Source organism: Panthera uncia, chromosome X (assembly GCF_023721935.1).
Source record: "Panthera uncia isolate 11264 chromosome X, Puncia_PCG_1.0, whole genome shotgun sequence".
Classification (NCBI taxonomy): domain Eukaryota; kingdom Metazoa; phylum Chordata; class Mammalia; order Carnivora; family Felidae; genus Panthera; species Panthera uncia.
In genome coordinates this window covers 12,403,561-12,691,918 of record NC_064817.1, presented here as the reverse complement: position 1 = coordinate 12,691,918, position 288,358 = coordinate 12,403,561, and the positions used below count along the sequence as shown (strand labels likewise).

General features: G+C 41.4%; 1 protein-coding gene, 1 non-coding gene and 1 pseudogene across 7 annotated transcripts; 2 read left to right on the top strand and 1 right to left on the bottom strand.

Annotated features, from left to right (window-relative positions):
* Positions 1-45,547: 45,547 nt before the first annotated feature.
* Positions 45,548-259,016, bottom strand: REPS2 (RALBP1 associated Eps domain containing 2). 6 transcript variants are annotated; one of them, XM_049643519.1, is made up of 19 exons: positions 258,661-259,011; positions 202,472-202,595; positions 190,354-190,502; positions 187,799-187,925; positions 181,629-181,726; positions 160,414-160,552; positions 153,159-153,222; positions 150,177-150,319; positions 144,785-144,879; positions 138,269-138,338; positions 136,843-136,896; positions 131,451-131,496; positions 127,489-127,625; positions 104,380-104,441; positions 102,576-102,668; positions 79,500-79,583; positions 78,136-78,281; positions 67,722-67,827; positions 45,548-48,592 (listed from the first exon to the last, which is right to left on the bottom strand). In XM_049643519.1, the coding sequence occupies exons 1-19, from the start codon at positions 258,898-258,900 to the stop codon at positions 48,524-48,526; spliced, it is 2,046 nt and encodes a 681-aa protein (XP_049499476.1). In that variant the 5' UTR covers positions 258,901-259,011; the 3' UTR covers positions 45,548-48,523. The 6 variants fall into 6 exon arrangements, 5 of the variants coding, with proteins under 5 accessions (XP_049499476.1, XP_049499477.1, XP_049499478.1 ...); XM_049643520.1 differs by lacking the exon at positions 102,576-102,668 and having other exon boundaries at positions 258,661-259,010; XM_049643521.1 differs by lacking the exon at positions 102,576-102,668 and having other exon boundaries at positions 187,799-187,922; positions 258,661-259,010.
* Positions 121,865-121,937, top strand: TRNAK-CUU (transfer RNA lysine (anticodon CUU)). Its single transcript has one exon. It is a non-coding gene; the product is annotated as a tRNA-Lys (tRNA).
* LOC125931515 (ATP synthase subunit f, mitochondrial-like) lies at positions 178,940-179,272 on the top strand (annotated as a pseudogene).
* Positions 259,017-288,358: the final 29,342 nt, after the last annotated feature.

The window sequence follows — 288,358 nt, the reverse complement described above, 5'->3', positions numbered from 1 at the left end:
CATCTGGTCATACACAGAATAGAGTATTTGGTTCCTAACTCGTATACTCCTAATTTTGTGAAAAGGATTAAAATTTTTCTATTCAGAAATCATTTTGAACATTTTTAATCAGAATCCCCTCTTGTAATCCCCCAGGATGTCAACATTTGCTTATAAACCATTTACTGAAAATATTTTTCTTAGAATATTTTTCTTATAAGTTAATTTGGAAACATTTGTTTGCTTAACAATTACTGAGAAATAGTGCAGTTTGGTGATTAAAATCATGCACTCTGGAGCCAGTATGCCAGGTTCAAATTCCAACTCTGCCATTTATTACTTGTGTGATCTTTGGCTTGTTTTTTAAAAATGAGGTGGTAATAGTACTTCCCATACGGTGATGTTTTGATGATTAAATTACTTAATACGTGGAAAGTGCTTAGAAGAGACCCTGGTACGTAGTAGGTGCTCAGCGTTAATATTTAACATTAAATGCCTTTAGGAGTCTAGTCACTGGACTACATATCTTTGTTAGTGTGACTATTTGAAAGGCGCAGAATAACATTTCACTTAAAAGTTAACAAAAACATCTTTCAGATTTTCACTAATGCTGCATTTCCTTCCTAATTTTCTATCTCCATCAGTTCTCACTATATGTTGTCCTCTAATGGCTGGTCCTCATGCTCACTATACCCTTGGCCAGCACCAGCCTTATCAACTGTGGATTGTGTATGTAAGAAAAAATACGTCAACAGCACACTACATGGTGACTACACCAGACACTGTTGTGGGAAAGTTGCCTGCTGCTCCAAAAGAAGTGATGGTCAAGCTGTTCATGAGTTTGCAGTTAGAGGGGGATGGGGGTTGAGGTCATCTTATAGGCTAATTCAGTCAAATGCCTAGTGCCTGGGCTGGGAAGGCTCAAATAGCTGGGGGCTGAACAGCTGGGGCTCTCAGGCATCTCTGTCTCTGCATGGTCTCTCTCTGTGGCATCTGTAACATGGCAGCCACAGGGTAACAAGACTTCTTACACAGTGGCTCAGGATTCCAACAGTGCCCATGAGGGGAGGGGTGGGGAGGGAGGGGGTGAGAGAGAGAGAGAGAGAGAGAGAGAGCAAGAGCCAGGCAGAAGCTGTACTTCCTCTTATGACCTAGCCTTGGAAGTCACACATTAGTCACAACTAATATTGTAGTCTGTGAGTCGAGGCTGTCAAAAAGGGATGAATGCCCACTGATGTCCAAGAGGGAAGCAAAATAGACTCCACCTCTTGATGGGGGGTGGGCATGGGGTGGCGAGGTTCTGGAAGAGCATGTGGGACTGAAATTATTATAGTCATTTTTGGAAATATGCTCTGCCACAGATGGAAAGAGCATCAGTCAAAGCATGACTTGTGCTGGCCAAAGAGATGATTACCCACAAGGAACAAAAAGCCATAGGTCTACCTGAGATGGCTAAATTTGTAGCTTTACCTGAATGGCCCTACCTGTATCAGGTTAAGAGAGAGAGCAACGATGGGGATAAGGGGAAGGGGAAGAAGGAAACTCATGTTTCTTGAGCACCAATGATACCCTGAATCTTTTACACATTGGCAACTGTCAATCAACAACCATTCAGCTCATGATTCTGTGGGATGGCAATCTGAATTGCATTCACCTGGCCAGTTCGTTTTTTTGAGTTTTTTTTGTTTTTGTTTTTGTTTTGCTCTATGCTTGCTTGTGCATCATCATCAGTCAGCTGCTAGGTCAGCTGGAGGCTGGTCGACAATCAGCTGAAGCACCTTTGCTCTTCCCATCATGGTCCCTCATCCTCTAGCAGACTAGCCCAGGCTTGTCCACACAGTGGAAAGGTCCTACAGCAGCCAGCCCCATTACGCAGGCACTTTTGAAGTCTCTTCCATGTCACAATTGCTGTTGTCCCATTGATCCAATCAAGTCACATGGCCAGACAAGATCCACAAACACTGCAAGAGTGTAGACACAGGGAAGGGGGACATTTGTGGCCATTTTTACACCTTACCATAGCATGAGATGTAAAATTTTGTTCACCAACTTCTCCACAACAATTTCTCACAGAAAAGAGTCATAGTGACAGAAGTCTCTACTGGAGATTCCTTATGCTTCACCCTAGGCAAGCAAGGAAGGACCAGGAGCAAACAGTCTTTAGGACTTCTAGTCACACTAGAACAGTCCCATGTGGTCCATGAGCCAGGACCACATCCAGCCTGGAAGGAAGGCAGCACACTTTGAGACAAGGAAGAATTGAATGGGAGAAGAGCAAGGAGAAAGCCCCTTCCAGAAGATGTCAGTCTAGCACCGCTGCTCCCATTCATCATTTACCACCTATCCCTGAAGAGAGTTCTCATTCAACCTCAATATATTCGTATTGTCATCAGCAAAAAAAAGTAAAAGCAACTAAGTTCTGCTTTTTGTTCTATATTTGTCTTCTTTTTACTTTTTTGTTTTGACAGTCTAGAGCGGGGGACTGGAAGAACTGGGGCAGGAAAGCTACCTACCACATAATGGACAAGGTTACATAGTCAGACAAAGCCCCCAAGGTAAGTGTGTTATTGTGTAACGTAAGGCCATGAGTGCATTTCAGAATATTAAATTATTTTTAAAAATTGTCCTTGGGTCTTTGGCCTTCTTTATTTCTTCCACTTAGATGCCTCACTTATTTACGCAGAACATAAACTATGGCCTTCCTCTGTGGCTACAACTCTTTGGCGGGGGTGGAGGGGCCTTAGTGTTTAACTAAACCACAAATAATTTGTCTCCAAAGAATAATCCCATCCCTACCTTCCATGCTCCTACCCTACCCCCACCCTACCCACACAGCTTGGTGGTTAACCCCTTAATGAAGTTCCAAAATGTCTGTTCCTCCTTCATTCAGGAGGACCAGGCCTGTAGAACTAAAACCAGACCCTGACAGTAGACACATTCATGGCCAAGCTCTCAGGCAACTTCTCCTGAGTCTTCAGAGTCATATGAGCTATAGGTAGGACACTACTTGATCCCAGGGTGCTCTTACTCGTTTCCCAATTCACAGGCCTGGTGGCACAGGAATAATGCCTCCCCCAAAGGTGTTATATTCATTTTCTAGGGCTGTGAAGAAAAATTTGTTCCAGCTTCTGATGGTTTTCCAGCAATCTTTGGTGTTCCTTGACTTATAGATGCATCACCCCGATCTCTGCCTTCATGTTCGCATGGAACTCTCCATGTGTGTGTGTGCATGTCACTGTGTCCAAATATCCCCTTTTGATAAGGACATAGTCATATCAGATTACTGCCCACCATAATGACCTCATCTTAATTTGATCATCCGTGAAGACCCTATTTCCAAATAAGGTCAAATTCACAGGCACTGGGGGTTAAGACTTCAAAACCTTTTGGGGAGTTACAATTCAACCCATAACAGATGTCTACACAGTAATCCCTGGAACCTGTCAATATCTTGCCTTACATGGCAAAAGGGACTTTGCAGATGTGATTAAGGTTACTCAAGGGACTTTGAGATAGATTATCCTGGATTATCCAAGTGAGCCCAATGTAATCACAAGTCCTTAAAAGTGGAAAAGCTTTTCCCACTATAGAGGGATATGTGAGGATAAAAGAGTGCTTAGAGAGATTCAACACTGCGGATGACATTAGGGGGCCACAAGCCAAGGAATGTGGTGGCCTCCAGAAGCTGAAAAAGGCAAGGAAGTGGATTATTTCCTAGAGCTTTCAGAAAAGAATGCAGCCCTGGGGCGCCTGGGTGGCTCAATCGGTTAAGTGCCAACTCTTCGTTTCAGTTCAGGACATGATCTCACGGTTCATGAGTTCGAGCCCTGGGTCAGGCTCTGTGCTGACGGTACGGAGCCGGCTTGGGATTATATCTCTCTCCCTCTCTCTCTGCCCTCCCATGCTTGCTTTCTCTCTCTCTCTCTTTCTCTCTGTCAAAATAAATTTTACAAATATTTAAAAACTAAGAAAAGAATGCAGCCCTGCTAACACCTTGATTTCAGGGTAAGGAGACTCATGTCAGACTTCTGGCCTGTAAAACTATAAGATACTAAAATTGTACTATTTAAGCCCCCAAGTTTGTGGTAACTTTTCAAGCAGGGACAGAAAACAAATAAGCTGAGATTAAGCCTAACCAGATCTTACATCGTGTTCCCTGGAAGCAGAGCCTGAGACAGGGATTTTGTGCAAGTGATTTACTGGGGGAGCAGGATAGGGCAGGAGGAGAAAGCTAAGCAAGGATGGGATCTTTACTGGAGACTAGCTTCCACTTGATCCTGCGGGAGGCTCTGAAGTATAAATAGCACAACATTAATCAAATTTCTGCAAGGCTTTTATACCTCCATGCTAGTCAGTGGTTGATCAAGAATTATAGGGGTTAGGGTGAGGTGGAAGTGGACATGACTTTGCCATGGTCAGTCCAAGGCATCTATTTGCTGGAAGATGGAGTGGGGCAGTGGGGGAGGAGATGGAGATTTTGCTGCAGAGGGCGTGAAGACAGAAAGACCAAAGTAATATTTGGCTTTTAAGATTCAAAACTGAAATATGCAGCAGGCAAGGGCCTTATAAACCAAGAGATTGTCTTCAGGAAGGATTTTCCAGAATCCTTTGTTCTCTTCTTATAGCCAATCAGCAAATGGAAGACTCTGGTTTTTACTGTAGTGAAAGCAGGGAGATCTTTGTCTGCCATGAAGGCATAACTCGAGTCAGGAAAAAGGAAATATGACAAAGGGGAATAAAAGAAGCCCACCCCTTTTCCAGCCAAAGAACTTGTGAAAAGTACAAGTGTGAGGTAAGGAAGTGGTCACAGGGGTGTGTCCTGAGCTCCCATTTCTGGAATGTGCAGTAGCCACACTGAGAGATAAGAGGGCCTCGGACAAACCTGAAACAGTCACCTTACAGTCAACTGCATGACACAGTGGGATCAAGTACGGGTGTCCCTGATCTTTGCAAGCTGCCTTCGGTCCCTGTAGGGTGTAACACCTAGGTTAAGAGCCAGAGGTCCCACCACAAGACCGCTATAGCAGGACAATTTCACCCTGCAGTGGGCTGCACAGAGGCCTCAACAAGTACCCAGGGGTCTGCAGTCAGCAGGAGCCTAGGGGAGGCCTGGTCATCCTGGGAGGCCCTAGGCCTTGCCCACACCAAAAGAATAGTCAGATCCCAAGTTGCACTGGCAAGAAGACATCAGCCTGGGGTCCAGAAGAGGCTAAGGAGCCTGCCTAAGTCCCTCTCCTCATGGAGTAGGGAAAGTGCTTTCTCACCAAATGAGTGTCTAAATGTCTCCTGATAGGCCCATTTATAGCATCACAGATGACTACACTGAAGCCAGATTGGCATTTCATTTAATTTTATCCCACTAACAACCAGGTGGGGCCTCAGTAGACTCATTAAAGATCAAATAAAAATAATCTGGAGGAACGGGGACACCTTGGCTCAGTTGGTTAAGCATCTCTTGATTTTGGCTCAGATCATGATCTCACGGTTCATGAGATCGAGCCCCGTGTTGGGCTCTGCACTGACAGTGTGGAGCCTGCTTGGGATCTCTCTGTCTCTCTCTGTCTCTCTCTCTCTCTCTCTCTCTCTGCCCCTCTCCCACCAAAATAAACATTTTTTAAATAAAAATTTTTTATACACCCCATGTGCAGGTGAGTTTAATTCTGCCATGTGTACAATGAAGAGGCTTAGCCAAATGATTAACTTTAGAATTATGATTTTAGATCTGATACAGCAGGAGGTCACCAGAGCCGAGGACAATCTGAGACAGCCCCAAAGGAGAAGAGGACTGCCCTCCTTCTCCACCACAGGGAGGCAGCCCCCAGGGAAAACAAGCCCTCATGCCCGGTCCCTGTCCCAGCTTGTGGGACTTGGCTCAGAGTGCCGAGCTAAAGGCCCTCACTTCCATGCTGCACCCTCATACCTGGGTCCGCCAGTACTCTCTCCTCCTCTCCCACCCTGACACATCAGGGGCTTTGGACTTTCCAGGACTCATTAGTGCCTCTGTCATCAGAGAGAGGGCATAGGAGAGGAAACTGGCCTCTTCTGGCAATGCTCAAGAAAGGCTTGGTGGAGAGAAGGGGAAGAATCCTGCTAGGTTACCATGAGGTTTGGAGATGCCTGGTGAGTTCTACTGGCCCACTCAGAGCCACACTGAACTCAGCATTCTCAGAACATGCTAGCTCTTTCTGCATGACCATGGCTTCACTTGTTTTTGCTTTCATGTCAGCACTTTTTCTTCAAGCACATGGTTTCTCCTTCAAGCCCCACTCCAGTGGAACCTCCTCAAGGAAGAAATTCCTGCTGACTCCAGGAAGATATGGCACCCTCCGCTGGGCTACATCATGTCCTTGCTGCCAATACAGAAGGAATGCAGTAACTTTGGAGTGCTTGTGCCTCACCTGTTCGACTAAACTTCCCAAACTTGGGTGCAGCCTCGGTCTCAACCCTGCATCCCCAGGGCCTGGCACAATGAAGACACTGAACATTCCTGCAAGACTTTTGTCCCTTTTTCAGTCATGGTTCTAGCTTCATGCCCTTGATCTCTTCCTCTGGTAATTCTTCAGAAATCTCATGGGATTCACTCATTCAGCAAATATTTACTAAATACCTACCATATGCCCCGACATTGAGTTGAACACTAGAGCTTGGACAAATATAAGACATGGGCTCTGACCTCAAGGAGCTCAGCCTACTGATTAAGGCAGACAGGTGAACAAATCATTGTAAAATAATGTGGTTCCAGCAACAACATTGCACTCAAGGCATTACAGGAGTGCTAAGGAGGGACACTGCAAGGCTTAGGTCCAAGAGGCTAATGGTAGGTCCAAGAGGCCAATGGTTCTGCACATGGGTTGGGTGGAGAGGAGTGCCACAGAGAGGGTTGCCAGCTCCGACACCGTCCATGTGAATGACACATGCGCACACACGCGCACACAGATTCCCACCCCTAGGGCGCCAGCTAAGCTTAAAACAGACTATGACATGTCAGATCTGAAATCCCAGTCCTTTTCCCAGTGAAAAAAAATGGGAATTAAGTTAAAGTTTTCTTTGAAAGTTCTTCTAATGGCCTGGCTCCACATTCCAAGCCATGGTCCTCCTCTGCATTCAGCTTATGTAGTGGTGGCCACTGCCCTATATAGAGAGGAGATTTGGAAGCCCCACACCTAAAACACAGCATCTCCTCTACCCAGACTATCCCTTGGAGTTATGGGGTCCAAGCCAAACTCTCTTTGAGCTCTTGAGATAAAGTTGATATTAAGGGCTCTTCCAAAATGAAAGAGAAGACTCCGACAGGGTGCAAAGTCGGGGACCATCAATAATCCATTCAGACCCCTTCATAACCATTCCCCATTGTGACATGTGGTGTCTGGTGGGCTTTCCTGCCCAACCACCAGCACTTACATCTCTGTTGGTGGCCTGCCCTAGGCTGCTGGAGCCCGCTGTGTTGTTGGGCATGGACCATGAGTTGGCCCAGGGACAGCACATTGGTGACATACTGATAGGGAAAGGGTGTGAACACCCTCCTGTCCTTTGTGCAGACACAAATCCCAGAGCACCACTGCAGGGCTGAGCTAGTCACCTTCTGCGGGCTTTGCTGTGCCTCTTTCCCTCCCCAGCCCATTTTCCACTCCCATCCTGGTCTTTAATACAGCACTGTCCCATGAAGCCTCAGGCAATATGCTTCCAGGAAAGGCAGCCTCATGATGGGGGGTGGGGGGTGGAGGGGGTGGGTTGTGCTCCCCCACTGGCTTGACTTAGGTGAGCCTTAGGATCTTTGTTCACCACCTGGTGACAGGCACCTGGGCCCCTTCTCTAGACTACAAGCCACAGTGTGACAAGACCTGTCTCACCTCAGTAAGTGCCCTGTTTCTCCATAATCTGGGCAAGGCACTGGGAGCCCACCAAACCTTCTGGACCAAGGACTTCTCTGATAATATGTTAAGAGGTCTCCTACAAGCCATTGAAAGTAGCTTCCTACGTAAACTTTGCTTGGGTTAGCCCAAGCTAACACTTCTGCAAAGTGTCATGAAGAAGGCACACAGGTTTGAGTCCTGACCACTCATCCAGGGTTATAATGGGGAAGACTATGGGAGCACTTTCACCTGGAAAGGGAAGAAAACAAAAGAATTCTCACTTGACATTGACTGAGTTTTCCTTGCCAGTTTGTTCTGAAGGAAATTCTGTTCTAACCGTCCTTGACCACAAAAGATCATGAAAATACTAAGGGAACATTTTTAGGCTTAATGTAGCGCCTCTAAATCATGTATCTTGGCAGCACAGATCCTGCTGACTCGGGATGTCAGAATTGGCAGGTGTGAAAAATCCCTACCGTCCATCACTGTAAAACTCATCTTCTCCCTGGGGTCTGAAGCTAGCAGAGCTGAGGAAAAAGAAAACACATCAAGCAGGAGACACTGCAGGAAAAACAGCCAGGGCTTTCAGATTCAGAGACAGTGACATTCATCATCATTAGCCAAATGAAGAGTTAAGCCAAAGGCCGGCAACCCCTTCATTACTGGCTCCCCCCTCTGAAGGGCTGGCAGAAGGTGGGCCAGATAGTTTTTGAGAGGCCCATGGTTTGTGGCACTTGGGCGTGAGGTGGCCTCATCAAGACCTTCAACAAAGGCATGGCCAGGTACGGCTCTGATCTAGGTGCTCTGGGCAGAAATTTGATAGAAGGTACATGTCAATCAGAGGACAGTTGACATGAAGGACAAGATGAGGTTCTGGAGACGGCATGAGTAGGATCAAGTGGGAGAGGCTTCAGGAATGAAGAGACTTCAGGGGCGTCTATAGCTGTGGCCAGAACTGCTATATATTCACTAAAATGCATTTCCTGTCTTCACTGGCACACAGCTAGATACATTTCTCAGCCTCCCTTGCATTAGCCATTGGCATGTGATGCAGTTCTGGCTAATGGAATGCGGACAGAAATGTGGTGTACTTGCCCTCACTTGAGCCATAGAACCTCCTACAGGATACCCCCCACTCCCTTCCCCTACCTGCCTTCCAGAAGCAGAGGATGTACTGGATGACACTGAAGCCCTAGAGGAGAACAGAGGCACAGTTGGAAGGAATCTGGGCCCCTACATGACTGCATAGAGCAAAAGCCCCAGTCCCACATGGTCAGCCAGACTTTATGTGTGGAAGAAGTAAATGTGTATTGTGTGAAGCCCCTGAGATTTAGGGCTTCATCTGTTATAGCAGCTAATATTACCTAAATTCATTCAGCAGGGAAGCTGAACCATGACAAAAGCAACCTTCAGTGTTTCACAACTGAGCCAAGAATGGACACTGCAGACAATAATCCTAATGAGAAACAAACCAACAAAAAACTAGTTACCTGGATCAATGCTTTCCTTTCCCAGTTTGAGAAGGAATGTACAAAGAACAGGTGCTATGCAGGCTGACAGACCAAGAAGTGAATTCTAGCTTTGTCCTTGGCTAGTCATGGGATCTCACAAGGAAGCTTCTCCTCTAAGACTCAATTGCCTCACCTTTAAAACAGAGATAGCCGGGGCACCTGGGTGGCTCAGTCTGTTGAGCGTCCGACTTCAGCTCAGGTCATGATCTTGCAGTTCTTGAGTTTGAGCCCCACGTCGGGCTCTGTGTTGACAGCTCAGAGCCTGGAGCCTGCTTCAGATTCTGTATCTCCCTCTCTCTTTGCCCCTCCCCCATTCACACTCTGTCTCTCTCTCAAAAATAAATAAACATTAAAAATTAAAAAAAATAAAATAGAGATAGCCATGTCCAATTTCTGTGGTCGTCATAATGTTCAGACTCAATGAGATTAAATATCTAGTGTCCACACAATGCCTGATGCATAGCAGGCCCACATTAAATATGAGTTTTCCATTTTCTTCCTTGTCTTCCTCCAGAAACTTCTCCACACTGCCATTTTTCCCCCATAATCACTGGGTAGTGTCCGACCTCAGAAAAATGGCAGACACATATATGTCTCACAATTTATCAGGTGCAGGAGAAAGACAGGAGCTGGTGCTGGCCTTCTCTGTCACACTGGGGCAACTTGACCAAGGCTTTCATTCCAGTGATTGATCATGTTCATTTTGAGCTACATTTGGCTGCTCAGAAAAATTCGTTCCCAGCCCTCACAGTGAGCTGGAAGGCTGGCCTGGCCCCAAAGATACCTCAGCAAATCTGCTACCCAGCTCCAGTGGTGGGCAGCCAGGCGTCTGGTCCCTCAGCCTCAGTCGTGCAGCTGTGACTGACAGGCAGCGGGGAGCTGAAGCTCTGATGTGAAGATCTGCTTTGGCTTCTAGAAAAATAGCAACAGCAGCAGCAGGCTCCACTGGAAAGCAGCCCCTGCCAGCATGGCTGATGCTGACACCCCACCGCCCAGGGACCCACACCGGAGGGTAAAACAGCAGGTAATTGATGGCTTCCCAAACTAACTTAGCAGACTGAGTTGACTCTGGAGTTTAAGACAGAGGTTTGATTCCAGCCGGACCCTAGTGGGCCATTTCCTGACAGCTCAGAGCAGAAAGCAAGAACTGAATGTTGCTTCCTCAGCTATATACAGAAATAATCCCTTGCAAGTGTGGGAGGCTCTAGCAGTGGGCCTCAGATCTGGCTGCACACAGGAATCACTTGGCAGCTTAAAAATTCCTGATGCCGAGGCCATGACCCAGGCCAACGCCATCAGAATTTCTGGGGTTGGGACCCAGGCATCTGGGGGTTTGAAAGCTTCCCCCAGGTGATTCCACCATGCAGTCAAGGGCGAGAATCCCTGGGCTACAGATTCCAAGCACTCACCCTGACATTAGCTGCCGTGATGTAAGACTGTCGGCTGCATTGGAGAGAGAAGTTCCCCCAAGTCCTACGTTTGATAAGTGAAGGAGCTAGGATGTGGCCCCAGCCTTTTGGTATTTAATTCAGTAATCTCTCCTTAACCCTTCTGGCCTCATCTTCCTCTTCTGTAAAATGAGAATCCCATTAACCTACCTCACAGGTTGTTGTAAGGATGAAACAACTCAATTTTATTGTTTAATTTAGTTTGCTTAATATCTACACATGGCCTTCCATTGTGCCCAGCACCCTTCAAGCACTTTACCAATATTAACTCAGCTTAGTTCACTAAAATAGCCTCCTGTACGCTCCTATGCCACTGGGGGGAATTGCTCTGGGGAGTGATTTAACAACATGAGCAATTGCCTTTAAAACGTGTGAACTTTTTGACCCAGCAAAATCTTAAAAGTCATGAAAGGAAATAATTAAGTGTGCATGAAAAAATTTAACCACAAGGGTGATCGCTGCAGTTTTTATAATGACAAAAAATGGAAACACTAATTTTCAAATATAAGGGATTCATTAAATAAATCAGCAAAAAGCTGAACCAGCATGGCTCGGTTTTAAATGGTGTGTGGCACACCCTTCCATGTTATCTGACTCTAATTCCATGGGAGCTATTTTACAATTTTGCAAACTGTATAACTGACAGCAATGTAGTTTCTCTTCTCTTGCTTAGGTACGTGCAAATCCTATCCTGCCCTGTCCTGTAGAAGTTCAAGGGACTGCCCTCCCCCACTGCGGAAGAGACTAGTTTTGCCTCCATTTGCACATTCATTTCAACATTCTTGATCTATAAATGTGTCCATTCTTTGGATTTTCTTTTGAACTGGTTATATATACCATCTGCTTGGTTTCCTCATTTTTACTGAGTTAAATAAAATCTTTAACAAGTGTAAAATGAAATGAAATAAATAAATGGTATGTGGCAAACATATCCTAGGGTGGTCCGCACCTGGCATAATCCCCTCCCCTTGAGTGTGGGCAGGACCCACAACTTGCTTCTAACCAATGGAATATGGCAAAGGTGATGAGATGTCATGGTTACATTATAATGTAGATATAAATAGGTATAGACAGATATCAGCATAGATACAATACTTATCTTGCTAGTGCACACTAGAAAGACTCACTTGCTGGCTTTGAACAGCTGCCATATTGAAAACTGCCTATGGAGAGAGCCACATGGCAGGGGATTGCTGGTGGCCTCTAAAACCTAAGGGCAGCCTCTAGCCAACAACAAGGAAGAAGCTGAGCCCTTAGACACACAGCCTCAAGAGAATGAATTTAACCAATGACCTAAATGAGCTCAAATGTGGACCCTTCCCTAGTCAAGCCTCCGGTTGAGAAAGCGGTCTGGCCTACATCATGTTTGTAGCCTCATGAGACCTTGAGCAAAGGCTCTAGCTAAGCCAGGCCTGGACTCTTGATGAGTGGAAACTGTGAGAAAATAAATGGTGTTGTTTTAAGTTACTGGATATGTGGTAATTTGTTACACTGAAATAGAAACTAATAGAGGTGTTGTGGAAGAATATTCTTTTACATGAAAGAAATCAACAAAATATTATTCAATTACAAGCTCAGAATATAAAGCAATATGATCCAACACCCCCCCACACACACACACAATCTAGAAAGCTAATAATATAGAACTTGAGATGATTTGTATTTCTTCTTTTTGATTCTCTGTACCTTCCAAAATTAGTTGTATTTTTAATATAATATTAGAAAATGTTGAAATAAAAATACTGAATAAAATATTCAAGTATTAACAGTGGTTCTGTCAGGGTGGTGAAATTATGGTTGAATTTTATATTCCAGAATTCAAAAAATTATTTTAATTTTTCTACTTTGAAGAGCTGACACTGACTGGTGTAATTAAACAGAATAAATAAATAACTCCCAATTATTCTTTCAATTACAGAAGAAAAATCCCACCTTCATTGCTCCCAGACTTAAGTAGGAGGGAAAAACCATCCATGTACGGTCTGTCAGCCACACAGAGATACAGGATAACACAGAGTTAATAGCACAGACTCTAGTGTCATATGACCTGGATTCTGAGTCTGGCTACCTGATTGTATTTTCTGGGCAAATTATTTAGTCTCATCTAAAAATGTGAGAATAGTAACTACTACCCCAGAGGGTAAGGATATCATGGGGATTCAATAAGATAGTTTATATAATTTATTTTTAAATGACCCTGGTATATGATAGGTGCTCAATAAATGTTGGTTAGTGTTATCATCATCATCATCATCATCATCATCATCCTCATCCAACTTCCTATTGCAGGAGTGGCCATTATTTCAGGCCCAATGTTGTTCTTAGGCTCATTAAAACAAGTGCTAAAGAGGGGCGCCTGGTTGGCTCAGTCAGTTGAGTGTCTGACTTTGGCTCAGGTCATGATCTCATAGTTTGTGGGTTCAAGCCCCGTGTTGGGCTCTGTGCTGTCAGCATGGAACCTACAGCCTGCTTTGGATTCTGTGTCTGTCTGTCCACCTCCCTCTCTCTTTCTCTCAAAAATAAATAAACATTAAAAATTAAAAAAAAAAGTACAAAAGGAAAACATAAGAATTATAATTATGGCATATTAATTCAGATATTTAAATGAATATCACATGCCCTGAAAGACATAAAGGGGATGCTGTGGGATGCTGAAGACACAATTTGCCCACTTCAATGCTAGAAAGAGGTTCTTCAGTATAATTAGCACTATGTTTCCACTGGGGTGACATGAGGTGGTTGGAACTGGCCCTTTAAGAATCTGAGTCAAGCTGGTTTGAGGTTTATTATGTGCTATAATAAACTGGTTCGTTATGGTATGAGGTGAGCCAGGTCTAGGTCAAAACTCTCTCAACATTCCAGGGGCCTCTGGGCACTGGGTGGGAGGTGGAAGCACTCCAAGGCCACCATGAAGCACAGCTGAAGAGTTACAGCTGCCCTTGGGATGGTGTCAAAATCTGGGCTTGGTAGGGGCAGGCCAGGCCAAGGAGACTTGACAAACAGGCTGGAGCAGGAGAGAGGCCAACATCAGGGGACCTGTAGGCTGGGTGTCTGATGATGTGGCCACAGGCAGTAGGCAAATGGCCAGCCAGACAGGCAGATGGAGTCAGGGATGTTCTACAAACTTTTCATTGCCTGGGACAGACCTGGCCTTGGGAGTCTGGCAGAGAGTATTTGGTGGAGGCTAGGCCAAGCCACCGATGGCACAAGGGAGCCAAGCTACTGGTAGAAGTGCTACAGCTATAAGATGTTAAGGATGGCTTGTTGTCTTAAGAAGCAATTCTAAGGAATGTCTCTCTTAGAAGCATGCGGCTCTGAAACACTTCCAGACACAGGCATGGAATTGCTCCCATGATGAGCAGGGTAAAAAATGAAATCCATCTAAATCTTCCCCAAGAAAACTCCTAAAGGAAACTCATATTTCCTCAGGAGGACCTGTCTCCAGGTCCTCACAAACACCAAGCAGCAAAATAATGGTATCCATTTTGTTTAGATTAGGAGCTCATCAGTGCAAGGTGAGGAAGGAGCAATGTATCCCCAGACTCAGAGAAGGGACAGTGGCTCTCTGGTGGGTCAGGCTTTACTATGAATATGATTATTATTATGGTCCCTTAAAAGAACCTTCAGATGTACTTATTTTTAAGTAACTGGTGTTTTAAGATTCCAATCCCAAAATGTCAAGACCAGTTTCCTAACTCACAACTAAACAGGTGGAAAGCAATTTAGACTTAAATATTAGACTGTCTACAATTTAACTAGTTTCCTCCCCTGGAAGGAAGATGTCTAGCTTGAAGGGACTGTCTACTTTGGTGCTTTCCTTTTTGCTTTCATGGCCAAGGCCATATCCATACCATTGTCTCCTGAGACCCAGAAAACTGCAGGAGCAGATTTACCCTGCAATTGGATGCTAAAGCCAGCATACCCAAATCACTACTTTGAGGGGTACAATACCCCACTCAAAAGCCTATGAAGGTTGCTTACATTTAGTCAGCGTGGGTAATATCAGATGCTGTAACAAACAACCTGAAAATCTCAATGACTTAACATGATAAATGTTTCTTTCTTGCTCATGCAAAATCTACTTCGCTGAATGGTTCTTCTCTAAAGGGAGAGTCAGGAATCTAGTTGGTATCAATCATGAGGTTCTACCTTCCTATGTGTTCAAGGCTGAGCTAGTATCATCCAGCTACCCAGTGGGGCACAGGGAGAGCATGGGGATCATATACTTACTACCTAGCTATCTCAGCCTAGAGGTTACACAAACCCCTACCACTCACATCTCATTGGAGAGAACGAGTCATGTGCAAGGAGAGCTGGGAAAACATAGTCTGTGGTTGGGCAGGCAGCTCCCAGCAACAGTTCTAAACTACAGAATGGGAAACCCAAATATTTGGTGGTCAGCCACCCATCTATTCCAACAGAATCTCCTCACCCACTGAATTACTTCCAGACTTGTTAGGATGGTATTCAAAACCTATCCCAACTTAGCCCCCCCAATTCAAGTCATGAAGGACATCTTCTAACCAACCAGGATGACTCAGTTTCCCCTCAGATATATCAATTAGCTTTGGTTGCATAGCAACCCATTCCAAAAGTTAGCAGCTTAAAACAATAACCATTTACTTCACTCATAATTCTTCAGACTGGCAATTTGGGCTGAGCCCAACTGACAGATTCTTCTCTTCCAGCTCTGCTCACTCATGTGTCTGTGGTGAGCTGGTGAATTGGCTAGCAGCTTTGAGTCTAGAGGGTACTTCAGCTAGGACAGGTTGCCTTTGCTTCACGTGGTCTCTCATCCTCCACTAGGGCTACTCCTGGCTTGTAAACCTAGCAGTGGCAGGCTTACGAGAATGAGAGCACAATTGGCAGAGCCACTTGAGGCCCAAGTTCAGAACTCACTCACTTCTGCAACATTTTAATAGATAAAGCCAGTCACAAGGCCAGTTCAGATTGAAGGGGTAGAGAATAGATTCCACCTCCTTGATAGGAGGAGGCTCAAAACTACTACACCAGGTATGTCCTGTGCTCTCCATGCTCTCCTCACAGTGTGCCATCTACCTAAAACCTCTCCCTTCTCCTTGTCTTTGTCTGTGAACAACTCCAGTTCAAATGCATCCTATTCCACAATGGCTTCTGCCTTAGTTTAGGTTCTCCCCAAAACAGAGCCTGAGACAAGGACTTAGGTACAGGTATTGAGTGAAAAATTAAAAAGAGTAAAGCAGAGGGGCACCTGGGTGGCTCAGTCAGTTAAGCATCCGGCTCTTGATTTTGCCTCAAGTCATGATCTCATGGTTCATGGGACTGAGGCCCATGTCAGGCTCTGTGCTGAAAGCACGGAGCCTACTTGGCATTCTCTCTCTCTCTTCCTCTCTCTCTGCCCCTCCCCTGCTTGTTCTCACTCTCTCTAAATAAATAAACTTTAAAAAGTAGTAAAGCAGAGATAGAGGAAAAGGCCAAAATAGAGGTGCTTTACTAAGATCACTGCTGTGGGCAATAAGAGATTAATTCCACAGGGATCCCCAAGAAGCTATGGGATGAGTCTCAGAAGTGACCATTCTTCAAAGAAGAACAGCTGGGAGCCTTTCTCCACCAGCTCCCATTTTTTACTGGTTGAAGTTTACTCCAAAGGACAATATCTTCCCCACACTTTCAGGCTGCTCTTGCATATGGACCAAGACAGCTCTCACCGCATCAGAGGAAAGCCCTGAGGTAGAAAGATCCATGTGCAGGTTTGAAGTGGGATGCTGTCAGCACGACCCTGAGCTCCTCTGGAATTCTCCTCTACAGCTGTGTCTGAAATCAGAGACCAGGGAATGTTTTCTGAGGTGCCAAAAATGTTAGATATAATTTCCCTGATGTCTTGTTGGAGAGGCATTCTCCCTCCTCAGGGATCCTGTTCTCTGAAGTTTCCATCAATCCTACAGCACTTATTACACATTGTTTTTAACTGCAGACATTTATATATGTGCATAATCTCCCCTGCTGGGCTACAAGCTACTGGAGGACAGCAGCCACATCAGATAGAACTTTTTAGACCCCTAAGGAGGGATGGGGGAATGGGGGAAATAGGTGATGAGGACTGAGGAGGGCCCTTGTGATGAGCATGGGTGCTGTATGTAAGTGCTGAATCACTACACTGTATACCTGAAACTAATGTTACACTGTATGTTAACTGGAATTTCAATAAAAACTTTTTTTAGAAAAGTAAATATGTCTGGGGGGGGGGGCCTGGGTGGCTCAGTCAGTTGGGCATCGACTCTTGATTTTGGCTTAGGTCATGATCTCATGATTTGTGGGATTTAACCCAGCTCCACTGTGAGCTTGGAACCTGCTTGGGATTCTTTCTCTCTCCCTCTTCTTCCGCTCCTTCCCCACTCGTTCTCTGTAAACAAACAAATAAATAAACAAGCAAACATTTAAAAAGTAAGTATGTCTAAGGCCATGCCAGGGAGTAATCTGGGGCGCACAATGGCTATGCCAGGAAGACCAATGGAGATGTTGTATTAGTGTGGCTGCCATAATGGAGACCTAGCTGAAGAAGGAGATAATGCAGTAAGAAGCAGGTGTCACATTCACCAAATGGGTTAATATTTTTACAATATATTACTGATCACAAATATGATACATGTGCATTATAAAAGAGTTAGAATATGCAAAAAAGAACAAAGAATAGAGTTCATAATCCTACCACCCAAATGTAACTACTGGAAACACTCTGGCATAGTTCCTTCTTTCCTTCTTCATACACATTTATGTTACATGGTTGAAGTCATACTGGATATTGATTCCAGTTTATTTAGCATGAGAGCTAGAAGAGACAGAGAAAATTGAAACCAACTTCTTCACTATATAAACAAGAAATGGAAAGCCCAAAGAAATCAAGGGATATAGGAAGCCCCCAGAGCTAAGACCAGAATGGAGGTCTCCCAATCCCAATCCAGTGATATTTCCGTGATATTATGCTGCCTCTATTTACCTCTTCTTCCTTCCTATCTAATTATCAATACATACAAGAAACATGTTTGTGGCTTAAGATTTTCCAAATCAGTATGTGCACTTAAAACTGTATGTCTCCGTATGTATACATTGTTGTGGAAAGAGGTAATGGTGACCAACAGAGCCACTCTGAGAGTTAAAGGAGATAACATACATGAGAAAGCACCCAGCATGCAGCAGGGACTCCGTAAGTGCGACTGGGGTGTCCATGTGGCTGGGGCGTGCAGAGAGAGGCAGAGCAGAACTCTCAGCTCTGTTTTTTCCACATGGCCCCAAGAATAAGCTCACAAGGTTCTGTTGCCCATGCTGGAATATAAAATAAACTTCTCAGCCAGGAAGGTGGTTCTGCCAGGTCTCCTCTGTGTCTGGGTGGATTCGTTTTTCTATAAACTTTATGGTCCTCTGCAAAGAATGACGACAAGGGCTGCAGATGTTGCAGGCTCCTGCGAGCAGATGTTCATGACTGTAAAATCTCAGGGAAATTATACCTCAGCCTTTTAAGTCAATGAGCTAAAACCCAACATAACATTCTGGGCTCATTTATTCTTTTCTCCCCTTACAGCAGGCTGTGGATTAGTAGCAACAAAACAAATGCATTTCCTGGGCAGTAGCCCATGGTCACTGGAGTCACAGATAAGCCCAAACCTCTCTGTGTCTTAGCCACTATGATTATCTTTCTTCTGGGCTTAACTGACAACACAAAACCTCTGGTATCAGAGGAGAAATATATTCAGGGACTCTGTGGGTGGCAAAGAAAGCAACACCTCCCCCACCCACCCCCACCTCTGGAAGCGACTTCCAACCCTTCCACTGCCACCAGCACCCATGCCAGGGGTGAGAGAATTGGGGTGTCAGAACAGAGCTTTGGAATTATTTAACCTTCTTCCTGTGCTGGAACCCAGTGCAATATCACAAACAATTATGTACAATAATCAGGAAGGCTTGAAGGAGTTTTTGTAAACAGAGCATTAGAAGAAGTCACAGTTTGTTTGCTTGCTTTCTGTCTTTCAGTAAATGCAAGAGCATTTCTTTTGTTCGCATATACCTCAGTATCTAAACACACTTTTGTGGGGAGGGATCAGGTTTCTTCTGTGAAGCTATGCATCATTTCTCTTCAAGAATAAGGACAGGGCATAACATTCTCACCACTATGAGCAAACAAGCACACAGGCTGTTGTTCTCTTTCTTCCTCTCCACCAGTGTCTCCTCCCTTCTTACCACCCCCTCCTCCCAATCGTGGAAGTCAATGAGTGATGAATAACAATCTCCCGAGCATGATGTTTCAAGATTAGGCCAGAGCATTGCAAGAAGCAGACTCCAAGCAACTTTCAAAAGCAGAGTCTGTTCAAAAACATACTCTGCTCCTCCCTCAGACAACTAAACAGGGTACAGACTGGCTCACAACCAGAATCTCTGCAGATAGGAATATGGAGAGAGTGACGTGCCTTGAAACAGAATTGTGGGGCGAATCACATGAAAGTATCAGACTCACTTTAAATGCCCAAGAGGAGAACAAGATTCCCAGGTGCTGAGAACAATTTCTAACCAGCAAACAAATAGGAACTTCATTGCTGAGCTTATCCCAAGCAACACAGCCAGGGTCCAATCTGGTTCGGTTGGTGGCAGTGGGCAAAAGTCCAGGTTCCCTTAGTTTATCCAAACTGGTTTGTCCATTTCTTGCTTTAATGTACAGAGTTTGTTTTTAAAAGTCATTGCCAACAGCTTTTCTCACAGTCTAACTGACTCATCAAATATGTATCTGGTGAAGTAAACTAGGGCTGTTTATTAAGTTTGGTGGTCAGAAGTTGTAGATGTCCCCATCTGATAATTTCTATTTTCTCTATGAAAATGATGACAAGTTTATTTCTATAAATTCGGTGCAGGGGTTGTGTGAGTGAGTGAGCGAGTGAGCGAGTGGGTGTCTGTGTTGGTAGAGGGTGGTATGGAAGAAAATGGAGGAAGATGAAAATGGGAGGAACAGAGCTATGGACACAGAGAATGATCATATAACAGTGTTGATGCCTCAGATAACTTGGACAATCTAACTTTGTATGTACCATTGTATGATTGTTTTTCCCATGAGCCTACGTATAGACTGACCTAGTCTGAGGATTAGAGTGACCCAGAGGTAGGGTTTTGTCAGGTAAGTGCAACTAAAGGCTAAGGAAGGCCGTGGAATTAAGGATATTTTCAAGAATGCAAAGAGTACCTGGAGGGAAGATGAGAGAGAATAATACCTGGAGCTCACGTGAGGCAGGATATATAGCAGCTGTTCCCACAAACCAGCATGGAAAGCCTTGTAATTCACGGGGCATCAGGTGGAGTACTCAGAAGCATTTTGCCTCAATCATGGGAAATAATGAGCCCAAACGAAATGCTGCCTTGGTCCTGCCTAGTAAGTCTCAGAAGCAAGACCCAAAAGAATCAAACTGCTTCTAAGTAATTGAACCACATCGCAGGAAAATGAAAACTATTTACAGACATGCAAAAATACCCAACACCCAACAAGGTAAAATTCACAATGTGTGGAATCCAATTTAAAAAATACCAAGAAAGCAAAGAAGCAGGAAAATCAATCAATTGAAACTGACCTAGAATGGCAGAGATGATTGAATTAGTAGGCAAAGTCACTAAAATAGTTATTATAACTATTCCATATGTTCTAGAAGCTTAGAGGAAAGAGCACAAGTTAACTAGAGACAGAAATGATAAAAATATGGTAAATTATAGTTCTTTAAAGCATGTGTAAAGGCTGAAAGCACAATACAGAACACCATATGATGGAGTTCTCAATATATGTTGACATAAGACAACTATAGCATGAAGGGGGGAGGGTAAAGATATCTACATGGCAGTAAGGTTGTTACATTTTCATCAAAGTAGGAAAATGTTGATTCTAACTAGACTGTGAAAAGTTAAGGATGCATTTTGCAATTCCTAAAGCAACTACTAAAAGATAATCAACTGTTTAAAACACACAACAGAACTGGCCCAAAAGGGAATCCTACTTTTTGTGCAATAAAAAAGTTAATAAACCATCAGAAAACCGCCACCTCCACAATTACTGCTCTAGGACAGGGGGTCAACAAACTATGGCCCATTGGCCAAATTCTTCTAAATAAAGTTTTACTGGAAAGCAGCCATGTTCATTGATTTATGTATCACCTATGCCTGTTTTCATGCCACAATGGCAAAGCTGAGTACTTGCAACACAGACTACAGGGCACACAAAGCCAAAAATATGTACTCTCTGGCCTTTTATATCAAAAGTTTGTTGAGTCCATCTCAAGTACTATTCGGCCTCAGCCCAGGCCATACCAAAAAAATGAAAGCCCTATGATTTGCCCCTCAACACATATTAAGTTAGAGCTTCATGCAGGGACCACTGTAACTGCTGCTAGAGAAACAGAACTCTAACTGCATACGCCATGAGAAGCATCACATCCACCTCATTTCTACTTCGCAAGTCTCTCAGGAAGGTATCTTCAGGGCAAAACCTGGGACACATACAGAATCCAAGCTGTCAGAGAAATTAGCAAATGAATTTAGCTTTCCAGTCCCCAGCATGAAGTAAGGCATGCTATAGAGTGTTGGAATGGAACTCAGTGGGCCAATTTGTACTATCTGCCAAGCCATCCACCTTAACGGTCATTCCAAACAAGAAATCCATGATCGAGCCAACAGGATGGCGACCAGGAAAAGGTATGAGGAGAACAGAAGGCACTTTATTTTACTATTTAATTTTTGAGATTTAATTCACATACCATAAAATTCACCATTTTAAAATACTTGATTTAGTGGTTTTTAGTACATTCAAAAAGTTGTGCAACCACCACTACTAATTCCAGAACATTCACCACCCCCAAAGAGAGCCCACACCCATTAGCAGTCACTCCCTATTCACCCCCTCCTCCCAGCCTCTGGCAACAGTTAATCTGCTTTCTGTCTCTATGCATTATGCCTACTGAGTACTTTTCACATAAATAGACTCATGTGGCATTTTGTGCTTGACTTCTTTTACTTAGCACAATGTTGCAAGGTTCATCCATGTTGTAGCATGTGTCAATGCTTCATTCCTTTCTTGGATATGTGTGGATACACCATATTTTATTTATCCATACATCAGCTGCTGGATAGCTGGGGTAGTTCCACTTTTTGGTTTCATAAATAATGCCGTTATGAATATTTGTGTGGACATGTATTTTCAATTCCCTTGGGTAAATGGGTAGGGGTAGAATTGCTAGGTCACATAGTAACTCAATGTTTAACTTTTCCAGGAACTGCCAAATTGTTTTCCAAAGCAGCTGCACCATTTTACAATCTTAACAGCATTGTAGGAGAGTCCCAATTTCTCCACATCATTGCCAAAACTTGTTATCTTCCGTTTTTTTAAATATTATCCTAATGTATATGAAGTGGTATGTTATGGTTACAACTTGCATTTCCCTAATGACTAATGGATGGTGTCAAGCATTTTTTCACGTGCTTGTTGACCATTGGTGTATCTTCTTTAAAGAAAAATCTATTCAAAGACTTCACCAATTTGAAAAATTCGGTTATTTGATTTTTATTGTTGAGTTGTAAGAGTTCTTTACATATCCTGGATACTAGTCATCAGATTTTTGATTTTTAAATATTTTGTCCAATTCTGTGAGTTGTCTTTTCATTTTCTTGATAGCATCCTTTGAAGTACCAACATTTTTAGTTTGAGGAAGTCCAATTTATCTATTTTTTCTTTCACCATTTGTGTTTTTGCTGTCATAGTTAAAAAAAAAAAAACCATTGCTTGATTCAAGGATATGAAGATTTATGTGTATGCTTTCTTCTAAGATTTTTATATTTTTAGCTTTTGCATTTATGTCTTTGGTCCATTTTTAAGTTAAATTTTGCTTATGATGTGAGGTAGTGGTCCAACTTCATTTTTTTGCATATGGATATCTAGTTCCAGCACCACTTACTGGAAAGACTATTCATGCCTTATCGAATTGTCTTGGTATCCTTGTAGAAAATCAATGGGCCGTAAATGTAAGGCTTTGTTTCTGGAATCTCAGTTCTAGTCCACTGATTTATATGTCTATTCTCATGCCTGTACCACATTGTCTTGATTACTATTGCTTTGTGGGAAGTTTGAAATTGAAAAGTGTGAATCTTCCAATTTTGTTTTTCTTTTCCAACATTGTTTCAGCTCCATTCTGGGTATTTTGAGTTTCCATCTGAATTTTAGGAAAAGCTTATGAACTCATGCAAAAAAGGCAGAATTTTTATATGGGTTGCATTGAATCTGTAGATCAATACGAGGAGTATTGTCACTTGAACAGTATTAAGTCTTTCAACCCATAAACATGAGATACCTTTCCATTTATTTAGGTCTTCTTTAATTTCTTCCAATGATATTTTGTAGTTTTCAGGGTGTAAGTCTTATACATCTTTGGTTCAGTTAATGCTAAGCATTTTATGCTTTATGTTTCTTTTCTAAATGGAATTGTTTTTTATTTAAAACAATTTTTTAATGTTTCTTCATTTTTGAGAGAGAGAGAGAGGCAGAGCATAAAAAGGAGAGGGGCAGAGAGAGAAGACACAGAATCTGAAGCAGGCTCCGGGCTCTGAGCTATCAGCGCAGAGCCCAATGCAGGGCTTGAACCCATAAGCTGTGAGATCATGACCTGAGCTAAAGTCAGATGCTCAACCAACTGAGCCACCCAGGTGCCCCAAATGGAATTCTTTTATAATTTCATTTTCAAAGTGTTCATTGCTAGTGTATAGAAATACAATTGATTTTTTAATATTGATCTCATGCTTTGCAACCTTACTGAACTTGTTGGTTAGCTCTATTTTTCTCTCCCTCCCTCCCCCTCCTTCCCCACACTGTGTGTGTGTGTGTGTGTGTGTGTGTGTGTGTGTGTGAGAGAGAGAGAGAGAGAGAGAGAGAGAGAGTATTGTTTAGGATTATCTATACACAATATCATGTCATCTGCAAATAGAGCTCATTTTTACTTTTTCCTTTTCAATCTGGATACATTTTATTTTGTTTATTTGCCTGACTGCCCTGGCTAGAACATCCAGTTAAATGTTTAAATGAAGACATCCTTGTCTTATTCCTGTTCTTGGGGGGAAAGCTTTCAGTCCTAAGTATGATATTAGCTGTGGGGTTTTCATAGATGACCTTTACTAAGTTAAGGAAGTTCCCTTCTGTTCCTAGCTTGTTGAGTGTTTTTATCATGAAAAGATGCTGGATTTTGTCAGACACTTTTTCTTTGTCTATTGAGGTGATCATGGGGTTTTTGTCCTTTATTAATATGATGTATTACATTGATTTTCACACATTGAAACAATCTTGTATACATTAAATAAACATCACTTGGGGATAGTGTATAATCCTGTTTATACGTGGATTTGGTTTGCCAGTGTTTTGGTGAGGATTTACGCATCTATAATCATAATGGATATCGGTCTGTAGTTTTCTTTCGCTGTAACGTCTTTGTCTGGTTTTGGTATCAGGGTAATGCTGGCCACATGGAATGAGTTGAGAAGTATTCCCTCCTCGCTATTTTTTGGAAGAATTTCTGATGGCTTGGTGTTAATTCTTCCTTAAACATTCGGTAGAATTCACCAGTGAGGTCACCTGGTCCTGAGATTTACTTTGTGAAGTTTTTTGATTACTGATTCAATCAATGTCTTTACTTATATTCAGATTTTCTGTTTCTACTTGAGTCAGATTCAGTACTTGTGTCTTTCTGCGAATTTGTCCTTATCTAGGTTACCTGATTTGTTGACATAAAATTGTTCATATTATTCCCTTTTAATCACTGCCATTTCTATAAAGTCAGTAGTAGCGTCCTCATGTACATTACTCACCTTATTGAGTCTTCTCCTTTTTCTTGTTCAGTCTAGTTGTAGGTTAGTCAATTTTGTTGCTCTTTTCAAAGACCCAGCTATTGGTTCCACTCATACTTCTCGGTTGTCTTTCTATGTTCTATTTCATTAATTCGTTTCTAATCTTTGTCATTTCCTTGTTGCTGCTTGCTTTGGGTTTCTGCTTGCTTTTTCTGGTTTCTTAAGGTAGAAAATTATTGATTTGAGATATTTCTTCTTTTGAAATTATTAGCATAACAACTCTAACGCTTTTGGTTACATTTGCATGGTATCTCTATCCTTTTACTTTCAAGCTATTTGTGTATTTGAATCTAAGATGTCTCTTGTAGACAGCACATTGTGGATCATTTTTTAAATATCTATTATCCCAATCTCTGCCCTTTGTCTAACACATTTATATTTAATAACATAGGATCTACACCTCCAATTTTGCTATTTATTTTCTATCTGAATTGTCACTTTTATTTCTATATTCCTCCATTACTGCCTTCCTTTGTGTTAAATAGATATATTTAACGTACTATTTTAATTCCTTTATTATATTTTTGAGTTATTTTCTTAGTGATTACCCTGGGAATTATAATTAAAATGTTAATTTATAACAAACTGGCTTGGATTAATACCAACTTAACTTCAACAGTATATAAAAACTTTGCTCCTATATAGCTCCCTGGATTGCCATAAGATTTTGGCTAATTTCCAGAGTTTTGAAAAAAATTGATTCTGACCATTTTTGCTAGTATTCTTACAGTTTTTACATAGCAGAGGATTTTTGGAGGTCCTTGCTCCAATGTCCCCAGTGACATACACCCAGGCAGCTCACTTTTAAAGAGTGCCTATAATCTTAGGAAGGAGTGAGATAGAGTAGCTAAAGGTATAAAAGTAAAGATGGCTGTTGTAGGTATATAGCTGTGGAAGACTGCATTTTGTTTCCAATATCCACCCCTCTCACTATCCATGCACTCAGTCTGCCCTGTGACTTTGCAGCACTTCCATCTAGAGGTTTGGTATATTTCTCCAATCCACTGATGATGTTGCTTAGCTATATAGCTTTCTTTGGCCAAGTGGAATGTGGACAAAAATGAGCGTGCCAGTTCTGAGCTTAGATCACAAAGAAGTCGATGTTTCCACTCAGCCTTTTTGTGCCTCTGCCATCACCATGAGAACATGTGCAGCTAGTTTGCTGGTCCAAGAAACAAAAGAGACATAGGAAGCCAACCTGGACTCAACCTAGAGCTTGGAGCCAAGTTCAGCCAAGCTTGGTCTATATCATCCAAATGTCAGCCAATCCACAGGTGTGTGAACAAGAACAAATGATTTAAGCCAGTGAATTTGAAGCTACTCTATTATATATCCCTGTTGTGGCAAAAGCTAGCTGATACATGTTGTTTTGATCAGACCCCTGTAGGACCTGGACCTCAAATATATCTACTAGTTTTTTGTGCCAGTACCACTTTCCTTCTCTCCCTCTTAACAAATGGAAGAGTTTGCTCTACCTTCTCCGGGCTAAGGAGCTACTTTAGATTTGTGTCAGTTATGAAATGAATATCTGGTATGAAAGATAACAACTACATTAGATCATGCACACTCAAAACAGCCTCTATCTTTTAGGGAAACAGCCAGCAGATCAGACAACAGAAACTCAAGGTCAAAAATTACCAGGTCTTTTTTTCAAAAGAGAAATGATCAATTCTTCCCTCTTGGAGGGGAACAGTTTGCAGTATGGAAAGCAGTAATGGAAACTCCAGTTTTCATTCCAAGGATTGTCCTCCAGAAAACTAGTCATTTTCTTCAGAGCAGTTTAAGATCACATGCTCTGACTAGATTACATCATTTGTGGGGGAAAAAATGTCTCTGCCTCAGTATCTTTCTGGTGAAAATTTGTTCAACTGCCTATAGCCTCTAGGCCCTGAAAAATGGTAGAGTATGAGGAAGATATATGGGGAAGGAGTGAGATAGAGTAGCTAAAGGTATAAAAGTGTAAAGGTACTTGGTAAACTTTACAGGTGTTTTTTAAAGTGTTGGCAGTTTTTCTGTTGGCTACTCTATCTTGCTCACTTAAATTTTTAGTCTTTAATAGGTAAACTCTAGCTTACTGATAATGTTAATCATGGATGATCATTTCTTAATCATTAGAATAATGTTAAAGAATGAAGTAAGTGGGGGCACCTGGGTGGCTCAGTCAGTTAAGCATCTGACATCAGCTCAGGTCATGATCTTAGGCTTGTGAGTTCGGGCCCGCGTCAGGCTCTGTGCTGACAACTCAGAGCCTGCAGCCTGCTTTGGATTCTGTGTCTCCCTCTCTCTCTGCCCCTCCCCTCAAAAATAAATAAACATTAAAAAAAGAATGAAGTATAGAAGAACCATAGGAAAGAGTGCATTCTGTGAGTTGGTAACTTAATGTACATGTATGAACATTCATACATTAGCATTAATCCCAGCAGTTCACTGATGCCTCTGCCCTCAATCTTAAGACATGTTTTATTTATGTAACTCCCTTAAAGAGGGGCTTATGTACATCAAGGAGGCACTGGAGTTTTTTAAGGAAAGAGAAACACATTTCCTTGAGAACGAAAGAGTGAACCAAGTACAACTGTTTGCTTGGGGACTGGCAATCTATGGCAGATTTACAACTTACATGAGCCTATGACAGCCACTGTTCTTTGCCTATCCCAACTCCCATCATAGTCTTCTTTTTAGTAACAGAATCTCAATTTTATTTACTATAGCCATGGTCTTGCTTAAAGCTTACATTTCTACAGCCTCTCTTGCAATCAGATATATCCAAATGACTAAGTATTGGCCAATGAAATGTAAAAGGATATATGCATGGCTAATAGGAAGTCTCTTTAAAAGAACAGCATTTCCCTTAATTACTTCTTTATTGTTCCTACTGCCTGAATATGAATGTGATGACTGGAGATCCAAGCCACCATACTGGACCATAAGGTGACCTAAAAAAAGGAAGCCACATGCTAAGAATTATAAAACAGCATGATCTTCACCAGGATTCCTGTGACAACATGAAGCCACTATGCTAGCCGTAGCCTGTTACTTCCTGGCCTATTACCTTCTTTTACCTGAGAGGAAAATAAAATTCATTTCCTTAAAGCCAGGTTTATTGTATAATATAAACTTCACCCTTTTCACGTACACAGTTCAATGAGTTTTGACAAATTTATACACTCATGTAACCACCATCACATTCAAGATGTGGAACACTTCCATCCCACCTGAAAAAGTTCCCTCATGTTCCTTTGCATTTAATCCCTTCCCCTATCTCTAGCCGTGAGTGATCACTGATTTGATTTCTGTCCAAATAATTTACCTTATCCAGAATGTCACATAACTGGAATCGTACAATATGTAGCCTCTTGTGTTTGGCTTTTATCACTTAACATAATGCTTTTGAGATTCACCCATGTCATTGCACATATCGGTAGTTCATGCCTTTTTGTGGCTCAGTTTTTACAATTTGTTTATTCTTCATTTACCACCTGATGGGTATTTGGAGTGTCTCCAGTGTTGGTAATTATAAATAAAGCTACACTATTTGTGTACAAGTCCTTGTATGGACATAGTTCATTTCTCCTGAGTGGTATTGATGGGTGGTATGATAAGTTTAGTATTATGATTCTGCTAAATCCATTTTTACCCAGCAGCAATGTATAGGAGTTCCAACTGTTCTGCATTCTTGTCAGCACTTGATGATGTCAGAAATTTTCATTTTACGCATTCTAATCGGTGTGCAGTGGTATCTCATTGCAGTTTTAATTTGCATTTCTCTAGTGATTAATAATGTTGAGCATCTTTTCATGTGTTTATATGTCATCTGTATCTCTTTGTGAAGTTTATGTTAAAATCTTTTGCCTATGTTTTAGTTAATTGTCTTCTTAGTTTTGAGTTGTATTTAAGATAGAAGTCCTTCATGAGATATGGGCTTTGTAAACATTTTCTCCTAAAGTGCAGTTTGCCATTTTCTCAACAGTGTCTTTAAAAAAACAGAAGTGTTTGATTTTGATGAAGTTCAATTTAGCATATTTTTCTTCTATGATTTGTGCATTTTGTGTCCTATTTAAGAATACACTGCCTACCCCCAAGGATTTTTTCTTATGTTTCCTTCTAGAATTTTTATAGCTGTAATGCTTAAATGTGAATTCGTGATATATTTCAAATTTATTTTTTATGTGTTACAAGGTAAAGGTTAAAGTTCACTTTTATGCATACGGTTATCCACTTGTTCTAGCAACATTTATTGAAAGACTATCCTCCTTCCACATTGAATTACCACGGCACTATTGTTAAAAATTAATTGACCACATATACACACAATGGACTATTTCTGGACACTATATTTTGTTCTGCTGATGAGGTCTATCTTTATGCCAATGCCATGCTGTCTTGATTACTGTAGCTTTACAGTAAGTCTTCTTCTAAGCGGATAATGAGAGTCCTCAAACTTTGACCTTTTTGTTTTCCAAACTGTCTTGGCTATTTTGGTTTCCTTAATTTTCCATGTAAATTTTAGAGTCAGCCTGTCAGTTTATACAAATAAGAATTACAGGATTTTGACTGAGATTGCTTTGAGAAGCACAGTAATTTGAGAAGCATTGACAACCTAAGAATTTTGATCCTTCTTCTGATTCATGAACATGGTATATAAAGAGAAAAATAAAATTTGATCTCACTTAAGACACTGTTACCTAGAGTTTGTTGTTGCATTCAGCCAAGCTTAATATTAATCAATAAAGAGACATTCACAACTTGTTATGTTGTACATCAGACACTCAAAAGAAACAGAGGTACTAACAAAGAAAAAAGGAGGGTCACCTGGGTGGCTCAGTCGGTTAAGCATCCGACTTCAGCTCAGGTCATGATCTTGTGGTCTCTGAGTTTGGGCCACACGTCAGGCTCTATGCTGACAGCTCAGAGCCTGAAGCCTGCTTCGGATTCTGTGTCTCCCTCTATCTCTGCCCATCCCCTGCTTGTGCTCTCTCTCAAAAATAAACAAACACTAAAAAAAAGAAAAAAGAAAAAAGAAGTCAAAAGGACTCTGGAGTCAACCTGAAAGAGCTTGAAACTGCCAAAAATGAATCAATTTGAACAACAAAATAAATATTGATTGTACTGGATCATAGCCCAAAGAATAAAATAAATATCCATGAGTTCAAACTGATATAAATCACTGAATGGGGAAGAAACAAATATTCCTTATATAAGAATTTCAATTAACATGTAGAATGAGGAAAATAGAAGATCACCCTTAGAATACCACAGCAATAATTACTACAGGTAAGAGTCACTGATGTGTACGAACATGTCAAATTCTTTAAACGTTACACTTTTTATACGTGCAGTTTGTTGTATGTCAATTGTACCTCAATAATACTATAAAATTAACTGATCCTATTCACAATTGCACCAAGAATCATAAAATACCTAGGAATAAACCTAACCAAAAATGTAAAAGATATGTATGCTGAAAACTATAGAAAGCTTATGAAGGAAATTGAAGAAGATATAAAGAAATGGAAAAACATTCCGTGCTCATGGATTGGAAGAATAAATACTGTTAAAATGTCAATACTACCCAAAGCAATCTACACATTCAATGCAATCCCAATCAAAATTGCACCAGCATTCTTCTCAAGGCTAGAACAAGCAATCCTAAACTTTGTATGGAACCACAAAAGATCCTGAATAGCCAAAGTAATACTGAAGAAGAAAACCAAAGCGGGAGGCATCACAATCCCAGACTTTAGCCTCTACTACAAAGCTGTAATCATCAAGACAGTATGGTACTGGCACAAAAACAGACACATAGACCAATGGAATAGAATAGAGAACCCAGAATGGGACCCACAAATGTATGGCCAACCAATCTTTGACAAAGCAGGAAAGAATATCCAATGGAAGAAAGACAGTCTCTTTAACAAATGGTGCTGGGAGAACTGGACAGCAACATGCAGAAGAATGAAACTAGACCACTTTCTTACCCTATACACAAAAATAAACTCAAATGGATGAAGGACATGAATGTGAGACAAGAAACCATCAAAACCCTACAGGAGAAAGCAGGAAAAAACCTCTCTGACCTCAGCCGCAGCAATTTCTTACTCGACACATCTCCATAGGCAAGGGAATTAAAAGCAAAAACGAACTATTGGGACCTCATCAAGATTAAAAGCTTCTGCACTGCAAAGGAAACAATCAACAAAACTAAAAGGCAACCAACGGAATGGGAAAAGATATTTGCAAATGACATATCGGATAAAGGGCTAGTATCCAAAATCTATACAGAACTCACCAAACTCCACACCCAAGAAACAAATAATCCAGTGAAGAAATGGGCAGAAGACATGAATAGACACTTCTCTAAAGAAGACATCCAGATGGCCAACAGACATGAAAAGATGCTCAACGTCACTCCTCATTAGGGAAATACAAATCAAAACCACACTAAGATACCACCTCACACCGGTCAGAGTGGCTAAAATGAACAAATCAGGAGACTTTAGATGCTGGAAAGGATGTGGAGAAACGGGATTCCTCTTGCACTGTTGGTGGGAATGCAAACTGGTGCAGCCGCTCTGGAAAACAGTATGGAGGTTCCTCAAAAAATTAAAAATAGATGACCCAGCAATAGCACTGCTAGCAATTTACCCAAGGGATACAGGAGTACTGATGTATAGGGGCACTTGTATCCCAATGTTTATAGCAGCACTTTCAACAATAGCCAAATTATGGAAAGAGCCTAAATGTCCATCAACTGATGAATGGATAAAGATGTGGTTTATATACACAATGGAATACTACTTGACAATGAGAAAGAATGAAATCTGGCCTCTTGTAGCAATGTGGATGGAACTGGAGAGTGTTATGCTAAGTGAAGTAAGTCAGGCAGAGAAAGACAGATACCATATATTTTCACTCATATGTGGATCCTGAGAAACTTAACAGAAGACCGGGGGGGAGGGGAAGGAGGCAAACCATAAGAGACTCTTAAATACTGAGAACAAACGGAGTGTTGTTGGGGGGTGGGGGAGAGGGGAAAGTGGGTGATGGGCATTGAGGAGGGAACCTGTTGGGATGAGCACTGGGTATTGTATGGAAACCAATTTGACAATAAATTATATTAAAAAATAAAATAAAATAAATAAAATAGTTAATTGTATTAAAAATAGAACTACCCTATGACCCAGCAATTGCGCTATTAGATATTTATCCAAGGGATACAGGTATGCTGTTTCAAAGGGGCACATGCACTCCAATGTTTATAGCAGCACTATAGACAATAGCCAAAGTAGGGAAAGAGCCCAAATGTCCATCAATGGATGAATGAATAAAGAAGATGTGGTATACACACACACACACACACACACACACACACACACACTGGAGTATTACTTGGCAATCAGAATGAAATCTTGACATTCACAACTATGTGGATGGAACTAGAGGGTATTATGCTAAGCGAAATTAGTCAGAGGAAGACAAGTATCATATGACTTTACTCATATGAGGAATTTAAGATACAAAAGGGAGGGGAATCAAAAATAATATAAAAACAGGAAGGGGGACAAAACATAAAAGACTCTTAATATAGAGAACAAATAGAGGGTTACTGGAGGGGTTATAGGAGAGGGGATGGGCTAAATGAGTAAGGGGCATTAAGGAATCTACTCCTGAAATCATTGTTGCACTATATGCTAACTAACTTGGATGTAAATTAAAAAATAAATTATTAACAAAAAAATAAGATGTGGTTTATATACACAATGGAATACTACGTGGCAATGAGAAAGAATGAAATCTGGCCTTTTGTAGCAACATGGATGGAACTGGAGAGTGTTATGCTAAGTGAAATAAGTCAGGCAGAGAAAGACAGATACCATATGTTTCACTCTTATGTGGATCCTGAGAAACTTAACAGAAGACCTCCCTCTGCCCCTTTCCCCCTGCTCTTTCTCTCAAATAAAAACAAAAACATAAAACTACTTGCTATTGAACTTTTATCTCAGGGTTGGCTTCTGGGGGAACCCAAACTAAGACAAATATGTAGTGGGCACCTTTAGTGAATACATGAGCATCTCTAAGAAAAATTACTAGGAAACATACTCCCCTTGAACAGAAAAACTACCAAGAATTTCAGGAACTTAAAACTTTTTTTTTCAGCCTATGTATATGCTTTAGAATTACTGTCTATAAAACCAGTGCAATTAAAAATAAGCAATAATGTATGCAGCTGACTTAGAGTTGATATGCTTCTCACCATTTCTAATGAATAACTCACACAATCTTGACCATCACCTAGTTTATTCCCAGGCTAACAGCATATATTTGTCTATTTGTCAACTGTTCAGCAACTCTTCACCACTGGGGTTTTTGTTTTTTCTATCCCTTAGATGTTTGTCTTCATAAGATATCTCAGAAGGAAAAAGGAAGGCAAGCTCGTGACACAACGATTCAGCTTTATAAAGCAATTGTTTATCCTAATGAGAGGGGGTGATGATCTCAAGGCTTGAACACAATGGGTTAACAATGCACAATTGGAAATAGCAGCAGCTGACATAGTTACTTATCACCTCTGAGGAGAGAGTTGGTAATTGTGATGAATTGCAAAAACTGCCCCAACTCTTTACTTTTCCATGTATCTGCACTCACTCTGCCATGTAACTTTGCAGTGCTGTGCTATGCCTACAGGTTCATCTATATGGCTTACTTTTAGACAACAGGATATAGGAGAATATGACACAAGTAGAGGTTTGAAAAGAGCTTCCATGGTTGGACTGGTTCACTCTTGCTTTCTGTCATCACCATGAGAACATGCTCAGGATGGCCTGCTGGTGGATGAGAGACATGTGGATCAGAGCCGAGTTGCCTCACTCATTTCAACCAAGGCCATCTTGGACCGGCTGAAAGTCAGCTAATTGCCAGAACTGTGAAGAACCCAGGTAAGACCAGATATACTGCCCAGTTGAGCTATCACCAACCCACAGACACATTAGTTAAATTTATACATATTTTGAGCCACTGAGTTTTGCAGTGGCTTGTTACATAGCATTTTGATGGAGATAAACAATTAATACATGTTTGACACATTACAAGCCACATTCTTTCCATCCTTTTGCTCACCATCCTTAGCATTTGGGTTTGTCCTCAGGCTTCTCTCTTCCTGATCACAAGGTGGCTGAAGCAATTCCAACCTTCACATTAATACAAGTTGACACATTACAAAACCACAACATCTTGGCACTCATTGGAACAAGGGAAAACTTAAATAGAAATCAAGAGAGATTGAGGAGTATAACTTTTCTTGGGGCAATAGGGTCCAAAATCACATAAAAATGGATAAATTCACCAAGTCATCAGAATACTCATGAATATCTAGGTGAGTGATGGATTCTAAAACACCTATATCAGAGACTGCAAACTGGTGACCCACCATCCATATCCAGTCTGGAGATGTGTTCCTATGGAATGGTGAAAGCACAATTTCTTGTCTTCTTTTCAGTTGGAAAGAATAAGTGAGTCCTATATATTAGAAAGCTTACCTCTACTTGCTTCTTCTTTCTCTTCTACCAATTGGATGTAGAATCTAAAAGTAAATCCTGGGGTCAGGAAAACTTGACTCTGTATTAGGGTTTAGTCAGAGAAACAGAACCACTAGGAATTATGTAGAATAATAATTTGTCACAGGGATTTGACCTTAAGCAATTACGGGAACAGGTAAAACATCTTCAGCCTGGTTGTTTCTTCTGCATCTGGTCGAGAGCCTGTAGTGAGGTAGGCATGAACAGGGCAACCAGAACCTGCGAGGAACAAGCTGTATTTGCTTGGGCCTTTCCGCATCTCCAAGCTTCCAGTCTTGCTGCCCTAGGTGACCTGCAGAAGAAGTTGGTGTTCTTGCCATGAAGCCACACTGACACCTGGACTAGGATTTGGAGAAGCTAAAGGAAGAGATCTTATAACAACTGAAACTGCAAACCTGGCTGCTGCCGCAGAAAAAAGGTGTACCAGCAGATCCATGAAAATGTGCACAAGATGTAACACAGCCGAACCTACACTGACCTCCTGAGAGCAAACATGGCTACTGCTTCACTTCCGCCTTCCAACTATCCTGCAAATTTCTCCTGGGCTAACTCTAACTAGAAACATACAGGGAGGGGAACTCTAGGATCTGTAGTACCTGCTTAGCCAAGTTGACACATGACAAAGCCACAACATCTTGGCACTTATTTGAACAAGTGAAAACTTAAATGGAAATCAAAAAGCCAGTTATCATATCCTAAGTTTTAAACTTCCGGATAAAAACTAGAGAGAGAAGAGCCATGCAGTTCATGCTGTGTGGCTCAGTTAGGAAGCTTCTTACTCTGAGTAAGACTGGTTTAAATGCAGGGAGATTTCCTGCCTCATATAATAAGTTAAAAGGTAGTGTGGTTTAAGAAAAGGTTAACTAATGGCTCCATGACACCATTGAAGATCCACATTCTTTCCATCTTTTGGCTCACCATCCTCAGCAGGTTGGGTTTGTCCTCAGGCTTCTCTCTTCCTGGTCACAAGGTGGCTGAAGCAATTCCAACCATCACATTCCCACATGCTAGCGTCCAAAAGTGTCTATTTTTGATGTGTGGGGTAACTTTTTCCATTAGTCTCCCTAGCAGAACTCTCTTCACATCCCATTGGCCAGAATTGGTTATACGTCTACCCTAAACCAATTAATGGCAGGGGAAAAAGGATTACAAAAATTTATCTTCCTAGGCTATGATTATGTCCATACAACTTTTCTTAGTTATTTGCTTATGACATATGCTCCAAGGTACAATTATGAGGTCAAAAGGCATAATAATACTTCATTTTTTAATGTTTATTTTTGAGAGAGAGAGACAGAGACAGAGAGAGGGAGGGAAGAGGAGGTGGGGCAGAGAGATGGGGACCAAGGATCTGAAGCGGGCTCTGTGCTGACAGCAGAGAGCCCAATGCCGAGCTCGAACTCATGAACTGTGAGATCATGACCTCAAATGTTAGTTTCCTGTTGCTACCATAAGACATAACCACACGTGTAGTGGTTTGAAACAACCTAACTTTATTACCTTACACTTCAGTATGTCAGAAGTCTGGGTACAGCATGGTTCAATTGAGTTCTCTGCTTAGAGTTTCTCTAAAATAAAATCAAGGTGTAGGTAGAGCTGTATTCCTTTCTGGAGGCTCTGGGGATGTATCTGTTTCCACATACAGTCAAGTTGTTGGCATCATTCAGTTATTTGTGACAGTAACACTGAGGTCCTTGTTTCCTTGTTGGTTGTCGTCTAGAAGCCTCTCTTTATGGCCGGCTGCAAGTCCTTCTCATGCTTCACATCTCTGTCTTCCTCTTCTCCTTTTAAGGATTTATGTGATCACATTGGGTCTATTAGATAATCCAGAATAATCTCCCTCTTTTAGAGTCAGCTGATTAGCAACCATACATCTGCAAAACCCTCTTTGCCACTCTAACACAATATGACCACAGGTGTAACACCAGAACACCAGAGGGTGAAAATGGTAGGGTGCCAAATTCTGCTTAGCACAATCCACCCTCTGGTGGCCCCCATGGTCCCCATCCATTGCACATGGCCTCCAAGTTCAGTTTTCTACTAAGTCTCTTTATGGTATTTAAGCTTTCTCTAAGGTAATTAGGATTTCTCTAGAATTGCCCTTAATCCTTCTGAGCCCTCACCAACAGTCTTTAATACCCATATTTCTACTAACAGTCTATTCAAGACAATCTAGGTTCTTTTCTATCATGCTGCCATGTCCTAGGAAAGTTACTTCACTTCTCAGGGTTACAAATTTCTTCATCTGCACAAATAATTCTAGTTTCACACTTAGGGAGAATACGCCACAGAATGATCTTAATCATCTAAGTGGCTTTGGATTTTAGCCATCAGCAGGCTCCACAAGAAGGTCATCAAACTGTCTGGTGTTCCCATTTCAGCCAGCTCAAGGAAGGAGGGGGCATTAGGTCAAGTTGTTTGCCTGTCTTGAAATCAGCTGGTGGTCTCTGAGACAGGGACACCTGTGTCTCCTGCTTCCCAATGCCGGACACAATGCCAAGGCCTGACACCAACCAACCATCAATTTTTAGATTAACAAACACATGCCTAGCACTTAGCTTACTAGGCACTGTTCTAAGTTCTTTATATGAACATGCAAGCACTATTATTGGTAAGTTAGGGATGAGGAAGTGAGGCAGAGAGAAGCAAGTAACTTGCTGAAGACCACATAGCTGTTAAAGGATGGAGTCAGCATCTGAACACAGGCAGGCAAATTCCAGATCTCATACTTTTATGCTATACTGCTGGAGTGCCGTCCTCCAGGCTGCCTCTTCTTTCTCATCCCAACAGTGGGGTTAGAAGATGTGACAAGAGGAAATTCTGCCCCTACCCCCACCCCACTGTCTCTACCAGACCATCAGGGAATTAAGAAATAGAGGTGTTTGGGTAAAGAAGAAAAGGAAGTGACCAAAACCAGAGTTAGGGAAGGAGATAGAAAGTAAGGAAGTTGGACATGTTTAAGCCTACGTCTCCATTTCTTGTGCCTCATGGCAGCTTGAAGCTGACTTCCAGAAGTGCTGAGCAATTCCAGTCAGAGAGCAGACTGAACACACAATGGGAGTCAATTTTAAAACTTGATTAAACTATACTTTAAGCTATTTTAATTACTGGGTCTACCAGAGGGAGAAAAGTGCTATTTAAAACCTAAAATCACAATAAGCAGCCATGCTGCCATCCAAGAGAAAAATCTCTATTATTCAGAAATCTATGTCTACATTGTTTCTTCCCCTCACAGAGGCTGGCAAGAAAAAAATGAGAAAATAGAGAAATGTTAAAGCTTCTATCATTCTTCTGTGCTGTGAAAGGCGAGGTTGCAAACTGGCAGTGTGTAGGCCCAAGCTGGCTCACAGACATGTTTTGTTTGGCCTGCATAATGTTAGCCCGCACAGTGGGGTTTTCCCCCTCAGTGTTTTAAATTGAAAATAGTTGCCAACATATTAAAAAATAGGCAAGAACCCTTTGACAGATGTATTGCAAATAAGTTCTACTGTGCTGCAGTCTGCCAAAACTCTTAGTTGTGAATTTTGATAAACAGAAGTTCCTAATTTTAATGAAATCCAACTTATCAATCTTTTCCTTTGTGGTTCTCTATATGCACCATTTAAAACAATCTTTATGAAATTCATGAAGATATTATCCTATGCTTTATTCTAGAAGACTTCTTGTTTTACCTTTCACATTTAGATCTATGACCCATACTGAATTAATGTTTGTGCATGGTAGGGATCCAGGTTCATTTTTTTCCACGTGGATATCTAACTGTTCCAGCACCATTTATTGAAAAGACCATCTTTTTCCCCCGCCAAATGATGGCAACATATTTATTGTAAATCAAGGGATTATATATGTGTGGATGTGTTTCTGGGATCCCTATTCTGAACTGTGGACCGTTTCTCCAATATTTGCAAGAATACCACACTCTTAATTACTGAGGCTTTATAGCAAGTCTTGAAATCTAGTAGTGTAAGTCCTCCAACTCTGTTCTTCTTCAAGATTACCTTGACTATTCATTGGGGTGAACACTTAACATTGGTGCATGTACATTATGCCTCAATGAAAAAATAATGCAAAACAGACCTTCTGAGGGGTGAAGGAGAGGAGATACTGAGCTTCTCAAGCAATCAGTAATCTAGCAACACAGGAGCCTGACAATAATCTACACCTGCCCTTGTAGATGGGGTAAGGTCCAATTGGTCACAGTCCCTGCCTACTGGTCCCTACCACTGAGACGGATGGCTAGCACACTTCTCATCTTCCTCCCAATTCACATCACTAATTTACACTGCTGCCCAGAACCTGGAGGGATTTAACTTAACGGACTGACTTAGCAGAGCCTGTTGATGTAGATCTGACCATTTGAAGGGGTGTCCCTGGCAGTGATGGGGAGAAGGCTACATTGCTCTCAATAATTGAGGAGAAAATGAAGGAAGCCTGAGGGGCTCCTCCACGGTCACTACTTTGAGGGCCAGAGCAGTCTTTGTGGTGGGACTCGTGCTATGCATTGTAGGATGGGTTAGCAGCATCCCTGTCTTCTCGCCAGATGCCCTCCCAAGTTGTGACAACCAAAAGTATTTCTAGATATGGCCGGATGTTCCCTGGGGGCAGAGGCAGAATTGCACCCAGTTGAGACCTACGGGATCAGACTTAGAGTAGAAACAGGAAGGGGAGAAAAGAGATCTGTAGTGGGGGTCTGGGCACCAAGTTAGAACAGAAATACTGGCAGGACCCCCACAACTCCCACCTTCCCTCCACTAGCAGAAGCAGAACACATCTACAGAGACAGAGAGAGGAACACTAAGAGAGGGGACCGTGCAACACAGGGCTGTGAACAGGTCAGCCACATCACAAACCGCAAGGGGCATCTTTCACATAGAACACAATGTGAACAATGTCCCCTGGAAGTGCGAGCTGTGGTGGCCCTGGACATAAACTACACTCTATACGTTCTGCCCCTTTCCCACTCCACCCCACCTTCCACACACATACACACAAATGCCTCGTGTAAGTGATATCTTGCAGGGAAATAATGGCCCATCTATCAAACTAATTCCTAGGAAATGTATCAGGGCCAGAAGTGACTAGGACAAAAGCATCAGTTCCTCTACCATTACCTCTGCATCTCAAAATCTCCAAAAAGACTGAGATGCAGGTTCTTGCCACACATGGGTTGAGGTTCAGGCCAATTTAATTTACATTTCAAAGGTCCTACATCACAATTCTCTGTATCTGTATTTAATTTGCTTCGCTTTCCTTTATTCCATTCCCCAAGCATTATCTTTCTTCCCCTTGGCTTTCCTTCAGCCTTGTAGCTTTGAGTAAGTCTAATCCAGGGTGGAGGCGTGCACTCTGTTCCATGTGTATCTCGGGCAGGAGTGGTCTGCCCCAGGTCCAAGAAAACGGGGTGCATTCTCTATAGAAAGTTTAAAGAAAACAATAATAAAATAGACTACAAGTCAGTCTTTTATTTTCACCAATGTGCCAGTGATTCTAATATTTAGACATTGGTCAAAGATAAAAAAATATTCTGTTGGTCAACGTTCAAAACAATTACTGTGGTTAGTATTGTTTTATACACACACACACACACACACACACACACACACACACACACACGATTGAAAGACAAATGCAATGAGAAGATCACTTAGATACCTTCCAACACCAATGTCTGCACTTCCCAAACACCTATTTGAAAACCAATATGGCAGTACTCTTTGAAGTTGGAGTTTGCCGCAAAGATGCTATACTTCGGTGTATTTCTCCCCCAGACTCAGGGATTTTCAGAATTATTAAACAAATTCAAATGAGAACTCATGTCCAAAGGAATCAGTATTTCAGCTTCATTTCCAAACTCTCCATTTCTGCATTTTGATGTGCCTTCTTGCCAAAAAAAGAAAGAAAGAAAAGAAAAGAAAAAGAAAAAAAAAAAGAGCCTGTACCTCTCGGTCATCTCAGAGGCTGTTATCTCCCCCAAAAAGAAAGAACTGAGGATGGAAAAAGTCTTGTGTCATGCAAAGAACTCCTGCCTAGCAGGGTTTAGTCCCCAGAGTTCTGGGCTTTGGCCCTTTATCCAAACACATGCCAGAAGACGTGTAACACATCAAACTAACAGGTTTGGTTCACGTCAGAAACACTAGTTTACAATCTTCCAGTGAAGCATTTCCTTTCTAGGGGGTAGAAAAAACTGGAAGAACACAAATCACTCCTTAAGTATTAGTGAAGTGACTTCATGCATTTGTGCTTAAATCTTGAAAGAGGCTGCAATTTCAGGATGCTTTATGCCTTCTCATGATGTGCAAGGCCTTCCCATCCAGCCCCGTGGCCAACTCTTGCCACTTCCACCTCCCCTCCGTGCTCCACGGGCTCCTCCATCCAGAGGAGAATCTTCGGCCGTTCCCAGAAGACACCATATTCTTACCCAGCCTTGCCTTAACGTACACAGTTCTGCTCCCTCTGCCTGGAACACCCTCTTTTTCTTAGTTAATGCCCATCCCTCTTTTAAGACTCTTCTGTGAAGCCCTCTCCTGGCTCCCCACAGTCTGAATTAGATGCCCCCCCCCCTCCACCAACATACTGTGGGTTCTCAGAGCAACCTGGCCTTGTGTCTTCTCGTGCATCATGTGCTCACCACAACTTTTTCCTTCTGAGCGGACAGCTAGACCACATTTCCCAGTCTCCATTGCAGCTAACTGTTGTCATCTGAGCTCTGGGAAATGAAGTATGAAGAGAAGTGATGCATACCATTTCTGTGAAGAGAAATTGTATCCTCTCTACAGTGTCTTTTTTTTCCTCCACACACTGGCTAAAAGGAGAAAACTCTCTAGCCCTATAGGAAGACCAAAGTGCATGTGAAAGGAGTCTGGGTCCCTGCATAACCACAGAGAAAAGGATGCAACTAAAAACATCCACTCTGCGGGGCGCCTGGGTGGCTCAGTCGGTTGGGCGGCCGACTTCGGCTCAGGTCACGATCTCGCAGTCCGTGAGTTCGAGCCCTAAGTCGGGCTCTGGGCTGATGGCTCAGAGCCTGGAGCCTGCTTCCGATTCTGTGTCTCCCTCTCTCTCTGCCCCTCCCCCGTTCATGCTCGGTCTCTGTCTCAAAAATAAATAAACGTTAAAAAAAAAATTTAGGGGCGCCTGGGTGGCTCAGTCGGTTAAGCAGCTGACTTTGGCTCAGGTCATGATCTCACGGTCTGTGGGTTCGAGCCCCGCGTCGGGCTCTGGGCTGACAGCTCAGAGCCTGGAGCCTGCTTCCGATTCTGTGTCTCCCCCTCTCTCTGACCCTCCCCCGTTCATGCTCTGTCTCTCTCTGTCTCAAAAATAAATAAATGTTAAAAAAAAATTTTTTTTTTAAAAATTTAAAAACATCCACTCTGCACTGTAAGGGGAGAAATACACTTCCATTGTGTCAAGCCACTCAACTCCTGGGGTTGTTATAGCAGTCAGCCTACCCTCATACATCTTAGTAACTGTCCCACACTGCACTACAATTCCTTTGTCAGTGTCTGTGAGCTCCTTGAGGGAAGGGATCCTGTACTGTTGGTCTCACTTCCAGCTCCCAACACAGTCCTTGATACCCAGCAAGTATCCGTGGGGAGAAGGTCAGGAGAGGGAACAAACTCATGACTGGATACTGTAGCAAAGAAGAAAGTCTGCCCTGGGAACATTTTGATCCTTTGCTGTCAATTAACTGAGACCGGGATGAATCCACGTTGCCTCTCTGCACCACTTTCTTCAGCTGTAAAATGAAGTTAGCTACACCAGGAGTTCAATTTTAGTGAGCATCAGTATCACATGGAGGGCTTGTTAACACAAACACTGCCAGGCTCACACCCGGAGTCCCTGATTCAATTGTTCTCCAGTGTAAGTTCCCTAAAGATGAGGATATCGCCAGTCCGGGGACCACATTTTGGGAACCACTTGCCTAGATGATCTCAGATGTCTTTTATCTCTAAAGTGAGGGACACAGTGATTTTCACCAGTGCTTGGAAAAGGCCAGGGTCAGGTGACCTCCAGTGTCCAAGCTTATGAGCCAAATCATGGATGATTTTTTTGCAGAGTTTTTTTGGTATTTAGAACTCGCAGATTAGAAATATCCCATGTGTAGCCCACCATTTGCATTCACAAAGCAGAATAAAACTCCCAGCTGATAGGACAATGGTAGACTCCTAAAATTATTCAAATTTTATTTCATTTCATTATTTTGAGAGACAGTGCACGTGCACACAAACAGGGGAGGGGCAGAGAGAGAGGGAGAGAGAGAATCTCCAGAAGGCACCATGCTGTCAGCGCAGAGCCCAGCTTGGGGCTTGATCTCTCAATCCGGGAGATCATGACCTGAGCTTTAATCGAGTCAGGCACTTAGCCAACTGAGCCACCCAGGTGCCCCAAATGATTCAAATCCTGCAGGTAAGAAACTGCAACTGGGATGCCAGATTACTGGGTCGGGCTTTCAAGCCCACTCTCCTTGACCTCTCCCCCACTTCACCCCTACTCTAGCTAAGGATAGGATGCTGGGAACATTTTCGAACAAAAAGAATACTGACAGGATGAAGCAAATAACCTGGACCCCACAGTAAGCCAAGTTTTCAATGCAGTAGATCTTTAAAATGCACTGTGAGTTAGGCAAGATAGCCCATGATCACCCAGTGTTCACCGTGTCCAGATATTTAAGGACCTAGCTCAGATCACCAGGAGGTAAAAATAATCAAATCTCAGACTCTATTGGGAAGACCTCCAACTCTTTTCCCACAGCACTTCCATTAAATGCACAAAACCAAATGCAGGCCACAATACATCGACACCAAGACTCCATAAAAACACTTAGTTATCGTACATTTATTTTTAACATAGCACCCCAGTTTCACATCATGTACATTTTCCAAAGTTGGAGATTTTTAACCTACTATGTTCTTCACAGACTTTCCAACAAGTGTGAAAAAGAGGCAGTAAGGTTAGTTTGAGTCTATAAGTCACAATCCAAATATAGGTTACCCTATATTTATTTATGCTTAAGACCAATATACTTTATGTTCCCAAGGCCTAGCAAATGAACAAAACTCTGGCTAAGTAAAATGCTAACACAACTTGTTAGCACATTATCATGAGGAGACAGAAGGCATCAAATATATATATACTCTGCTGTTACTCATTTTACTGTTCAATGTACCTGCAGTGACAAAACACACACTCTTACTCTCGAGGTTAAAATAGACCATCAGCTCATTCTCTCTCCCGGCCCACTGTCGTGAAGACTAACACGGCTCTTCCTGTCTCTGGCTTTCTGGAACACATCTGTGCTGAAGACAAACAGAATGGCGGAATGCCGAAGAAAAGGGAACGCCCGGTTCCCAAGATGGGTACAGTTGAAGCCCTCACACAAGCTGCCTTAAAACAAAATGAAAACAACACAACTCGGCTGATCCAGTCGCCATGCGATGGGGCTCTTGCATCAGCTGCACCATTCCGAGGGCAGAGCTCCAGAGCTCCGGGAAGGCCCTTTAGGGTCCAGTCCTGTCAGGCAACGGAGTACTGGAGTAGGCCGGAACTGGCCCCTGAATTTCCCTAGTGTCGAACTTGCCCTCGAATTCCAATTCAAGCCCTCTTAAAAGTCCCCGTCCTCTGGTCTCCAGAGTCATGAGCCCATTTTCTCCAGCTTCCCACAGCCGTGAACTTAGCTTAGAGCAAGACAGGAAAACTCACAAAACACAAAAACACTTTCCCATTATTAAGAACAGAGCAAGGTTTCTGTAAGTAGAACAAGTCCTCTCAACCGAAACCCCACGATGCCTTTTAGAAAAGTTTCTTTCGTCATCGTGTATGTCGGCAAATGCAGAAAATAACTATATAAGCCTAACAGGAGCCGTGTGCCTGGGATGTCTTGCTCGCAGTGACACACTGGCTGTTCCAGGGAGCACTTGAAAGGCAACCTCTGAAGGCCGATCTTGGAGGAGGGCAGCAGCCCCCGGACTGACTATGCGCGGCTTTTGAAGTCCGGTCCCCCACGTCTGTTCTTTTGCTCTTGGAAGGGTCGCAAAACTAGATGCATTTCTCATTGCAAACAAGCAAAGCAGGGTGGCTCACAGAGCAAGACTCACACGCACACTGCCGCCCATGGCCAAGCCGCTGGTACTGGCGAGCAGTAGCCCTTAGCCTGTGCCTAAAGACAAGATGCCGCCTCGGAATTCCAAAAACCCAAATCCCCACCCCTTACTAGGGAACTCGAACCACATCAAGTCATGATGCAAAAAAAGAACATAATAAAACACCCATAGCTAATGTGTAAATTCAAAAGATCCTTGGAAATCGGAGTTTTAAAAGAGTACACTTAAAAGGGAGTAAGCCGGTTGGAAAGGGAAACCAAAGTCACCTCTGCTCTACTTAACGAGAGGAGAAAAAGACCTTTCAACTGATCCTACATTCTGTTCACATTCATAATGTTCAAACCACAACCTACTAAGCCCTACTTGTCAATAATATGGGAAGATCTGGTCGCTCTGATATTTGAATTTTTTTTTTCATACTTTTAAAATCACATTCCTTTGGTGATGTCTAGTCAGGAGGTGTGACTGAAGTTTGTGTTGAACAAATGTTTTTAGCTGTTAGGTGTTATACTGTAACTGAGACCTTTCCAACTACTGCTTAGGAGAAGACTTTTGTAAATGCCTGTCTTAACTGCAAGAAAAACATCCATTCCAGATTATTTTCTTATTGATCTTCTGAGTGCACATCTCTGATTACCATGGTTGTGAGATCGTTTAAGAAACAAATTATCATTTATAAACAGACTATAGAATCAAGTCACGTATGAAGAGTGCTTTATGATAGTTCAGACATTGGTAGGAAATCAGAGGACAATTCGTGTTTTTTACTACTCCCCCTAAAATATGCTGAAATCGAACATTTGCAACCCACATAACTGAAGATACAGTGAAGAAAACTGTAACTTACTACATATTGAATTCATTTCAATCGCAGTAGTCTATTTTAAAAACAAACTCCCATAAGGAATACAGGAATGGAATCCATTCAAAGCAACAGCTGTCAAAAGTTCTGCCAAGAAACTCAGAGTAATTTATTGCATCATGAAAGGTGAGGTGTTCAGAAGAACAAATAGTTCAATCATACTCTTTCCCTTCAAATTTTATTTTTTGCTTCAATCTAAGAGAAATATCTAGATCTAAAACTCACTGAAACGTGTTTTCATACTTTAAAACTTACTAAGTAAATAAAATTGAACATGGTAAATAGAAGAAACCCTTCTAATCTATTTTTAGTATTGCTAGAGGCTGGAGGACTTGACTTAGAATCCCTAAGAGCAGCTGGCATCCCAGCTCTGCCACTAGTTACCTCCTTCTATGGATTCTCGGGCTAGAAAGTGTGGCTTCCCCAAGAGCAAACTGCAGGAGACGGGTCCAAGTCCTCTCCGCTCGGACATCCCATTCTCCAATGAGAGTAAAATGGGCTTCCAGCCAAGATGTCTCCTCTCCCGATCAGGCCCGAAGCACCCCTCTAATATTCATAAAGTGGTTAGATCTTTCCAACTAAAGCGAATCCAAGTATCTGCCTTGATCACAACATGCACTTCCATTCCAGATATCCACCTTCTACTTTGGCTTCATGTCTAATGGACAGGGAGGGGGCAAAAGCAGTAGGCCACATACAAGGCACATGAGGGTACCTGGAAGCCTGCTGTAAATTCCTGCTGCGCTTCCCGCTTTGGGGCACCAGGACCCTATGGAGGAGGACCACTCAACAAGCAGCTTATTAAACCTCCATGGACGGGGGGCAACACCGACCTTCTGTCCATTGAATTCTGCCCAACGAGCAGGTCTAATTTGGGAGTGGTTTTATAGAAGAGGGCTAACGGTGACTTCACCAACTCAGCCTTCCTACAAGTCACATTAAAGGCTCACAGGAACATTAACAGGAGTTATAGTCTTACATTAAAAGTGCATATCCTAAGAAAACAGAGGAACAGAAGATGAGCACTAGTCGGGTAATCATAATAGTGTGTACTGGTTTTCTCTTTTAAAATCCACTTCTGAGCAACTAATAAACTGTGGTCACTGTTAAGTGCAGTCAAGAAAGCTGGGCATAGACATTACTGATGTGGGCTTTAATGCGGCGCTCATCTTAAAATACGGGTGACGCTATGTGACTCACGGGGCTTTAACTGTCCAACGCGAGTTTGTTCCTTTAATGAAAACCAAGCCAAGTAAACAAAACCTGAACATCCTAATTTGTCTCACTGCGGCATGGACTGATCGGGGAAAAACATCTCAATATTTCTTAAATGTAGAATAGTGACTAACATTCTTTCATTTGTGTGCCTGCTCAATGGCTATGTGGCACTATCTTGAGTGAGTGTGTATGTCCTGGAAGATTATGAGATGAAGTGCCAATGTCAGTCTTTCCTGGATGGAACATAACAAACGGTAATCATGCTGTCAAATGTGTGCAACGAGGACACTTGATAAAATTCCTTACAGCCCCCAGGTCTCAGAACATGGGAAAGGAGGTTATCTAAAAAATTTGCACCGCCCATTTATAATCTTAGGAAGGGTTTTAAATGACTCCAAACCCCTCCCCGAGGGGCAGAAAAGGCAACCAAAAGGGAAGGGAGAACAGAGAAATAGTTCAAGTTTTTTGATTTTCAAAATCAAATCAATTCCAAATCATCCTTTAATACACACAGAATAGAACCACCAACTTATTTTTCTTCGGGAAAACATCATCTGTTTGAGCCTTTCTCTTCTGTTATTAAGCTATTGATAAAGCTGGCAAGTAAAATAAGGAAGCATTAAATAAACACCCACTTATTCTAAGAGCCGTCAACCTACTGAAACCAGAGGCTTGATCCCACATACTGCAAACCCATCCTAAAGCACTTCAGAAAGGACCGTAGGCACACCCCACCCGTCTACTCTAAGAATGGGTAAATTAGTAAAATGCACAAGAGACGGTATTTGTTATAATCAGTCTCTCAAAGTGATGTTAAAGCAGGCATGCCCTGACCCCTGTGAGGGTCGATCGATACCCACTTTGAACTTGAGCTTTCAGGGGGAGCAGGTGATCAAAGTTTCTACAGCATGCTGGCTTCTGCAATTTGAGCTCATGGTTTTACATCACACATGCTGGAGTCAGCTGGGCTCCGCTGGGCTGTACATAAACCAATCACTTCCCCAGGGTGCACTTCACACAGAACGAACAGTTGTACCCCCAGAGTGAAGATGGGGTTTCTTTCATTATTTCTTTGTACTCAATACAATCACAATTCAGGTTAAAATAACAGGGACAGAAATAACTCCCAGAGTTGCTGGAGTGCTGGTAACAACCAGTTCCCCTTATTCCCCAGGTTGAATACCTGGGTTCAAGCAACAAATATTTATCAGTCCAAACAATCTCTTCGGCCTTTTGCATCTGACGGGAGGTTTCCAAATACATGCATTTACAGGTATGTTATCCCATGCAGGATAAAAGTAGAGATCTGGCAACTATTTGTTCAATTTAAGCAGGTGAGGCAGTTAAAAAAGCAGATTGCTCTTGCACAAAAATTTACATGAAAGGACCGAGTTCTGTGAGCTGATGGCCTGGCTGGGCCAAGTTAAATAGATCACTGACAAAACTTTCACTTTACAGAGGTGCAAAGACCCAATAAATCTCTGCCATCCAACGGAAAACAATAGTTATGTATTATTTATAGCTAGATATAATGTCAAAATGGCACTAAGAAGCAGTTTTGGCATATGGTGGCAGAGGGCACAGCGCCAGTCTAAATCTGATGCTCGTTTTAGTTTTTGTTTTTATTATCATCATGCCAAAGACTATCCAGTTGGAATCCCAATTATTCAGGAAACCAACCTACTGTATTTGATATACATACAAAAATAAAACAAGCATCCTGAAGGTACTAGGTTATGAGGTTTTATACAAATCATAAATTCTTTAAATAAATAATGCTCTAACGTGTTTTCATTTGCTAGAAGATTGGTTTTTGGTAAGGAGAAACATCTAACAACTTGAGGAAGTACTTAAGAATGTGAGATAAATTCCACTGATAATTACAATTTCAAGTGTGATAACTGGTTGTATTTTTTCCACCAGAGTAAAAGGTACAAGTGAACTACAAGAGAAAAGGAAATATGGATTATATTCTGCCGCTCACAGCTTTTCACACAGTCTTAGACATCTATGACAAGTAGTTGGGTTGAAACATTCAAAGGAAAGATCTTGGAAGAAAGAGTCGCCCACTGTTACTTGAATCTTGGGGATTACAACACAGTGACTGGACGAAGTTGTTCCAATTGGTTTTCCAATGCAATCCGTTCTTGATGAACCTCCTGATTTGTACAAAACAGAGAGAAGAAAACAAAAAGCAAAGGGGTCATTTCCTGGGTTCATCCCTACTTCATCAGATATTAAACAGAAACTCATAAGTGGACCCCAAAACACTGAAGTCCCACATGACTCAAGGACAAGTAGACTGTAAGGCATCATATTTAAAGCTGGTGATCAGACCAAGGCGGCTTCACAATTTGTCATCTCTCAACTCCCTTCTGAAGATGAGGAAGTGAAATTGACTGACACGACCCCCGCCTTAATCTCACCAGCAGTTTTAATAGGATTAGTGACTGGCAGAAGATGATGTTAAAAATCAACAGACAGACTGGGAGAGAGCAGAAAAGCAAAAGCAGACTGCTACTACTGAGAGGTAAGCCAGCAGGACTCAATTTCTAGCTTCAATCTCTCGTTCCTAATCCAGCACCACACTCCACAGGTCTGACGGATGAGCAAATGCACTGACTATCTGCCAAAATCTCATCTTGGCTCCTGCACAAAATACAACTTAAGGTGTGACTGCATGGCTAATGGCAGGGAGAAAGAAAGAGAGGATCATCCATCTGTTATTTGGGAATTCAAACTTTCAGCCCTAAAACAGATTTATTGGCAGGAAGAGAGGGGGACACGCAAAGGCATTCTTAAGTACAATCAGTCGAGATGGGAAAGACCTCTGTATAAAGGCTCAATTCTGAGATGCCCCAGAAGAACCAACATACTAACAGTCCAAACAGAACTCAACAAGCGTTTGTTCACCCTCCCCTCCTACCCAGCCATCCAACAGTTCTTTGAGTATCTATCTACTATGGGCCAGATTCTGCTCTAGGTATGATAGTACCAGCAAAGAACAAGACAGATCAGACCAATGCCCTCACAGGGCTTGCACTCAAATGGCTAGAGAAAGACAATAAAGAACAAGATACCTTCAAAAGGAAATAAATAAGATGACGTAATAGAGGAATCTGGAAGAAAGGTGGAGTGGGTGGTCAGGAAAGGCTTCACAGAGGTGACGCTATCTGACCAGAGACTTGAATGAACTGAGGGGTGAGCCATATGAAGACATGGGGGAAGGATCCTTAAGGAGACAAAATGGCAACTATAAAGGCCCCAAAGTGGGGCGGGACAAGCTTGCTGTGTTTGGTAACAGAAAGGCCTGTGTGACCAGAGGAGAGGGAGCAAGGAAGGCACTGGCAGGAGCTGTAGTCTGAGAATTAGGCAGAGACCTTGTGGACAGAGTAAAGAGCGTGGACATCATTCACAGTACAGGGGGATAGCACTGTGGGTTTTGAACCAGGGAATGCATGTGGCTTAACTTAGAATTCAAAATATTCACTCTGGCTACTGTGTAGATAGTGGATTGGACAGCAGGGCAAAAGCACAGGCAGGGAGTAGTTGCAAGGTTACTGCATGGACCGAGGTGAGAAATGAAATGGCTTTGATCAGGGTAGCAGCCATGAAGATGGGGAAAACTGGATGAATTCTGGATACATTTTGAATTTAGAACTGATAGAACATGCTGATAACGTAGGAAAGAAGGAAGGGGATTTGGGATTGAGCAAGTGGGTAGCTAGTAGTGGTATTAATTGAGAACAAGATTAGATGAGAAATCGGCATTTCAAAGGGAAGGTTGGGAAGGAAGCGTCTGACATGTGTACTGGATGTATTAAGAGAAAATGGTGAGTAAGCAGTTGTGATAGTACGTCCAGGGTCAGAGGTAAGAGAAGGAGAGCTGGAGACATACATTTAGGATCACCAGCCTATGGATGATCTTCAAAGCCTTGAGACTGTATAATACCATCTAGCAAAAGAATACAGACAGGTTGAAGGTAAAGATGCAACTGAACACACATACCACACTCATTCCCTACTGGAACCCCACCAAGACAATAAAAAGAAGTTTTTGAAGTCACAGACGCACAAGAACAAGTGATACAAATAAAATTTGTAAGCTGGAAGGCCAACAGATGACTTAGCAAATCCAAGAAAAATAAATGTGGGCATTCCATGGCTGCATGGTGGGGTCCTTCCATAAGGTGACCCAAACACCCCTCTGTTCAAGGGATTCTGCATCTGTAAACTGAGTCAGTCCAGAATGGACTGAGAGGCTGGGACTAAAGCTCCATTTTGATGGTTCTTCAGATTTCTGTTCACTAGGGCTGGTACGTTTCCACTCCTACAAATCAATTACAGAAAACTGAAATGCAAGCTAAGCATAGGCACAAAACAAGAAGCAACCTGATTCTACAAAGAAGAATCCCTGAAAGACTCAAACTGGCAGCACCTGACTCCTGCGTAGATGCAAGTGAAGGGAGGAGGAGGGCCGCCTATGTAAGTGCTGGTTCCAAGTCTGCTTCACAAACAGTTAGCTCCCTACAGCGTTCCAGCTACCAGGCCAGAACCTTAAGATTTATTTCTTGCAAAGGGACAACATAAGGCCTCTTGACTAGCAGTACAAAGACCCAGTTGAGGACAAGATACTGGACTGGAACCAGGGAGAATAAATGAATGAATATCCAGGATACAGAGACCCAGAGCCCTCTCTCTCCAATGAACCAAGTCTTTCCCTCCATGTAGGAGACCAAAAAAAGTCTCTGGAAACTCCAATCAGATTAAACTGAAAGAGCCAATGATACTGCCTTAGGAGGCTCCCCAACTATGCAGCCCAACCAGACTGAAGACTGAAGCTCAAAGTTGACAAGCCTCACAACATGCTATGTGTTTCCAGTGAGCATTTTCATCCTCCTCCTAAATCTAAGCAAAGGACCATCAGATACTGAAGGAAAGCATCTAATGAGAAATAGCTAATAAAACAGAAAAGCAAGTATTCAGGAAGAAGAAAACTACTACCATTAATAGAAGATATTACAATAATGAAATGAAAATAGGATACCTTTATCTTTTTTTAACATTTATTTTTGAGAGACAGAGTGAAAGGAGAGGAGGGGCAGAGAGAGAGGGAGACACAGAATCCAAAGCAGGCTCCACGCTCTGAGCTGTTGGCACAGAGCCCGGTGCAGGGCTTGAACCCACGAACCCCACGAACTGTGAGATCATAACCAGAGTAAAGTCGGATGCTTAACCAAGTGAGCCACCCAGGTGCCCCAAGAATAGGATACCTTTAAAGAGACAATCAGAGTATAAAAACTGAACTCTTGTTATTAAACAACAGACTGAATATTTAAAATTAAGTAAGTTTCCAGAAATGGACAAAGAGACAAAAATAAAGAAGAACAGAAAGAAAACAGATGAGAAAATATGAGAAAATTAGAGGACCAAGCGAAGAGTTCCAATGTCTGAAAAATACCAGCAAGCGAGAAGAGAGAAAATGGACAGGGGAGTGGGATGAAAACACATGGAGGAAACGTGCAACAATAACAAAAACCAAGAAAACTCCCAGAACTGAAGAATATGGGTTTCCAAATCAAAAGGGCTTACCGAGTACAGAGAACAAGTAGACAAAAATCATCTACACTTTCAAAGCAAAGTAAGAGAGAAAAACAGCAAATAAAACACAAAACAAAAACAAGGTCACATACAAAGATTCATAAAACAGAGTGAAGTCTGACATTTTAAAAAATTATTTTTTATTACATGGCAAAAGTGACTTTTTTAGTGTACAGTTCTATAAATTTCAACACATGTATGTATTAGTGTAACTACCACCACAAACAGGGTACGTTACAGTTCCAACCAGAAAGCTCCCTGGTACTACTCCCTTATCTATAAACCCTCACCTTCATGCACAACCCCTGGCAACTACCAGTCTGTTTCCCAGCACCTATGCTTTTGTCTTTTCAAGAATGTCAAATACAAGGGACCAAGCAGTGTATAACCTTGACACTGGCTTGTCTCACTCAGCATAATGTCTGAGCTTCACCCAACTTGTGGTGTGTGTCACTACTTTTTAATGCTGAGTACTACTTCGTTGTATGAATGTACCACACTTGATGCATTCATCCTTTGAAGTACATCTGGGCTGTTTCCAGGTTTGGGCCATCACATAAAACTGTTATGAACATTCGTGTACAGATTTTTGAGTGAACACAAGTTTTCAGTTCATTAAGGTGGATACCCAAGAGTAGAACTGTTGGGTCACATTGTCGGTGTATATATAACTTCATAAGAAACGTCCAAGAGTGCCTGGGTGGCTCAGTCGGTTAAGCATCTAACTTGGCTTGGGTCATGATCTCACGGTTCGTGGTTCGTGAGCTCGAGCCCTATATCAGGCTCTGCACTGACAGCTCAGAGTCTGGAGCTTGCTTTGAATTCTGTGTCTCCCTCTCTCTCTGCCCCTCCCCCACTTGTTCGCTCACTCTCTCTCAAAAATAAAAAAACATAAAAAAAAAAAAAAAAGAAAAAGAAACTGCCAAATGATTTTTCAGAGTAGGGTACCATTTTGCATTCCCACCAGTGCATGAGAGTCCCAGTTGCCAGCACTTGGTATTGTCATGATTTTCTGTTTTAGCGATTCTAATATGTGTGTAGTGGTATGTGATCATGGTTTCAATTAGCGTTTCCCTACAGCTAATGACACTGAGTATCTTCTCATATGTTTATCTGCTATCCTTATATCCTCTTTGGTGAAGTGTCTGTGCAAGTCCTTTGCCCATCTTTAAGTTGAGTTTTTGTAGTTTTGAGAGCTGTTATTGAGTTTGGAGTTCTTCAGGTAATCTGGATACAACTCCTTTGTCAAGCATGTGGGTTGCAAATATTTTATCCCAGTCTGTAGTAGCTTGTCTCTTAACTCTCCTGACAGTCTTTAAGGCAGAGCACAAGTTTTTAATTTTGATGAAGTACAATTTATTAATATTTTTCTGTTCTAGATTATGTTTTTGGCATCATTTCTAATACCAGGTCATGAAGATTTTTCCCTATGTTTTCTTCCAAAAAATTTTATGTCTTTATGTTTTATGTTTCCACCCATAACCCACTTCATGTTCATCTTTGTAGAAGAACTGAAGTTTTGATCAAGGTTCGTTTTTTTCCCCAAAGGGAAAGGACCCATTGTTAGAAGACAATTGTTGAAAAGACTATCCCCTTTCTTAATGAATTGATTTTGCACCTTTGTCAAAGATTGAATGGCTATATTCATGTAGTCTACTTTATGACCCTCTAACCTGCTCCACTGATCTATGCATCAATCCCTCCACCAAGGCCATACTGTCTTGATTACCAAAGCCTGATACTAAAGTGATTCCTGGGGCATATGTGTGGCTCAGTCAGTTAAACATCCAACTTCAGCTCAGGTCATGATCTCATGGTTTGTGGGATCGAGCTCTATGTTGGGCTCTGCATTGACAGCAGAGAGCCCGCTTCAGATCCTCTGTCTCCCCCTCTCTCTCTCTCCCAAAAATACAAAAACATTAACAAGTGTTTCCTCCAACTTTGCTCTTCTTTTCCAAATTTGCTTTAGCTATTCCAGTTTCTTGCTCCTTACATACAAAGTATAGGATTAGCTGATCTACACCTACAAAAAGTCCTGCTGACATTTTGATTGGCATTGTAGTGAATCTATAGATCACTTTGGAGAAAAATGACAGCACTACTCTGTTAAGTCTTCCAATCCACAAAAAGCAAATGTGTCTCTCCATTTATTTAGGTCTTGGCACTTTATAGTTTACAGTATTCAGATCCTATGTGTTTTTGATGAATTTGTACCTAAGTATTTCCTTTAGAGGAGGGGGGGGGCAAGATATTGTGAATGGTAGGGTTTTTCACATTTCTGTTGCCAATTATTTATTGCTTACGTATAAGAATATGATTGGTTTGTGTATGCTGACCTCGCATTCTGTAACCTTAAGAAACTCAATGAGACAATGAAAATTTAAAAACCAATTCAGTTTGCAATAGTGTCACAAAATATTGGGAATAAATTTCACAAAACACATGTAATACCTGTACACTCAGAACTGCTAAGAAAAGTTTACAAGACGTAAATAATTAGAAAGATGTACTCTATCAGCAGATTGGCAGACTCAACACTGGATTTTGATCCTCCTTAAACTGATCTATATATTCAAACAAGTCTAATCATAATCCTAGCAGGCTATTTTGTAGCAAATGACATGCTGATTCTAAAACTTATATGAAACAAAGGGTCCAGAATATCCACAGGAATCTTGAAAAAGAAGAACAGGCTAAAAAAATACATGCTACCTGATTTTCTTACTCTAAAGCAACAGTGATCAAGATTGTGTGGTACTAGTATAAGAATCAACAAATAGATTAATGCAACAGAATAAGAACCTAGAAATAAATCTATATTTATATGGTCATTAGACTTTTTAACAAGGGAACCAAAGTCATCCACGGAGGAAAAGAAATGCTTTTCAACAAATGGTGCTAGATTAGATACTGACATGGGGAAAAATAAGCCTTGACCCTAATCTCAAACTATACACAAAACGTAATTCAAGGTATATAATAGACATTGGTGCAACTGCTAGGGAAAACACTATGAAAGTTTATCAAAAAATGCCAAAACTACCAGGAGTGACATCAGCATCATGGCTGTATAAGACATGTCCCCCTTGCAACAACAATTTGGCACTCATTCATGGCAAAGTGTCTTTGTGGGAACTGTGGGACCCAGCACCGTACACTAAGAGATCCAGGAGGAGTCTCACCCAGCCACGCATTGGGTAATAGGCACACGTTTGTCTGCTTGGTCCCAGCTCTGGACCCTGAGCTGGCCCATGAGCCAGCTCTAACCCCTCTTAGCCACAGTCTGGGAGTCTCTGGAAAACTGTTTTAGACAATCACCCAGAGATGACAGAGCCTTTGTAGAAGTCTGATTTTCTAGCAGGTAAGTTCTAGAACAATGCTAGAGAAAAAAAGAGTTTGGATGCACTGGAGAGAAGGAACTGTTAGATTTTACTCACATCACCCTCCTCCACAGTTTGGGGCCAAGAGAGATCTTCTCAGCCCATGATTTCTCCCTTGGGGGAAATAGGTGTGTGAGTACACACCCAGTTTCCCCAGCTATGTGGAACACTGCCAAAGAGGCTCAATTCTCTCTTGCCCCATTCAGAGTACTGAATTGTGAACAACATGACTGGGAGATGGAAAGTAGCTGGGAGAATGGCAGATAGGACCCTCAAAAGGCACTAAAGGAAACACGGATCCTACAAAATGTGTTGTGGGACTCCATCAAGAAGCCCACCCATGAGTCTCTGGGGATCCTCCAACTGCCCATATGGTACTTCCCAGCACACCTCTAGCCTTACTGACACACATACCCCTATCCTATAGGCAGACCCCTGTTCACACTCCCTAGGCAGCAAACTCTGGCAGGTGGCTAGCGAGCACATACAGAAAGGCTGTGCTGGCCCAAATCTGTGGGTCAGGGAGAGACCACAAAATTGAGCTTTAGCGCCACCTTTGAGAAAACAAGAGAGAGGCTGCTAGCACTTGACCTGGTGTTTTGTAGGATCAGGAGGAGACGGCATACAAGCTTAATAATTCTGCCACAAGAGGGAGCAAGAAATGTCAGGCAGATACATCCATAAAGGTCTAAGAAAGCCTCAGAATCCCTAGCAGGACTGATGAAACATATTTCTTTCCTGAAGGCAGTTCATAAAGACTGGAAGAAGGGACTGCTACTTCAAATATGAATACAGCAATGCAAAAGTTCAAGGAACATGAAAAATCGAGGAAACCTGACACCACCAAAATACTGCAGCAATTTCCAGTAACTAATCCCAGAGACATGGAGATGTGTGGTTTACCTGATAAAGAATTTAAAATAGCTGTTTTAAGAAAACTCAGTGAGCTACAAGGAAACACAAAAAGATAAAATCAGGAAAACTACATTATACAAACAAAAGGAGAAGTTTAACAAAGAGAAATCATAAAAAAAGAACCAAACAGGAATTCTGGAGCTGAAGAATGAATGAAATGAACATTGCAATAGAGAGTAAAAACATCAGAATGGATCAAACAGAAAAAAGAATCTATGAGACTGAAGACAGAAACTTTAAAATTGTACAGTCAGAAGAGGAAAAAAAAAGAATCAACAAGAGTGAAGAAAGCAAACATTATAGGGTACCATCAAAAGAAATAACTTATGATTTGCTAGACTTCCAGAAGTTGAAAAGAGATGGGGACAGAAAGCTTACTTAAATAAATAAAGGCTGAGAACTTCCCCAAACTGGGGAGAGATATGGATCCAACTTCACAAAGCTCATAGATCACCAGACTCAAAGAGATCCTCTTCAAGACTCATTATGATAAAACTATCAAATATCAAAGAAAGACCATCTTAAAAGCAGCAAAAAATAAGAAGTCTGTAACTTACAAGTGAACCCACAAAAGGCTATCTCAGCAAGCACCTTACAGACAGGCCAAGCCAGAGTGGGATGAAAAGGTGCTGAAAGGAAAAAAACCTGCCAACCAAGAATACTCTATTTGGCAAAGTAATCCTTCAGAAATGAAGAAGAATTCAACACTTTCCCAGAAAAACAAAAGCTGAATGTGTTCATCAACACTAGACCAGTGTTGCCAAGAAAGGTAGAAAGGAGTCCTTCAAGCTGAAACGAAAGAATGCTAATCAGCAACATGAAAACATAAAAAAATTAAACATACTGGTAAAGATAAGAATAAAACTGGTAAGATTCAGAATATTCTAATGCTGTAATATGAAGGGGTTAACCACTTAACTCTATTACAAGGTAAAAGGACAAAAGAATTAAAAATATCTGTAGCTACTTACAAATCAATGTGATACATCATACATTAAACAAGAGGAAGGATAAAAACCATATGATTTTCTCAATAGATGCAAAAAACAGATTTGACAAAGGACAACATCCACTCATGATAAAAACTCCCAACAAAGTGGGTTTAGAGGGAACATACCTCAAAATAATAAAGGCGATATATGAAAAACCCACAGCTAACATCATACACAATGGTGACAAACAAACTGAAAGCATTACCTCTAAGATCAGGAACAAGACAAGGATGTCTACTCTAGCCACTTTTATTCAACATAGTACTGGAAGTCTTAGCTGCATCACTCAGACAAAAAGAAATAAAAGGCATCCAAAGTGGTAAAAATGAAGCAAAACTGCCACTATTTGCAGATAAGTATACTATACATAGAAGACCCTAAAGACAACACCAAAAAAATGTTAGAATAAATGAATTCAGCAAATTTCAGAATACAAAATTGATATACAGAAATCTCTTGCATTTCTAAATATTAACAATGAAGTAGCAGAAAGAAAAATTAAGAAAACAACCCCACTGACATTTGCATAAGAATAAAATACCTAGGAATGAAATTAGCCAAAGAGGTGAAAAACCTATACTCTGAAAACTATAAGACACTGATGAAAGAAATTGAAGATGACAAAAATAAATGGAGGGATATTCCATGCTCATGGATTGGGTGAACAAATATTGCTAAAATGTCCAAACTACCCAAAGCAATCTACAGATTCAATGCAATCTCTATCAAAATACCAACAGCATTAAAAAAATTTTTTTTTAACGTTTATTTATTTTTGAGAGAGAGAGACAGCGTGAGCAGGGGAGGAGCAAAGAAAGAGGAAGACATAGAATTTGAAGCAGGTTCCAGGCTTTGAGCTGTCAGTACACAGCCTGATGCGGGGTTCAAACTCACAAACCGCAAGATTATGACCTGAGCTGAAGCTGGACACTTAACTGACTAAGCCACCCAGGCGCCCCCCAACAGCATTTTTCAAAGAACTAGAACAAATAATCCAAAATTCACATGGAATCACAGAAGATCTTGACTAACAAAAGCAAACTTGACAAAGAAGAACAAAGCCGGGGGTATCACAATCCCAGATTTCAAGATACACTACAAAACTGTAGTAATCAAAACAGTATGGTACAGGCACAAAAGCAGACACATAGATCAATGACCAGAATAGAGAGCCCCGAAATAAACGCATGCTTATACAGTCAATTAATTTATGACAAAGGAGGCAAGAATATCCAACGGGAAAACGTCTCTTCAATAAATGATGTTGGGAAAACGGGACAGCTACATGCCAAAGAATGAAACTGGACCACTTTCTTACACTATACACAAAAATAAATAAAAAATGTACTAAGACCTCAATGTGGGACCTGAAACCATAAAATTCCTCAAAGAAAACATAGGCAGTAATCTCTTGGATATTAGCAAGATGATGCTAGCAACATTTATGGATATATCTCTGCAGACAAGGGAAACAAAAGCAAAAATAAACTATTAGGACTATATCAAAATAAAAAGCTTTTGCACAGCAAAGAAAACCATCAACAAGACAAAAAGGCAACCTACTGAGTAAGAGAGGATATTTGCAAATGATTTATCTGATGAGGGGTTAATATTCAAAATATATAAAGAACTTATACAACTCAATGCCAAACAAAACAAAATCCAATCCAATTAAAAAAATGGACAGAGGACCTAAATAGACATTTTTTAAAAAAAAGACATACAAATGACCATCAGACACATTAAAAGATGTTCAACACCACTAATCATCTGAGATAGGCAAGTCAAAACCACAATGAGATATCACCTTACACCTGTCAGAATGGCTACAATCAAAAAGAAAAAACAAGTGCTGCCGAAGACGTGAAGAAAAAGGAACGCTCACGCACTGTTAGTGAGAATGTAAACTGGTGCAGCCACTATGCAAAACAATATGAAGGTTCCTCAAAAAATGTAAAATTGTAAGTCAGAGAGAGACAAATACGATTATGATTTTACTCTTATGTGGAATTTAAGAAATAAAATAGATGAATATAGGGGAAGGGAAGAAAAATAAAGTAAGACAAAAACAGAAAGGCAAACCATAAGAGACTCTTAAATATAGAGAACTGAGGGTTGCTAGAGGGGAAATGGGTGGAGGGATGGGCTAAATGGGTGATGGGCCTTAAGGAGGGCACTTGCTGGGATGAGCACTGGGTGCTGTATGTAAGTGATGAAGCACTGGGTTCTACTCCTGAAACTAATATGACACTGTATGTTAACTAACTTGAATTTAAAATGAATGAATTAGGGGTGCCTGGGTGGCTCAGTCGGTTGAACAACCAACTTCAGCTCAGGTCATGACCTCATGGTTTTTGAGTTCGAGCCCCGCGTCAGGTTCTGTGCCGACAGCTCGGAGCCTGGAGCCTGCTTCGGATTCTGTGTCTCCTTCTCTCTCTGCCCCTCCCCCACTTGTGCTCTGTCTCTATCTCAGAAATAAATAAACATTAATTAATTAATTAAAATGAATAAGAAATAGAACTACCATACAATCCAGTAATTCCAATATTCAATATTTACCCAAAGTAAATAAAAAACACTAATTTGAAAAGTTATATAAGCACCCCTAAGTTTACTGCAGCATTATTTACAATAGCCAAGATATAGAAGCAACTCAAATGTCCATTGATAGATGAATGGATAAAGATGTAAGATACACACACACACACACACACACACACACACACACACACACACAGGAATATTACACAGTCATAAAAAATGAATGAAATCCTGCCATTTGCAACATGGATGGACCTAGAGGGTATAATGCTAAGTGAAATAAGTCAGATAGAGAATGACAAATACCATATGATACTACTTATATGTGAAATCTAAAAAATAAAACAAATGAACAAACGAAAAAACAGATCCTTAAATACACAGAATAAACTGGTGATTGCCAGAGAGGAGGTGAGTAGAAGGATGGGCAAAATAGGTGAAATGGGTTAAGAGGTACAAAATTCCAGTTATAAAATAAATAAGTCATGGAGATGAAAAGTACAGCATAGGCAATACAGTCAATAATACTACAATAGCACGGTATGGGGCCAGATGGTGACTACACTTGTGGTGGTGAGTGCTGAGTAATATATAGAATTGTAAAATCACTATGCTATACACCGGAAACTAATATAACATTGTATGTCAGTTATACTTCAACAATAAAAAAATAAAAAGCAAATCAGTATCTTATGGGGAAGCAGAGTGCCAAAGGTGCTGGAGACTTGGTGTTACTCCTCCTCTGCTCTGTCCTGTGGTAACTAAGTGACCGGGGGCCAGTCACACAGATTTCAAGGGCCTTTCTATGCCCATCTGTCAAAGGAGGGTGTCCAGGCTCCCTTAAAGCTCTGAAATTCTGATTTAGAATGCTAAAAATCAGGACCTAAGACATTAATAGCCACAACTTTAGAGAGACTAGCATCCAGTTAATACTTTAAGAAAATAAAGTGAGATAGTAACTTTTAACAGGAACCACAGGAAGAGTATCTCTATAATTAAGGCAATAAAAAAACTTTTTTTTACAAAAATGCTACAGCTACAATAATTTGCTAATGGATACACAATATAAAAAGAAGTTGTGACATCAAAAATGCAAATGGGGAGAGTAAAAGGGTGGAGTCTTTATATGCAAAGTTAAGTTGTTATCAGCATAAAACAGACTGTTATAGCTGTGAGACGTTTTATATAAGCCTCACAGTCATTGCAAAGTGAAAACTTATAGTAAATTCACAAAGATAAATAGAAGACAATCCAAGCATACCAATGGAGAAAAATCATCAATTCACAAAAGAAGGCAGTAAGTGAGGAAAAAGGAACTAGGAAACAGCCAGAAAAAAAATAAGATGGCATTAGTAAGTCCTTACCTATCAATAATTACTTTTAATGTAAATGAATTAAATCCTCCAATCAAAAGGTATAAAGTGGCTAAAAGACAAACCCAACTATATGTTATCTACAAGAGACTCACTTCAGCTTTATGGTCACACACAAGGCTCAAAGTGAAGGGATGAGAAAGGGTAATTCATGCAAATGAAAAACCCAGAGAGCAGGGTGGCTATACTTAAATTAGACAAAACAGACTTTAAGCCAAAAACCGTAACAAGAGGCAAAGAAGGTCATTATTTAATGTTTAGGGGTTAATTCATCAAGAAAATATAACAATCGTAAATACATATGTATCCAACATCAGAGCACCTAAATATATTAAGCAAATAACAGATCTGAAGGGAGAAATCGATGCATATTATCATCCAGACAGAAAATCAGTAAGGAAATGTTGAACTTGAGCTATACTTTAGACCAAATGGACCTAACAGACATATAAAGAACATTCTATCCAGCAGCAGCAGCAGCAGCAGCAGCATACATATTCTTTTCAAGTGCCACTCTCCAGGATAGATCATGATAGGTCACAAAACAAGCCCTAGAAAACTTAAAAAGATTGAAATCATACGAAGTATTGTTTCTGATCACAATGTTATGAAACTAGAAATCAATTAACAGGAAGAAAGCTGGAAAATTCATAAATATGTGGAAATTAACACTCCTGAATAACCAATAGGTCAAAGAAGAAATCAAAAGTTATCTTGAAACAAATGAAAATGGAAATACAACATACCAAAAGAAATGACCAACAGACACATAAAAAGATGCCCAACATCAGCAATCACCAAGGAAATGTAAATCAAAACCACAATAGGAGATCCCCTCACACCTGTCAAAATGACTATTATCAAAAAGGTAAGAGATAAGTGTTGGCAAAAATGTGGAGAAAAGGGAATCCTTGTGCACTGTTGGTAGGACTGTAAATTGGCCACCATGGAAAAAACAGTATGGAGGTTCCTCAATATTAAAAGAACCATCATCTGATCCAGCAATCCCACTTCTGGGTATCCAAATGAAAAAAAAAAATCAGGATTTCTAAGGGGTATCTGCATGTTCACCACAGCGTTATTTACAATAGGCAAGATATGGGAACATTAGGGTCTGTCTACAAATGAATGGATAAAGATGCAGTATATACATACAGTGGAGTCTTACTCAGCCATAAGAAAGAAGGAAACCCTACCCTTTGTGACAGAGATGGACCCTGTGGGCACTACACCAGGGGAAATAAGTCAGACAGAGAAAGGTAAATATTGTATGATATCACCTGTGTGTGGAATGTAAAAGCCAAATTCATAGAAACAGAAAATAGAATGGCAGTTGCCAGGGACCTGGGGGAAATGGAGAGATGTTGATCAAGGGTGCAAACTTCCAATTGTAAGATGAGTAAGTTCTAGGGATCTAATGTACACACGATGACTATAATTAACACTACTGTATTACATACCTGAAAGTTGCCAAAAGAGTAAATCTTAAATGTTCTCACCACAGAAAAGAACTAATAATTATGTGAGGTGATAAAAGCATTAATTAACGATACCATGATAATCATATTTCAGTATGTCAATGTATCAAATCAACATGTTGTATACCTTAAAACTACACAGTGGTATATGTCAATTATATCTCAATAAAGCTGAAAAAAACCAGAACTACCATATGATCCAGCTTCTGGGTATATATCCAAAGGAGTTAAAATCAGTACCTTGAAGACACATCTGTACTCTCATGCTCACAGTAGCATTATTCACAGTAGCCAAGACATGGAAGGAACCTAAATGTCTACCAATGGACAAATGGATAAAGAAAATGTATACATGTACAATGGAATATTACTGAGCCTTAAAAAAGAAAGAAATTCAGCCATTTGCAACAACATAGATAAACCCGCAGGACATTATGGTAAGGGAAATAAGCCAGACACAGAAGGGCAAATGCTAACTGACACCATTCATATGAGCAATCTATAATAGTCAGACTCCGAAAAGGAGTGCAGAATGGTGGTGGTCAGGGACTGGGGGAAATGCAGAGACACTATTCAAAGGGTACAAAGTTTCAGTCATACAGGATGAGTAAAGCCTAGAGATCTATACAGCATAGTGCCTACAATTAATTATACTGTAGTGTATAATTAAAAATTTGCTAAGAGGGTAGATCTTACGTTAAACATTCTTATCACATACACAAAATAATAAGAGAGAAAGAGAGAGAGAGGAGGGAACTTGTAAAGGTGATGGATAGTTTTATGGCATAAATTGTAGTGATGGGTCCATGGATATATAATTATCTCCAAACTGTATGTATCATGTTGCATACATTAAATATTCACAGCTTTTGGTGTGTCAATCATACCTCAGTAGTTTAAATAATTGTCTTAAGACCTAAAAGTAAAAACTAAAACAATAAAGCCTTTAAGAGAAAACATAAGAGACTAGATTCATTATTTAGATGTAGGCAGTTTCCTTATATAGGAAAAAAATAACCAAAAAAAATGATAAATTAGACGTTATGGAAATTAAAAACTTATGTTCAGGAAAAGATACAGTTAAGAAAATGAATAAGCAAAACAAAGACTGCAAGAAAACATTTATAAAACAGATATCTGACAAAGGACTAGTAGTAACCAAGATAATATAAAAAGCATCTGCCTAGGGGCGCCTGGGTGGCTCAGTCGGTTGAGTGTCCAACTTTGGCTCAGGTCATAATCTCGCAGTTTGTGAGTTCGAGGCCTGCAGTGGGCTCTGCGCTGATGGCGCAGAGCCTGCTTCGGATCATCTGTCTCCCTCTCTCTCTGCCCCTCCCCCACTTCTTCTCTCCCTCTCACTCAAAAATAAACATTAAAAAAAATCTACCTACAACTCCACAAAAACAGTTTTTAAAATGGGCAAATACAGTACAACCTTGGGTTGCAAGTAACTTGTTCTACGAGTGTTCCTCAAAACGAGCAAACATTTCTAATAAATTTTAACTTGATAAATGAGCGATGTCTTGCAATACAACTAGTATGTGACGCCCAATGTCACATGATCAGAACTGAGCCAATGGTTCTTCTCTCTCTCTCTGGCTAGCTTGGTGTGGATTGTGGATGATCATCTCCCATCTTGGATGCTCAGATGTTCTGTCTTAGGCCACAGTGTTTGGCAGAAATCAGTGATTTTTCAGAACGCTGGAAGGAGCCCACAACTGGCACTAGTGTATTTTTTGTCGCTTCAAAGCACCCATGGCCAGTCCTTTGCTTTTCCAGACAAGAGTAAGCTTAGGAATGCTCTGCTTCATTCTAGGTCAGGCTGCCTGCAGATACAGACCCTTTCCTCTGCTGCCTTCCTGTCAATTACATTAACTACAAACTATGACAAGAGTTTATTAATACTGTACTGTAGTCAACATCTGTTAGTAATAGTAAAAGTCGTCCTACTCAATAACCCTCCTCTCTCTGGTCTCCCTCACACCAGCCATGAAGGTTTTCAAAGGTAAGTGAAGGTTAACTTCTTTATTTTTCTTTATATTTTGTATTTTATTTATTATTTTGTATTATATTACAGTATTGCAATAATTTTTATATGAATATTTTTGTGTTGTGGAATAAATGATCTGAGTTTTCATTATTTCTTATGGGGAAATGTGCTCTGATATATAAGTGCTTTGGATCACAAGCATGTTTCCAGAACAAATTATGCTCACAAACCAAGGTTTTTACTGTATTTTGAAAAGACACTTTATAAAATAAAATACATGAAAGGTAAATAATTGCAATAAAAAAGTGCTCGGCAAAATTATGCATCAAGGAGACACAAAATAAAAACTACATAACCACAGGATCAAATAAAATTAAAAGAACAACACTGGGGCACCTGGGTGGCTCAGTTTGTTGAGAGTCCAACTCTGGATTTGAGCTCAGGTCATGATCCCAGGGTTGTGGGATCAAGCCCCGCATTGGGCTCAGCACTGAGTATTGAGCCTACTTAAGATTCTCTCCCTCTCTTCCTCTGCCCCCTCCCCCACTCGTGCTCGCTCGCTCTCTAAAAAGAAAAAGACCGCCACCAAATGTCAGCAAGGATGTGGAACAACGGGAACTCTCATGCTCTACATGGGACGAGTACAAAATGCTTCAACCACTTTGGGAAAAGCTCTATTAGTTTCTAATAAAACTAATCACATACACGTACCACATTACCTACTAATCCAAATCTTGGGGATTTCCTCGAGAGAAATGAGAATATATTTCCACACAAACACTCCAGAGTGTCATTTTCTTCAAAATAGCCAAAAACTGGAAACAGCTCAGGTGTCCATTAATAGGATAACTCATTAATAACTGATAACCAAATTGTGACACCATCACTGAATGGAATACTATCCATCAGTAAAAAGGAACGGACAAGCAATATAAATCAATCTCAAAAATGTAATACTAAGTGAAATAAGCTTTACACAAAAGTACACATTGGAGGACACCATTTATATCAAGTTACAGAATAAGCAACACTATGGCATAACAAAGTAAGAACTGTGTGAGTGGCAGGAATTGACTGGGAAGGAGCATGAGGCAGCCCCCTGGGGTAATGATAATGTTCTAAATCTCAATAGGGGTTTGGGTTCCGTAAGTATATGCATTTGTAAAAAAACGAGCAAATACACATTTAAGATTCCTGCATTCATTTCATGGAAAACTTACATCATCAGAAAAACCTGTAAAAATACTGAATTCTAGTTAATGATATGCATGTTGCAAGCTAGGGGATGCAAACAGATGTCTGCAATGTACTTAGAAATACGTTAAAAACAGGGCCATCTGGGTGGCTCAGTCAGTTACGTGTCCGGCTCTTGATCGGCTCAGGTCATGATCTCATGGTTTGTGAGACTGAGCCCCACGTGGGGCTATGCAGAACCTCTCTCTCTCCCTCCTTCTCTGCCCCTCCCCTGCTCGTGCTCACTCTCTCTCAAAATAAATAAACACTTAAAAAATGTTAGACATAAGATAGACTGAGGGACAGAGGCGTAGATACATGATAAAACAAGTATACTAAAATGTTAAAAAGAGGTGGCTATGAAAGTATTTACCATAGGATTCTTCCAACTTTCCTGTAAGCTTGAAAATGTTCATAATAAAATACTGGGGCAAAGGGAAGAATAATACAACAGAAATCAAAGAAGGAAGAAATAGCAGAGAATGCTAAGGAAGAAACACCAGGAAGGGAAGGAATAGAAAGAACATGAGAAAAGTATTAAACCCCAAAACCAGTGAGAAAAGCAATGCCAGAGAAGGCAATAGTCCATTGTGTAGAATTCTTCTGAAAATTCAAGTAGTACTGAAACAGCCCATTGGATTTGGTCATAGGAGGGGTGTGAATGGAGGAGAGTGAAGCCACACTGAAGCGGAGAGAGAGAAAGCTGTTGGTGAGGAAGTAGAGTAAGAAGAAACCTAGCTGGGGAGGAGACCAGGGAGCTGGGGCTGCAGCTGGAGAAGGATGCGAGAAGACCAAGGACAATACTAGTGCGTGTGGATGTGGATGGCAACGACGCAGTAGAGAATCAGGGCACGTAGGAGGTAGAACCGTGTCCCCCAAAACGATATGCTTCAGTCCTAACTCCCAGCACCTGTAAATGTGACCTTATAGGACCTTTGTGGATGTGATTTAATTAAAATGAGGTTATGCTAAATTAGAGAAGGCCCTAATTCAAGGACTGGTGTCCCTATAAGAAGAGAACACAGTAAGAGGAGGAATTTGGACACAGATCCAGAGACAACGCCATGTGGCAGTGGAAACAGATATTGGAGTGATACATCTAGAAGCCAAGGAATGCCCAGGATTGCCAGCAACTACCAGAAGCTAGGAAGCAAGAAGGATTCTCCCCTAGAGCCTGCAGATAGAGCATGGCCCTGCTGACACCTGGACTTCAGACTTCGAGCCTCCAGAGTTGTGAGAAGTGATTTCTGTGACTTTAAGCCACCGAGTTTGTAGTACTTCGTTAGGACGGTGCTGGGAAACTAACACAGGAGAGATGAAGGGAAAAGAGCAAGTGGTGATAAGGACAGGGATCATGTCCTTGAGAAGGTGCCATGGAACCACTTCCAAAGTGCTCAGGGGAGGGGTTGGGCCTTTGATAGTTATCAGGGCCACCCTCTTCGGCCTAAAGAAGTATAGAATCATTCAGGGAGGATCTAAACGATCAAGGGTTTATCCAGAAGCTTTGGACAAAGAAGAATGCTTCAGACAGCCTTTGTAATAGATTTTCTGTCCGTTTAACGAACACACGATATGCAGCCTGCACATTCAAGTGACTAGTCTTCCTCTAAACATACGAGAATCAACCCATGAAACTTAAGTGCAGCGATTCTCTGCCTTCCAAAAGAAGTTTGAGAACAAAGATGAAAGTCTTACCAACAGGAACAGAAGTCAGTGCGCGGCCAAGGGGCAAAACAAAACCACCACACAGAAAGCTTGGTGATCCACATTCGGGAAGCCCCTTACCTTGAGCTGCTGCTGAAGTTCACTGTTCAACCGGGCCAGCACCGCGTTTGCCTCTTTATTTTTGCGGATAGCAGTTTGAATAGCCTTCTTCTGTTTGGAAGACTGTCTATAAAAAAGTACAAACAGTTCGGTGAACTAGAACCCAGAGGTCCAGACCCTTGTGGGTCCAAACACTCGGATTCATGGGAAGTGCTAAACGAACAAGGGACCAATGTCACAGGGCTCCAAAAATAAAATCATACATTCACAGACAGGCAGCAGGCAGGTGCACACCAAATGAAACAAATTTGTCGGGATCAATTATTTACACCTGAAGTAATTCCCATTTTATAACTTGAAGAAAAGCTGTGAATTGGACCTTTTCAAACCTCGCATTCCATTTATTCCCAGACAATTTAATAAGTATTTCTTCCTGACAAACCACATTAACTAGAATGCCCTTTTTGTGTAAGCATTAATGGCATTTAAAAGACCTGCAGGTGGCCCCTGTGGACAAGTCTGAAGGAAATGAATAGAAGAACATTCTCTTTAGCAAAAATCCTACATTAACTTAGCCAGCCTGTATAACTCTCCTTCATTTCTTCATTGTTAGGCATAAACGCTTGAGTGTATGTGAGTATGCTCACATGTGTGCATTCACCAGCACACATCTGTGGCACTGAGAAAAACAGAAATGTTTTAATACCAGTATCCCCAAATTAAGTCAATAGTAAATTCACAGAGCAGGTATAACTAGGGTGACCACATGTTCCACTCTGCCCATTACAGTCTCTGCTTACACTGCTTGTCTGGCCCTAATTATTCTTAGAACCCTCTTTCTCTTTCAAAGCTGTCTACAGTTGGGATGATAAATCAATGTGACTGCATAACCTATAGCCCTATATCCCACAGCAAAAAATACTGAATTCTCAGAGGAAAAAAAAAAACCCAGACATATTTGTAATCAGTGAGAGGTGGATTCTAGGTGAGAGCAACTCAGCCAGAGTTGCTGGCTGTGGAGACAGTGACCACTGTGGAGATCTGATTAATATTCACTAAGAATGTACACTATGGTACCCACTCTGCTACAATCTGCAGAAGGCATACTCCCTTCCCCAACAAGTTTAAAGATGAATTTTTTTCCATCCATAAATAGGCATGGAAGAGGCTTTAAAATCTACGTTTAGAAAGATAAGGATTGACCTTCCGGTTTCAGGACAACATAGAGTAGAAACACTTCTCTCTACCCACCAAGTACAGTTAAAATCCTGGACATGATATATAAAACAAACATAAGATTACTTGAAAAAGGGGCACCTGGGTGGCTCAGTCAGTTAAGCGTCTGACTCTTGATTTTGGCTCAGGTCATGATCTCACAGTTGTCAGATTGAACCCCACGTTGGGCTCTGCACTGACCACGCAGAGCCTACTTGGGATTCTCTCTCTCTCCCTCTCCCTCTGCCCCTCCTTCTCTCTCCCTCTCTTTCTACTCCTCCCTCTCCCCTCCCCCCCCCCCCCCCCTCTCCCTCAAAATAAATAAACTTAAAAAAAAAAAAAAAGATTACTCCAAAAAGTGAAGGCGGCAAACCAGCTAGGGAACTTGGTACCCAGGGAAATACATAGCAGTGAATTTCCTGAGTTTTCTTTTTTGCTTCATATATTCCAGACTAGATAGTGGAGAAGTCAGAAATCCATAAATGCCAATAAGGGCAGACATAAAAAAGCACCTTCCACCAAGCCCAAATGCTGCTCTCTCTAGTGAAATGACTTGGAAGGGGGCAGCCTAGCAAGACATAAATTAGGCAAAGTATCTCTCCTGGAGATAGATGCAAAATCTTTTAATAAAATATTAACAAATTGAATTTATCAATATATTTAAATACTATACATCATGACCAAGAGAGTTTTATTCCAGAGATGCAAGACTGATTTAATATTCAAAAGTCAATCAGTATAATCCACCATCCTGACAGTTGAAAGAAAAAACTCACATGATTGTATCAACCGATATAGAAAAAGCACCGGTTAAAACTCAATACCCATTTCAGGATAAAAACTCTCAGAAAACTGTGAATAGAGGCCAAACTGCTCAACTTGATGAAGAATTTCTACCAAAAAAGCCACAGCTAACATCATACATAATAAAAAACTGAATGCTTTCCCCCTAAGATGAAGAACAAAGCAAGGATTTCTACTCTCATTATTATTTTCAACACAGTGCTAGAAGTCCTAGCTAGCACAATAATTCAAGAAAAAGAAATAAAAGGCACACATATTGGAAAGAATGAAACTGTCACTATCTGCCGATGACATGATGACCTATATAGAAAATTCCACGGAATCTATAAAAAAAAATTCTCAGAACTATTATTTCAGCAAGAATAGAAGTGTGTTTGGAGGACAGAAGATTAACATACAAAAATCAATAGAGTTTTGATACAGTAACAATGAATACTTGGGGAAAAATACAGTATCACTTACAAAGATTCAAACAGAAATTCTTAGATATATCAAAACAGATACAAGATTTACATACTGACTTTATTCCACTGGATATTCTTTCCTGCTTTGTCAAAGTCTAGTTGGCCATATGTTTGTGGGTCCATTTCTGGGTTCTCTATTCTGTTCCATTGATCTGAGTATCTGTTTTTGTGCCATCACCATACTGTCTTGATGACTACAGCTTTGGAATACAGCTTGAAGTCCGGGATTGTGATGTCTCCTCCTTTGGTTTTCTTTTTCAAGATTGCTTTGGCTATTCTGGGTCTTTTCTGGTTCCATACAGATTTTAGGATTGTTTGTTCTAGCTCTGTGAAGAATGCTGGTGTTATTTTGATAAGTATTGCATTGAATATGTAGATTGCTTTGGGTAGTATTAACATTTTAATAATATTTGTTCTTCCTATCCAGGAGCATGGATCTTGCCATTCGCAACTATGTGGATGGAACTAGAGGGTATTATTGCTAAGCAAAATTGGTCAGAGAAAGACAAATATCATAGGACTTCACTCATATGAGAACTTCAAGATACAAAACAGATGAACATAAGGGAAGGGAAGCAAAAATCATATAAAAACAGGGAGGGGGACAAAACCTAAGAGACTCTTATGTCCAACCAAACATGGAGAACAAACAGAGGGTTATTGGAGGGGTTGTGGGAGGGGGGATGGGCTAAAATGGGTAAGGGGCATTAAGAAATATACTCCTGAAATCATTATGGGTCTATTTGCTAACTTGGATGTAAATTAAATAAATAAAATGGTAAAAAAAAAAAAAAAGATTTACATGCTGAAAACTATGCAACACTAATGAAAAATAAGAATCAAAATAAATAGAGAAATATTTATCATGTTCATGGATTGGATGACTCAACATAGTAAAGATATCAACTTCTCCCCGGGTTGATACAAAGGTTACCACAATTCCTACTGAAATCTCAGCAAGATTTTTGTAGATCAATACAAAATTACTCTAAAACTTACATGGAAGGTCAGAGGAATCAGAATAGCTAAAACAATTCTAAAAAATCCTAATAAAGTGGGAGAAATAGACATTTTATTATCGAGCTATAGTAATCAAGTAAATAAGTAATGAAGACAGGAATCAGTACTGTGTGGTATTGACAAGAGGAAAGACACACAGATCAGCCAAACAGAACAGAGAACCCAGAAACAGATTCACATTGGTACAACTTAGTTTTGACAGATGTGCAAATGTAAGTCAATGGAGCAAGTCTTTTCAACCAACAGTGCTGAAGCAGTTCAACATCCACAAGCCAAAAAAAAAAAAAAAGGAAAAGAACCCTGACCTAATGGATCCAGCAAGTTAAATATAAAGTGTAAAATTGCAAAACTTTTAGAAGAAAACACACGAGAAAATCTTTAGGACCTAGGGCTTGGTGAAGAGTTTTAGATGCGACAAAAAAAGCACGATCCATACAAGAAAAAAAAAATCAATAAGCTGGACTTCTTCGAAATTTTAAGAGCTTTCACACTACAAAAGACTGTTAAAGAGGATGAAGTGACAAGCTACAGACTGAGAGAAAATATATTCAAAACACGTATCTGACCATATATATGTATTTAAAACACATAAGGAACTCTCAAATCTCAACAACAAAAAACAATTCAATTAGAAAAGGGGCAAAGGACTTCAAGAGACGTTACCAAAGAGGATATATGATGGCAAATACACACATGAAAAGACGCTCAACATCACTAGCCATTAGGGAAATGCAAATTAAGACCACAATAGGATAGAACTACACACCTATTTGAACAGCTAAAGTGAAAAAAAATAGTGACAATACCAAATGCTGGTGAGGATGTGGACACACTGCACCTGCCATACATTGCCGGTGGAAATGTAAAATGGTAGAGCCATTTTGGAAAACAGCGTGGCAGGTTCTTTAAAAACTAAACATATACTCAACACACAACCCAGCAGTCACATTCTTGGACATTTATACCAGAGAAATCAAAAGTTATGTACACATGAGAACCTGTACACAAGATGCTCATAGTAGCTTTATTTACAATTCTGAACAACTAGACACAACCAAAACGTCTCTCGCCAGGCAAATGGCTCAACAGACTGTAGTACATCCATACCACAGAATACAGCTTAGCAGTGTGGACTGAGATACATAACTTGGATGTCAAGGGACTGTGCCAAGTGAAAAAAAGCCAAACTCACAAGGTCACATGCTGTGCGATTCTATTTATATAATATTCTCAAAATGACAAAACTATAGATAGGGGAAATAGATCAGTCGTTGCCAGGGGTAAGGAATGGTGAGGAGGACGGGGTAGGTCTGACTTCTGTACCTTGATTACAGTGGTGGTTACAAGACTCTACACATGGGATTAAATGACACAGAACTACACATACATTGCCCCAATGCCAGTTTCCTGGTTTTGATATTATACTACAGTTGGGTAAAATGTTATCCATTAGGAGAAACTAGGCGAAAGAACACAGGACTGGGGCACCTGGATGGCTCAGTCGGTTAAGCATCTGAGCTTGGCTCAGGTCATGATCTCGTGGTTTGAGAGTTTGAGCCCCGCATCGGGCTTGCTGCTGTCAGCACAGAGCCTACTTCGGATCCTGTGTCCCCCTCTCTCTGCCCCTCACCTACTTGCACGTGCGTTCGCTCTGTCTTGCTCTCTCTCTCAAAAATAAAACATTAAAAAAGAAGAAAATAGATTAAAAAAGAAAGATACACAGGACTGCTCTGTACAGTTTTTGTAATTTCTTGTGAATCTGTAATTATTTCAAAATAAAAAGTTTAAAAAAAGATGTTGATCAGAACTTGATGTCCCTCCTTAAACTACCACATTATGTGTGCTCAGTTCCTAACAGTTTCCTCCTTCTTTGGGAACTGTCTCCATCTCCTCCCACCTCCTCCACTGGGATGGGCCCCTGGCAGGCAGTCATATTTGTCTTAAGAAAACCTTCACCTCTATTTTGACCCTTGAGTGGATGCTGGCCCATGCTGAGCTGACCAAATTCTCCCTCCAAAGGATCTGGGTTATAGCTAATAGTTCAGTTCAGCCTGGGCCCAGCACAGAGAGAAAGTAATCTCTGGAGTTGTAGGTGCTTGAGGAGTCTTCACAGATAAAAATGTCAAAAACACCCTAAGAAAATTGAAAGGAATGAGAAGGCACCCCAAAGGGTTTGCAATCTTCTCTTCCAACCCACTCCTAATCCTGCCGCGGATTTCTATGAGTCACCCCTATATCCTTATAATAAAGAGAATGGTTTTGCTACCTCAAGTTGCTATTTATCATTTGCTACAAAGGAGGCCTAAATAACACCAAGATAGGATCAAGCCCAGAATACCTATGAAGAGGTCAGCAAAGCATTTAACTTGCCCCATCCTCTTAAGAGTTGCTTCTGCAGTTTGTCTCTTCAGGTTCTTGTAATATTTTCACTCACTGTTCCAGGCCAGGCTCTAACTGGCCTGGTTTCCACGGAGGAAAATGAAGGAGTAACAGTTAAGCAGACATTTACTTTGTCTGGTTCTACTGTGTGTCATGCTATCTATCAATTAAGAACTGCAGCACTGTGAGGCACTGTCCACTCAAGGTTTTGCGGCCGACTATCCTCCAAAACCTATTCCTGTGCCCTCTTGTTTGCAGTAGCCAGCCTATCATCTGCAGTTGAATGAGGTACACGCCATCCAACCAAAAAACTCTATTTCCCTGTCTCTACTGCAGGTAGGTAAGGCTATATGTCTAACTCTGGGCCAAAGGGATCAGAGAGAAGTGATGTGTGCCACTTCTGAGTCATGTCCTTAAAAGTAATCTCTTTTCTCTCCATTTTTCCTTTCTCCTCTCTGGGGCCCAGAATATGAACATGCTAGTGAGCCATCTGCAACCACAGGGATAAAGGGAACCCCCATGGGGATCTAGAACAAGAACACAGGAAGGCACCTGGGTTCCTGGGCAGAGCTACTCTATGCTTTGACTACTCACCATCTCAGATTTTTACACAGGAAAGAAGGCAATTTCTACGTTAGCTGAGTGGCTGTTACCTGGGTTTCAATCAAACAGCTGAATCAATATTTGAAAGAATATAAACTAGGGTCTCGTGATGAGAAAAATCTTCTTGGCCTCCAACCTGAGCCCTGATTTCTCCCAAGGAATTATGAGTACAGCTTCTAAGAAATGAAGTTGTATTGCCTTTTCTCTACTTGGAAATGGTAGATTTCATTAGGGATGACACTCATCAGCCCCACAGACATTCCAGTGCTGCCAAATATGAAGCAGGAAGAAAAACAGAATCCCAACCACATTGAGAGTGTCATGCAGGCAAGCAGACACTGCCACACTGGCTTCTGGGTATGCCCTGGGGTGGTCCAGGATGCTGTGGCCACTGGCACAGTTTCAGTCATAGTACTGTTACACAACATCCTCTCTCTCCAAACTGTTCAAAAAATTCTATTTTCCCAAAGTTCATCTTTACTAGATAGGCGAGATGTGAGGCAAAACCAAGTAAACCAAAGTATTTCTTTAAAAAACCCATTTTTGTCCTTAGGAGCAGCTCATTAATGATGACACAATACAAGAGGTGTTTATTAGTTATAACCTGGACTCAGCAGCTTGCGTGGAGACAATATTTTATTTTTCTTTTGCCCTAAATGGAGTAGACGATGATATCTGAAGAAGAATTTGTTTCTTACAATAGGTCAGTGCTGATGTTGATTTCCCAAAGAGCTGATGACCACTTTCCAACTAGTCTTTTTTTTTTTTTTTAGCCTTTCTTAACCAGGGTTCTGTTAGGTAATTAAGAAAATGATTTGTGACTCTCTTCTCATTTTTCCCCAAACAATACATAGTAAAGACCACTCCAGATGCATGAGAGAGATTAATTTCCTACAGACAAGAGATGTCTAAGCGCATGAGAATTTAATTCTTTCCCCAAAAAACCATGGGTGAATAAGAACTATACATCATGTTTCTGGCTGTCTCTCTCTCCAGGGCTTAAAAAATTATGAATGCTGGGGTGCTTGGGTGGCTCAGTCGGTTAAGTGTCTGACTCTTGGTTTCAGCTCAGGTCATGATCTTGTGGTTCATGAGTTCATTGGCTGTGTGCATTGTGAGTGCGTTGGGCTCTGTGTGGACAGTGAGGAACCTGCTTGGGACTCTCTCTGCTCCTCCTCTGCTCGTTCTCTCTCAAAATAAATAAATTAAAACAATTTTTTTCATAAAAATAAAATAAATTATGAATGCTAAGTTGCTTCTTATCACTCCAAAATAAACTGGTCTAGGAACTAAAACAAGCTGTATGAAATTCATCCCTGCCATTTACAGCACTATTTGTGTTGCTGGTGGCCAGGAGACTCTCTCAGCCTGACACCACATGTGTCATCTAACTAGTGAGAGAGTATCACAATGAGGGACAGTCCCTAAACAGGTAGATAAAAGAAAAAAGGATCTCCTTTCAACAAATGGTACGGGAACAACAGGATATCCACATGCAAAAGAATGAAGCTGGGGCCCTTCCTCACACTATACACAAACATGAACTCAAAATTAACCATGGATTTCGATGTAAGAGCTAAAACTACAAAATCTGTAGAAGCAAACACAGGAAAAAATCTTTATGAACTTGGGTTAGGCAATGGCTCCTAGCTATGACACTAAAAGCACAAGTAACAAAAGGAAGAAAAATAGATAAACTGGACGTCATCAATATTACAAACTTTTGCACTGCAAAGGACACCTTGAAGAAAGTGAAAAGACAACCTACAGAATGGGAAAGAATACTTGCAAGTCATACATCTGACAAGGGACTTGTATCCAGAATAGGCCAAGAACCCATTACTCAGAATAAAAAAAAAAAATCTGAGCAAAAAAGGGCAAAGGATCTGAGTAGACATTTCACTGAAGAAGATACACAAATGGCCAATAAATATATGAAAAGATGTTCAACCTCATTAGGCAAGAGGGAAATGCAAATCAAAAGCACAATAAGATACCCCTTCACACCCACTACGATGGTTGTAAAAATTAAAAAAAAAAAAAACAGATAACAACAAGTGTTGGAAGAAACTGGAGAAACTGGAACTCTCGTTTGTTACCCGCCAAACTGTAAAATGCTGCAGTCACAGTGGAAAACAGTTTGGCAGGTCCTCAAAATACTAAATAGAGAGCTGCCATATGACCCAGAAATTCCACTCCTAAGTACATACTGCAGACAAATGAAAACGTAAGACCACACAAAAACTTGTACACAAAGAGTGTACCAGTGATGTTCTTTCTAGCTTCAAAGTGGCAACAACCCACATGTCCATCAAGTGAGAAATGGATAAATACAACGGGGTCTATCCATGTAACGGAACATTACTGAGCAATAAAAAAAGAAGTACCCATTTGTGCCACAACACAGATAAACCTTGGACACGCAATGGTAACTGGGAAAAAAGCCAGCCACAAAAGACCACATGTTGCATGATTCCATTTACATGACATGGCCAGAACAGGCAAATTTATAAAAAAAAAAAAAAAAAGAAAGTAGATTAGTGGTTGCCTGGGACGCAGGATGGGGAATGGAAAGTGACTGCTAACGGGAATGGAATTTCTTTTGGGGGCAATGAAAATGTTCTAAAATTAGATTGCGGCAACAGCTGCACAACTCTGTGGATATACTGAACACCACCGAACTGTACATGGAAAAGGGTGAATTGTATGCTATGTGAATTATACCTCAATAAAGCTGTTTAAAAAAACAGACGAAGGAAAAAAAATGAAAAAGATCTCTGCGTGAGAGCCCTACCAGCCACCGTCTGTGCGCTCTGGAAGATGCCGCGGCCACCCCTGACCGGCGGGAATGTGAAACAGAGACTAAAGCGGAAAGCTGGGGGAGCACTCGGAAGCGAGTTTAGCCATCTCTGTCCCTGACGGGGATCCGTCCCCTAGGCCTGAGGGTGACAGGAAGATGGTCGAGGCTGTCAGCGGCCAGTAAGGACAAAACACACTTCCTTTATGCACTGACACCGTTAGGAAATGATCCATTTGGAAAAACAGATACAGACACCATCCTGTGAAGAATAGTGCCACACAAATTCAGAACGGGGTTTGGGCTCCAAAGGCAAGTTGCACCCCCAGAGTCTGTTGCTTCTCCTTCCACAACAGTGGAAATGGGAGAAGCCCACAGCAGCCCCTGGGCTCTGCGAGGCCTCAAGAGCAGTGTCAGGGCACATCTTGAGCACTGACATTAGTGACCAGTCCAGCTCACTTGCAAAGTCATGCACAGCAGCAGGTTTCTGCCCTCAACACCTCGCTCGATTTCACTAGTGGGAAACTGAGGCAAGTGACAGCCTTCCTTAAAGCCAAAGCCTTCTGGAGAAAAATGGTTTGTCCAAGAGCACTGTTCTCTCGGCTCCCGGCCATGTCCACAGGTGTGCCCCCCTCCCTCCAATGTCTGTTACAGCCAGTCACATGGGCATTTTGGATGCTCCACATGCAACCATTCTGTGCCGAGATGAGTGAAAACAGGCAATTTTCATGGGGACTGAGAAGAAATCACAAGCCACATCTACTGAAAGCTGGGTCTAAGGGTCATGAAGCTAACCATTCGCCCTGGGGCAACAGAAGACAGGTCAAGAGGGAAGACTGGCATCTCTATCACTGTCTTCCTCCTCGGAAAACGTGGGCCCCCATAAGAAGAGGGGTGGGAAGGAGACAAAGAGGAGGGAAGGAAGGAATCAAACCAAAATGCTACAGCTTTGTACTCGCTCGCCCCTTGGGGTGGTGGTCTCTTTCTAGGGGACTAGCAGGTTGTAACAGTACCACAGAGATGACTAAGACGAAATACAACCATAAAATCACACTCTTCTATGGCCATGAATATAAATGTAAACATATTTACATTTACACATGCGTGAAGATTTAAAAGGTAGTCTCCGACCTTACTGATCTGATGGACTTACTTTTGGACTGCCGCGTGGGGTTTCACAGTCGCTGCCGATGCTGGCCCGCCAACAGTGGTAGAAGTGTCTTGGTTTTCTGTAGCTGGGTTTTCAGGTCGGAATTTCCTTCGGATGGGCTTTGATGGAGGCTGAGAATACGGTATGTCCTGCGGATTAAATACAAAACAATAAAACCCAAAAGTTAAAAACCGAAATGCTCCCCCATTATGCCAAAGCCCCATGTTCCTCTAGGTCAGGCGTGTGCTCTGTTCCAACTCCACACCCGAGGATAAAAGGCAAATTCGTGGCTTGGCAAGAACTGGAGGGACACAGGCATCAGGTTCCACCCTCCCTCTCCTCCTTTTCTGAACGCTGTGTGCATCTCACACCACGAGGCCTTTTCTAACTGAAGACAAAGCTCACTCTTGCCTCACTTTGGGGCTTTGGGAATATGTTAGACGTTTTGAAGTTTGTGATGGTCTCAGTCATCTGCTCCTCATTCTTCCATTCCCAATTCCTACGTGAAGTCAAGCTCAAGGTCCACAATGTCGTCTTCTAAATTTTTTAATGTTTATTCATTTTTTTGAGAGACAGAGACAGAGCACAAGTGGGGGAGGGGCAGAGAGCTAGAGGGAGACACAGAATCAGAAGCAGGATCCAGGCTCTCAGCACAGAGCCCAATGCGGGGCTCGAACCAGCGAACCGTGAGATCATGACCTGAGCTGAAGTCGATGCTTAACCGACTCAGCCACCCAGGTGCCCCAGCAAGAGCCACAATGTCTTCTGGGAGGAGACAGCCAGCCTGCTTCCTGGGAGGCCCCTCCTCACCCATGCTCCTGAGCCCAAGGCCAGTGTTCTGACCAGAGAAGGGTCTGAGAAAAATGGGACCAGTAAGAAGAGGATGAGGTGAACAGAGAACACAACGAGTGAGTGATGCCTACTGAGCAAAATGACCTGGGACTCAGAGACATGGAGGAGGGGGGTGAGGCTAAAGTGAAGACACCAGGACTCAAGAGGGCACCATGGCACACAAAGAGCAGACTGCCCTCCCCCAGAGGCACTCCCAGAGGCTCAGCAGCACGCAGGGTTCTGCTAAAGGCACCTGGCCCTCCCCACCATACCGCCTGAACTTGCCAAAAGCAAGGCCGCCAGATTTAACTGGGGTGTTGAAGAGGGAAGTGCAAACTGTCAGTGGCATCAAGGTCAGGCCCAAGAATCATCAGCACCCTAATCTTCACAAAGAACCCACATCCTAGGAAACCCGAATCATTAACATTCACCTCAGGACACAAAAACCATGAAAGAGATTTGCAAACAAAGACAAGGGGGGGGGGGTGCGGCTCATAATGCCATGACAGTAGCACCTTCCCCTTGGCCTTACTTACCTTCTTTGCTGGACTGCTCTCTGCAGCTTGGGAGGGGGCTCTGTTCAGCTGGGGGTGTAGTTCAGCCTCAGGCGCTTGCTCAGACTGTAGCAAAATATCACACAGAAGATAAAAATGCAGAAACATAACCACCTAAATATATAATGAAGAAAACTTAGAAAAAGTCGCTAAGTGGAAGTTGATTTAGACCAACTTACAGCCAAGCATGGTCAGGTCTTCAGATCCTTGAGAAAAAGTTCCCTACACCCTGTCATTCCCTCCCATGCTCCCTTCCAGCATTGTTCAATCTTAAGAAAAGAAGTCACGGTTATGTCTGTAACTGGACATACATATTGCAAAACACTAATGCCTTATAAGTGCAAACAAAAAAAATTAGGATTATCAGAAAAAAAAAGGCACTGGGAAAGGAGTCAAAATTTTAACCCAAGCACTAACAAAAACAATAACCATAATAATAATAAAAAAAAACACTTTAAAAATATTTTTTAAATGTATTAAATTCCTAAGAAAACCAGATAGGACTCTTTACCTTTAAAAAGGTAGGGATGGGAGAGCATGATGAAAGGAGTCAACAGAAGGGTTGAGGCCACGGAGTGGTATGGAATCAATGAATAAATGCACCAAGATTGGCAAGTAATGCTCCCAAAGCCCGTCAAGGCACAGCAGGTGCCAGAGAGCCAAGCAGCAGAGCACAGGAAGACGAGGCACCACTGCTGCGCCCCCATCTCCAGGAGGCTTGCTACATTCAGCTGCTATTAGCCGGCAATGCAAAGTGTTAACGTGCTGAGAAAAACCCTCCATGTAAACGAACTAACGGGACTTCGTGATAGTGACAACAGTCCTCTACCCACAAATTAAAATGCATTACAGGAACACACGCTGCAGCACAACCATCAGCCTTAGTGTGTCCAGTCTGTCCCTAACCCGGCCTTCTGCAACCTCTTGCATGGCTTCTTCCTTCCTCTGCGTCCACTGAAACAGACAAGGGCACCAATACTTCCCCATTTATCAGATTCTTCCTGCCTCTTCCAGTTTTGTCACAGGCCTTCTGTCCAACACAGCACCCTTGACTATCTTTTTAAAACTCCCATCCCTGGCATTTGAAGAACCGCAAAGTCCTACGGATCATCATTATCTTTCTTTCCTGTTTTGATTCCTCTCATCCCTCACCTGTAGGATTTCTCAAGTCTCCGTCTTTGGTTCTCCCACCCTATACCTCCCACTGCCATTCATTCTTTCCCAGAGTAATCCCATCCGCTCCCACATTTGCACGGCCCTAGCCAGAAACCTCGGTTCCCAACCACCTCTGCACCTCTTTCAAACCCACTATGCAGGCTTTTGGTGCCTGATTTCTCGTTCCAAGTTTTGCTTATAGCCTTCTCCTTTCCATCAAGGATAACTGTATTGTTGTTGTCGATAGATATCTGAAACACCAAACACTGTGTCACACGGTTCTCCGGGTGTTCCGCAGGGATGAAAGCATTTCCTCATCACAGCCCTAGGAAGTAGTCATTCCCCCCATCTTATTAGTGAAGAAACTGATGATCAAGAAGTTGAGGAACTCACCCAAGATCACACAAACAGCCAAGTCTGAACCCAGGCCTCAGGTTCCGATGCTGGGCTTGTGACGACTATGCAATACGGCCTCAGGTACTCTCGGGCCTGACTGGTAAGTCATTCAAGAAATAAGTATTGAACAGCTACTGCAGGCAAGTCTTGTGCTAGAGCTGGTATTCAAGACAAATGATACCCAGACCTTTCTTACAAGGAGCTTGAAGTCTAATGGAAAAGGCACAGAAACGACTAGGCAAGCATGCTTCGGTGGAATTCCAGACTATGGTGAGGAAGTATGGGGGCTCCAGGCACACCCAGGCCTTGCGGGTCAACAAAGACTTGGGTGAGACCTGAGTCTCAGGGTGCTGCCAGCTACTGGGGCAATGCACGGGGATGGTAAGAAAGGAGGCTCCGGAACCCAGAACACCAGCTTAGCATGCCACGAGAACACCAGAGGCCTGTCCCCAAGACAGGAACTGTGAGAGAAGCAGGTGTAAGGCAAGCTCATTTTTAGCCATACCGGGTTTAAAACACCCAGGCAACATCTGAGTGAAGCCATCCGGGAGCCATTCCTTGTCAGGAGCACGGGGATTCCAAGCGTTCACCCGCCTTCCTTGGGTTCTGACAAATAATGTCCTGCTTCAACATCTGCAGGCCTGATGTCAGCTTCATTAAGGGGTGAGTGAGGGCCCAATAACCTCCCAAATGCAGGGCTTCCCGTGACCTGTGCAGAAGAACACAACTTGGACCTGAGGTCCCTTCTTGCCCTCCACCCGCAGATCTATTGCTTGGAACGTGAATGTCCTGGCCTCAAGCGAACGCACACAAGCCCCTGCAGGAGTGCAGGTACGCATTGGCACGTCCCTCCAGGGAAAAGGAGCCAGAGGCCAGTCTCCTCACCTTTCAACTGCTCAGGTCCCCTCCATTATCAGGCAAAGGAGTGCTCGCCTTAATGCTCCCTTTCCTGGGGAGATGAGCAGTCTCCCTCTTGTAGTAACATTGAGGGAAATGATAAATCGAACCCTCTTTTCAACAAAAATAAGGATTCTGAGCACAGCAAAAGGAGTAGAACGTCACTGTCACTGCCTCCACACTCTCTTAAACATCTCTAAAAACAGGAATGTTGTGGGAGTTGGGAAGGATGAAAGAACAGTTTTAAGCGTCTGACAATTTTTTCCATTCACGGGTTTACCTTCTGAAATTGTATACAAAGACTAGGTCTTCTAGCTCTACCACAGGGAACAAACCACTCCTGGGTGTCACGTCGGGCACAATCTAACCACCGATCTCCTTAGGAGGAACACCAAGAGGGCCCGTCACCACTCCATGACTGATTCTAAATGGGTCCATCTACTGAACATTCAGGGGAGTGAAATCTTGTGAGGAGCCTGGAACACGGGGATCAAGAAAGTCCTGGAAAGGCAGAGGTTCGCCAGAGCCAGAAATTATCCCAGGAAAAGAGACGAGGAAAGAAAACAAGCTTTGTGATAAAAACAAACAAACAAAAACAAAGATGGGATTTAGAGGTACAAAAGCCCCTCTTCACAATAAACAATTTCACTTGCATTCAAGAAAATAGGGTAAGGCTTAGCAGCTGGAAAGCAGAACAAACCTGGAAGATTTCGTTGCTATTTCTTCAGACTTTTCTAAGGTAACAACTTGGAGAGAATGATAACCCATGAAAACAGGGGGACCTCAGCAGCTCCCCTTTTCCTGCACATATTGAAGAAAGTAGGGAACAACTCTATCAATATGGAAAATAGGCCCTTGTCTGAAAGTTTTGAAGGTCTGAACTGAAACCCAACGCCTGAATCTTGTAAAAGAGACAAGTATTTGGATTACAATTACTAGTACAAATGGCAGTCCTTCCCTCACGGTTCACTGTGTAACACGTACCCAGCCAGGATGTGGCAAGGCAGGAAAATGTACTTTTCGCCAAGAGCTCGCTGAAACTCAAGCTTAGGTTCCTTTTAAAAATATATATCTCATATTTTAATTTCGATACTGCCCTATCCACAAATGAGACATATATTTTCTTTCTCATCTTGCAATGAAAAGCCTGTTTAAGTCATGTGCACTTGGAAGGTACTGCCACTCAGGACATGGAGATCTGTTCTGGGGCTTTGCCCATTCCTATGGCGGATAGGACAGTATAGACCCTGCTCAGCTGGCCCCCCAGAAATGGACACAGGGCCAGGAAGGCTAAGCATTGTCCACCAGAAGTAGCATTTGTTTAGCTATTTAATTACACAGATATTTATTTTGTATACATCATGTATCACTTTCCAAATAACACTCATGTTCTACTTCTAGGGAACTAGACCTGAGACACCAGGCAAACTGCTCCCAGAATAGGAGAGTTAAAGCCTTCTGATGTGCTCCTCCTTGGTTTCTCTCTCAGATCACTTGTTCTGGAAAAAGTCAGCCGCCATGTTGTGAGAACACTCAAGCAGTCTTAACAAGGGGCCCATGTAGCAAGGAATTAAGGCCTCCCACCGACAGCCATGTGGGAGAGCCATCTTAGAGGTAGATCTTCCAGCCCCAGTCGAGCCTTCAGTTAACTGCAGTCCTGGCTGACATCTTGACTGCAGCCTAATGAGACCCCATAAGCCAGAACCACCAGATTACTTTCTCCTTAATCTCTAACCCACAGAAACTACGAGACAATAAATGTCACCTGTTTTAGGCTCCAAAAACACCCATTCTCTTAAGTCTGAAATGTGGAGTCTAGTAGGGCGGAATAAGGGTGAACAGTAGAGAAGAAGGAGAGCACTACAGCTGGAGAACAACAGTGCAGTGGATCGCACGTGGTCTTAGAGATCACTGTCCCAGATGGTCTAGTAGCTACTCAGCACCATTCCCCCACTTGCGTCGTCTTCCCTATGTTGCAGGGGTAGAAGCCTGGGAACAATATTTATAAAATCCCCTTTCAATAATGCTCCTTGTTGACTCTGAGAGTCACTCATGTTAAACCAAGAAGGTGAAAGAAAAGAAGCTGTGTTACTGCTCCTCTGGCAGTGGTGGAAAGAAAAGCATGGGGCTCAGCCGCCGGAAGATCTTGTAGTGGCCTCAGGCATTTCCCCACAAACCGTTACTTAGATGCTGCGGGCAGCCTGAGCATCTCCAGCTGTTTCCTTTAGTTCTTGCAAAGTCTTAAGGTTCAGAAAATTCTGGCCAACCTGACTGGTGGCCTTGCCTCATCTTTGCTCCTCTAGCAATCTAATTCTTTAAGTATCTAATTCCTTAAATGAAATCTCTTCCAGGGTGACATACCTAGAATGGTTTCTGTTTTCCCCACCAGATCTTGGCTGATACATCCATGTTGAGGATTTGGAGCTTATCCAGAGAGCCATAGGTGGAAGGGGGCATGGAAAGATTTTAAGTAGGGAAGTGATGAGACTAGATTTGCATTTTAGAAAGATTACTCTGAATTCAGTGAGTAAAATGGATTAAAAGGAACCCATCTTGGGGCAATTCACTTAAAAGCCCAAAAATGAAAACAAGACAAGAGATGACGGTCACTTAAAGCAATCTGGTGGGAGTGGGGATAGGCAGATTTGAGAGCTATTTAGCTTGAGATTGAATACATCCTTGGTGACTGATGGAATGTGATAAGTCAAAGGAAAGAACAATGACACATGGGAGCCAGATTTTGATCTTCAACAGTGGATAATGGTTGAGAGAAAATAGTTTAAAGCGAGGAAAAGATAGATGGCAGCATAAAAGCTGAATAAAATTAAGCAGACTCATCACAAGCAGTGCTAGAACAACCCACCTATATCTTAAGGCAGTATCTCTCAAATAGGGGTTCCAGGGAACACCAGTTCTATCAGTTGCCTGGACAGGGATAGGAAAAGTTTTTCTGTAAGGAGCAAGGTAATAAATATTTTCAGTTGTACAGGCCATTTGGTCTCTGTGTCTCCAATGCAAATGTGCAACTCTGCTCTCCAGTGCTAAAGCAGCTAAAGACAACACAATGAATGGGTGTGACCCTGTTCCAATAAACTTTACAAAAACATGTGGGTGGGATACATTTAGCCTGTGGGCCAGTCTGTCAGCCCCTGGCAGAGAGGAAAAAGAATCTACAAAAAAGTTTAGGGAACACTGCACAGTCTCTCTCCCTCCTAGAAATTCACAGAGCACACTGCACATCACACACACTCTGAGATCCCATGAGGTAAAGGAAGCCACTGCTTTGGCTTACTTAACCCAGCAGTTCCCAAACTTATTGGGCTTCGACTTCTTATTCTCATGTAACTCCTATTAACATCCAGCGGAACTAACGTTCTGTGGAACACACCTTGGGAAAAAATGACCTACAGGTTGGGTTTTAGAGAACAAAGGAAAACTATTCCATTTGACCTCAAGGCCAAATGCCACATTCCACACCTAATCCTTTGAGAGGGGCATTCTGCCCCGCTGTGGTCGTCTTCGTTGTGGTCAGCAGGTCTAGCTCTGGGGTGTTTCCCCAAGAGTGTAGAGGCAGGGTGAGGATGGGGTTGCTGCCTGGCAGGAAAGGCCCACCTTCATTTCTCCCTTCCTCCCGCCTTCCTCGCAACAGCAGCTCTGGCTGCTGCCAACTCCTTCTCTGTAGGAATTAATTTACTGGGCTTCCTTTAAAAGCTCCTGGACACAAACACAACAAAACCACTCCTTATAAGAGCTAAAGCAGATGAACACAACACTGATAAATTACCGGTTTGTTTAAAGTAGCTTAAAACAACATGTCCCAGATTCCTGCCTGGACCGGGCAGGCTAGCATTGCGAAGGTCCTACAGCTCCCATCTGAGTCCACGTGCTGACTCCACCTCCTACCTGGGCCGCTGCAAAAACTGTACTGGGTCTTTTTCTAGCCTTCAGTTTTTTCTCAGTCCAGTGTACCCCGCACACACTGAGGAACTAATTTTGTGAAACACCTTCTCTCATCAAAACACTTTTTCCTAAAAGCCTTTCAATTGGTCTGTAAGGTCTATGGCATAGCACCACAGGCCTTAGGGACACTCGGCCAGTTAAAAGACCCTCCATCATCCGGCTCCAATTTACCTCTGCATCATAACTGCATTAGTTTGCCCATATGGAACCGGCTCCAGGCACGTAAGTATTACCTGAATCTTCAAACACACCAGAAATTTCTTCCCAACTCAATTCTGTTTGTTCTAGACCTTCTATGTCCAGTGGTTCCCAAATGTAGCTGCACAGGAGAATTATTAGGGAATTTTTTATAAATTACAGACTTTTAGATACTACTCCAGACTTCCCTAATTAGAATCTCCTAGGGGTGGAGCATTAGAAACTTCTTTTTTTTTTTTAATTATTTTTTTAATGTTTATTTATTTTTGAGACAGAGAGAGACAGAGCATGAGCAGGGGAGGGGCAGAGAGAAAGGGAGACACAGAATCTGAAACAGGCTCCAGGCTCTGAGCCATCAGCACAGAGCCATCAGCACAGAGCCCGACGCGGGGCTCGAACTCATGAACTGTGAGATCATGACCTGAGCCGAAGTCGGACGCTTAACTGACTGAGCCACCCAGGCACCCCAGAAACTTCTATTTTAACAAGCTCCCTGGGTAATTTTTATGTAGCCAGCCCAGACCAACTGGGGACCATCGATGGCCCAAACTCTTCTAAGTCTCCAAGGTCCTAGTGTGAAAAAGGCCACAGGTGCTGCCTCAAAAACGAACTAGGCTAAAGTGTTTTCTTGTCCATTTACCATGAAGGAAATAGGGCTGTCTGCCATATGATTTCATAAATAAATAATGAAAGGTGGGCAAAATCTTCAGCAATAAGATTTTTACTTACTGCAAATTTGCAGGGTGCCTGGCTGGCTCACTTTGTGGAACATGCAACTCTTGATCTCAGGGTTATGAGTTTGAACCCCATGTTGGGTGTAGAGATTACTTTAAAATAATAAAATCTTAAATAAATGTCAAATTTGCAACAAAACAAAATCGGGGGAAGGGGGAGAAAGGGAATTAGAGAAAGGTGATCAAGAGGCACCAACTTCCAGTTCTAAGAGAAGAGGGATGTGTTGCACAGCATGGTGACCACAGCTAATGCTGCTGTACGATGTATAGGAAGTTATTAAGAGAGTAAATCCTAAGAGGTCTCATCATAAGGAGAAAACTTCTTCCTTTCTTTTCTTCTTTGTTTTTATTTTATCTATATGAGAAGATGGATGTTAGCTGAACCTATTGTGGTAATCTTTCACAATATATGTTTATCAAACCATCACACTATACATCTTAAACTTACACAGTGATATTACTTCTCAATAAAACTGAGAAAATAAATCAAATCTTTTTAAAAAGTAGTCTAATTGCAGAACTCGTCGCTAAGGTGGGGTAATTGGTGAAGTTATTTTATAAGCTTTGTAATATTCATGCTACTGACAGATTAGAAAAAGAAACTCAAATTTCATTTATTCCCCAAGAACCCAGGCAGCTTCCAAGACTGGGAATCACAAAGGCAGCAGCTAAGTTCTAGGCAGATAAGCAGACGATTGTGCCATGGCCTCTAGGGAATCCCCAGCATCCCACTGGTATTCATTCGGTGCCTACCTTTCACTGGACCTCCATCTCTGCTAGGTAAGGGCACATTAGAAAAGCCACATGGTCACACCCAGAAATAGAAGATGCAGAACCAGTGGCCAGGAGCACACTGGCCACAGCAAACCCCGTCATTCCACAATCGGTTTCAGAGAGAGGGTCCAAAAAACTGAATTTCTCTGCAAGAATGATTACTAAAATCCACGACCCCAGCCACCTATGAGAGACAGAAATGGGGCTGATGCATACACATGTGGAAGGCAGGATCTGTGCTTTGCTTCACTATCCTTCTCCCAGTGCCTAAGCAGAGTGGCAGCACACAGCAGGTCCTCGGATCAATGTGTGGAATGAGCTAGTAATGAACTCAATACTGTTTTGTGTTCCACTGGACAAGTCAAGAATTCATCCTACAGTAACTGGAGCCATGGAGCACATCGGTTACAGGGCAGAGGCTTTGGAATCGATCCAGGGTTTGCACTTGCTGGGTATATAACCCCCCGGGCATGCACTTAACCTCTCTGGGCCACAGTTTCTTCATCTGCACTAGGGGATAATCCACCTAACTCCTAGCATTTGTAAGATTAAGCAAAATAGCTATCTAGAGTGCTAAGCACAGTAACATAATAACTGCTCAGTAATGGCAGCTACTATCATAATTAAGAGTAAATATACAATTGGTTTCCCACTCAAAGATTCCGCAACCTGCAAATAGCAGCCAATTCAACATAAAGGACTCTTACTCTCTTGCCAAAAGATGAAAACTTACACTGAGAAAGTGCTGACTCCAGTTTAGATTATACACAGATCCCATAGAGCAGGCTACCCACAATCCAAATTTGTGCCACTGGATGTTGCTGCTACCAATAGTGAAGGGAAGAAGTTTTTAAAAATAAAAGCCTTTACAGATTTCATGGCTGCTTCAGCACAGACATCTCGGGCAGCTTACACTGAACATCTCTGGTGGCCCCTAGAGCTGGCCAACCCAACACCAGGGACACACCCAGATGAACACTGACAGAGGAGCTCAGGGACAACTACTCTAGAAGTGGATAATCAATAACCAGAATGGGCAACTAGTCCCTGGATACAGCAGTCACATAGCACAGTCTCTTGGGAATTTTTGGAATCCACTGGATTACAGACAACGCCATAAAACAGACTTACTGTTAGAACTAAAGGACCATGGGTGCTTTATTTTGGTCTAAAGGACAAATATCTTGACTACGCCTGGGGTTTTGGTCTTCTATTTCCAATTTCTAGTAATAGAACAGAAATCTGAGTCAAGTCTGAGCCTCACTCCCTATTCATCACACTCCTAAAGCCATATATGACAATGCGATCTGCAGAGTTGACAACACGGACCACATAGGTAAGGTGATCTACACGACAGGGTTCTCTTGAGATTCATGGTTCCCAATGACTAAGGGTGACAAAAGATGCCATATGCATACCTCTTGCCATACTAAACAGATGCTTACTTAAACGGGCAGCACCACCATCACAATTCAAAGGCGTCTAGATAGTAGGCCTTTAGAAAGTCCTTTTGCTGGTTCCCCAGCCCTGACATAATAGGTCCGGGAAACAATACAAAAAGCATATAAAAATTCCAAAGTGCCTCAAAGCCCTAGCCTCACTTGATATTTTACCACACTTAAAATTTTGAATACCACTCCCAGTTCTACTGTTCTGTATTAGTAATCGAGTGTGTGAACCACTTCTCTTCTAACTAGTGATAGCTCATAGTTAGATTGTGATTAATGTCCTCTTTTGGGTTGACATAGCTCTTCCTGCATGAGCTATGTCCATCAGAAGAAGGTGGCTTTTAAAAATTTCAATTAGAAATAGCTGGCGAGAGAGGGAACTATAAAAATTATATAAGAGTTAGGAGCCAGTCATAAAATAAACTCAGTATTGATGAGAATGTAGGAACTGGAACAGGCACACTGTTGATAGAGCATAAATCAGTACAAACACTTTATAAAACTGTTCAGCAGTACCCACGAAGGCTGAACATAGGCCTAACCTATGACCCAGCAATTCTACTGTAGGCATACATCCAAGAGAAATGAAAACATACATCCACTCAAAAACTTGTACGTGAATGTGCACAGCATTATTCATAAGTGCCAAAATCTGAACACTACCCAAATGTCCATCAACAGTAGAAAATAGTGATACCTTTGCACACATAATGGAATACTATACAGCAGTGATTTAAAATTACACACAACAATGTGAATGAATCACACATCTTTTAAGCCAAAGAAGCCTGACACAAGAGTATATACTGCATGGTTCCACTTATATAAGGTAAAAAATAGGTAAAACTGATCTATGCTGTTAGAAGTCAGAATAGCGGTAACCCTACAAAGGACTGGTAACTGGAAAAATAGCCTAAGATAGGCTTTCTGGGGTCCTAGTAATATTTTGTTTCTTGATTTGAATGCTGATTATACACATGTGTTCAGCTTGTGAAAATTCATTCAGCTGCACACTCAATGGGCACTTTTCAATATGCATGTTATACTTCAATAAAAAAGTTAAAAAATAAATCCAGTAGAGCCAATTTCCTATAATGTCCTTAAAGTGCCACCTAGTGGCACAAGTTAAATGTAAAACAAGAGGGAAGCGCCATCTCTAGCGACTTCAAAAATATTGTCCCATTTCTAACAGCACATTTTACGACTGGGCTGAAACAGTGCCCTAGACTAAAAACAAACAAACAAACAGCTCTTGTCTGGCGCAGAGAATCCCTAATACAAGGATTCAGCAGCAAGTGACGCTGTCGACTATGCAGCGCGCTAGTACCAGCAAGCTGATGACACACGTCACCTCCCAACCCCACCTGTGATCAGTCACAGTGGGAGTATTTACAACACAGACTGTGGAGTAGAGATTTTTCTTTTTTTCAGAGAGAAGGCTTACCAACACATCAGGAGGTGATACCTACAGAACTTGCTGAACAGAACAGCATATTCAGGAAGAGATGGGGGAAAAAAAGAAACTCTTTATCCTGTTTCTCCTGGACAGGCTCTTTCCTTCCCTCTTTCTCACCTTAAAGGTACACCCTTACTCTGGTTTCTTCTAGTGAGGACTGAGAAACATAAAGTTATGAAAGCCCACCCATAGCAAGTCTCCGAAGCTGCCAGATGAATAAAGAATATTTTCTCCAGGTTTTGCTAGTAAACTCTGAAAGAGCATCTTGGTTGATAAAAGTCCTCAAGGCAAAGCTGCAAACTATAAATATAGGCATCATGACCCTTGAGTTAGGAGATAGTGGGTTAAAAGGCTTATGAGGACCTGTCTTTGCATCGATTCTTCTCCTTCATGTTTCCATGATTTACAGAAAAAGGCAATGATTTAGATTTGGCCTGCAGGGTATAGTCTGCTGACCCCTGACCTAGGCAGAGGGCCAGCCCATGAGAGGTCACAGAAGTGGGCAAGAATGCCATTCTACTATAAGTGGTTTTGTAAGCCAGTTTAGCACTCATTCTGTGCTAAGGACTGGCCACTAATTTCTGGTTACCCTGAGTCTGTTTCTCCGTTTGCCAACTAGAACCTGCTTCTGCTTTGCTGGGCCTCGAGTGATAATAATCATAACGGCTACTTGTCAATGAGACCTGACTATATGCCAGGCACCACTCTGAGTGCTTCACGAATACGACCTCATTTAATCGTTTTAACAACCCTATGAAAGCAGACACTACCACTGTCTCCACTTTACACATGATGAAACTGAGACAGAGAGACTCAATAACTTGCCCAAAGATACACAGCCAGTAAGACGCAGAGATAAGATTTGAACCCGAGCCCATGTTCTTAACTACTCTGTCTACTGGCTCCCCGGGCCTGACTCCTAGTTGTCTTCCACTGTCCTTTCCTATTAACACCATAGCACATCTGGACACCCTTCCATCCTGCCCCACTTCCATACCCGCTCCTTCCCTGACACACAGCACAGAGGAATGCTTCTTGGTTTTTGTCACTGTGTGGTAAGGAGGACAGAGAAAAGAAATAAGGATTCCATTGTTTAGGAACCTAGAAACCAACCATAACTGACCCCCAGGGGAAAACTGGGCTAGCTTGTTAGTTCAAGGAAATATGGCACTCAGCTATCGCTTGACAATACAGCATGAGAAAATGGATTTAAAAGGATACATATACCCATCAGGAGAGACCATAAAATGGATGGTGTTAGGCATGACTGCCTTCAAACGGTGAGGAAAGATGAAGGAGTTACAGGATAAGAAGCCTATCGCAATTTTTGTGTCGTCATAGTACTCGGCAAAGCATGGGCCTACTGTAAGCATATTCCATCAACACCTGACGAACTGACTAGATGAACTCATGGCATCTCCAGAGGAATGATGCCAGCAAAGAAAGCTTTACACAACAATACCATGAGCACAATACAGTAAAGGGGGGGGGGCTAAGAAAGGACACAAGCTCCTAGAGGTGTGGTAAACCTAATTCGGTAAGAGGGTTCATAATATAAAGTGTATCCCTGATAAAGATAACTGTCAACTCAATTGTTAAGAAGAGATAGGTTAAGGGGCGCCTGGCTGGTTCAGGTGGAAAAGCGTGCAACTCTCGGTCTCGGGATTGTGAGTTCTAGCCCCATGTTGGGTGCAGAGATTACTAAAAGAAAGAAAGAAACTTTAAACAACAACAAAAAAAGAAAAGATAGGTTAAGAAAATAATTCTGAGATACGGTTGGATAGTATAGCACAGTAGGAGGAACCGGTACACTGAGGCAAGATAGCCAGGGTTAGAATCACCGCATTAATTCCTACTTGCTGTGCATACCTTGAAGAAATCCTCAAGTTCTGCACACCTTGGTTTACTTATCTGCAAAACGAGAACAGCAACAGACCCCATCACACACGGTTGTTATGAAGATTAAGTGAGTGAATGTCGAGCACTTAAAAGAGCATCTGACATATAGCCACTATATATAATTATTCATTATGCAGAAGTTCTGCCTTTTTGTTTCCTTTTAAAAAGCAGAATAAGCTACACTTGGCCTTTTGCTACCCCAAAAATAGTCCACTGACCAAAGTGTGAAGGCTATTTTGGCCAAGATAAATGTAAGTCTGCACTAAGAAAGGCACTTCAGCATTTTCACTGAGTGTATGGAAATACTTCATTTTTAGAAAATTATTCGAGGGTGCCTGGATGGCTCAGGTGGTTAAGCATCCAACTTTGGCTCAGGTCATGATCTCACGGTTTGTGGGTTCACGCCCCACATCAGGCTCTGTGCTGACAGCTCAGAGCCTGGAGCCTGCTTCGGATTCTGTGTCTCCCTCTCTCTCTGCCCCTCCCCCGCTTGTGCTTTGTCTCTGTCTCAAAAATAAAATAAAATCACTTTCTAAAAAACTTAAAAAAAAGAAAAAAGAAAATTATTCGTGGGCATGGAGAGTGGAGACTCTCACTAACTTTTGCTTAGCAAATCTATAGTTAATTTTTGTGATGTGCAATGAGTGATTTTTCTCTCTCTCTAAACATTTATCATTAAATTTCTAGTACGTCCTCAGAAACCCTTCCCAGCTCCACTCTTCACAATAGCTACCTAGCTCTGTCACTCACTAGCTGTGAGGCTCCAAGGAACTCGCTTTCACTTTCTGAATCTCAACTTCTTATGCTGTAAAATTACATGCAAGGACAGATGTGAGTGCATGAGCATAAAAAGTGTTAAAATTAAAAAAGACTTAGGGGCGCCTGGGTGGCTCAGTCGGTTGAGCATCCGACTTTAGCTCAGGTCATGATCTCACAGTTTGTGAGTTCAAGCCCCGTGCCAGGCTCTCAGAGCCTGGAGCCTGCTTCAGATTCTGTGTCTCCCTCTCTCTCTGCTCCTCCCCTGCTCATGCTCTTTCTCTGTCTCTAAAAAAATAAATAAATGTTTAAAAAAAAAAAAAAAGACTCAGACACACTCAGAAGCAAGGTCAAGATCCCTATGGGGCCAAATCACAAAGCGGTTGGCCAGGCTGAGTGTTCGGAAGCAGGTAGAGGCAACTGAGAGCTCACAGGTATTTAAATGTCCTCTATGAGGCAAAGGACTGGCGCCAAGTTCATTTCCTGAAGCCAGAGGCTAAGGTGGCGCTTTGCGACCTGTAAAGCTGCAAAACCAGGATGAAGTCTGCGAAGGTGCTCCGTACTGCCTCCTTAGGAAAGGGAGCGGAAGCACATATAGCATCGCAGCCTGGTCTCAGGCTAAGCCACCGCCTGGTGCCATCTGCACCATCTCTGACATCTGCACCAGACGCAAGTGCTGAGCATCGAGTATAAGAACTGGCCTTACACTGGAGGCCCACGAGTGCAGGACCACGGGGTGTGGTTGGCCAACGAACTGCTGGACGCCAATGAACTGCTGGACGGGGAGGAGCTCCAAGAACTGAGAATGAAATTTAAATTTAAACTCCAATTCAAAATAAGACTGCTAAACAAATTTCCAAAAGCATGAAGAAAAAACCCAATAGTAAGAAGAAGAGCCGAAAGAGAGAAAGAGAGAGAGAGAGAGAGAGAGAGAGAGAGAGAGAGACAGAGGGAGGGAGGGAGGGGATGAATTTGCCTCTTGACAAAAAAGAAAACAAATCAAGTAGAAAATAACTTCAAAATAATCATGCTTAAATCCTTTCCCAGTTAAAAGTAGAAACTGCATCCTTAAAAAAACCAGACAAGTATGAAACAGAAATTGGGAGAAGTGAAACAAGAACAGATATAAACAAGAATGGACTATAAAACTTGGAATCATACACAGTTACACAAAAGAATGATTAATTTGGAAGATGAAGGTTTCCTCCAGGGCCTAGAGGGATCATGACATAAAAAGATAAAAGAGACATTACTAGAAATAAAAGGTGTATTGACAGACAAAGAAACCTAGCTAACCGGACTTCAAGAAGAAAACAGAGTAAGCATAGAATCATAACCTGCAGTGATATGACTAAGAATATTCCAAATTTGAATACATGGTTTTCCAGATGGAAAATGCACACAAAGAGTCACCTGGAATAAATAAATTTAAATCTATGCTTAGACACATCACAGTGAAATTAACACAGAATATTGAAAATAAAGTTTTAAAAGCCATCCTAGAGAAAAAACAGTCAATCCAAAGGAAACAATAGATTAACAGAATTCTCAGCAGCAATAACAATAAACACCAGAAAAGGAGGAGGTAATACATTCAAAACACTGAAGGAAAATGAACTTCAACCTGGAATTCTGCACAATGCAAAATTATCATTTAAGAGAAAGGGCAATTAGAGTATACTCTCCAGAGAACATGGATAAAAAAAAAATTGAAGGTGGGGGGAAAAAAGAAAAAGAAAAAACTACTACAAGCTAGATTTCAGCAAATAGTTTATTTGAAGCTCACAACTATATGATTATGCAGTATTACATGTCTTAAAAGTTCTGACAGCATGGTGTGTAAAAGTAGCTTCCAAGAGTCATTTGATTCTGATATAGCTTTGAGTGACTTCTTCAAATTCTAGTTGTCCTTTAAGAATGTTTTTCCCTTTTTCCTAAACCTCAATTGAAAGAGAAACTCTTTAAAAGAAAACCTACAGAATTTTCCCACCAAAAACAGCTATCTAAACTATTAGCAATTACTTAGCAGTTTACCTCCACATGCTTAGCAGTAAACACTTGACATTTTAAGTTTATTTATTTTGAGACAGCAAGCGAACGCGAGTACATGTGAGCAGGGGTGGGGCAGAGAGAGAGAGAGAGAGAGAGAGAGAGAGAGAGCGCGAGCAAGCGAGAGAGAATCCCAAGCAGGCTCTGCACTGCCAGCACAGAGGCTCGAACTCACAAACCATGACATCATGCATGACCTGAGCCAAAATCAAGGGTCAGATGCTCAACTGACTGAACCACCCAGGCACCCCAATACCTGACAGTTTAGAGTGAAATGTCTGGAGACCTTCACAGACACCCTAATTCACACATTTACCACTCATGTAGAGTCTCCCCCAAAAGAGAGAATGTATTTCTATAAACAAGTTATCATAAGGTGAGATAGGTAAATTATAAATGAATTACTTAAGTGACCCCTTTAGACCCTCAATAAGCGTAGAGATTCACTGAGGAGTTAAAAACCTCAAAAGCCCACTGGGAAGAGAACACGGACCAGTAACGCTGAGAAAAGAATTCAAAATCCAACCATGGCAAAGGTGATCCAGAGGTGTTCCAGCTTACCCTGAGAAGGCAGAACACCGTATTATCAAAGGACCACTAAATATTTTTATGTGGTACAATCAGGAAACATTTCTGTATTCAGCTGCTGTCCCTCTTACCCAGTATTTTCCGTGTAATCATTTTAATAGATGTCTAATATCCTATTAAGCAGATATATAACCCTGAACCAGAGGCGTCTTCTTGAACATTTATGTTGTCTGTATTGGTTTTTATTTTTATTAATACTAAAATAAATGTCATCATAGAACTTTTCCTTTCTTTTGAACTAGTTAACAGGATAAATGCTGATGGCATTTGTTGATAGCTGGCAAAACGATGCATGCTCTTTTAAACAGGGGGGATTTATCCTTAATCTTTCCTCCACTATCACAATGTGAGTACTTCATCACTATTTCTCTTCTCCTTGAACTTATCACTATGGCAATTTCCTTTGCCTTTCTAATTTCTCATTCAATGCCAACTGTTTTGATAATAGCTTTCAAATTCCCTTTAATAAATCCCTATTAAGAGGACCTGCAGAACTCTCGAGATTCCATCAACAGAGGCTGGTTTAAACCACAACTGTGTCTTCATGTTACACCATCCTGGAGCTCTGGCTGGCAATTTGAGTAATCTATAAACCAATCCTACAAACAGGGAACATACAGCAAAATGTACTGTGCCAAAGTTAATACAGGGGAAAAAAGCACCTTACGCAAAACAGAGTCATTCTACGGGGATATTCAACCTTGATAAATTCAAAACAACACTACCTACAGCGAGAGATAAATTTATGAGAATCTGATTTTAATTTCAAAGAAAGCCTTTTATTTTTAACTAGAGGCCACAAAAAACCAATTTCAAGTTTCAATGATGTTGCTATTGTTTTCCTTTCTCTATTTCATTCATCGCAACTCTCCTCTTCATCATTTCCTTCCTTCTGCCATCTTTGGGTTTAGCTTGCTCTCCTTTTTCTCATTTCTTATAGTGTAAAGTTACCTTATTGATTTTCGATCCCTCTTTTTAATGTAAGTGGTTATAGCTATAAATTTCCTCCAGAGTACTATTAGTACTATTATTCCTACATCTCATAGGTTTTGGCAGGTTTTCCTTTTCATTCATCTCAAGGTGTTTTCTAACTTCACTTACAATTTCTTCTTTAACCCACTGGTTTTTTAAGAGCATGTTGCCTAATTTCTACATGTTAGTGAATCTTCCAGTGTTACTTCTGTTATTGAGTTCTAGTTTCATTCCACCGTGGTCACTTACTATGATTTCACTCTCCTTAAATTTATTGAGACTTGTTTTGTGGCCTAACATATGGTCTATCCTGGAGAATGTTCCATGTGCACTTGAGGAAAATGTGTACTGTGCTGTTGTTGGGTGGAGCATTCTATAGATAGATGTCTGTTAGGTCTAGTTGATTTACAGCATTATTCAAATCTTCTATTTCTTTTTTTAAAATTTTTTTAACATTTATTTTTGAGAGAGACAGACAAAGCATGAGCAGGGGAGGGTCAGAGAGAGAGGGAGACACAGAATCCGAAGCAGGCTCCAGGCTCTGAGCTGTCAGCACAGAGCCCGACACGGGGATTGAACCCGCCAACTGTGACATCATGACCTGAGCCGAAGTCAGACGCTTAACCGACTGTGCCACGCAGGTGCCCCTCAAGTCCTCTATTTCCTTACTGGTCTTCCATCTAGTTGTTCTATCCATTATTAGAAGTGAGATTGTATAGAACTATGTGTAACTCCCTTTAATTCTGTTGGGTTTTGCTTTGTATATTTGAGGGGCTCTGTCATTAGGTGTGTATATTCTTCTAAATTTTTTGCCATCTTAATGGAGTGACCCTTTTTTATCAATACGTAATGTCCTTCTAGGTCTCATAACAGTTTTTTATCTTTAAGTCTATTTAGTCTGAAGTGACTACAGCCACCCGGGCTCTCTTTTGGTTACTATTTGCACGAAGTATCTTTTTCCATTCTTCCATTTTCAACCTATGTGTATCACTGGATCTAAATGAAGTCTCTGGTAGACAGCATATAGATGAATTATTTTTTAAATCCATCTCCTTCTGCCTTTTATTTGGAGATTTTTATCCATTTAAAGTAATTACTAATAAGGAAAGATTTACTTTTGCCATTTGCTGTTTGTTTTCTATGTCTTACACCTGTTTGGTCCCTCAGTTCCTCCATCACTTCTCTTTTTATGATTAACTGATTTTTTTTCTAGTATACCATTTTTATTACCTTCTCACTTTCATACTTTTTTATATGTTTTAGGTTTTTTTTCCTAAGGATTAATGTCTTAACTTTATAACAATCAAGTTTGAATTAATAGCAACTTAGTGTCAAAAGTATACCAACACTCTACTCCTTTATAGCGCTGCTGCCCCTTATATTATTATTGTCACAAATTATATCTTTATATATGTGGGCCCATTGACATAGATCTGTAATTATTGTTTTAAGCACTTTTCTTTTAACTCGCAAGGAAAAAAGACGAGCTACAAATCAACACTACTGGGTTTTCTATTCACCAATGTAGCTACCTTCACCATTCTTCATTTCTTTTTATGGCTTCGAGGTACTGTCTAGTGTCCTTTCATTTCAGCCTGGAGGACTCTTCAGTATTCATTATAGGGCAGGTCTACTAGTCACAAACTCCTTGAGTTTTTGCCTATCTGGGAATGTCTGTCTATAATGACATTGTCTGGGGAGCGGGGGTTATAAAGTGCCTCCCCAGGCCACCTGATGCCATCAGATCAGGGTTAGGAGACCCCTTTGGTCTCTGCTGAAACCATGTTTGCCAGCTAGAAAAGTATCAACCCAGGCTGTCTGGCGAGGGACAAGAGACCAAACTCCGAGATCGGTCTCTGATGACACCAGAGGGAGGGGCACCCATGGTGTCTGGCTGGGGTAGGGCAGGTATTGTCAAAAAGGTTTCTATCTAGCTTGGCTACCCCTTTCCCAGTCCTTTGGCTAGACAGTAGACTTTTCTCAAGGCTTTGTTTTCTTTTGGTCTACACTTGTTGGCAATTCCAGGCTACAGGCTTCTCTAGTACCCAGTGCAGGACACATGGGAGACTTTTTTCTTTAACTCAGGCAACTCACACCACCATGCCATTCCTCAAGTCCTAAGGCCCTCAACCAGTCCACTTTCCTGTTTACATCTTTCAAAGTCCTCTGTTTATTACGTCCAGGGCCTTCCATTGTATTCAGCAGTGTGGGCAAGCAGGGAGAAATTAGTCTAAACTATCTTGTCCTCAATTGCGTTTTATGATGTTCCGACTATATTTGCAACAAAATTTTTCTTGGACAAAGGAATACAACCAGAATCTAAGACCTTAAGAATGAGAAGGATCTATCTACTTTAATCTTCACATTTTACAGAAGAGGCAATGGTAGGTCTGTGAGACGAATGTGCTTACTCCCACAAGGCTACCAAGCTACAGAGTAGTCAGGCAAAGAATAAGACCACAGACATATTCATGCAGTGTTCTACAGCTTTCACTATGTCCTTCCATCATCACAGATGAAGAGAAATCCTGGGCCTAGATCTTTTCTTAATTACAGAAATACTCATTAACATACTGTGATTTTCACCTCATCTGCAGCGTGCACCCTAAGACAGAACAGAGTAACACTCTGAAAGAAAGTGAAAGTGGCATCTTAGGTGATAGGCTTGTAAATTCAGAATAATTACTAAGTTTCTAATACATGAATACATAGAAAAATACCTCTTGACATATACTAAACTTATATATTGATGAGTAAAAATGATGATGCTATAATCTTTGAAAGCTCACAAATATGCTTTATCTAAATAGCCAATATATTAAGGTGATTCGATGACTAACGTACATTGTATGAGATCATGTGCATGTATTATAGCAAAAGATCTTGTGATATTTGATGCATGCCCACTGAGTTTTAACTTGATAAAGAAAAAAGCCATGAGGGGCGCCTGGGTGGCTCAGTCGGTTAAGTGTCCAACTCTTGGTTTCGGTTCAGGTCATGATCTCATGGTTTGTGAGTTTGATTCCCGCATCCAGCTCCTCACTGACTGTGCAGAGCCTGGTTGGGATTCTCTCTCTCTCTCTCTCTCTCTCCCTCTCTCTTTGCCCCTCCCCTGCTCATTCTCATTTTGCTCTCTCTCTCTCTTTCTTTCTCTCTATCTCAAAATAAATAAACTTCAAAGAAAAAAAGAACTCAGGGCATACCAGCAACAAATCCCCTAGATTCTCAACTTCTTCCTTGAACATTCCTTCTCTTGCCTTAATTCGGTGTTTCTCAATCCTGGCTGCACTTCAGAACCATGTGGGGAGCTTCTTAAAACTCCCAATGCCTGAGCCTCCTCCCTGGGGGTGGGACCCAGACATCAGTAGGTTTAAAGCTCACCCAGATGATTTCACTGTGCATAAGGGTGAGTACCCCTGGACTGACACCCTATGTTCTCCCTTCAGGGACTGCTCCCCCAACAGAACTCTCTTGTCAGGGGGCCTTTCTTCTCCCCCAGCTCTGGTACCACCGGGACTCAAGTGGGCAGGCCGCTGGTCCTCATTCCCACCTCTAAACACTAAATCTCTCTCCCCCAAAATCTAGCTTTCTACATTTCAGACAGTTCCTCAAACAAATGGGGATCTCTTGCATGCGTGTTTCTTTGCATTTGCTTTTTCTCTACAGTAATAGTCTGCATCCTTCGGCCATCAGAAAAGCAAAGTTCTCATTTAAAACTCACTTCACTGGTCATCTCAGCCCTTCCACGAAGCCCTCTCGGTCTAAGCTTAAGAGTATTGATCAAATGCTTCCTTCACAGTGCATCCATTCTGCAGTGCTATTTTAGTATTCATTACATTGCCAACGAGAAGCACCTGCCGTTGTAAGAAATTCGTAGTATAAACAGGAAAATTGTAAGCACGTTAGTCTACAAAGAGCCCCAATTCATCAAATGTGGTGCTAATATAAAACTGGAAAGATTACCCCATGTACCAAAAAACCTCTTTTCTTTAGAAAGATTACTGCCATAAGAAATGTAGCATGGCATCAATACTATGAAACAGATTTAATTATTGGAGTACCAATCAGGCCCTTAGCAGAGAAGCAACCTACAGGGCAAGCCACTCCGCAGATGGCATTTTATTCAGTTTCTATGCAAAGCATGAGGTACCAAGTTTAACTCTCATTTTAACGCTGCTCCATATGAAACAGTTCACTCTAATTGCTGTTTAGTCATTTATGTTATGAATCAGTCTTTTAAAAAATTAATAAATAAACGTGTCACCTCCTCTGAGCAGAGCCAAAATACCATGCCCTGTCTCTAGCCCGTCCCCAGGAAAACACAGAACACAAACCATTTGATTCTTTATATAGTCACATGGTCCCTCTTGATCTTACCTATAGTACGAAAAATAAAAAGATCTGTTTCTTTGAATTTATTCCTTTTCTTAACTCCAGAGCCCCATTTGTATAACTTAATCCACATGTTCATATCATGATGGTGCTTAGTAGAAATAGGAGCCAGCGAAACTGCATTTTATGCTAAAAACCTATACCTTCTCCCTCTCACTTGACAAAAGACACACTTTTAGTGTATGTAGAAATGATCTATATATACCTTTGTGGGCACAGTTGCAAACATACAAGCGCTTTTCTCTTACATACTTAAAACCTCAAAGGGCATCACTGGCCACGAAGTTTTTTAAACAGTGTTCCTTTTTAGGGAACAGAATGTTTTCGTGTTTATTATAATCTAGTCTTGCCCATTTATCAAGTTAAATAATATGAAATTTTTAAATCAAAACCTTTCTATCTTATAAAATCTCTTCTCAGAGCTACCAATAAATAAAAGATTTAAAATATAACCAAGCTTCCTTGTTTTCTCCCCTAGGTACTACAGTTTAAGCCTCATAAAAATGAGTCTGTAGTTAAGTACTGTATATATATTTTTTCCCAAAATCAAGCCAATTGTCCATATATAACAAGGAACACTCAAAAAATGTGTTTAACAGAGCAAAAGACAAATTCAGAGTGCTTAAGATTTGCTGTAATAAAGCTTGCTGCGAAGTGGTAAAAATGACCTCATGAGAGAGTAAGCAAGAAGGAACAGAAAAGCAAATAAGAAAACACAACAAAGTGAAAACATGACAATCTGAAACCCGAAGCTAATGTGTAGTAAACTTTATTTTGCATTTTCAATTCCTCTAGGGAAAACTATTCACCTAAGTATAAAAATTTAACTTCAATCACATAATATAGAGAGGAGGTGACAGATTAAAGAGGTTTGGAAATGTTCTTACCACTACTCTAAGGCTGGTGTATGTTTCCTAACAACCAAGCCCTCAGGATATTGATAAGTATTTTATAAATAAAGAGGTGAATGGTCACAATCACTAGGAAATCGCAAGCTTTACCAAATTTGACCAGGTTTCTTTACTGTAGAATTTCAAACCCTTCAATGAGCCCATTCGCACCGCGAACCTCCCTAAGTGGGTACCGAGGCCACATCCTGCAAATCTGTCTTACCACAGAGCCCTATGAACGTCTCCCAGAAGACTACTTTATCACAAGCAGTTCGGGAAAGACTAGAATATACAGGTGCCCCATCCAAGTGGTTAGGGGACTCTCTCCCAGGGCCATTAGGAATTTGACACTGCACAAAGACTAAATACAATCATGTGTTCAGTACCCAGGATTTCCTCTGTTGAATGTGTGTGTCCCACTTACAGAGGAGGACAGGGGGAGAGCAGGGGGAGGTCAGTAGCGAAGGGATTTTCTGCCTGCATTTCTTACACACCTGTTTCTGCAGTCTGAAATCTCCATAGTTAGGCAGCTGAGTTGGAGGCCTGGGCTGAGCACTGCGCTTACTGTTTACCCTGAGATGGGAAATCTGGTAGACAAAGAAGCAGTCTCGTTCATTAACAGTGACTTGAGAATTCCCAGCCCCCCATCAGATCCTCAGTCACTAAGCCCCAAGGCAGGCAGGAAGCCCACTCAAGCAGGTCAGGTGAGGCCCGATGATAGCAGCAACACATTTCACAACCGGGAAATAACTGCTGTCACATGTGCGGTAGAAGATAAGGAGGTTGGTCACAAAAGCCCTTTCAGACAAGTCTTCCACGCATTCATCCAGGCGGCTCCCAAGCCCCAGTTTGAAACCAGCAGCTGGTGGGTAACCGCCTCCAGAATGCCCACTCTTCTGTTTTGACAAAGTCCCGGTTTGCTATTGGTGCCAATCAGGAGCTTGATCTCATCTACGTCCTCCACAGGAAGACGGGGTGAAGGCCTTACCTGCCAATGCAACAGATCACCGTCTTACTGTATACGTACACATCGGCTTCAAGGATGGGGAGGACAGGGACGTTTAGGAGATGGACTCTGACCGGGGAGCTGACTCTACCTATTCACTAGCTATGTCACCTTAGCTGACTTGCTTAACCCCTGTATGTTTCAATTTCCTCACCTGTATAAAAATAAAGCATATTAGCACCTACTTCATAGGAGTTTTGTGAAGATTAAATAATGCGCTGAGAGCACTTAGCACAATAGGTGCTCGATAAATGGAACTAATAATTTAAATGAGCAGAAATTGTAAGCAGGGAAAAGCTCGGAATGGAACTAAAGCTTGCTATTAGATCTAAATGAGTATTTGTTGGCTGATTAATCAACAGGTCTTAGAGCCAATCCTGGAGCGTTGGAAAGGGGGTTCTCATTCGTTTCTATGTGAGTCAGGAAGAACAGGGCTTTTTATTACCCTTCAGACTGAGGCAGGAAAGCAGGACCTCACTGTATTTGCACCTCAAGGTTGAGTGGATGCTAAAGATGATCTAATTCTCTAAAAGAAGGACACGCAAATGTTAAAAGTGGCTTCAGAGACTCAGCGAATCCTAAGATGTGGCATACGGAAAGATATGCTCTGGGCAGCATTTTCTGCCGAAAGTTAGAGAGGGCCTTTAAAGGCAGAAAGTTTCTTCAGCAGCAGTTAACAAAAAGGAAGGACCCGTGGTGCCCTTTACCACATTCCGCAGATTTGCTGCTTCCTTCTCATTTCCAATTCTACGAGCAGTGTTGATGAATAAGGCCATAGCAGCACATAAAAATAAGGCAGAATGAATTCACAGGCGAAACAGATTTTGGTGACACACTCTCCCAACTCCTGATGTTTCAGCTTATTATTCCAAAGGAAGATACCAACCTAACGAAAGCACTGTAGGCTCAAACCACAGCTCTAACACCACGGTGATGGCCATTTATTTTTAGTTTATGCAGAATTCACACAGCTCCTAAAACATGATGAAAATATACACACCCAGACTGTACATACTATACAGAAAAACCATGTCCCCCACCCCCAAAGCCAAAGGTGAACCAATACACATTTGTTTGGTTGCCTATTGAGGGAACTTCCACTTTTCTACATGAGGTTGAGGGACTGGCTAGATAAGAAGAAATTCAACCGCTCTCTCCCCTCTTTGTCCAGATGTCATCTTGGGAATGTGACCAGCCAGTTCTGTGGCTATCAACCCTTGCCAAGGAAGCACAGTGATAGGACCACTTCCCTAGTACCGAACAGTTCACAGAAATCAACTTCTGTCTCCTACCTGTGATGGACAAGGTCTTGGAGGGAGCGCAGGCGGCGGAGGTAACAATCCTGACTTAGTAGCTGAAAAGAAAAACACATGCTGTTAAGAATTCCCAAACACAAAACAAATACCCCTCCACTTCTTAACTAGGAATAGCAATTGCAGTTAACATGTTTAAGTTATTAAAATCCATCTGAAGGCTTAATTTAAAAAAAAGCACATGCTATTTCTAATCCCTTTTTCATGTGGATCCTACCTTCTCCAAATCCAATTATTTATATAGGCTGTTGTGATTAAGACCATATAAAACAGTAAGGAAAAGACACCTTTTGATCAAAGCACTGGAACCCAGCACGGGAAAGGCGGTCAATCCCTCATTATTCTGATGTTAATTATTTAGTTTCAAATCATCTAGGCCCTTAGGTTTCTCTAACATGTCTCCCTCTCTCCCGGCCATTACACTGCTCATTAGCTCAGCAAGGAGGCTACAGAAACGAAGGGAGCCAGAGTTCCCGTGATGCAGCTCTACTGCCCTGTAAACGAGTAGGTCTGACAGCAGCAGGGGACGCTGGAAGAGACGGACTAAAATGATGTTTACAGACCCTTCAAAGATCTCGATTGCCTTTTCTCTCCCTGATCCTTATTAGCAGAAATAAGAAAATCTGTTTCTAAAATAATCTGGCCCCATTTGAAGGATGTTTTGAACGGAAGTTTCAGTCTAATTTTTTTTAAATTTTGTGAGATCTAGAGAAAATTTGAGTTAAGCCAAGAATGTCTGAATTATAACTTAACAATGAAAATAAACATCTGCTAGTGAATTATAAATCAAGTCCATAATCACACACAAGAAATAACTTTATTATCACACACTGGCAAGTTAAACCATATTCTTTACAAACTCCTTTAAAAAGCACACTGTGTTCTATATAACCGTACACAGCTTATTGGCAATTCTATATGTGTGCTAATATTTGGACAATTTTCTGTGACTTAAAAATAAATCATAGCAATGTGCCAAGAACATAAAAGTTTTTTGTAAATCACTTTTGATCTGACCTAGCTAGACCAGACATGCCCAAAGATGGAGTTTGGGGCTTTCCACAAAGGTAACTTAAGAGTAATTTCACAGAGATTTGCATTCTGAGCCAGGGCAGAGATATGGTACAACCATGTGGGTCCACCAATGACCTCTCTCAATCTGTCTCTCATTAAAATTTATGAAACACATCAGCGGGTCAAAACTCCAGTGGTGGTAAGACCTTGGACAGTCTTCAATAACAAAGCGTGTAGCAGCAGAAAAACAAAAGCCTCAGGAATTATCCATCTCAGGGTCCCAACTCTAAAGGTCCTCAGGATTGGGCCTTTAAATTACCGGTTTCTTTTAAAACAAAACTTGAAAAATCTACACGTGCTTTTATTTATTTTTTTTTTAATTTTTTTTTTCAACGTTTATTTATTTTTGGGACAGAGAGAGACAGAGCATGAACGGGGGAGGGGAGAGAGAGAGGGAGACACAGAATCGGAAACAGGCTCCAGGCTCTGAGCCATCAGCCCAGAGCCTGACGCGGGGCTCGAACTTACGGACCGCGAGATCGTGACCTGGCTGAAGTCGGACGCTTAACCGACTGCGCCACCCAGGCGCCCCTACACGTGCTTTTAAAGGAAAAGCCTTGCACCAGAACAAACTGTGTGTTAAAAATCACCCTTTATTAACAAAAGAGGCCTAAGAATCGATAAGCCACTTAATTAAACTTCTCCTTCCAGCCAAGAGGGAGTAACAAAGACCAGATTTATCCTCCCATTTGAAACAGCCAAAAACAAACACGTTTTTTATATGAAACAACAGTTTTCAACACTAGAACAAAACACAGAAAACGACAGTTTTCAAGACACTAGGAAACCAAGCAACAAAAGACAGTGATCCCTGAGAGGCAGGAAACCAAGCAGGTGAGTTGTGGGTCTCACTGTTCCCGCTTAGTGTACTCGGATACAGGACCTACACATCATATTCAGGTCTGGTGCAGTTCATTTGTGCTATTTTTTAATTAAAAAAACAAATGCCCTATCTTTATAAAAGATGGTATGAGGGTGTTTCTGCATATACTTTTGGATAAAATCGTATCACCTACAAACATGAACAGTAATTCTGTTGCCTCTTTTCAGTACCTTTACCTATTTTGTGTTTTTTATCTTACCTGGCAAGAACATCTACTATAAAGTTGACTTGTAATGATCATATGGGCATTCTTACCTTCTTTTGATCTCAAAGGTAAGGCTGTCACTATTTCACCATTAGTATGGTACTTTCCATAGGTTTCTTGTAGAAATGCTACAACGAATTATGAAAATTCCCACCTGTTGAGATTTTTTTATAATTTGTTGATGATTTTTAACCAAAGTTGCATCTCCATCCACTGAGATGATGGTATGATTTTCCCCCTGATAATTAGTTAATATGATAAATTACATTATACATGTTTAAATGCGAAAGCACCCTTGCCAACCTACGATAATCCCAACTTGGTCAGGTTTTTAGATCTGCTAGATTTAGTTGGCTAATATTGTGCTTAGGATTTTTTTGCCAACCATATTCATAAATGAGACTGTGATCAGTAAGTCTCCTTTCTCATGTAGTTGTCTGTTAGGCCTGATTCAGCCAGAAAATGTTCCCCATGTGTGCTCGGGAACAGGCTGTGTAAGATTGAAGATTGTTTTTGTTGCTAATGTTGGATGTCAGGTACAACTTGCCAGCAGAACTATCTGGGCCTGAAGTTTTGTTTGAAACAAGATTTTTAATGATTTCATTTCTTTAATTGTTACAGGATTATTCAGACTTTATAATTCTTAAGTCAGTTTTGAGAAATTTTATTTTTCTAGACATTTATTGTCTAAATGCTCATATTTATTGCCATAAAGGAACTCTTACGCCCTCCTCTACTCATCTTTTTTTTAACGTTTTATTTATTTTTGAGACAGAGAGAGACAGAGCATGAACGGGGGAGGGGCAGAGAGAGAGGGAGACACAGAATCGGAAGCAGGCTCCAGGCTCTGAGCCATCAGCCCAGAGCCCGACGCGGGGCTCTAACTCACGGACCGTGAGATCATGACCTGAGCTGAAGTCGGACGCTTAACCGACTGAGCCACCCAGGTGCCCCAACTCATCTTAATCTCCGTGCACCTAACTTTTGTTTTTGATTCCTCATACTATTTGTATCATCACTCTACTTTCCCTTCACTGAGCTCACTTGACATTTGACCATTTTATTACTCTTTAAAAAAAAAAACAAAAAAAACTTGGGGCACCTGGGTGGCTCAGTCGGTTAAGCGTCTGACTTTGGCTCAGGTCATGATCTCGCAGTTTGTGAGTTCAAGCCCCGTGTCGGGCTCTGTGCTGACAGCTCAGAGCCTGGAGCCTGCTTCAGATTCTGTGTCTCCCTCTCCCTCTGCCCCTCCCCCTCCCCCACTCTCTCTGTCTCTCAATAATAAATAAACGTTAAAAAAATTAAAAAAAAACTTTCCTGAGCCTCTGTATTGCCTGCCTTCTTTGTTTCATTAATGTCTGTTCATCTTGCATTTTCTTTCTTTAGGCTTATCCTATTGTTCTTTTTCTAGCGTAAAAACAGTTGCCGAGCTCAATTTCCAGTGTTTCTTCTTTTCTAACATAAGCATTTAGCGTTACAAATTTTCTTCCAAGAATCACAGGTTTTTGATATGTTCTCATTCAGTTTTACAACTTTCCTAATTTCCATTACAATCTCTTTTATGATAGTACCTTCCGTTTGAAATTCATCCTTTAGAATTTCTTTCATTGAGCGTCTGTTAGTAGCAAGCTTACTCCGTTTGTGGGACTGAAAGTCTTTACTTCACCCTCATTCTTAAGAGATTATTTCCCTGGGTCTAGATTCTAGATAGACAGCTACTTTCTCACAGCACATTAAAAATAACATTTCGCGGTCTTCCGGCCTCCATTGCTGCTGCTGAGGAGTCAGGTGTCCATAGAATCGTTTTTTGCTAAGTAGTCGGTCTTCTCTGCTTGTGGTGCTCTGCAGTACTGAACCTGACGCTGAGTCTGCCTAGTTCTTCATCTTCTTTTTCTTTCAACACCTACTGAGCTTCACTGGAATTTCTAAACCATGTGGCATCCCGTTCATTCTGGGAAACTCTGAGTGATTCCTCAAATACTGTCTTTCTGCCAGTTTCTCTACCTCTCCTTCTGGAGCTCTTTGTCTAAACTGTGCTGTGTTCTGGATAATTTTCTAATATCTACTGTTCCATTGACCAATTCCCTCTTCAGCTGCGCTTAATGTCCTGTTAATCCTGTCTTTAGGTTTATTTCAATGACTGTTTCACTTCTAGTTCTATTTGATCTTTTTTCAAAGGGGTTTTTTTCATTTTTATAATTTCTTGGCTATGTACTCATTTTCTCCATCTCCTTTTTTCCCCAAATTATTAAACATATTTATGTAACAGTGTGTGTCTGATAATCCCACAATCTGAGGCCCTTGTATTTGCTACTATTTTGCTGCTCCTGCTATCTATTTCTCCTACTGGTCTATTTCCTAGAGTGCCTGGCAACCTTTGACTCTAAATGCATATCCCTTGAAACTTTACCTGAAGAAATACTTTGGGCTCTGTGTGGAAAGTGGGTTCCTTCTCTACCGTCTGCCAGAACCAGAAACTTGAAGGCACTTACCAACTTGGGATCACTTTAAACTATAATCTTGGCCTGATACTGTGTAAGATTCCTAGTTTCTTTACTATCCTGAAATTTATTAAATGCCCCATATAAGACTTTTGAGTATAGATAGTAGCTTGAATATGTACAACTAATCTCACTCTTACCTCATTAATAGTGAAAAGAACTGTTTAAACTTTCTTGTTTAAATTTGAAACTAGGAAAAGAGATGAGTGGCTGATGCCTAAATCAGCAGTAGAGAAAGCAGAGACTAATCAATTTGTACCACACAAGCCCCTCAGTTTTCAAGAATCAGTGACATCAAACTCCTCAGGAAGTAGGGGTAAAATGAAGAAAGCAATAAAAAATAAAATTAACTAACAGTTGAATCCTACTTCCTACCCTTTAGAAGGGCATACCTTCACAATACCCTTGAAGATCAGGTTCCAGCTATACCTCATGCAGCTTTTGGCTTCAGCATCCCTGCTCCTGTGGTCCCCTCTACCTGTAGTATCCATGCCCTACCCCTACTTCACCTTAATAGCTCAGAATATAGTAGGTATCCAACAAATATCTATTTGAACTAATCTAAGAACTACAGGACCATGATCCATCAGAGCAGTTAGATCCTAAGATATTTCTCCCACATTCTGCATATTTGCAGCATGTTTCCCACTCCAGCAAAAGGCTAGAAATATTTTTCTTCTCCAGGGAGGACACCTGGCCGAGATGAAGGCATGAAGCCATACTGAAAACAGGGGGATCTAATAAATATATGAATTCTGGATGCTGAGACTTCCAACCCAATTCCTCTCTGCTCTCAAACTTCTGTATCCAGAGACTGAAAGAAGTGCTCCAGGGAACTGGACCAGCCAAGAAGGAAGATCTAGATACCAACATTCAGAGATCTCCAACAAGTCATATCATTCTACCATGAAACCCAAAGGTGGCAAGTCCTATCCATTTACCCGTATAGTCCAATGAGCTTTTTCACCACCTTTATTTTGTTTTTAAGTTTATTTATTTTGAGAGAGAGGGAGAAAGAGAGAATCCCAAGTAGGCTCCACATTGGCAGTGCAGAGCCCGATGTGGGGTTCAATCCCACAAATCGTGAGATCATGACCTGGGCCAAAACCAAGTGTCAGACACTTAACCAACTGAGCCACCCAGACACCCCTACCCCTTTTCTTAAATAGAAACAGATGATGAAGTATTATCAGATAGCTGCAGAAAATTTCTAATCTAAGAGCAGTAAGAATAGAAAAAGTTAATCTAAAGAGACAGAGTAGATCTATATTAGGAGAAAAAATTTAATGTATATTAGTATCATCATAACAATCATTCAGTTTATTCCAGAAATATTTAAACATTTACTATGTGTCAGGCATTGTTCAGAGTCCTGGGAAAACATCAGTGAAAAAAAAACAGGAAAAAAGGCCTACCCTCATGAATCTTTATTCTACTGAGAAGACAGATAATGGGGTGGAAGTAAGGAATGAAATTTCTAAGAGTCATTAGGGAAATCCTCAGTAAAAGGTAAGAGAGATTATTTGCAAAGATGAAATACTCAGATGCTATTGAAAAAAAAAAACCAGTCAAATAATTAAAAAGAGCACCTGGAAATTAAAAACGTGAGAGCAGAAATGGAAAGCTTAATAGAAAGGTTCAAAGATAATATAAGGATATCTTAAAGAAAGTAGGATAACATCCAAATAAAAGTTCCACAAAAAGAGAGTAAATAGCTGGCATAAAAAGAGACACTCAGATCAATGGAACAGAATAGAGAACCCAGAAATGGACCCACAAACGTATGGCCAACTAATCTTTGACAAAGCAGGAAAGAATATCCAATGGAATAAAGACAGTCACTTTAGCAAGTGGTGCTTGGAAAACTGGACAGCAACATGCAGAAAAATGAACCTGGACCACTTTCTTACACCATACACAAAAATAAACTCAAAATGGATGAAAGACCTAAAGGTAAGACAAGAAGCCATCAAAATTCTCAAGGAGAAAGCAGGCAAAATCCTCTTTGATCTTGGCCGCAGCAACTTCTTACTCAAGACGTCTCTGGAGGCAAGGGAAACAAAAGCAAAAATGAACTACTGGGACCTCATCAAAATAAAAAGCTTCTGCACAGTGAAGGAAACCATCAGCAAAACTAAAAGGCAACTGACAGAATGGGAGAAGATATTTGCAAATGACATACCGGATAAAGGGTTAGTATCCAAAATCTACAAAGAACTTATCAAACTCAACACCCAAAAAAACAAATAGTCCAGTGAAGAAATGGGCAAAAGACATGAATAGACACTTCTCCAAAGAAGACATCCAGATGGCCAACCGACACAGGAAAAAAGGCTCAACATCACTCATCATCAGGGAAATACAAATCAAAACCACATTGAGATACCACCTTACACCTGTCAGAATGGCTAACATTAACAACGCAGGCAACAACAGATGTTGGCAAGGATGAGGAGAAGAGAATCTCTTTTGCATTGCTGGTGGGAATGCAAACTGGTGTAGCCACTCTGGAGAACAGTATGGAGGTTCCTCAAAAAATTAAAAATAGAACTACCCTACGACCCAGGAATTGCACTACTAGGTATTTATCCAAGGGATACAGGTGTGCTGTTTCGAAGGGGCACATGCACCCTCATGTTTATAGCAGTACTATCAACAATAGCCAAAGTATGAAAAGAGCTCAAATGTCCATCGATGGATGAACAGATAAAGAAGTTGTGAGATATATATATATATATATATATATACATACACACACAATGGAGTATTACTTGGCAATCAAAAGGAATGAAACCTTGCCATTTGCAACTATGTGGATGGAACTAGAGGGCATTATGTGAAACAAAATTAGTCAAAGACAAGTATCATATGACTTCACTCATATGAGAACTTTAAGACACAGAACAGATGAACATAAGGGAAGGGAAGCAAAAATAATATAAAAACAGGGAGGGGGACAAAACATAAGAGACAAATATGGAGAATAAACAGAGGGTTCCTGGGGGGGTTGTGGGAGGGGGGATGGGCTAAACGGGTAAAGGGAATTAAGGAATCTACTCCTGAAATCATTGTTGCACTATATGCTAACTAATTTGGATGTAAATTTAAAAAATAAAATTAAAAGAAAGAGAGAGAGAGAGAGAGAGAGAGAGAGTAAATAGCAGGAAAAAAAAATCACCTAGTCCAAGAAAACTTCCTAGAAATGAAGAATACGAGTTTCTAAATTAAAAGAGCCCAGAGTGCCCAGGACAACGGAAGAAAACAGACCCAGGGCAAGGCACATGGATATGAAATTTCAAAATAAAAGATTCTACAAGTTTCCTGCAGGGGGTGGAAGAGGAGGGGAGGCTGCATCCAAAGGATCAAGAGTCCAAAAGGTTTTAGACTTTTAAGATACCACTGGAAGCTAGAATTCATTGGAACAATGCCATGAAAATTCTGAAGAAAACTGATTTCCATCTGATGGCTTTCCCCAAAAGAGCAGCCTGCATGATGGTTCAAGTAAAGGTATTTTTAGACATTCAGGGTCTTATATTGAGCTCCATGCACCCTTTCCAAGAAACTACTCAAGGATGTGTTCTACCAAAGCAAGAGAGTAAACCAAGAAAGAGCAAAAGATGAGAACAGGATAAAAGAGATCCAACATGGGAGAAAGAAGAAAATCCTTGGATGACACAGATGGGGGATGCCATGATGAAAACTAAGTATGAGGCACAGAAGACAATCACTCTACATTTCTTCAAACAGATGAAACTAATACCTGTGTCAGAATTTCATAAAAGGAACTTTAGAAAATTGAGAGAGTCTGCAGTTGATTCAGGGCCAAGTACATTGAAAAGAAACAAGTTGATTATTCACTCCAAAGCCAACAAAAATCTGTCCAAGTAAGAAAAGTCAGTAATTTACTATATGGCTTACATAGCCATAATACTACCCTAAATACTACTGATCTAACCAAAATTCTAATATAACTGTACTGGGAAGGTGAAAGAGGAGAAAGATGCTAGAAAGGGAAGGCAGTAGATGATGACTAAAACTGGAAAGTCAACAAGAGGTTATACAAATATGTTATTTTGCAGTGTGAATACCAAAAGAATATAAAAAACTCTGTAGCAGAGTATATTCTCTCAAGTCTTGAGATTCATCAATAGCCTTGGAGGTACTTCCCAGACTTCAGTGTGTCCCCTCAATTCAGCACGGAGCCCTGGGCCTTCCCTTCCACCATATCAGGATACCAGATGAGATTATTCACTTTTCCAGCTTTTTCCCTCTCTTTCCAGAAGTCATGTCCACTGACCCTCGATCAAGAGAAGGTGAAACTAAGAGCACCCACTCACTTTACTTCACTCCAGATTTGGAGTATCAATAAGAAATCTCAAGATTTGCCTACTTGCACACACAACTTCTAGAAGGAGGCAGGCAGAGTCAAGAGTGCGCCCAAAGCCTCGGGTTTCCCCTTAGCTGCCACTCTTTCAAAAAAAAAAAAAAAAGGCATGAGCTCCTGCATCTTTGCCTATTTGGTTCCTGCTGAAAAATCTCTTCTTTGTGTTTATGACCGTGTTCATTTCCTTTAACAATAAGTGATATTAATCTAGGTTCATTGTACCAATTTTAAATCCAGTTCATCTTTTTATCTCCCACAGCACCTAAACACACTGCCTTGTGCATAGTAAGTATTCACATGGTGCATGAATAACTGAAACTGAATTTAGTAAAATAATCTCCTCTTATAATAGTTTCAGTCCATTCATGACCTTAAATTGGATTCAAGTATTTTATCCAGCATGTCCTAATCAATTTTAAAGAGAGAAAATGTATACCTTCATGCAAAGTGAAACTGGAAAAATACTTTGGCTGAGTAATCTAGCACACACATGCAAAAGATGACAACGTACCTGTTAAGAGTAACACCTGCTTGCCCGGAAGGGAAGAGAAGGAAAGAAGAGGGGAGGAGAACACTTTTGACGCATACATTAAAAGCTACCATCCTCATGAAGCAACTGCAGGTTTATTCCTAAAATCTCACAGTTAACAGGTCGAACACCAGGTATCAGCAAGGCTCTGTCAAATCAAAAATTTTTTATAAGTTGGGGGGTGCCTGGCTGGCTCCGTCAGTTAAGCGTCCAACTCTTGATTTGGACTCTGGTCATGATCTCGCAGTCGTGGGATTGAGACCCACACCAGGCTCTGCGCTGGGCATGGAGACTGCTTAAGATTTTCTCTCTCCTTCTCCCTCTGCCCCTCTCCAGCTTGTGCGTGCTCTCTCCATCTCCCCCCAAAAAATAATTTTTGCATGTGTAATCAGAAAAAAAAATGATACCCAAATCCTGAAAACAAGATTTAAAAGTTCATAAAAGAAACTGCTATTTAATCCTAAACTCAAAAAACACATTAATAATTTCTGGTGTTTATTAATTTATTGAAAGATGTGCATTTTCTAACACTGATCTGCTGAATCTCAGGTTTCTAGTGTCTTCATCCCAAACTCTAACCTCTAAAATTCATCCTTTTATTATGCTAAGAAATTCCCAGACAGGGGCACCTGGGTGGCTCAGGTGGTTAAGTGTCTGACTTTGGCTCAGGTCACTATCTTGCAGTTCGTGAGTTCGAGACCCACTTGGGGCTCTGCGCTGATGGCTCAGAGCCTGGAGCCTGCTTCGGATTCTGTGTCTCACTCTCTCTCTCTGCCCTCCCCTGCTCACGCTCTGTGTCTCTCTCTCTTAAAAAGAAAAAAAGAGGGGCGCCTGGGTGGCGCAGTCGGTTAAGCGTCCGACTTCAGCCAGGTCACGATCTCGCGGTCCGTGAGTTCGAGCCCCGCGTCGGGCTCTGGGCTGATGGCTCGGAGCCTGGAGCCTGTTTCCGATTCTGTGTCTCCCTCTCTCCCTGCCCCTCCCCCGTTCATGCTCTGTCGCTCTCTGTCCCAAAAATAAATAAAAAATGTTGAAAAAAAAAAATTAAAAAAAAAAAAAAAAAAAAAGAAAAAAAGAAAAAGAAATTTCCAGACAAAATATTATTCATATATGTTACTATCTATATACTAATTTCCTTCAGATTTTTACAAAGCCCCAAATCAATGACTTAATGAAAACGTGTTCCAAATTACTAAGTGCAAATAAAGCAGATGTGGCGTTGGATAGCTGCAAGGAACAGAAAGTCAATTCTTCAGGGGAGTGAAACTTGGAATAAGTTCAGCTGTGAAAAGGCCTCCCATCCCCCCAAACTAGGAATATTTTATGAAGAAAATAAAAGCATTCAAATGCCAAAGAAAAAGAAAACACTTAAAGGATGGAAAATGTTGAAAGGAGTCTACCAGTGGGACCAACACTTTTAAGTATCAATCAAGTAGAGTTAGCCATAAGCAAAGCTTCAAGGATTTCATCAGGAAGGACCATTCCTCTTCTTGGAGTCCATTAAAATGGCTATTTCTTTGTAATAGACAATGTACTTCCTTTCCTTTCTAATCATAAAAGCACGTGTGAGTCTATGCCTATCTCCTAATCACCCAGTTACACACAGTGATGGGTTCGTAGGTCACACACACCTATGAGTATGACCAAATATTTGCCAGGAGTACTCTTCCAACAAAATAGCTGCCTCGATCCACTGACGAGGCCCCATTTCCCCCTGAACACACAAGCTTATTAAATTCTCTATTCAACACAATTATCTTTCACCAATTCAAAGACAGGAATTTACACATGACTTGGAATTTTTCAACAGGGAAAATATTAATGACTGAGTTGGTTAAAAAGTAATGAGGTCAAATTCAATTCTTCCACTTTGCAGATGAGAAAATTAAGGACCAGAGAAGTAAAAGGACATCATGAAGGCTACTATGATGCAGCAATCAGTATCACATTTTGAACCCATAGGATAGGTAATGGTAAAGAGCACAAAGGTCACTGGGATAGGGGATAAACAGCTGGACAAGTGTTACTGTATATCCAGGGAACAAGCACGTCAGAAAGTTGTAAAGTAAGAAAAGTACCGCAACTTCAAGGAACTAAAAGGATGCTTCTGAATATGCAATATACCACAAACTCAGATAAATGTTAGACACGATCTAAAAATGTGTCACTGTAGCAAATATTTAGCCTCCTGAGTCATGTGATTACCTCTACACAAGACTACATATGACTCCCTTGCTTTAAAAAATATTCAGGGGCACCTGGGTGGGTGAGTCGGTTGAGTATCTGACTCAGGATTTCAGCTCGGGTCATAACGCATGGTTAGTGGGATCGATCCCCACACTGGGCTCTGGACTGAGCTTGGAGCCTGCTTGAGATGCTCTCTCCCTCTCCTTTTGCCCCTCCCCCACTTTCACGTGCACGCACATGCTCTAAAATAAAAAATATTCAGTGGAGTACTGTCATAAGGACATACAGATCAATAAAGAAAATGCAGAGTCCACAAACAAACCCTTATATTTACAGTCAAATGATTTTAAACAAAGGAGCCAAGGCAATTCAATAGGGAGAGATTTTCAGCAAATAGTGCTGGATATCCACGTACGGACAAATGAACTTCTACCCTTACCTCATATTACATACAAAAATTAAATCAAAATGAATCAGAGATAGAAGCGCTAACACTGTAACATTTTTAGGAAGGATGAGTAGAAATGCTTCAAGACCTGGGGTGAGGCAAAGATTCCTTAGATATAGGACACCAAAAGCATAATCTGAACAGGACAAAATTGATAAATTGTACTTTACTGAAATGTACAACATTTTTGCTTCAAAATATACCATTAAGAAAATGCAAAGACAAGTCACAAAATGAGAAAATGTATTTGCAAATCATGTATCTAATAAATGGCTTGTATGCAGAATATACAAAGAACTCCAGAATACAGAATTCAACAAGAAGAAGACAAACACCCAATTTAAAAATGGATAAATGATTTTAGCAGACATTTCACCAAAGAAGATATAGGAATCATTAGTAAGCACATGGAAAGATGCTCAACATCGTTAGTCATCAGGGAAAAAGAAATCAAGAAATCAAAACCACAAAATGAAATACCACTTCCCATCTACTGAGATAGCTATAATTTTAAAAAATAGTAAGGTATTGGTGAAAATGTGAAGAAACAATAACTCTCGTACACCGGCTGGTGGAAATGTAAAATGGTATGGCCACTTTAAAAAATAGTTTAGCAGTTTCTTAAATTCACCATACACCAAGTAATTCCACTTGTAGGTACTATGCCAAGAGAAATGAAAACATATGTTCCCACAAAGACTTGCATGCAAGTGTTCATGGCAGCCTTATTCATAAAAGGTAAAAAGTATAAACTCAAATGTCCATCAAACTGAAGAATGGATAGACAAAATGTGGTATATCCATACAACGGAAAACTGTTCCACAATAAAAAAAATGAAATACTGATACATGCTACAACTTCGATGAACCTCAAAAACATCATACAAAATACAGAAAGCTAGACACAAAAGACCCCATAGTGTTATGATTTTATTTATATGAAATGTCCAGAAAAGGCAAGTCTATGGAAACTGGAGGTAGATTACTGGTTATCTGGGGCTGGGCATGGGTATTGACTGTAAACATGCATGAGGAATATTACTGGGGTGCTGAAAAGATTCTAAAACTGGAGTATAGTAACATCACAATTTGATAAATTTACCGGAAATCATGGAGCTGTACACTGTAAAACAGATGAACTTTATGGTCTGAAAATTACATCTCAATAGTTTTTTTAAAGCTAAGGGTGGGGGAAAAAAGTATAATTAATCATATGGGAGAGAGAACATAAACAAAATGGGCCATAGTTGACCACTGTTGAGACCAGGGATTCAGTACACTATTCCTTTCCTTTTTTATATATATTTAAAGTTGTTAGGATGCCTGGGTGGTTCTGTTGGTTAAGGTCAGACTCTTGCTTTCAGCTTAGGTCATGATCTGAGAAATCATGTGAAATTGGGCCCCATGTTGGATTCTGTGCTGAGAGTGCAGAGCCTGCTTGGGATTCTCTCTCCCTCTCTGCCCTTCACCCTCACCCCCACCACCACACGCACGCTCTCTCTCTCAAATAAATTTTAAAAAATAAAGTTGTTGATACTATATATGAGATATAAGATCTCCAAGTATTTATGAAGGCAAAACTTTTCTTTCCTGTCTAGCTAAAGAACCTCAGGAAATTGGCCCAACACTGTAAATCACATAAAAGAAAACACAGGAAAATACTATTAGTTTCTTGCATATAGTGGGCACCATATCTATTCTTCAATGCATCTCTTAACTTTAGGTGTATTATTACCTATAGAAAAATAATAAGGTGTGCTACCCAAATTAAATTAATATAGACTGCTTTCTCTGACACCAAATCTGCTACAACAAAGACCTGAACAAAGAGAATTCTGATGAAGAACAAAGCAATTACATTTCTGGATCTCAGCATCACTGCCTATAGTATGTGAGAGTTGGCCAAGATAACATTTAAGTTCTCTTTTAGCATTGACACTTTCTGATTCCAGAATTTGTTTGCCAGTTTTTTCCAGTAACTCCTTCTTACACCATGGGGTATGTGATACAGGTTAACTAGGTCCCAGATGAAAACACAGGAAGAGTTACGCAACAAAAACGCATGAGAATTAACTAAGCGGTAAAGATCAAGTTTCATTTCTTGAAACTTTGTGACAAGGTGTGACAAGGTGTGACAAGGTGTGACAAGGTGAAAAAGGCCTTATCCATTAGAGATACATATAATGTATATATGAAAGTATACAATATCTGGCACTTGATCTGGGGATGGGGATTTTCTACTTTTACATAAATTTGAAGTTTTCCTTAATACAGTTTTTAACAGAGTAACCAGTATACAGAATATATACAAAAGAATGACAAAATTACCAGTACTGACAGGGATATATCTCCAAGAAATAATGACTTGCCTAAAAGCATTGGGGAAATATGTACAGTGTGATACCAATTATTTTAATGACAAAAAACATTAAATTGATATTATGAGTGGACTAGAAAATGTCAGAGGGATAGCGGGCTTGGTGGAGATGAGGTTAAGGAACAGATCTGTCTGCACTGTACACAGAACAAAAAATGTGTCTATTACTCAAATGAGTTTTATAAGCATTTTAACGTATATTTATTTTTGAGAGACAGATGGCAGGCAGGGGAGGGGCAGAGAGCGAGGAAGACACAAAATCTGAAGCAGGCTCCAGGCTCTGAGCTGTCAGCCCAGAGCCCGATGCGGAGCTTGAACCCACAGACCACGAAATCATGACCTGAGCCGAAGCCGGACACTTAACTGACTGAGCCACACAGGCGCCTCAATAAGCATTTTAAAAATAAAGGTCATACCTTTATCCGCATCCTCCAGGTATTCTAGTCCTGTTCTTTCCCACAGTCCCTTGTTCAAGCACTCAGCCAGCCAGGGAAAGCTGTAAAACCAGAGAGTCGATAGAAAAGAGAATGCATCCTGCCTAATTGCAGCACTAGCTGCCCCCTCACCTTGGCAAGCCTTTGTAAACCCTCTACAGGCACAAATCACAGCACTATGCTAGTAGAGAAACTTTCACATAACTATTGGAAAAGAAAAAAAACCCTATATATAGCGGAAGGAACAGGAAACAGGAAAAAGAAGGACCAAGTGACACTATAGTGCAGCCAACACCTTTTACCTATCAACTACTGAGAAGTTCAAAAGGAAACCTTAATGCTGTCACTACAAATTCTTTCTTTTTAAGTTTACTTATTTTGGGGGGGGGGGGGCAAGAGAAAGACAGGGAGAGAATCCCAAGCAGGCTCCATGCCACCAGCACAGAGCCCAATGGAGGGCTCGAACTCATGAACCATGAGAGCTCGAACTCACGAACCATGAGATCATGACCTGAACCAAAATCAAGAGTTGGATGCTTAACCAAATGAGCCACCCAGGTGCCCCTGTCACTACAAACTCTGAGTGTTACTTCTAATTTTTTTAAATGTTTTATTCATTTTTGAAAGGAGAGAGAGAGAGAGAGAGAGAGAGAGAGAGAGAGTCCCATGAGTGGAGGAGGGAGAGGGGCAGAGAGAGAGGAAGCAACAGAATACAAAGCAGGCTCCAGGCTCTGCGCTGTCAGCACAGAGCCTGACGCGGGACTCGAACCCATGGACCATGAGATAATGACCTGAGCCAAAGTCAGATGCTTCACTAACTGAGCCAGTCAGAGAAAAAGTACAATTGTATGCAAGCAGCCAGTTAATGATTCTTTAAATGTTTTCCAAACACTAAAAGGGATTTCCTCCATAATTTGTGGTAGCTGCAGGATTGCTTAAGCATTTAAAAGTCCAATAATGAGTATGCTGCCAAACTCATCATCTAAGTCAAGGATGTGTCCAGACAACTAAGAGACCAGTTAACAAGGTTACAAGATAGATCAATATGTAAAAACCCATTATATTTTGGGGCACGTAAGTGGCTCAGTCAGTTAAGCATCCGACTTAGGCTCAGGTCATGATCTCACGGTTTTTAAGTTCAAGCCCCACACTGAGCTCCACAGTGGGCTTCACGCTGACAGTATGGAGTCTGCTTGGGATTCTCGCTCTCTCCTGTTCTCTCCCTGCCCCTTCACCACCTGCACATGCTCTCTCTCTCTCAAAATAAATAAACTTAAAAAAATTATATTTCTATACACCAGCAATGAAGACTGAAAAAATGAAATTAAGAAAACAATTCCCTTTAAACTAACATCAAAATAAACAAAATACTTAACAATAAATTTTTTAAGTGTGAAACTTATATGTGAAAACTACAAAATACTGTTGAAAGAAATTAAAGACTTACATAAATGGAAATATATCCTGTGCTCATGAACTGTAAGACTTAATACTGTTAAGATGGAAAACATCATGTTGCAGACCATAAATGTGTACAATTTTTGTCAATTACTCTCATTATAAAGTTGGGGGAAAATATTGTTGAGACAGCAATACTAACCAAACTGATCTACAGAGTCAATGCAATCCCTACCAGATGCCCAGCTGCCTTTAATATAAATTGACAACCTGATCATAAATTTCATATGGAAATGCAAGGAACCCAGAATAACCAAAACAATCTTGAAAAAGAATAAAGTGGGCAGATTCACATGTCCCAATTGCAAAACTTACTACAATTCTGCAACAATCAAGACAGTATGGTGCTAGCTTAATGGAATAGAATTGAGAATCCAGAAATAAACCTTTATGGTCATGATCAGTTGATTTTTCAACAAGGGTGCCAGGAAAATTAAACAGGTAATTAATAGTTTTCTCAACAAATGGTACTGGAACAACTGGGTAGCCACATGCAAAAAAACAAAAAACAAAAAACAAAATTTGAACCCCTGCCTCACACCACATACAAAAAATCAACTCAAAATTGATCAGAGACCTAAATGTAAAAGTGAAAAATATCAAACTCTTAGAAGAAAAGAGTATTTGTGACCTTGAATTAAGCAATGATTTCTAAGATATGATACCAAAAGCACAAATGACAAAAGAAAAAATAAACTGGACTTCATCAAAATTAAAAGTTTCTGCACTTCAAAGGATACCATCAAAAGGTTGAAAGGACAACCCACAAACTGAGAAAATATTTGTAAATCATATATCTGAAAAGGGACTTGTATCCAGAATATATAAAGAACACTTACAAACTCAACAATAAGAAGACAAACAGCCCAATTTAAAAATGCGCAAAGATTTTGAAGAGACATTTCCCTAAAAATGGCGCAAATATGGCCAATAAGCACATGAAAAGATGTTCATCATTAGTCGTTAGAAAAATGCAAATAAAGGAGTGCCTGGCTGGCTCAGTCGGTAGAGCATCTGACTCTTGATCTTGTGATCATGGGTTCAAGCCCCATGTTGGGTATAGAGATTACTTTAAAATAATAATAGTAAAAAAAAAATGGAAATCAAAACCATGATAAGATAAAACTTCATGATGGCTAAAATAAAAACGACAGGCAATAACAAGAGCTTCAAGAATAAACTGCGGTCCTCACAGATTGCTAGTGAGATGGTAAACTGGTGCAACTACTTCGGTAGTTCCTTGAGATGTCCAACTTACAGTTACCGTACAACCCAGAAAGTTCACTCCCATGGATATCCATGAACTGATAAATGAATAAAATGTGCCATATTCATAGAATATAATATTATTCATCCATAAAAGGAATGAAGTTGTCCTACATGCTACAACATGCATGAACCTCGCAACCATTATATTAAATGAAAGAAGCCAGTTACAAAAGACCATATATTGCGTGATGCCACTAATATGGAATGTCCAGAACAGGCAAATTCATACAAACGGAAAGTATGTTAGAGGATGCCAAAAGCTGGGGAAAGAGGAAAGGGGAATGAAAAGGGGCTCCTAGTGAGCATGGGGTTTCTTTTTAGAGTGAGGAAAATGTTCTAAAACTGGATAATGCTGGTGGTTGCACAACAGTGTAAATCTACTACAAGCCACTGAATTGTATACTTTAAAAAGGGAGAATCTTAGGGGTGCCTGGGTGGCTCAGTCGGTTAAGCATTGAACTTTGGCTCAGGTCATGATCTCACTGTTTGTGAATTTGAGCCCTGCGTCGGGCTCTGTGCTGACAGCCCAGAGCCTGTAGCCTGCTTTGGATTCTGTGTCTTCCTCTTTCTCTGCCCCTCCCCTGCTCACGCGCTGTCTCTGCCTCTCTCTCAAAATAAAAAATATTTAAAAAAACTTTTTTAAAAAGGCGAATTTTATAGTGTGTGGATTTTATCTCAATAAAGCTTTGATTAAAAAAAATTGTCCAGACTGCCAAACTGAACCATTAAGCTGGATGTGTACTGCAGACCCAAAAGTTTGGGGGTGGGGCAGGAATCCCATACTCCTACTAGATTTTAAAAGAGAACCAAGTAGCACTCACATGAATGATACAATAAGGAAATCTATAAGGTCAAAGCTGTCTGTGTGAGCAAATTCATCCTTTGGAGAACTTGAACGGTTAAGTTGGTAAGACATATTGTATCTCTTCTTCCCAAGATGTTTACCTATTTCTCAAGTTGCAGAAAAATGTATTTGTTTGTAGGAAACCCCAGACAGACTCTTCTCAGATTGCCAACTAAAAAATACACCCCCATTCCAAGGTAAGAGAGAGCCATTATCACACTTTGCCCATCCGTAGATCTCACAATGGAGGCTAGAGGAAGTCCTCTAAAACTATTCCTCACTATGGGAAAGGCACTCAAAAGGAATCTGAAGAACCTATCAGAACCTTAAAGAATGACCTAAAATGCTTCTGTTATTTCAGGTGCATTCTAGGAAGTGGCAACAGATTGGTCATAAAAATACCCTGGATAGAGAATAGTAGGCAAGTTTGAGACAGGTAAACTCAGCCAGGAAGGACATTTCTGGTGCTCTCAGGTACCATCTGGTCACTGTGACTACGGAGTGAAAAGTAAAATTTTTAAATTATCGGGGTGCCTAGGTGGCTCAGTTAGTTGGACAGTCAGAAGTCCAACTTCAGCTCAGATCATGATCTTACGGTTCAGTTCATGAGTTTAAGCCCTGCATCGGGGCTTGGGGCTGTCAGTGCAGAGCCTGCTTTGGATCTTCTATCCCCCTCTCTCTCTGTGCCTCCTCCACTCATAACGCTCTCTCAAAAATAAATAAAACATTAAAAATAATAACATCTATATATGAGGCAAAATTTAAAAGATACAAGTGCAAAGGGGCACGTAGGTGGCTCAGTCAGTTAAGCATCCAACTCTTGATCTTGGCTCAGGTCACGATCTCACAGTTCTTGAGTTCAAGCCCCACATCAGGCTCTGTGCTGATATCGTGAAGCCTGGTTGGGATTCTTTCTCTCCTTCCTTCTGCCCCTCCCCCACTTCTTCTTGCTTGCTCTCTCTCTCTCTCACTTAAAAACCAAGATACAAGTGGGTATTCAATGAAAAGTGAGTTTCTCTCTCACTTCTGTTCCCAGTCATCCCATTCTCTTCCCCAGAGGCAACCACTGTTACCACTTTTCTAAGTATCCTTCCGGAAACTGTCTATACATTTAAAAAGAACATACATATTCTGCACTGTGCCTTCTTCACTTAGATAGGTCTCCACTTAGTACACATACCTTATTCTTTTTAACTGCTTCGTAAGTATTCATAATATGGATGTACTATAACTTCCTAGCCCTGGAATGGATTTTTATTATCAGGATGTCTAAAGCAGAGATAAAACATTAGCAACCCATGGGTAGTATCTACCCATGGATGTGTTTTGTTCAGCCATCACAATGGTTTGAACACGTGGATCTCAATGTATTTGACCATACGGGATGTAGTGGAAAGAGCTGTCCACCAACATCCACTCTCCTCTTTTATAGTAAGAGGGATGTCAGCGGGAAATGGCTACCCTACCAGGAGCTACACTGCCCAGCTGCCTGCAGCCAGCTATCTCCACAGGACTAGCTTTCCCCAGTTAAAAGTTGAGTGGAAGTGATGAAGGTTTCTGGTCTGCAGCTTTAAAGGGATAGCTGTGTTTCCTACACACAGTCCCTGCCCCTCCTGCCAGGCTGACGCCCAATGACTGGAAGAGGGCTCTCCGTGGCCTGAAGGGGGTTCACCAGCACCGTCCTCTGGTTGCAAGCTTTAGGCATGGCTTTGGAGCAGGTCACTGTTGAGAGTGGAAGGAGGGTAGTGGAACAAAAGATACCCCTGTTATGAAAAATATTTGCTTTATGAAAACAACTGTTTCGATGAGCAACAGGAGGTTAGGTTCTAAAAAGTACCACCTTCGCAGTGTGGTTTTTCTTACAGGAATTTCAGTAATAAAATGTTTTGTGGCTATAAGCATAGAACTATAAAATCTAAACATCACTGAACAAGTCCCAGGTTTGACTACATCTAGGTTTTGTACACTTGCATCACCACAGAGACTTTCTTACACGTTTTTATTTTCTCTCAAACACAGCAGCTGTTCAAGCCTTGAGAGGATGGCTCCGCAACCTGGATCAGCTATTACAAAGGTGATCTGATCTCTCTTTTACACACGGCATTCGTGTCATACCAATGCCTGCCTATGAAAGCATACACCTTTAGGTCTAATACCAGCACCTACCTATCTAGAGCCCTGGGAGAATCTAGACTCCTGTGAATATAAGTTGAGACTGTTTTACAGGTATCAAAGTAAAGCCAATTGTCCCTGACTGCCAAGTGGCCTTGTTCATTTTTATAGATGTACATTCTATACCAGCCCTTTGCGGGGCACCTGGCTGGCTCAGTCGGTAGAGCATGCGACTCTTGATCTCCAGGTTGTGAGTGCGAACCTGATGTTGGGTGTAGAGATTACTTTAAAAAAATAAAATATTCAAATCAGCCCTTTGTTATCCTTCCCCATATCATGTTACCTATCTGCATAAATGTGAAGGCATTAATGCCACCCTCTTCTAAGCTCTTCCCTTAAATCCCACCCAAATCCGACACCAAGTCTGTGGGCTCTCCTCCCTTTGGTAGCTACAGTCTTTTATTCTATATCCTTCTCCTCCCTTTATATAAACATCAGCCCTCCTATGTAACAACCACCTCATCACTTTCTTCACTTCCCTCTTTCATTCCTGCTTCTTGGCATCATCTCTCCATCCTGTTTCTTCTCCACACAGTCAGTCCACCGTAGGCCACTCTGACTCAGCAATCTAGCCTCACTTCCCCTGTTTTTCACAATCCTGTGTTTCTACCACAGCAGGCGACTGGGGCTTGGTCCCTCTGTGAGCCCACCAAGGAACTATCCCACGGGAGATCAAGGGAGTCAGGGGACTTTATCCTCAGACTCCCTTTCCTCAATGATCTTCTGTGCAAATGAGTGCGTATGGATCAAACATGCTGCTATTAGGATCATGTTTATCATCTCACCAAAACCCTACAACTCTGCGGACAGTTGGCCCTATTTTACAGATTAAAAATCTGAAATGCAGAAAGATTAAGCCACTTGCTGAAAATTAAACAGTTAATAAGCAGCTGAGCTGGACTCCAAATCCAGCCTCGTCTCTTCCATTCTATGATGCAATGTCGGAAGAGCCACAGCACATCCATTCCCCAGCACGGTCGGCACTCGTGGGCTTGCACAGCCAGAGAGATGCTTGCATGCTTCCAGCCTCTCCTCCCAAGGAAAACGTATTAAGATAGCTGCCCAGATTGTTTTAATCTTCTTGCATGCATAGGAAAACCTTCTAGGTCATAATCCACCAGCCATGTGAAATTTTTATAGCATCATCATCCGTGGCTACTCCCACCTCAAATACCAGTTACTATGAAATTATGCCAGAATTTGGATCAAAGTATGGGGGAAAATGCAAGGCAAATTTTTATCTGATGAACTCATGGCAGAGAATCAAATTTCATAGAGAGTTCCAGACTCTAGTATATTAAAAAACAATCTGTAACTTTACTGTGAGGAGACTACTTTATTAGAACAACTAAAACATGCTGAGCTTTGCTGGGACACAGGGGTCATGCTAATGTGTGAGCCAAAGAGAGTCTTTTCTTGCTTTAGTAGAAAATATAATCATCTGCAAATCACTAGCATCTGAGGCTGGCTTGATTTAAAATGCACACAGATATAGAAAAAGTTCCAGGAAATCACTGAATTTATAGCTTGCCTACATTAGTCAGCGGAACGGCCCTCGCTGCTCCCAAAATAACACTTGGGAAGGCGCTGCATCCTAGCACCTTCACTAAAGCCAAGGCATGGTTCTCATCTGCTGCTCTGTAAGTTCCCTAGGAGGACTTCTCCCCCTTCCCAGGGAGCCAGGCAAGCAGACAGGGCCCTCCAACCTCCCTCACCACCCTCCCAGCTGTACAGTGGCTGCCTCAAGGAAGTCCCAGCCCCAGAAGGCCCCCAGCAGGCTACCTAGAGGAGCCCTGGTCTTAATCCCCTCCACCAACCAGCTAACCATCAGTCAGATTTAGAAAGCAGAGCCCCCTTAGCATTAAACCCTCCAGGACACAGGATCTTCACCACACGGGTAAGACACAGGAGAAGATTCTGGCCGGGTGTTGGTCACCAAGATCTTTCACAAAAGAACCGCGTAAGCGTTGGGGAAATAACAGACAGTAATCCCATATATAAATTACCATAATGCAGCAGAGAACAAGACCCCAGCCATGCACACTCAGTGGGCTATGTGGGGTTAAAGTATTTTAATCCTCTTGGTACAGAATTTCTTAATTCCTGGTCCATAGCAAGTGTGGGCAAGGCTCCAGACACATGGGAGATTCTATCTGCCTAGAACTGCTTTCCCTCCCAGGAATACCATAGCAACACGAAGACCTTCCCAGGATGGGAAACGGCCAGGTCTGCTCGTCCCGTGAACTCACAAAGACCTCTGTGGCAGACACACATCCACGGACTCCCACAGGAAAAGGAAAGACTGGGGTGCAGAGGGGCACTTCACCTGGCACACTGGGCTGGAAGACTTTATTCAGATCCAAGGAGGAGGCTCTGGAGTGGGTTTTCTGTGGCCGCGGTGGCGGGGTGGGAGGGTCCTCGCCCCTTTTCATGGCCTCTTCTATGGAGGTGCTAGAGTAAGATCTGCAGCAAAATAAGGAGAGGTCGGAAGGGAGACAGCAAAGCTTTAGTCTCTGAAGTAGGGTTGGAATGGAAACACCCACTACAAAGAACTGACCAGTTCCCATCTCGAAGCAACAATGAATTCTACTGTCCCTTGGGTGCCAGTATCCGCAGTAACTGCCCACACCCAACCCGTGAATCAGAAACTTTTTTCACCTCTTTGTTCATATTATATCTTAGACCTAAATTTACCCAAAGGAAAAGCTAAATTCAAACCAGTTTCTACTGGTACTGTTAATAAGAATAACATGTAAACCTTCTGCTTAGGTACTTCCATATTGTAACAGAAGGGCTTCATGGGTTAACAGACTGCAGAAGTTACCTCCTGTTTACATGCAAACGTGATGACAGGCACATATGGAAGTGGGACAGATAACCTGAGAGTAAGTATCCGATGCTCAGGGGAATATGCCACAAGTGAAATTCAGGAAAGGAAAACACACATCAGTCAGATGGAGGGGTCGAGGCTGTCTCACCATGACAAAGACCAGTTTGGGGGTAAAATTTTCAAAGCAAAAGCATCCTCTTAACCTTCTCCCTCCCTCGGTAACAAGTCAGTAGCTAACTAACTAGGCAACTTCTGAGACTGTAACTCCAATAATGACATTTAAAGAAATAGGAAATAAATAACTTGCCAAGGGTTGCATAGCTAGAAAGTTACATAGGTTCGATTCAAACTCCAATCTCTTTCTAAATTCCATTTTTAAAATATTCTGATACTGCCTATGAGCCAGGAAAGAAATCTCTTGGTAGCAGCGGCTAAACTACTTAGAGACGTAATTATTTTCTAAATTAATTCAACTCAGTCTATTGCTTAGAAATAGCTTTGTGGATGAGTTCCCAATATGATTTTCTAAAAAGCGGATGTGTATATCCGTTCTGCTCAGCTTCTCGGCTAAGTTCATGTCAAAGAAGAAAATGACCTTTGAGTGAGAGATAGGTTCTAGGGACAAATTAACCTCAGGAAACTGCTATCAGTATTTAGCTATTAGAGAGGCATTTATAAAATCAGAATCTATCTATTACTATTAAGCAATTTCAATTCTTGGTAAAGCTGGTTTGGGCATAGCAAGATTTTACCTTCCTGAATCATTCCCTCAGGGGTTTCCTTGTGGTGGCTGAAGAGTTTTGTTTGTCAAGCAAGGTTGCAATCTTTAATAAAACCACCATAATGGCATGTGACGTGCTCTGGGGTGGTCCCTGTAAAATAAGTGGCATGACGGGCAAGGCAAAGGCATGTAGGAACCAGCACGAAGAACGCTCTAGTACTTTCAACCAGAGTCAGAGGAAATCGATAAGAAAGAACATTTTCAAATGGGAACTCTTGATTTGAAAAGGAAATGGGAGACTCCTGCTAGAAATTAAAAGAACTTTCAAGCATTTGACTTCGGCTCAGGTCATGATCTCACAGTTCTTGAGTTCAAGCCCCGCATCAGGCTCTGTGCGGACAGCTTAGAGCCTGGAGCCTGCTTCGGTTTTTGTGTCTCCCTCTCTCTCTGCCCCACCCCTGCTCATACTCTGTGTCTCTCAAAAAATGAATAAATGGTAAAAAAATAAAAAGATTTAGGGGCGCCTGGATGGCTCAGTCGATTGGGCGACTGACTTCACTCAGGTCATTATCTCACAGATTGTGAGTTCGAGCCCCATGTCAGGCTCTGTGCTAACAGCTCAGAGCCTGGAGTCTGCATCAGATTCTACGTCTCCCTCTCTCTCTGCCCCTCTCCCGCTCACGTTCTGTCTTTCTCCTTTAAAAATAAACATTAAAAAAAATTAAAGAAAAAAAAAAGAACTTTCTACGCCAGACAGAGCTTTAGTGACATTTTTCAGTCAAGAAAGAAAAAATAATATGTGTGCGTGTGTACACTAACACATATATATAGTTAGGCACACCATCCCGTCCCACATACCTCATTCCATTTTATTCCCATATGTAACCTGTATACTTGTATTTCCATATGGAAAGTTAACTGAGTATCAAATAAGTGATACTGGAAAACTAGGACTACAACCAATTTCAATTAAATGTGCAGGGAATCAACACAATAATGAATATAAGTAATGTCAGAATGGGGATTTTCCCTCTTCCCCTCACATTTCTACAAAGTTTTATTATTCTAAAAAGGAAAATAAAAATAATTTGACTCTCTCGGTCTCAGTAAAGACCCAGTGGGTTGTAGTGAAAATAAAAAGGTCCAAATTAGACCAGGAGACCAATCCTTAAAAGAACATATAAAATTTGGCCATAGAGGGGTGCCTGGGTGGCTCAGTCAGTTGAGCATCCGACTTCAGCTCAGGTCATGATCTCACAGTTGGTGGGTTCAATCTCAGTGTCGGGCTCTGTGCTGACAGCTCAGAGCCTGGAGCCTGCTTCGGATTCTGTGTCTCCCTCTCTCTCTGCCCTCCCCCACTCACTCTGTCTCTGTCTCTCTCTCTCTCAAAAATAGATAAACATTAAAAAATAAAATGAAATAAAAAATAAAATAAAATTTGGCAGAGATATTAATAATAGAATATGTGACTATGAAGTTTTGTACTTTCACTCGCTTTGAGAAAAAGAGGAAGTCAACAGAAGAAAAATGTGAGGCTCAAATTATAGTTAATATAGCACACCTAAGCAGCTTCCTGCAAGTCAAAGGTCAGATAAGGAGGTCAGACCTCCTACTATGAGGTCAGATAAATGTTACTATTCCTACATCCTAAAGTCAGTACAGACTAATTTGCAAAAGAGCCATTCATCCTTAAAAAAACAACAACAACAACAAAGGATGAGTAAATGTGGCAGCCACAGAGAAAAACGGTGACTGTATCTTTTCTTCTGGCCAAAAAGAATTCCTGTATCTATTGTTTCAAAAAACATGACTATAGGTATCTGTACCTTCTATAAACAAGAAAACAAATCCCCAATATAGAAAATCCAGATATACAAGTTAGACTAAGGGATAACTCTCAGATTTACACAAAGACGAGATTTCCTTAAATGTCGGTATTTCAAGCATATAAAGTATTATCAGATTTAATTTCACTTTTTCAGGGACGTGTCTAAGTAGCCAAAGGAAGAAAAAAGTCACTAAGAGCCAAAGCAAACATTGGAAGCCACAAACGTACTGTCCTATCTTCCACTGTATTCCTACCACTGAAAAGTGCTCCCAATACCATCTCCCCTCTCTGATGTTCTATTCATGTTCATGTATTTCTCCTCCATCTGCCATTCTGATGTCCAATGCCAACCGCAACTCTGCCTTCCTGGCTCTCCCTCTTCTACCAATCTAAAAACTGTGACTCCAAAAAGAGGCTCTAAGATAGGATAAAACAGACCATAAGCACCGCTTACCCGAAGCTTCAAGCCTCATTTTAAAATGACTGTGAGTATTTGTTTTTCCTACTCTAGATTTTATCCCTCAGGTGTCTGTTTGGTGTCGACCTTGTCATGACAGTAAATTTCAGGGTTAGTCACCTCTTAACCACTTTTCCTTCTCTGCAAAGCCACTGCCCTCTATTCCTTATCATCCTGCAACAAGGGGGCCACGTCATGCAAGCCACTTCTTGTCAGTCGACCAGCCAGCAGCAGCCACCACATTCTACCACTAAGAGACACAGAAATTAAGAGTCTCCCAGCAGCACTGCAAGCTCCGATCAGGCCCCTCATGACAAAGGAACTCACCCATTGTCTAAGCTGCAAATCTAAAGGAAAAGGAGATCGTGGGTTGGGCTTTGGGTTGTGGGACTTTATTTCTAGTCAAAGAAAGGGTACGAAGGGCATTAAAGCAGAAATTAAACGAACACTACCTGGATCTTGGTCTTGCTTTGAGGCTGTTGGAATCCTTAGAAGTGGCTGAAACAAAGACCGGTTGTTGTTTACTTGGCTTTCATTTCTGCAGTTGAACAGGTTTATAAGCAATACCTGGGCTACTAGAGAACATATATCTCAACAGGTAAATATGAGGTGCAGGCATCCCTGTGGAGAACTTAACCGCCTCCACATCTTCATTATTTTCTCATTTCATTTCTAAAGCTAAAGGCACAGTTCAAAGGAAAGAAAATCCAACATTTTTCTTCCTTCTGTCAGAGCACTAAGGAGCTATTCTCAAATCTACGCTGATGAATAAATTCCAACCTAAAAAGACAACCCTCTCATGGGGTTATCTACTTATATGAGGGGTTCTGATGTGTGGTTTCCTTGGTCTATCATGATAGCCTAGTAACTGATTTTGAACCAGGCTCCCCTGAAGGCTAGGAAGAACTCTATCAGGTTACATATTTTAAGAATTTCTTAAGAGACACTGCCAGAGTAGCATGACCACAAGAAATCAAAGCTCCCACAAGCTAAGTTGAAACGAGCAACACAGCTTTTCCTACAAGAAAATATTCTTGTGTCCTATGTCCCTGTGACCAAATCACACAGACAATAGTACGGAATGAAATCATTAAGATATTTTACCAACCATATGAGACTTTTCCTTATCAAATTTAAATCATTAACAACTTGCTCACTATCAACACCCATGGACCCTAACTTTCCCATCACAAGTTGTTGGGAATAATTAGAAACATTTACAAAAACATTGATCCTTTTTTATATTTTCAGTACCCTATGGAAGACAACTTTAGAAACCACCAGTTATGCTAAGGTTTTGCAAACACTGCAAATCTTTCATCATAAAATCTCATAAAAATTCATAGAAAAAGTGCTACTAACTAGGAACAAGGAGAATATCGTTTGTATATTGTTTGCAGAAATTCTTCCAGAGAGAAAATGTCTCAATGCATCATCCCACCTTTTTTTACATTGCTCTAAAGATAAAAACCCTCCTTGGTATGAAGGAGCCTAGATTTATGATGGTCGTTAAAATCTATGAGTTAGATAAGCAGGAGAGAAAGAGGAGTTAAAAATGCTAACAAGGCACAAAGCAAAGAAGCAATATGTATTCCCTTAGATATGGTCAGCTGTAGAAAAGACACATTTCTCTCAAAACAAGCATTGTGGCTTGTTGTAGCGAGAACACAGGCATGTTTCAACTTCAACCCATCGAAATGCTCTCGGAGCTCTGGAAAGCACTGGACGCCTGAGGAGTCTGAGCCCTGTCTTGCCCATTATCACGCACCCCCACCCACATGTACATGGAAAACTACCTCTTCCCACCCCACAAACTCCAGGCAGCAGAGGAAAGCGGCCTAAGGGGAGCTGCTCCTGCAGCCAAGCAGGCCGCCTTGGGGCTGAGTGGACAGTGCAACCAGACTCACCACAAATCTGGGGGCCGTCCTCCGGGCAGGCTGCCCACAGCTGGCTCTGACCCCTCTTCTCCCTCAGGCTACACTACTTTCCAGAAATAGTGTGGGCCCGGGGACACCTGGGCAGCTCAGTCGCTTAAGCATCTGACTCCTGATTTAACCCTAGGTCATGATCAAGCCCTGCTGTCAGTGCAGAGCCTGCTCGGGATTCTCTCTCTCCCCCTCTCTCTCTTCCCCTCGTCTGCTCTCTCTCTCAAAAATAAATAAACATTAAAAAAAGAGAAATATGTGGGTTGGGAAAGTCTTAGTCATTTTAAAATAAAAGTCTGGTTCCCCAAACCAGACAGTAGTGACCGTTAAATTCCTTTGTCAAGTGCCATTATCTCTTTCTCCTAGGTAAGAATGGGTGTGGAAGGGTGAACCCTGCTGGTGAGAGATAGACCCACAGACAGATGGGGTGAGGGGTATGGATAAGCAGTGGGGACGAGGACAGGAGTCCTAAGGCCTACGTGTTCCTCCTGGACACAATACCAACTGTTGCGTCTCTGAACCTCAGTTTCCTCACCTACAGAATGAAGAAAATAAAAATGCAGCCCCTTTCTCCTGGGGAGAGAGAAGGCAAAGGTACTTGGAAAACAATCTATTTTTGAACTGTAAAATATTACTGTTGTAGAGTGCTAATTTTTCAAGCTTAGAAATCTGGATTCTAAATGTAGTTCCTTCTAGGACAGCAAAGGAGGTGCAGGTGGGAACAGGTAATGAAAGGAGAAAATTGCTCTACCCCATAAGGCCATGGGGTGAGAGCTAGTAAACGGGGAAGCTGCTAGAATCACTAACAGCTGTCTGAAGACTACAGTGTGGGGATAAACAGGCCTAATCCGCTCAGCATAGCCTAGAGACATCAAGAAAAAGATCACCATTGTGCAGCTTGCTCTGAGGAATGAGGCTGCAGTATGTTAGCTAAGAAATCTACTTTCAGCAATGAAAAGGATAAGGGCATATTAAAAAACCACGTGACAAGGAATACCCCCCCCCCCTTCCCTGACAGCAGTCCTACCACAACATCCTCCTCCTCACCATTACTATTATCATTATTATCAACACTACCAGCCACTGTGGAAGAACAGGGCAGGGAGAGACTTCTCCTGCCACCTGCAACAATATACCACAGGCAGGGCTTGGTGAGTCCCCACAGGTTTCAGATCACAAAAAGCTGGAGAACACTATTCCGGTTCAGTCGTCCATCAGCTTCCAAGCTCCTGAAAGTCAGACTGAGCATTTGGGGCATATGAGCATCTGCAAAAATGGCAAGGTCGTGTTGTACTGGAATCCAGGCCGAAGCCAGCAGGTAGGTCATAGCTTCTCATTTAGCTAGGAAGAGGGAAGAAGGACAACTTCCCAGAACATTGCAGGCATGTCATCGTTCCAGAAGATTGAAAGAGGATAAAAAGGCAAGCCTAAAGTTTAATTCTCTAAAAAGCAGCAACTCAACTGAGGTAAACTGCCCGTGTGGCATGGACAACCACCACCTTGAAATTCTACAGCGTCTCGCACTGGAAATTCAAACATTCCCCAGGAAAGGGGGTATTAAATACGTTTCAGATGAGGGATTCCCTCATATCCACTCCAGATAGGGCAGCAGTGGGAAAAATGAATCAGAAACCACATAGCATGTTCCCAGGCAGAATGTGAAACAAATTCAGATGTACTTCACGCACTGTCGCACACCCTGATAGGATTTGTCTGGTGACTCCGTGCCCCATTCAATAAAGAAATCTTAAAAATGACATCTACAGTTCAGGCTCCAGAGAACACATGATGCTCATGGAAAAAATAGGAAGTTATGAGCCTCAAAGACTGTTGGAAAAGCACCAATTTAACTCTCCAAAATCAAATAGCTTTTATTAATACTGTCAACACGAAGTTTACAAAACCTGAGGTACATCCACTCTGGCTCCAGAAATTAAAGCTGGAAAGAACCTACCTCATGCATTTGTCCTAAAATGGGTTTAGAGGGCAAGCGTAAAGTTTAATTCTCTAACAGGCCAGCCAGCCATTTGTCTTTACACAAACTGAGCATCTCTCTTTCTGACGAAAGAACCCAAATCAGTTTCAAAAGCCCAAACTAGGCTTGAGAATTCCTACCACTTTGGGAGTCATGGTTGATCTATAAACTCAGTTTTCTATTTCTTTTTTATTTTTATTTTTTTGATGTTTTATTTTATTTTTGAGAGAGAGACAGAATGTGAGTGGGAGGGGGGGGCAGAGAGCAAGGGAGACACAGAATCCGGAGCAGGCTCCAGGCTCTGAGCTGTCAGCACAGAGCCCGATGCAGGGCTTGAACCCACAAACCGTGAGATCATGACGTGAGCCAAAGTCAGATGCTTAACTGACTCAGCCACCCAGGTGCCCCAACAATTTTCTATTTCTTAATATCATCTTCTAGAGGCAAAGGTTCCAAAAATAGGCTACACACCGGAACTGCCTGGCAGACGATCTAAAAACACAGATTCTTAGACCTCTTCACTAAAATCAATCATATATTCTCATTTGTATTCATTCTCACTCTCTCCCCTCCTCCTCCTCTCTCCCCCACTCCCTTCTCTCCCTCCATCCCTCTTTTTATTAATTTGTTAAATATTTATTATTTTTGAGAGAGAGACAGAGTACGAGTTGGGGAGAGGCAGAGAGAGAGGGAGACAAAGAATCCGAAGCAGGCTCCAGGCTCTGAGCTGTCAGCACAAAGCCCAATGTGGGGCTCAAACTCACAAACTGTGAGATCATGACCTGACCTGAAGTTGGACGCCCAACCAACTGAGCCACCCAGGCGCCCCTATCCCTCTCTCTTTTAAACCTCAAATGAACTTGGTGTCTGGGGAAAACTGTACTATAGCATAAGCCTCAATGTTCTATTGACTCCTTTGTTCCAACTTTAAACAAATAAGCTTGGGATGATAGCTAACTAACCCAAACAAACATGATTTACTTATTAAATATTATGAGAGAGAACAATAAGAATGCAGCAACCTCTTTCATGTCCTCATAACCGGAGCTCCAAATAGTAACGCCCTCCCTAGCCAGTTTGTTTTTAACTAGGTTCATCTTAGTTCAGTGATGGCTCCCATCAAGAGAGCTGAGGACACAGGCCTGGCCATCTCCCTGGTTCACAGACCCAGTGCTGACTCTCCAAGAACGTGGGCAAACACACCTTTTCTTTTTCTCCTTGGAATCTCCTCCATGTAGAAGCACATTTACTTACTTGCCTTCCTGGTGGTGAATTTTCATGAAAACATTGGAGATTTCTGCTTTGGAAATGGAGAAGTTCAACTGTGGGCCTCCACTTGATCTACCTCATTAGCTCCTTACTCCACAGAAACCACAATGGCTTACTGAAATCTTCTCAACTCCAAGTCTTTCCAATTTTACAGTAAAAGTAACAATGAGACTCTAACTTCAAACTGAGTGCTCCTATTGGTGAAACCTAAATTCAGAACTTAAAAATAAAAAACCGGGGCGCCTGGGTGGCTCAGTCGGTTAAGCGTCCGACTTCGGCTCAGGTCATGATCTCACGGTCCGTGAGTTCGAGCCCCGCGTCGGGCTCTGTGCTGATGGCTCAGAGCCTGGAACCTGTTTCAGATTCTGTGTCTCCCTATCTCTCTGACCCTCCCCCGTTCATGCTCTGTCTCTCTCTGTCTCAAAAATAAATAAACATTAAAAAAAAATTTTTTTTAAATAAATAAATAAATAAACAAACAAATAAATAAATAAAATAAAAAAACCACCCTCTTTTCAGGTATAAAAAGCAACCAAAGGTTTCATTAAATAAAACCCAAGGCAAATATTTAGAGAGAAACATACACAACCATCAATTTTCTACTCACTGACACTGTTAGGTTTTTTAAATTAGAAAACAATTACACAAAAATGTATTAAAATTGTTTTCTCCTACCTGTATCCTCAGACACGTCCTTTGGTAAGGCTTCATCCGCAGTACTTTTCAAACCTAGACGTGTTTTGTTTTTAAGGAACAAGAGAAAGGAGGAGAAAAGAAAACAAAACCGTAAAATTTTATTTCTTAGGCACATTATATTAAAGCAAAGAATCCCTAGTCATCACTTATGAAAATGGTGTTACAAACCTCTGTAAGTTGCTACAGCACCCAAACAATAGAGACCCCTTGAAGTAGGGAAATAGGTTCTCATCCCACAAAGAACATAGCTGAATTACCAACTTTCAACCGAGCGCGCCTCTAGTGGCTAGGAGGAGTATTACCAGGAAGCGCCAGAAATCTCCTCCTTTCATTCTTGACATCCAGACCAATGACATCAGAATCTCTCCAGGAGTGAGATGAGGGCTTTAGTACTTTCAGACCCGTCATTCCAACGCACAATCAAGGCTAAGACCCGCTAGGAAAGAACGTGATCAGAGTACACACTGCTACAAAAAATGTCTAGTTCTGCCTGCCTCTCCTGAGCAAAGATTTAAATAGAGAGCAAGCGATCATTGCTTCCTAATGGAAAACTTACTTTTCATGTTTAACTCCTGTACAAGGTTGCATCGGTGGCAGGTCTCGACAACAAAACTTGAAATAGCTTCACTGATTTTTAGTCCCTTCTGATAAGCCTCTCATTCATGGGTAGTAAATCAGTATCAGCTAATAAAAGGAATACTAGCCTGAGACTCAGAAAATCTTTATTCTTACCTCCACTCTTTTTATTATTAAGCAAATGACTCCTACTGCCTGAATTTCAGTTTACTCATCTCTAAATTTTAGGTGATAAAACATACTAGCCTCTGTTTGGCTTTGTGAGAACTGAGTAAGGCAGTAAATGAGGAAGGACCTGGTAGATTATAAAGCATTATATGGAGTGGTGGGAGTGGGGAGAGGTCCTCCTGTTCTAAATATTCCCAGGCCAACTCATCTCTGTGCTTAACGGTAGCGCTAACATGGAAAACTGAGCTGCGCTGCTTCTCACTCGCCCGGTAAGACAGACAAATTACCGCTGGCTTCCCGACACAGCTTCACATCCACAAAGTAACAGAAGATAAATCCAAAGGACAGAAACTCTCTCCAGAAAGATAACTTCCTCAAGGATTAGACCTGTATACAAATGTGCGTTTGTACTGATGTTCTGGGATCACCTCTGCCAACCCAAGATGTTACGCTCTCAATTCTTTCAGCTTCCAGTCATTTCCTAATCAGTATGACCAAATTCCAAGTAAAGAGTCAGGACAGGTGAGTAAGGGGCCAATGAGTTGAGGGGCTTTGGAAGTTCCTGTTACCACATGCTCCCGAAATCAGCCATTCCAAGAGAAGTGGATGAAGAAACACAGGTAGAATGTCCCTGAAGGAAGAAAACTCATTCTTTTCATACCTTGTTTGTCATCACTAGTCACATCTTGAGTTGGGACAGGAAAGTCAGCCATGTCTTTAACAGATAGCTTCTTGGAAAAGAAAAGTAAATACATTATACAAGTTGAAATGGAAATTACATTATGTGTACATATGATGAAATTGCTTTAAAAGCTACACATCTTGCCAATATTTTGGCTTCAGTAAACCCTGACATCTAATACTTTTTTATTTTGGGGGGTTCCTAGGGAGGTATAAGTTAATTTGTATTGAAGGTTTACATGTGGGGCGCCTGGCTGGCTCAGTCAGTAGAGCCCATGACTCTTGATCTCAGGGTTTTGAGTTTGAGCCCCACCCTGCGTGAAGAGATTATTTTTTTTTAATTTTTTAAAGAAATTTACATGTGCAGAGGAAAAAAATGATTCAGATTTAGGCAGATGTATAGAATGCACATTAAATCTGAACCCGGTTTGGGATTCAGCCAGAGAACTGTGTAGCATTTGCCCATTCTGTCCAAAAACAAACCTGCACTTTCTGTACTGTTTCACTTGTCAAGGAATAAGGTAATTTTATTGATGACCAGAACAAAATTTTCTCCTAACTCACTTAGGGGAAGTCTTCAGTAATACTAATGAGATAGAATACCCAAATTGATCAAGTACTGATTCCTTTAAATTTTTGTTTAAAATCTACTTGCTATGAATTTATTTCTTACAAAGTCTAAATATGCACTCTGTGACCTTAGATAAGATTACAGAATAATATTTATTAGTATTTACTATATATAAACAAATTCTGGAAAGATACATAAAAATCGAAGGGTGACTCAGTAGATGGGGAACAGAATGGGAGGAAGACTTGTCACTATCTGCCTTTTGATATTCTTTTTATTTTAAACATATTCAGAAAAATCAAATAAAACTTATAGGAAGCAGAGTAAATCTTGGAGCAATCTGGTGCTCCAGAAGGTTCACTGGTTTGCCTTTCAGAATCTGAACAACCCCAGTGAGATAAGCAATACTTGTGTTTTTCAACTGCTTTAAAGAATGCAGTTCAGTGCTGCTTGGCGGTAACCTGATCTAGGATTTAACAATCCTCAGGCAGGTCATTCTTGGCATTACCATGAAGCCTCCAGATAGAATTTCCTATTCAAAGTCTACTGTCTCCAACAGAACAGAGAATGTATCTTAACAGTGCCTTTCTTTCATTTTCTTCTCCCACCTGGATTATAAACTAGATACCTAGGTAGAAGAAAATGATTTAGGAGTAGAACATATAAAAAGTTCTCCAAAACAACCACCTTTGAAAGAAATTTTTAAAGCCTAAAGAAATGGAAAGACATCCCATGCTCACAGGTCAGAAGACTCGATATTGTTAAGATGGCAATACTCCCCAAATTCATCTACAGATTCAGTGCAATCCTTCTTCGCTTTTTTGCAGAATTTGAACAGCTTGTCCTAAATTTCATACAGAAATGCAAGGGACCCAAAAGAGCAAAAATATTCTTTAAAAGGAAGAACAACAAAAGAAGAAAACTGAAAGACTGAGACTTCTCAATTTCCAAACTTAACACAAAGTTACAGTCATCAAGACAGTGTGGTACTAGCATTACGACATCCATGTAGCTCAATGGAACAGAACCGGGAATCCATAAATAAACCCTCACATTTGTCAACTGATTTTCAACAAAGGTACAAAACAATTGGGGGCGGGGGAGTTGTCTTTTTAATAAGTGATGCGAAAAGAATATACAAAAGAATGAAGGTGGACCTCTTCCTCACGGCATATGCAATAATGAACTCGGACTGGATCACGAACCTGAATGTGAGACCTAGAACTATACAACTCCTGGAAGGCCACATATAGGACTAAGTCTTTGTGAGCTTCTGCTAGGCAGTGGTTTCTTAGCTAGGACACCAAAAGCACAAGCAACAAAAGAAAAAAACAAACAAACTGGACCTCATTAAAATAAAAAACACTTGTGTTGCAGAGGACACTCTCAAGAAAGGAAAAAAAACAAAGAAATACTACCTCACACCTGTCAGAATAGCTAACATTAACAACTCAGGAAAACAACCAATGTTGGCGAGGATGCAGAAAAAGGCAAACCCTTTTGTACTGCTGGTGGGAAGACACACAGGTAGGTGTCACCACTCTGGAAAACAGGATGAAGGTTCCTCAAAAAATTATAAATAGAACTACCCTACCACCCATCAATTGCACTACTAAGTATTTATCCAAAGGATATAAAAATGCTGATTCGAAGGGGCACATGCACCCCAATGTTTAAAGCAGCGCTTTCAACAACAGCCAAAGTATGGAAAGAGCCCAAATGTCCATTGACAGATGAATGGATAAAGAAGATGTGGTTTATATATACAATGGAATACTACTCAGCAATGAAAAAGAATGAAATCTTGCCATTTGCAACAACGTGGATGGAACTAGAGGGTATTATGCTAAGTGAAATAAATAAGTCAGGCAGAGAAAAACAAGTATCATAGGACTTCACTCATCTGTGGAATTTGAGAAACAAAATAGATGACCATAGGGGAAGGGAAGGAAAAATAAGATAAAAACAGAGAGGGAGGCAAACCATAAGAGACTCTAAAATACAGAGAACAAACTAAAGGTTGCTGGAGGGGTGGGGGTGTGTTAAATGAATGAAGGCACTGTTGGGATGAGAGCACTGGGTGTCGTAGGTAAGAGATGAATCACTGGGTTCTACTCCTGAAACCAATACTACACTATATGTTAACTAACTTGAATTTAAAAAAAGAAAGAAAGAAAGAACAACCAAAGACAGAAAATACTTGCCAATTATGTATCTAATAAGGGACCTACATTCAGAATGTACAAACACAACTCAATAATAACCAAATTTATAAATGGACAAAGGATCTGAATAGACATTTCACCAAGGAAGATATACAAATAACTAATAAGCACAATAAAAGATGCTCAGCATCAGTAGTCATCAGGAAATTTAAACCAAAAGCACGAAAAATCAATACCACTTCACTCCCACTAAGGTGGCAAAAATAAAAAAGGCAATAAAAAGCGTTAGCAGGGACATAGAGCAATAGGACGCCTCACACATTACTGGTAGATGAATGTAAAATACCGTAGGTGCTTGGGAAAGCATTTTGGCAGTATCTCAAAAAGTTGAACACAAGTTACAATATGACACACAGTTCCACTCCTAGGTAAGCACCCAAGGGAACTCCAAACATCACGTTCACACAAAAATTGGTCCATGAATGTTCACAGTAGCATTTTTTCCTCACAGCCCCAAGGTGGAAACAAGCCAAACGTCCATGAGCTGAAGAATGGACAAACGTGGCAGATCCACACGATGGACTACTACTCAGCAATGAAAAGGAATGAAGCGCTGATACACGCTACGACATGAACTTTAAAACATACTACAAGAGGGGCGCCTGGGTGGCTCGGTCGGTTAAGCGGCCGACTTCGGCTCAGGTCACGATCTTGTGGTCCGTGAGTTCGAGCCCCACGTCAGGCTCTGTGCTGACAGCTCAGAGCCTGGAGCCTGTTTCAGATTCTGTGTCTCCCTCTCTCTCTGCTCCTCCCCTGTTCATGCTCTGTCTCTCTCTGTCTCAAAAATAAATTAAAAAAAACTTTAAAAAAATAATAATAAAAAAATAAAACATACTACAGGAAAGAAGGCAGTCCCAGAAAAACCAGATATTGTATGACTCTATATGAAATGTCCACAACAGGCAAACTCAGAGACAGAAAAGAGATTACTCATTACCAAAGGCTGGGGGAGGAGGGAATAGTGAGTGACTGCTAATGAGTATGGGCTTTCTTCTCTGAGGTGATGAAAAATGTTCTAAAATTAGACTGTACTGATGGCTGCACAACTCTGTTAATACAGTAAAAACCATCGGATTGTACAGTTTAGATAAGTATATTATGTGAATTGTATTTTAGTAAAGCTGCTTAGAAGAGAAAAATCCAGTAATCTAAGAAGCACTGCTATGGGGTGCCTGGGTGGCTCAGTCGATTAAGCATCCAACTTTCACTCAGGTCATCATCTTGCAGTCCATGGGTTCGAAGCCCACGTCGGGCTCCGTGCTGACAGTCTGGAGCCTGCTTGAGATTCTGCCTGTCTCTCTCTCTCTCTCTCTCTCTCTCTCTCTCTGCCCCTCCCCCCTCACACTTTTTCTATCTCTCAAAAATAAAAAAAAAATTAATAATAATAATAAAATAAAACTTTAAGAAGCATACTAAAGAGGACTTTACCTGAAATTTATCTTTAATTCCTGAAGGAAACGAGTACATGGTTACAGCTCTGCTGTCTGGAGATCTGATCTGTACTACTGAGCAAACTTCTCACGACCTGAATCAGTTACAGCTTTCTCCATGGCACCAACACCTGTATGGACCCATTCCTCACAGGGCTAGTCCCAAGAGCTATTTAAATCCCACGCATGCATTCATGAGAGATCAAAAAAAACTGGTAGAAAGAACAATGAATGAAATAGAAGAAACTGGAATATTTAATCATTAGCTACTTAAATTTGACGTATACTTCTTGAATGGCCAAAGCATCTATTAACCTCATTACTTTGGCCGTGAATTCTGTATATTACGTCATTATCTAAAAGCACTCCACTCTGGAATATAACGATTTTGTTGGGAAAGAGTTTTTGTTGTTGTTGGTTTGCTCTCGTTTGGACAGGGCAAAGCAAAGACTTTTTAATCACCCCCACCCCCACCAAAAGAGTCAGTTAAAGTATAGAAAAGTATGTAACATAAAACTAGCTGCACATCACGTCCATAAAGTTGAACATCAAAAATGTCATCAAGGACATCAGAGTGTGTGTTTGAAAGCATCTGCATTTATAGACTTCACAGCTAACTGTATATTTGCTCCTTTCCTTTTAGAAAGATGATAAATGACTACGTGGGGGAAAGCAACACGAGCCAGTAATTAATTTCTCTAAAACACAGCATTATTTCTGTTGGAAGGGCAGAGACCACCTGAGTGCATTCTAGAAATAATAAGAGCTTATGACATTTTTTAATAAAACACCTAACGACCTCATAAGTTTACACAAGCAGGGGGACCCATAGCCAACAAACAAAAGCAAGGCAACTACACAAGCCTCCGGGCACTGCCAGCAGCCCCCGAGTTCACAGACGCCGTGAAAAGTGGCTAACTAGTCTACTTGCCTCTCCGTCATATGCATTCTGCAAAATAAGAAATGTAAAAAGCTAAAACTCTTCAAATGCACATCTATCACTCCTGATACCACTTTATACCTTTTTCCCTCGAGTAGAGATCTGTTGAGGAAAGTAACAGAGGCCATGACTTGAATAAAGAGTAGCAGAGAGGCCAAGAGAGGTGTTATCAGAGGAAGCACTGCAGAAGCAGGCCAGTTCCCTCACAGAGGAGCAGAGGATGCCAATGCAGCACAGATTTTTGCCTGAGAGCCCCACGGAAAAGAAGAAATCACACACAGTTGCAAGAAATTAAACAAATGGTCCTGCATCCTGCCTCTGACTTCCATCATCTTGCAACACTTTTAACCGGGGTCTGAGGACGATAGCAGCCTATGAATAAACCTCCATTTATTACACATTTCCAGAGTTGTTTTTTTTTAGGATGGGAACAGATGTCATAAGCTGTCATCACAGCAATCATAATGGCGATGATGATGATGAAGACTGTGCTGATATTAACAATAACTACGATGACTCCTACTTATTGATGCATACCTAAGGACCACTATGCATGTGGCTAGGCCCCAACAACATCAAGGCCCAACATTGTAGGAATTCTACAGGTTTCTCTTGAGATAATCCAAACCAGTCTTCATGTGGTCTAAACGCTAAAAACTGAGGGAGAAGGTAGCTTTAAATGTGACTTGGGGTCCTTTTACACAGTTCTCAAACTTCCTCTCAAAACTGTTCTGGTCCGTTAGATCTTATTCATACTCAACTACTAAAAATACAACTTTACAATGTTTACTTCAAAATTAAAGCTTCGGGGGGGGGGGTGCGCTTGGGTGACTCAGTCAGTTAAGCGTCCGACTTCAGCTCAGGTCATGATTTCATGGTTCGTGGGTTCGAGCCCCATGTCGGACTCTGTGCTGACAGCTCAGAGCCTGGACCCTGCTTTGGATTCTGTGTCTCCCTCTCTCTCTGCTCCTCCCCCACTCACTCACGCTCTCTTTCTCAAAAATAAATAAACATCAAAATTAAAGCTTGGTTAAAATAAACAACTTGGCTCGCATTCTTCTGGCTTAGTTTTTCTATACCTAAATTTCATCCCTAGAAGGTCAAGAGATTACTTTGCTTATTTAACTAAATCTAGTTCTAGGGAGAAAAGAAAACAAATAATTATAAGCTATATCTGGTGTCTAGATTTGAAAGGTTGAGCCTCAACGTAAGTACACAGCATGATGAGAAAATGTTATGAAAGTGGATTTTCAGGAGTTTATAAAGAACATACGCTTATGGATTTAATTCCACACACACCCTTATTTATTAACATATGAGGACCTTTTACCTCCATCCGATTCAAGTCACGGGGTTGTTGGTTTGCAGGCATTGACTCAGAATAAGAATCAAATAATGCACACTCCCGCTTGGGCTTAGGAAAAGCTAAGAAAAAGCAAAAAGAATACATAAGAACATATACTATATTCATAGCAGGCATTGTTTCTTATCAGCTTTTCCGTGCCTGTTAAATATTACAATAAATCAGCCAGCACTGACATACTAGTTATGGCACTAATCACGAGGAGGTAGTATTTTAAGTTCCTTACATATACAACATACTATTTCTGCCTCCCCATTTTACATGTGATGCATCTGAGGAGCAGGGAAGCTAAGCAACTTACTCAAGGTCATATAGCTGGTAAATGGAAGAGCAGGAACTTGAACTGCCGGCAGTCCTGCTGGAAGGTACATGCTTTTAGCATTTACGTTGTAACATAGCAGTGACCCTCGCTATCACAATACTGAAGTTTTAACTATGCTACCAGCACAATTTTTAAATGGCACCAACTATGGGGAGAGTCTTAACGCTATAAACATTAACTATGGAAATACTTCATTTTAGCTACTGTTGTTGGAAATAGACAAGATCTTGCAATGACAGGTGCCCCAGAAGACTTTCTAAAATATCCATTTCTTTCGTTTAGCAGAATAACAAAAATAAGAGCACAAGTTCTTGCTGAGTTACAAGGAAAGAAGAATCACATTATGGGCTTCTTCGAACACAGAACAGTGACAGAGGCTGTTAGGTTAGCTGGAGAGCTGAGTGGATCGTGCTACTTGGTAAACTGATACTCAACACACCAATTCTGGGAAGCAGATTCTGTTTCACCACTTTGTCACCAAGTAATTAGGAAGGAAATGTCTCAACCAGAAAATTGGTCAATATCCCAAGGAGGAAAAGAAGATCATGGCAGACAATGGCCAGAAGCTACAAATTTGTCAAGACCAGCTGTTAAGAAATCAAAATTTTAATGCTGTGTTTAAAAAAATTTTTGACTCAAACATCAAAATGGATTGACATTGTTTTTAATCCTTTCTCACCCTCCCACCTCCACCAGCGTCTGAAATGCCAACTTCCCTCTGCAGTAAAGTACTGGCCATGACTAACAGCTACTCAACTTGTACAGTTAAGTACAAGCACCTTAAATTGTTCATTTTCTTACTCTGGTTTGAATTTCACTGATATCAGGTAGGGCAAACCGTGGGCCCTGGCGATTTGTCTGACTAAACTAGGGGGTCTCATTTCCTTGGTAAAAACTCAGCAAAACAACTTTCCAAGTACCATTCTGCTATCTGGCCACAAGAGCAGGTTTAACCAAGATGAGATTTCTGTTTCTAGCTTACCAATCAGTGATCTGAGTAGAATTACACGACTAAAGCTTTATCATGAGCGGGTCTTGCTATGTAAAAAGGTAACGCTTTCAAAAACTACAAATGCCATCATTAACTACTAAATCTCTTTCTAGCCTGTCCTTATCTCTCCAACTCCACTTGTCACCTCCCTAGTGACAGGCCCTGGGGTCCTGGCTGGACTGCTCCAGTAACCTGGTCTTTCAGTTTGCACCCTTGCTCCTCAAAACCTGCTCTCCAGTCAGCAACCAGCACGATCATTTCCAACAGCAAATCTGATTGGGGCACTTCCCTGCTTAAAACCCATCAACGTCATTGCCAGTGATTTGTTCCCTACCTGCCCTTTCAGCCTCATCCTCAGCCCCTCCAGGCCCGGCTCCTTGCACTCCAGCCACTGTGGCCTCAAGTCTCCATGCCTCCGACGCTCCAAGCCGCCTCTCAGGGCCTCTGCAGATCTGTTGTCCCCTCTGCCCACAGCCTACTCTTCCCCCTCCTTCACCTACACAGCCCTTAGCTCACCCTTCACATGTCAGCTCAAATATTTAAGGAAGCCTTCCCTGAGGTGACGCACCCTCTTGCTGCAGCTGAACTTCCCCTTCACAGCACCTACCACTGCCTCCAATTTACAAGTATGTGAGTTTATTTAACATCGATCCTCTAACTGCCAGCAAGTTCCATGACAGTAGGAACACTCTTCTGAATGCAGCATTCTGACCACAAAGAATAACACAGTGCCTCTCACATAATTATTTTTAACAAACTCTACAGTAAAAATCTATACCAGAATCCACCCAGTCACCCAGACAGGAAAATATCAAAAGGCCCACGGGTAAGCTATCAAATAACCAACTTTTCCTTCCAACGGTGCCCTTTCATTTTCACTGTTAGGGAAAAACTCAGACACAACAGTTTGTTTCATTATTTTACTGAAAACAAGCTTGTGTAATTGTAAATGCATGATGGTATCAACCAAATTTATACTCTTCACCAACCTTGTTGAAAACTGGATTACATTTTTGTAAAAGACTGAATGTAGGCTAATCAGAAAAAAAGTTGGAACAGGAACTAAGCTTTTAAAAAAGCCAGGTGGGATGGGGCCCCTGGGTGGCTCAGTCGGTTGGGCGGCCAGCTACAGCTCAGATCATGATATTGCGGTCTGTGAGTTCGAGCCCCACGTCGAGCTCTGTGTTGACAGCTCAGAGCCTGGAGCTTGCTTCAGATTCTGTGTCTCCCTCTCTCTCTGCCCCTTCGCTGCTTGCTGTCTGTCTCTTTCTCTTTCTCTTTCTCTCTCTCTCTCTCTCTCTCAAAAATAATAAACATTAAAAAGAAACAGGTGGGATACCATAAAAATGAACCACCAAAATGAACAGAATCCCTCATATTTTGCAAAGTCTAAAAGCACAGAGAAAACCTAGACAGTTCTGGCCATTTTCTTGAGCTGTATATAAAGATAAGCATGAGTGATAAAGCATTAAAAAGTTAACTGCTAAAACCCTCAGGGTTTGCCTAAAATATACCATCACTGAGCCTGATGAGGCTTTAAGAGATCTCTCAGGTTTTTTGTTAGAACTATATAATTATTATTTATGATTAATCCCACAAGCCCTGGAAATGATGTGAAGTCTTTGTTTAATTAAAGGGTATGTCATGGATTCCTCAGTTGTTGCTGTATAAATATGTGTTGACAGCCTCCACCAAAGACCAGGAACAAACAAGGGGCTTCATTCCAAACGAAAGGAAGGTGCCTCTTGACTGGCACTCTATTTTACAGACTCCACCCCCCCCCATAAGCAAGACAAAAGCAGTCATTTGCAGCAATAAAGGAATCAAAATGCAACTTGACTTCCGTTAACACACTTTTTGCTCAGGGCTTTCAGATTTTTTTAATTTTTATTAGTGATTCCCACCACCAGGGCAGGAGGGTTCCCGTTTCTTCACATCCTCACCAGCACCTGTTGTTTGCTGAGTTGTTAATTTTAGCCACTCGGGGGAGAGGGGAAAATGGGAGATGGGCATGGAGGAGGGCACTTGTTGGGATGAGCACTGGCTGTGGTATGTAAGCGATGAGTCACGGGAATCTACCCCTGAAACCAAGAGCACACTGTATACACTGTATGTTACCCAACTTGACAATTAATTAATTAATTAAAGGTGGGCCAAACAATAAATAAAATAAAATAAAATAAAATAAAATAAAATAAAATAAAATATTTTTGTACCTGGGGGTAGGGGGGCGAGGTAAAAAAAAATTTTTTATTAGTGACTTTTGAAACAGTCTGTGAAACACTTGGTTATCTACAAAGTGACTTGTCAAACAAGGAGTCCCGACACCTGGCATAGGTTCCATGGCCAGAGGGCATCACAACAATACAACAGCATTAATCAAGACCCAAAAACAGAAAGCTAAGTGTGGGCACGGGAGATAAAGCTACCCAGGACTCTCCCCAGGGCTGACAATAGGCAACAGTGATGTATTAAATATAACTAAATAGCCCTGGAGCAGACCTTGGCCCTCTGGTTAGCTGTTCACATTAGAGAGAGACAAAGTCCCATGTGGCCCTGCTCTCAGGAGAAGGGGCTCCTGGATGACCCTGTACTGACTTGGTTATGAAACTTGTGCAGTTGCCGAGATTGTTAGTGCTTCTTTGCCTCAATCCAAAAGAAACAAAGAGAAAAAGGAAAAGAGAGAGAGAGAGAGAGAGACACCAAAGAGGAAATGGAGCAGCGTGTCACGGTGCCCAGCTGCAAACTAGTTCCTGGGGACCCATGAGGGTCTCCCCCAGCCTGGAAGGAAGGGTATACGGCCTGCTGCGGTCAGAAAGCAGCTGCTATTAGCAAAGTCTAAGCTCTTAAATGAGTAGTAGTCTCTACTCTTTGAACGCTCCCGTGCATACATTTTATGAGGCATTTGGGAAAGATCCCAGAATAATGGGTCACTCTTCCCCCACATGTTTACGTGCCATTGGCACCAGCCACATACTTGCTCTCTTCCCTTTGGTTGGGCCTTGACCCCCTCACTACCAAATACAGAAAATGACAAACTTTTTATTTAAAAGTCAGAGAACCCAAGACTGACTTAGATTAGTCATTGGCCACTTTGAATATAGTGTTGTTATGAGGGGACAAGACATGATAATCTAGGGCCTTTACTAGATCTAACCACAAAATTTACACTCTATTAATGACTAATCACAGTTTCTTTAGACATTGCTCCTTCCTGCCAATAATCATCCATGACTAGCTCTCATGTGTTTAAGAGACCTTCCCTAAAGAAAGGTTACTGACAGTACCAGTTGTTTCTGGACCCTTTCAATGGAAGCTATACTTCTCTGAGTAACAGAAATTGTATCATTGCCCACTGCCTTTGAAAAGGGCAAGAGACACTTAATTTTCCAGTCTTCCAAAAGAATGGATAAAAATGTTAGACTCACCATGACTCTTTCTTATCAAAAGGGTTTGGGGGTAATAGCTTTATTAAGGAGAAAGACAAAGAGCTCTATTCCAACCTTGTGGTGTGGTGGGATTTTCTATCTTTATCTGATTGCAGCTACATGGGTATATGCAGATGTAAAACTTCATCAAGAGTACATTGAGATTACGGCACTCGGCACATTTCATGGCATGTAATTTTTAACTTCTTCATTAGGTATAAGAGTTCTATTCCATTGCCCCAAGCCACTTGGGGACACTGGGGTGTACCTAAAGATGCCAAATCAGAACTTGGCTCTACAGAAAGATGTTCCTGTTCATTTTGTATCAGCTGAGAGGTTTAGTGCTTGCCTACTCGGTAATTTTCACAAAAGGGTAAGGGACTGATTCAAATCCACCCAGAGAGCACCAGAATAGGAGTAACAGATAACTCACACTTTACCCACATCCTCCCTATTACTCATATTATAAGATGTGAGAGTCTAATATCAGTTAAAGGACAGTTACTTTAGATACAAAGGACTCTGCAAAGTACCTGGATACCACCTTAAGGCACAAAAGGTTCTTATAACGTCTGGATGGAAAATGCCCAAGGTTTAGGATTTATGACGAGGCCTTACCTGCTTGCAGGTACTCTGTCTGCAGAGTTGGAGGCAGGCCCTCTGGCAGCGGGTAGCCGTTTTTCCGGGCCACAATGAGATGAAACGCAGCACAGAACTCAGGCAGGGTCAGGGCTCCATCACAGTCAGCATCACTCAGTTCCCTAAATACAACATGTCACAAGTACCTAACACGGGGCTTAGAGGAAAAGTTACTCAGCCTCGTACATGCAAACACAACTCCCAAGGTCGCTGGGGGTGGCCCTGCAAAGTCCCCAAACTCCTATGAAATCTCAGGCGGCACTTGGAGGACAAATGCTGATCAAGAGCGCTGGCACCAGTGGCCCTTTGTAAACAAGACTTTACACTCCTTGGGTTCTGCGGGAGGTCTGTTTTACAACACCGAGCACATGAGACAAGACACTAGAGCACGAAAAGGAAAATGAGGCCAGTTGGTTTGAGAGTCGTTCGATAACCGGGCAGCATGAAGAGCTCCAGACCCGGTGCCCACAGTAGTCGAAGGAAGGGCTGACCTCGGCCTGTGTCGTTGTCCCAGACGTTATACACGTACCCGGGCCCACAAATAAGCACTTGGGTTTCCAGCTTTAAGGAAAAACCTTAAAGTTTTTAAGTCACATAAATGTTGTACCAAAAAATTTGCTTGAGAATTCCCTCCTGGGAAAATACAAGTAAGTTCAATAAACACTGGTTAAATTAGGTTTTCAGATAAAACTAGCAACTTGGGAAGGCTGGAAGCAGATAAGACAGCAAGGCAGAAAGGAAGAGTCTTGAAAAGGCTTATCTCTGCTTCAGTCATTGTTTCCCACTGAAAGGCACAGACCTATTTACTCAGCCCAAAACAAACCCATTTGCCAAAGTAAGACACCATAAGCTCAACTAGGCTCGTAGATGTACAGAGATGCCATATTTGTGCTGGGACAAGTAAAGAGATAGGATATAAACCTGCGCTGGCAAGGTGTCACTATTCCAAACAAGTACAGAAGGTAAGCTCCCTAACTTTCCTTTGGACCATTCACAGCCTCCTCCCCTCAAATATTTAGAATGAGCCAGCCCTGAAGGAGCAGCCCCCCCCACCCCCACCCCAGGTGAGAAGTCAGGGAACTGTTTCAAACGCTGGGTGGAGAGAATACCATTCAGCTTTTGCAGATATGTCTCAACAAAAAGATAGGAGGCCTCATGCCAATAATGTTAAAACTGGGAATTCTGCCAAAAACAGAGTGTATTCTTTTCAAAATGATAATTTCTTTTTTTCCCCTAGCTTTAAAATCTAATATAAGGCTTGTCGTAAAAAAGAAAAATTATGCTAGAATATACCGCTGAAGAACCTAAATCCAGCTCAGGATCCCAGATACATTGGCATGCACAAATGTTATTGCAATAGTTTTCCAATAAAACGCACAAAACACGACCGGCAATTTTAAGTCCTACCACGATTTCTATAAATCCTCATGAAAAAAGTCTTACATAAATATTCCAGTGTTTTAATTATATATCTACAGCAGCACGGTCTCCCACCCAGGCTTGAGGAAGAAGAGCCCACACACAGCTGGGAGTTTAGACAGGCAGCAAGCGTTTTCGTCCACGCAAACCGGCCATCTGGACCGTCCCCACACGGCCCTTCCGGAGCCCGGCTGCGGCCTGCGTGGCAGCAAGGTGCAGGGCACACCACAGCCGCACATCTGAATGGGGGCCCAGCTGATACACACCAGCCAAATTTGTGAAGCTCGGAGGCAGCCAGAAGAGCCAAATTTGACTTAATTCCAAAACATTTGTGGGCCTTCTGTTCACCTGGCCTCATAAGATATCATTAAGAATAGCTTTTCGAGATCCTCTGGTTACTTGCATCATATTGAACAGAAACATCCAGAAATACAATTCACGAGACGGAAATGCTCATGGGCCCACACAATTGTTTAGACAGGAAAGGCATCTAGAGGAGGATAATAATTGGGAAATTCATTTTTAAATAACAGCTAATAGTTACAATGCAGACTATGTGCCAGACACTGATCATTATGCTTCTCATACAAGTTAATCTTCACAGCAACAAAAATCTTAAGTTCCATTCACTCTCTAAGTCTGTTGAAAAAAAACATGCAAGGATAAAGAAGACATGGTATATAAATGATGGAATATTACTCGGCAATCGAAAAGAATGAAATCTTGCCATTTGCAACAACGTGGATGGAATTAGTGTGTTATGCTAAGCGAAACTAGTCAGAGAAAGACAAATATCCTATGACTTCACTCATATGTGGAATTTAAGTTACAAAACAGATGCACATAAGGAAAAGGAAGCAAAAATAATATAAAAACAGGGAGGGGGACAAAACAGAAGAGACTCTAAAATACAGAGAACTGAGGGTTGCTGGAAGGGTTCTGGATGGGGAGATGGGCTAAATGGGCAAGAGGCATTAGGGAGGGTACTTGTTGGGATGAGCAGTGGGTGTTATGCATAGGGGATGAATCACTGGGTTCTACTCCTGAAATTATTACTGCACTATGTGCTAACTAACTTGGATGTAAATTAAAATAAATAAATAAGTAAGTAAATAAATAGGAATGGGAATTGGTGAAACACCCCAAGGGAAGATGCTCTTTAAAATAAATTCATTTAGGGGCGCCTGGGTGGCTCAGTCGGTTGAGCGTCCGACTTCGGCTCAGGTCACGATCTCACAGTCCGTGAGTTCGAGCCCCGCGTCGGGCTCTGGGCTGACAGCTCGGAGCCTGGAGCCTGGAGCCTGCTTCGGATTCTGTGTCTCCCTCTCTCTCTGCCCCTCCCCCGTTCATGCTCTCTCTCTGTCTCAAAAATAAATAAACGTTAAAAAAAATTTTTTTTAATAAAATAAATTCATTTAAAAAATACATAAAAATAAAAAATAAAAAATATTCAAAAGATAAGACTTTCCAAATGCAAAAGTAGAAACTAAGGGATGGGTATGTAATGACAGTATGATACTATATGGCATTAATTGTACTTACCATATGTAGGAGAGTTCTGGAATGGAAAGCTTTGATTTGGTGAAGAAGTTCTTGGCCACAGAACCTGCCAAGAAAGCCACTGTTTAAATAAATCATTAATTACTCATCTAGAGCAGCTTTTATAGTTACATGTAAATGAATCACCATTGTTTCATTCAGCAATTCCTACCATATAACAACAAACATAACACTTATTCATCAAAGCAACTATAAATCATATGACTAAAAACAACATATTAACAGCTTTTAAAAGAACATATAAATTAGGGGCGCCCTGGTCGCTCAGTTTGTTAAGTGTCCGGCTCTCGATTTCAGCTCAGGTCAGAATCTCACAGTTCATGAGATGGAGCCCTGTGTCGGTCTCTGCACTGACAGCGCAAAGCCTGCTTGGGATACTTCCTCTCTCTCTTTCTCTCCTCTCCTCTCCTCTTCTCTCTCTCCCCGCTCCACCCTCCCTCTCAAAATAAATAAACTTAAAAAAAAATAAAACAGAGCAAAAAGAAGAAAATTAACACCATTAATCTCATCACACAAAGATAAAACAGACATTTTGGTAAAGACTTTGGTGAGATTTAAGATCTCTTGGTGGCTCTTTGAGAAACTTCCAGAAACCTCTTGCTACTTTCTTTATTCATCACAAATTTACCAGTATCAGTTGAAATCGGGTAATTCCATTTTACATGTTATACTGCTCCAGGTCCCAACTGCACTTAATGTTAGACGCATCCTTATTGAGACAGAAATTTTTATGGTTTCAGCTCTCAGACCAGTTTCAAAATTCAAAGGCCTCAATTCTAACACAAAGAACAGTTAAATCAAAGCCTCAAGCTCTAAGCCAATAAAGTCAAAAGTCCTTGGCAATCTCAAGGCTTCTAATTGGCCTTAAAACAATGGATTATAGGGGCGCCTGGGTGGCGCAGTCGGTTAAGCGTCCGACTTCAGCCAGGTCACGATCTCACGGTCCGTGAGTTCGAGCCCCGCGTCAGGCTCTGGGCTGATGGCTCAGAGCCTGGAGCCTGTTTGAGATTCTGTGTCTCCCTCTCTCTCTGCCCCTCCCCCGTTCATGCTCTGTCTCTCTCTGTCCCAAAAATAAATAAACGTTGAAAAAAAAATTTTTTTAAAACAATGGATTATAATGTACCCTAAAGCAGACTTATTTTCCTTTGATAGATTATTATGGATCAAAGGCAAAGTGCCCTACTAACCAATGAGCTTTCTCCCCAAAAGCATCCTGGAAATAATGCTGACATAGGATTGTTGGCCATCGACGTAGCCACCTTGTGTCAAACATTTGCAAGAAATGTCTTGAAAGCCTATTTACCAGCTATTTTATAGATATAAAGACATTCTCCCCTCAACTCATTCTTCTTTTTCCCCCTTAATATCCTTTCTTCAAATCACACTAGGTCCAAACCCAAACAAGAGACTTGGCCTGGCCTTCAGACAGTACAGAGGGTGTTCTGCCATGGTGTCCCGAAGAGATTAGGTAGGGCCCACCGGGAAGCTGACAGCTAACAAGTTCAGTTGTGCCCTGGCTGCCGCCTGCCAGAGGAGGAAACTGATGAGAGCCCACGTGCTCCCTTCTTTTGGTGCTAAGAGAAGTTCCATCAGTGAACCAGAACCCTCACCCCAGCCCCACTCCCAGCCAACTTAGAAACCCCAAGGCAGCTTCCTTTCCTTGCCCTTTCCAGCCATTTTCAGACCTGCTGTGAAGCCTGATATGGTGCAAAAGAGAGAGAGGTGAGGCTTTAAAAAGCTGTCAGCAACCAAACATCAAAATGTGGATTCAGACTTTTTACTGCAAGGAGTCTCTAAGCCCAGTTAAAACACACACACACACACACACACACACACACAGCTATATATAGCATTGATATATCAGTGATAAAATGTTAACATACTGAATAGATATACACCTTTAAAAAATAAAGACCAATAACACAATGTAAAAACAGGTAGAGCTATGACAGTTCACAGAAATAGAATCTAATTGGCTCTTTTTTTTTTTTTTTTAAGTAAACTCTACCCCAAGCTGGGGCTTGAACTCACGGCCCCAAGATCAAGTCACACACTCTACCAACTAAGCCAGCCAGGCATCCCAATTGACTCTTAACCATATTTTTAAAAATTCAATATTCTTCATAAGAGTTCTATAAATTTGAACCAAACACAGGATTTCTTGTCTATCAAATGGAGGGAAAATACAAAAGTAGGTAAACATGTTGTGATAACAAGACTGGGAAAACGAGCATCTTGTACGATGTTGGTGCAATGACAACATGGCACAAGCCTAATGAAGGAGTGTTTTCCAATGTCTAGTAAAATCACACTATCCAAAGATACACTGACAAAAATAACAAAAATGAAGAAAGACATGTGCAGAGGGCTATTCACAATGGAAATATGTATCATAGCAAAAGACTACAAATAATCCCAAAAGAGGACCAGTTAAATAAATGATTGCATATCACACAATCTAATAGTACACGACTATAAAAGGGGATGGGAAATATCTCTACATGCAACTATGGAATAATCAGCAGGACATAGAGTTAAGTGGAACAAGCAAGGTGGAGAGAAGTACAAATACTATGCTATCATTTATCTAACAAAAGATGAGAGATAAGAATATACACATACACGTACATATATGAATTTGCTTTTACTCTTAAAAACAGATAAACCATTAAAAAGGGAGCAAGAAAGGAAGAGAGGGGATAGGAACAGAAGCTAGACTTTGTTCATCATTTTTGTAGATTCAAATTCAGAACTGTGTAAAAATTTTATATAAGTATAAAACTAAATTTCAAAAAGCACAATCCCTAAAAACTGAAATCAAAACAATTAAAACTGGGGGCGTCTGGGTGGCTCAGTTGGTTAAGCATCCAACTTCAGCTCAGGTCATGATCTCGTGGCTCCTGAGTTGGAGCCCCGTGGCGGGCTCTGTGCTGACAGCTCAGAGCCTGGAGCCTGTTTCAGATTCTGTGTCTCCCTCTCTCTCTGCCCCTCCCCTGCTTGCTCTCTCTCTCTCTCTCTCTCTCTCTCTCTCTCTCAAAAATAAACATTAAAAAGCATTTTTTTAACAATTAAAACTGGAAAGAACAAAGTTGGAGAACTCCCACTTCCTAATTTCCAAACCTACTACAATACTCAAGACAGTGTGGTATTGGCTTTAGACTAGACAGTGGAAATCAGTGGAAAAAAAATTAACATCCAGAAACAAACCCTCACATTCATGGTAAACTAAATTTTGACTAGGATGCTAAAATAATTAAATCATGGAAAGAATCTCCCCCCCCCCCCAAAAAAAAATGGTGCCGGGACAACTGGATATCAACATGCAAAAGAATCTGAATTGAATTGAAATTTGAATACCTACCTCATATCATACACAAAAACACAAAAACTCAAAATGGATCAAAGACCTAAAGATAAGAGATAAAACTCTAATGTAACAGAGATATATAAACTCTCTAATATGAGATAAAATTCTAACAATACACCTTCTTAGAAGAAATATAAATTTTCATGACCTTGGATTAGGCAACGATCTCTTAGTTATGGCACCAAAAGCACAATCAACAACAACAAAAAATAGATAAGCTGGATATCAACAGAATTAAAAACGTATGTGCTTCAAAAGACACCACTAGGAAAATAAAAAGCCAAGCCATTGATTGGGAAAAAATATTTCCAAATCAAGTCTGATAAGGAAAATGTATCGAGAATACAGGCATACCCCATTTTATTATGCTTCATTTTACTGCACTTGGCAAATACTGCATTTTTTACAAATTGAAGGTTTGTGGCATCCTTGTGTTGAGCAAGCCTATTGGTACCATTTTTCCAAAAGCCTTTGCTCGCTTCGGGTCTCTATCACATTTTGGTAATTCTTGCAATATTTCAAATTTTTGCATTATTATATTTGTTACGGTGATCCGTGATCAGTGATTACAACTCACAGAAAGCTCACAAGATGGTTAGCATATTACAGCAATAAATTATTTTTAATTAAAATATGTATATTGGGTTTTTTTTGGATAACATGCTATTGCACACTTAACAGACTACAGTATAGCGTAAATATAACTTTTATATGCACTGGGAAACCAAAAAATTTATTTGACTTGCTTTATTGCAATATCCACTTTACAGCAGTGGTCTGGAACCAAACCCTCAATATTTCCGAGGTATACCTATACGGAGGAACTCCTACCATTCAGTATTTATTTAAAATGGCAAAGGATGTGAATAGACATTTCCCCCAAACAAGATCTACAAAGGGCCAATAAGAACATGAAAAGATGTTCAATGTCACTATTCATCTGGGAAATACTAATCATAACCACAAAGAGATACTACTTCACATCCACTAGTGAGACAGGAGGGAGGAAGACAAGTTGACCAAAGCAAAGCCATTGTGGTTTTAGGCTGACCCTTAACCTAAAAGTCAGCAGGTAATAAAGAGAGTCACAAGATCTGACTCCTGGGAGACCATAAGACCCTACTCCCTCTGGCAGTAAAAGCCACAAAGGCCAGACATTCCTAAAATTGCTCCCTGTGGGTAATTTCACAACCGTAAGACAATGGAAAAACTAACCACTCAGTGTAAATGATAAACCCAAAGCTAAAGAGTAAGCCCCTTCTTATATAGTCAACTAATTTAAAAACACATAAAACACTTTCTTAGATGCAAAGGCAGGGGGGTCCTCTTCCTCACCTGAGAGAAGAGACAGCTATTTTGTCTGTGAAGTAGCTCCTTTCTTACTTCTATACTTAATAAATTTGTGTCTCTTTCTCTAAACAGCCCGCTCCTGAACTCTTTCTCGCCCAAAGCCAAGAGACCCTCATGGCAAGGGGCCTGAGGCCCTCCCTCTTGGAGTCTCAGCCCATCTGGCATGACTAGGATGGCTGTAATCAAAAGACAAACAATAAGTGTCGGTGAGGATGTGGAGTAACCGGAACCCTCACATGCTGCTGGTGGCAACGCAAAACGATGCAGGCACCGTGCAACACAGTCTGACTGGTCTTCCGATGATTAAACACAGAGTTACCATATGGTCCAGCAATTCCACCCCAGGCTATACATTTAAGAGAAATCAAAACATACATCCACACACCAAAAAAGTGCACACAAATGTTCACAGCAGCATTATTCTTAATCGCCAAGTGGAAACAACCCAAATCAAATGCCCGTCAACTGATGAATAAATAAAATGTAGTATATCTACACAGTGGAAATTATTCAGCCATAAACAGCAGTGAAGTTCAATGAAGTTCTAGCACACAGTACAACCTGGATAAACCTTAAAAATATTATGCTAAGTGAAAGAAGTCACACACAAAAGACCACACATTATATGATTTCATTTATAGGAAAAGCCCAAAATAGGCAAAACTATAGAGAGAAAAAGTAGTTTAGTCATTATGGAGGGCTGGGAGGGAGAGAAGGAGTGGGGAATAATTGCTAATAAGCAGGTGGTTTGTTGGGAGGTAATGAAAGCGTTCTAAATTTAGATTGTGAATATATTCTGTAAACACTAAAACCACCGAACTGTACACTTTACAGGAGTGAATTTTATGGTATGCTAATCTCAATAAAGTTGATTTTTAAAAGAGGCATCACCTAGCTGCAATATATGAACCCCTCTGACCTTGAACAAATTCAACCATTTTTAAGGCACTGGTGAGACAACCAGGGAAACAGAGACTTGGGGACATTAAGGAAACATGTTTTGCATTTTTTTTAATGTGTGCCCATGAATTGCAGTTATGTTTTTAAAAGAGGTCTTTCTTATCATTCAAGATACATCCTGAAACATTTTCAAATGAAAGGATCTGGTAATGGCTTCAAACTCATCTGCGCTGACAGAGTATATATAGACAAAACAAAATCACTGGTGCTGTGTAAGAGGTACATAGGGATTCATTATACTAGCCACCCTAGCTGTATCCGTACTTGAAATTCTGCAAAATAAAAAGGTTAAAAGAAAATAAAAACACTCCTAAGAGCTACCATCTGTATTTGTCTAATTATTCGCATACATTGTGAAGAAAGTCACTTAAGCAGCGGGTAAGGTCAGCAAATGGTCAATGTGGGTTTCTGCTTATTTTTTTTTTAAGTCATGTTGTCAACATTAATTTGCTCTATCTACAATATTGTGCTTTCAATAAAGCTTTTACCAACCAATCAGAAATGATGTCTGAATTTGTACAAGTATATTTCAATTACACACCTTATTTCTCGAGAGAAAATTAGTCTTAGTCCACATTCAGTATGTCAGGTTACAATTAGGGAGGGCATACTGTTATTCTTCAAAATTGAACTATAAAAAAAAGTTTTACGAATTTTTCTTCCAGGCTCTACTATTTCACTGTTTGTTTAGTCTTCAGCCCAGTAAAACATAGGCACACAGGAATTAAACCAATTTGTCTCAATTTGAATTTTACAGGAGAAATCAATGGGAATACATATTTTGAAGACAACCCAGAAGAACAGGCATGTGGACATAAAACTGCTGGCCAATTTTCCTCCTGTATTTTAATTTTTCTCAGAAAATCCCGAGGAAAAAGACTTGAGCCAAAGGAAACAAGCATGAATTTGGACTTCTAAAGCGTACATGACATAAAGAGACTTGTGACGCTAACTCTTTAGAAGGCCATGCTACATCTTGGCTCTAATATGAAGAAGCAATTAAAGGTGTCACCTTGGTGCCACAGTCCATCATTTCAAGAAGTGCCCCAGCTAATAAGGCACAGGTCTAGACCAGGTTCCCCCAAATTCCATTTAACCTCTTCGAAACAGAAATGTAACTTTCTTTTTTTTTTTTTTAAATTTTTTTTTCAACGTTTTTTATTTATTTTTGGGACAGAGAGAGACAGAGCATGAACGGGGGAGGGGCAGAGAGAGAGGGAGACACAGAATCGGAAACAGGCTCCAGGCTCCGAGCCATCAGCCCAGAGCCTGACGCGGGGCTCGAACTCACGGACCTCGAGATCGTGACCTGGCTGAAGTCGGACGCTTAACCGACTGCGCCACCCAGGCGCCCCAGAAATGTAACTTTCTAAATGTCATTGCCAAGTATTTTTCTGCATGGCTTATAGTTGATAAGAAATTCAATCTTAGAGGAAAACAAACTGGAATCACAAAAGGCTGTCACATTCGTTTTGTGTGGACTCTTTCTCAAGATGTGTACTGTTAGGTGTGTAAGACAATGATCTGGGACCCAGGTCTTCACCCATCAGACTCCATTACCTGAAATGAAGGAGCTCGGGTCAGGCTGAAGGGATCGGAACTGATTGACATAGTACTCGCGCTGTTCTTCTGTTATCCTCCAGGGTTCATCTGGGTAATTACTGTTGTTATCCTGCGGTTCTCTCTCCACGGAAAAGGACTTTATAAAAAATAAATATGCAAATGTTCAGAGAATTTGTCTTTAGCGAGATGAAGTAGAAATATTAAACGTCAGTAAAAGTTACGCATTATACTTATTTTTTCCTCAAGAGAATAAACACCTTGTAACTAGGACATAATGAGAACATAAACTTCTGAGGGGCAGACAGCATGCTTTATACATTTCTTTGTACACCTCAAAGTTGTTAACAGGACTGAGCATGAAATACTGAGTACTTGGTGAGGGACAAAAGTTTTTCCAATGTGATGAAGAGAGAGTAAAAAGGATGATCATTCTTTTCTTTTTAATTTTTTTTAATGTTTTATTTATTTTTTGACAGCGAGACACAGAGTGTGAGTGGGGGAGGGGCAGAGAGAGAGGGAGACACAGGATCTGAAGCAGGCTCCAGGCTCTGAGCTGTCAGCACAGAGCCCGATGTGGGGCTCGAACCCACGAGCTGTGAGATCATGACCTGAGCCGAATGAAGTCTGACGCTTCACCGACGAGCCACCCAGGTGCCCCAAAAGGATGATCATTCTTACCTTCAAATATTCACCACATTTTTACCCTTTCAGATTAGCTGAGTAGACAGCAAAATAATCTAGATTCTTTTTAAGCCATTTTTAAAAATCTACAAAAGCTATAACCACGTCATCTTTTTTCTGAGGCATTCCCGCTGTATAAATCTGGGAATCCAAAGGTCCAATTCCAATGCCACCTCCGCAGGTCCTACTCGAGTGGCAAGTGAGGATCACAGAACCTCTCGCTCTACATTTGTGAACTGGGAATAATGCTCCGAAACGGAACTAGGTAGAGAACAACCGCTCCTGACCACAGCAAACAGGATGACACAACCAGGGGTGCATCCGACCTGCCACTAGGGGGCACTCAAGGCAAATTTGAGGATTTAAGGATACCGACAACCGGAAAAGTAGTTCAGGAGAACACAAGACTGTAAGAGGCAATGAGGAAAGAAGCACAAGTGGTTCCATCCTTCCCACCCACCCTAAGGCTAAGGAGCTACTTGCCAAGGGCCACCTCCATGGAACCAAGAGGTGAACACGAGCAACGTGAGCCTTAAGGACAAAAGCAGACTAGGAAAGAAGAGATATTACTGCTAATAAAGCCGCCTGCTTCTGAACACACTATCAAGAAATTAATCATCAGGAGAGCATTCTACTCACTATCCCTAGAAAAGACATCCAACCATCTCTGCACCCTTCCTCCCACCCCAACACACACACCCCCACCCCAGCAAGTAATTCTTCCCAGGGACACCCAGCTCTCCTCTCCTCTGGGGCCTCTCAGAGAGGAAATGAGATTATAAAATGTTGAGCTGTGATATAACCTTGAGATGTCATCTTTAAAGTTTTCATTTAACAGGTGAATTTCCACTAAATGTAAATCAAACCATTTTTAAATGCCCCCCGAAGCCACTGATCATTAGTTAATACCTTAAATTCATAGAATGCTTTCGAATTTACCAAGGACTATACACACCTATCTCATCTGAGCATCTCAAAACCTTTGAAAGGTAGACATAGCAGGTATTATTATCCTTTTGCCAGATGAAGGAATGAAGACTCAAAGAACTCAAGGGATGAACGCATATCCTTCATTATTTTCCATCAGCATCAATGCATTACTGCAGTCAGCAAGTAACTGCCCTCCACTTTATCTATTGTTCAAAATCAGCCTACTCCATATCAGGACTTTTCTAAATTGGGCTGCTTCCAAATTGTTTTCAGAAACCCCTAACATCCTGGTAATAATATAAATAAAGCAAGAAAGGCCACAATTCAGTCTAAGCACCCAGGGGACCACACAATTTTCCAAAACACTCCCACCAAATTCAAGTGCTCCACACTAGCACTTTCTGAACATGCCCATATGACCAGGTTCCAGGGGCAAAACCCAAGGTAGAGGGCGTCGGCATGCAACGGATTGGGTTCCTGGCCAAATTATAATGTGTAGAGCTCCCGGGAACGCTGCCCTTCTGGGTAGCACTGAAAGAAACAGCTGGAGTAAAGCTATCTATCTAAAAAGCTGGGCACGGACCGGACACAAGACCAGATGTTTACGAGTGAACAATTAAGCGGACAGAGATGGTTCACGAACCCGGCAGGACACGGTTGGAGAGCTCTACCCACTGCCACCCTGCAAAGGAAGGCACAGAAATCTCTGTGCTGGGTGTTGGCCGCTGCATTCCTTGATTCTGACACAGAAGCTACTATTTCCCTACCATACACTCCTTTCCACCTGGAACTGAAGCTGCCGTATCCAGTTGTTGTTATGTGAGCCCACGTTTGTTCTTTCTCCAATCCCAGGACCACCTGCTCACTCTATTTCCTCTCCCACATTATCTCACTCCTGACTGGCATCAGTAGCCTCTTAGCAGGTGTCAAGTCTATTCTGCCAGCAGGAAGCAGGAACAGACAGGAGAAGTGATGATTCCTCTGCTCAAAAGCATACAGAGACGACTTGTTGCCTAATTTAAAAAATGTACCTCCTCCACGCAGCCTTCAGGGTCCTTACAATTCCTCCTCCTCCTTGCTCACTCTCAGCAGGCATCTGCTCACTCTTCGTAGGTCAGATGTGTACCTTCTTCCCAGCCCATCCTTTCTCTGATCTCAGCCTATTATCCCCAGCCTCTGAGCCTATTACTCAAGTCCCAGTGCCCCCAAGGGCCCGCCAATGTACCTGCCAGGCCCACAGCTACTGCAGACGGAACTGCCCATCCCCCAGCTCTGACACAAAGGCGGGCCTGGCGGTTATGTGTGCACCATGACACCCAGCTCACACCTGCTCTTGCCCAACTGAGTCCAAGGAAGCAGGGGTGGGCACACAGTTTCTGGCCTCTGGGATGCTGTTGCATAGAAAGCTCTACTCCAGCAAGGAAAACTTCAGCCGTATGCTCATTACTGGGGGTGTGGATAAGAAATATGAAGATCAACAAGCACAGAAAGCAGACCCTGAGCAGATACAGAGAGGCCATGAGGCACAGTGACAGCCAGAACCAGCAGAAGCAGAACCCGTGAGGTAGAGAAGTACGAAAAAGAAAAGGAGGTGAGGATGGCGGTTGGCAGCCAAAAGATAAGCGGATAGTGAAGAAAACTCAAGGAGACTAGGGCAAGTCCTGTTAATGGCAAAACAAGCACAAATAACCAAGAACTCCCACTCCTCAGGACCAGTGGGCCACTCCCTGTCTCTCATTTCTTAGATTCGTGAGAACTCCAACCCTCCTCCAGTTCAAGAAGACTTAAGCGGGCAAGGAGAGTTCCTGCTCCCTCAAACCAAGAAGGCCTCACAACAAAGAGAGAGGGCATATGAACACTGTATAACCCGTGCAGAACACAGTGTGGCCCTCCTCCTGGCTTGCACTAAATGTGTTCACCTACCCCCATTCTCTTTCCCCTTGCTTCCCACTGCATGGTTTTAACTGATTTAATAAACCAAGTAATTAGCCATCTTTAAAAATATGAATTCTTGTAAGTGCCACACAGTGTGAACACTTCAAGTGCTCTTGAATATCATCACTCGGGTTTCAACCTGGAGGACCACAACCGTATCATGTACTCCTTTATTCTATGTACAGTCATTAGCAGGTACATCACAGATACCAAAGAGCAGTGTGAGATCCACTGACTGATGCACTCTAGTAAGTTCAGGTCTATGTCTTATATTAAAAGAGGTGCAGAAATACTACTCTGTGCTGTGCTTAATGAAAGAAAACCTAGGAGTCTATTTCATACTTAAAGTTTCAGATCTATCAAAAGAAGTCCATGTCTATCTTCCTGTAGTTCGTCCATGGTCTCTGATCTCTACGGGGAGTTCTCACGTTCCATATCCATTAAGTGAGTGCTTCAGGGACAGGTGAAGGTATACGGAAGGGGTAGATGGCATTCCACATATTCTTAGGCTGAAACAGTCTAAAAGAAAGCTGATCTACAAGAAGCAAAATGATTTGAACTTTGCTGCAGGAGGTGATCTACTCATTCATTCATTCAACAGATACCTGCTGATCATTAAGTATATTTCAGACACTAGAGATTCTGGCTATCCTGTTGGGCCAACAGATTCTTTTTTTTCAAGGAAGGCTAGAGTTTAACCAGGGAGAAAGACAAACAGGCAATCTCAAAAACAGTGAAGGGTAGTCTAGAACTTTTCTACTCAAAGTACAGTCTCCAGACCACCCACATCAACATCACCTGAGGACTTACTAGAAACAGAGAACCTTGGGCTCTACCCTACATCTGGTGAATCATAAAGTTCCAGAGTGGGACCCAGGAATCTGTGGTGTAACAAGCCCTCTAGATGATATGAAGCACACTCAAGTTTGAGAAGCCAGGCCATAGAACAAGCAGGGCAAGACAAACAAAAGGAATAGCATTTGTCAAAACTCCAAAAAGTGAGAGAAGATGGCCATCTTCTGAAATTAGCTCAGTGGGCTACATGTAGAGAGAAAAGATTGCTGGTACAAAGCGGATGTTAGTGGAGTTGCCTCAAGGTGCTCCAGACAGCAAGCAAGGCCCAGATCATGAAGGCCCAGGTTGAGAGGTACAGACTGTATCTAGAAGGCAATAGGAAGCCACAGGTAAGTATTAAACAGGGCAATGAAATAATCAGATGTCAGTTACAGAAAGATCACTTCAGTGAGGAGAATGGAAGGGGAAACACTAAAGGCAGGAAGACAAGTTAAGGCCACATGAGCAACCCTGGCCAGAGGTCAAGATGAGCCAGAGTTAGGGAGAGGATGAGAGGAGTCAGGGAGGAAAAAGCCATACGGCCATGACCAGAGGAAGGCCCACTCCAGCAGTGAGATGGCAGCTAAGGACCCCTCTGTCAGCGGCTCGAGGGCCATCTTGCTGCAGGACCCAGATATCTGCACGCAACATCTCCAAATGAACCCACAAGTCAAGTGAAACAATGGGCACAACTTGACAAAGGTCTGAGAAGTCAGCCACCTAAGAGAGAATGTCGAACTGCAAAGGCTGGAGGCACGGAGAAATGGGGGTGGATAAGCTACGGAGCCTCGGGCTCCCAAGCAGAAGCCAGAACCAGGCAAAGCTCCACTCATGCACGCACCCTAGGAGGCCTCTCCCAGTTCAACTCCAGCGGTTCTGTTGGCTGGGTGGAGATATTTGCGAGTTGGTGCCAATTTTGAGCTCTGCCAGCGTTTTTAAGAAAAAATAAAAGGAGAGAGAAACCTTCCACATCTGTCTGCTTAAGCCACATACATATGGTCCATTATGCAGTTTCTCTAGACACAGGAGAATTAGATTTGCTTGTATTTAAAACATTCAAACCCTTAGTTTTGTTTCAAGTGAAATGCAAATATTTGGCACTACAAGTTATTATCTCCGGGGAAAACAGGCTGTTTATAATGAAAGAGACTTCAAAAGACTCATTAAAAAGTAATACTATTAATAAAATCCCAAAAGGTGACATTTACCCCTGAAGTATCTTAAAAATCAAGCACAGTTGAATAACATGAATGGCAAGGAGGCATTACAGGGAGAATTTACAAAGGGCGTGTATATTGTTTCAACCACATAACATTTCTGTTTAGAATATAATCTCACCCTGGAGGCATCCTGTAAGTGCTGCCCAAGAGTCCAGCCATTTTTCACCTGAGGATGCAATGATCTCATGCCAGTGTCCTTCTGGTACCTCGGTAAACAAACCATCTGGAGTAGCAAAAGCTCATACAAAGCCCACAGTGAATATGTGAGAACACCTCACCCATAGTGCAACCACTGATCAAAACACGATTTCATGAGCAAAGATGTGAGAAGACTCAATCACTCAATCACCCCTAATGAGAAACAATGGCTAACAGGCTGGTGAGACCAGACGATAGCCCGAGTGAATACTGATCTGCCTAAGGAAAGACCACGGCCACTGATCAGCCACGGGGCTGAGGCAAAAGAAGAGTCAGAGAGGCAAATGACAGCCACGCTGATAGGTGGGATCATTTACACCACACGAGGCCTGGTACAGAAGTATCAGTGAGTGGCTGTGGTTGCCCACCCCACAATGACATGTTCTACCACACCCCCTGCAGTGAGCTGCAGCCACGTGACTGACTTCTAGCCAATGCAATGTGAGCACCAGTGACCTGCGCCATTTCCACATACGGTTAGCACCCTGTGGCACTCTATGCTAGTCCACAAGGGCCGCTGCATGGGGGATGGCACAGCGAAAGGACAGAAGGAGCACTGCTGCCTGAATCACCATGGGGAAGAAAGCTGCCTACCAATCTGTTAGAGGAGTGAGAAATACACCAACGCACTGAAATCATTAAAATGTGGGGCATATTTGCATAGCAGCTGTTAGTTGAACTATCCTTCAAGCAAGGCCCAGAGAAAAGGCAGGCCTGCCCCGTCTCAGTGGCACAGCCATTCCTGCACTGACGATGGAAGGATGAGGCTTTGTTTTGTAATCTGACCACCTAAAGACAGGAGACAATTCTGAGCCCACACAACTTTATAACTTGTCCCCGTAGATGACCTATAGGGACAGCAAGAGTGTGGATGCAGCCATCTTTCTATGTCTGGTTAATAGGAATTTATCTTTTGTGGGTTTGAAGGAGGCTCCCAGGGAAGATGTACAGAGTAAAAAGAAGAGAGAGGTAGGGTAAAGCTGTGGGAAAACTATTAAATGAGGCACAAAGTAAAGGAGATGGAACTCAACAATTTTGTTTCGAACATTCAACCGGTTCCCCTGTATGATACCCTACAATCCTATTTATATTCTGTCTCCCACCCCGCTCTCACTATAATAAAAGGTCGATGAGAGTGGGAAAATTGGTCTATTCTGATCACTGCTATATCGCCAGCACCTAGAAAAGTACCTATGCTCAATAAATGTCTATTCAATGAGTGAACAAGTAACTGGACAAATGGTCAATTCCAATCCAGAGACAGAAAGGTTAACCTGAGCTCTCTCTCTCCTATGATGATGAGAGCCGAACTTTATATGCATTTACCAAATAATGTCACCTAACAGTGTAAAGGCTGGGCCCTCTCCCTGACCTATGAAATGAGAAGGAAAAAAATTCTCTTTTTTTCTTTTTCTTTTGAGATAGTTATAGATTCACAGGAAGTTGCAATAAATAACTTCTGGTTCTGCCTATAGAGACGTTAGTTAAAATTAAATCCTAACAGAGCAATTTAACCTTATCAGTTTCTTCATGGAAATAAATCCATAAAGATGCAAAACTCGCTCAGGGATCTAATTTCAACAGCTTAGGAGGTTGATTGCTAAAGTGTAGGAATCTGAATCTAATGAGCAACACAGAGTTGCTGCTTATTAAGATAAACTAAATTTTAAAAGTAATCACCATAGACATAGTGCTTTGCTAATTAGGTGCCAGGCATTATAAGCATCCAATACATGTGACCTGTTTTCATCTTCACAAAACCCTGTGAAGTGGATTCTGTTATTTCCATATTGCAGAACAGGAAACTGAGGATTAGGGAAGGGAAGTGACTTACCAAGATCACACATATATATAAAAATGGTAAAGCCAGAACATGAGCAAAGTTGTCTGTACTCTTTCTTAATCAGCAAGCCCTATGGCTCTCCCTGTCTTATCCATCTATCCTGTAACAACATACCATTTCCTTTTAAGAAACACCCTTATGGGGGGCGCTGGGTGGCTCGGTCGGTTGAGCATCCAACCTCAGTTCAGGTCAAGATCTCACAGTTCATGAGTTCAAGCCCCACATCGGGCTCCCTGCTGTCAGTGTGGAGCCTGCTTCAGATCCTATCTCCCTCTCTCTCTGCCCCTCCCCCACTAGTACTCACTCACTCTCTCTCAAAAATAATAAACATTTTAAAAATCAACCTCACTACTCTGAAAACTATAAAACACTGACAAAAGAAATTCAAGATGATGCAAAGAAATGGAAAAATATTCCATGCTCATGGGAAGAACAAATACTGCTAAAATGTCTATACTACCCAAAGCAACCTACAGATTTAATGCAATCCCTATCGAAATGCCAACAGCATTTTCTGCAGAGCTACAAAAAAACAATCCTAAAATTTGTATGGAGCCACAAAGACCCTGACTAGTCAAAGCAATCTCGAAAAAGAAAACTGGAGGTATCATAATTCCAGACTTCAAGTTATATTACAAAGCAGGAATAAGTAAAACAGTATGGTAATAACATAAACATAGACAAATGATCAATGGAATAGAATAGAAAATCCAGAAATAAACCCGTAATTAGATGGTCAATTAGTCTTTTACAAAGGAGGAATGAATATACAATGGGAAAAAGACAGACAGTCTCCTCAACAAATGGTGTTGAAAAAACCGGACAGCTACATGCAAAAGAATGAAACTCAACCATTTTCTTTCACCATACACAAAAACAAACTCAAAATGGATTCAAGACTTAAAACGTGAGACCTGAAACCACAAAAATCCTAGAACAGAACACAGGCAGTAACTTCTCTGACAGCAGCCACAGTAGTATTTTTCTAGACAGGTCTCCTGAGGCAAGGGAAATAAAAGCAAAAGTAAACTACCATGACTACATCAAAATAAAAAGTTTCTGCACAGCAAAGGAAACCATCAACAAAACCAAAAGGCAACCTACAGAATGGGAGAAAATATTTGCAAATGATATATTCAATGAGGGGTTAATGTTCAAAATATATAAAGAACTTCTACAACTCAAAACCCAAAGAACAAATAACTCAATTAAAAAATGGGCAGAAGACATGAATAGAAAAGACATTTCTCCAAAGAAGACATCCAGATGGCCAACAGACACATGATAAGATGTTCAACATCACTCATCATCTGGGAAATACAAATCAAAACCACAATGAGATATCACCTCACACCTGTCAGAATGACTAAAATCAAGAAGACAAAAAACAAGAGTTGGAGAGGATGTGGAGAAAAAAGGAACCCTCCTGCACTGTTGGTGAGAATGCAAACTAGCACAGTCACTGTGGAAAACAGTATGGAGGTTCCTCAAAAAAATTAAAAATAGAACTACCCTACAACCAAGAAATCACACTACTGGGTATTTACCCCCCAAAATACAAAAACACTAATTCAAAATGATACATGCATCCCTATGTTTATCACAGTGTTACTGATAATAGCCAAATTATCAAAGCAGCCTGAGTGTCCATCAATACGTGAATGGGAAAAGATGTGGTGTGTGTGTGTGTGTGTGTGTGTGTGTGTGTGTGTACATATGTGTGTATGCAAACAATGGAATATTGCTCAGCCATAAAAAGGAATGAGGGGCACCTGTGCGGCTCAGTCAGTTAAGCATCCAACTTCAGCTCAGGTCATGATCTCATGGTTCGTGGGTTCAAGCCCTGCATTGGGCTCTGTGCTGACAGCTGAGAGCCTGGAGCCTGCTTCAGATTCTCTGTCTTCCTCTCTCTCTGCCCCTCTCCTGCTTGCACTCTCTCAAAAATGAATAAACGTAAAAAAAGTTTTTTTAAAGGAATGAAATCTTGCCATCTACAACAACATGGATAGAGCTAAAGAGTATAATGCAAAACAAATTAAGTCAGTCAGAGAAAAACAAATACCATGTAATCTCACTCATATGTGGAATTTCTAGATTTTTTTTAACGTTTATTTATTTTAAGAGAGTGCAAGCGGGGGAGGGACAGAGAGAATCCCAAGCAGGCTCCACACAGTGTAGAGCCCGATGCAGGTCTTGAACCCATGAACTGTGAGATCATGACCTGAGCTAAAACCAAGAGTTGTACACTTGACCAACAGAGCCACCCAGGCATGCTCACATGTGGAATTTAAGAAACAAAACAAACAAGCAAAGGAAAACAAAAATAAAGACAAACCAAGAAATAGAGTCTTAACTATAGAGAACTAACTGATGGTTACCAGAGAGAAGGTGGGTATAGGTGTGGGTGAAATAGGTGATGGGAATTAAAGAGTATACTCACCATGAGGAAAAAAATAAAATAAAGGAACATGCTCACTGCAATGCCAAAAATCAATGCAGCAATTCTGCAGACTGAGGATCTGAGCATGGGATATGAATATCCTATACTTACATGTCCCTCCCATTATCTAGTTTAGTTGTAGATTTTGGCCCATAAGCTATTAATTATACAGAGAGAGCACCGTCTTATTTCTGACATGCCTATAAGCATCTGGCATGTTTTCACATCAGGAAAGAATCCTGTAGATAGCCATACAATACAGGTATTCAATCATTTATTTCACTGTGATTTTAGTATGTGGCAGTAACACTATTTTTGATTAACCTAAGAAATGCTTATGAATAATCACGGTCTCCAATTCTTCCATCAGGAGCCAAGATCTGCTGTTCCAGAAGGCCATTTTTCCTTGGGATTTTGCTCTTTGGAGAAGGCCAGGAGAAAGTGAAAAATCAGCAGTAAGAGGACACTTTGACAAGGCTGCGGACTTCAGTACCAGTGCATTAACGTGCCCAGCCCAATCCTTGTTAGGTCCAGTTAGGCCCAATCCAGTTAGGTCAAGGACACCTACCTCCTCCACTATGTCCTCCCTTAATACTCAAGGCAGTCTGAGGTCAGATGGGAAACAGATGTCCCAAGATCTAGGGCTCAATTCAAGGACTGCTTTAGACAATGAGGCTACAGATTGGAGGTGCAAAAAGAGTGCAGATTCTGGAGGAAGAAAGACTTGGGCTCAAATCTGGGATGGTCACTTACTCACCATGAGACGTGGGCCACTTAATTTCTGAACCTTCAGCTCCCCACCTAAAAGATAGTGGCATGGCTCACAGGGCTCCGCCTACCCACCAGCCTCATCTCCCTCCCACTCCAGGCTCTGGCCACACTGGCCTTCTTTCTTCTGGGTCTTGGACTGTATCTCCTCGGTGGGCTGTATACACGGTGGACTGGCTCACTCAATGCCCACACCATCTCCTCTTAGCAAAGCTATGCACTGCAGACACTGGCTAGGTAAAAGTACATTATCCAAATACCTTTGCTGTTAGAATTACAGATGGGACTTAGGTTCCACTAAACATGCCCATGGAAGGCTAATTCAAAACAAGTCACGTGGTCAAACAGGCAGGGAACAAAGCATTCACTTGGCGGGCCTGGGTCAGACTCAGCGTGGAGCTGCAGCTAAAAGCTATGGCAGCAACTGCCCAGGTCTGCAGCTTCCTGACGGTGAGAAAGGCAAAGCTCCCTCAGCCGTCCAGCCATCCAGTCCTGCTGTGCAGTTTGAGGAATTGTTCCTGCATGCTCAGAACAGAGTCGGAATCTTCAGCCCTTCCAAAGATCTGGTAGGCTTTCCACTCCCTTATTAGAAACCCCTATTTGCCTAAGCTAGCCAGAGTAGACTCTGCTGTCCATAAGGAAGAAACGCACGACCTTAGCCTAGAGGCTTCCCACTCAGCCAGGAGCCCCTCTCCACACCTCCCGGCACCATCCTCCCTTAGCCTGGTTACCTCCTTGTCACCCTTCACAGCTCAGCTCAAGCAGCACTTCTTTGGGGAAGCCTTCCCTCACTTCCTAGCCCTAGGTGGGATTTCTCCGTCACATGCCAGGAAGTCCTCCCTTGCCTCTAGGCAACGCCCATTATACGTGCAGTGGCGGGACCATTTGATTCACATCCATCTGCCCTGCTTGACTGCAAGTCCCCTGAGAGCAGGGACCATGTTTGTAGTCTGCGGGGTACCCCTGGCATGGTGCCTGACCCACATAAGCCACTTAGTATTACTGAGTGGACGAGTACAGGACATAATCTTGCAAGTAGTCTACCTTGCAAGACTGTTGGGAGAACTGGAATGACACACACAAGGGAAGGGGCCAGCATGGCTTCAGGACCAAATAAACACTCGGTTTGGTAGAGACACTCATTGAGATAGGCAACTAGGGGGACGACACCAGCTGCTCACCTGAGATTGGGGGAATAGCAAAGGGCCCGGGGCAGAAATGGTGCCACTGTAAATAAGCCTTCCGTATTTACACCCTAGTATATACTAACTGAGACGAAGGGGTCCTGGAGAATATGCCAGAAACAAACACCCCTCTCCTTTCCAGCTTTAAAAGCTACTATCTGGGACCACGAGTTCAATTGGTTGTTTACATCTGAGAGGGTAAATCAGAGGTGCTCCTGTCTACCAAATCAATGTGGGCCCTAGCTACTACCAGGAAAGTTCTGGATACCATGATGCCCATATCTGCGGGGAAAAGCAATGCTGACCCCACAAATAAAATGTGCTCATTTACTTTCATCTAGTCTAGCTGACCTGTTGAGCACTATATGGAAGCTAAAATACCAGGTCTATCATTTTTACCCTCTGTCCACCCTGTCTCCAAGCATTGCTTCTGCAAGGCCTTAAGGCAGCACCCCAATGAATCCTACTATTTACTGAATTTTCCTTTTCCCATAAACATCCTTCAGTTTCAATGTCACGTGCCCTGTTCTCATACCCTGGAATCACCTCTTTCAATGATCCAGTATCTCTTTACTATTCTCATCTTGTAACACAAAACATTTTTCATGTAGAAGTGCCTCCCAGCAAAGAAACCGAGCAACTACTATCACTTTAATTGTTAAGAAGCATAGGTAGATGGCGAGCACCTAAAGAATATAATAAGAGACAGCTAAAAAAAATTTAGGCTAAAAAAAGTAAATTTCAGTACCAATTGAAATTAAAGGTTTAAAAAATAAGGCCTAGAAAATCTGAAAAAGAATTAGAAGTGGGTGAAGGAAATAAGAAGGAAGGAGGCTTGATGAGATGAAAAACAGGACCTCTTTGCGATAATAGTGACTAATCGGGTATCTAGGGGGTCCTAGGGAGACTCAGTGAAGTAGAACACATCAAACTTTTTCACCCCTTGGGACATGGCAAATCTCCAGCTAGGGTTTGAAATCAAATGTGGAATGTGTCTGATAAAACAAGATGTCAAGAATAAGGCACTTACATTCCTGTAAAATTTATCAAACCAGTTCTTCCTGTTATACAGAAAGGCGAACACACATACACTCTTTCCCACCCTCTTCCTCCTCCTCCCTCTCTTCCCTCAAGCCCTCCTATTTCAGCCAGAGGAAGAGAATTTAGCCAATTTAGCAATGGCAAGAGGTCAACACACACACAATATATTACCATTCAACATCCCGAACAACAGAAGATTTTCCTAGCCTAATGTTTACCCATAAACTAAGTAATTCTACTTTCTGCCCTAAAGATTATAAACAAGAAACTCCTGTTGCTGGAGGGCCTAAGGTGCTCCAGAACCAAGAGAAGCTGGGGTCCCCAACCTCCTACAAGGGCCTTCGGTGCCCAGACCTCCCCTCAACCACGCAAGAAGCAATTTTCCACATACACTGCAGCCTCTCACTCGCCCAAAGGAAGACACCAGCTTCTGGTTTCAGACTGGTAGGAATGACAAACCAGTAAAGAACACACCGATAACTCAAAAAAGGGGCATACGATATGAAGCAATTCACTGAAAAGGAAACACAAATGACTCATAAACGTAAGATACTCCACTTCACTAATAAAGAGAAATGTTAATTACAAGTACAGTGAGATCTCATTTTTTACCCATTTTTCACCAGACTGGCAAAGATGCATCAGATTTTTAGCACATTGTGTTAGCATGGGTATGGGAAAATAAACATTTTTGTATATTGGTGGTAAATGTGTGAATTGGTAGTCTCCAATTTGAAAATCTCTATAAAAAATAAAAATGTGTAGACATTTCACTCAATTATTCCATTTCTAAGAACTGGCCCTATGTATTGCAAACATGTATTGCAAGTCTGACTGCAAGCTCCAGATGTTGATCAGAAGGAGCTGATCGTGGCTCAGTCAGTTAAGTGTCCACCTTTGGCTCCGGTCACGATCTCATGGTTTGTGAGTTTAAGCACCACATCGTGCTCTGTGCTGACAGCTTGGAGCCTGGAGCCTGCTTCAGATTCTGTGTCTCCCTCTCTCTCTGCTCCTACCCCATTCGTGCTCTGACTCTCTCTCTCTCAAGAATAAAATTTTTTTTTAATTTAAAAAAAAATAAGCTGATCCATAAATGATTTATGGAAGACGCACACTATACAATACTATGCATTTAAAAAAACCAAAAAGGAGTACTTTATGTACTGCTATAGAATGCTACTAAAGCTCATCACTAAGTAAAACATGCAAGTGCATAACAGATGTATACTGTATGCTACCATACATGCAAGAAGGTGCAACTCCATGTTTTGTACCTGTTATATATAATTACATAAGAACACCTATATTCACTTGCATATGCATAAAATCATCCTAGAATGATACAAAAGAAATTTGTCATATTCGCTGCCTCTGGGATAGGGAACTGGATGGCCAGTGGAGGGGACGGGAGGGACACTTTTCACTCTACACCCTTTTGTATCTTTTTAATTTTTGACATTTTTTTTTAACTTTTAATTGCCCTGAAGAACAAGGGTATTTGAAAGCTCACAACCCACGATCCAAAACAAAACCAAAACCAAAACCAAAACCAAAACCAGTGTGGTGTTTGCCGTATAACCTGAAACAGGCAAGTAGCACCGTAGCGTGCTTTCGCCGCAGCCCAGGGAAGAGGGCATCGTCGGTGGCTGCTCAGCTCTAGCCACTTGGGAGAACAGCCGTGTGGCTCTCTTCAGTGGCTCGTCAGCCCACTGGTTTGACTGCAAGATGTGGAGAAGAAAAAACGGCAAGAACTAAACGTGGAGTGGCATTATGCTGAAGTACACACAGGGGCACTTTGCAGGGGACAGAGTCACAGCTATCAGATAAGGGGAGAGGGGAAAGATTCCAAGTTAAGGAAGGAAAAAAAATGGCCCAGGCTCCACTAAAACAAAGCAAAACAACATAAAAACCAACCCCCCACCAGGCCAAATGACCCTGAAAGAGCCCCCCACGGCCCGACCTGTCACGTAGGCCACTTCCCTGGGACAAGCACTAGGTAAGAAAACCAGAGTGGCTGAGACAGTACTGCGTGAGGCCCACTTGCTGACCTGCTTCTTTCTTCTCACACTCAGAGCACCGATGTGCTCGTGACTTGCCTCTACGCCACCTCATTCAATCCCATCCCAATCTTGCAGCCACAGCCTCTACTCCTCATCACCCCCACCCCCAGCGTCCTAGTCCCAACCATCCATAAAATACCCTTGACACCACAGAAAGTCCTCCCACTGCAAGGACAGTCTCCCAGAAAGTCTAGCTCTGCCTGTTCTCATCCAAACTCCTACAGTGAACAACTCACTCGCAGTGGCTACCAATTGTCTTCTGACTTCTGACAACACTGCTCCAACAGAGCCTCGGGGTGTTCATTTCTTTCAGCATCCTTTACACACTTCTTTTCCACTTACAACCATTCCGAATAAACGCGAGGAGCAGAGAGAATCTGCTTCTGGACCTAAGTACCTACAATTAAGTCCATAGCAGGATGGGGAGGGCATGGCAAGAAACTGAAATTGAGCGAGAATGAGGGGGGTAAAGGAGACAACTAAGTTCAATAAACGTTTTCAACTCACAGACTTTTAGATTAAAACGATGGCTGCTTAGCAAGGTCTGACAATGTCTGCCTACTCATTAGAAAACTTCCACCACAAATAAAGCCAAAACCTCCAAGTGAAATGGCAGGGTGATAAAGTTCTCTAAATTCTATCACTATTTTGTCTTTGAAGTAATAAAGACATGTGAGCATTGAGAATTTACCCCAGAAGACTGTTACATTCACCCCTTCAAAAAGAGAATAAAATATTACAGCATGCATATTTAGGTGCAAAAAGTGAATATGTTTTGATTTAAAATAAAAGATAAAATTTTTTCTAGTGAGATCTGCCTGGAAGTATATTTGATCTACCAAACCTGTATTCCCAAAGTCAGGTAAAAATATATTGCATATATTTAATATATATGTAAATATATACACATACAAATACACATATACATGAATACCTATATTTATTTATGTGTGCCTAAAATATTCCTGGAATGACACAAAAGAAAAGCTGCCTCTGGAATGTGAAACCAACAAAGACTGAAGGCCCATCCCTCTGGCCGAGCTTCACAGATAAAGGAGATGAGTAATGAGCTATTTTTTAAGAATGAAAAAATGGAAACTTCACATGTACAAGAAATATTAGAAAATTCTCAAACTTAATGTTATCAATGGGAAAAAAAAGTATACATGAATGAAGGCAAAGGAGAAAACAAAGAAGGCAAAAGACAAGACGAAGAGTAAGGTTCCCACACAAAGGACACTGGCTATTAGGGAAACAACAGTAGCTCCCTTGTGGCCAGGGTGTGGAGGGAGAGAAGTGAACTACAGTGACTGAAAAGGTAACAAGTAGGTGTGAACAGCAGGACCCTGAGGGCCATGTTCGGAAGTAGGTGATATGCAGAGAGCAGTGGGCAGGCCTCAACCAAGGGAGTAGGGTGATCAGATATGTATTTTTAAGACTATTTTTATATGCAGTAAGCATAATGGATTTGAAGAGGCAAGAGTGGAAGCAAGGAAAAAGAGTTACAGGCTGACAGAACAGATTCAGTGACAGAGGAGGACGGCCTGAACCAAGGAGGTGCAGGGAAATGGACAGGTAAGAGAGGCATTTAGAAAGTGAAATGGCCAGGACCTGGTAACTAAGTGGGCAGGAGGGCAAGAGATGAGTCAAAGATAGCGACCAACATTCTGGCCTGTGCTGACGGATGGAGACAGGAACGGAAGGGTGAAAGCTGGTTCTGTGGGAAAGACAGTGGGACATCTGAGTGAAGACGTCTGGCAGATGGAGATATGTGGTCATAGGCTTCCATACGGCTAAAGAGGAACAGAGTAAGAAGCGCACCCAGGCATCACCAACATGTGAGGTGCCGGTGGAAGAAGAAGAATGGAAAAAGAAGATTAGTAAGAGGTAGTCACAGAAGCAGGAAGAAAACCAGGAGAAGATGGCATCATGGACACCAAACAATGAGAGCATATCAAGACAGTGGTTAATGTCAAAAGCTGCCAAGGGGTCAATGGAGCAAGAACTTAACCCAAAGCAGTTTCTGGCAACCACGGCAAAAACAGATGCAGTGGAGTACAGTGGGAGCAAAAGGGGCAATTCTAAATCCTACACCAGCAAATTACAAATGACTATAGTCTAGCTGCTTAGGAAACTTTGCGAAAAGTAAACCACAAAATGACCTATAAACACATAATAGATGAATCAGGAAAGAAGACTTAGTATTTCTTTACAAATCACTGTCAACCCTCCACAGATATAGAATAAGCTCAGTCTGAAATTTCAAGGGGAAAAACATCTCACCCTGAACAAAAAAAAAAAAAAAAAACCCGAATTCATAAAGTACTAAGCAAAAAAACTATTCATTCCAATATTTGGGTGCTGAATTTGGCATAAGCATCTCTAAAATGCCAAGCTCATGAGCTGCAACAGCACTGGCCCAGAGTCCCTAAAAACCTCCCCCAGTACCCATAGGCCGCCTCCCATCCTATCATGAGGAAGGATTCGAATATAAGGCGACAGAGGAAGCTAGAAGAAAGCAAGGTTGCCATCAGCACATTAACATGGCAATGTGAGGGGAATGAGTTATCCCAGTCTCAGCTGGCACCAGGCCCAATCCATATTAATCCCCTACCACCAAAACCCTTCTCTTCAGATCCCCTCATCAACAAGACTAATACAGGTTGGCAATTTTCTTTCTGGGACGTAGAGTCTAGCCAAACTAAGTTGACAGCCATGAGGAAGAAACCTAGGAACAAAAGCAACAAAAACACATCAGCCATGAAAACCACAAACTGTGCTGTCTGGAGGAAGGCCCCTTGTTCTCATCTTAAACAGAAGGCAATGCTTCAAACAGGAGGGGGTGGGGCAGGGGCGGGGCTTCCACTGATGCCAAACAAACATTAAGAGAGTCAGACTGTCGCAGATTATTACAATGGACTGTTAAATCCATTCCAAGTCATTCATGTTATAGAAAAGAGAAGGAACTTACCCAAAGTCACACAGAGTTTGGCCAGTCCTGCACAAGAACCCATCTGGTTTCTTCCAGACGATACCTTAAGTCCTTCTAATGGCCAACTACTGGCAAATACTGTTGTTCAGCCCTGGCTCTCCTCAAAGCTCCAGAGCCATTATCTCCTACCATCTCTTTGACACCTCCTCTTGACTCTCTCAAAAGCTCAAATCCCAGCATCTAACACTGAGCTCATGATCTTTCCCCAGAACTCTCAAGGCCAGTTTTTCATCCAGGGCTTCTTAGCTTACCAGATGATATTACTATCCATCTGGTTCCTGAGCCAGACTAAGAAATCACGTCCTGTGTTTGAACTCCAACCCTATCACTTCCTAACTGTGACTTTGGGCAGATTACGTAAGGTCTTTAAATCTCAGGTTTTAGCATCAGAAACATGGGATGACATAGCAGACACCCAAGACTCCAGGATGGCGTCATCCATACCAGTGAAGGAGAAGCAGCTCATGGATGTCAACTTAGGAGAGCTGCCAAGCTGGATACTGATGCAGGATTTCACCCCCTGAAGGCACTGCTGGAGCGTTTCAAGAGATTACTACCAGTGTTACAAGTATGTCAATGTGAAGAAAGGGGCCATCGCTGGGATTTCTATGGTGCTGGCAGCTTATGTGCTTTTCAACTACTGTCACTGTTACAAGGAACTCCAACATGAGCAGCTAAGCAAGTACCACTGAAGAGGGCCCAGTGTCGAGGCACATTCTGCATTCCTGACCATGGCCTTTGCCTGGTACCCTTGACTCCTTTCATACTCTAATTGAGAATTAAAGAGGACTGGTACATGGGAAAAAATGGGACAACAGGAATCACCTCATAAGGCAGCTGTGAGCACTGAAGGGGATGTGGATAAAATGCTAAGCACTAGCAAAGAATGTTGTACACGCAGTTCCCTCTATATTCTTGCCTACTCCCCCATTCTCATCCCCTGACCTGGTTAACACCTACAAATCCTTCCCATTTCAACTCAAATGTGGCTTCCCACTAAAAGCCTTCCTTGATTGCCCCCTACCTGCTAAGGGTAGGACATAACTGCACCCCCACACTGTTTTTCAGCCTCAAAGCAGTGTAATTTCCATTCACAACACATATTATAATGACTTATTTACTTTGCAATGGTTTGATTATTGACCACCTCCTCCAACTGCCTAGAAGCTCTATGAGGGCAGGGACTGGGACTGTTCCACCTCCATAGGTATATAGTAAACATCAGTTGAACGAAGAAGCATGTCTATTAGCAGGAAACGTGGACCCAGAGATTAGAAGTCACAGGACACCAATCCAAATAAGAACACATGGCATCCTCCCTGCCAGGCGACTAGGTAGAAAGGAACTCGTGATCCCTATCTGACCACTGCAAAGGCCATGATTTCCTGCTTGCGTGAGCATCATTCTAACAGTTCAGGATCAGGACTCCACAGCACTAGGATAAACTCCACACAGACATGCACAGCACATCCTGTAGAACCTTTTAGATGAATCCCAGTCCCTCCAATGCCTTTCTTATTGTAAACCATCATTCTACAGCAGATGTGATTCTTATATTTAAAGACACATATTGTTGTACCACAGGACCTCTAAACACAACCAACTACTGCATCTGGGGCCCAGCTAAAGAAACAGCTCTTTGTTCCAGCTTGGAGGTGAAAGTGAGGTCTTCTGGACATAGGAGAGAATGGCATGTTAGCCCTCCAACATGGTACCAGTAAGGGATTTTCAAGCATAGTTCTTACTACACCCAATGCTTATTTATGTAGCAAGTTCGGAACATAGCCTCCCTATAGTATGGAACTCTAATGTAAAGTATTTTAAGCATAGATTTTGACACTGGGTCAAGGCCTGGTTTCAAATTCTGGTTCTTCCACTTACTGGCTATGAATAAAACTTTAGACCCATTACCTAACCTCTCTCAGGCACAGTTAACTCACCCACACTAATAGATATAACAGTACCTAGATCTTATAGTTGTAGGAAGCATTAAATATAAATACACAGCATATGGCTAAATTATTATCCTTAGGAAAGTTCTTTGTACAAAGACTACCACCTTAGAAGATAAAGTTTTGTCCATAACACAGTTCTAGGCCTAACAGAGTACCCATTCCCAGAGGGTATTCAGTGAACACCATGATCTTCCTTCAAAGGTCCTTAGTAATCCTTCTTCCTAAGTTGAACACTGACAAACCACCCAAAAGTAAACCCAGTTTTTTCGTAATTCCTCTCATGCAGACACATACACCAACATGCACACACCCTTTTTTTGAGAAAAGGACCTACCCAGCACAGAACTCAGAGATACTGCACAAGATAACAGTTGCAGATACAAAAAAACAAATGAGTTCTTTATCCAAAAGAAAACACTGGAGAAAGGGAAGCTGAAATTTTCTAAGCCAGGAGAAACGGAGACATCACTTGTGTTTCTGTCAGAATACTGCTATCTATTACATATAAGAAACAGTAGTTGCTGCCACACATCAAATAACTGTTCTCCAAAAGGCATGGACTAGGCACTGAGACAGAATGCCTAAGAACTACCCCTGCCTTCCAAAAGCCTGCAATGTAATTGGAGGCACAAAACAAAGGGCAACGGCTAAGTATGCACCAAATGAATAATAATAAAGAATAAGGCAAAAATAAGAAAGGCTGTTTTGGGGGGGAAAAACGTACTCCTGAGGGAGGTGCCTAAAGACTAAGTAGATACAGGTGGAAGGGCATTTTGACATACAAAAGACCAAGAACCAGCTTGGATTCGTCTAGAGACACCAAGAAAGTGTAGAAACACACGTTACAAAAAAGATCTAGGAAAATAGGGGTCCCTGGCTGGCCCGGTCAGTAAAGCAGGTGACTCTTGATCTTGGAGTCGTGAGCTCAAGCCCCACGTTGGGGGTAGAGCTTACTTTAAAAAAAAAAAAAAGATTAACGAAAATATACAAGCAACAGAACAAGAAGTCCAATATTTGCCCAAGGGGGCAGTTTTATATCTTCCTTGCAGAAAAAAAAAAAAAAAAAAGGGGCAGCCCATCAAAAAGCCATGTCCCCAAAGTCTGCCACTGGAACAACCCCACATCACTTACCCGAATAAGGGAAGCCTGATGGCGAGGGGGTTTGGTTCCTGGGGCCCCCGATGAGGGTCCTTCAGGCTGGACAAGGGGCTGTCTAGCTTCATAAGGAGCTGAAAAAGCAGGAGGAAAAGTCAGCACAGCACAGCACAAAAAGATTCCACCCAAAAATTATGATGTCACACTCAAACTGAGACTGTCTGTTCTTCAGGGAAGAATCAGCAAAGGAATTAGAGTTTATGTACATAGGGCCACCTTGTACAAACAAACCTGGGTGCAATCGAAAGCCATTTAACTGATTCATAAAAAGACAGGAAAAGATTTGCATCATGTTGAGATTAGGAATAAATCTGAAGGGTGTAATGGTAAGAACCTAAATTGGAATAGAAAGCAATAACAATAGTCAGAGAAGTGCCATATTATAAATGCTCAAATTCTAAGTATCTGGTAAATTCTATATACACCTGCCGGTTTAAAAGTCTTGCATTCATCATCCATCTTCCAAAGAAACAAGAAAATAAGTATGCATTTTGAACACTAAGAATCAATGTTACTATTTATTTTTCAAAAATAAATGGCAGAGTCTTCTTTTCCTTATTGGAAAGGATGTAAAATCAAGTAGAGAAAAATACAAAAAGGAATAAATGTATTTTATATTTATTATTTTATCTTTCAGTAACCAAACTAAAAATAATTTTGGTGACTTTAAGAAAAGTTTTTAAGCCACAAAAACAAAAGCCTTTTTCACTTTATTTCCCAAATATTTTATAATGACTTTGCCAATATGGTAGGAAAACAGTTAAACATAACCAGGTAGTATTCAGCTCCAACAGAAAAGAGAACTCATCACCCAAGATGAAGCCATTTTTGATTAACATTTCTGGTTGACAATTTGAGTTTTTGGAAGTATATCAAGAAGTAAAATGCTCGCTTCCTCTAGCTTCCTTATAAATAAGGTCCGGTAGAGGGTGCGGGGCAGCCTGTCACAGCACCACCCAGGGCAGACTCTGATCACCTGAAAATAAAGGGGGTGTAAGAACAGTACATCAGGAACAGCAAACCACTCTTGGGCTCACATCTGCTTTTTATATTTCCTCCAAGGGACTGGAACACAACATTATAACACAGTTAAAATACATTAAAACATCAAAAATCATTACCTGGCAAAGTATTAAGTAGATTTTCAGACCCTGCTAAGAATAAATAAGAATATAAAAAAACTGCAAAAGACACAAACCCAGGAATACATAATCCAAATGTTAAAAAAGAAGTCTCAGCCGGTAGGCAGGTGTCCTTCGAAGAAGGATTTTTAAGATCACTCCATTTTGACAGAACACTGAATATAACTATTAACGCCAGAAGGTTTGAACACAGTAAACTGCACCATGGTTGGGGTACTAGCGGTCATGAGCTTCCCCTGGGCAGCTGACCCTCCGTGCCTCTAATTCCCCTCAGAGGAAGGGAGCTTCTACTACACAGGAGGAGCACATATGCGAGGAGGCCACCTGGCCCGTGGCTCCAGCCCCTCACCTACAAGGGCCTTCCCTTGGAAGAGATGGACATATCTCATCAGTAAGGCTTGAACAAAGACTCAGCCACATGGGGCATCATTTTTGGAAAGGCCTGGCCTCAACGGCAGATCTTCTCTTCCTACTCCTATGGGAAGACTAGGATGGCCGTGCCTGCCCGTGACTGGAGAGGTGAGTGTACGAAGCCCATGTGGTCACAAATCTAAAACATGTGCTTCGATCAGCTCTGTCAGTATCAGAACTGATCATCAGACCATCATCAGTCTCACTCTTGTCCCATCCTCAGGTGGATCTCAACTCAGAAAGAGTTACTTACTGCCTCTACTCTCCTTCCTCCCAAATAAAACCTGGCAAATGCAACTCAATGCAAAAGAAATAATTCTCAGATCCCCTTACAAGAGGTTTCATAAGAACTAGAAGTTATCATCTTTCTCCAAAGGGAAGAACCCTAAAGATTTCATCACTCTGAGATTCAGTGTCAAACCAGAACGGGGATCACTAGCAAATGCACAGTAAAGACTCTACATCTGCCATCAACCCAATGAATGATATCCAGAAGGTGAATTTCAAGAACACTTAAGGGCATCAAAAACCAAACAGGTACCAGATCCTAAAAATACAAAGAAAATACTAGGCAACAGTTGAGCACCTACAATGTGCCAGGACCCGTGTTAGACACAGAGGTTTATATAACACTCCTCATTTGATCCACAGGGCAAACCTCTGAGGCAGACATTCTTCCACTTTACAGATAAGAAAAACTGAAACTCAGAAAAGCGAAATACCCATAGTCACACAGGCTAGAAATGCAGGCCCACCAAGTCTACCTTTAGACCCAGGAGACGGACATCACAGCCCATGCTCTTCAGAGAGTACATTCCTAGAATCAATACATCAGAATAAGATGTGTAAGAAAAGGCAGAACGGATATCTTGATACAGAGATAAGACATTAGGTATCAGAAGAAACAGGTAAGATTTGCAATAGTTGCCTCTGGAGATCAGAAATAAGTTGAGTGGGAAGGAGAAAAGTTGTTTTCCCTACAGGCATTTAAATATTTTTTAACTATATGGTTGTATTACTGTGATTTCAACGGTTTTTAAATATGGGTAGCAGCATCTGCCTCCAAGGGTTGTGCTAAGAAGAAAATAACACACATCAAGATCTCTGCACGATGCCTGGCACACAAGTCTCACCCACGGGACATGAGCTACAGCTACATCCAGCAGAGGTTAGAATAGCAGGAGCCAGGAGAGAAGTTGAAGAGGGGCTCTGAATCAGACTGGTCTGGAGACACTCAGTCTGATTTAAAACATACTCACAAACATTCCCCACTAGCCAGGAATCATGGCAGAATCTTAGACAGGGAAATGACCCCAGAAAAATGTATTCCTAGAAAATTATTCCACCGGCAAAACTCCTTTCTGAAAAGGCATAAATTAAGAATAATTCTAGAATGCTGGGCACCAGAGTCACTGCGATTTAACAGGTTTTAGATATGCCACTGTGTAGATCAAAAGGAAAACAGAGTACAGAAACAGGAAAGGGAATCCTGGGTTTGTCAGATGGGTTGATGACATGGTGAAGACAACAGAGAGTTAAAAAAAACAGATGGAAAAGAGCGTGAAGGCCTTAAGAAAAACTGAGTTCTGAAAACATGGGAAGAAAGAGAATGAAGACATGTGGGATTCTCTTACTTCCTGACCTGAGGATATAGGACAGAAAAGGAAGCAAACAGGTCAAGAAAATCCTCTGGGGGAGAATCTACAGACATTATACAAATAGGAGTGAACAAGCTGTGAAGTGAATATTATCAATTAGAAGCAAAAATCACAAGATTGAACCAAGTTGCAGATAGAAAAACTCTCCCTTCCTTTGACTTAGACAGATGGAGAAGTCTAAATGGTAGTACCTGTAAATGTTTTATTTCTGAATGACCTTGTTCACAACTACAGGGACCTAACAGACTCCTAATCAATGGCTAGAGCCAAAAAACTCAAACTCTTTGAGAAACAGGCAACTGACTGTTCACTCAGACTCCTCTCTATGGGTGTGCTGTGCAAAGAAGAACCCTCTGAAATGGTAGCTCGTCAAGTTTAAGGTTCATGATATAGGAGAAAAACCAGCAAGGGGTAACTTAGAAAACAATGTTCCAAGAATAAAAGAGTGACCACAAGGAAATGTCTTCATATCTGATATAATGTCTACAGTTAAAAAACACTGAAGGAAAGGAAACCACTGAGAGTACCAAATGCTGGCAAGGAACACTGAACTCTCACACATCGCCAGTGGGTATATACAGCCACTCTGTAAAACTCTTTGGCAGTTTCTTACACCCCTTCCCTAAGGTACAGAAATTCTACTCCTAGGTGCCAGGGAAATGACAATACATGTCACAAAAAGATTCACAAACAAATGTTCGTTGTATCCTTACTCATGACAGCCAAACACTGGAAACAAACCAAATGTCCATCAACAGGAGAGTGGATCATCAAATTGTGGTACATTCACACAATGAAACACAACTGAGTAATAAAAAGAAGCAAACTACTGAGACACACAACAATAAGAATGAACCTCAACCACTAATGCCAAGGGAAAGACAGCAGACACATAAGAGGAGTTGTTCAATATGATTCCATTTATATTAAGTTCTAAAAGAGGCAAAACTAATCTAAGGTGATAAAAATCAAAACAGTCCTCACATTGGAGGCCAGGGAGTGACTGGAAAGGGGCATCTGTAGGGTGATTGAAATGTATGTTTGTTTGTTTGTTTGTTTGTTTGTTTGTTAGAGAAAGTGCACACAGAAGTCAGGGAGAGGGTCGGAGGGAGACAGAAAATCTTAAGCAGCCTCCACACTCAGCACAGGACCCAATGTGGGGCTCAGTCCCAAGACCCTGGGATCATGACCTGAGCCAAAATCAAGAGTCGGGACGCTCAACTGACTGAGCCACCCAGGCGCCCCGGAAATGTTCTATTCTTGATCAAAGTGGTGGCTACATGGATGCATCCATTTGTCAAAACTCAACTTGGGAGATTTTTAAATATGTGCATTTTATCATTTAGAAAAAATAAGTAAGAATGAAGGCATGGACAACCTTGACATAGGCTTCTAAGAGTCAAGGAAGACGGAGAGAAGCAGATTGTTTCCTTGCCAATGGGGGGAATGGAAGCCCAATTGGAATGAGGAAAGAATGGGGCAAGAAGTAGAGACAGTGAATACAGACAAGTTTTTAAAGGAATAGCCAAATAGATATAGATAGATAGATAGATAGATATAGATTATAGATATAGATATAACAACCTGGTAATAGGCTGACTCAGTAGAACAAAAAATGACTCATGTGTGAATTAAAAACCAAAAAACAGGCACCACGCTGGGCATAAAACTCCAATGTCCAAGCCCAAATAACATTAAGAATCAAAAAAAGAGCTCCGCTTCTAAAACTAGGGAAATCAGGCAGGAGAGGCTAAAAGCAAAGTGAAGAATTCTCAACCCTATTTTGTTTCAGACCCCAATGGGACATTCGAGTTTAAGGAGAGTGATTTTTTGTTACTATCCCTGAACAGCATCATCTTGCATTTGCATAGGACTTAATTTCCAATCAGACTTTGTGTTTTCGCTAATCCTCACAACACCCCAATAGAATAGTGTTACCCCATTTTAAAAGAGGAGAAGAAATCACGGTTCAGGGCAGTTCAGTGTCTTGCCCAAGGTCACATAGCTAGTCACATAAACCCACACCTTCTGATTCCCATCAAAAAATTTTTTTCATTATGCCACACCGGCTCCTCTCTACAATATTACAGCCTCTCTATAGCCTAGCACACATTTTTATCTGTGTCCCTCTAGAACTCACCGCTATTTTCAACGCAGCAAAACCCTGCAGAAACTGGGTCATTTTCAAACACAGCCCACAAAATACAAGAGGAGGGTGATGAATAACCGATTCTAGAATACCTTTAATTGGTCCTATCTTAAACTACGAGCCAGAGCCCCAGGAGGACAAGGCACTGCCGTGAGTGCACGCAGCCTTAAGCACTGCAGGCTAGGCAGCCAACTCAGAACAACTAACGTACCTTACAGCTAACGCGGCCAGCACGGCGTTAAGTGTGAGTAAGCAGGCGACCCCACAACTGGGCACGCCACATGCTCTCAGCAAAATGCTTCCCCTACCATTTCCCTTATTCTTCTCAACCGCAAGAGCAAGATGTTTTCATTTATGTGATCTGTCTTTAAAGGTTGAATCAACTCTTTTGCTTTTGCAGAGTTATATTTTTAAGTAGTTTCAGAAAAGTCGTTGTTATATAAACATGTTTGGAATGTCTGCTGAAAGGAACAATTCCAGGACAATATAAACCTTCGACATGCAATGTTCCCAGGTAATGAAATCTATATACGAAGGATTAAATCATCTAAATCAATTACAAGTCGAAACTGGTTTGTTTCGGATAGGACACAAGGCACCACAAGAATACATTTCATTTTATTTTTTTAAAAAGCCTTGCTTGAGAGTACAAAATTAAATTGAGCCATGTTTCCAAAGACAGAGGTAATTAAGTCAGGAGATTCAGCAGCTGGTGGCGTTGCTGCCTGATAGATTAAGGAGTCTCTAGGACACTGTCTGGGACAGCTGGACAAGATCGCCTCTTACCTGGATGCATCTGCTCCGTGTTGCTCCGCAGTTTGCCGTAGGCATGGCTCAAGGGCACCCTCTGGTAATGAGGCGGGGAAGAAGGAGGGGAGGCGAGGGGTGACATCGTGGGAGACTGTGTTTCCTGCTTCAAAGGAACCAGAGCAGAGTTCAGAGGCAGTCACTTGAGAAGCCTGGTGCTTTGAACGGCAGTTAGGAAGTATAATGCAACTCTACCGCCGGTGAGACGGCTGATTTCACAAATGGGAGGAAATGTTTTCTCAAAAACACGGCTTGGTTAAAACGCAGTGTCTGAGGATTCAAGTCTCCCAGAGAACAAAGTCTCGCCAGCACTCAGTTACCTAAATTACTAAAACTAGCATGAAATGCTTTCCGTTATTCCACTAGTATTTTCCTTTGGAAAATGGAAAACAATGATCACATGAAATAGCATTCACACTCCCCAAATGTGATCTCTTCGTGGATAAATTCAATTTTCATGTGTTTATAATAAAGGCTCCTATTTCCTGGATTTACACTTACCAAGTCTTCCAGCAAATGTGGGTATTAAAAATACACACTTAAAATGCTTAATGCTAAATGTTGCTGGGGCTTACTGTACCAGAGTAAAATGCCAGCTTTTTCTTTTTCACACTAGGGGATAATGAAACAATTCATCATGGGCAAACCACTCCTAAACAGGAGGATGGAGGCTTAATAAGCTACAGTTCAAATCTCAGTTAAAATGTGAATTTTATGTAAGAGTCTGGCAAAGCAAACAACCTTACTCTGCTACTGTATTTCCTCTTTTTCAATGCTACCAATAAACTGGTAACTTTGGAGTACCCAAGTAACAAGGAAACAGTACTTTTAATCAACATGCAGACTATATAGGTACTGTTAGTCTAAAAAAAAAGGCAATCTGAGTTACTGATCAAATACTCTTCTTCAAGAAAAAGAAAAGAATATTTGAAGTGACCTCACACCAACAGATGGGATGGGCAGAGTACAAACCTACCCTCAGGTGAAAGGATGTGTCCTCAATCACGCAGCCAGGGATGGGCCTAGAAAGTCCCCAGAGTATCAACCATCTTGGGACAGCAGACCCTCATTCCTCTCCAAATGCTGGTAGGAAAACATGCCAGAGTACTGACTGAAGCTTCCTATACCCCTTTACATATATATCCCTAAAGAACTCATTTAAAATGTATCAAAATTATGACATCAACATTACACTGAGTTATTTAACAAGACATGCTATACCTCACTTGGCTATAAATATAAAACTTCTGCAGCAACACCTCATATATCCAGCATTATCATGGTGAGCCATATAGTTTTTCAACTTAATCCTTTGTTACACATTGCATTTACAAAACGTTTTGACTCATCTTCCTAAAATATGACAAATTTCTTGGTCTTATAGAAGATACTATATTCAATGTAATTTGACTTTTCTGCATGATTCAGTATCTTTATTAGAAGTATGAGCTGTACCTTGGTGCCCCCAGGGTTCACTAATGCATAAATAAGACTATTTACCTCTTTCTTGATAGGCATACTTTTCTGAAATTTTATACTTTCATCTCTACCAATCACCACCTAACTATTGCAATTAGTGCTCTAATTTTTAAAGCCTCTCCTCCCTACTCTTGTCCCTAACCTGCTAAATGTGAAATGGCAGCATTTCCCAAGTTGGCATCCCAAACAAGCCCCACAAGGAAGGATTCTCTGGAGAAACAAGTTTAGTAAACACAAATCTCCATGTCTCTTCACAGGGGGACTTGTCAGGGCCTTGAATTTGCTAATGAGCACTTATGAGTCTCTAAGCCTCAGAATGTAGTCTTTCACCCAAGGATATGAAGCAGCACTCTCCAAATATATTTAACCACAGAAACCTTTTCTCCAAACTTTTTTGTGAAGAGAGGATCTATTAAAAAGTCCTAGGGGCGCCTGGCTGGCTCAGTCAGTAGAGCATGTGACTTGATCTGAGGGTCTTGAGTTAAAGTCCCACCACGTTGGACTTAGACTTTACTTTAAAAAAAAAAAAAATCCTAGAAGTTCCATTTCAAAGAACCCATTTAGAAATACTGGTTAGAGAAATCAAATAAGTGTATTAAATCATACCCTTGGGGCACCCAGGTGGCTCAGTCAGTTAAGCCTCTGACTTCGGCTCACGTCATGATCTCACAGTTCAAGAGTTCGAGCCCCGTATTGGGCTGTGCTGACAGCTCAGAGCCTGGAGCCTGCTTCGGATTCTGTGTCTCCCTCTCTCTCCGCCCTTCCCCCACTCACACTCTGACTCTCTCAAAAATAAACAAACATTTAAAAATAAAAAATAAAAATCAGTGGCCTCACTCTGGACACAATCTACATTCAAGTAAGCTCTAAAGGGCGAATGGGTGGCTATACTTCAGCTTTTTCTTGCTACAAGGAAACTTCACTGGCTTCCTTCCAAGTCTATAATTGTATCCCAGATGGTGAGATTTGCTAGAAGCCTGACAGTAGATATGAAGCACGGCTATGTGAGGTTTCACTGTCAGAATCAAATGGACACCCCTGATCAGACTGTTTACCTGTTTATCCTCATCGTCCATTCTTTTGAAGGCATTTTTTTCTGTGATTAAATATGGAATCTGAACCTTAGTTCCATGCAGTTCAGTCGGGTTCCCAAATCGGATCTCAGCATCGGTCTTTGACATCAGAAAGCGAGGCAGCGGCAGTTCTTTAGGACCAGAATCAGAGAAGCTCAAGTGAGACTTTTTTAAAACTGTGAAAAGCGGAACTCAATGGCCAAAAGATGAATCACTTTTGAGGAAAAATTCCAGAGCACTAAATATAGATTAAATTTTTATTTTGACACAGTGAAGACTCCTATAATAATGTCATGATAGAAAAATGCTTCAGTTTTACCAAGCAATTCTGGCTTAACATTTTTAAATGCTGTCAAATCATCACGGAACATATTCAGGTTTTGGACTGATCTCCTACCTCAGCCTTTAGTCCGGCACCAGCTAAAAGGCTCTGATACTGTATGAACACAATATGTGGCAAATGAAACAGGCAAAACCCATATAACACACATTATATGCCAGATACTATATTAACATCTGCAAATATTACGTCATTCAATCCTCACAACTCAAGACTATCATTAGCCTTCCTTTTATTTTTTTTAATTTTTTAATGTTTGCTTATTTTTAAGAGAGAGTCAGAGCATGCATGAGGACAGGGCAGAGAGAGAGGGAGACACAGAATCTGAAGCAGACTCCAGGCTCTGAGCTGTCAGCGCAAAGCCTGACACGGTGCTCGAACTCATGGACCACAAGATCATGACCTGAGCCAAAGTCAGACACTTAATTGACTGAGCCACTGAGGCGCCCCCTGGGTGACAGTTTTTCACCCTATGTAATTCCTTAAGGAATTTTCACGCTCGATCTTCAATTGTCTTTTCATAATGAAATAAGGAAAATACTTTAAGTTACAGCGATCAGTCCGTTCAGCCAGATTCTACTGTCAAAACCATTAGCCACACTCACAATGCTACAAAGAGTTCAAACCCAACAGTCTGGAATATTTACTTATCTTTCAAATATCTGATAAAACTATTCTGAAACAGAAATGATGCTTTGGCACACTTCTAGTTCTCAGTGCAGCAAATCACACACAATCACACAACACAAAGGACTCCAAAAATGGGGATAATATTATGGATTATGCATAATGATTTGCATCTGTATCCATTGTTCAGGATAATACTCATCACTGTGCCTCCGCACTTCCATCAGCGCTCCATTCCAAACACAGCTGCACTTCCAATGATTGATGCTGTGCTAAAGCCAGAAAACATCTTAGCAACACAACCAAGTATCCCAGCTCCCCAGGCAAAGAAGGCCCCTGGTTCTCTAATATCCACATTGTGTTTATTTTTAGTTGCTATGTCCACATTTGATTCAAAGAAGTAGGCAATATGACAAATCCCTGCATGATCAATCAGCCAAAAGGCCCAAGAGACATAAATAGAATAAGCAATCTGGAAAATTAAACCGGGACTCTCCTCTAAAAAGAGGATGGCCACCATTTTTAACATTTTAACGTTTCCCAACCTCGGCAGCTCTCCAGTACTCAAGGCAGGAATGGACTTTAAAAGAAAAAAGGCAAAAGAAGAGAAAACATAGATTCTTAGTAAGTCAAATATAAGCTAATCCCATGGTTCTCTTCTCAGAAAGGGATTTCTTTCAGTTCGGTCTGCAAAAGGGATCTAAAAAGAAGGAACAAGCTCACATAAAATAATCTGCACCCTGATTGCCCATGAAAGGAGGAATTACTTCCAAACACTACTTGAGGGAGAAGAGAAGGAAAAGCCCACATGTGTAAACCCCCCGACTAGTGTTTCACTGGTGTTCAACAGATAATTCCAGGAACGAGAGAATACAAACACGAGATGATGAGTATCAACTATTATACAAGGACTCCCAGATACCCTTTAGGACCCTGTCACCTCACACACTGTCCTCCTTCCCTGGCTATGGCATTTCTCCAGAACTATTCACCTGGCAAAGATCCTCTCTCCTCCAAACAGCCACCAAACAGCAAAACACAAAATACAGCTGAATTTCTCCTGTACTTTCTTCGCTTATGTGGTTTTAAACAATACTCACTTAACAGATTGTCACCATACATAATAATCACCATATCACTGAAAATCTTAATGAAGGTGCTATCTCCCTTACACTGCTCCAAGCTTTCAAAAACTGCAAAGTAAAACTGTAGTCTGTAAATAAATACTCAGTCTAAATGCTTTCTAGTCATATGGACACCATATTTAATAGTGAAACTTTATTTGAAAGCTAATCAATAAAGTATCTGCTATCCAGTGATTTATGTCAAGTAATCACAAGAGAAGAGCCGTTTGTAGTAGTAGTTGGTTAGAATCTTTTCTCCCAAATGGAATTCAATTAACACAAGGAAATAAATAAAGAGTTCAAATTAAAGGTTTATAGGGGCCAAGGAGACAATGAGTGCAGCCATCCAAGGCAGTAATTTGTTTCATAATGCTACCTTAGGTTGTAGTCTTTGAACACAGAAACACTTTGTATATTAAATGACTATCTTTCCCTTCCACAAAGAAAACTATGCTTCTAAAGATATGACCCTCTAAAAAGTAGGGGAAAATCCTTTCATTTTCCATGTCTGATGGAGACAGGAATGTAAGAAATACTTCCATTTCCTCAATTAGAAGAAATGTGAACATAAAAAAGAAAACATAAATCCAATACCAAATGGTAAATGGCACTGGGGAGAGGTGGGACTGAGCATAGAACTCTGTCCTGTCTAAAATGGTGGCGGCTGTTTACTCTCCTTCAATACCATCCACTAGATATAATGCCAGCCACATCATTGTAAATTGTATAGTAACTAAAATTTTTTTAAGTGAAGAAACCAGTCACAAATATTGTATGATTTCACTTATTTGAGGGATCGGCAGACAAATGTATAGAGGCAGAAAGTAGAATGGGGGTAGCCTGTGACTGGGGAGAGGGGGAATGCAGAGCTGTTTAACAGGTATGAAGTGGGGCGCCTAGGTGGCTCAGTCGGTTAAGCGTCCGACTTCGGCTCAGGTCACGATCTCGCGGTATGTGAGTTCGAGCCCCGCGTCGGGCTCTGTGCTGACTGCATAGAGCCTGGAGCCTGTTTCAGATTCTGTGTCTCCCTCTCTCTCTGACCCTCCCCCGTTCATGATCTGTCTCTCTCTGTCTCAAAAATAAATAAATGTTAAAAAAAATTAAAAAAAAATAGGTATGAAGTTTCATATTTCTATTATTTTATTTGTTTGTTTATGTATTTATGTATGTATTTATTTAGACCAAGAGCACACAGGGGAGGGGCAGAAAGAGACCAAGAGAGAGAATCCCAAGCAGGCTCTGCGCTGTCAGCACAGAGCCCAATGCAGGGCTCAATCTTACGAACCTTGAGATCATGACCTGAGCCAAAATCAAGAGTCTGACGTTTAACTGACTGGGTCACCCAGGCACCCCATGGAGTTTCATACTTCTAAGATGAAAAGAGTTCTGGAGATGGATGGTGGAGATGGTTGCACACTAATATGAATGTACTGAACTGTACAATTAAAAAATGGTTAAGGCATGGCACTTGGCTAGTTCTGTCAGTAAAACACGCAACTCGTGATCTCAGGGTCAGGAGTTAGAGCCCCACAATGGGCACAGAGATTACTTTAAAAGAATAGTTAAGGGGCACCTGGGTGGCTAAGTTGGTTAAGCGTCAGATTTCAGCTCAGGTCATGATCTCACAGTTGATGGGTTCGAGCCCCACATAGGGCTCTGTGCTGACAGCTCAGAGCCTGGAGCCTGCTGGGGATTATGTGTCTCCCTTGCTCTCTGCCCCTCCTCTGCTCGCACTCTGTCTCTCTCTGTCTCTCAAAAATAAATAAAAATGTTAAACAAATTTTTAAAAATAAATAAATACTAGTTAAGATAAAAATAAACTTTATGGTAAACTTCATGTCATGTATATGTTATCAAAATTTTTCAAAACTTTTTCAAATAAAAAAGGAAATGGGTAAAATTAATTTTAATAATTATTTGAACCCAATATTATCATTACAATATATAATCAAGATAAAAAATATTAATGACTTCTTCCTTGCCAATTTGTATGCCTTTTCTTTTTGTTGTCTGATCGCTGAAATAGTTTACATTCTTTTTTTCAGACTAAGTTTTTTTTCAAACTCCCAGGTGTATTTTACCTGCACTGCACACCTTGATTCAGACACACCACATTTCAAGTGCTCAGAAGCCACACTAGTATGGCTACTGGCAATGCTACTGGAACAGCTCAGTTCCAGTTGACAGGTGACATGAAGGAATGTGACCAGAAACCTGGATTTTACTAAGAAATACCACACAATGTTAAATGTTAACACAACCAATTCATTTCTTTTTAAATTATGTAAGGAGTATTTGTATGGAGGGATAATTTTTATAAATCTTAAGTGTACTATTTGAAGAGTTCTGACAAACACATACATTAAGCACATAACACCCAAATTAAGATAGGACATTTCCATCATACAGAATTTTCCTTCCCATCCATTTCTAGTTAATCCCCTCTCCTTGTCCCACTCTGCAACCCCTATTCTAATCTCTAAATCCACAGACTACCTTCGCCATTACAGAACTCCACATAATGGAATCATTCAGTAATAATCCTTGAGACTTAGATTCCTTCACAACATTTTGTAAGAATCATCCAATGTAATGTATGTAGACAGAGCTTATTCTTTTTCATTGCTATGGAGTAATCCATTTTTATGAACATATTGAAATTTTTAAAATCCATCTAGGCTGTTTCCAGTTTCGGGCCATTATGAATATAAATGTTACAAACATTCTTATAAATGGCTTTTGATGAACATGAATTCATTTATCTTGGGGATAAACCTATGAGCTGTATATTCCATGAGTTAAGAATGTGTTTTACATTTTTTAATGAAAAACATCAAAAGAAAAATAGGGTGCCTGGGTGGCTCAGTCGGTTAAGCGTCCGACTTCGGCTCAGGTCACGATGTCACAGTTTGTGAGTTCAAACCCTACATCAGGCTCACTGTTGATGGTGCAGAGCCTGCTTGGTATTCTCTCTCTCTCCCTGTCTGTGTCCCTTCTGTGTGCGTGCTCTCTCTCCCTCTCAAGATAAATAAATAAACTTAAAAAAAAAAGAAAATAAAAATAGCTTGTGATGTGAAAATTGTATGAAATTTAAATTTCAGTGTCCATAAATAAAGATTTATTGGAACACAGCCATTCTTGTTTGTTTACATAGTGTCCATATCCGCTTTCGTAGTTCAAGGGCAGAGTCTGTAGTGAATATAATCAAGATAATCAAGATGCAGCAAAGGCCATATGATTCACAGAGTCTAAAATATCCACCACCTAGCCCTTTACAGGAGAAGTTTGATCCTAGTCTTACACAATGCCTACAGTTAAAGTAAAATGTAGTCTTACTAAAACAATAAAGTTTCATTTAATGGAAAAATACTTTACACTGCTTGCATATTTAAATTTTAAATAATTTCTATTAAATTAAAATTTTAATTTCTCAGTCAACACTAACCAGATTTCAAGTCCTCAACAGCCAGCCAAATGTGGCTAACAAGTACTATATTAACACAGTTTCGACGCTTTTCCAAAATTTTAACATTACCTGATCTTATGCCCGCAACAACCCTGTAAGGCAGGTACTACTGGGACACCCCTTCCCCAGGTGAGCCACGTGAAGCTCAAAGAGGTTAGGAGGGCACCACTTTGTATGAGGGCACACAAAGAAAAAGTGATGGTCCAACCATTCAAAATCCAGCAGTCTATTGCTGTGACCCACACTCAGCCACTAGGCTCTACTGTCATGCTAAAAATCAAAACGTTCTTTCTACTGCAGGTTTGAACACTCAACATAAAACTGCGCCATTTCAGAGCTGGAAAATGGTCTAGAGAAAACCTGCTGGAAAATCCACATCTCACAGGTGGAGAACTAAGCCCAGGAACGTCTCAGACATGCAGCAATATGGTGACAGGACCATGAGCGTAACACTCCTGCCTGCAGGGGCTCCCTCCTCTTGTAATTTTTGGAGGGGTCATGGCAAATCAATTACATTTACTCATTATCAATGTCATCAAAGGGCATTTAATCAAAACAACCATCGTAGAATTGAGTACATTTCATTTTATAAGTAACTCACTCTTTTGTCCTAATTCTTTCTCCTTTCACTACAGACTGTGCCAGACTGCCACTAGATCAATAACCAGTCTGGGGAACACAGCCTAGAGGCTATGTGAGCCACATTATTGCACTATTAGCATTCGGAGACTCCCAGAGGGGCTGTAGAAAGAAATCACGGGGTCTGTCATCTTGGTTAAGAAAAAAAATTCCATCTTTATTCTCCCTACCCTAACCAAAAATTTGCATTTCTTTCAATTATGAATGTAGGCAACAAAGCGCTGTAGTATCATTAGCAGCACCTGTAACTTTGCCACCCACCGAAATCAGATATTTATATATCACATTACACTTGTTGTAGACATCTTCAAGTACTGTTTACGCTCCTCACTACTTTGAAAGTATGGTAGTTATTTAGGTCACTCTTAGGTCTCTTATTTAATACATTAACGAAGTAGTATGGATATTGCTATATAACATTCTTAAGTATCTTAGTTTTAATTTCAATATAATTGGTTTCCTTTGGACTCCTACGTCTTTGTATGTATTTAGAACATTATTCCAAGAAGGAGTGTCAGGCTGCCAAAGGAGCCCATGACACAAAACAGGTTACAAAACCTCCTCTAAAAAGCCCTACCTATACCTTCTCTCAGTCCTCACACCCCCCACGGCCAGTCCTCAGAAAGAAGGAAGGGACAGTTCCCAGGGCAAGTGTCCACCATGTGGTTTCCTCATCAGGAATTCTCCAATGGTCCTCAATTTCACCCCCTGCTTCTCTCCTCCTAAATTATCCTAAGGTTTCACCATTTGTTTAACCAGCAAAATAGGGTGAGGCTAGAGAGATGCCTAGTGCCAACATTTAAGGAGGTGCTCACTCTCAGGATCGTGTAAATGCAGAATCAGCACTTGTATGGCCCAGAGTGTGACTTTCCCCTTAAAGTTATGTGCCCTGGGTGCCCCTGGCCTCACTCCAACTCAGGTCCCGATATAACCAAAACTATAAACACAGTTTAAGCAAAGCTCTTGAAAATGCTCTATTCGGTTTTCATTAGAACTCGCTCTCGGGGCGCCTGGGTGGCTCAGTCGGTTAAGCGGCCGACTTCGGCTCAGGTCACGATCTCGCGGTCCGTGAGTTCGAGCCCCGCGTCGGGCTCTGTGTTGACAGCTCAGAGCCTGGAGCCTGTTTCAGATTCTGTGTCTCCCTCTCTCTGACCCTCCCCTGTTCATGCTCTGTCTCTCTCTGTCTCAAAAATAAATAAAAACGTTAAAAAAAATTTAAAAAAAAAAAAAAAAGAACTCGCTCTCAACCCCAGCTCCACATAAGAATCACAAGGGGGAGCTCTTAAAAATCCCCACGTTCAGGCTGCACTCCAGGGCTAATTAAATGAGAATTTCTGGAAGTGGCCCCAGGCACCTGTATTTTTTAGTTTGCACTTAAAGCTCTCCAGCAATTCTCAAGTGCAAACAAGGCTGGGAACCACAGCCTGAGAAAGAGGACTTCTTTAGAAATCCCTTAGGAGTTCTGGGTGAACCTGAAATCCAAATGTTTTTTGTTTGTTTGTTTTTTAAATATTTTTTTAACGTTTATTTATTTTTGAGACAGAGCATGAACAGGTGAGGGTCAGAGAGAGAGGGAGACACAGAATCTGAAACAGGCTCCAGGCTCTGAGCTGTCAGCACAGAGCCCGACACGGGGCTTGAACTCACGGACTGTGAGATCATGACCTGAGCCGAAGTCGGATGCTTAACCGACCAAGCCACCCAGGCGCCCCTGAAATCCAAATGTTTGAGATTAAAAAGTGACAGATGATTAACACTCGGTCCTCATTCATCAGCATTCATCTCTTCATTCATTCAACAAACATGCCTTGAGTGTCCACAGTGGTACACAGAGCAGGGGCTACCAGATCCTCCTCCCTTCCCTTTAGGTAAGCTTGCAGACTAGTGAGGAAGACAGAAATTAGACAAACCTATAAAGGAGTATTTACAAACTGATGAAAGTGCCATAAAGGAGCAGATGCTGAAAGTAAAGTAGGGAGGGGACAGTCACACAGAAGCATCATCTAACAGGATTAACCCATCCAAGGATTACCTAACTCCCTAGGGACATGTACTTTTGTTTTGACTTACTGTTTACTCTTCATTAGGCATCTTACAACACTGAAAGGATCGATATTAACTCATAGAAAACTGTTAGCTAACTAACCTTGTCTAATAGCAATGCAGGTGAATTTCATCCCAGAACAGAGTCTAATAGCCAAGTCACAGTTTTATTGCTCTATAGGGCATTCATCAATTTTATATGTAATTTAGCAATCTTATTCCAGCATTCTTTCCTTCCAGGACTATAAATACTTCTGACTCTCCTGTACTTTCCTGAGCCAGCTTTACTCTATGCTGGTTCCTTCATTAATGAATTAATTTGACAGAACCTACTCTAGACAGGATGGTGGGGACAGTGCACAAATCCCGAAGGATGAAGAGGAAGAGCTAGCCATGGAAAAGAGAGGGGGAAAGAAACAGACTGCGGGGAATCCAAAACCTCGAGACAACATGGTCTTTCTTGCAGCGGGAAAGAGATGGCCCAGAAATGGCTAGAAGGCCAGGGAGGCTGGGGGCAAGAAAGAGAACACAAGGCGGGGCAGGTTTAAGATGAGGACAGAGGAGGAGGCAGAGACCAGATCACTCAGGGCCCTACAGATCAGTGTAGTGACTGAATTTAGTATGTACAATAAGCCAACCAGGGGAGGATTTCAAGGAGGAGGACAAAATGATCTGATGGATATTGCGATATTGCCTACTGCCGTATAGGCAAAGAGGCTGGAATAGAGAAGAGAGGAGGCCAAGAAATCAATGACAAAACCACTGTGGTATCCAGGTGAGTGGCTGAAGGTGGCCCAGTCTAGTAGGATAGAGAGATGGAGGGAGAAGGCAATAAGACTGGAGCCACACTGCCAGGACTGCTGACAGATTACACTGTGGACCGAGGCAAAGGGTGGAATCAAGGATGACTTCTAGGCTCCTGGCTTGAGCAACTGTAGATGGTGGTGGCTTTGACCAAAATGGGCAAGGCTACAGGTTAGAGGTTAACACACACATACACACAGACTCATGTAATTCATGAAGTAAGAACGGACTCATAACTCCCTGAGTGTCATGAGGCTACTACAGCCTTTCCGATCAGGTTCTCACAGAGCATCCTCTTTGGCCTTCAAGGTTTGTGTCATCAAACATTAAGTGAATGGATTTCAAGCAACAACTTGGAAAATTCTAAGTGGCAGCTCAAAGTTTGGCCTAATCTTGCCCTCATTCTTACTTAACATATGCTGACTGTAAATAACATTTATTTAATAAATCTTTAAGTGAAGGAAGAAAATTCAAAATTAACTGAGTATAAACTGTCAGAGGCAAAAGGCAGCATCAGGATTTATAAGGTACAACTGAGAAAGCCTTACACTTAAGAAAAAGCGTTAATCCTTGACACATGTGATAATTTAGACACTCCTTCCCCCCTCTCTCCTCCTAGGAAATTAAGCTGTAGATGTAGGCACAAATCCCGTAAAAGACCGGTCTAACTTAAAATAAACAACAAAAGTGTCAGAAATTTATTCTTGTATACAAAAAGCAGCTTTAGCTTTTCCAGCAGATAAAAGTTGGAAGACACAACAATAAAGCTTAATGACCATTTACAGTGGAATGGAAATTTTCAGTGTCTACCACAAGTCCAAATACAATGTGATGTGACTCTAATCATAGCAAGTGACTTATAGCAGTGACTGCTCAGCCTTGTAGTCATAAATACCAAACTTGCCACTGAAATAACACTCCATCAAAAAACCTATTTCGGGGTGCTTGGGTGGCTCAATCAGTTGAGCATCCAGCTCTTGATTTCAGCTCAGGTCATGATCCCAAGGTTGTAGGATCGAGGTCCAAGCTGGGCTCCATGCTGTGTAGAGCCTGCTAAAGATTCCCTCTGCCCCTCTCCCCACTCTCTCAAAAAAATAAATGAGTAATGAATAAATAAAACAATTTTTTAAATCTATTTTAAGAAACCAAATTATGTAATACCGAGGGATGCCTTTTGGGGTCAGATTTTTTCCCCACTCAGAAAATACTCTGTGATTCCAGATTATAATCAGCACCTTAATAAAGAGAATAATCAAGAAGAGGCTACTATGCATAGTAATGAAGAGCACGGCAACTGGAGACTGAGATTCTGGCTCCAAATTCTACTAACCTGAAGGCTTTAGGCAAATTACTCAAGGCCCCCTAAACTTCAACTTCAATAATCATCTGTAAGATGAGGGTAAAAAGAGTGCCACAGTAGAGACTTCCAGTGTTCATCCACAGAAAGTTCTCTCCTTGCGGGTACAGGGGACAACTGCATGCCCCACCCCCCCCACCACCCCCCACCCCCACCGCCCCAGTCTACCCTGCAGTTCAGTGGATCCACGTGACAAGTTCTGGCCAATGCACTGTGAGCAGCAGTAACATGAGTCACATCCAGGACAAAGCATTTAAATTGCTAGGGTGAGAAACTATTTCTCTGTTGCTTGGGGGGGGGGGCACAAGATCAAGCAGCCAGGATCACAGAGGCACCACATGGAGGGCAGCTGCCCTAGAGGGTCACCATGACCCACTGCAAAGCAGGAAGCGAACCTTCATTTTGTTAAGGCACGGGGATTCCAGCGGAATTGGTTTCACAGTTTCTCGTACAGAACGTAAACACAAACACCTAATTTAGTAGGATGCTGGGAGGACTAAATGAGTTGGTACCTGGCACACAGTAAACCTTTAATAAAAATTAGCAGGATGATTGTGACTCTCTGATGGTTAGCGCAAAAGGACTTTGTTTCCCATAGTCAAGCCATCAGAATCTTCTCAGAGTTGTTCTACAAGGTTCCTGAACTCACTTTTACGTTTACAAGGCTTCACAGGACACATGTGGACAGTGGAGTGGTTTTTATCTCAAAATGAGGAAAAGGAAAAAGTTCCTGCATGGCTATGTGAGCATATGGAAGTAACTTGTATCAGAGGACGTGAGCATAACCCTGGAATAATCACCTTCTTCATAGGTACTTGTAAACCCAATACTGAGACAGTATAAATGATGCTAAGAGTTTGGGGCTTTGCTTTTTGTTTAAGTTGTGGAGAGTACTCAAACACTCAGTGGGTTGGGGGCAAGGATGGCAAGATAAGAAAATTTTAAACCAAAACTTTGAGAAGCTAAGTTCATTCTGCCAAAATTTTGGTAGCTCCATAGTACTTAATAATGATTAGAACGGTTATTTAGGAATTGGGGGATTAAAGGGCGCCTAGGCGGCTCAGTCTGTTGGGTGTCTGACTTCGGCTCAGGTCATGATCTTGTGGTTCATGGGTTTCAGCCCTGTGTCAGGCTCTGTGCTGACAGCTCGGAAACTGGAACCTGCTTTGGATTCTGTGTCTCCCTCTCTCTCTGCCCCTCTCCTGCTCATGCTCTGTCTCTCTCAAAAATAAACATTTAAAAAAATTTTTTTAAAGGATGATCATATACAATATGACTGGCAGGGACAGGAAAGAAAAAGGGACAGCTCCATTCATACTCTCCCAGGTACTTGTGCCCTTGTCCCTAAAAGAACTTCAAATGACACTGCATATTCCTCAAGAGGAAAATTAAACTAAATGTTACTATTTTGCCACAGGCTCTAGAATTCCTGTCCTGATCTCTTTCTGCTAAAGAACAAAATCTATTTCAGCTTTAATTCAGTTAAAAGGAATGAATCTCAGGTCACTCTCTTATTTTTTTCCTAAAGAAACAAAAAGAAAGTAAGACACCCACTACATTTTCTTACTTCATTTAACAGACACCTTGTTAGAAGCAAGGAGAAATTCCATAAATGCTTATACAACAAGCCCACTAAAAATGGTTCTCATAAACAAGACACCTGTTGTGGACAATCAAACGTAAAAATGGGAGATACTTACCACATTTAATACTCTCTATCCGTACAGGAAGGCCAGACTGTGCTGCAGCAATCAATTTTAAGGCAATGTAAAACTGTGTTGGACCAAAATAACCAACCCGCTTTGCACCACACAGTTCTGTGATCTGAAAACAGACAAGAAAAACCAGGCTGAAAACCCCATTTCATAACAGGAAAATGAGACAAGATATATTATGAAATCCCAAGGATTTCACAGCATAGCTAACCAAAAACTCCCTGGAGAACCTATGTGTACACACTGGCTGGGGGGGGGGGGTGTCTTGCAGTTCACAGGAAGATTTTCAGGTCAGATCATTAAATTCTACCTACTCATGATATTTCAGGACTCAGTGATTATTCCTCCTCTTTCAAAGAGAAAAAGAAAGGTGACAAAGGATGGCTGTTACTGTTCTTACAAAAGAGAGTGACTTGTTTCCGGGGGCAGGTACTAATGTCCAAAGTCTAGAAGAGCACTGGGGTGAAAAGAGAACACGTTAGTCATTACCACTACTTGTGGATTATCCCAGCTGATCAAAACTAAAAGTGAATTAATTATTCTTAAAGTTTTCAGGCAACAGTATTTCCTAAGCATTAAAATTACAATCAAGAGTGCTCACTTCAGAGAAACAAAAGAGAGGGGGCTATGAGCACAAATATCTTCAAGATCCTGCAATCTTTAATTTGCAGACCTTAAACTAACACATACCCTATTTGGTAGTTTAAAGATAACAAATATTCAGTAACTTTTTAAAGTTATTTCAAAGTAATAGATACTCAAAAACTCAAATAATAGTAAGGGGGGTGAAGATCTAAAAAGCACCCCCCACTTCCTATGGTCCAGAGGAAACCATTATATTCTTTTGGAAATGTTCTATGCATATATGTATATGTATATATACATATGTACATATATATATATACATATGTATATATATGTATATGTATACACGAATACATATATATACATATACATACATATATGTATGTATACATGCATATACATATATACGTGTATATATGTATATATACATATATATACATATGTATATATATGTACATATGTATATAAATGTTTGTATATATAGCACACACCTGTGTTTTTCCTCTTGTGTATCCAATACTTGATACAAACAGAATACCACATACTATTAGCAACTTGTTTTTCATTTAGCATTATCCCTTGAAAATCTTTTCTATCAGCACGGTTAAAATCACATCCTTCTTTTAACAACTACATGATATTCTGCTATAAATATACACCGTGGTTTCTTTTTTTAGTTAGTCCTTATGGATGGGCTTTTAGATTTCCAAACTATAAACAGCCACTAATTAATCTTAAGAAAATTCCTATGAAAATTCAACTCGGATGTCAGCAAAAAAAGGGGGTTATGAGGGCTTCCAAAAATTCTCTCTTCCATCAAAGCAGTGAGAAAACCGACGAAGAAAATGGACAGAACTCTGGAAATTAACCAAAGGCTTGCCGTTAGCCAGGGAGCATTTATTCAAGAAAAGCTGCTAGATTTCAGGAAGAACACTGAGCTTTGTGGTATTTAACTGGCCTTACACCCATGCCCCCGCCCCAACTGCGGGCATTTGCACTGTGGTTGCAGGCATCCCAAGCCTGGAGTCACAGCGAGACAGCCTAGCAGCCACAGCAGGGGGCAGGACAGGGCTGGGCTTCTTGAACGTACAGATTAGTGTTTTTCTTTCTCTCTCTTGGTCTTCCCTCCTTCTGATACTTCTAGTATTTCTCACAGCAGGTGGTCTACCTCTCCTAGCCCTAGACTAAGGAACTGGGGTTGCGGGAACAGAATCCTACCTTCTTGGCTGGACCCACCAGGAACAGAGCTTTCGGAGGAGAGGTGGGAAGCGGGTCGTGGCTCAAATACTGCAGATTCACTGTTCTTACCAAGATTTAGCAAATTTTCTTCAATGTTTCTCCATTTGCTGTATGTCCTCAGATCCATTTCCAAAGACTTCAAATGATTTTTTTTTAATTTTTTTTGTTACCAGCTAAAAGGTTGTTCCACTAGAGAGAGGGTCTGCTGTGCTTCTCCGGCTGCCATTCCAAAAGTCTCAATTCCCCCCCCCCCCCCCCCCCCCCCCCCCATTCTTAAATGTTAAAGCAATAGGATGTTATGGTAAGGAGAGCAGCCCTTGGAGTAAATGAGTTGGTTGTGAATCCTGGCCAGGGGACCTAATTAGCTGTTTGCATAACCTAAAGCAAACTACTTAACTCTCACGCCTCGATATCCCCATAAGTGTAGTAAGTGTAAAGAGAAATAAAGTGCTTACCTCATGAGAGCTAAATTGGCAGTGCTGACAATAGTGTCCAATCAATCACAACTGTCTGATTTATGGATCTACTTGTCGTATTTTGTTCCCAGTCCGGCTGCATATTTGAATAACCTGAGGAGCTTTTGAAAAATACAGATAGCTAGGCCCTAGCCCCCCAAAGATTCTGCTTTACCTGGTCATTGGTGTGGCCCAGGCATGGGTATTTTTGCAAAGCTCTCAAGGTAATTCTAATGTGCAGCCAAGTTTGAGAATCACAGCTCTTTGAGTGCTCTCATTCTCTTTCCACGCTTGTTACCATCCAAACGATCACCAAATCACGTTCTCCAAACCTAACACCCCTCGCACTTTCCAAAACCCTAACACAGATACCCAATGCCATCTCAGACATACCATAAATAAGCCGCGCTCGTTTGCTCCTCTCCACTTATCCTGGCATCTGCTAACTAATCTTCTGGCAGCCCTCACCTCAGTTGCTGACGTCAGCTATTCCAAATCCTAATTCAGAAACTTCTATTCAGTGGTAACCATATCCAGTTGACCCTACCACCAACCCATGTCCCTAACCAACGCTATCTTCTCCTCTGCCACAGCCTTAACCCTTCCCAGTGTCCCATCTGGCTCTCGTGACAGATTTTTTTAAAATAGAATTCACAGACTTAACCATACAGGGACAGATTTAACTTTTTTCTAGATTTATCCCATTAGTTGGTGTTCTCGCAACAAAAGGAGCAGGCACTAATACGGAGAGAGGTGAAGAACCTGAGTGTGACTTTCAGGAAAAAGTTGAGTTTTCCTCAAGTGAACAAGTAGACATCATTACTAATTATCAGAATTTGTTTGTAGAAATATTGCTCTTTGAAACTTAAACTTTTTTGTACTACTTTGTATATTTAGCTTTTTACTGAAATATAATATTCATATAGAAAAGCATAACAGACATACAGAAAAGCATACCAATCCTAAGTGTATAGTGTATGGGGAGAGCAGCTTTCACAAATGGAACACAACTATGTAACTAGCACCCAGAATCAAGAAATAAAACATCACAAGCCTTCTAGAAGGCCCCCTTTGCGGCTCCTTTCAACTGCCACACACATGCCATTTTCCTAACTTCTAAATCCACAGATTATATAAAGTTCAGAAAAAGGCAAGACTAAATAGTCAAAGAGTATGTACCCTCGTGTCTGGCTTCTTTGTTCAATGTTGTTTGTGACAGTCTTCCAAGTGGTTGAGTGAAATTACGGTTCAGTCATTTTAGTTGCTATTCAACACTTGTGTGGATATATCACAAATTATTGATCCTTCTGTCACTGGACATCTGGATGGCTTCCACTTTGGGTTTATTCTGAATCGTGCTGCTATAATATTCTTGCACATATCTTGTCAAGACATGTAGACTGGAATACATTGCTGTGAAATACATTTCTCTATAGGTTTCTAAGAGTGGTAATTGCTGGCTTACCAGATATGTGTTATGTTCAGCATTAGCAGGTATGGCCACACTGCTTCACATCCTAGCCAACACATGGTCTTTTTAGGCTTTCTCATTTTCACCATTCTAATGGGAGTGTAGTAGTATCTCGTTGTAGTTTTACTTTGCATTTTTTCTGAGAACTAGGAAGTTTATTATCACCTTTTCGTGGGATCATAGGTATTATGGTTCAGATACCAATTTCAAACTGTGGAGGGGGAGGTATCCCACACAGCACCAAGTAATTCTCCAGACATCCCCTGGGTGTCCTACAATTCAACTCAACTCTGACACGATTACCCAGAGTCAGCATCAGATTCCACAGATTAAGGGCTCAGTCCTATAAAACTACCCCTTGCTCCCCACCCCCTGCCCCCGCCACCCACTTCAGACACTGAGTCGAAAGCCCAGGTTGTTACCAACTGGCTATTAATCAGATTCCCATGACCCCCTCCTCAGATTCGGTTAATTTGCTGAAGCAGTTCACCAAACTCAAAGAAACATTTTACTCAGTAGATTAACAGTTTATTATAAAAAGGATATAACCCAGAAACAGCCAAACAGAAGAAATGAATAGGGCAAGGCATGGGGAGGGTGCAGAGCTCCTATGATCCCTTGGAGCACTCCACTTTCCCCAAATCCCCCTGTGCTCACCAACCCAGAAAGTCTCTGAAGCCTGTCCTTTTGCAGTTTTATGAAGGCTTCATTACATAAGCATGGGTGATTAAATCACTGACCACTGCTGATGGATTCAACCTCCAGCCCCCTCCCCACCTGGAGGTTTGTTGGGGGCAGGTATCAAAAGTTCCAAACCTCTAATCACAATGCTGGCTCCCTAGGCGTCCACCCCCATCTTGGATGCCTAAGGGCTTTCCCCAAAGTCACCTCATTAACATATCAAAAGACACGTTTACTATTCCAATCACAGGAAATTCCAAGGGTTTTAGGAGCTCTGCCTGGAACTGGGTTGAACACCAAATATATATTTGTTACTGTAAATCACAACATTACAACAAGCCCTGTGCATGTGACTCTCTACTAACATCAATGAAACAGGAAGATGTGTGTCTCGTTCGTCAGTTCATTCTCTGCCATATTGTCTATGCTTAATAAATAGAAGTGGAATAAATAAGTTTTCTGGCCCATACCCCCCTCAGTTCATCTTCCAGTTCTGCCGGGTCTTCCACAGTGTGTGCATATTCCCCCTTCTGCCAGCTGACAATACTGTTCTCATGCTGTAGGACCCATCAGCCTGGAATTCCACCCTCGTCAGGATAATATTCTATCTCCTTAGGGGCATTAAAGTCCCTTCACAACCTGGCCCTGAGCCATATCTCTAGTTTCCTCTCTGAACACAACGAAGGGATGGATGGATGGATGGATGGATGGATGGATGCGCATGCACACGCACACACACACACTCTGTAGCTTCATTCCATTCCTCCCACTGTCACTGACATATCTTGTACTTTTACGTCTCGGTATCTATGCACATGGTGCAGAAGGTGGTAAACTAAACAGCCTTAAAGCCAAAGTTGGCTTCCAACACAGAAAACTAATTAGTTTAGGACTTTGGGCAAATTCCTGAAACCTAATTTCCTCATATGTAAAACAGAGATATTGCCTCCCTCATAGGACTATTGTGAAGAAAAAAATGAAATAGTGTCCTAAATGAACCTAATACAATGCTTAACCATATTCAATAACTGTTGGGTCCCATCCCTTTTACATGAAACGGGAACTTTTTTTAATGTTTATTTTTCAGAGAGAGAGAGAGCACGCGTGCGAGTGAGAGCGTGAGCAAGAGAGAGAGTGCACAGGGAGCCCAATGCAGGGTTCAAACCCACAAACCGTGAGATGGGGACCTGAGCCAAAATCAAGAGTCAGCCCTTGGGCACCTGGGTGGCTCAGTCGGTTAAGCAACTGACTTTGGCTCAGGTCATGATCTCACGCTCTGTGAGTGTGAGCCCCGCCCCGCATTGGGCTCTGTGCTGAGAGCTCAGAGTTGGATTCTGTGTCTCCCTCTCTCTCTCTGCTCCTTCCCAGCTCACTTGCTCTAGCCCTCCCTGCCTCCCCCTCTCTCAAAAATAACATAAAAAATTAAAAAAAAAAAAGAGCATTTATCTGGCTGAGCCATCCAGCCACTGCACTGCCTCCATTCTTAAATGCCACTTCTCTGTAGCTCCTTCCCAAATCCCCAGGTATAGTTTATTTTCTCTGCGTATTCTGACTCTTCATCTATAAATGCCCATCACATGATATACTGTCTTGGATTTGCTTCCAAATAAAAGGGGGGATTGGAGTAAGTAGAGCATATGGGTGCAACAAGAAAGCTCCAAAGTTGACAGCTGTTGAAGTTGGGTGATGGGTTCATGGGGGTTCATTCTCCTACTCGGTACTTAATGTGTATGTTTGAAATCCTCCACATTCAAGCTTTTTCATGTCCATTTCAGCACTTATCATATTATAATTATCTGTTTCTCTCTGCCTCCCATTAAAATGTCTTCTCTCCAAAGGCAAGGGGTAACTTCCATTCAGTTCCTAGCACAAGGATAGGCATCCAAGATTCGGTCAAAAATTTCTCAATCAAGTGAATGAACCAAACCTCACAAATAAAAAGTAACTGAGTTGTACATCTCTTACTGTGAATAAATAAATTACACATCTTCAGGTACAGGCTTGTCTACACATGGGAAAAAAACACCAACATCATCAATGTAGGTTCCAGCATCAATATAACTACCTTGCAGTATAATCCCTAAGAAATTATAATTCCTGACAGGTGAACAATTTAACAACTACTATTTCTGTCAGCATTAATTTATTATCAAGTTAACCTTCAGTTATTCCTTTGCCATAACTAATACACAGAATTGAAAAGCTCTTAACTAAAGGTAAATAAAACTGCTGGTAAACCTCCATATGGTCCTTTGAGACCAACACCCAAAATCTGACATTAGTCAACTGCTTTATTTGCCTTGGAAAGTGTCCTTTGGTCTCATGTACCATTAGAATCACTGCTTTGTAACAAACGTGGAATATACAGACATAAGTGAGGTAAGCCCATCGAGGTCACTTTTCTTGCTCTTTGTACACCAACCCTCATGTCAAGAACTTTCTAAAATATTCAAGCCACAAGAAGATAAAGTAATTATAAGCCTTTGAAACTTATGTATAGACCCTTGTAAGCCTGAGACCTCTCAATTCAAAAAGGAGGTTAATTTTGTAAGTTTTGTTTGTCAAGGTTCAAGATGTTCTCAGTCTAAATTAAATTCTCCGTGAAAGCTCTAAATTGTGGCTAGAAACATTTTAACACAAACTGAAGGAAATAAGGCGGTGCTTTATCCCAGATACTCAATTAGCAGGAGATATTTTATATAATTGCTCCTCCAAACAGTCCAAGTTGCCAAGCACTTCTCAAAATAAAGAAAAAATACAAAGATTCCACTCTTCTTTTTAAGTCTAAACTCCAAATCCGTAACACTCTCGGCTGGATCCATCTGAGTTTATACATTGTGCAAGTTTGTGACACAGAACAAGAACCTATGGACTAGTATTTGTTTTCTCAGGTGGAAGGCCAAAGATGGGGGGGGGGGGGAAGGAACGGATGAAATCAACTTCCTTACAGCTTACAGATGTACACTAAACTGTGGGGGTGCTGGATACAAATCAGAGAAATACACCATTTGGGAGGAACCTGGACAAAGTTCTGGAAGAAGATTGAAGGCCACTAAAATAGCTTACCTCCTACCTAATTCTGAAAGATTAAGTGACTGTGCTGAGTAATCAGTCCACACATGTTCCAGTTTGCCTGAAATAATACTTTCTTTCCCAGTTGAAATGTAATAAATTTTCAGAACTGTTCAAAGGTTGGAATAAGCTTCTCTCTTTCAAGTATTTTTAAAGACTTAAAAACCTTAGAAAGATTTAAAATTGTAAAAAGCCTTGTTGGGAGGGGTTGAAAGAATTCTGCAAAAGCACCAGTGGACCCTTATTTTCTATTCTTTCTCTGCTGTAGCTGCCAAGTTCAAATTCTTTGCTCACACATCAACTGCTTCAAGTCCTTCCCCTAGACTAGTGCAATTTCACACACCATCCTCCACACTCCCTCTATCATCTTATCAAAACAAGATCACCCCCCTTCTCAAAGGGACTTCCAGGGTTCCCTGCTTCTTTTCCTGTAAAATCATACTGCTGAGCATGGCTTTTGAGGCCTTCCCATCTGACCCCAACTACCTTTCCAACAACCCCATGTCTTTCTCCTCCCCACCCTGCATCTAAAGCTTCAGCCACTCCAGACACCAACCAGTCTCTCAACACATAAGAGCCATTCAGGCCTCTGGGCACCTGCTGTGCCCCCTGCCTGGACGCTGGAGGTCTCCCCCACTTCATTACCCACAAGGCTCATTCTTCAGAGCACCTCAGGACCAACCGTATGTTTGCAACCTTAATTCCATATGGCATGTTTTCTGCATTCCCATAACCCTTTTCACTAGCTTTCTACCACATCACTAGTCTTGCAATATACCAAAATCTGTATTTTGGTCACTGTGTCCACTGTACCCCAATTCCTTCCCCTGCCCCCCAACTGCCCAGCACAAGGCAACAGTGTATCTTTATCATTTGTACCCCCAGACTCATACTTTACAATGCTTGCTATTTCTCACTTGCTCAATGAATGTTTGCTAAATTCATTCATTTTCACAGCCTATAGTAGCAGAATTGCTCTTCTTTTTCTCATCTCATAATTACTTTTACAAGTGGCTGCTAAATTGGCTTTAGTCATCTCACACCATATAGCCATAAGAGTTCCTGCAGGAATATAAGAGGATATTAACTTGTCTGTGCTCAGGTAGGAAGGACTGGTCAGGATTAAAGCACAAGGAAAGGCCTCCACCAGGCTTTATCCTGGCCCTCAGAGCCCAGAACATATCAGTAATGCTCCAGCCACTAGGTGCTCCATTGAACCACACTGCAGGCTTCTTCCTCCAAGCCTCCTGCTACTCAGCATGTGCCCAGGGGATGTCAGCCCCCATGTCACCCTCAAAAACAGAAATACAACTAGGGGTGCCTGGGTGGCTCAGTTGGTTAGGCCTCCACTCTTAATTTCAGCTCAGGTCATGATCTCATGGTTCATGCGATCGAGCCCTCATCGGGCTCTGCGCTGACAGTGGGGAGCCTGTTTGCGATTCTCTCTCCCTCTGTCTCGGATCCTTCCCCGTTTGCATGCGTGTGCTTTCTCTCTCTCTCCCTCCCTCTCTCAAAATAAAATAATAAACATTTTTAAAGAAATATAGAGGACTATTTGAAGGACATGCTTTCAAGTTGTACCAGCTGAAGAGGCAGGTCAATTATCCTGAGTTTTCCTTTCCTGTCCATTTACACATTGGAAAAATCAAGAGGGACTTTCAGTGCAGAGGGACCTGGGTGAGCTGCCCAAGAAAATATGAACCCCCATATTTAATTACTCAACATCGGTACCATAGTACATGCTAAGGCAAACTACCACACTGTTAAAGAGAGGACATTCAGTGCTTAGGCATAATTTCAGACAGAAGAGCCCACTAATACCTGAAAGTAGCTAATAGTTTAAAATGTCCTGGGCATCTCCCCATTAAAAGCACTGTGCTCAGTGCCATGCTAGGAAGCAAGCAGCACTGAACAAAAATAACTTATTCTTTTCTCTCTCACTCTCTCATTCCCTCCCTCCCCCACCCCTACTTTATTATTCACCTCCCCAAAACAGAGATATTCTCCTACACCATCCCACCATCATCACCATACCTCAGGAAATCAACATTATCCCACAGCATATGGACCATACTCACATTCCCTCAGCTGTCCTATAAATGGCCTATAGAACTGAACTTTCTCTTTTATAACCAAGACTTACTGTTCTTGCATCACGTTTTTATATTATCTTTCCTTAATCTTTCCCTAATCTAGCACAATCCCCCTTGGTTACTCATGATACTGAATCCTTTCAAGAGTTCACAATGTTCCTGCAGAACGTTCCACATTGTATATTTGTCTGTTTCCTTGTGATAATATTCACATCAAACATTCCTGGCAAGACCACCACAGAGGTGATACTGTGATACAGTAAGAGGTACACATCAGTGAGGAGCACGTCATGTCAGAACATCCCACCAATGATGGCCAAGCTTGGCCATTTGGTTAAGGTGGTGACAACCAGATCTCTCCATTGCAAAAACATGCTTTCACATAATACTTTCAGACTAAGTGACAAACGCTTCTGAATCCATTAAATACTAAGTCTAAGTAAGTCTAGCTAACTTACATCAACGTCTACAGAACTGGAATCCTAATTCAAAATCCCAACACAACATGGGGAGGATATGTAGTCCATGTGGTTTGTGTCATTACCTCCAGTTTATGCACAAATAAACACCACAACTTAAGTGAGATGTTCAAGGTCACAAGTTCAGAGCCAATACTCAAACCTACACATACATGCATCCAAAGCTCATGGTCTTCCCATTACATCAGGGGTTGGAAAACTAATGTTCACAAGCCAAATCTGGACCATTGCCTGGTTTTGTATGGCTCATGAGCTGAGAATGGTTTTTACAGATGAACATTTGCAATCAATTTGATGATCAGAAAACACTAACTTTGAGGGCGCCTGGGTTGCTCAGTTGGATGTTCGGCTCAGGCCATGATCTCACAGTTTGAGTTCAAGCCCTGCATCAGGCTTTCTGCTGTCGGCGCAGAGCCCACTTCGGATACTCTGTCTCCCTCTCTGCCCCTCCCCTGCTTGCTCTCTCTCAAAAATAAACAAACATTAAAAAAAAAAAAAAAGGAAACACTAACTTTGAATCTCATCAGGTAAAAGGTTATCCCCAAAACAAGAATCCCATGCCTCTTACTAGGAGACCTGTATTACCAAAGAAATTTTGTGGTGGGTTATTGTATTTTTAATTTTGTCAATAAAAAGTTTGTGGAAGTTTGCTTTGTCTCTTGTTATATAAATAAGTACCTAAATAATGTCCTCAATTTTGTCCCTTGGCCTACAAAGCCTAAAATATTTCCTACTAGGCCCTTTACAGTAGGGTTACCAACCCCTGCATATCAACACACTGCCTCCCTGAGCCATACTTTATATCCTTGCAGAAACCCTCAATAGCCATGCAGAAAAAGGGCATTTTCTTTAAATAACCAGCTACACTAAGTAAATGCCAGTTTAAAGACTGAACACTTCCATTACAAAAGAACACACATGTATTACGCCCCATTTTCTACCCATTTATATACATTTGTTCAAAATTTTCAGGAGCTTTTAAATAAGGGCTTCCTACATCACTACATACTTCCACAGCAACCGACTGGAGCACCTGGACGCCAGCTTTCAGTTATAACAAAACCTATGCAATAACTAACACCCCAAAGTTAAGAGTCTGCCCTTTTTTTCAGCTTTGAGGTAAAACCAACAAAAGAGTCATATATTTAAAGTGTACAATGTGATTCTTCAATATACATACACACTGTGCAAAGATTCCCCCAGAGATCATTAACACACTCATCACATGTTTACTTTTATGCATGAGAACACTTAAGTTCTACTCTCTCAGCAAATTTCCATTATACCATACATACAGCATTATGAACTATTGTCACCATGTTTTACATCAGATCCTCAGACCTCATTCATCTTATAACTGAAAATGTTTACCATTTTACCACCCTCTCCCCCTTACCTCCACTCCCTACCTGCCCCAGGCCCTGACAACCACCATTCTATTCTGTTTCTAGGAGTTCAACATCCCCCACCGCCCCCCCACTCCAGCTTCCACATTTAAGTGATACCATGTAGTATTTGTCTCTCTCTGTCTGGATTATTTCATTTCTTTGCTTTTTATTTTTAAAGAGGTAAAGGTATTATAAATCTTAATAACCATTCTTTAAAAATGTCCTTTATGCAGGGACACCTGGGTGGCTCGGTTGGTTGAGCATCCGGCTTCAGCTCAGATCATGATCTCATGGTCTGTGGGTTGAAGCTCCATGCCAGGGTCCACACTGACAATACAGGGCCTGCTTGGGATTCTCTCTCTGCCCCTCTCCCGTTCACACTCTCTCTCTAAAAAATAAAGAAACATTTAAAAAACTGTCCTTCTGCATTTGTGAACACATAATGATCCAGGTCCTCTAACATGGAAGCTCCTCCCAAGTTGCAAATCAATTTCGGAAGCTACATCATTGTTCAGATTCCCCAAGATGTCATTTAATTTAGGGCTAGAGAATCTATAATAAACTGTACACTGAATCCAGCCCAGATGCTAAAAACAGGCTATACTGGCAGAGGTGATGGCCCAGGCCTGGTGTGCCAGCCTTCTTGGCCCAAGGCCCCAAATTCACCCCAGTAGTGGGGAAGACCCAACCTGCCACTCTCAGATGAAATCTGCACAGGGAAAAGACTCTGGGCAAAAAAATCAGGGACTTGTACATTGCTTGTGGAAACACAGGCTCGGATAACATCCAGAGACCATTTGGCAATATGCATAAGAATTATAATCAACTTTTTCATCTAGGAATTCTACTTCTGAATTTATATTCCATTTTACACAAGCAAAATGACTTATGTACAAGGTCATTCAATACATATTGTCTAAGATACAGATTGGAAAACACACACCTAGAGGTCCCTCATCTAAAATATTAATCAGGGACACCTGGGTGGCTCGTCGGCTAAGCGTCCAACTTCAGCTTGGGTCATGATCTCACAGTTTGTGGGTTCGAGCCCCATATCAGGCTCTGTGCTGACAGCTCAGAGCCTGGAGCCTGCTTCGAATTCTGTGTCTCCCTCTCACTCTGCCCCTCCCCCATTCACACTCTGTCTCCCACTCTCAAAAAATTAATAAAACATTTAAAAAAATTAAAAATAAAATATTAACCAACTATGGTTCAACCACACAACAGAATTCTAGGCAACTCTAATAGATATCTGTCATATCTGTGATTACCCATCATCCTTTGAAAACTTTTCTCTATTTGGAGAAATTTCTCCTATTACAAGTCTCACCTCCCAACTTGAAAGCTGAGGATTGCAAACATGTGACCAAGTCTCCACTGATCAGACATATGCACACATGACACACTTTAGAAGTGAGAGATGTAAGGGAAGAGAGGCTGCTCAGAGCACCAGCCCTGCAGGTGGGGAGGTGCGGTAAAGGCAAAGCTGGTTCCTGGCTCAGGACAACAATGGAAGCACTTGCAGTGGACTCAAGTCCCTGCTCTCTGCTGCTCCGCGCAGGCAGGAGCCCGGGCAGCTTCCACTTAATACTAGTGAGATGCGTGTCTTGGGGCCGTTTCTGGAAAGTCAGATGCTGGCCTGTTCCTCCAGCCCTCCAAACAATTCTAAATTACCTAAAATCCTAATCCCTCTTTGGCTTAACTATCTAGAGTGGATTCAGCTGTCTGCCACACCCACCCCTCCCCCCACCACACACACACACACACACACACACACACACAAAACACGAACTAAAAAAAGAATGAGGAAGCTCCTTATATACTGACATGGAAAGATCATCAGGTTAAACTGTTGAAACAAAAAAAGCAAGGTGCACAATAGTAGGTATAGTAGATTATTTTTTAAGGGGGTTGACTGTAGATGCATTTACTTACATATTTATACACTACCTCTGGAAGTTGAAGCTAACAAACTTGGCTGCCAGCTGCCCTCAAGGGAAGGGAAGAGAATGGGTTGGCCAAGGCGCAGAGACAGGGAAGAGTTTGCTGTATTTCCTATTATACTTTTTGAATTTTGAATCATGTACATTATCCACTTAAAATGAATTTAGAAAAGTTGTGAGGAGTAAGAGACAAAGCCTAACCCTATGTCAGCAGATTATAGACATACCCCAAAACCATTCCCCTCCCACCTGCTCTAAATGTAATTTCAAACCAAAGTACCCAGCCAGACAAAGCAGCAATGGTCCTCACTCACTGAGCCCAGATTTAACACCCAAAAACAGTACTCTCTCCTCTAAGTTGCCAATATAGAACAATGCAGCAGCTTGCTTTACAGAAACGAGTTATCTTTGCCAAAGGGAGCTCTAACAGGGTGACGCAGGGGAAGGCACCTGACCTCCCATGGTCTCAAGTCTCATCTACTGGAATGAAGCAGTTGACTACATAGGACACAAGGCTTTTTCTAGACGCAAAAATTCTATAAAAAGGAACTCTAGGGGTGCCTGGGTGGCTTAGTCGGTTAAGCGCCTGACTTCGGCTCAGGTCATGATCTCGTGGTTCATGGGTTCAAGGCCCGCGTCGGGCCTGGAGCCTGCTTCAGATTCTGTCTCCATCTCTCTCTGCCCCTTAGCTACTCGGGCTCTGTCTCTCTCAAAACTAAACAAACATTTAAAAAAATTTTTTTAAAAAGGAACTCTATGGGTAAAAGCTAAAACTATAGTTAGAACCTTCCCCCCTGGTGTTTACCACTTGTACTTTGTATCACAGTTCTCAGTATACCTGCTACATCCCCCCTACAATGCCCAAGTCTCTTAAGGGTAAGTCCAGAATGTTTAAAATCATCCTTGCATTCCCCACAGCATCCATCCCATTGATTTCCCACTAAGAAGGCTTATGGAATAAATTAAATACATCTACTGAGTTTTAACTCTTCACTGCACTGAGAGATCCCCTACAAATGTTGTTTTGTACCACTGACTTGTGCCTTATATGAATACATCAACCTATTCAGAATTTTTTTTCAGATTTAAAGGACCACATATACCACCTGATCCCAGGATAGCAAGCACCTCAGGCGAGTTCAGGTAAATCATTGTGTAATCACCTGATTCCAAGCAAACAAAGCCAAAGAGAAATAGATACAACATATCCTCCCAGAACTTTGCATTTACTCAGTTTCTTGTTTGTTTTTGCAGAAAAGGGATCACTTTTGAATTAAAACGAAAAACTATGTTGAGTCACACATGAAACTAAAATGGTTCTTAAAGACAAGAACTAAAATTCTACACTCAAGCTACCTGCTTTGGCTTTTGCACAATAGATTGGCATTTATCAGTTGAACAAAGTGATTCAACAGATTTTATCAAGCACTGAGACTGTCTTTTGGAATGAGCAAAGATTATAGGTAGTGATGACATTTGATGACAATGATTTATCATGACTTTTGTAAACAAGGCCTTCTTTGGCAAGCCAGTGCCACAGCTTTTCAAGCTGTCCAACTGGCTGCACATGTGCAGGCACATATCTCAGGGTCAGGAATTCCTCAGGGTTGACACCTGCCTGGGGACAAAATGGGATCTAACACTTCAAGGGAAGCAGAAGGGAAGAGCACCAGGAGAGTGAACCACCCAGGTACAAAGGAAGCATCCTGTCAACCCCAAGAAGACAGTCACTAGGATGCAGGAGAAAAGTATAGGGAAAAAGAATGATAGAATCGACAGTAAGAACACTTGCTGAGGGCTGATTGTGTACCAGGCATTGACTTAAATGCCAGGAATCAATGAAATGAAGGAAACACGCGCGCACGCGCGCTCTTGACATTAGAACCAAACTAAAACGAAAAAGTGGCTCACATTAGAAAAGAAAATTCATTTTAGGATTCTGGCCCCGGTTTCTAGGCTCTGCATATCACAGAATTTTGTACAGCTACGGGCAGCAAAATCTCAGGTGAACACACATGCAACGCCAAGATTATATAAAGCTTTTACTGGTTCTGGCAATTCTGACTTATCTCAGCAGCCAAAGGATTCGCTTTTCAATTTGTTTATTGACATTTTTAGTGCTTTTCAAACATAAAATTACAGGTTGGGGTTAGCTGGTATTTTTGTAAGTTTGTTCATTTTAGTTCATTCGATAGATCTTTTATTTTATACCACTCATGCATGCACAGGCACACATATACTCACTCATACACACATTTCCTTTCCAAAGAAACTAGTGCCTAGTGCCTTAATGAGAGAAACAGAGCAAGCCAGGACACCTCATGTAAGTGGAGCACCCGTGTATTATACACAAATCCTTGAAATGCTTTGGGAGGGAATGAACGAATGGAAGTTCAGTCTCAGATCACATTAGAGTTCTTGCTCTCCAACCTAAACCCAGACAGATCGGAACCCTCCAGCACAGAGTTAAACTCATACCAGAAATAGCACTTTCTGGGGGCACCTGGGTGCCTCAGTCAGTTAAGCATCTGACTCTTGATCTCAGCTCAGGTCTTAATCTCAGGATCATGAGTACAAGCCCCACGTTGGGCTCCATGCTGGGCATAGAGCCTACTTAAAAAAAAGAAAATAAAGAAATAGCACTTTTTGATGGGGTAATCAATCTGACTTCATTAGTTGGGTTTCTTTGTCAAACTCCTAGTAAAGACCCTATCCAACAGTACAACAAATGCTCCTCTCCCCTCCCTGACATTCTGGCAGCCTCTGAGAAAGCTGGCCCCTCTCAAATCAGCCTATACTACAGGGCACTGAAACTGAGGCTGGCATCCTCCCTGTTCATGACTGTTCTCCCCACAGCAAGGCCTCATGACAACCAGCATACTAAGCCCCACAGCTTCATCACAGCAAATGCAAGTGGATTCTTCGGCCCAACGAGCCAGAACCCAGCCCCAAATCCACTCTGCTACTGGTCCTACCGTGACCTAATGGACACATTATATTGACGAGACTAACCTCTTTCCATGACCAAATCCCTTTTTTTGCCCCAGCAATAAACGTCCATCCTCTTTCCCCTCTAGCTTAGCAAACACCCATCATTTAAGGGCTGGCCTTGCTCTCAACTGTCTGTCCTTGTCCTGCACCTTACCCTCAGGTACCCCCTGACAGTTCCCTGATACCCAAACCCCCAAACTTTCCCCGATTTTAGGTCTTTGGTCACTGAGCTGTGCCCCCCAGGAGGGACATCCCTAGGACCCAGGTGTATCTCCTATCTTGTACCTTGAATCACCTGTAGACACTGTTCCATCAGCCCGAATAGACTTTGCATTGCCTGATCTTATACAAACCACCATCCCCCCTAAACTGGCACCCCCAGCACAACGGATGAGCTGAGGTCTAGGTCCTGATTTCTTCCAAGACAATCTACCCCAAGAACAGTTCACTCTCACAAGCCATGCCTAGAGATCTGACAACTTAGACATATCTGACACAGAACAGTCCCTACACTCAAAAGGTTTACACTCTGTTATGGGCTGAAAGTTTGTGCCCCCTCCCAAGGTGAAACCCTACCCATCAAAGGGATGGTATTAGGAGATAGGGCCTTTGGGGGGTTATTAGGATTAGATGAAATCATGAGGGTGGAGACCCCATGAATGGGATTTGTACCCTTATAGAATCACAAGACAGCTTGCTTCACTCTCTGCCATGTGAGGACACAGTAAGAAGCCAGCTGACTGCAACCCAGAAGAGGGCCTTCACCAGAACCTGACCATGCTGGCACCCTGATATTGGACTTCCAGCCTTTAAAACTGTCAGAAATAAATTTCTGTCATTTATAAGCCACTCAGTTTATGGTATTTTGTTACAGCAGCCTGAGCTAAGATATGATCTGATTGGGGTGTGTGTATACAAGAAGTTTGAAAAAAAGGATCCACATTTCTCAAGCACCTACTACATAGTCTCCAAGCATGACACTTTTCTATGTGTTATTTTTAATACTTAAACTAATCCTACATAAATGGTTTTGCAGATAGGCACTTCAAGATTCACAATGGTTATTAGAGAAATTCTGAAAAATGAGAAATGACCCGAATTGAAAGATCTTGCTGCCCAACAACTCATATTACAAATGTCACATAACTGAATTCACTGCACAAACAGGCAACCCCTTTATGTTCACTAAGATACCACTAAGTTACCGTTCATTCATTCATCCTGTTAGGTGGCACTCTGTGGCAGTCAATGCAGTCTCTCTGGGCCTACCAACTGAAAGACACACACTGTACCTTGACAACCAGAGATACATGCAAATTAGGGCCCACTTATCTTGTGGCCTTCCAAATGGCCATGGGCACACATCTGTGAGAAAGGGAGCAGGTGTAAAGGGTAAAGGCTCAGATTATTGTTTTCCACAAAACCTGTTTTCCACAAAGGAACAGATCACAAAGCTGATTTCATCATAACTGAGCTATAATTGAGTTAACCAGAGAACAGAATAGAAACCAATGCACATTTTGCCATTTTTCTTTCTGCTGCCCAACATCACAACACCTTGCCAATGTTTATAAAATTTTCTACCTGCCTTCAGCTAAATAAGTTAAAAATGTCGGATACTCACTTTCCTGATTTCTTCTCAATCAGGGAATGGGCACAAGACCTAAGCTTGGCTAGACACACCACAGGGCATTTGAATCAGTAACGAGTATGCAGAGGGGCAGAAAGAGTAGATCACTTGTTTTCTGAAAACAGAAGCAACGCCAGTTTCCAGGGGCGACAGAGGTGGCAAGCTCCACACCTCGGGTCCAGTCCAGGCAATGTGAAGTGTACCTGGAGGCATCCAATACTCAGTAGCTACAGTTCCAGCATCTTCACCAGACCAAATCTGTGGCATGATGAGGCTGTAGTTCTGCCAGTGCTGCCCCCTGTGCGCTTTTCAAGCCTTTCCCCCATCTTTTCTTAGGAAAATACTGAGCTACCTAATAAACCCTTTAATGTGTAAGTTACCCACAGGTAATTTCTGTTACTAACACGAGTATGTTACTACGAGTCCTGGGTGTCATAGAGAACAGATCAAAGGTGAGCCTTGATTGGCCCAGAGCACCCGAACTCAGCTCTATCTATTATCTATTGCTGCATAACAAACCACCCCAAAATTTTAGTCCTTAAAACATTTATTTCTAAGTTCATAATTTGGGGGCCAACAATTTGGGCTGAGCTCAGCTAGGCAATTATATTGATGTGGACCAGACTCTGCTGATGTCAGGTGGGGCTCATTTAGGCTTCCACAGTCAGCTATCAGGTTGAGTGGGTGCCTCTGCTCTCCTCCCCACAGCCTCTCATCCTCCAGCAGGTATGCCTGGGCTCTTCCACAAGGTGGCAGAAAGAACTCCCAAGCAGCAAGAACTGAAGGTGAAATGCTTCTTCAGAGCAAGGCTCCAAATTTGCACAAGGTTCCCTTCTGCATTCTATGGTTAAAGCAAGTCACAAGGCCAACCAAGACTCTAAGGATGGAGACACAGACTCCACATCTTGATTTTTAAAAAAAATGCACAGTCCTGGGGGACTTTGCAATCTACCATACCTGACTGATAAACAGCACAATAGGGAAGCTGTCACAACAGTGATAACTCTAGGGGTTTCCATTTATTACAACTGCTCATATCCAGAATCTGTGCTCTCACTACCATTTCCATCAACCCACCACCAATGCCAGCCACTGAACCAACAATAGCTAACTAGAAGCAATAAACACATAGTGCTGAGTCTGCCAACTCCACAGCCTGTAAACAGTTGTGTAGAGGGCAGTCCTCTTGGGTCTCTCATACTGTAGGGCATGCTTAAGATCATGAACTGAAGTCCTGTGGCATCAGACACCAGCTCTCTGGCTTTGGGCCTTTCCTTCTACGAACCTGGCTTTCCTCCCCCAAAGCTCAAAATTAGCATTTTCTGCGTATGAACAAATGGGTAGTTTGATCACTTCAAGCAGATGAGTTAAAATACCCCTATATTACAGAAAAACTTACTATAACTTCAAGAGAATCTAAAAAAGCTCTGCTCTGAATTTATTAGGATTTTGAAGAGGTTTAACCATATCCTCTTAAGTTGGCAAGAGCCACTTAAATTGGCAGACCCCACAAATGGAAACTCGATGTCTCCCTGACAACTGTTGAACTGAGACAGGAAAGGCTCCTATGAGAAGTCTCCATGGAAACCACCCAGTCCTTGCATCTACCATTTACCTTATTCTTTGGCTGGCATTCAAGCACATCAAATTAGCAATAAAAACGTAAGGAAGTTGGAAGGGCCTAGAGCAATGAAGACTGTCTATGTTTGGTACGGTGAGATTTTCCAGGAAAATGAAAGCATCAGTCCAAATGTCTCAGGACTCAGATTAAGAAGCCTCTGCATGCCCAACCCATTTTTTTAAATACTCTAAGAAGTTTTGAAACACAGTGTACTGGTTTCCCTAGGGCTGCCGTGACACAGTACCACAAGCTACATAGCTTAAAACAACAAAAAGTCATCATCTCACAGTTCTGGAGGCCAGAAGTCCAAAATTAAGGTATCGACAAGGTTACTTCCTTCGGAGAGCTCTAAGGGAAGATCCGTTCCATGCCTCTCTCCTACCACCTGGTAGCCCCAAGAGTTCCTTGGCCTGTAAATGCATCACTCCAGTCTTCATCTTCCCATGGCGTTCTCCTTGTGTGGCTTAGGAGCCCACCCTGTTCCAGTATGATTTCGTCTTAACTTGACTGCATCTGCAAAGACCTATTTCCAAATAAGGCCACATTCCAAGGTACGGGGGGTTAGGACCTCAACCTATCTTTTTGCAGGGACACAAATCAACCCATAACATATAGCTTTTGTATAAAGTATTTGATTTTATTAACAAGTGCTTGTTAAAGCAAACTGACAGTTCCATTTAATTTACGGCTCAATCAAAATAGATGGTTCATACTTGGTCACACTGCCACACCTAGCTACTGAAATCTGAGCAAACGCAACCTTTACTCTGAACAGTCATGTGCCCAGCTCAAAACTGGAGTTTCTACTGCAGAAGAGAAGAAGGGAGTGACTATCAGTGGACAAACAGAACTCTCCATCACATAGCAAAAGAGCAAAAAAAAAAAAATCATTCAGGAAAAACTAATCTAGTGTCCAGATATTCTGGCCCTTAGGTAAGAACACACTGCAAAAAATGAGATCATAAAAGTTAACGGTGCTTGGAAATGACCTTGAAACTGAAATGGAGAAACTAGTATGTGTCTAAAAGAAAACCAGAGACAAAAGGCACACAAAGGGCATACAGAAAATAGATTCCTAAATTAGAAGCACTTGAGGAGAAAAGTCAATCATACACCTACATACAGGGACTCACATGGACCTATTTCAGAACAAAATTGGGTCAGAACTGTAGAACACCACCAAATACAAAAGTGCTACATTATTAATTATTTCTGATTCTTCTGACTTTGATCTTTGTAGATCCTACTGTATTTTTTTCTTCAATGCTTTTTTAAAAATTAAACTATTTTGAGATAATTGTAGATTCACACGCAGTTGTAAGAAATGATACAGAGAGGGGTGCCTGGGTGGCTCAGTCCGTTAAGCATCTGACTCCAGCTCAGGTGATGATCTCCCGGTTCGCAGGTTCGAGCCCCGTATCAGGCTCTGTGCTGACAGCGTGGAGCCTGCTTGGGATCCTCTCTCTCTCTGCCCCTTCCCTGCTCGCAGTCTCTCTAAATAAATAAACTTAAAAGATAAAAAATAAATAGAATCGCATAGTATGTAGCCATTTGGAATTGGCTTTTTTTCACTCAGCATAATTCTCTAGACATCCAAGTTGTTGCATCCACAGTTCATTCTCTTTTATTGCTCAGTATTCCACAGTATGGGTGTAGCAGTATGTTTAACCATTTCCTCATTGAAGGACACCTGTGTCATTTCCAGTTATGGGCTATTAAGAATAAAGCTGCTATAAACATTTGTGAACAGCTTTTGGGGTAAACATAAATCTTCATTTCTCTGGGATAAATGCCCACGAATGCAATTACTGGGTCATCTGGTAGAGTGTTTTTAAGAAACTGCCAAATTGTTTTCCAGAGGGGCTATATCACTGTACATTCTCATCAGCAAGCTATGAATGATCTCGTTTCTCAACAGCCTCATCAGCATTTGGTGATGTCACTATTTTTTATTTTAGCCATTTTGCTAGGTATGCAGTGATAGCTTATAGTGGCTTTCATTTGCATTTCCTTAACAGCTAATGATGTTGAACATCTTTTCGTGTGTTTGTCATCTGTATATCTATCCTTTTCGGTGAAATGTCCCTTCATGTCTTCTGCCCATTTTCTAACTGGACTGTTTGGTTTCTTACTGTTTGAGTTTTGAGAGTTCTTTATATATTATAGGTAGTCCTTTGTCAGATATGTGATATGCAAATATTTTCTCCACTCTGTAGCTTGTCTCTTAAAGTCTTTCTCAGAGTAAAAATTGTTAATTTTGATGAAATCTAATTCATCATTTTTTTCCTTTCATGGATCATACCTTTGGTGTCAAGTCTAAAAACTCTTTGTCTAGCCCTACGTCTTGAACACTTTCTATGGGTTTTTTTTTATACTTTTATGTTTTATACTTAAGTTTGTGATCCATTTTATACTTAAGTTTGTGTGTGTGTATACACACACACACACACACACACACATACACACATGTATGATGAGAAAAGGGATAAGTGGAGTTAAAGGTCCTTCCATTGTCCAGAAGAAAGATAAAGATTAATGGTAATTTTTATCAAAGCATCCCCTAAGCACCTCCTCTCAGACTGAGGAAGTAGAAAAACCTTATCTCCCCTCATTTCATTGCTTTTCAATCAAATCAAAGTAAAATCACTTACCCACTAGCATCACTGGGCAGCAAGATACTACATGTCTATAATAAATCCCTCCTTAAAATATCTCTAAGAGTACTCGCCAGTGCCAAACCATCCATCTCCATGCTTTCACTGCCAGGATGACAACCATCCTGGTGTGCCTCAGGCTGAGGAGGTTCCCAGGATGTGGGACTTCCAGTGCTAAAACTGAGAAAGTCCAGGCCGGTCACCCTACTTCCAGCTCCAATGGCCCATACTCATGAAACGGACTGAGTGCGGCATGAGTAGCTCTTCTCTTTTCCATTCACTTTTAGTGAACAGGTCACCAAGTGAAACTCATTAAAATCAAGCACACAGGCTCACCTACAGATGCCATCTTTTAAATGCTCTTCAGATGAGGTTTTTGAAAGCACATAAACTCCTTGGCTCCTCAAAGGTACAGCATATCAAGAAGTTAGCTGAAACAGAACTCATGGATATTTTATCAGGCTCTGTTTCTGTTTTCTCACTTTCTAGACCCCAGTGTCCTACTAAAGAATACCAGTATGCAGCAGAGAAACAAAATCTATTTTAATCTAAGAGAATTGGGAAACTTCCAAAGAGCACTGACCTGAAAAATCTTGACACAGCAGAGGAAATCGATTTTCTACCAAAGCCATGCAGAGGATTAGACTCAGATTTAGGCCAATAAAAGATTTACATTCCTTCCAAGTCCCACTATAACATAATGCACAGATGAAAATATGCTCATGAGCTGACACAGCTAACACACATCACAAAGTCCAAAGAAGTCAGCTCTTAAGATGCGAATCCCAAAGGTAAAAACACACACTATAGAAGTTGCATAAAATCTTCTGATGAACCATAACATAGTCTTTCAAATGAATTTTCATAATTACTTGGGGTTTTTTAATGTTTATCTTTGGGGGGACGCGCATATGCGCAAGCAGGGGAGGACCAGAGAGAGAGGAAGAGAGAGGATCCCAAGCAGGCTCTGCACTGTTAACGGAGAGCCTGATGAGGGGCTCAAACTTACAAACCAAACCGTGAGATCATGACCTGAGCAGAGGTCGGACGCTGAACTGACTGAGCCACCCGGGTGTCCCTAAATTTCCATAATTAGTTTTTATTCTCATCTTGGCCGCTTTCCAAAATGATTGCCCACAAAATTTCAGGATCGAAAAACAGCACCAGCCATGCATTTATGATAATCAAAAAAATTTTTAAATTGATAATAGGTATCTTAAAATTACAAAAACCTCTAGCTTCCCACCTTTCAAATATTAGACAACTCCACCTGCATGCAGCACACATGCAGACTTGACGCAATGCCTCATTTTTATTATAACCTGTATAAGTAATAGGAAGATCTCCCCTACACAGCTACACTTAGAACCAAGAGTAGTGCTGGTGACCAGCTTGACCTTGATTGACCTGAGCACCTGCACTGGGCAGTGTAACACGAGATGGCAGTTCTGCCCATCAGGTGACCACCTATTCTGGTTACAGTGACAATTAAAATTAAAGCTGCCTTTCACAGTGCTCTTCACTTTTGCAAATTTTCTTCCAAATCCTTAATTTTTTTCAATCTTCCTATGTCTAAGAAAGAAAATGTGACACATAGGATGTCAAGTCAATAGATAAAGTCGAGGAAAGCTATCGCTGTGTAAATGAAGCATGACATCGGGACAGTAGGCGTCAAGATCAAAAGGGAGCGAGCCAGCCTCCATGCAGAATTGGTCACATCCAACTGAACACAATTTCGAAAGAAAAAGGAAAATACTTAAAGGAAGCGAAAAGCTCTAAACCAATGCAATCAACAGTGGTTAAAAGTGATGGGCTGATTCCTGAGGTGGAAACGTTTTTGATTTCATGGTTGCACAATTAGACACAGTAAATCCATATACCTCTGCTCCCAGTCAAAGCCGATCTTTTATTCCCCAAAGCCCAAACCAAATGAAATAAAAAATAGTTAAACTGCTTGAGGACTCATTAATATCCTCAAGTTTCAGGAAAACCTAATTCAACCTTAGAGATGATAGAAAAACTCAGTTCTGAACTTTTTTCAACAAATCCCCTTTCCAAGAGCTACTAGAATTGATGGACACCAAACGTTAACTGGAAGGGGTTAGATACATGAAGGAGGAAAGGTTCCTGTGAGAAGTCTCCATGAAAACCACCCAGTCCTTGCATCTACAGTCTAGCTGATATTTTGGCTGTCATTCAAGCACACCAAATCAGCAATAAAAACATAAGGAAGTTGGAAAGGCTTTGGAAATGAAGAATTCAGTGTTTGGTACAGGGAGATTTTCCAGAGAAAAAAGAAAGCACCAGCAGTCTGAACATCTCAGGACTCAAGAGGCCACTGCTAGTTCAGCCCATTAAAAAAAGAATCCCCCAGAGGAGTGCACTTGTCATGATGAGCACCGGGTGATGTATAGAATTGCTGAATCACTATCCTGTACACCTGAAACTAACTGTACGCCGTATGTTAACTGGAATTACAATAAAAACTTTTAAAAATTCCACAAATGAAGTATTTGCAGCATAGCTTTTATAGTAAATATTTGATTTTGCCCATTCACTAAATATTTATAAAAGTAAAATTTATACCTCCACTTAATTTGGGTCTTTTAAAGTTTGAAATTCTGGTTTGGAATTTTAAAATACGAAAAGGAAATACAACTCATAATTTTGCGACTATGGGAAATAAGGATCCTACACATGTAGTAACCAGCCTCCCAGATGGCCTTCCAGTGACCGCCATGCCCTAGTATTCATGATTCCCTTGCGTAGCCCTCTCCCACATTATTTCAGGCCTCTCTGTGTGACAGATGCCACTGAATGTGGCAGAAGTGATGATATGGGACCTCTGAGTCAAGGACAAAAAAGATACCATGACTTCTTAAAACAAAGGCGGTGGCAGGGCACCTGGCTGGCTCCATCAGTAGAGCATGTGACTCCTGATCTCAGAATTGTAGGTTCAAGTCCCATGTTGGGCATAGAGCTTACTTAAAAAAAAAAAAAAAAGATACTGTGATTTCTGTCTTGCTGTTTCTCTCCAATTCCTCACTCTGGGGAGGCCATCTTCTAGGTCATGAAGACACTCAAGCAGCCCCAAGGAGAGGCACAGGTGAGAAACTGAGGCCCTCTGCCAATAGCCATCACAGAAGATCTTCCATCTCTAATCAGGCCTTCGGATGATGGAGGCCTGGATGACAACTTGACTGCAACCTCAGAAGTGGATCATGAGCCAGAACCACCAGCTTAACTTCTGGATTCCTGAATCTCACAAACTGAGATAATAAATGTTTGTTGTTTTAAAGTGCTAAATTTGTAGGTGATTTATTACACAGCAATAGAAAGCTCATACGACACAAATTGTTATCATTCAGGCATTGCCTTTCTTTCCGTCGAAACCAATGCTACAGAGGTGGTATAGGACTGTGTAAGGGACAGGGCTCTGCAGGCATAAGTATCTGGGTCAAATCCCAGGGATTTAACCACGACTATCTACTGAATGCAGCCCATCATAGACCGGAAAACCTTTTCTTCTTAAACCTTTGTCATGGTAATATCTTATCCCCTGAAGACAAATTCTCAAATAAAAGTCAAAGTCGCCTGCAAAGTACTTTGCAGGACACAAACAAGAGCCAACAGAAAAGAATTCCCTTTTGACCTTTAATTTTTTTTTTTTTTAAAGATTTTCGAAGAACGACACTTAACTAGGAAACTACTTTATCAAATTGTGGTCAGAATATTAAGGTATGATAACTCTTCTAATCTGCACTCTATTAGCAAAGAGGTTCTGTATTTTTTATGCCACGGACTCTTTGGCAGACTGGTGAAGCCTTATGGATCCCTTTTAGGAATGATATTTTAAATGCAAAAAACACAGGATTACAAGGGAAGCCAATTATATTGAAGTAGTTATTAAAATACTGCACTAATTTGTGATATAAAAATACATATGCTCCTTTATTATGGCATTAAGTATCAAGAATGAGCCGAAATTCTAGTAACTGGAAAAATTTTGAAGGAGTGATTAGCATAAATGATATTGCAAGGTATTTGCAACAGCTGTGATGCATTATGAGGCTGACTGACGACACAGTCACAGATGGGCCTGATAGCACCATGATTTGTTGCCCACATTAATTGATGAAAATGCTAAATATCCATTATATATTAGTCAAAATAAAGATGCACTTTTCTTCTTCATTCAAGGTCAAGGTCCCTTTGAATTCTATTCACAGTTCCCTCGGAGATCTAAGAATCCGTGTTTAAAAATGAGTAATAACCTAAGACGTGAATCCTTCCCAGAGGGAAGCAAATTTTAAGATGTATGCAGACACCATTTAGAATGTTTTCTTTATGAACTACATAGACACAAAGGGTTGTAGTTTTTGTGATTTTTTTATGCTGCCAATACCTTGTACGCAGCACATAAAAAAAGCAAATATTAATAGATAAATAACATCTACACCTGGAATAAAAGTAACCCATGTTCACTTTTATCCTGGACATTCTCTTGACAGAAATCCTGTTGTTAGACTTGGCTGACTGCCTAGAATTTTACTTGGACTAGCCCTTCACCATGAGAGAGAAAGCAAATTTTATACTTCCCTCAGATTTATCCTCCGCCTACCTCCTACACTTTTTGAGACTGTTCTCAGATTTCTTAATCAATATTGAAGCAAGTAAAATCTCCTGTGGCTATGAATTTTGGCACGCTTAATGGTATCCATGGAAACGTCCTAATTGAAAACATTCAGTTCCCATTGGATCATCTCATCCCATGAAGCATTTAAGAGAATTTAAATCCTCCCACATATTTGACACCCCATAAAGAGTCTTACAGTGCTAGGTAATACACGTATGATAAGGGGGGAAACCTGTAATCTGAGCATACAAAATAATTCTAGGGACTTGCTTAGGGGCACTCAAAACTCTGACTAGGATGTGTTTGTATTAGCAAATTTAGCATTTTGTCTGTAATATAAACAGCACTCTGAAGTTAGGCAAAGATTATCAGAAATTTCCTTTTTTATCGCTTTAAAAACTGATCATTTAGGGGCGCCCAGCTGGCTCAGTTGGTAGAACACCAACTCCTGATCTCCAGGTCGTGAGTTTAAGCCCCACGTTGGGTGTAGAGATTACTGAAGAAAAAACTGACCTTTTTTTTTTTTAATTTATTTTAAGAGTGGGCGAGCAAGCAAGCAGGGCAGTGGCAGAGAGAAAGGGAAATAGAATTCCAAGCAGGCTCCACACCGTCAGTGCAGAGCCCGATGTGGGGCTGGATCCCACAAACTGTGCGATCATGACCTGAGACAAAATTGAGAGTCAGATGCTTAACCAACTGAGCCACCCAGGTACCCCAAAAAACTGACCTTTTATTAACTTAAGCAATAGAAGATAAAGTGGTAGAAGCTGGGAGGCCACTTGGAGTCTCACCTTTCCTCATAATTCAGTCTCACATCTTACTAAGTGGCCCACAATTTCGAGTTGGAATCAACGTCGTTTTTCCTATTTTAAAGGTCCAGTGCTACAAATAAGTAGTACAGGATCATAAAAAGATCCAGCTCAACTATGCTCTTGCCCAAGGCACATCTGTTTTGTGTTAAAATCAGTACTAGGGTAAAGAGGGTAGAGAATCCGATGTTGCCATTAAGAAAAGCTATTTTATCTTTTCATACCTCTTCCTCCTTATGTGTAAAATGGAGGTGAGGAGGTCGTGCCCCTCTTGTACCAAAAGCTTAGGAGGATTCCTGCAATTGAACCCAAGCCTTACCCTCACCAATTCTACATCCCAGTGACACTGCTCCTTCTAATGCTCTGGTGCTCACTCAGCATGAGTGGCTCAAGAAAAAAAAGAAAACACAAAGGCACAGAGAGAGCATGGATACCAGCCAAGGCTGACAGAGTTTCAATAACCTGGGATTAGAAAAGCTGTACAAATATATTTATTATCAAGATGTTTCAACTTGTTATTATTATCAGCTTACTTTTATGGAGTAAAAGGTCTTCTGTGCTCACACCAGATGGCCAGGAGAATGTTAGGAAATCATTTCCAAAGGATGTGCTCAGTAATCCAAAACAAGCCAAAAGTTGAACCTCCTGCTATTTGGACAATCCAACATCCACACAAAGAGCAGAGGAAATAAAGTGTTCCTTCTTTCATTCAAGTTTCTACCTTGATTGGGTTATAAATATGACAAAATAAAATAATATCACAATCCCAAGTATGTTTGCCAGTATCTTTTTTTTCTTTTTAAGTGTATTTATTTATTGAGAGAGAGAGAGAGAGCACACGCGCACAAATGCGAGCAGGGGAGGCACAGAGAGAGGGGGAGACAGAGAATCCCAAGCAGGCTCCATGTTGTCAGCACAGAGCCCAACTCGGGCAGGGCTCAATCTCATGAACTGTGAGATCACGACCTGAGCTCACTCAAGAGCCACCCAGGTGCCCCATGTTTGCCAATATCTAACTGAATTTAAAACGGAGGCTTTCGGGGCGCCTGGGTGGCTCAGTCGGTTAAGCGTCCGACCTCGGCTCAGGTCATGATCTCACGGCTCGTGGGTTCGAGCCCCGCGTCGGGCTCTGGGCTGACAGCTCAGAGTCTGGACCCTGCTTCGGATTCTGTGTCTCCCTCTGTCTGCCCCTCCACTGCTTGCACTCTGTCTCTTGCATCGTCTCAAAAATAAATAAACATTTAAAAAAAATTTTTAAATAAAATAAAACAGAGGCTTTCATTTTATCACCAGCCTGTAAGAAGTGCAACTACCCCGAGACCACCATGATGTGAGAAGCCTAAATCATGTGGAGAGGGCCTGGAGGATGAGATACCACATGGAGAGATAGGGCCACAGACACGGAGGAACCTTTCCGAAGAGTAAAGAGGCAATCTTGGAAGTGAAACCTGCAGTACCAGCCACCCAACCAATGGCATCTAGAGCCCAGTTGAGACCTTCTGAAATCCCTGACCAACAAAACTCTGAGAATGGTTTCTGTAAGCCACCAAGTTCTGGGGTTGGTTTTCAGGCAGCAATATAGAACCAGACAGTCCATCAATCCCCTCTTGGAATGAGCTTTGGTACTGCCAGACAAGTAACAGTGAGGTGGCCTGATCATTCTTCACACAGGAGTAGAAAATCAGTGAGGGTCCTTCCAGCTGGCGCAGACCTCAGAGGCACTCATCCTTAATCCTCAGGCAGAAGTATCTACAGCAGGGCACCTGGGTGGCTCAGTTGGTTAAGTGCCCGACTCTCCGTTTCGGCTCAGGTCATGATCTCGTGGTTTCATGGGTTCTAGGCCCACATCAGGCTGTGCGCTGATGGTGCAGAGCCTGCTTGGGATTCTCTCCACCCCCCTCTTCCCCTCCCTTATTCACACTGTCTCTCTCTCAAGATAAATAAATAAACTTTTTAAAAAAATGTTTTAAGTTATCTACACCAAGAGGGGTGCCTGGGTGGCACAGTCCACTAAGCGTCTGACTCCTGATCTCAGCTCAGGTCATAATCTCATGGGTTCATGAGAATGAGCCCTGCATCAGATTCTGCGTTGACAGTGCGGAGCCTGATTGGGATTTTCTCTCTCCCTCTCTCTGCCCCTCCCCTTATCTCTCTCTCAAAATAAATAAACTTAAAAAAAAAAGTCATCTACAGCAAGAATGGGACTGCCTGACTTCTGCCCAATTCATCCCAATAGGAATCATTAAGGCCACAGGGACTCTAATGGTGAGGGGATACCTCATTCAATTTAAGATCTCCCATGAGCAGGAAGCTGAGGCAGGACTCTAAAGGAAGTGCTGACTCTTCAGAAAAATGACCACTTGCCTCTAGGAATCCTCCCCAACTGTGTGAACCACAGAGAAATCCAGTAAACGTTTGCAGGTACCTAATAATGAGTTATGGAATTTATCAATATGCTAATCTCAAGATCAAGACACAGGCTTGTCCTGGAGTCTCTCTTACATCTACAGCCCACACAATCCCAGGAATCTAACAGTCTCAAGGCCTTGTCAAATTTGTCAAGGAAATGAAACAGACACCCAACACCATACAGCAAAAGAATAGGTGGGTCATTTGGGCAATATTATTAAGTGAGTATTTTTAAATCTATAGCTGTTTCTTCAGTTCCAGCAAACTAGGACATGTGGCCATGCTATCTATATTCTACAGTGCTATTAAAATTAGTTATAATAAGGGGAGCCTGGGTGGCTCAGTCGGTTAAGTGTCTGACTTTGGCTCAGGTCATGATCTCACAGATGGTGAGTTCAAGTCCCCTGTCCGGCTCTGTGCTAACAGCCCAGAGCTTGGAGTCCACTTCAGGTTCTCTGTATCCCTCTCTCTCTGCCCCTCCCCCACTCATGCTCTGCCCCATGTCTGTGTCTCTGTCTCTCTCAAAAATAAACATTAAAAAAAATTAGTTATAGGGGTGCCTGGGTGGCTCAGTCGGTTAAGCGTCTGACTTCAGCTCAGGTCATGATCTCACAGTTCATGGGTTCAAGCCCCACATCAGGCTCTGTGCTGACAGCTCAGTGCCCGGAGCCTGATTCAGATTTTGTGTCTCCTTCTCTCTGCCCCTCCCCCACTGATGCTCTGTCTCTCTCAAAAACAAACATTAAACAAAATTTTTTTAGTTAGTGATAATAAATATTCCCAACACAGAATAATGACTGAGAGTGACTCCTCAAAGAACACTGACGAATGTTACTAAGAATAAGGAGCCCCCTTTATTCTGCAAAGCGTTTTACAGTTTCGTCCCAAAGCAGCCTTTGAAGTGAAGTTAGTTTTTTTATGTTCACTTTACAGACCAGAAAAAAGGACGCATGAAGACTGCAGTGAGAAAAAGTGCCTTTATGAACCCTGGGCCTCTAACACTGCTAGAATGTATCCCAATCTCTATGGATCTATACCTATCAAACCATGTACAAAAGCATAGATGATCAACTGGTAGATGGCCAAGACAGAAAACATAGGATGCGATTTAAACTCTGGTCTGCTATACTACAGGAATAATCTCATCTCTCCTTGCCCTTATCCAATCCAAAATACTTCAACCCAGGAGGTAAAAATTACCAAACCAATAATTATTTGTCAACTTTCAGAATAAAACTGCTCCCCTTATCAGGATTTAGAGTTACTATATATTAACTCATGCCAAAACACAGAAATTGCCCTATATTACATGGCAAATAATATTTTTATCATAGTCTTGATATGGGAGCAAAAGTTGAGTAATCTTATTCCAGATATAACAGAAAGCTGCTGTTTATACTAAATATTGTGATGACATATAAAATGAGGTTACCAGGAGCTAAGGGAGGGTGGAAATGGATAATTATTGTTTAAGAGGTACAGAGTTTCTGTTTGGGATGATGAAAAAGTTCTGGAAATGGAGAGTGGTGATGGTTGTACAACATTGCAAATGTACTTAATGCCAATGAATAGTACATTTAATAATGGTTAAAATGGGGGGCGCCTGGGTGGCTCAGTCGGTTAAGCGTCCAACTTTGGCTCAGGTCATGATCTCGCAGTCCGTGAGTTCGAGCCCCGCATCGGGCTCTGTGCTGACAGCTCAGAGCCTGGAGCCTGTTTCAGATTCTGTGACTCCCTCTCTCTGACCCTTCCCCGTTCATGCTCTGTCTCTCTCTGTCTCAAAAATAAATAAACGTTAAAAAAATAAAAAATAAAAAACATTTTAAAAAATGGTTAAAATGGTAAATTTTATGTGTTTCACTACAATAAAAAAAATTTTAAGGAAAAAAATTGCCCGCATGAGGAACTATTCTGGATCAAAGGAGACTAAACAGTCATGAATGGGTAAATCATGCATTAACATTTCAATGGTACAAGATGACTCAAGAAAAAGAAGTTAAAAACTTGGTTTCATGTTATGTACACATCAATCTGAATGGTTTCGAAAGCCTTTTCAGTCATAACATTTCAATCTAAACACTGTTGTAAGAGGCTTCCTGGTATTGATCACTCTGATATTTCATATCTAAAAAACACTTCAAACTTAGACAATACTTAACCAAATGATAAAAATTTAAATTACCAGTGAGGGACAATGAGACATCACATGCCTCCTAATGCCTTCATTACCTGAGAAGGACCCACTGTTTATGCAGGATCCCAACAAATATACATAACCTTAATCTAAACATGAGCTGGTTAGTGGCTACCAGCCAAACCCAAATTTGGTGCATTCTACAAAATAGTGTCATGAAATGTCATTTTACAAAATGTGAACGTCACAGAAGACAAAGAAAAAGGCTTGCAGGAACTATTCCAGATCAAAGGAGACCAAAGAGTCATGACAAATAAATTCAATACATGATGCTGGGGGGGGATCCTGATTCAGGAAAAGACAAAAAGATTCCATGAAGAACTTACTGGGGACAAGTGAGGACACTGGAATACAGACTGCAGAATAAAGTGCTATACTGATATTAAACTTACTGAATTTGAGTAATTGTATGTGCTTATGTTCAGTTTTTAAATTTTATACACCAGTGGATGGGGCACCTGGGTGGCTCAGTCAGTTTAGTGCCCAACTTCACTCAGGTTGTGGTCTCACAGTTCGTGAGTTCGAGCCCCACGTTGGGCTCTGTGCTGACAGCTCACAGCCTGGAGCCTGCTTCGGATTCTGTGTTTCCCTCTCTCTGCCCCTCACCTGCTCACTTTTTCTCTCTCTCAAAAATAAATGCTACAAAAAAATTTTTAATAAATAAATTTGACACATCAGTGGAAAACTATTAGTAACATTATCTTCACTAGATACTGTAAGTCTAAAAAGAGAGAACTGTTCATAAATGCTGTAATCTAGTTACTGAAAGTGTTTCTCACAGGAGTATGAGATAGCAATTCTGCAACTACTTTATATGTATACTAGAATTAAACAGGTAAATATTCAAGCTTAAACTATTAAAGCATATAAGAGCATGATGTATGAAACTTCACCTCAAATGACTTCATACAGGTAGATGATAAATAAATGCATGAATGGATGGATATAAAATACATAAACATACATGGAGGGAGAGAAAGAAAATAAGGCAAATGTGGCAAATGTTAAGTAAATCCAGGTAAAGGTTTTATAGGATTTCTTGGTACTAGTCTCACAACTTGTCTATCAGTTTGAAATTACTTCAAAATAAAAAGTTTAACCTGGGTCCTTGAATTATTACATGACAGAAAACCACCTACACAACCAGAAATACCCACACTGGGAAGGAAAACTTCTGTTGTGTTAAGCCTCTGAAAGTTGGGGTACACAAATGCTGGTGTTACACTAATACAACAGGGCTTTAATGTTAACTGATCTTTGTTTCTTTGAGGGCTCAGCTTTATTTTACTTAATCAAATGTTTATCACAAATATTCTAGGAAATGATATGAAATGGATATGGATCCACCAATGAATACTAAAAATTAACAGGCAAAAGTTTGAGGAGAAATAGGATATTCATATAGTCTCAAACCATCTGCCCCAAGATACTTTAGCTATGAGGGATACCCAGCAGACAGTAACATAAGGGACCAAAGTAAATATCACCATTAATAAGACCTATCTGGCACAAAAAGAGACACTCAGATCAATGGAGCAGAATAGAGAACCCAGAAATGGACCCACAAATGAATGGCGACTAATCTTTGACAAAGCAGGAAAGAATATCCAATGGAATAAAGACAGTCACTTCAGCAAGTGGTGCTGGGAAAACTGAACAGCGACATGCAGAAGAATGAACCTGGACCACTTTCTTACACCATACACAAAAATAAACTCAAAATGTTTGAAAGACCTAAATGTAAGACAGGAAGCCATCAAAATCCTCTAGGAGAAAGCAGACAAAAACCTCTTTGATCTTGGCCACAGCAACTTCTTAACTCAACACGTCTCTGGAGGCAAGGGAAACAAAAGCAAAAATGAACTACTGGGACCTCATCAAAATAAAAAGATTCTGCACAACAAAGGAAACCATCAGCAAAACTAAAAGGCAACTGACGGAATGGGAGAAGATATTTGCAAACAACATATCAGATAAAGGGTTAATATCCAAAATCTATAAAGAATTTATCAAACTCAACACCCAAAAAACAAATAATCCAGTGAAGAAATGGGCAAAAGACATGAATAGACACTTCTCCAAAGAAGACATCCAGATGGCCGACACATGAAAAAAGGCTCAACATCACTCATCATCAGGGAAATACAAATCAAAACCACAATGAGATACCACCTCATACCTGTCAGAATGGCTAACATGAACAACTCAGGCAACAACAGATGTTGGCAAAGATGCAAAGAAAGAGGATCTCTTTTGCACTGCTGGTGGGAAGGCAAACTGGTGAGCCACTCTAGAAAACAGTATGGATGGGGCGCCTGGGTGGCTCAGTCGGTTAAGTGGCCAACTTCAGCTCAGGTCATGATCTCTCAGTCCGTGAGTTCAAGCCCCGCGTCGGGCTCTGTGCTGACAGCTCAGAGCCTGGAGCCTGTTTCGGATTCTGTCTCCCTCTCTCTGACCCTCCCCTGTTCATGCTCTGTCTCTCCCTGTCTCAAAAATAAATAAAACATTAAAAAAAATTTTTTTTAAATAAAATACAAAAGAAAACAGTATGGAGGTTCCTCAAAAAATTAAAAATAGAACTACTGTATGACCCAGCAATTGCATTACTAGGTATTTACCCAAGGGATACAGGTGTGCTGTTTCGAAGGGGCACATGCACCCCAATGTTTATAGCAGCACTATCAACAATAACCAAAGGATGGAAAGAGCCCAAAGGTCCATCGATGGATGAATGGATAAAGAAGATGTGGTATATATATACGTATGTATATATATGTGTGTGTGTGCGTATATATATAATATATGATGCAGTATTACTAAGCAATCAAAAGGAATGAAATCTTGCCATTTGCAACTACGTGGATGGAACTAGAGGGTATTATGTTAAGCAAAATTAGTCAGAGAAAGACAAATATCATATGACTTCACTCATATGAGGACCTTAAGACATAGAACAGATGAACACAAGGGAAGGGAAGCAAAAATAATGTAAAAACAGGGACGGGGACAAAACATAAAAGACTCTTAAATATAGAGAACAAACAGAGGGTTTCTGGAGGGGTTGTGGGAGGGGGGATGGGCTAAACGGGTAAGGGGCATTAAGGAATCTACTCCTGAAATCATTGTTGCACTATATGCTAACTAACTTGGATGTAAATTTTAAAAAATAATAAAAAAAGATGTATCAACATTATGAACTCCATGATAGAATGCAATGAAAAGGATGAATTATTGTTTTTCTAGCAATCCTGCCAAAAATGCACAACTTTATTCCAATCATAAGAAAACATCAAACAAACCCAAATTAAAAACTATTCTACAAAATAGCTGATCAATACTCTTCAAAAGTGTCATGAAAGATTAAAAAGATTAGACAAGGCTAAGGAGACATAATTAAACGCAATATAGGATACTGAATAGTGTCCTAGAACAGAAATAGACCAGTGGAAAAATGATGAAATTTCAATAAGGTCTGTAGTGCAGTTAATAATAATGTAACGATGTTAATTTCCTGTTCTTGATCACTGTACTGATTATGTAAGATGTTAACATTTAGGTAGCAAGGTAAGGAATATAAGGGAACTCTTCTATTTTTGCATCTTTCTAAAAGTCATTTTCTGTAAGCTTATCTCTTGAGTGATTGAATGAATATTCCTACTAGATTGAACATACATGTTAAATTCCATTCCTACTCAAAATTCCACTAGAACAATAATACGGGGTTGTTGTTTTTTAAGTCTTAAACCTACAAAAACGAGAGAAAGGGAAAAAACAAAATTACAGTGGCTAGAAAACAGATGGACATATAGTGATAGCAGGAAGTGGAAACAAAGGAGGTCATTTCATACAACAGACTCTGGGAAAGGACCCAACTCCCTCTGAGATGTAAATAAAGCTAGAAGCAGGAAGATAACAGCATTTCAAACCTAAGACACCATTATTTAGGTAGTACTAAGAAAACACAGCCAAATAAGATAGGACACAATAGTATTACCACTTAGTGTTTATCTTAGAGCTCTTTTACACTTAGATTTTCATTTATCACTCACATATACATAGAAAGGTAAATAAGCAAAACTAGTTGTTCAAGGTTTTCCTAAAACTTCATATTCAGAACTGAACTTCTGTCAATCATTTTGACTAAGAGTGGTCATTGTCCATATTTTTCCATAATGCTGTCCTCTGTGCTATCAACGCCATTTGGCGATGGAGCATTTCTTTTAAAAAATACACAAAAAGAAACTGGAACCATTAGTACTCAGCTCTGAATTTTGTAAAGCTAGACTATTTTTGACTACTATTTTCAATTTGCTGCTAAACACTGAGGGAGCATCCAATTACCAACTCTCTCACGACCTCCACCTTCCATCCATTTGGATCCTAAGAGTTAAGAGTGTGTCACTCTGCACTCCAGTATTGTTTCCCTAGCCACTAACACCCAATCTGACAGGTTTTTTTTAACGTTTATTTATTTTTGAGACAGGGAGAGACAGAGTATGAACTGGGGAGGGTCAGAGAGAGGGAGACACAGAATCTGAAACAGGCTCCAGGCTCTGAGCTGTCAGCACAGAGCCCAACGCGGGGCTCGAACTCACGGACTGCGAGATCATGACCTGAGCCGAAGTCGGCCGCTTAACCGACTGAGCCACCCAGGCGCCCCTCAGTCTGACAGCTTTGATGCAATGTAAGAAACCATTAATTGTGAGATGTCCTAATTTTAAGTACAGGAGGGGGGAATATGTGCCTCAAAAATAAATAAAACAAATCAAGACAGTGCTGTACTAACACAATGACAGAAATGCAGATCAATGGAATAGAATGAGTAGTCCAAACACAATCCCTTATATTTATGTTCAACTGATTTTGGACAAGGGTTCCAAAACCATTCAATGGGGGGAAAAATGATGTTACAACAACTTTGCAACAAATGATACAAAGACAACTGGATATCCATATACAAAAGAATGGAGCTGAACCCCTACCTCACACCAAATACAAGAATTAACTCAAAGTGGATCAAAGACCTAAATTTTTTAAAAGGTTAACTATAAAACTCTTAGAACATAGGAGTAAATCTTTGTGATCTTAGATTAGGCAATGGTTTCTTAAATATGACCCCAAAAACATAAATGATGAAAGCAAAAAGTAAATAGATTACATCAAAATAAAAAAAAAAACTATGCTTCAAAGGACACCATCAAGAAAGTGAAAAGACAACCCACAGAATGAGAGAAAAATTTTGCCAAGTCATTTATGTGATAGGGGACTTGTATAGAAAGAACTACTACAATTCAATATTTTATAAAGCCAAATAACCTAATCTAAAAATGGGCAAAGGATCTAAATAGACATTTCCCTGAAGAATTATAAAGGGCAAATAAGTACATGATAGCATCAACATCATTAGTCACCAGGGGAATACAAATTAAAACCACCATAAGATACCATTTCTTACCCACTAGGATGGCTATAATCGAAAAGACAGACACTAACAAATGTTGGTGAGGATGTGGAGAAATTGGAATTCTCATATATTGCTGATGGGAATGTAGAACGATGAAGCAGCTTTGGAAGAGTCTGGTAGTTCCTCAAAGGAACCAAGAGAAATAAAAGCATACATCCACATAAAAACTTGTACACAAATGTTCACAGCAGCATTATTCGTAATAAACAAAACGTAGAAACAACCCATATGTCCACCAACTAATGAATGGATAAATGAAATGTGGTATATACACACAACCAAATATTATTGAGCCATTAAAAGTACTGATACATGCTACAACATGAACACTGAAAACATTATGCTAAAAAAGCTAGTCACAGGGGGCGCCTGGGTGGCTCAGTCGGTTAAGCGGCCGACTTCGGCTCAGGTCATGATTTCACGCTCCGTGAGTTCAAGCCCCGCGTCGGGCTCTGTGCTGACAGCTCAGCGCCTGGAGCCTGTTTCAGATTCTGTGTCTCCCTCTCTCTGACCCTCCCCCGTTCATGCTCTGTCTCTCTCTGTCTCAAAAATAAATGTTAAAAAAATTTTAAAAAAAAAGCTAGTCACAGATGACCACATATTGTACCATTCCATTTATGTGAAATGTTCAGAACAGACAAAACCATACAGATAGAAAGTGGAGTTGTGGTTGCCTAGGGATAGGAGGACTGTAGCTGACTACTATTGGGTACCCTGTCTGGGGTTTCTTTTTGGGGTGATGAAAATATTCTGGAAATTTACAGTGAATACACTAAAAACTGAATTGTATACGTTAAACGGGTAAGTTGTATAGTATGTGAATTATATCTCAATAAAGCCATTAATTTTAAAAGTGAGAAAACAAGAGACAAAAGAGAAAACAAATTTAAAAAAAATATAACTGCATGAGTGTTCCAAAGCTGATTATGTTAAGTATATCAAAATCCAACAGGATGTATGTAGAAAATGAAATCTTTATCGTATGTAGTATTTATTAAACTAGTGCAATCAGTTCAGGTGGCTTAGTTAGGATTATTAACGTATCAATGTTTATATGGTGGCTGAAAAGCCCAATAGTAGAAAGCAATATAGTTAAAAGTAAATAGAAATGGGGGGATTATAATTACTGACCTAGCAAATAAAATACATTAACTAGTAAAGTGATAAAATCCATTACCCTCATTTGGGAAGGGTTAGGAGTATTTGTTACAATAAAAAACCAATATGGGTATAAAAAGAGCTGAAATTGAACATATGTGAGATATTCTATAGTACATGAAACTCGGCTTGTAAACACTGTAACATTTAGTAGAAAGGAGGAAAATATAATACCCAAAGAGAATTCAAATACATAAATTCAATCTGCTTTTATTACTCAGTGCAATCTCCCATTCTAGATGTAGAATAATATACAGTAGGGGTTGGCAAACTTTGTAAACACTTTAGGTTCTATGGGCTATAAACAGTCTCCGTTACAGCTATTCACCTTGGCCACTCTAGAGCAAAAGCACCCGAATATAATACAGAAACACACAAGTGTGGCTGTGTGCCAATAAAACTGTTTATGGAAGCTGAAATTTGAGTTTCAAATAATTTTCACATGTCATGAAATATTTTTTATTTTTGTCCAAACCATTTAAAAATGTAAAAACCATTCTTAGCTCATTGGCCGTACCAAAAAACAAAATGAAAAAAAAAAAATAGATGACAGGACAGATTTGGCCCACAGACTATTTTGCCATCCCCTGATAGAAGAATGCTTTTCAGTATCAGAAACATGGTACAACAAACTGACAAAAAAGGAGCAACCAAGTCTTACACTGCACAACAATACCTACCAGAAACAAAAAGGCACACTAATAAGTATGCCTCATCTGGAAAATAGTGACAAAAACCATTAAGAATATCTATGGTAATTAAGTTAATTACACACAAAAATTTCTAAGAATATAGTATTGGATGCCCAGAAAGAACTCAAAAACTATTTCCAATATTATTAGCAAAAAGATACTCATGCTGACTCAGAGAGAGAAGACAAAGGCAATGATTCCATTTCTGCAGTAGTACAACACAGACCAGAATTAACAGTGATTACATTTAGGTCTAAAATTCCCTGCCATGGTATTTTCTCAAGAAAATCAAAAATTCTTAAGACTAAATTTTATTTCAGCACCAGGAAGCTGTTATTTACATATAAGACAAGTTTCTAGAAGAGAAGTGAGAACGACAAAATATTTGAGACTTACTGCTCTAAAAAACTACCCAAAGAAGGGGCGCCTGGGTGGCTCAGTCGGCTGAACGTCCAACTTTGGCTCAGGTCATGATCTCACAGTTCAAGAGTTTGAGCCCAACGTCGGGCTCTGTGCTGACAGCTCAGAGACCAGAGCCTGCTATAGATTCTGTCTCCCTCTCTCTCTCTCTGCCCCTCCCCGCTCATGCTCGCTTGCTCTCTCTCTCTCTCTCAGAAACAAATAAACATTAAAAAATTTCAAAAAAAAAATTACCCAAAGGATTCCTCAAAGGAAAAATTAAGACTAGGGTCAAGATTCCATCCTTGGCTACACGTGTGAGGCCAATGCTAAAGCCAGCACCATGAAATGACCTTTACCAAGGATATGTTCCATCTTAGAACCCACAAAAAAAGTCAGTATTCGATAAACAGCTCAGGGCTCATCTATTGCACCTGACCACTTGCTACTTCTCAGTTTCTAAGTACAAGGCACTTTAGCAGAACCATGTGTTCAGGAACTGGAGAATTCTACTACTTGCCCCCAACCCAATCCTCTGTCACACACCCTGCAGCACCAACAGAAAGAGAAGCCATTTACTGATTACCATGAGAAGTACCTGCAAACACTGTATTTACTTGACCTGCAAAGGAAAGCTTCTAAGTCACAAACAGAGCAGCACTACCTGCCTTTTCCAGATAAAACTGCATTTTGAGACAGAAAAGCAAATCGATACTCATTTTGATTTCACAACCTTAAACAATGGAATGCTGACAAAGCACCCTGCTATACATTCACCCAACCACCTGTCACCAGCATCACCCTGAAATACAAAGGGCTATTTTTATGTAGTACACTACAGAGATAGATAATATCCCATTGCCATGGCAACAAGTTTTCCAGAAGATATGCTAGCCCATGAAGAATGCAAAAGAGAACAAAGCTATTTCTTTGCACTTGCCTTTACTTTGCATATATGAGGAAGATTCCAAGTTTTTTTTTAAGGCCTTGGTTTGCTCAATAGGGCCTTAGTAAGTCTGAGCAATGTACAAAGAAATCCTGAGTGGACACATATACACACATAGCTAAATCCCTACAGGAATCTTATCCTTCAGGGAAAGAAAATGCCAAACTAATGCCAGGTCACATCTCCAAATGTTGTAATATACTTTCTACTCCCCTGAATTCATCTCTGGTCCTAGGGCAACCTTTCCCACCATGTGCAGCTACCTCTTAGCAGAATCTCCAAGAGGGTCACTCTGTTTCTGTATTTTTTCCCGGTGCCCTGAACAAGAACAAACACAGCAACCCATGGAAATGTCTCACTCTGATCAAAAAGCACACACATGCCCACATCTGATATCCAAATGCAAAGAGACAACCCTACAGTCTTCAAGGCTTCCCTAAAGAAGTGGAAAGCAGCAGCTCAGACGGACCGGTCGCTCCTGTCCAGTCCCCTCTTGTCCCCGCTGGAAGTATGCACAACCAAGCCCAGCTTGGCACAAATGGACTTCCCTCACCTCCCCCACACCAGCCATGCCCCATTCTCCCTAGGATCTAGGGCAGTCATTCCCAGTCCAGCTTGTAGCCCATGCCGGCTTTTCCTCCATTTATCCCCCAGAGCCACAACCCTTCTTCATCCACCAGACCAGGAGGCTGGTCTCTATAAGCTTCAACACCAAGGCTTCCCTGCCTCTGGCTCCCACTTGGGCACTGTAGCACATCAGACAGCTGGAGACAGAGTTAGTTATTTGTCCCTCAGCCCACCAGCTGCACGCCCCCTCCCACCCGGGGCCATAGTTCTGGCAATGGTTGCATTCTTCTGGACTACTGTTCCTTTAGAGGAACCACACCTTTCACAGCTCCAGCAACAACATTCCATTCCTTGGCCCCTTCTGATCTAGAGACAGCCATGGTTCCTGCTGCTGCTAACCTCTCCATGCCTCCACGTTCCTATATTCAGTAAAACCCTCTGAGCATCCCATTTCCTTCAGGGCCCTGAACAATACATAGCCTTACCCCAATTTCTGTTGGCTTCCTTGGCTTCGAAGTTTAATCGGACTTGACCCTAGACTGTGCCATGCTCTGCTTTACAATACTGAAGCTCCTTAGAAGTCCAAATCCCCTATTCACATCCATAGACTCACCCCTTTAAACAAGAATTCCAACATTTACACAGAATTGCTGTGAAAGCCATAGCCTCTCCATTGAGACATCATCAGGAAACCTCCCTTCTTTAATGTTTCTTTAGAGAGAACGTGCATGCACATGGGGGAGGAACAGAGAGAAAGGGAGAGAGAAAATCCTAAGCAGGCTCCTCACTGTCAGCACAGAGCCCGACTCGATTTCTCAAACCATGAGATCATGACCTGAGCTGAAATCAAGAGTCGGACGCTTAAGCGACTGAGCCACCCAGGCCCCCCTCCCTTTCTTTTTTAATTTGTCTCTTCAATAAAGACTGAATTTCAACACAAATAATTATGAAAAGTATTACCAGAAGTCACTTATCTTTGTGATCATGGGCAAGTTACTGAATCTCTGCGCCTCTATTTTGTTTTCTTCAAACTGGAGGCTGATAATACCTATCTTGTGGCTTGCTTGTGAGAAACAAGATGAGCATTCTACACGTTATAGAACAAGGTGAATTACATGGTAATCAGTAAATAAATGGTAGTGCCTACTATAATTATTATCACATATCTACAACCAGAGTAAATTTTGCCCCAAGGGACATTTGTCACTATCTGGGAACATGTTTGGTTGTAACAACTAGGGGAAGGGCAGATACTGGCATCTACTGGGTAGAGACCAAGGATGTTGCTGGACATTCTATAATGCACAGGACAGCCCCCACAGCAAAGAATAATCTGGCCCAAAGTGTCAACAGTGCCAAAGTGGAGAAACCTTGATATAGAACAAAGAATAAAGTAAAACAATCTAAGACATCCACATGTTAAATTTCATGCATTTTGCTTCCAGTGTCATCTCTCAGTAATAGGACTCTGAATTTACCAGAGTGCATAGCAAGGAAAAGAATTAAAACATTTTAAGACAATTTTACAGGAATCCTAAAAAAAACAAAAAAAACAAAAAAAAAAAAAAAAAAAAAACAAAAAAAAAGCAAGCGCACCAAACATCTGCAGGGGCAAAAACCTGTTCGTGTACAACATCATCTATTTTTCATAAGGCTGACCCTGAACTAAGGGATAAAAAAAGAAATTTTTGCATTACATATGTTCTTCTGAAGGCATCAGGGCAAACATTACACATTTAAGAAAGCCTGCTTTAAAAAAAAAATTCTTAATTGCTGGCATTTATGGGATTTTCTTCAATTAGTCAGGAAATTAACACAGGTGAAACATTTAATTACCCCCCGGAGGCTGAACAAACTTATTTTTCTGTAAACCAAGAGCAAAGTGTTACAAATGAATTAAGTCAAAGCAAATGTTTACTACTAACCTAATATTAACAGCTTCTCCTGGTCCCGAATTAAATTATGAGGAAAGCTGAGTTTCTCCAGTCTGTTAAAATCACTTTTCCTCTCAGGTTCATGTTCTAGCCAGTCTCTGAAGTAGAGATAATAGTGGTAAATAACACAGACCCAAAAGCCAGCTGCCATGTGCTTCACAGGGGCTCCCTGGAATGAAGTGGAGTTGAGTGGGCCAGATAGAAAGGTCAGGAGCAGAGAGAGGGGAGCAGGGACTGCAGGGTGAGGGCCTAGAGGAAGCAGCTGAGCATTCATTCTCTCTGGGCTTCCTTCCCCCTGGCAGGGCTGCCTGGAGGGGGAGGGACCACCGCAGCCTTATGGAATCTCATTCCAGACCCAAACTTGCCAGCAGTGCTGCTGCCATTCTGACTCTGGAAACAATGAACTATGAAGAACTGAAATTCCTAGTGCAGACACCTCGCAACTCTTCTGAGCAAGGCTTCTTAATCGTTTTTTATGCCCCTACCCTTGGGTGGTCTGCATGGACCTCTTCTCAGAATGTTTTTAAATGCATAAAGTTAAACACTTAAAATAGATAGGATATAAAAGAAATATCCCGAAATTTAGCTATCAAAATATTAAAAAGCAAGCTTGTGGTAGTAATGCATGGGTTTAAATATGCATTACTACCTGTGATAACTGTAGTATGATAAAAAAAAAAAAAAGCCTATTTCTACAGGTGATGAAATCACAGGTACGACTACAACTGTGGTTTGTTGCCTGCACACACAATAGAAGGAAATGCCTGGTTTCAGTTAGGGGTTGGTACAAATAAAAATGTATACCTTTCCACATCTAAATCCACAGACCCCTGAAATGGGCCCAGGCCTGCTTTCGTGTATTCCAGGCAGGAGTGGGCATGCAGGGCGTTCATATGTGCTTTTCGGCTTTTTTTCCTGCCTCCTACTAGTTTAGAGGAAAAACAAATTGCCTAAAGACTAAAACTGACAATACATGACAAGGTAATATATTTGCCAGTTCTACTTGGCATAAGAAAATGAATTATGCATGTTTTTTAAAAAGATAAAGAAATTTTAAATGACTGGTTGGGCAAAAACATCCATATTTTCAGGCCCCCAAAAGCTGAACAGAGTAATTTTCTGCTTCAGAAAACTCTGGAAGGCAAGTGAGGTACAAAATTCCTAAGGTGACACATACCCCCAATAATTCTCACTTCCTGGTATCTATGCTTTTGAATTATCCTCTCCCCTTCAGTGTAGACAAAACCTGTGACTTGCTTCTAAACAAGAAACAAAAGTTGTCCACCAAAAGGCGATGAGGGATCACACTCCTCTAAGCCAACTGGAGAAAGAGACTCTCCTTAAAGAAGCCAACAGCCATATTATGAATTGCCTGTGGAAAGAGTCATGTGGCAGGGAACTGCAGGCGGCCTCTGGTAGTTGAAAGCTTCAGTCCTAAAATCACAAGGAACTGAATTCTACTAACAACTACATGAGCTTGGAAGATGTCCCCGAGCTCCACAAAGGAATGCCACCCAGTCAATGCCTTCATTTCAGCATGTGAAATCCTGAGCTGAGGACCCAATTAAGCCATGTCAGGACTCCTGACCAAAAGAAACAATGAGATAATAAATATGTGTTGTTTTAAGGTGCAATTCAAATTTATGCAAGGTCATTATAGAGCAATAGATAATTAATGCAGTAACCAATAGAGAGGATGACCAACCATCCCAATTTGGCTGCGACAGTCCAGCTTTGAAAACAGAGAGTCCCATGCCCCAGGAAACCCCTCAGTCCTGAGCAACCCAAGCTGGTTAGTTGCTGCTACGATCTGAATGTGTGTCCCCCACAAAATACATATATTGAAATCCTAATGCCCAATGTGATGGTATTAGGAGGTAGGGCCTTTGGGAGGTGCTTAGCTCATAAGGGTAGAGCCCTCATGAATGGGATTTAATGACTTATCAAAGAGGCTCCAGAGAGATCCCTACCCCTTTCCACCATGCGAGGACACTGCAAGAAGGTGCCAGCCATGAACCAGGAAAGGGACCCCTCACCAGAAAGCAAACATGCTGGCACCTTGATCTTGGACTACCAGCCTCCAGAACTTTGGGCAACAAATTTCTGTGGTTTATAAACCACCCAATCCGTAGTATTTGTTTTGTTTTTTGCTTTTTTAAGATAAAGTCATATTTATTATAATAGTGTATGACATGTTGCAATCATATATGTTAGATGTTATTTCCCTCCTAGCAGTTTTGTTAAATAGCAGGCAGAGAAAACAAAACTGATCGACTGGTAACAGAGCTTTAAGTGAACAAGGTCTTGGATCATGCTATGTAAGCAATTCCATCTTCAGTTACAGATTTTTCATAGTTCTATAGTTTGTGTGATACTTGTTATAGCAGCCTAAATGGACTTAGTTGTCCACCAAAAGACCATGTACTCAAGAAAAGAATGATGTAGGGGCCCCTGGGGGGCTCAGTTGGTTAAGCGTCCAACTTCAGCTCAGGTCATCATCAGTTCATGAGTTAGAGCCCTGGATTGGGCTCTCTGCTGTCAGCACAGAGCCTGCTTCAGATTTTCCGCCCCCACCCCCCCTCTGCCCCTTCCCAGCTAGTGCTCTCTCTCTCTCTCAAAAATAAACATTTAAAAAAAACTTAAAATCAAATCTTGAAAAAAAAAAGGAAAAAAAGAACAGAATGATATAAATATAAAACCCTAGATACTTGCCTTTGCGAAACAATGAGAAATTTTGAAAAAAATCTGGAAAGGAGCCAAACCCTCTTTAAAAAGTTACTGACAATTAACGAAACAACTCAACATTTCCTGACGACCAATTTTCTATACCCTTAAAGTAGGACAGTCCCCAGTTATGCATGTGAAACTAGGCCAATATTCAAATCCATCTTACATTATTTTTTAAGTAATCTCTAACCCAACTCGAGGCTTGAACTCACAACCTCACCATCAAGAATCTCACGCTCCACCAACAGAACCAGCCCAGGCACCCCCATCTTGTATTTCTAGTCTTCACTTTGCTGCCTTTTCAATCTCCCTGTTGGTTTGTCCAATTATTCTAAATCAGTCTCAAACACGTTCTCTGCCACTAGCTCGATTGTATGGAACCATCATTCAGTCTTGCCATTTGACCAAAGACCACATATACCTTTTCTGCCCATATTAAACCTCTCCATGTTCCCTTCACCTGACCACTCCCAGGTTCCTACTTTAAAGATAAACACTATGAGGGGTACCTGGGTGGCTCAGTTGGCTGAACGTCCGTCCAACTCTTGATTTCAGCTCAGGTCATGATCTCACAGTTTATGAGTTCAAGCCCCGAGTCAGGCTCTGTGCAGACAGCACAGAGCCTGCTTGGGATTCTCTCTCTCTCTCTCTCTCTCTCTCTCTCTCTCTGCCCCTCCCCCACTCATGCGCGCACATGCGCACGCACACACACACACTCAAAATAAACAAACGATTTTTAAAAGTAAAATAAAATTGAGGCACCTGGGTGCCTAGATGGCTCAGTCAGTTGGGTGGCCAACACAGCTCAGATCATGATCTCACCGTTCATGAGTTCGAGGCCCACGTCTGGCCCTGTGCTGACAGCTCACACCCTGGAGCCCGTTTCAGATTCTGTGTCTCCCTCTCTCTTGGTCCCTCCCCTGCTCGCTCGTGTTCTCTCTCTCTCAAAAATAAACATTAAAAACAATGGAGCCTGGGTGGCTCAGTCGGTTAAGCGTCTGACTTTGGCTCAGGTCATGATCTCATGGCTCCTGAGTTCAAGCCCCACGTCCGGTTCTCTGCTGACAGCTCAGAGCCTGGAGCCTGCTTCGGATTCTGTGTCTCGCTTTCTCTCTCTGTCCCTCCCCCAGTCACGCTCTGTCTCTCTCAAAAACAAACAAACATTAAAAAAATTTAAGAATATCAGTGTGTAGAGGGACCTGGGTGGCTCAGTCGGTTAAGCGTCCGACTTCAGCTCAGGTCATGATCTCACAGTCTGTGAGTTCAAGCCCCTCATTGGGCTCTGTGCGGACAGCTCAGAGCCTGAATCCTGCTTCAGATTCTGTGTCTCCCTCTCTCTCTGCCCCTCCCCTGCTCATGCTCTGTCTCTCTCTGTCTCAAAAATAAATAAAAACATTTTTTAAAATTTTTTAAAAAAGAATATCAGTGTGTATTTCACTGCCTATAAAGAAGCTTTTGATATTTGTATGCATTTAGTACAGTCCCCAAGTCATGTGCCATTCTATAGAAATTAAAATGCCACCTATTTTCCTTAGGCATAAAGGCCTCTACAGCACCATAATGATGAGTCATTGTAAGAATAAGTAATGAAGATTTTTAAAAAGGACACATAAACGAACTAGAGCTATATGTGTCCACAAAGATGAATCCCAAAAACCTAACAATGAGAGGAAAAGCGAGTTGCAGAAGGTTACAGAGTAGGAGCTCCTAATTTTAAGTTGAAAAGCCATACAAAATATATTGTTTTAGTGACATACATACACACACACTATACACACACACGATATATACACATATAATAAAAGTATTAACATTTTTTTCAATTCATGCACACCAAATTCAGGACAACAGTAACCTCTGGGGCTGGGAGGGAGGAGAATGGGACCTGAGAAGGAGGTCACAGGAAACCTTCACACTAAATGAACTATTTTACTGATTTGTTGGGTAATCCTCTAAATTTTGCACTCTTCAAGTATTTTTTTAGAAAAGAGTCAACAAGCAACTATAATGCAAATGTCCCTCTTTTAACGAAACAATGGTTTGGCTCTGGAACTTCCTATATCTGCTGGCATTCTTTCTTTTTTACAAAAAAAGAATTACTATCTCAAACAGCATACATTCTTAGTTACTGTTTTAGTGTTCTGGCCTCTATCCCCTTCCAGTGTATGTTACAAAGGGATATGATATAAAGATGCAAAAATAGAAAACTGCTTTATTAGCATTTTTAAAAAATAGTTCTAGCAAATAGTCTAACAATGGGGAAAAGTTCATAAGAATTTGTCTTTTACCCTACAGTTTTCTTTAATGATTAAACAGTTGCTTCAATGAATTACAAGACAACCTTTAAATACGACTTCTTCCCAAAGCTGAGTCCATGCCCAGGAATTTTTTAAAAATCCCCTACTTCTAACAGCTTTATTTTACTTGTTTACCTCAATCAAAGCTGCTTAAATAATCAGACATTATTTATTGGCTTTTTTTCCAATGCAATGATTTCCCCTGGTATTACAGAATCAGCAGTGTTTTATGTCTAAGAGTTAACTATCAAGTCAGAGAAAGATAAATACCATATAATCTCATTTACATGTGGAATCTAAAACCAAGCAAACAAACCTGAATTCATAAATACAGAAGATGGGGGGAGGGGGTGGTGAAAGTGATCAAAAGGTACAAACTTCCAGTTATAAAACAAGTCATGGGGATGTAATGTACAAAATGGTGACTATAAATAATATGATATTGTATATTTGAAAGTTGCTAAGAGAGCATGTCATAAAAATTCTGATCACACACAAAAAAAATTTATAACTATGTGTGGTGACAGATCTAGATTTACTGTGGTGATCATTTCACAAAATATAAAAATATCGAATCATATTGTATACCTGAAACTTGCATTTTTATATAATAGATATTCAATATATAATGTTACATGTTCATTATATCCCAATTTAAAAAATAGACTATTTCAAAACAAAAGAGTTAACTATCATTAAAATGAAAACAAATTATGACTACTTCAAATATGCACAGCATTCCCCGAGACTAACACATTATACTAACAGAAAGATATAAGCCTATATAGGGGTGCCTGGGTGGCTCAGTCAGTTGAGTGTCTGACTTCCAGCCCAGGTCATGATCTCACGGTTCATGGGTTCAAGCCCCTCATTAGGCTCTGTGTTGACAGCTCAGAGCCTGGACCCTGCTTTGGGTTCTGTGTCTCCCTCTCTGCCCCCCCCCCCCCCCCGCCCCGCTCATACTCTGTCTCTGTCTCTCTCCCTCTCAAAAATACAGTAAACATTTAAAAATTGTTATAAATAAGTCTGTATAGTTTATTGAAGTCTATATATAGTTTATATAAGTTTATGTAAGTCTGTATAGTTTACATAAGTCTATATAGTTTAAATTCATCAAATACAATACTTGCTAGTTAAGGTAGATATTTTATTCCTAAAGGTTATATTTCCTTTTTTCTTTTTTTTTTTTTTTTTTTGAAAGAGAGAACATGTGCGAGTGGAGGAGAGGGGCAGAAGAACAGGGGGAGAGAGAATCACAAGCAGGCTCCATGCCCAGTGCAGAGTCCAATGCACAGAGCTCAAGGCAGGGCTTGATCTCAGGACCCCAAGATCACAACCTGAGCTGAAATCAAGAGATGGACACTTAACTGACTAAACCACCCGGATGCCCCTCTTTTTTTTTTTTAGGTCAACTCTACACCCAATGTGGGGCTTGAACTCATCACCCCTAGATCAAGTCACATGCTCTACCAACTGAGCCAGCCAAGTGCCCCTCTAAAGGTTATATTTTAAAATGTCTCATAATCAAATAAACTGAAGAATAAAAAACATTTACGTTGGAATGTAAATTCCATGAAGACAGGGATTTGTGTTTGATTCATTGCTGTAACCTCAGGACCAAGAACTGTGAAGTTATGTGCAATCGATACTCAAATACATGTCAAACCTAAACCTGATTCCCACCACACTACCCTATACCTTCTAGTAAAATGCTGGCCTTTCAATACCAATAAAATACTTCCCAAGTGAGAAACCAATCACTCTAACATTTGTAGTTCTTTGTCTTAAAAACTGTTACTCAGATAGCCATATTTTCTTTTTCTAATTTTAAAGGGTTTTGTTCTAACATTTTTCAACTAGTACTGAAATCTGGCTTCTAAAATAAATCAGCACATGAATACAAATACTCTAAGGGTACCTGGGTGGCTCAGTTAAGCGTCCGACTTCATCTCAGGTCATGATCTCGCCATTTGTGAGTTGGAGCCCTGCATCGGGCTCTGTGCTGACAGCTCAGGGCCTGGAGCCTGCTTTGGATTCTGTGTATCTCTCTCTGCCCCTCCCCCACTCATGCTCTTTGTCTCTCCTTCAAAAATAAATAAACATTTTTTTAAAAATTTAATAATACTCTAAAAGTAAAGACCAAAAGGCCTTTTTTTAAAATAGGCTACTATAATGCATTAAAATATAATTCAAGGGGCGCCTGGGTGGCTCAGTCAGTTGAGCGTCCGACTTCAGCTCAGGTCACTATCTCGCGGTCGGCGAGTTCAAGCCCCGCGTTGGGCTCTGGGCTGATGGCTCAGAGCCTGGAGCCTGCTTCCGATTCTGTGTCTCCCTCTCTCTCTGCCCCTCCCCCGTTCATGCTCTGTCTCTCTCTGTCTCAAAAATAAATAAACGTTAAAAAAATTTTTTTTAAATAAATAAAATAAAATAAAATAAAATAAAATAAAATAAAATAAAATAAAATATAATTCAAGATGGCAAATAAGCATATGACATGATGCTCAACATCAGGTCATTAGGGAATTGCAAATTAAAACAACAATGAGATATCACGGCATTCCTACGGTCAAAATCAAAACCACTGATATCATTAAATGCTGGTGAGAATGTGGAGAAACATGAACTCTCATTCATTGCTGGGAGGAATTGCAAAATGGTACAGCCATTTCAGAAGATGGTTTGGCAGGTTCCCAAAAAACTAAAGATACTCTTACTGTATGATCCAGCAATCACACTCCTTGGTAATTACCCAAAGGAATTCAAAACTTGAAGTCCACACAAAAACCTGCACACAGATATTTATACCAAGTTGATCCATAACTGCCAAAACTTGAAAGCAACTAAGACATCTTCCAGTTGATGAATGGATAAACTGTGGTACATCCAGACAATGGAGTATTTATTCAGTACTAAAAAGAAATGAGCCATCAGGCTATGAAAAGACATGGAGGAATCTTAAATGCATATTATTAATGAAAGAGGCCAATCTGAAAAAATTACATACTGTGTTTTTCCAACTATATGACATTCTGAAAAATGTAAAACTATGGAGACAGTAAAAGTACCAGTGGCTGCCTGGGGTTGGGCATAAAAGGAAGGGATGACTAGGCAGAGCAAAGAGGATTTTTAGGGCAGTGAAACTATTCTGTACACACTCATGTCATTATACATTTGTCCAAACCCATACTATGTTCAACACCACAAGTGAACCATAATGTAAACTATGGACTCTAGTTGATTATTGATATGTCAATGTAGGCTCACCAACGGTAACAAATGTACTACTCTGGAGGGGAGTATTCCTAACGGGGGAGGCAGTATGTGTGTGTGGCCAGGGTGTATATGGAAACACTATGTACCTTTCCCTCAATTTTGCTATGAAACTAAAACCGTTCTAAAAAATTAAGTCTTAATAAATATATATTTTTAGTAATTTTTTTATGTTTATTTATTTTTGAGAGATAGAGAATGCAAGTGGGGTAGGGGCAGAGAGAGAGGAAGACAGAGAATCCAAAGCAGGTCCCCATACTGCCAGCACAAAATCCAACATGGGGCTCGAACCTGCAAACCGGGAGATCATGACCTGAGCTGAAGTCAGATGCTCAACCGACTGAGTCACCCAGGCACCCCAATAAATAAATAAATAAATATATATATATATATATATATATATATATTTTTTTATCACAGAATGTACAACACCCAGAGCGAACCTTAATGCAAACGATGGACTTTGGGCAATAATGGTATCTCAATGTCGATTGTAACAAACATACCAACCTGGTGAGGGATGTTGATAATGGGGGAGGCTGTGCACGTGTGCTAGAAGGTGATATATGGGAATTCTCTGTGCCTTCCCCACAATTTTGCTGTGAACCTAAAACTGCTCTGAAAAAAATTAATTTATATATATATATATTTCAACAGAAAAAAAAATCCCTAAGATAACTCACTTCCATGACAAGTAACAGGTATAGTTTATTTTTACTTTACAAAATTAAGTATTTAAAAAAAATTTAACACTTATTTTTGAGACACAGAGAGAGACAGAGTGTGAGCAGGGGAGGGGCAAAGAGAGGGGGAGACACAGAATAGGAAACAGGCTCCAGGCTCTGAGCTATCAGCACAGAGCCCAACGTGGGGCTCAAACTCAAGAACTGTGAGATCGTGACCTGAGCTGAAGTTGGACAATTAACCGACTAAGCCACCCAGGCGCCCAGTAAAAAATTAAGTATTTCTGAAAAACACTTACTCCGGGTAAGACTTACGCCCTGCCTGAAACATTATGGCAATTTTTTTAAGTTTATTTATTTTGAGAGAAAGAAGGAAAAAAAAAAAACACTAGGCAGGGAGGGGCACAGAGAGGGAGAGACAGAATCCCAAGCAGGCTTCGAGCCATCAGTGCAGAAACTGACATGGGGCTTGAACTCAGGAACCCATGAGATCATGACCTGAGATGAAATCAAGAGTCAGATGCTTAACCGCTTATCCAACTGAGCTACCCAGGCGCCCTTCATTATGGTAATCTTAATTGTATGCTTATTAAAAAAATAATAATCTGGCTGTTACCATAGAAACTACCAGGGATGGTAGCGCCATGATTTGAGCAGTTATACCTGTTGGTCCACTTAATTCTGAACTTACAAGTTCCTGTTTAAGGGAAAGGCTAAAAACGTCCACATTTGTTTTAAAGAATGGCTAATACACTCATGGGGAAATGCAAATTGAGTTAAATGGAGCACACACGAGCGCACACACACATCAAAATATGACATGCCATGCCACACCCCACCCCACCCCACCCAAATGGTTGGTAAAAATTAGGTGGCTACTGGCTGCTAGCTTTGTTTGAATCTCTCTGATTACATTTCCCTGTCCAGGATGCCTTTGATGTTAATTTTCACCTGTATGAAGAATACTGGATAATTGCAATTGTTAGGTTAATGGGGAAGATGTATTTTGTTTTGCTGAGCTGAATAAGAGAGCTTAAAGCTCTGAGAAATTACTGCAAGAAAACTTCTAGGCCTCTCCCCCTTTGCCGATATCTGAAACAGTCTTCTGCAAGCAGAAGACATCAAGAATATAACCTCATGGGGCGCCTGGGTGGCTCAGTCAGATAAATATCTGACTTCAGCTCGGGTCATGATCTCACGGTTCGTGGGTTCAAGCCCCACATCGGGCTCTGTGCTGACACTTCAGAGCCTGGAGACTGCTTGGGATTCTGCGCCTCCCTCCCTCTCTCTCTGTCCCTCACCCGTTGGCATTCATTAGATCTCTCTCTCAAGAATAAATAAACATTAAAATTTTTTTTTAAAAAAAGGATATAACCTCGTTCATGCAAATGCACTGTGACTTGGGTTCTTTCTAAATCATATATACCTAAAGGGAACATGGATTCTAACACCAGGAAAGCCTCCTCCCCAATTCCTTAGGAGTGGTAAACCAACTCATTCACATTTAACATGCCCACCTTCTTTTACCACATTCCATGTATTACTGACTACAAAATAAGCCTTAACAGATGCCCAGCTGTCATTTATTTGCTGTATGGACTCAATCACTTATTTCTTTTTCAGTTAAGAAGCTGTAACAGCATTTAATATATTTATATGCTTGGGAATATTCTGAGGGCCACAAGTAATGACCATGGTTTGTGTTTTAATACACTTTTTGTCTACCTAGTTCAGCTCAACCATGGAATGGTAACCGCAAAACTTTCTGCATATCAAGGACTTTTTTTTAAGGTTTTTTGGTTGTTTTTTTTTTTGAGACAGAGAGAGGGAGAGAGAGAATCCAAAGCAGACTCCATGCTGTCAGTCCGGAGCCTGACACGAGGCTCGAACTCACAGTAAGATCATGACCTGAGCCAAAACCAAGGGTCCAATACTCAACCAACTGAACCACCCAGGTGCCCCTAATCAAGAACTTCTTTAAGGCATAAACAGCCATGCTAAGTTCTATGAATACTAATTACATTTTCAGAAATCCCCTCTAAAAGGTCAAAGATTACAGAATGGCTAAAGTTATGCTCACAAACATATAGGCATATGTATGCTCCAGTAGTATAAAGCACAAAACAAACCTTACAAACACAGTGATATTGCAAGTGAACCATAAAACCCTCACTAATCCTGTGGAACTAGATTCTAAAATACCACTCCCCACTCTAAATATTCAATCGATGTTAACTTTCATACTAACTACTGCTTTTAAGAAAAGCTTCGTTTCCATGCACCCTAATGTTTATAGCAACATTCTTTACAACAGCCAAGATATGGAAGCAGCCCAAGTGTCCCTCAATTGATGAATGGATAAAGAAGATGTGAGATACAGATATAACATACTGTCATAAAAAGGAATGAAATCTTTCCATTTAAGAGTATAATGCTAAGTGAAATAAGTGAAAGAAAAATACCATATGATTTCACTCATATGTGGAATTTAAGAAACAAAACAAATGAGCAAAGGGGAAAAGGAGAGAGAAATCAAGAAACAGACTCTAAATTATAGAAAACAAACAGAGGGGAGGGGGTTGGGGGATGGGGTGAAATAGGTGATGGGGATTAAGGAGTGCACTTGTCCTGATGAGCACAGGGTGATGTATGGAAGTGTTGAATTACTATATTGTACACATGAAACTAATTTAACGCTGTATGTTAATTACTGGAATTAAAAACTTTAAAAAAATAATTTTAAAAAGCTTCAATTCACGTTTGAGGCTTCATATTAAGAATCTTACTGTGAAAACCTGGTGACATCAAAAGATAATGCTTACCAAGTAGTCCTTCTCCAAGCAAAGCACAAAATAAAGCATCTGCTGTGGACTATCCCCTCCTCCTTTTCCAGGTATAGAGCAGTCAAAAGGAGATAGCTATGATACACATTACTTTCCAGTTCTATTTCAAGTCCAAGTAGTAAGATGGGAAACTACAGCTGTCCCCCATGGTGGACATCTGGGGTCCATCTCTAGCCCTAAACAGTAAGCTTGGCTTTGCCTTGACAAACGTCCTCTTGCAGCCCTTTGTCCCTGCTCTGCAACTTATTAAGGCTTTCCAGTTTAATACCAAAATTCAGAAATACGTTAGTAAGCAAATACATATAGATGGGTATACGTTTACATGTATAGAGGGCGAACAACATTCAGTTCTGGGCCCCCTGCTCTACATACATACATACATACATACATACATACACACACACACACACACACACACACACACACACTTCAAGTTCAAATCCCAGCAAGGCACCCCGGGCGCCTACCCCTTTCTACTCACCCAGCAGAGGGAAAAGCAGGAGCAGCGAGCAGAGGTTAAACCAAACACCAGCCAAAACAAACACCACTTCCAGAACAAGGCAAACTTTGGGTCTGGGCGGCTGCAGAGCCCCAGCAATGGCCGGGGGAGGGGAAGGAGTGTCAGTCTGTCTCAGGAGAAGAAGACGGGGAGCGCACCCAGCACTCCTGAGCTGAGGAGGAGGCTGGTGTGTTCCCCGGGGGACAAGGGCGTCGCCACCATCCCCGACTTCGACCTGGCCGAGGCGTCCAGGTCCCTGGGCAGCCCCATCGCCCCACCCCGCCCCCTTGTCCCCACAGAAATGGTCCCCACAGACCGTCAGTGGCAAGATGAGCGGGGACTTACCTGGTGCAACGTCTCGGCGGGCAGCTGTGACGCCCGGAATAGGTCGGCCACAGGGCCCGCGGCTGCGGTGGCCGCGCTGGGGACGGCTCTGGCGGTCTCAGGGGGCCCGGACCCGGGGCCCCCGCCTGCGGCGCCGGCGGCGGCGCAACGCGCGAAGAGCTCGGAGTAGCACTGCTGCTCGCCCTCGCTCAGCAGCAGAGGCGGCCCAGAGCCGCAGCCCCCGCCCGCCGCCGCCTCCATGGGGCCTGGAAGGGAGTCCGGGGGAGCACCGTCACCGGCTAAGTAACCGCCGCCTTCGCCTCAGTCTCCGCCGCCTCGGTCTCGGTCTCGGCCTTGGCCGCCGCCGCCGCCGCCACCGCCCCCACGCCCCGCAGCTGCCGCGCCGCCGTTTCCTCCCGGCGCGCGCCGGCCCCGCCCCCGGACTTGAATGTTGTGCCTCCGCCGCGCGGCACATGGAGACAGGCGCGGGACGGACCAATCGCAGCCTGGGATCGCACCCCGGCCCCGCCCCCGCCGTCCGCCCCGCCCCGCGCCCCGCCAGGTAACTAACTCCGCGGGCCGCCCTCCTCGCAGCCGGTCACCTGCCCCGCCCGCACTCCCCAGGCCTGGAGGGCGGGGGCCAGTCCCAGGCGCGCCCACCCAGCCTGGGAGAGGTGCCTTTGGCTCTCCGCCCCGGCTGGGAAGGGAGGCATCTAGACCCACCTGGAGTATGGCGCTTTTCAGGGGGCGGAGAAAACTGTGATTTCTCCCTAGAATGCTGGAGCAGGTGCGGCGCCCTTCGCAGAAAAGGGAGAAGGCATTAGAAATTAAGATTCCCTTTTTTTCATAGCAGCGGTGCTTGAGTCCTGAAAAGCTGGAGGACAGAGATCTCCATCCGAACTGGATCCCAGTGACTCCCCATGGTGTTCACGGTGCTGAGGTTAGGCCACTTTCTCAGGCATGGCTCAAACCTGGAGTTGAGTCTTAAAAAGGAATAGCATCAGTTAGTATTAAATACTAGAGCAATAAGAGTAAAAAGGGTCTTGGGAAGAATTGTATATATGTATATATATATATATATACACACAAATGTATATATAATATACATATACATAATATGCATATACTATATGCATATATTTTTGTATACATATGTATACATATGTATACGTATATGTGTGTATATATATATGTGTGTGTGTATATATATATATATATATATATATATATAAAGCCGTACTGGGAAACACTAACCCAAAGAAAAAAAAAATGAGTCCAGCGTTAAGCACTAATAAAAAATATATTTTAGAATTTACTAAAGAGGTATTTAAAACTTTCACCCCAAATAATTTTAATTAAAAACAAAAAACGATCTCAAGAGGGGCGCCTGAGTGACTCCGTCAGTTAAGCCTCTGACTTCCACTCAGGTAATGATCTCACGGGTCCGAGTTCAAGCCGCATTGGGCTCTCTGCTGTCAGCGCAGAGCCCGCTTTGGATCCTCTGTCCCCCACTCTTCTCTCTGCCCCTCCCCTGCTGATTTTCTCTCTCTCTCTCTTTCTCTCTCTCTCTCAAAATAAATAAACTTTAAAAAATACCGATCTCAAGAAATAGTACTCATGATAACAAATATACTTTGATATTTTGGTCAACTAAAACAAGGAGAAAGGACAGGAAGATGGGAAAAAATCAGCAGATGGCAAAGGGGGGAGAATACATAAGAAAAATTATGGGGGGCACCTGGCTGGCTTAGTTGGTAGAACATAGAACTTTTGTTGATCTTGGTGTCATGAGTCCAAGCCCCACGTTGGGAGTAGAGCTTACTTAAATAAATGGGTTTTTTAAATGAGAAGAAAAATTATATCAATTCATAAGTGATTGCCAAAGTAAGATTTTCCTTTTGGAATCTAAAGAAATGAAATAGAGAAGAGGATCCACTCCAAAAGGAGGAAGTTCTTATCTCTTCACTAAGATTTCCTTATACCACATTTTGCTTTAGACCTGCCAGGAGATAAGAGAGCAGCAAACTTGTGGACAAGGGTATAGAAAGGGTAGGTAAGTAAGGAGCAGCAAAAACTAATAATTTACATGGGGAATTTCCATTTCAAAATCTCACCACCACTGTATTTTCCACAACCGTAATGTGAGGTATAATAATACCTGACATTCATATAGTGCAAAGCTACATTATCTCCTTTAAGCCTCACGGTAACTCTCTGAGGTAGGTTGGGAAAACATTTTCATCTTCATTTTGCAGATGAGAAAATGGATACAGAGATGGTGTGATTTACCACTGAATACTAGATTCGGAGCTGCTCTTCATTACTCAACTCAGTTGAATAAATTTGACAGATATTCATCAGCACCACAGATCCTGCAGAAATGCCTGGAAAGTCTTACATCTGTGCCTATCCATCAAACAACACTTACTGGTAGAACAGGAAGTATTAACTGTATCCCTGCTGGAGTATTGTGAGTGATTAAAAAAAAAAATACAACCTGTGTTCCTTTCAAGGAGTCTGCTGCTTCCCTGGAAAAGAGAAAACTAACACAACAAATAAAAACAATAAAAGACAATATATAATTAAGTGCTAAATCGTGTATCCCGGGCTAAGTGCCGTGAGACTTTAAAGAGAGAAAATCGAGGAGCCAGAGCCCAGCCAAGGAAGATTTGATGAAGAGGGCGCCCAGAGGGATGTTGACGAATCGGTGGGACTGGGGAAGATGAAAGGACGGACCAAGAGGGAGGCTCGCAGGAGAGGGAGGAGCCCCAGAGGACTGGCGCCCGGAAAGAGACGGGTGTTTGGGCCCACGGCTGGATCGGCCAGCGGGGGGCAGCCGCTCTGGGGCTCCGGGATGCCCGCGGAAAGCTGCTCCACAGAGGACCAGAGGCACAGCCAGAAGTGACCCGACAGCAGTAACGTTTAAACCCAGGACGCGGGAGGGGGGAAATGGCATTTTTTAAATGTTTTAATATCTAAGGAATGCCAAGTACTGTACTTTATATCTGCAACAGATTTTTGAATAAAAGAAATAGTTATCAAACTTCAGAGTAAACACAGATAAGAAACACTCATATCCCTTAAAGGCTGACTGTAAACAAGGACGTTTTAGAAGAGAATTTCTTTACAGTTTGTTCAGTTCTAAACTTACTTGTTTGGGGTCCATCCTGGCTAGAAAAGCCAGAGTGATAATATCGTTGACCCTAAAAAAGGCAGGTGCTAGGGGTGCCCACCCCTGCGCTGTTGAAAATCCATGTATAACTTTTGACTCTCCAGAAACTTAACTAATAGCCTACCGTGGACCAGAAGCCTGACCGAGAGCAAACACAGTTGATAAACATATATTTCCTATACGTATATGTATTGTATATTTGTATACATGTATATGTATATCTCACATATGTATATGAATTACATATCATATTCTTACAATAACCTAGAGAAAAGAAAGTGTTATTAAGAAAATGATGGGAATACATTTACAATACTGTGCTGTATTTATGGGGAAAAAAATCCACATACAAGTGGACCCTTGCAGTTCAAACCTGTGTTGTTCAAGGGTCAACTCTATATTCAGGAATAGCCAAGAGATAGCCTTTAAGTTTTGGTTTTTTCCTTTTAAATCCAGCATCGGTGCCGTGCATGCAGATGGCAACTGAACAAACTCAGAACGAGGTACTAGTTACCTGTAGGGAAGAGGTTTTGTGTGTGTGTTTTTAAGTAGGCTCCAGCCCAACCTGGGGCTTGAACCCAGGACCCTGAGATGGTGAGTCACAGGATTTACTGACTGAGCCAGCCAGGTACCACTGTAGGAAAGAGTTTTCTAAAGCAGGGGTTGGAAAACTAGGACCAGTTACTTGGTTTTGGATGTCTCACAAGCTAAGAATGGGCTGTACTTTTTTTTTTTTATCTTAAGTAAACTCTATGCTATACATGGGGCTCGAACCCACGACCTCATGATCAAGAGTTGCTTGCTCTGGGCGCCTGGGTGGCTCAGTCAGTTAAACGTCTGACTTTGGCTCAGGTCATGATCTCACAGTCTGTGAGTTCAAGCCCCGAGTCGGGCTCTGTGCTGACAGCTAGGAGCCTGAGGACTGCTTTGGATTCTGTGTCTCCCTCTCTCTCTCTGCCCCTCCCCAACTCATGTGCTGTCTCTCAAAAATAAATAAACATTAAAAAAATTACAAAAAAAAAAAAAAAAGAGTTGCCTGCTCTACCGACTGAGCCAGCCAGGAACCCCATGTTGTACATTTTTTAATGGTTGAAAAATAGTGCTTTCTGTATACTGAATATTTCAGGACATGTGAAAATTATATGAAGTTCACATTTCGGTATTCATAAGCGAAGTTTTACTGGAACACAGCCAGGCCCATTCATTTATGTGTTGTCTATGGCTGTTTTCAAACTAAAATGGCAGAGTTGAGTCATTGCCTAAGGTCTCCAGACCTTTACAGGAAAAAATTGCTGATTCCTGTTTTAAAATATGGAAATGTAATATTTTCTTTTCTTTTCCTTTGTTTTTTGATTTTTGAGACCTGATATTTTCTTATACCTACGGCCAATTTACAGGTTACCTGGGCAGGGGAGATATATAGACTTCTAATTGGCTTCTCTGAACTTCAGAACTTTCATGAGTGATACTGAGCTTCTTGAGATTGTATTTCAAAGATTGTGAGCTTTAAAAATTGCTTAGTGAGGGAATGACCAATGTAAACACTAAATAATCACTTGGATTTTTTCCCCCCCGCTGGAAGTGAAGAAAGGTCTTTGACAGTGTGAGAGGGAATCCTATTCCCCTGGCCGCATTTTTTCCTGAGAAAGTTTCCTCTCTACTCCCCAGGAGGGAGTATGATGAAGTAACCTTGGCACTTTTCCCAGCTCCTCTCATTTACTCTTCTCTAAGGAAGAAGTGATGGAAGGGAGAAGAAATTGATCATTCCTGATTTGTAACAATGTCTCTCTCTGTTCCTGTCTCTCTGTCTTTATCTCCCTCTATCTCTCTGTTTCTCTCCCCCCCCTTTCAACCTCTCTCCCCTCCACCAACACCCTTGAATTCTGTGGCCCTCAGAGAGGACTCCACTCTACCCCTGATTTCACATGGCCCCTATTTTGGGGCCACTCTCTTTTCCCACCTGCAGGACCTGATGGGCTTAAGACAGCAGTGTCCTTGCGGCTTCCCAGGTATAGGTCTGTTTTGTAGACTCTCTCAAAGGTGGAGAAGGATGGAGACAGGGCAAGTAAGAAGCCTGATTGTCACCACAAAACAGTCTGAATTTCCAATCCAATTCCAGCAACAGTAAAGCTGATGTGGGCCACATGGACCTCACCCAATTCATTCTACACTCCTAGAAAAAGAGAGCAGTTGGGGGTACTCAGCCCCCTGTATGCTTTGCCATCTACTAATGACAATGAAATCTTGCAAGTTATTGTCTCCCACAAACCAGTTTTGAACATTGATGAAATTATATCCTATATCCACCCTTATGTGTATGTGGCGGGGGGCAGGGGGGTTGAAATGTGCCCTCTTCCTTCCTATACCAACTCGATCCTCTGAAGAAAAGCTTGACAAATTGAGAAGGTGGATGTTCTCAAGCAACAAACAGCCTGTTCTTAGTAGCCCTGTTAGCCTCTTAGGTAAGCAGTCTGCCTCTCTCCATGGTAGCCCTGAGAATGGCTGAACAGAAACATTAAAAAGCTTGCTGTGCGCTGAGCAAGTCCAATAATTATGTCAGACAAACTGCAGCCAACAGTTCTGACTACTTGTTAACAATAGCAAGCTGTCTAACCTTGAGAAGGCAGCTTCCTGCTTGGTTTCCCTGAACAGGATTTTGGATAATAATTATCCTAGCCATATATTTTTATGGTACTTTTTAAAATCACCCATAGTACTCAAACATACTGTCAGAACTTTCTTCTAGGCTTGAAGGAATAAGTAAAAAATCTTACTTTAGTTCTTCAGCACTTCGGTCATCACAGATTTGAGCAAGGATTATTACTGATGAGACTGATAGCATTCTGAAAATAAAATTTTCAGAAGCTATTCAGGTTTCTGAACAATAGAGCGTTCATAAAATGAGTCTCGGCAGGCTAACTACTGAAACAAACAACCTGAAAAGTCTCGGTGGGTTAACATAATAATGATTTGCGTCTTGCTCCAGTCACAGTCCAACAAGGGTCTGTGCAGATGGTTCTCTTCATGTTCATTCAAGCACAATATCTAGAAAGTCCTCTACCCCATGCAATCTCACAGTCTTCCACTAGATGCTCTGCATCTAGCAGTTATAAAAATAAAGAGAGAGCTCAACAGAGCTGGAAAGAGAGCATGGAAGATTGCGTGCACAGGGGTTTTATGGGCCAAGGCCAGAGGTATCCCATATCACTTCTCCCTGCTTTCCATTGGTTACAACTGAATCATGTGACTGCAGCAAACTGCAAGGGAGCCTGGGAAATGTAGTCAACATATATAGCCAGGAAGAAGAAATGTGTTTGGGGGACATCTACCCAGATTCTGACATAATAACATATAAAAATTTCAAACCTATTGTAGACACTATTGGTTCACTGCCAACATTCCCATCACCAGGCAATGCACCTATCAGGGAGTGTTGTCTGTTAATGGCTCACAGCTGCTCCCTTCTTTGGAAACTTCCCCTCTGCCAATCTGGAACCACCTCAGGGAGGTTATACCTCCACACCCCCCACGGACCAACCCGTAGCCAATGGCTGAGTGGCAGAAGTATAAAAGGCCAGCCCTTTGCTCCAAGGTGAGACCACCTCTGTGGTACAAATTATGCTCCATAGTGCCTGTGGGATCAGACTGAAGCAAGTCTTCAGCTGAGACTGATTCCTTGCTTCCCTCCTTCTCCAGTCCCACTCTGCTTCCTTCACTGCCCTTCTCCTTAGAGCTGTCCCTCAATGAGGCACTTACGCAAGAATCCCCATCTCAGTTTCTGCACCCAGAGAACCCAACCTGAGACAGTATTTTACATCAGAGAGTAATATGACTCACATCTCATGGGAAAAAGCATGTGCCTCACAAGTTGATCTGTAAATATTTAAGTGCTCTCAGTGGAATATGTATAGTCTTATCCTCCATAAACAAAGACCACTTTTCCAGCACAGCAAACAGACTCCTTTTATGGTGAATATGGATTATGGCCTCATTCTTCATTGTTGTTTCCTGCCCTTTCTACTTTGACTAAGTTGATGTGACTACTGGATCATCTAGGATCTGAGTCTCAACATTGCAAGGCCAGAATGTGTTTATCACTTCATTGGAGGTATTGCATCCCATAGGTGAGAGTGGGTACATAAACCACAATTCCAGCTAACTGATTTACATCCATAGCGATATCTGTTCTGTGAAGCGTAATTCCCCTTCTCTCTGGAGATAAATTTTAAATAAGAAAACGGTTTCTCAAATATAGAACCATAGAAACCAACAAAGGAAATAAAGACAATGAGCCTGAAACAAGCTTTCTCACAGTCAAAGATGTTTCCAAGTAGCATTTTGAGGACAAGGAGCACATCTTAATCATCTGGTGCTCAATAAATAATTGAATTCAATCAAGGGAGAAATCAGAATTACCCAGAAAGTACTAGAATTACGATGGAAAAGTATCCTTGTAAGATTTCCTCCATGAGAGGCTTCTGTTTCCTTTGCCACTAAATCCCCTCTTAGTTTAAACCTACTTTTGGGGCACCTGGGTGGCTCAGTCGGTTAAGCGTCCGACTTCGGCCCAGGTCATGATCTCGCGGTTCGTGAGTTCAAGCCCCGCGTCAGGCTCTGTGCTGATGGCTCAGAGCCTGGAGCCTGTTTCAGATTCTGTGTCTCCCTCTGTCTCTGACCCTCCCCCGTTCATGCTCTGTCTCTCTCTGTCTCAAAAATAAATAAACGTTAAAAAAAATAATAAACATTAAAAAAATAAATTAAAAAAAGAATCCTGTTGACTCCAACTTACAAGAATCCCCCTAGCCTTGATATTTTCTCTTTGTAATTTTCCATCCACTGATCCTTACTCTGCTCCTTGGCTATAAATCTCTATTTGTCTTTCTTGCATTCAGAGTTGAGCCCAATCTCTCTCCCTTATCGCAAAACCCCACTGTAGTAACTCCTCTTGCGTAAGGTTTGCCTTACCATCTTTAACAAGTGTCTGAATATTTTCTTTAACACTATTCCAATCCGGGATGTGCAATAAGTATAAATTACATACCAGATTTCAAAGATTTACTACAAAAAAAAAGGAATGTAAGCTACTAATTTTTATACTGAGTTCATGTTGACATGGTGACATTTGGGATATATTGGGTTAAACCAATATGTTAGTAATATTAATGTCACTTATTTCTTTTTAGTTGCTCTTAATGTGGCAACTGGAAGATTTGAAATACATAGTGGATTGCACAGTGTTTCTATCGGACAGTGCTGAATTAGAAAGACCTGATGAAATTCAGTTTTGCTTTCTTGGCAAATGTATGTCATAGGTTGTGTTGGGTGTGTCTAGCTGGAAGCACATAATGTCAGACTCTTTGGGATGTTAGTAGCGGTTGATGATCAATGTTTGAACTTACTTACTACTTAGGGTTTGCAAAATATTGACACTTTAATTCTTTACTTTCTTTCGTAATTCTACCTTATCTGCTTTTTGGTCCCTCAGTGGTGCAGCTCAGTAGGGAAGGCGAGATCAGTATTTGATTCTTTCCCTTTATTAGTTCTCAAAATTATCAGTCGACTCACAAGACTTTGATAGACTACAAATATTTAGTGGTGCTTCTTTTTATGTGCTTCTTAGAGAGATCTACTAAGCTTACATAGGAATGAAGATGCAGGTTTGTAAGGAAATTGAATACTATCTGATCCCAAACTGAGATAATAAGTGGAAGTGCTCACAAAAGTCAGGGTCATGAAAGACAAAGACTGAGGAACTGCTCCAGAATAAAGGAGAACAGAGAGACATGACAACAGTTAAATGCAACTTGTGATCCTGGACTAGATCCCGGATGAGGAAAAACAAAATTTTCCCTTTTTCCTCTAAAGGACATCAGTGGGACAATGGTGACATTTTAATAAAGTTTGTAGATTAGATGATAGCTACTTTTCTGATTTTGATAATTGTACAGTGGTCATACAAGAAAATATCCTCGTTTTATAGGAAATGTACACTGAATTATTCAAGGGTAAAGGGAAATTCTATCTGCAATTAATTTCCAAATCATTAAGAAAAAATATATAGAGAGAGAAATGATAAAGCAAATGTGGAAACATTTGGGTGATTTGAGTGAGATGTATACAGAAACTCTTTGTACTATTTTCGCAGTTTTCTGTGACTCTGAAATTACTGTAAAAAAAGTTAATGAACTAAAATGATGCCTATGAATTAAAAAAAAAAATCCCATCTGTTCTCAGGACACCTGGGTGGCTCAGTCAGTTAAGCGTCCAATTCTTGGTTTCAACTCAGGTCATGATCCCATGGTTCATGAGTTTGAGCCCCATATCAGGCTCTGAGCTGCCAGTGTGGAGCCTGCTTGGGATTCTCTCTCTCCCTCTCTCTGTCTCTGCCCCTTCCCTGCATGCTCTCTCATTCTCTCAGAATAAATAAACATTTTTTTTAACTAAAAAAAATCCTGTCTGTTCTCATTGTGAGCTTATAAATAGATTGATATCAATTTGGACTCAAAACCATATTAAAAAGTACTTTGCAAATTTGAGAGGGACTGTGTGAAGAACAAGAGAGTAGTTAAAAACGGTTCCAAGAAGAGTCATGTAGTAGGTGTCAAATGTGTCCACAAGTTCTTTGACATTCCTTTCAAGAGCTAGAGGTCACGTGCCCTCTTCTTGGGAATGTGAGTTGGACTTGGTGACTTGCTTCTAACGGATAGAATGGTGGAAGTGGTGTGTCACTTCTAAGACCGGGTCATACACGACACTGTGCTTGCAGAAATACTCTGTCCTGGATCCCTATCTCTGGGGGAATCCAGCTGCCAGGGTCTGAACTACTCAGCAGCCCTGGGGAAAGGCCCACATAAGGTGGAACTGAGGCCTCCTCTCAACAACCACGTGAGTGTGCCATCTTGGAAATGGATCCTCCAGCTCCAGTCCAGCCTTCAGATGGTCCAGTCCTGGCCAACAGCTTGGCTGCAACCTCCTGAGAGACCCTGAGCCACAACCACTTACTTAAGTGACTCCTGAATTCCTGACCTGCAGAAATCGTGAGGGAATAAAGGTTTGTTGGTCAAGCTACTATTATGCAGCAATAGATTGCTAATACAATTTCATATCTTAAGCATCTTGAAATCATGCTGTCTGGACAGCTGCTTACATTTAAAACTCATCTTTTCCACCAGATTCTGATATAATCTGTCAATGAGAGTAGATGTAGAGAGGAACACTGCCAAGACACGACCATATCTGCATTGTTATTTTGGAAACCAGTATTGAGATTATGGTACTTATGCAGAAGTCATCAGGAAATAGCTAAACTAAAATACAAGTTTTTGGTGGCTGACTGGAACTCATAGAGAAGAGAGCTAAAGAAATGAGTTAAAATGTAAATAAGACATGAAGTTGAGAATAAAATCATGTTATGAAATTAGGTTTACTTTCAAAAAGAATGAAATCTTGCCATTTGCAATGATGTGGATGGAGCTAGAATAAGATAAGTCAATCAGAGAAAGAGAAATAGCATATGATTTCACTCATATGTGGAATTTAAGAAACAAGACAGATGTGGGGTGCCTGAATGGCTCAGTCAGTTAAGCATCCGACTTCAGCTCAGGTCATCTTGCAGTTCGTGGGTTTGAGCCCCACATCGGGCTCTGTGCTGACAGCTCAGAGCCTGGAGCCTGGAGTCTGCTTGGGATTCTGTGCCTCCCTCTCCCTGTGCCCCTCCCCCACCTGTGCTCGCTCTCTCTCTCTCTCTCTCTCCAAAATAAATAAACATTAAAAAAAAGAAAAAAGACAGATGAACACATGGGAAGTGGGGTAAGAGAGGAGAGGAAAACAAACCACAAGAGACTTAACGATAGAGAACAAACTGAGAATTGATGGAGGGAGGTGGGTGGGAGATGGGCTAGATGGGTGATGGGTACTAAGAATGGAGCTTGTGATGAGCACTGGGTGTTGTATGTAAGTGAGGAACCACTGGATTCTATTTCCGAGACCAATATTGCACTGTATGTTAACTAAAATTTATCTTTTTATTTTTATTTATTTTTTATTTTTTAATATGAAATTTATTGTCAAATTGGTTTCCATACAACACTCAGTGCTCATCTCAAAAGGTGCCCTCCTCAATACCCATCACTCACCCTCCCCTCCCTCCCACCCCCCATCAACCTTCAAACTAAAATTTAAATAAATAAAAAAAAGAAAGTAGGTTTATTTTTTTATTTTTTATTTTTTTAAACATTTTGCTCTTTTTAAAAAAAAATTTTTAACGTTTATTTATTTTTGAGACAGAACGTGAACGGGGGAGGGTCAGAGAAAGAGAGGGAGACACAGAATCTGAAACAGGCTCCAGGCTCTGAGCTGTCAGCACAGAGCCCGATGTAGGGCTCAAACCCACAAACCTTGAGATCATGATCTGAACTGAAGTCAGATGCTTAACCGACTGAGCCACCCAGGCACCCCATGATTCAACAGGACTCTTGCTGAAGGTAGGCCAGGTGATAAGATTTTGAGGGTAGGGGATGAGAAATTGGATCAGACATCAAGAATGAGATATTTTCACGAAACCCACCCAACAAGATTCTTGCCGAAACAGGACTAAGCAGGCCAAGGACAAAGCCCAAAACCATAACCCAGTCGGAAAAAGGACTCAGAGGAGTCTGGCTCAAATTTGGTCAAGCAGAGAGTCCTTGTTACTAGTCATATCTCAAGTGCTCAATAACCATACATGGTCAGTAGCTACCATACTGGACAGTGCTGCTCTAGACAGAGCTATCAATGTGCAGGAAACTCAGAAGACAGAGGAACATGTTAGATACCACCACAGAGAAGCAAGCAGCCAAAGCCAGAGAGTGGGATTCCCTACAAGACAGTTCGATTTCTTCAGCAAATAAATTGGAAGGGTGGGAAGGAGACGGAGGAGGAATCTCTACATGAAAAGAGATTTAAGATGCATATATGGACCCTGATTCAAACAAACTAAAACAAACGTATGGCACTTATGATGCAAATGGAAATTTGACCCCAGGCTGGATATTCTGTGATAGTAAGTAATTATTATTTAATCTTTTCAGATGTGTTAAATAGTGTTGTGGTTATGCTTAAAAAAAAAGAGTCCTTATCTTTTAAAGACACACACTGAACTGTTTATGGATGAAATTATATTGTGTGTCAGATTCACTTCAAAATTATAAGGGGTATCCATTTATATGAAATATCCAGAGTAAGCATATCCTTAGAGACTGAAAGTGGATTAGTGTTTACCAGGACTGGGAAGACAGGGGCATGGGGAGTGACTGCTTAATGGGTATGGGGTTTCCTTTAGGAGGGAATTAGGTAGTCGTGATGGTTGCACAAGATTATGAATTACTACATGCCACTTAACTCTACAATTTAAAATGGTGGGAATGATCAATTTTATGTTAGATGAATATTACCACAATAAAAGAAAGAAAACATTTGAAAGAAAAATAAAACTATAAAAAGAAGATTGTAGATGAAAGAATGAGTTAGAATTGATTATTGTTGAAAGTGGGTGATAGGTACATGGGGGTCACTTTATTATTCATTTTATGTTTGTGTATGTCTAAATTTCCCATAATTAAAAAATTTTAAAACAAATTCTTTCAGCCATAAGGGAAATTTGAATATGGACTGAGTATTCAACAATGTTAAAAGATATTGGTTTCTTTTTTTAAGTGTGATAATGACATAATGGTATAGTGGTTATGGAAAAAAACACAACCCTATCATTGATGGATGCATTCTGTATTACCTACAGGTGAAACGACATGGTATCTTGAATTTGCATTAAAATACTCAGGCACAAAAGAAAACCATAGGAAGAGGTTAGTTTAAAACAAGAATTGGAAAATGTTAACTGAGCAATGGGTATGGAGGAAGGGGGATGATATCAATGTTTCTAATATTTTATGTTTGAAATTTTCCAAAATGAAAGATTTTAAAAGTATGTCAACCAGGAACATCTGATTGGCTCAGTTGGTAGAGCATGTGACTCTTGATCTTGGGGTCATGAGTTCAAGCCCCACGTTGGGTGTAGAGATTACTAAAAAAATAAAAATTGTTTTTTCATTTTATCTTACTTTTTATTTAAATTTTAGTTGGTTACCGTACAGTGCAATATTGGTCTCAGGAGTATAATTCAGTGATTCATCTCTTACATACAACACCCGGTGCTCATCACAACAGGTGCCCTCCTTAATATGTACCATCCGTCTAGCCCATCTCCCACCCACCTCCCTCCATCAACCCTCAGTTGGCTCTCTATCCTTAAGAGTCTCTTATGCTTTATTTCCTTCTCTTTTCTTCTTTTTTTTTTTTTTTTAATTTTTTTTTTTCAACATTTTTTATTTATTTTTGGGACAGAGAGAGACAGAGCATGAACGGGGGAGGGGCAGAGAGAGAGGGAGACACAGAATCAGAAACAGGCTCCAGGCTCCGAGCCATCAGCCCAGAGCCTGACGCGGGGCTCGAACTCACGGACCGCGAGATCGTGACCTGGCTGAAGTCGGACGCTTAACCGACTGCGCCACCCAGGCGCCCCTTTCCTTCTCTTTTCTTAACTGCCCCCCTTTTCCCATGTGTTCATAAGTTTTATTTCTTAAATTCCACATATGAGAAAAAATTTTAAATTAAAAAAATTGAAGATAATAAAATAAAAGTATGTTAATTCATATTAGCACCGTTTAGCAGTCCTATTTTTCATTCCAATATGTAAGCTCTCACCTGGACTCCTGTATCTATCTAAGTGGTTTTGAACCTTAGCACTAAACAGAAATGTTAAACAAAATAACAATATTAGCTCATGCTTTTCTCTTTGAAAATAGTGAAATATCTGGCAACTGTTCAGATTTTTTTCTTGTTTTAGCATGTGATGGCATGAGGAAGTCAACACGTCTGGCCTATAATGCCTGCCTTCCTTCTGCCCTGGAGCATGGAAGGGTATTTTCAGTTTGAAGAGGATGTTCATTTCTCATGTGGCATATTATCTTCACAAGATTCCACTCCTTAACTCAAGTGGGGGCCGGGAACAGGAGCATCCACTAACAAGCTGGATTTTTTTAGCTTCGGAACCTCTTGGGGCAATATGTATTTGCAAACGGTTTCCATATTACTACACATGCCAACTCAGTAACTATGAAAATAACAACATTAAAAAAAAAAAAGAGCTTATCACCTCCATAATTATTTCCATGTTGGAACCAGAGTACTGTACTTGCATTGATAGACAAAGGCTTTAATGCACAATGAGGCTTTAATCCATGGCCTTGTGCAACAGAAAAATTGGAAACATTTTTGAGTTCATGAAATTCATTCTCAATTTTGACCTAAACCAGCTGTTTCATTTAATCCAACTGATATTTTTTTAAAAAAACACACAACTATTCTTTCAGGAGCCAGATCCCACCTAGGAAAGCCTCAACCGAGTTCTGGTCTTCTAGGAAAACACTAGCAGAGAACCTTTACAAGCTTGTTATGTCCTCAGGGGCGGTTCTTAACAACTGGCTTAAAATACATATTGAGCCAAGTGTGTGAGAGTGTATCTAATCCATAGCATGACCCATTGGGATGATTATAATCAAAAAGAGAGACAATAACAAGTGTTGGTGAGGATGCAGAAACCAGAACCCTCATATACTGCTCATGAGGATGTAAAATGGAGCAGCCACTTTGGAAATAAGTCTGAGCTCCTCAAAAAATTCAACACGGAATTACCATAGGACCCAGCAATTCCACTCCTAGGTATATACCCAAGAGAAATGAAGACATACGTCCACATAAAACTTGTACACGAAGGTTTATAGCAACATGATTCACGGCATCAATAAACTGGAAACAACCCACCTATACCAACAAATGTGGTATAGGCACACAACTTCGACTCCACTCCAGTGTCTGGATTCAGGTCTGCGTGTCAACGAATGACGTACTGATACATGCTACAGCATGGATGAACCTGGAAAACGTTATGCTAAGTGAAAGAAGCCAGACACACAGGCCTCGTATTATATGATTCTATTTATGTGAAATGTCTAGAATGGGCAAATAGACAGGATGGTTGCCTAGGGCTGGGTGGGGTGAAGTTGCAGAGAAATGGGGAGTGACTGTTCGTGGGTATGGGTTTCTTTTTGGGACGATGAAAATGTTCTGGAATCAGTAACGATATCTGCCCAACCTTGTGAATATGCTAAAACCTGCTGAATTATACACTTTATTTTTTTCAATGTTTATTTATTATTATGGAGAGAGAGACAGAGTGTGAGCAAGGGAGGAGCAGAGAGAGAGGGAGACACAGAATCTGAAGCAGGCTCCAGGCTCTGAGCTGTCCACACAGAGCCTGACGTGGGGCTCAAACCCACAACAGTGAGATCATGACCTGAGCCGGAGTCGGATGCTCGACCGACTGAGCCACTCAGGCGCCCCTGAATTATGCACCTTAAAAGGGTGAATTTTCTCTTATGTAGATCCTGAGAAACTTAACAGGAACCCATGGGGGAGGGGAAGGAAAAAAAAAAAAAAAGAGAGGTTAGAGTGGGAGAGAGCCAAAGCATAAGAGACTCTTAAAAGCTGAGAACAAACTAAGGGCTGATGGGGGGTGGGAGGGAGGGGAAGGTGGGTGATGGGTATTGAAGAGGGCATCTTTTGGGATGAGCACTGGCTGTTGTATGGAAACCAGTTTGAATAATAAATTTCATATATTTAAAAAATAAATAAAAGGGTGAATCTTATGGTATGTGAAATATGTCTCAATAAAAATGTGTTTAAAAATAATAGCATGTCACTATCGCCTCCCCATTATCAGCTCCTCACATACAATGAAGAACAGTGTGCACCGGGTAAGAGAACAATCTCGTTCCTTTCCTTTGCCTAAATCATGCTTGGAATTTAACCCCCACCCCATACCAATCCACACTGACTCAAACAGGCAACACTTCACGCTGGGAGCTGCCCCTCTTTTGCACTTCATTACATCATGCAGATTACATGATCACCTTGGACTATGTCAATTAAAAGCAAATGGAAAGGGGCGTCTGGTGGCTCAGTCGGTTAAGCATCCGACTTCAGCTCAGGTCATGATCTTATGGTTCGTGAGTTCATCACGTGGGGCTCTGTGCTGACAGCTCAGAGCCTGGAGCCTGCTTCGGATTCTGTGTCTCCTTCTCTCTCTGTTCCTCCCCGCTCGCACTCTGTCTCTCTCTCACTCTCAAAAATAAATAAAGATTTTAAAAAATTAAAATAAATAAAATAAGATAAAATAGAATGAAATAAAATAGAATAAAATAAAATAAAATAAAATAAAATAAAATAAAATAAAATAAAATAACAAATGGAAAGACGGCAGTGAGAGTGGTGGAGTTTAGTCTTCTCAAATGGTGCCCTTTCTAAATCTTGCCTCTCCCTGCCTCTGTCTTATGGAAGATCACAGTCTCCAACAGAAGTCTGTGGCTCTGGAGAGTAGGGCCATACGAGGCAGCTCCATTTGGGTGTCCAGTTGGAGAAGGCAAGTCTCTAGCCTTTTCCCAAGCTTCTGGGGACAGCCATTTCTCTTTCTCACCCTTGGGGGAGAAATAGTTTAATAACTCAGGCATGTCCCATGTGACACAGTGGGTATGTTTTGGATATGTTTCTGAAACTGTATAAACCAGATTTTCATAAGGCTAAATGAAATTTAAATAAATTCGGGACAGGCTTGAAAAATAAATTTATGCATCATCTTATTAAATGACTATCTCTGGGGTGCCTGGGTACCTCAGTCAGTTAAGCATCTGACTCTTAATTTCGGCTCAAGTCATGATCTCAGGGTTAGTGAGTTCAAGCCCCGTGTCAGGCTCTGCTCTGAGCATGAAGCCTGCTTGGGATTCTTTGTCTCTCTCCCTTTGCCCTTCACTGCCCCCCGCCCCACACTGTCTCTCAAAATAAAGAAAGTTAAAAAAAATTTTTCCCGTGATGAGATCTTCTAACATCTATTCTGTTTGCAACTTTCAAATATGCAATACAGTATTATTAACTGTAGTCACTATACTACATATTACAACCCCACGACTTATTTATTTTATAACTGGAAGTTTGTACCTTTTGACCTCCTCCACCAATTTCACCCCTACTTCCTCCCTGCACCTCCGGCAACAACCACCAATCTGTTCTCTGTATCTACTTTTCCCTCTCTTTCTCTCTTTTTAGATTTTTCCACATATAAGTGAGATCATACACTATTTTCCTCTTTTTTAAATTTTTTATTTTTTATTAAATATTTTACGTTTATTTATTTATTTTGAGAGAGAGGGGCAGAGAGAAAATCCCAAGCGAGCTTCGTGCTGTCAGCACAGAGCCTGACTCAGGGCTTGAATTCACAAACCATGAGATCATGACCTGAGTTGAAATCAAGAGTGGGATGCTTAACCAGTTGAGCCAGTCAGGCTCCCCTCTCTCTTTTTTTAACTAAATGAAAATTCCCCCTCAAATTATTTTATATAAGAATGAGCCAGAGTAGGGGTGCTTGGGTGGGTCAGTTGGTTAGGTGTGTGACTTTGACCAGGGCATGATCTCGCAGTCCGTGAGTTCTAGCCCCACATCGGGTTCTGTGCTGATGGCTCAGAGCCTGGAGCCTGCTTGGGATTCTGTCTCCCTCTCTCTCTGCCCCTCCCCTGCTCATACACTGTCTCTCTCTCACACACACAAGAACAAATAAAAACATTAAAAATTTTTAATAAAAAAAGAATGAGAGTATAAATACGTAAAATAATAACTAAATTTTCAAAAATAACATCTTGCCTAAATTTCCATCAACAGATGAATGGGTAAAACAAAATGTAGCATATACATATAATGGAATATTATTCAGCCATAAAAAGGAAATGAATCCTGACATATGCTACAGTATAGGTAGGTCATCCATAAAATAAGTCAGACAGAGGTAAATACTGTATGACCTCACTTGTATGTGGGGTCTAAAAACATCAAACTCATAGAAACAGACTAGAATGGCGGTCACCAAGAGTTGATGTGAGGGTGAAATGGGGACTTGTTGATCAAAGGGTACAAACTTTCAGTTATAAGATCAATAAGTTCTAGGGATTTAATGTACAGTACGGTGACTATAGTTAACAATACTGTATTGTAGGCTTGAAAGTAGCTAAGAGAGTAGATCTGGAAAGTTCCAACCTGTGTACTGTTGATATTCTGGTAAATCAAACTGTTGATGCCAATGGTTCTCCCTCCTACTCTCAAGGGTTTCCTGTTCCAACCACCTTCTTGGTCATCCTCCTTCCAACAAGTATCCTGTGAGAAGTATTGGCTGAGTGTGATACTCAGATCATTGGTGATTCCTGGAATCCATAAAAGGGATTCACTCACAGTTTAGGACTCTCAGAGAAAAAAAATTAAAACGATTGTGTACACATACATCTAATGAATTTGAATTTAAGATAAATTATGATTTTCACAGAAACTTCAATTATTACAACTTTAAAGTTTGTGCATTCACCATAAACACTCAAGTGACCAGCTAACATTCATTTGCCAAGCTGCATTTGAATTTAGCTAATATAATTTGTATGTCATTTGCATATTATCACTTACATTTGTCCAATTTGCATTTTTTGTTATAACCACAGAGCTTCATCCCAATTTGTAAAAATGGATCAGTGGTCCACTGAAGCATGAAAGCAGTTAAGAAAAAGTTATCTAGGAACACCTGGATGGCTCAACCAGTTAAGTGTCTGACTCTTGATCTTGGCTCAGGTCATGATCTCACAGTTCATGAGTTCGAGCCCCACATCAGGCTCTGCACTGGTGGTGCGGAGACTACTTGGGATTCTCTCCATCTCCCTCTCTCTCTGCCCCTTCCCTGCTCTCTTTCTCTCTCTCTCTCTCTCTCTCTCTCTCTCTCTCTCTCTTTGTAAAAATAAATAAATACACTTTTAAAAAGTTGTCTAAATACTGCAGTGCAGAATAACTTCATAAATGCAAAAAGTGCACAGGAAATCAGTACAAACACAGAGCTGACTCTGTATTGCTGGAGCAGGAGAATCTGTGTAATGGGCAGACAAAAAAGAATCACAGTCATCATATGAAAATTAGATTTTGTCTCTAGATCCCTTTTGCCTGTTATGAAACTGTCAAATAGTGACTGGAAGCCACCAAAGCCTTGAATACTTTTCATAAACAAAGCACAATGACCTCTCTGGGAAACCAACGGAGATTTTCCAGAATAAGCTAAAAATTATGCTTTCCAGGATGCTAAAGGTTCAAGTTGTACTACTGCCAAGACATTTGTAACTCCACTCACAAACCCAATGGAAATGTTATGCTGTGAAGGAAAATGGAATGGCCTGTTGGCAAAATGCTCTGATCAAATGATGGTGCCGTACAGCCCCTAATATCAATGGCATTCTGTATAAACAAGCACTTACTATGGTGTTGATGTGAGCAGAGATTTCACCTTACAGCTACAGTACGTGTGCTCTCAGCATATGTAATGAGCATAGATGACTGGGAAGCGCGCAGTTTTTTGTTGTTCTTTCTGAACAGCCATGTTACAAAAGCAATTTTTCATTGAGGGCAGAATTACTGTGGGAGCCAGTGCTGGGGCAGCACCAGCTCTGCCAGGGGCAACGCAGGGCTTTGCTAGGTGAGTCAGACTGGTGACAGGGGACAGAAAAATAGTTGAAACTGCCTCAAGACATAGAGCGTTTATATGGCTCACAGCCTAATTCAGGCAATCCCATCCATCACAAGTTGCTTTGCCTCCAGCCTTGATCTCTGCCTACTGCTCTGTTAGCTTCATCTTCAGGGTCCACGGTGTCTCCCAGCTGCTCCCGTTGCACGTGATCTCAGGTTGAAGTGCAGCTTGACACTCTTCCAAGAGCCCCAACTAACATCTGCTTGAATCTCATTGGCTAAGTCTAACCGGATCACAAGCCCATTCGTGGATCAGTGTCTTTGGCCAAAGGGGTGAACTGCTTTGACTGGTTGCACTTGAGTCACCATCCATTCCTGAAAATAGGGATGAATTCAACTGTCACCAAAGCACGGAGCCCACGATGCCAGAAAGGCTGGTCTTTCAAAAGAAAATCAGGGAATTATACCAAGCTAAGGTTGAAAGAAGGATGGGGGGGGGTGATAATAGATGTTAACCGTAGCATGTGAATAACATGACATTTTTTCATGCTCCTTATTCACTCAGGACAGCCGAATGTCAGCAGTATGCTTCTTGATTCAGGATGGAGGTAATGTAACTAAACTGTCCCCACCCAGGACATGTGTTTTCAGTATGTGGGGAAACATAATAGACAGCATGTACAAGATGGCTTTTCCATACTGGAGCACATTAAATTTCGAGAAAAAGATGCCGATGTAAGCATAACACTCATAAAACCAGGGGAGACCATTTCTGCATATTCCAGTGCTTGCTGCTTTCCAAGGTGCAATTCAGTGATGCATTTAATACACTAGGTAGTCTGAGGTTATCACTTGAGATCCAACATACTGTGATTTCTAAAGTTTAGCATAAAATATTGAACTTTTTTGGGGCACCTGGGTGGCTCAGTCGGTTAAGCGGCCGACTTCGGCTCAGGTCATGATCTCGCGGTCCGTGAGTTTGAGCCCCACGCCAGGCTCTGTGCTGACAGCTCAGAGCCTGGAGCCTTTTTCAGATTCTGTGTCTCCCTCTCTCTGACCCTCCCCCGTTCATGCTCTGTCTCTCTCTGTCTCAAAAATAAATAAACGTTAAAAATAAAAATAAAAATAATATTGAACTTTTAAAAATCAGCCTCAATCATCAAGACTTTCACCCTCTCTCAACCTTTCATAAGTTTCTTCATTTGATGGAAAAAGAAATCACTGCTGTATCTGGGGGTATATTTTAGAATCAATGCACTTCTTGGCAAAGAAGGCAGATTGACCTCATACATGTATCTTGGGTCCCTCTTGAAACCCCACTAGAAAGGCTGAAAAGATATTTTATTTTATTTTAAATGTAATATAACATTTTATTTCTTTATTTATTTTTAATTTACATCCAAGTTAGTTAGCATATAGTGCAACAATGATTTCAGGAGTAGATTCCTTAGTGCCCCTTACCCGTTTAGTCCATCCCCCTTCCCACAACCCCTCTAGTAACCCTCTGTTTGTTCTCCATATGTAAGAGTCTCTTATGTTTTGTCCCCCTCCCTGTTTTTACATTATTTTTGCTCCCCTTCCCTTGTGTTCATCTGTTCTGTGTCTTAAAGTTCTCATATGAGTGAAGTCATATGATATTTGTCTTTCTCTGACTAATTTTGCTTAGCATAATACCCTCCAGTTCTATCCACGTAGTTGCAAATGGCAAGATTTCATTCTTTTTGATTGCCAAATAATACTCCATTGTATATATATATACCACATTTTCTTTATCCATTCATCCATCGATGGGCATTTGGACTCTTTCCATACTTTGGCTATTGTTGATAGTGCTGCTATAAACATTGGGATGCATGTGCCCCTTCGAAACGGCACCCCTGTATCCCTTGGATAAATACCTCGTGGTGCAATTGCTGGGTCATACAGTAGTTCTATTTTTAATTTTTTGAGGAACCTCCGTGCTGTGTTCCAGAGCGACTGCACCAGCTTGCATTCCCACCAGCAGCGCAAAAGAGATCCTCTTTCTTCGCATCCTCGCCAATATCTGTTGTTGCCTGAATTGTTCATGTTAGCCATTCTGACAGGTATGAGGTGGTATCTCATTGTGGTTTTGATTTGTATTTCCCTGATGATGAGTGATGTTGAGCCTTTTTTCATGTGTTGGTTGGCCATCTGGATGTCTTCTTTGGAGAAATGTCTATTCGTGTCTTTTGCCCATTTCTTCACTGCATTATTTGTTTTTTTGGGTGTTGAGTTTGATAAGTTCTTTATAGATTTTGGATACTAACCCTTTATCTGAGATGTCATTTGCAAATATCTTCTCCCATTCCGTCAGTTGCCTTTTAGTTTTGCTGATGGTTTCCTTCGTTGTGCAGAAGCTTTTTATTTTGGTGAGGTCCCAGTAGCTCATTTTTGCTCTTGTTTCCCTTGCCTCTGGAGATGTGTTGAGTAAGAAGTTGCTGCAGCCGAGGTCAAAGAAGCTTTTGCCTGCTTTCTCCTCGAGGATTTTGATGGCTTCCTGTCTTACCTTTAGGTCTTTCATCCAGTTTGAGTTTATTTTTGTGTATGGTGTAAGAAAGTGGTCCAGGTTCATTTTTCTGCATGTTGCTGTCCAGTTTTCCCAGCACCACTTGCTGAAGAGACTGTCTTTATTCCATTGGATATTCTTTCCTGCTTTGTCAAAGATTAGTTGCCATATGTTTGTGGGTCCATTTCTGGGTTCTCTATTCTGTTCCATTGATCTGAGTGTTCTCAGGCCAGTACCATACTGTCTTGATGATTACAGCTTTGTAATACAGCTTGGAGTCCAGGATTGTGATGCTTCCTGCTTTGGTTTTCTTTTTCAAGATTGCTTTGTCTATTCGGGGTCTTTTCTTGTTCCATACAAATTTTAGGATTGTTTATTCTGGCTCTGTGAAGAATGCTGGCGTTATTTTGATAGGGATTGCATTGAATATGTAGATTGCTTTGGGTAATATTGACATTTTAACAATATTTGTTCTTCCTACTCAGGAGCATGGAATATTTTTCCATTTTTTTGTGTCTTCTTTAATTTCTTTCATAAGCTTTCTATAGTTTTCAGTGTATAGATTTTTCCCCTCTTTGGTTAGATTTATTCCTAGGTATTTTATGGTTTTGGGTGCGTAAATGGGATCGATTCCTTGATTTCTCTTTCTGTCGCTTCATTGTTAGGGTATAGGAATGCAACCGATTTCTCTGCGTTGATTTTATATCCTGCAACTTTGCTGAATTCATGAATCAGTTCCAGCAGTTTTTTGGTGGAATGTTTTGGGTTTTCCATATAGAGTATCTTGTCATCTGTGAAGAGTGAAAGTTTGACCTTCTCCTGGCTGATCTAGATGCCTTTTATTTCTTTGTGTTGTCTGATTGTGAAAGGAAATTTTTTAAGGCACAAACTTGCAAGGAAACCAAAAGCCCTAGAGAAGAGACAACAGAAAAGATCTGACAACAAACTTTTTAAAAATTTATGTGGGGAGGCGCCTGGGTGGCTCAGTCAGTTGGGCATCTGACTTCGGCTCAGGTCATGATCTCGCAGTTTGTGAGTTCAAGCCCCGTGTTGGGCTCTGTGCTGACAGCTCAGAGCCTGGAGCCTGCTTCCGATTCTGTGTCTCCCTCTCTCTCTGCCCCTCCCCTGCTCACACTCTGTCTCTCTTTCTCTCAAAAATAAATAAACATTAAAAAATTTTTTTTTAATTTATTGTTGGGGCACTGGGTGCCTCACTTGCTTGAGGGTCCAGCTTCAGCTCAGGTCATGATCTCTTGGTTTGTGAGTCTGAGCCCCACATCGGGCTCACTACTGTCAGTGCAGAGCCTGCTTCAAATCCTCTGTCCTCCTCTCTCTCTGCCTCTCCCCCCAAAAAATAAATAAGTAAACATTTTTTAACAGTTTAGTGTTGGGGCTCTTGGGTGGCTCAGTCGGTTAAGTGTCCGACTTGGGCTCAGGTCATCTCCCCATTTGTGAGTTTGAGCCCTGCATCAGGCTCACTGCTGTCAGTGTAGATCCTGTTTCAAATCCTCTGTCCTTCTCTCTCTCTGCCCCTCCCCTGTGCCCTCTCTCTCTCTTTCTTTCAGAAATGAATAAGTAAATATATTTAAAGGTTTATTGTTGAAGTGTAGTTGATTTTTTATTTTTATTTTACTTTAATTTAATTTAATTTAATTTTTTTACTTTTGAGAGAGAGAATGGTAGCGGGAAAGAGGGGCAGAGGGGCAGAGGGAAGGAGAGAGAGAGAGACAAAGAGACAGAGAATCTTAAGCAGGCTCTACACTCAGCACAGAGCCTGACTTGGGGCTCAATCCCACAGCCCTGGGATCATGACCTGAGCTGAAATCAAAAGTCAGATGCTCAGCTGACTGAGCCATCCAGGCGCCCCAAAGAATAGTTGATTTTTTTTAAACACCTTTATTACTGAAATGCAGTTAACATGACAACAAAATTCTGAAAGCTGTAAGGTGGATGGCCAAGTGGCATATGACATAATGAAGCAGAAAAGGCTAAGTGCCTGCAAAGTGGGAAACCAGTAGCAGGTAAGCAGGTGCATGTCACAGACCCCCCAGGAAAGCTCAGGAACCAGAAGAAGAAGGCCTTCTGAAGGTGGGGTGCAGGGTGGAGCCAACAGCTGAGCGAGCGAAAATTCTTTTAAAGGAACAGCTAGATCCCAGATCTTCCCAAATACAGAATGAATGTGTGTGCATGTGGTATTTAAGAAACAAAATGAATGAGAAAGAGACAGACAGACAGAGAGAAAGGCAAACCAAGAAACAGACTCTTAACTACACATAACAAAGTGATGGTTTCCAGAGGGGAGGTGGGTGGGTGGCGGATGGGGGAAATCGGTGATGGGAATTAAGGAGTGCACCTGTTGTGATGAGTGCTGGGTAACGTACAGAATTGCTGAATCACTATATTGTACACTTGAAACTAATATTACACTGTTAACTAACTAGAATTAAAATAAAAACTTAAAAAAAGAAAGAATGAATGTGTGTAAAAAATTTACTTAATTTCTAATGAAGAGACCTGTGACATAGCAAAGCTTGTTCAAAGATCATTTGAGAAACCGAATATATACATATATATGTATAATATATATAAACATATATATAAACATATATATGTATAATATGCATATTATACATATATATACAGACTCACATATATATACATATATATGTATATACATATTATATACATTATACATATATAATATACATATTATACATATGTATGTATAATATACATATTATACATATGTATATTATATGTATAATATATGTAATATGTATAATATATGTAATAATGTGTATATATACACTCAAGCAGGAAAAACATGCTGAAATAAGTTTATTTAGCAACAAAACTGCTAATTATCTATAGGACAATGAAACCATAACCTTTGGAGTTGTCATTTCTATTAGGAATCTCTAGTGAACAAAAATCTATAAGTTTCCATGTAAATTTACAGACTATGAACGCTAATTAATACAAATTAGCATGGCAAACAAAGGCATGTAGTCCCGGAGCAGGTTGGTTGGAGAGGGCTGCTGTATGACATTGAAAATGCAGTCATCTTTTTGCCTGGTTTATATGTTTTGGATCATTTTTCTTGATAAGAGAAATAAATATCTCTGAGAAGCCATAATTTGAATAATTACAAGCATTCTCCATATTATAATAGTAAAATAATTCTCATATGTAATTTTAACTTTTTCACTGTCCTAGCTCTTTCCCTAAGAACATCAGTTCTTTTTTTAAATAAAGCTTATTCGTTTATTTTGAGAGAGAGAGAGAGAAAGTAAGAAGGGGAGGGGCAGAGAGAGAGGGAGAGAGAGAATCCCAAGCAGGCCCTGTGCTGTCAGTGCAGAGCTCAACGTGGGGCTCGAACTCACGAACCATGAGATCTTGACCTGAGCCAAACACTTAACTGACTGAGCCCCTAGAACACTGTTTCTTAAAAGCAAATGTGTAAAACATAACCTAGGGTGTTTGTTTTTTAAAAAAAGGCAGATTCAGGCTCACCTGAGATTCTGACCATATTTTAAGAAAACTTGCCTTAGTACATAAATGTAATAGGTGGGCGGTCACAAGTGCAGATGTGTTTTGCCACTGGATGGGGTCAAGGAACTCAAACAAGACAAGCAGAATGCCTGTGAGGCTCACTGGATCCACCAACAATGACGCTCTAGACCTCTTCTCCACGTGTATCTCTAGGTCCTCAAAGTCCCACTACCTCTTTCTCGCTTCCTTTTCTCCTTCCGCAGTCCCTCGGCCTGCCCATCTCCTAAACCAGAGCAATCCTAATCCCATTCTCATAGGGGGTCATCTGTTTCTACCTCTTTTCTCTTTAGAAATCACTCTTTATGGGGACACCTGGGTGGCTCAGACGATTAGGCATCTGGCTTCTGCTCAGGTCATGATCAAGTTTGAGCCCCGTGTGGGGCCTTGCCCTGACACCAAGGAGCCTGCTTCGGATCCTCTGTCCCCCTCTCTCTCTGCCCCTCCCTGGCTTGTGCTCTTGTGAGCTCTCTCTCCGTCAAAAATAAATAAACATTAAAAAAAAGAAATCACTTTTTGTGAATAAACCTTATTCCCAACTCCTTTGAGGTTCTACACTCTGATTTACAAAAACCTTATCTTTCCTCAAAAACCCTGGCTCATGCAAATCAAAAGAATTGGTTTTTACCCTACGTCCAGTACCAGCTCTCCCAAAATACCATCAGAATAAACTGCTGAGCAAAACTGAGCTTACTGCTTATTGCAGAAGGGAGATCACCACCTGGACAGTCTTATAGCATCTCTGAAGGGCAAAGGCCAAATAAGGGCATATTTATGAGGTTTTTTTGGCAGGTCTGGTTTAAGGCTGGTCTTTTGATCCAAGGGCTTGATTAGGGTTGAGTATGGATCAGATCGAGGTAATAACCTGATACGGAAGTTTAGCCTTGATGGACACAATGAGGTGCGGGTTTCAATCAAGTTTTAGAGAACAGTGAGGTGTTCGATGCTATCTGTTGAGGTGTTGAGGAGTCTGACATTCCATTAAATCAAAGCTTTCCAAACTACACGATGGTTATTTAACACTTTTATCTTCCAAAGATAAAGAGTTTCCTGGGGTAGTTAAGTCCTGTTGATGAAAACATTGGAATAGTAAAGGCATATTAAGGTAGGTAGTAAACTGTGTGGGAATAGATTGCTTTCATTCTCAACCACAACCTCTGAAATGGGTTTCAGAGACTATTTTGGTGATTAAAAGCTAGACATTGGCTTTCACTTTCCAGCTGTAAAAAGATCTTTAAAATCTTCAAGACAATGGCTGCCTCTGGTTTAATGTGGTAAGGTTCCGTTTTATAAAGTAACCCTAAAGCACATTAACATAACTCTAACTTTTCTCTTCCTACATAAATACGTTGAAGCCTCTTGAATTTTTAAAAACCAATCTCTCCGGATAACCTGGGGCCTCCCAGGGCATTCATCATTTTCTGTGATTCCCATTGTGTTGGGCTTGGGCGTCACACTCAGATCCCTGCTCCTGGCGGACAGGGAGGGAGGCCCCTTGTCACCTCTGTGTCCACAGTTCTGGGAACAGCTCCTGCACACAGGGGATGTGCACTTAGGCTGGGAGAACCGCATTAGTAAACTAGACAAGAGAGAGCAAAAAACAAGCAAGCACAAAAGCCCCAAACAAACAAAAGTAGTGCCGACCTCCAAGGTTTTTGAAATAGAGACCCACGGTCACTGTCGCTACTCTCCCTCCTCTATCCCTTCTGCCTCCCCTCCCCCCCGCACTGCTTTTGCTGAAAAGATGGATGACATCGTAACTACTCACTCAGTGGTCATTTCTCATTCCTTATCTTGCTCGCTTCCCCCTAGAATTCCACCTAGAATTGAGAAGAGGTTACCAGAGAGACTGCGGCTGCTTGGAATTTAACACGTTCCCAGTTTCTCCTTCTCCGGCAGTTTCCACGGGTCTACGGTGGTTTGACCGCAAACGCGAACACGGACCTATTGTCAAATCAAGGATGAAGGATACTCTTGTTGGTTCATTGCTAATTCCAAGAAGCCTGTACTAATAGAACCTTGCTTCAAGTTGCACTTGGAGACGTTCTTGTTTTGTCCTTTCCTCCCACTCTTCATTTCTTATACAGCAATACAAAGTGTATATAGACTTTGTCAAAGCTCCCACCGTATAAACCCACATAAAGTGGGTTCATTAAACTTGTCGAGTAAGGGAGAGGTCCATGTTCACAAAGTTTCAGGGGCGACTTAAAAGAAGGAAGTTAGAGAAGCTACATGCGTATGAGGCTTTGGAGGCTGGGCTCAGATGGTTCGAAAGCTGGTCTGGGCAAGGAATGAGGTGAGCATGTGTCAAAATCTGTAACCACACGAGTTGCTGGGCCTTGGAACACATGGGTTTGAATGGGCTGATGTTAAGACAGTTTGATCTTAAGCAGTTTTTGTTGCAAGTCTGTGGTTTGCCCTTTTGGAATAGACAGTTATGTTATCCATTATAGGACATGACGCTGTAACCATGTTCCAATATGACCTTGAAAGGACGTGCAGCCATCACTTTGTCCATTTCTAAGTTTTGCTTATTTTTTTCCTTGACAAGAGTAAGAGCTATGCACTATCAGTCTGGGAGCAACGCAATAATGTACAGGGATGGCTACCTGTAGATCCAACCCCACGCCATTGGTGGCACAGTTCTCCGTTGAGAAGGATTTTCAAGCTGAGTCTAGGGTCTTAAAGAAAGAATCCCACGATCTCTTGCAACATTATTTCAGGGGGCTTCCTGTTCTGTAGAAATTAGAAAATTAAAAACTACATTTTCTGGGTTTCCCTGAGACTAGTTTCAGATGTGCTTTGGATTCTGCCAATCATATGTCCTCAAGGCAGCAGGACATGAGGCATCTCTGTGCAGGCATGGATCATGGCCCCAGACCCAAAGCTCCTCTGGCTGTGCCCTTCTGGACCATGGCTGAACTTGTCATCCTTGGACTCCATGAGCCAAACCAAAACCCTGCCATCAAATTCCCTTTGTTACTTAAGTGAATCCTACTTGAACTTCTGCTACTTGTAACCTTTCTCAAAAAGATATCCTGAGTGAGATACCTATTTGTATGTGAACTTTTGTATTCAGTTTTCGGCCCTCACCAAATCTACCCATAAATCCCAGATGAAAAGCACTGCTGTAAAGACCTCGTAATTTGTCATTTTACTCTGAGTGTGTCTACACAATACTGAAAATCTAGTAGAAAGCTTATAAAGTCCCTACCCATACACCTACAGTCAAGTGATCATGAATAATACCTTTGAAAGTTTCTGAAAAATATGAAGCCTTTTTCTCCTCCCTGGCTTTACCATACTACCTAAAATCCAATCTTTTTTCAATTAATTAACTTATGTGTTTATTCATTTTCATCCAAGTTAGTTAGCATATAGTGCAATAATGATTTTGGAGTAGATTCCTTAATGCCCCTTACCCATTTAGCCCATCCCTCCCCACAACCCCTCCAGCTACCCTCTGTTTGTTCTCTGTATTTAAGAGTCTCTTATGTTTTGTCACCCTCCCTGTTTTTATATTATGTTTGCTTCCCTTCCCTTATGTTCATCTGTTTTGTACCTTAAATTCCCCATATGAGTGAAATCATATGATATTTGTTTTTCTCGGACTAATTTTGCTTAGCATAATACCCTCTAGTTCCATCCACGTAGTTGCAAATGGCAAGATTTCATTCTTTTTGATTGCTGAGTAATACTCCATTATATATATATATATATATATATATATATATATATATATATATATCACATCTTCTTTATCCATTCATCCATCAATGAACACCTTAAATCCACTCTTAAAAATGTATTTCTCAGTGTTAAACTATGACATGGTA

Excerpts from the sequence above, each read along its gene's own strand:
- REPS2 (XM_049643519.1), bottom strand. The coding sequence starts at position 258,900 with ATGGAGGCGGCGGCGGGCGGGGGCTGCGGCTCTGGGCCGCCTCTGCTG. Across the intron at positions 190,503-202,471 it reads GATAGAGAGTATTAAATGTG|AACTGCCGCTGCCTCGCTTT; the intron begins GTAAGTATCTCC and ends CTGGTCCTAAAG. Across the intron at positions 48,593-67,721 it reads AACTTCAGCAGCAGCTCAAG|GAGGTTCATCAAGAACGGAT; the intron begins GTAAGGGGCTTC and ends TGTACAAATCAG.